Genomic DNA, 288358 nt, shown 5'->3' with positions numbered 1-288358 from the left:
TCCATCGCCACACACGCAGCCCGGTGGAGAAGATCGATGTTCCTGACAATCGTTTCGAGCACATTCACGTCGATCTGATTGAGCTTCCCACTATCCGTAATTTACGCTACTGTCTTACTGCAGCTATTCCACTATCCAACATCACCGCGGAGACTGTCGCAAGAGCTCTATATACACAGTGGATCTGCATGTTTGGCTGCACACTCACTATAACAACGGACCAGGGAACTCAATTCGAATCCTCATTGTTTGCTGAGCTGGCTAAACTAATTGAAGCCGAAAGGATACGTACAACCGCATATCACCCTCAGTCAAACGGCATCGTGGAGAGATGACACCGTACCCTCAAGGCCGCCCTGATGTGTAAGTCTCACTTAGCATGGCCGGATATCCTGCCTACAGTTCTGTTGGGGCTGCGCTCGGCGTTTAAGGCGGACCTCGAGTCATCGCCAGCCGAAATGCTTTTCTGCACCACTATTCATATCCCCAACGAATTTTTTGAGTCGCACACTCCAACCGCCTTCAGCAAGGATTACCGACTCACCGACCAACTACGTCAACATATCAGGGCAGCCCGACCTACTCCTGCAGCGCATCACTCTAAACCACCTGTTTTCATTTGTAAGGACCTGAGAACTTGTACACACGTCTTCAAGCGAGTGGCATCTGTTAAAAGACCACTCGAGCCGCCTTACACGGGACCTCATCGGGTAATACGCTGGGTTCATAACAAGTTCTACATTATCAGCATTCATGAACAAGAGAAGGCCATATCAGTCGACCCCTTCAAGCCTGCCTTCTTAGCTGAAGCTGACGCTTGCGAAAACCACCACGAGGATCCACCGCCTGACCAACAGATTTCGCAGCCACCTACGCCAACGGGCCCTGCACCTGCAGCTCCAGAATTTATACCGTTACCTTCACCGTTACCTGGCGAAGGCACTGGAGAGGGAGTAGATGTGTCTCAACTTCAGCCTTGCCGCGCAACAAGCTTACGGAATCAAATTAACTTTCCATTGTATCTCTTCATTAAATAAAGCGGTAACTACATAAGTTACTATAGATGTATGTGTCATTCTTACTTGCAGTGTCATCGCTTGATGAACAATAGCAACAGCAAGAAATGAAAGTCTGTGCTCTGCGTAGCCGTAGTGGTAGTAACATAATGAGAAGGGGACAAAATACACTTGGAAGTGCTCTCGTGTGTTTGGTTTTTTTGAATCTGTTTGTTTTTTTTTTGGCATACTTAAGTGAATTAAAATAAATAATTTTTACGATTTTTAAAGTATTATTAATATTATTGTTGTAAACGAAAAGGATAAAAGCTGGTTGCGTTAGAGTTTATACTAGACTGTATGACCAAAGACACTAGAATAATAAGATGCGTAACGGCCATACATTGGTTTTTCCCTCTGCAGCCACTTTTTTGGTGGCGGCAATAATTGCTCTCTTCCCGCTCGCGTAAAATTGAGAGCATAAAAATATAAAAATAGAATTCACTTGCTTGTGTGAGTGAAAACAGTAAACAAAAAAAAAAAAGTGTGCATGTGTTCGTAGTTGTGCTAGAAGACGATTTTCGGTCCGAAATCAATTTTGATCTAAGAAACGAATTTGATAAATGTTTTGGTCAATTTCGGTGTAATATGATCTAATAAAATATTATTTAAAAATTGAAGCCGTGATTAATTTTTTTTTAAGAAGTTATTTTAATATTTGTTAGTTAAAATCGCCGCTCGAATTAGCTACCGTTTACAACTGAACTTTACATATAAACTTTTATTGAATATAAATACGGATATACATATGAATTATTAAAATTTGGAAAAATAATAGCAAATAATAGCTCTGTCTATTTGTCAAAATGCAACCTGTTAATTGCAAAATTTAATTCTTCAGGCAGGACCAGCGTACCTAAGAATCCCTAATCTCAAATATATTTTCCACGTCGCGAGCTGAATATTCTAACGACATATATTCTAGTATAAAGTAATCTTTGAAATTAATTAGGTATTATTATGTACACTTGTTCACCTGTTATATTATGATTTATTTAAATAATTATTATATTAAAAGAATGCAAAATTTGAGTTTTTACTTGGTGGCAATCGAGTACAAATACTATAGATTGAAAGTCCATAAACTTCTCAAGTGAAGGGCATATGTCAAATTTACAATATATGAGCATAAGTGTGCACACATACAGTGCTCGGCTGTCGCTGTATGCGTACAAGAGCGCTGCTGGTTCTAGAGCGCTCTCTCTCTGGCTCATGAGAAAAATTCTAGCTCTAGAGCCAGCACGAAAAAATCGTGTGCAAAAAAATCTTATGGCGTTACGCATCTTATTATTCCAGTGCCTTTGGTATGACCACTTCTGTAATAATTATTTACGAAATAAGCAAAAGTGAGTACATCCAAATCACTTCTGATGTGGTGTGCTGGATTAAGACATATTGGGTCTTCGCTAGTTGACACATCAGTATTTTATATTAATTGAAGATTGATTCCACATTATGGTATTTATTATTAAGCGGTCGCATGATATTTATGTAGATTAAGTGGTTCATAGATTTTGAAATTTAGTATTTGTGGTTCTTTACATCGGTGAGTTATTTTACTTTCTTTTTAGTAATATTATTTAATTAAATTTTTGTTAGAGTGAAAAATCTTAGCAACTTAAAGCATTATTATGCCAGAAGGTACATATGTATATCTTTATTATGTATGTATATATCTTCGGTAAGCCAATGCGCTTCCCTTCAGTTCCCTTCATTGCCGATTCACTGGCTTATCATTACTGGTTATGAATCTCGTGTGCCTTATCACCGCTCAATTCGTATGAAAACTAGCGATGATTTTAAAATTGGCATGTCCTAGGAAATCATTGCTATGAAAAAAATTACAATAACCGCTATAACAGCGCAAAATCATTTCCTTTAATGTGCATTTTAACGGTCAAATCATACCTTGATTTATTGCTCTTTTACCGCAATTTAACTACTAAATCCCCCCACACATTTCCAGTACGTTTTCATCGCTCTTTTAGTCGTTTTTCATGTCCTCATTTCATCAACATTATGTTATCCATATATTATTACTTAAAATTAATTTTTTTTTTCAAATTGTCTTATATAAATTATGCATTTAAATAAAAAAAAATCCAGAGTCTTCAGCGTCTTGTTGTCTTAAGGGGTTTGGGCTAGCTTCGTTTCAATTGCGTTGGAAAATGGGACATGTTCAATTAACCTAAAAATAAAAAATATTAGTGTGGTGTATAAAAATATCTTAAAACAATTTACCTTAAATGTTAGTTGTATTAGTTGTTGTTTATAAAATGAATCCATTAACTGGAATATTTAATGAATTAAAATCGAAAATAATTAAAAATTAATTTTAAATAATTTACTTACCATTAACATTAAAAAAAATCGCGTCTGCTTCTCACAAAAATCTGAGCGCAAGTGAATCCGTTAATTTATTTCGTTCTCTTATTATTCCCTTTTGCTCGCCCCCGTCCCTTTTACCTACATAATTTATCTTTGGGTGTCACAAATTTAAGAGTGTCGGCTGCAGTTTGTTTTAAATGGAGAAGTGATGAATTTGCTTCAAATTTCATCATTATGGTTATCATTTACTTAATCATTGCATTTTCATCGCTTTAATCTATTAATTAATGCGCGCGAGATAGTCCGGAGAGCATCGACATTGCAGTCGAAGCATTTGGCTCTGCTGGAGTGGCCATGATTTTGTGATGTTTTTCGGTAGCGATTGTGGAACTGCAGGGTTATATTACTAAAGCAAATTAATACATATGTACATGCATAAGCATGTCTTGAGAAACATTAAATTGTGATATTTCGCAGTATTAAAAAACTACACCTGAATTAGCAGAAGTTATTAATGAAGAACTTACTCTTAGTGATAATTTTAATAAATAAAAACAATACAAATTAATTTATGTATTATTCATCAAACTACATTTACTGTTTCATTTTAAATTTAACTAAGTTTGTTCTAATAACTTTTAATTTATTTTATTATTTTTGTAAGCAATAGAAAACAAAAATTCAAAATAAAAAAATAATACAGAAGTACAAGAAGTACCCTATAAGTAATGGCCATAGAATTCTTTTAATTCATTGGTAATTGGTAAATACAAGTTGGTCGCTTCTTGAATGTCTCACTTGCTGAGCAAAAGCAACAGCGACCAAAATCAAAATTAGAAAACGTAGGAAGCAAAAAAACAAACTGCGTCTTTTGATTTTCTCAAAAGCGTAAGCAGAAGCAAAATCATATTAAATGTAACCGCAGTTTTTTAACCGCTGGTATTTAGTGTCAAGATGAAAAATAAAGTTCCAAGTAAATAACTAACGCTTCTTTTATTTTAAAAGTTGCAGCTGATTGTTTTGTTTTTATAGGATCTATGCAATGATTTTTCAAACTTCATCTAGATTGTATGTACATACATATATGTAGTGGTGGACCAAAGTCTTTTCATTTGGAAATTTACCAGTCCCAAGTTATGATATATTATATTGTTTGTTTTTAAGTCAACATATCAAGATTAACTTACAAAGCTATGAACAACTGATAAAGGGCACTGACAAAAGTGTAAATGTTTATTCAAAAGTATGTTTGTACAAATATGAATTTTTTCTAGCAATTTGATGTAACTTTGATAATTTTGAGTAGTTCGTACAGATTTTGAGTTGACTATTGAAATGTCAGGAAATAAATGGCATATTGACATACATACATATAAAACATTGATATAATCATTTGTACATGTGTACATACGTATAAATTTATTCTTTTGTTTTTAGTAAATCAGCACCGATGATGCTGACTCCGTTTTTAGAAGGTGTAATGTTATCGCGGTGGAAGCTGCTATGGTCTTCACATAACCAAATCTTGAGGAATCAATTTATAAATTATAAGTCGGTGTCTACATTTAAGGATATTCATAGACTCGATACCAAGAAACCCAAATTATCTCCCAAACAATTTGGTTGCATGCCACATGTAACTAATAAAAGGAAATACAAGTATGAAGAAGGAAAGATCTATCATGGCTTCCAATGTGAACGTGTGGAACACATTTCTGAATTTGAAGTTACGTCCTATACTTTCCGTTATGAGCGCACGGGTACAGAATTATGGCATATCGACCGAAATGATTCAAACAACGTGTTTTCAATTAATTTTCGAACCACGCCTTTTGATTCTACTGGTCTACCACATATTTTAGAGCATTTATCGTTATGCGGTTCACAAAAATATCCTGTCAGGGATCCCTTCTTCAAAATGCTTAACCGTTCGGTAGCGACGTTTATGAATGCAATGACTGGTCCAGATTATACTATTTATCCTTTTTCGACGATGAATGAGATTGATTTTAGGAATTTGCAACGTATTTATTTAGATGCCGTATTCAGGTAAGATATAAATAGATCACGATATTTCGTAATAATATCTCCTTTTCTAGGCCAAACCTGGCGTATTTAGATTTTCTACAAGAGGGCTGGAGGCTAGAAAACAAAGATATATTCGATCAACATTCAAAGCTTATAATCAAAGGAGTTGTTTATAACGAAATGAAAGGTGCGTTTTCTGAGAACGCGCAGATATTTAGTCAGAGCCTACTCAATAATATTTTTCCTGATCATACATATGGATATGTGTCTGGCGGAAATCCATTGGAAATACCCAAGTTATCACACAAGGATCTAGTTGAATTCCACAAAAAATATTATCACCCAAGTAATGCTCGCATATATTCCTATGGATTACATGATCCAAATAAAACGCTTGCACTTCTCGATAAGGAGTATTTATCAGATCAAATCTGGGTTGATAACTCTTACAGTTTAATACGTAATCAAGAACGTTGGACTCAGCCTCGTTTTGTACACATATCCAGTAGACTAGATAACATGGGTGCGACAATTGATCGACAGAACCAAATTGCTATTGCAATGTTGATGTGTGATGCCACAAACATCCAAGAAAGTTTTGAATTACACGTCCTATCTGAAATACTAATTCGTGGGCCTAATTCTCCTTTTTACAAAAACCTTATAGAGCCAAATTTTTCGGGTGGGTATAATCAAACCACTGGATATTCTTCGGATACTAAGGACACAACTTTTGTCATTGGATTACAAGACCTTCGAGTTGAGGACTTCAAAAAATGCATCGAAATTTTTGACAAAACTATAATTAATTCTATGAATGGTGGGTTTGATTCCCAGCATGTTGAAAGCGTTCTGCACAATCTTGAGTTGTCTTTGAAACACCAGAGTCCCCAATTCGGAAATACTTTGCTTTTCAATTCCACAGTTTTATGGAATCATGATGGCGATGTAGTCAGCAACCTCCGTGTATCGGATATGGTATCGCGTCTGCGAAGAAGCATAAGCGAAAATAAAAATTATTTCCAAGAAAAAATAAATAAATATTTCGCAAATAACAATCATAGACTAACATTGACTATGTCACCTGATGAGACATATGAGGATAAATTCAAACAGGCCGAGTTAGAGTTGGTAGAGCAAAAAGTAAAACTTCTTGATGAATCTGACAAAAAAAAAATATATGAGAGTGGATTGATCTTGGATTCATATCAAAAGGCTAAGTCAAATACTGATTTATTGCCTTGTCTGACAATGAATGATGTAAGAGATCCACCAAAATGGCCTAAATATTACATACAAAATGTTCAAAATGTTCGGACCCAGATTTGCAAGGTTCCGACCAATGAAATTACTTATTTTAAGTGCATGTTCAATATAACAGGACTTAGCCATGAAGAAATTCAACTTATGCCCCTATTATGCAATGTTATTACTACCATGGGCACCACTAACTATAATTATCGGGAGTTCGATAAGCGTATCCTCTTAAAAACCGGTGGTATTGATTTTAAGTTACATTTAATTGAAGATGTAAAGGATTCCAAAAGTTACAGTGTAAGCGTTATGATGAACACACATGCACTCAATAACAATGTTCCGGACATGTTTGGCTTGTGCCAAGAGTTGTTTAAAAATGTTAAATTTGATGACTCGGAGCGTCTTAAAATGCTAATAGAAAATTATATATCATATATATCTGTAGGAGTGGCAAGTTCTGGTCATTTGTATGCTATGTTGGGAGCAACTTCGCAAGTGTGTGATGCTGGTAAACTCAAGTCCCTACTCTATGGGGTAGATCACATAGACTTTATGAAAAATTTCATACAATCAACTAGCATAATTGAAATTTGTGATAAATTGTCAGCTATTGTAACAAAAGTTTTTAACAAAAATAATATGCGCGGGGCCATTAACACCACAGAATCTTATATGCCATTGGCTGTAAATAGTTACGAAAATTTTTTGGAGAGCCTGTCAGCATTTGAGAAAACAAAAACAAGTCGTAATATTCATTTTTTTGACCCTAGCTGTGAACATTACGTGATGAACATACCAGTAAATTACTGTGCTAAAGCTTTGTTCACAGTCCCATATCTCCACCAAGACCATCCAACACTGCGAGTTCTAGCAAAATTGGTATCAGCCAAATATCTGTTGCCTGTGATTCGCGAGCAGAATGGGGCTTACGGAGCTGGAGCAAAAATCAGCACAGACGGAATTTTCAGTTTTTATAGCTATCGAGACCCACATTCAACTAAAACCCTTAACGCTTTCGATGAAACTTATGAATGGTTAAGGAAGAAAAATGTAATTGATCAACAATCTCTTTTTGAGGCAAAGCTTGGTGTGTTGCAGCAATTAGATTCCCCAATAGCACCTGGAAATATTGGCATTGATTATTTCCTGTATGAAGTTTCACAAGAGGACTTTGAGAAGTATCGTTCCCGAATGCTTTCTGTTACTATTGATGACCTGCAAGGTGCGATAGAAAATTACTTTGGAAAAGAGTCAATGCATTATGGAAAATGTATTTTGGGTCCAGTCAATAAAAATTTGGAGTTTGAAACTAGCCAAAAATGGATAATAAATTATTAACTAATTGTAAATATTATAAGAAGTAATATATTCAAAAATTAAAATTATTTTATTGGTTTATTTCTTTTATATACGACCAAAGGTATACATCCGAAATTATATTGTCAAGATTTTTGAAAATTAAAACTTAGTTACTATAATAATTTGTCTTGCTATTAGGTTAGATAAACGCTACACTTAATGTAAATTTTTTTTTGGAAATTAATATTATTATTAATAACAAGTTTATTACATGATAAAATTACATTGATGACATTCAAAAAATAGTTTGATGCACGTATTACGAAGTCACAAAAAGAAAACCCCTGCAGGACTCGATGATGTAGCCCCTCAAATTTCGATAAAAACCCGTAAAAAGGTATACTGGATTCGTTGAAAATTTCATCTTTTTCATCTCAACCAATTAATTTTTGTGTGACCCATTTTTTTATAAATGAAATAAAAGTGAGTGCTTTGTTTAAAAGGAGTAATTTCGCAGGTGTTGTCAATCACGCTACTCCAAGGCCAGTTGCCTTAACATATGACGTTATTAGCTTTCCCTTTTTTGACACTCCCATCAAATGATAGGGTCAATTTCAAAATTGTAAACTAAATATTTCGATTTTATGTCTGCAATAATTATATCATTTTAATTTTTAGCTGGATTTGGAATTACTCTAAACAAGTGGGAAGGGCGCCTACCAAATAAGGGGATTTTAACATTCAAAATTGCCTTATTATCTACAAAAATTCCCTTAGCTGTTAATAACGTATAAACTTCCCTTAATTCCGTTCCTGTTCTTTTTCCTGGTAATACTAAAGTTTCTAGTAATGCATCCTTTATCCGAGATATTTCGGCCTATAATATATATATAGCTTATTCCTCCGGTCCGTCTCCAGACGCTGGGAATGTCTTCTTTCTGAGTCCTGTGTCCGGCTGCTAAGCCAGAGAGGGATGACTTGGGAATGTCTTCCTCCGGAGTCCACGGTGTCCGGCTGCTAAGCCAGAGAGTGATGACTTGGGAATGTCTTCCTCCGGAGTCCACAGTGCGTCCGGCTGCTAAGCCAGAGAGTGATGACTTCTTATGGAGATTAGGATGGAGGGCGTGACTTTGTCCCCTTGGTCGATCGCTGGCCTTTTGGCTCAGCGAGAATGTTCAATATAAATAAGTGCTGGAGTAGCTGTTCTTTATTGTTAAAGTGCTTGCTTAAAACTGAATACAAAGAATCGAAAAAAATATAAATTTACCCTAGCTCCAATGCATCACGCCATAAACCCATGGTCGGCAAGCCGACTCAGCATTTATGCAGCGCAATTCGGTACCCCGGATACTGGATGTCCGATTGCCGCTGCTGACCGTTCTTAGCGCGGAGCGCTGAATTCAGTTGGGGGTATCAGCATTGTTTGTATGCAGCTACTTAGTTGCTATGGCATTATGAACGTAAACTATGTGGCTGCTGACTCAAATATATTGAGCGCTCTATTAGTTGTTAACTACTCCCCCCCTCAGATTATGACCGTCCTCGGTTATATTAAGCTTATCGAGGGTTTTTGTATTTCGACGTAGGCTCGCTTTCTCCTTAATGCCAAAAAAAGGATGAGTGAACCGATCAGACCAACGTTCAGGATTACTCCAGCCATGTTTAGGGAAACCCGCGGCGTCAACCTCGTCCTTGAACCCTTGGTTGTCGTTGTTCATGCGGTGTAGCAAGGGCACGCTCAGTACCGGGTCGTGGCCGACGATGTTCAGTAGTGGTGATCTTGCTACGCCAGGCTGCTAGTCTATTGTTTTTCGGAAATTTACGAACTCCGTTCCGTTGATGGTACGATCAGCTACAGATCGTTCGAAGGCTACCAGATGCGTTCCTTTGATGAGCACCTCTGGGCCGCCATCCGTGCTGACGCGGGCTATTGCCTCGTTAATGATAACGATGCCGCCATCTATAGGCATTACTGCCCTCAGGTGGGTTGAGTATGTCACTGGGCTGTGTTTCCCGCATGGAGCGAGCGGGCGCAGGTTTCGCGTCGAGATCGCTCGCAGAAGGTGTTGTGCGTGGTCTCCATGCACTTGATACCCGAAAAGGTGTCTTCTTCACATTACTTGATTATGTGATACCGGATACACGAGGACTTTTTTACATCTGACCCTGACTCTAGGATGGGCTATGGATATGGATAATGTTATCGGACTGAAGAACCCTAATTTTAGAGACTTCTAATAAACTAACTATTGGGGTGTCTTGTTCAATTAGTGATTTCAGATCGGCATGATCAAGGATAGTGGGATTTACTATGTTAGCTTTAGCCAATGTTACAGTGAGAATTAAATTTTGTATCTCTGTTGTCAGCATTCTATTCCTCGCTAGTAGTGCCTCGTACAGATGCGGGGTGTCAACCAAATCGTTATTTCGGGCTTTAATCATTTTGTTATTGGTGTCGGTCAGCTTGTTTATCTGTTTTTGAGTTTCGGAGATTATGTTAATCTGCCTGGAGTTTGAGTAGCTGAGCTTCTGTCATTCTGATTTTTAGGAAATCTGAGGCGTCAGGAGTTCCCGCAACTACCTTAAGAGCTGTACCCAAGAAGTCTAAACTTCTCGCAATTCGGAATCGCAATTTTTCGAACGTACAACAAGTTTCTAAGATGATCTGTATCAACATGTAATAATTTGCGCATATGCGACTGTGGAAAATATTCGGACAATTTTTCTGTCTCATCTACTAATTCATCTATTAAATTCAGATAGGTTGCTCGAGTGCCTCAGGCCGTCACGATGTTCAAACACCAGTACATCTCCATCTACGACGGGAATGTATTTGGCGTGAGAAAAGTCGGTAATCCGTGCACTTGCCACTGCCAGGGTAATGAGCGTTATGAGGGTGAACCTGCAATCCAAACGTAGAATGAGACCACGGCGTATTTACTTAAATCTGGCTTACTATTAAAGAATATGGTATTATCAAACTAAAAGTGGGAATCTTATTTGATGTTGTCCTTATGGACCACCCTCCCCTTAATAAGAACAGACGTTCCCAGGTCTGCCTGCACTTTTTTTTCTGTGCACAATGGAGTTAGTTTGTTTCCTAACCTTTTATTGTTCTTGACAAAAAACTCGTCTCCTACCTCAAAAACACGGCTTTGCCTAGCTGGGTTGCATCTTTCGATGTTGTTTTGCTGGGCCTTTATCAACCTATCTTTAATGCCTAGGAAGCGATCATCGAAACCCGTGTGGAGGATCTCGACCGGTTTCTCCTGAGTGACAGAATGTAGGGTCTTATTATATTCTATCGCTGCCCTCAAGATTAGTTCTGTCGTATCGCTGATTTTTTTTTGTCTAACTTAAGAATCTGTGGAATCGTTCCACTTGACCGTTTGACAAGCTATGCAGCGGGGCCGCGTTCACAATGTCAATGTGGTACCTGTTTTTAAGTAACGAGGTGATGGTTTCCGGATTGAAGGCGGCTTCATTGTCGCAATATATTGTTCTGATTTTGGGGAACAAATTTACGAGTTGAAGCAGGGGCCCTATGACGTCCATTATTGTTCTGGACAGCATTGGTTGCACTATTGCAAACTTCGAGAACTTGTCAACGCATGTTAAGAATTGCTTCTTATCAGTTGAGAATATATCAATGTGCAACATTTCGCCGGTATAGCTTGGTATGGGTGTTTCCCCGAGCTCCTGTTTCTAAGGGTGCCTGTTATATTTGGCTTTGGTGCATATTTTGCAATTTGCAACCACTTCCCTTGCTAGGCTGCTCATTTTGGGGAAATAGTAATCGCGGAGGACTTGCTTGGTATTCTCCTGAGCCGCCCTGTGTGCACGATTGTGTTCTGTCGTGATAATTTCCAACTGCTCGTTTCTATTGGTAACGTCTATCACAATATTCTTACAGTATGCGTAGCCGGGAAATGAGCAATTAAATAATGTTAAAAACTTGACAGGGTGGGCACATCGCAGTGTATCGCATTTACGACTTCGGGGTTCACGACCTCCTTCAGCATTTCCAAAATGGTGCTTTGGTCGGCGAAATTGATTAAGTAGCGAGTTTTACTACGAAACAACACCCAGCTTCGCTTACGGGTTTCCTGCTGGGCTAAAGCCTGGCTAACAGCGCCAGATATAATTTCCTGTAACTGGGCAGCGTCCATGTCTTTAATGTTATCTGTCGTAGTAGGACGAAAGCCTTCTGATTCTAGATCTCACCCGTCGTTACTATCGTACTCAACCTTGATATCTCTATATGCACCTGCTCAACTCATTGAGCTCCGTTCATATCGAGGGAGCCCCCATACCACAGCCGAACGCAGCAAAGTACCTTGGAGTGCTGCTGGACCGCAGACTCACATTTGCCAAGCATGTGACTGCCATCAGAACACGCTTACGTGCTAAGGTGGCGAAGCACTACTGGCTACTCTGCTCGCGTTGTAAACTGTCACTCTCCAACAAGCTGACAATTTACAAACAGACCATAGCACCAAACTGGAAGTACGGGTGCCAAATCTGGGGCTTGGCATGTGACAGCCAAATCAAAAGGATCCAGGCTATCCAAAATAAGGTCGCAAGACTCATCACCGGCTGCGAGTGGTTTGTGCGAAACACCACCCTGCACAGAAACCTAAACACTCGCGACGGTATTTGACGAGATAAACCAGCACTCGAGTCGATACCATGACAGACTGGAGCGCCACAGAAATCGACTTGCCAGCGCTCTACACAGATCTCGCCCACCAAGGAGGCTCAACAGAAGGCAACCGAGGGATCTCATTTCCCGATCTCATTTGACTAGGGCCAGCAGAAGCTGACCCTTATCATAAATTATTTGTTATCTGTGACTGTTTTGTTATTGTTAAAATTTTGTTAAATTGATAAAGCTATAGTTAGCCGGTGCGCCCAAATGGGCTGAATCAATAGAGAAAAAGGAGGGGTTCCCAGATTTCCCCGTACGCCTCAATAAAGCTTTATGAAAAAAAGAAGAAAAGAAAACACTAGCTCCAATGCTTGACGCCATAAACCCATAGTTGGCAACCCGACTCAGCATTTATGCAGCGCAAATTGGTACCCCGGATACTGGGTGTCCCATTGCCGCTGCTGACCGTATCAGCATTATTTTTATGAAGCTACTTGTTGCTAGGGCATTATGAACGTAAACTATGTGGCTGCTGACTCAAATATATTGAGCGCTCTATTAGTTGTTAACTTATATGTTCAGGTATTACATGTACTTACGCACTTTCCATCGATGTCAGCAGGCGTAATGACTGTTGATGTGTAGCTGTGGGTATTAATATAAGTTGGGAAAATCATATATATATTTCTCAGATCTTCCACAAAGTACACTAAATTAGAATCGTAGTCTTTATAAGTATATATATACATTTTACATTTTGTACACATACATATACATATATATGTCGCAGTTTCGTTGTTATTTGCCATAATGTTAGCGCAGTGAGTTCCGATCGCACTGAAGTCCTACGCACAACTGCCTTGTGTCGCACTCTTCTTTTCCGTGCTTACCATCGAACCACACTCGGCGTCAGCGACAACACGCTGGCGCCGCGCTAAAAGGGTTCTTCCCAAAACTACAAACTACAAGCAACCAATAACTGCGAAAAAAGAGGCTGATACAATATTTCCATTATGATGAAATACACTACCAGAATACCAATACACTAACACATGCAAAATTATGCTCCGACATATACATACAGAGGTGGTCAAAAGTATTTACACAACGTGCTTTTTTTTCAATTGTCAACTTTGATCGCTTATTGCTGCTGCATTTGTATTCAGAAACGAACATAACAGTATTTGTCTTGCTTCTACATCTATACAGAAGCAAACGAAAGAAGAAGTGGAAAAAATAACTGTTCATGGGCTAAAAATAGAAGCATTGAACTGATACATGTCTGTTGTCAGAAGTATTTACACACAATTTTTACAAGTCAAAATTATTTACACACTGCAAATTGAAGGTTAGTCTTTGATTGGCATTGAGTAACTGAAGTTTTAGTTGATGTTGATCGCTTAATTGGAACTTAAACTAACTGTTAACAGTTAAATTAATAGATTAAACTAAGCATTGAGCATCGGGCATATTTATACATATACATATATACATATATTCATATATACATATATACATATATACATATATACATATATACATATATACATATATACATATATACATATATACATATATACATATATACATATATACATATATACATATATACATATATACATATATACATATATACATATATACATATATACATATATACATATATACATATATACATATATACATATATACATATAATACATATATACATATATACATATATACATATATACATATATACATATATACATATATACATATATACATATATACATATATACATATATACATATATACATATATACATATATACATATATACATATATACATATATACTTATATACATATATACATATATACATATATACATATATACATATATACATATATATATATATACATATATACATATATACATATATACAGAGAGACAGAGAGACAGAGAGACAGAGAGACAGAGAGACAGAGAGACAGAGAGACAGAGAGACAGAGAGACAGAGAGACAGAGAGACAGAGAGACAGAGAGACAGAGAGACAGAGAGACAGAGAGACAGAGAGACAGAGAGACAGAGAGACAGAGAGACAGAGAGACAGAGAGACAGAGAGACAGAGAGACAGAGAGACAGAGAGACAGAGAGACAGAGAGACAGAGAGACAGAGAGACAGAGAGACAGAGAGACAGAGAGACAGAGAGACAGAGAGACAGAGAGACAGAGAGACAGAGAGACAGAGAGACAGAGAGACAGAGATACAGAGATGAACAGAGAGACAGAAGACAGAGAGACAGAGAGACAGAGAGACAGAGAGACAGAGAGACAGAGAGACAGAGAGACAGAGATACAGAGATACATATATACATAGAGACATAGTACATATAGACAGATAGACATATAGACTATATACTTATATACATATATACATATATACATATATACATATATACATATATACATATATATATATATACATATATATGCAACCGCGAACTCGTTAACAACAATGGCACTACCACAACAACAAGTGCAACTACTCTCCGAGAATCATCTGAACCAGGCTCTTGGTCAGATTCGACAGGTACCAACATTTACCGGTACGACACTGGAACTGAGCTCGTTCATAAGAAGAATAGAGTTCATACTTCAACTATATCCATCAACTGACGTCCGTCAGTTACACGTCCTCTTCAGTGCAGTCGAAATGCAAATTGGAGGCAACGCCCAACGAGTATCCCAGCTCAGTGCAGCTAATACATGTCCGGAATTGAAGGAAGCCCTAATCGCCGAGTTCAAGACCCAGACACCATTTGAAGAGCTTTTGAGACGACTATATAACACAATTCAATGGATCAGTTCGTAAGTTCATGGAAGAGCTTGAAGCAAAATGCTTTGTAATAACAAATAAGCTAGCTTTAGAAAATAATGATCTACATAATCACATTTATACAAACGCAATGAACAATACAGTAAAAAAGTAATTATTAAAAAACTCCCAGATAGACTCTACATGCAATTAGCCAGATTTATATAGATTCAAAATAGAAATCAAAATTATAATCAAACATCAATTAGCCAAAATAAAAATCAATATATGAACAAAAACAATAACAGCCATGACCAGCCTTTCGAATACCTATTCTAAGAATTTAAACAAAAACTCAACCAAACACAAAATCCTTTAAATTATTCCTCCAACTATCAACAAAATCCAGTTTCTTCATCCGCTCCGAATCCGGCAACAAAAAGGCAAAGACCTAGTACCAGCGGCCATTCAAAAATGGATACGTCCGAAAATTTTCATCTACATGCCTCGGACGAAAAAGAAGACACAATTCCTTCATAAATATTGTTTTAAACAAACACGCTCCGATGTGTTATAGACACTGAGTCTACAATAAACATCATAAGAGCAAACATTTTTAATTTCCCAGTTAAAACTACTAATTTACAAACACACACCATTAACGGTATAATAACCCTAAAGAAAATCATAATTCTAAAACCAAGTAAGCTTTGCCCTACTAAACAAGTTTTTTATATTCATAATTTTTCCGAAAATTACGATATGATATTATATTAGGTACAGGGTTCCTAGAAGACGCCAACGCCCAAATAAACGTTGGCAAAAGAAGTGTAGTTTTAAACAACAACAGTTTCTTAATGGACTATCTACCAGAACGAGAAGGTAGCCTAGAAGACAACCCCGACTATTTGAATGTTTTACAGCCATCATTATCCACTGATGATGAAGCCACAAATTATGCAATAGGAAACGAGATAAGGGAATCAAATGAATTCAGGCTTGACCATCTAAATAAAGAAGAGTCAAGTGCCCTTACTAAAATTCTTCAAGAATACAGAGAAGGTGAAAATTTGACCTTCACAAGTACTGTAAAGCATGTCATCAAAACTAAACATGAAGACCCAATCTATAGGAAACCTTATAAATACCCCCAGGCCTACAACAAAGAAGTCGAGGTACAAATCAAAGAAATGATTCAACAAGGCATTGTTCGAAAATCGAACTCACCCTACTGTTCTACTATCTGGATAATACCGAAAAAACGCGATGCTTCTGGTAAAACAAAGTTCAGGTTAGTAATCGACTATCGCAAACTAAACGAAATTACTATTGATGATAAATACCCAACTCCTGTCATAGATGAAATACTAGATAAGCTAGGTAGGTCTCAATATTTCACTACCATAGATTTAGCAAAAGGTTTTCATCAGATCCAAATGGATGAAAGCTCGATTCAAAAAACAGCTTTTTCCACAAAAAATGGACATTACGAGTACACTCGAATGCCGTTTGGACTGAAGAACGCACCTGCAACATTTCAACGTTGTATTAACAATCTATTAGAAGACCTAATTTACAAAGATTGTTTAGTTTACATGGACGATATAATAGTTTTTTCCACTTCATTGGAAGAACACTTGTTATCTCTACGTAAAGTATTTGCTAAATAACAAGAAGCTAATCTAAAGTTACAACTTGACAAATGTGAATTTATGAAAAGAGAAACAGAGTTCTTAGGACACACTGTAACTACGGAAGGCATAAAGCCCAACCCAAATAAAATAGAAGCCATACAGAAATTCCCATTACCTAAAACTAATAAAGAAATAAAATCATTTTTAGGACTTTGCGGTTTCTACCGTAAATTTATCCCTAACTTTGCAAAAATTGCTAAACCCATAACACAAAAACTAAAAAAAGGGTCCGTTATAAATTCTAAAGATACCGAGATCAGAAGATCAGCCTTCGAAAAATTAAAATTTTTAATTATGTCCGAACCAATATTAATTTACCCAAATTTCGAAAAAACATTCTCATTAACCACAGATGCAAGCAATGCCGCTCTAGGTGCTGTATTATCACAGGATCGTAAACCCGTTTGTTACGCTAGCCGCACTCTCAATAAACATGAACTTAATTATTCAGCAATAGAAAAAGAACTTTTAGCTATTGTCTGGGCCACTAAATACTTCAGGTCCTATCATTTTGGTCGTAAGTTTCAGATCCTTAGTGATCATCAACCTTTACTTTGGTTCGATAATATCAAGGAACCAAACATGAAACTCCAAAGATGGAAAATCAAACTAAATGAGTTTGATTACCATATAAAATATGTACCAGGAAAAGAAAACCATGTCGCCGACGCACTTTCACTTGTAAAAATAGAAAACTTCTACGGCGAATCTCCCACTTCAGCTGCTACCATACATAGTAGCCATTAAGATAACCAAAATTACATTTCCTTTACGGAAAGACCAATAAACTACTATAATAGACAAATAGAATTTGTCAAAGACGACAATAACAATAAAGAAATAAGAAAATATTTTCATAAAACAAAACTAAAAATCCATTATAAAGAAATGACAAGCGCATATGCAAAAGAATTAATAAAAGAATATTTGTGTACAAATAATAGCGTAATTTATTTTCATAATGAAATAGATTTCCTTACATTTCAAAACGCCTTCTTAGAAATTGTCAGTCCGAACAACATAACTAAAGTTATGAGAGCAACCAGTAAATTAATAGATATTGAAACATATTCAGAATTTAAAGAAGTAATAATAAAAACCCACAGAGATCTCTTACATCCAGGTATAGAAAAACAAACCAAAATTTTTAAAGAAAAATATTACTACCCAGACTATCAAAAGTTAATACAGAACATTATCAACGAATGTGAAGTATGTAACGTGTGCAAAACAGAACATAGAGACACTAAATTAAATTACGAGTTAACGCCAGAAGTTTTCAATCCTAGAGAAAATTATGTTATCGATTTTTATTTAATCGATAATAAAACATTCCTGTCATGTATTGACGTTTATTCCAAATATGCCGCCTTAATTGAAGTCAGCTCTAGGGATTGGCTCGAAGCAAAAAGAGCTCTACTTAAAATTTTTAATGAAATGGGAAAACCGTCCGAAATAAAAGCCGATAAAGACTCAGCATTTATGTGTGCTGCATTACATTTATGGCTAAAGTCCGAAAATGTTCACATTAACGTCACAACAAGTAAAAATGGAATTTCTGACATTGAGAGATTTCATAAAACTGTCAACGAAAAGTTAAGAATTATAAGCACTGAGTCCGACCCAGAGAATAAAATAACAAAATTTGAAACCCTACTCTATGCTTATAACCATAAAATTAAACATAATACAACAGGTAAAACACCAGCAGATATTTTTATATATGCAGGAACACCTGCACATGACACCCAGCAAGAGAAAATTAATAAAATAAATAAATTAAACGAAAATAGACATAGTTATGGAGTAGATACCAGATATAGACAAGCACCATTAGTAAAATCAAAGACAACAAACCCATATAAAAAGACAGGAGAAATTACACAGATTGACGAAAAACATTTTGAAGAGAAAAACAGAGGCAGGAAAATAACCCACTATAAATCAAAATATAAAAAGAAAAAGAAAATTAATGAAACTAAATATAACAATAATTCCAGCACAACCCAAAACGACCAATAATTACACATTTTTGATGATCCTTTACTATTTTCTATTACGTTTTATCCAACATGTCCCAGGACAAAATCTTGAAGTTAACCCAATTCAAGCCGAAAATGGCTACCTTATATTTAATACTGGATCAATAAGTTTACCAATCAATTACGAGTATCACTACTTATCTGTAAATATTACAAAAATGGAACAAACATATGATAAATTAGTAAAACAATCAGAAGAATATGAAACTTTATCCCAAGTTCAATATTTAGTAGAGAAATTAAAAAGAGAAATGAATGGCATTAGAATAGCAAAGCCCAGCAAACGCGGCTTAGCTAATTTTATGGGCACAATTTATAAATACCTTTTTGGAACCTTAGATCAAGCAGATAAATAAGAGCTAGAATATAAAATTCAAAATTTGTCCGAAAACAGCGTCCAAGCTAATGAACTCAACGAAGTCATGAAAGCAGTAATTGAAGGCATAAAATTAATAAATTTATTAAGTCCATTACATGAAAGCGATCAAAGATTAAACATTTTATTATTTAATCTACAACAGTTTACTGAGTATGTAGAAGATATTGAACTTGGAATGCAGTTAACAAGACTTGGCATTTTTAATCCTAAATTACTAAACACTAAATTACTAAATTCTAAATTACTAACAAATATAAACTCAGAAAAAATTTTACATATTAAAACTTCCACTTGACTGAAAACGGATACAAATGAAATTCTAATATTTTCCCATATTCCAAAGGAAATAATTAAAACCGCAATCTTTACAATAATTCCATATCCAGATAGTAATCAAAAAATTTTAATAGAAAATTTACAAAATAAATTTTATGTTCAAAATAATCAAACTTATTTGGCATCTTCAAAAACTTTAATAATAAACAAATGCTTAACGGGCATATCAATTAACCAATTTAATACAGAATGCAGATATGTAAAAACTCATAAAGAATTTGAAATCAATTATGTCGAACCTAATATAATATTAACTTGGAACCTACCAAAAACCATACTTAACCAAAATTGCATAAATAGAGATATAATAATAGAGGGAGACAACATAATAAAAGCTTTTAACTGTTCCATACAAATCGAAGACATCTCAATATCAAACACTATGTTAGATTACACACAAACGAATTTAAATTAAAAGCCCTTTCTTATATACAATCTAAAGATATTTTTGAAATCCATAATAAAGCAAATAATAAATTTCAAATAATTACATTTACTATTTTAATAGTTTTAGTTGTCATAATAATATTCTATTATATCTACAAATATAAGAATATACCTAAGAAAATTATAATCAAATTCAAAAGACAAGTACCCACTCCTATTGAAGCAAATATTATAAACAATTATGTAACAGAAATAGAAAATAATGTAAATCCTGTCTTGTATCCTAAATTATCCGCCTGAGGACAGGCTAATTTCTTAAGGATGGGGAAGTAGCATATGTACCATAGTATAACACTTTGTTACACACACACACACCACACACACACAGTACATATGTACCACTTGATCACACCCACCCAATCCATTTACCGCAACACATAAGTCAGATCCCAAGCTCTTGGCGACAATAACAATTTCGGCCGCGTTAACATAAACAATTGATTCATAGACATAAACATCCGCCGATGCCGAAATTCGTTATTCCCACTAAGCAACTAAATAGCTTACGCAGCACAAATCCTGGTAATTTTCCATGCGCAACTCTCTTAAAGAGCGCAACCCATTTGAATAAAGAGGAGAGCCTTCAAGCTGATATAAACAAAGTCGACCAAGGGTTTGCTAAGCGTTCAACTCACACTCCAGATTTAGTTCTAATTCATCCGCTATACCATTAAGACGTGAATTGACTCCGATTCAAAGTTGTATTATTATCTTGAAATAAAAACTTATATTTTTTTCAAAACTTGCAACCGCGAACTCGTTATTATATACATATTATATCATATGTATATCCGTGTTCATGTATGAACACTACTGAATAAACTTCCGTAAATGAACATATGCGATTTCGGCTGTAGCTTCGGGTCGCGATTTTTTTTTATTTTGCTTTGTTCGTCATCGTCGGATGTTTTGATTATGCGAATCTTTTCATTCATTGTTTTATGTAGTCTCTCTATGTCCGCCACACCAGTTCTTGTTGTGTTAAGCTGCAAATCGACTTCCTCACTCTTCAGCCATCGCTGAGGGTCATACTGGAAAATGCGCCACCTCTGTCCGCCATTAATATCTTTGGCTTACCAACCTAGTTGAACATGCGCATAAGCGCATTCTTGCACTATATCCATTCTTTTGTTTTTATTTCTTTTAATATGGCGAAATGTCAAAAAATGTCCATGCAACTTGTTTGGGTGTGGTTTTTTTTGGCATGTCTGTGTTACGGTACTGTTTTTGTAGGATTGCAAATACTGCATTCATTTAATATAGTAAGTCTTTCCGAAAAGTTTAGTTCTGAATTTCTTCTTTCCACCTCTTGCTCATAAGTTGTGATTGGTATTGATTGTATGTCTGGTTTGATTAGAAAATGTCAACTTAACACCCTCGTGGTACTGTATGTCATCGTATTGCTGCAGGAATGCACACAATCTTCCTTTTTCTTCTTTATGTTCCAATATATGTAGGTCTTATTTTAATATGGGTAAATTATTTTTTGGTTGTCTGAAGATGGTGTCAGGTGCCATGCCTTCATTTCGAAAGTGACTCTGTTCTTTTGCTGCTTTGCCGTTGATTAACTCGTATTTGTTATAGTATAGAGTCACCAATTGATCGCGGTATCTTGTTGCTTTAGCCTTTGCCAAAAGGTTTATTCCTAATAGAAGGTCGATGTGTTCAGATAATGGGTGCAATAAAAATTTCGATGGTGTTGGGAACAAAATCTTTGAAGGTATGGTTATACTTTTATTGACAATGAGCAGTCCATTGCTGGTATGAATTGGAATATGGGTATTCTGGATTGGTAAGTCAAGTATGTTTTGTATCAATAAGACATAAGACAATAAGACATTTTAAATTATTTTTCTGTTATTTAATTGTTATAATATATATAAGGTATATAATATAAGGTATAAAATAAATAAAATATATTATTAAGGTTTTCCAAGGCTTGTGGCTGAACATTTTTAGCATGTTCACCTTGGGGTTTTTGGTGGTCATTGTATGTCTCGTCTATATTAATATGCTGTGTCAGTTGTGTTGTTTGTGAACATTGGTTGGTGATCAGCAATGCTGATCCATACTCATTCTAATCTGTCCACTGTTAAATAGTCTTGATCGCTTTATTGGTTGGTTGGGCACATGGAAAGGTGTTGTATAAGTTAACTACAAAATTGCACAACCTAACTTAGCTCGCTACATTGTAATAAAAAGCTGATCTAGCGTCTGGATAACTTCCTCACCAAGGCGCGTGCAACCTAAAATTTTCCTTCCCCTGCCTCTGCAGCGAACACGCCATCCACTGCTGACCATTTGCCAAAACTTCGCACTCAGCAGTTTCTTGTAGCTGCAGCTTTGTCGCCGCTACAACTCAGCTTAGCTTAGGGATAGCATTGATCTAAGTAAGCAGTCACAATCGTACATCTAAATAAAGAACACCGAAATTATTTTGAAGTGTTTAATTTATAAAATAACTGGCGCCCAAACAGGGACCCGCGCGTTAACAGATAACTATCTGACGGCTTCACAGCTTAAAAAAAAAAGTTCGCGTAGTGGCCAAATCGCGGTTAAATTCGAAAAAGTGACTCCGGTACATTAAATTGGCCGCCGTGAATTTGATCGCAGCAATTTTAAATTTAAATATTTAAATTGCCCATCGGCGGATCGCAAGCTTTGTTGACCAGTTCGCAGAGCACTTTCACGGAGTATGGACAACGGAGCCCCAGTAGGACCACCAAAAAGGAACACCTCCTACCAATCAGTACCTCATACCCATAGTATCGTGATTAGTGAATAAGAAAAGAAAAATAAATAGTTAAGTTACCCAAACAAAAATTAAAAATATTAAATAAAATAAAAAATTTAAATAAAAATTTCAAAATCAAATAAAAGCATAATAAATAAAACAAAAATAATAATATGACCATTGCAAATGAAAAGGGGCAGGTCATAGCAGAGGAGCATCGTAATAATCTGGCCGATTTAGACCGAGTGCCAGATATTGTTAAATGCATCTGGGAATTCTCGGGAAATCCCGCTGAATTCAGCTCCTGGAAGGAAGCCATCGATAGGATTTTGGAGAAAAATAGTAGCTATAAAAGAACTCCAAAATATTTTGCTATTCTGCACACAATACGTCTTAAAATAATAGGACACGCTGACAGTGCCCTAGAATCATACAACGTACCCCTTAACTGGGAAGCTATTTCTAGGTGTTTGACCCTACATTTCGCGGACAAACGAGACTTGGGAACATACACTCGAACATCAAATGATTACAATCGTACAAGGAAGCTATCAGTCTGTGGAAGAATTTTACCATGTTGTTTATAAACACCTATCTTTAATTCTGAACAAAACTGGAAAACCAATCATTCCGTACTAACTATGCGACTAGTAGAATTCAAAACAACAATAACCAATTTCGAATCATTGACCAACGACAAACAAACCTAAGACCTACGCCAGCTCCACGTACCATAATGACGTCGAACAATCTACATTATCAGCAACCGCCTCCACGGAACCTACCACAACAAAACCAAATCAATATGCCTAGATACAATAATCCTAATTACGGACAACAACAAGCACCCAATATGTTCGGACAAAATTATAAGCATTTCGGGTACCAATTATCCCCAAGGCACAATCCTAATCTGCAATTTCAGCAAGCTCAATATGTTAATCCGTCGCGCTCAACAGCGCCTAAGCCAATGCCACGACCAGAAACAATGGAAGTGGATCCCAGTATTCAAACTAGAATCGTAAATTATATCAACAGACCACAGTTTAAAATTAGCAAAAGACCACCACAGAGAAACGAAGTGGACAAACGTCAAAGAAATTTTAATATCCAAACAAATAACGACGATCAATCAGTGCAAATGACAGCCGAAGCAATGCTACCATAACTGATTACGAACAAGCAATAGCCGACCATGAAGCACAGGAATGCTATGACCAAACTTTAGAGGACTACATTGATCAATATGACGGGACCGAAGACGAAAATAACTATGACTACTCAGCCTTGAATTTTTTAGAATTAAAGACTCCACACTTCCATATTTTGAATGTAAGGTGAGGAGTGGTCAAATATTAAAAATACTTATTGACACCGGATCAAACAGAAATTACATTAAACCCGACCTAGTAACAAATCCCATACCCAATAAAACCAAGTTTAATGCTGTCACTGTTGGGGGCAGTATCATCATAAAATAGCCAACCTTTTCAATCATCCGGATATAAATATAAAATTTTTTCTACTACCCTCCCTGACATCCTTCGAAGCTATTTTAGGAAATGATAGCCTTAAGGATTTAGGGGCAGAAATAAAAATCAATAAAAACCTAATGACAACCAAATATGGGATTAATGTGTCGATCAAAGAAAAAAAATATAAAGCAGTCAATAGCATTATCCCAAAAACAGACCACTTAACCGATAAACAAAGAAAAGACTGGGGCCAACTAGTAAAAAAGTAACCGACACTATTTGCTAAAACAGACGAAAGACTTACATACACCGCAAATTTCAAGGCAGAAATCAGACACACCAGTGCTTTTCAAATTTTACCAATTCCCTATGCCTCTCAGAGATGAAGTGAACAAACAGGTCAAAGAATTATTGGATGACGGAATAATTCGTCCATCCCGATCACCATACAACTCACCAGTTTGGGTTGTTCCAAAAAAAGCAGACGCATCAGGTGAAAAGAAATATCGTATGGTCATCGATTATAGGAAACTTAACAAGGTAACTATTGTAGTGACCAACTTAACTTTACACTGCAACAACTCTTCAAGACACCCTCGCCCTAAATTATAGCAGCTTTTGTATAAAACAAAAAGCGAGAGAATTGTCTTAGACCAATCAGGACAGAATATGATCGTACGATTATACAGTTAGGGAAAGAAAAGCTATAACAGCGACCACCAGCATGCAGCTTCCCAGAGCTTGAAGCATTATCGGATAAAACTTCGTGGCGAACGCTCACAATTTTTGACGCTGCCCATTTAAACTTCACATACACGTGGAAATATAATTTAGTTATATATATCCAATCTCATAAAAACAAGAGTGGGATATTTCAATAAATTTCCGTGTTCGATTCGTGTGAAAGTAGCAACGAGATTCGACCCCAAGGCGTAAGGAAGGCCAGGCCTATATAGGAGCATTTGGTTGCTCTATAGCCGACTACCCCCCGTCTCGTCGACCCCCGCATCAGCTCATGGTTTAAACCCCGTTCGCTCCAAGAAGAGGCCACGAGGCGACATAACCTTCAGCCAACAAGTTACGCAACCGGCCACCTGCCGAATAATAACTGGGCAATTATATTGGAAGGCTAGAGCTCATCCAGATTATTCAGCTATGCAGAAGTTTAGACGACCGGAGTAGATTTAATTATATTTGAACATCATCATCGTCACGCAGTGAAGATAATCTCCTATGACCAACGGAGGTCTAACTTTGTGATTTCGTTTTATCGCAACGCAGCGTAGCAGCCAGCGGTTTCCTAAGGTCTTATCGCTGCAATACTGCAGTTATATTTCGTGTTTTGTTTTGATTCTTGATTTTCTTTTGTATTGCGATTTATAATGAATTAAATACTCGCAGATTGACGGAACTTTTGGCATTTGAATAGGAATTTAACTTAGAACCTTTAAAGTTTGACATACAGCTCGACAATGTCAACGTGAACTTGGGCCCAACTTTACGCACATCATGGAGTGGATATTTAAGGTCGTGAGTACTACAAACAACAATGATATAAATCTTATTATGAATTACCTATATTAAAATTCTAACAAAATGCCACTCGAACGTCTAAATAAAATAATATCTGCATTTGACTAAAGATTATGTAACTATAATTGCTAATTTTGTATTCAATTACTTATATATATTCGCTTTATACTTTACTTTTATATACTTTATGTTACCCACTGAATATAAACAAAAATGACTATGCGTAGATTAAAATTTGTTAGTTTGTAAAAGAGATTTAATGGAAACGTTTACTAAACTGAATTTATATAAATGGAATTATGATTGAAGATATATTGAAAAATAATGAATTGTGAATAAATAGATTTAATGGTTTGTCGAGTACTTATGTTGAACACTTTCTTAAATATGTGGTAGAGTTATTTTGAACTTGGCCAAGGGACAATGTAAATATTTTAAGTAGCATTGTCATGGTAGGGAGGGTAAAGACTTAGGGAATCATTAACATCCAAAATTCCCAATACTTATCAGAATCTGTAGCTTATCTTCACACGTGTCGGCGTGTATCATTAGTATCAATATAAAGCCATTTCTTTTATTAATCGGTAGTCCACTTTTGGAATATTGTTTATGAGTAAGACGCACTTATTAAAATGTAGTAGCGTTTCGTACTATCCTAAGCTAAAAGAACCCCGACCTACGGCGAGCTAGACCCGAGCATAGCAAGAGTGCGCATCCCTAGCGAAGGAAGTACAAGGTCCTCTTTATTAGTAATTACCACCCACTATTAAAAGACCAACTAGTTAAAAATCTATCGAACTACGTACACTACACTATAGCGGATAAATACCCCTTACCCGATATAAACGAGGTACTGGCCCAACTTGGAAATAACATTTTCTCAGTTTTGGACCTTAAAAGTGTGTTCCATCAAATTCCACTTAAGGAATCTGATATAGAAAAAACAGCCTTCTCCCTAAATAACGGAAAATATGAGCTTTTACGACTCCCATTCGGATTGAAAAATGCGCCTTCAATATTTCAAAGCGCGCTCGATGCTATACTTCATGAACATATTGGTAAAATATGTTACATTTATATTGACGATATTATTATTTTAGTGAAGATAGTGAATCCCACACCCAAAATCTCGAAAAAATATTCAGAACCTTGCAAGAAGCTAACATGAAATGCCAGTTAGACAAATGCGAGTTCTTCAAACCCAGAGTAGAATTCTTGGGGTTTGCCATATCAGACAAAGGCATCGAGACAAATCCGAATAAAGTGTTGGCCATAGCCAATTATCCTCAGCCTAAAACGCTGAAAGAACTACGAGCATTTCTTGGCTTAGCTAGTTATTACAGAAAATTCGTTGAAGATTTCGTTAAGATGGCAAAACCACTTAGCTCCCTTTTAAGAGGAGAAGATGGACGTGTGTCCAAGAGAGAATCTGCAAAGAAATTAATTGACCTTAATCAAGAAGCGTTAGAGGCGTTTAACAAACTAAAGAACGCACTTGTATCTAAAGAACTAATACTACAGTACCCTGACTATAATAAAGAATTTCAGCTAACCACGGACGCATCCAATTACGCATCAGGAGCGGTTTTATCACAGAATGACAAGCCAATCGCTTTCTTGTCCAGATCACTTTCAACTACAGAAGAGAATTACGCAACAAACGAGAAAGAAATGCTAGCGAAAATATAGGCATTAAAAAAATTCAAAAATTACCTAAATTAAGCAAAGGTGAAAATTTGCACTGACCACGAGCCCTTAACGAATACTCTTAGTAACTGGAATGGAAACGGTAGAGTAAAAAGGTGGAAAAACTATCTAGAAGAATACAATCATGAATTACTTTACAGACCCGGTAAAGAAAATGTTGTAGCCGACATGTAAACATCGATCGCCTGCTTCAAGCGGTCCAGTTGTTCGCAGTAGATGGTAGAATTAAGCGTCTGGCCATATGGGAGCAGCTCTTAGTGGATGATTCCCTTCCAATCCCACCAAACACACAGCAAAACCTTCCTGGCCGTCAATCCCGGCTTGGCCACTGTTTGGTACGATTCACCGGCCTTCGACCACGACCGTTTTCGCTTGATATCCATTTATGTGATCCATTTTTCGTCGCCAGTCACCATCCGCTTCAAGAATGGGTCGAGTTCGTTCCGTTTCAGCAGCATATCGCAGGCGTTGATTCGGTCCAGAAGGTTTTTTTGCGTCAAATCATGCGGCACCCAAACATCAAGCTTTTTTTGTATCCAGCCTTCTGCAGATGGTTTAAAATGGTTTGGTGACTAACTCCCATCTCCTGGGCGATGTCACGAGATGCCACATGCCGGTCTAACTCGATGTATTCCATGATTTGATCGGTATTTGTCGTCACAGGTCTTCCGCCGGCTGGCTTATCCATGGTGTCGTTCTCACCGGCTCTGAATCGTCGAAACCATTCCTCCGCGGTTCGAAGTGATAGAGTACCATCCCCCGAAACACCATTAATCTCACGGAACGTTTCTCTAGCGGATTTGCCTTTAACGAAGGAAAACTTTAAAATAGCGGGAATATCGGCGTTATTGAACTCCATGTTTACACGTCTATAACTGTTGAACGCAATATCCTAATCATGCATAGCGTCGTTTTGTAGGTTATGTCAAGACCTTTCAAATTATGTATAGCATTGCCAGATACGAGCTCTGTACATAGCCGCGAAGTTCAAAAGACAAAAAGGCGGAAGGGAGATATTTGCCAAACTAATATGTAGTTGTTTTCTTTTATTCTTTTTTTCATTTCAATTTTTATAATTTTATGTATTTTTTTCTTTATTTATTTTAATGCTAGATGTATTTGTATTTTTATTGATAAATTCTGTTTCGATAATTAAAGGCATTGTAAACTAATTTGAATTTTCTTTGGAACCAACGGAAAACTGCAGTGTTAGCATCTTGAGACCAGCAACAATGTTAAATTGGGTGTTCTTTTTTTCTTTGGTTTTCAATTTATTTTGATTATCATGAATAAAATATTTTTAGTCGATCTGTATGCACTGTTTTTATTTTTATACGTACCGTCTGTCCGTCCGTATGAACATCGAGATCTCAGGAACTATAAAAGCTAGAATGTTGAGATGTTGGCATGTTGGCATGCAAAATCCAGAGACATAGATACAGTGCAAGTTTCTTAAATTTTGTTTATTCGCCCGCAAACCGCACAAAACTCCCTTTGCACAAAAACTTTTGAAAAATGTTTTGATATATATTATGTATTTTAATTTTTTTATTAATGTTGTAAATGCTAAAAAATTTGCTAAAAAACTTTTTGACACCCCCACTTTAAGACCCACACTTATGAAAAATGTTTTGATATTTCTTCATGTTTTTATTAGGCTTGTAAATTTCTATCGATTTGCTATAAAACTTTTTGCCACGGCCACAAACCGCCCAAAACTGTCACGCCCACACTTTTAAAGAATTACTAAGTTTTTTTTTTTTAATTTTATTTTTTTCCCCCAATTTTTACCGATATTGTTGAAATTTCTCGTTCACACTTCTACTAACTGAGTAAAGGGTATCTGATAGTCGGGAAACTCGACTACAGCATTCTCTCTTGTTGTTGTTTGATATTATTATTATAAATCGATCTTCTATGCTTCTTGGGTCCGGTATATTTAAATTCTAACTTATGTCCTACTTCACTCACTCGAGGTTGGTTGCGATAAAAAATCGTCTCCATCTAAAAAAAAGTTTCGATTAAACTGGATTAACTGGATACTCAAGTCCTATAATGACCTGAAAACACTATTTTCATCATTTGAGGTATTGGCGTTCCCGGACATCTCAAAACATTTTCATTTAACTACTGACGCGTCGATTTACGCCATTGGAGCGTAAATGAGAATTAGAAGCCTCCAATTAGAAGCCAACAAAGACCGACCAGCTGCGTACATCTCCCGTTCGTTAAATGAAACATATGAAAGTTACGCAACAAACGAAAAAGAAATGCTCGCGATAGTATGGGCTTTAGACAACCTCCGATCATACTTGTATGGCGCAGCAACTATCAAAATCTACACCGATCATCAGCCCTTAACGTTCGCATTAGGAAACAAAAACTTTAACGCTAAACTAAAACGTTGGAAATCCCTTATACAATTAATAAAGGAGGAATAAACTGTATGCTATTTTATAAGCCTGGCAAATCGAATGTAGAGGCCGACACACTTTCACGAGTCGCAACGTACGTCAATCGCCTCCGAGTCTGATTCCATAGCCACCGTACATAGTGCCCTTAAGGATTCCTCACATTTAATACCCTACGTTGAAACCCCAATTAATGTTTACCGTAACCAAATCACTTTTTCGGCAAACTCAGTAGCTTATACTTGTGAAACTTGTGGTTATGTATGCTACACGATGTCCATTGAGCACGATATACAATCCAAATTTCTAAATTTTCTCACTAAATATCTAAAGCCGTCGGTAGTAAGCGGGATACAAATTCCTGAATCCTATCTTCAATCCCTTCAAACCTGTTGCCTGCCAAATTTTAAACAATATAAGATTCGCATTACACAACGGCTAGTAACAAACCTCACCGATGAGGAAGATATCGATAGAGAACATCGCAGAGCTCAAAGAAACCCCAAAGAAGTTCGCATCCAGAAGTATTATTTCCCAAGGATGGTCTACATCATTCGTACCCAACCATCTTCCTGCGCTACCTGTAAATTACACAAGTACGATAGACACTCAATAAAAACCTGCGTTGCAGTCGACCCCTATTCCAAATTATCCCTACGCAATATTACACATCGATGTCTTCAAACTGCAAGAGAACATTTACCTAAGCCAAACTTTTCCCCTTACAACTGAAATCCGCAGTTCACTGCTGGACATTACTGGACGCTGTAGTGCGTAGTGCACTAGACGCACTATAGATATTTTCTTTGACCATACCTCTAGAATAAACTATCAGGGCTTGGCCCATTTCAGAGAGCAGACCCTGGAAGACATCCGAGGTCTTACCGAACATAAATAAAATCTCACCTATGATAAGGGAAACGAAATAGGAGCGATCCTATTTCTTACCAGCAGGGTAAAGAAAAAAAAAACCAAGGATTGAGGATGAAGAGGTTCAAAAGGACAGAAGAGTTACGGTTAAAACGAGTTTGGGGAAAAGTCCCATCTAAAGCTGTTGAGTACTGTTGAGTTCTCGCCTTGCAAACCCACTTCCATCATCTAATTTGTCCTTGTATTAAAAGAAATAAAAAAAAATGCTTTAATGTCATAACTCCTTCAAAAACAATGAAACCCAAACGGAGGGAAATGTGTCACAAACTTGTGAGCTCGTGAAAAGTTACAAAAAAAAAGTTCAGCTCCAGTTATGTCCAAAAAATAAATTACAAAATCCAAAATTCATCGCCGTAATTTTCCTCGCGAGAGTTCGAAAAAAACAAAAACAGTCTTTTTCTAGCAAAGTTTCGAACACAGAAGTCAAGCCGAATTCTGTCGTGGCTCTGCCGCTGCCTATTTCCGCAGTTCAAGAAATATATACAGTGGTGGACACTAATTTAGCACACTATGCATGGTCGATTTTCTTTTCTTATTTTCTCAGTTGTTAAAATGATTAGATCAGTAATATTTTATTGTGCGGTTAGGTTACTAAGTAGAGAATAAGTACCGTAATTTTCACCTCTCTATCTTTTGTATTCTTTCCTTGCCATTCGATTTTATTCAGACACCCCCAAAATTGACTGGACACGAATTTAGCACACTTGAGCACTTTGATCGTTACAACTTACAGTTGTTGGAAGCATGCGTATTTTTTTGATCTTAAATTAATTAATTGTTCTTTATTACTTCGGTATATAGAAAAAACTTCGGTTTAAAATGGCTAAAGGTCGCTGGTGTACTGACGCACAGCGAGATGTCATCCAAATCATGAAATCGGCGGGAAAATCGATTTCATATGTTTCAAGGGATCTTGGCTGCTCTCGAAAAATGGTTTATAACGTTTTGAAACATATTGAAAACAATAGTAATGCAAAAAGGCAAAAACAAATACGCCAACCCCGTAAAACCACAGCCTGGCAGGACAGTCTCATTCAAAAGCGTCCAGAGCTGATCGATCCCTTTATAAGTTCAAGGGCGATTAGAAATGAAATTTCATTAACCCAAGGAGTAAATGTGTCTTCCAGGACGATAAGGAGACGTTTTAATGAAAAAAAATCTACGTGATGTATAGCACAACAAAAATATATATAGCACAAGAAAAATATAAAGGCAAGAATTAAATTCGCCAAGGAGCATATGATCAAGTCTCTGATTTTTTGAAAAAATGTGCTTTGGAGCGATGAATCCAAGATTTGTCAACTTGGATCTGACGGAAAAAAGTATGTTTGGCGTCCTCCAAACATGCAACACAATCCACGATACACCATAAAAGACGGTCAAGCATGGTGGAGGAAGTGTAATGTTGTGGGCAGCATTTTCTTGGCATGGTGTGGGTGAAGTACACAAGATGGATCAACGGATGGAACAACAAGTCTATACAAAAATAATCTCTGATGCTATGATCCTCTATGCGGATGATAATTTACCGTTACAGTGGCGTTTTATTCACGATAACGATCCCAAGCATACTTCACGACTAGTGAAGAGTTGCCTTCAGGATAGCATTATTGACGTTATGAAGGGGCCAGCTCAGTCCCCCGATCTCAATCCTATTCAGAATTTTCGGGTGGATGTTCAGAAGCAGATTGGACTTGTAACACCCAGCAATTTAAATGAACTAAAGAGCACAATAAAAAATGCTTGGTCTGCAATACCGCAGAAGGGATGCGCAGCTTTGGTGGAGAGTTTGCCACATAGACTTCTTTAAGTATATAAGCATAAAGGATATCCAACATAATATTAAAAGTTAAAAAAAAAAAAAAATGTTTACTGTATAAAAATACACTGTTTTGTCAAGTGTGCTAAATTCGTGTCCATCCAATTTTGGGTGTGTCTGGATAAAAACGAATGGCAAAGAAAGAATACAAAAGCTAGAGAGGTGAAAATAACGGTACTTATTCTCTACTTAGTAACCTACCCGCACAATAAAATATTACTGATCTAATCATTTTAACAACTGAGAAAATAAGAAAAGAAAATCGACCATGCATAGTGAGCTACCGTCTTCGCTGCATTTCAACATACCAATATAACATGTAAGTGAGATCTTTATTTTCAATTTACTTCTTTTAACTTGTTAACGTCAAAAAAAAAACACATAATAAATAACGAAATAAATCAAATAAAAAAAAGATTGATTGCAATTAAAAGTTCAAGTATAGTGATTTTCATTTACAAATTGTTTAAAAAAAATGAAGAAGGAAAATTAAAGTCTTTCCTAAAAAGTAGTTCTTTCTCATACAAATTATAAAGTAAAAAAATCCGATGTGTAGAAACAGTAATGAAAACAACAACAGTGACGAGGACTTAATACAGAGCTATAAAGACATAAGAAATAATAACCAACAAGGGGGTTACATTGACGGTACTGAGACCGACGAAGATATAGAATTAAAAAACTTAATAGACGGCTTTACAGACAAAGTAAAAATGGTTAACGATCAAGAATTTCCAAATCAACACCAGGACCTTCACCAAGAGGCAATACCAACACAGGAAACCTCAGGTACCATGAGTAATAAAGATGTAATTAGACTCATGGAAGCGGCCGTAAATGGCGCACTAGAGCACCAACAAAGAATATTTTCATAAAAGCCTAAAGAGGTTGAAAATAGGCAAAGAATAAATGAGGGTGGACCCGTAGTAGTATTCGAGCAAATACCATACAACGCAGCTATCCCATGTAATGAACCACTAGAAGTCCATACGGCAAACAAGATGAGTAGTCGCATGGCGAACCGCAGCAGCTAATGGTTACTATGCGTCAAGGAGAACTTCCCCTAATGACTTCTTATAATGAGATTGAGAAAGAGCTAACTCTTATTATTAGTAAGACTTTGTTGTCTTATGACACAGGTACTGCCGCTATCTTAAATAATAGATCACGGCAGGACGCTTTGAACGCTTTTGTGGCCGGGTTAAAAAAATCAGTCCGACACGTAGTTCTCTCAGCTGCGCCCAAAGATTTGCCATCAGCATTAGCCGTGGCTCAACGGGCAGAGTCATGCAATGAACGAGCCTGGTTCGTTGCAAGCTTTAATAAGAATTTAGAAGAAAAATCGTTCAATTCGGAGAACCGTCGCCAGGGTAACCGTTTTCATAACAACCCACAACTCCCAGGGTGCTCTCCAGAGAAACCAAAACTATAATGCACCGGGCACTAGTATTCAAGCTAAGGGTCCTCAATTTTCTAAAAACCAAGGACGTAAAAGCCAAACGCAACAGAACAAAGAATCAAATAATCCTCGGAAAGGCTATACGCAAAACCTAGGTCCTGAACCAATGGAAGTCGACCCCACAAGAGCAGTCAAATGACCAGGAGTATAGGGTAAAGTCATCCTACGAAGCAGCGGAAATCGAGGCAGATAACACGTCCGATTCCGAATCATGTAATTTTTTAGGGGCACGTCCCTGCTCCCATACATAATTCGTACGATTGCCGGGCGGGAAATTAGGTTACTGTTGGATACAGGAGCCTCCAAAAATTACATAAAACCTCTAACAGAATAAAACATTTCAAACCGGTGGAAACAACATTCGAAGTCACATCAATCCATGGTCATACAAAAATAGAACAAAAGTGTCTGATCCATCTAATCAATGTTAAGTCATACTTCTTCTTGTTAAACAACCTGAACGGATTTGACGGAATTGTTGAACTAGATGTGTTAAAAAGGGTCAACGCAAAAATTGATCTAACAAAAAACATCATCGAGCATGATCATGGTACGGAGCAAATTTTTTACTCAAAATGCAGAAATGTAAACTTTATTAACATCGATGACGCGGACGTGCCAAACGCCGTCAACGAAGATTTCAAAAAGATGATCAAAAACAGATCAAAAGCCTTTGCGGACCCAAACGAGTCCCTCCCCTTTAATATAAATACGGTCGCCACGATCCGCACTGACGGGGAAACCGTATATTCAAAACTTTACCCATATCCGATGGGTGTAGCCGATTTCGTCAATACGGAGGTTAAACAACTTCTAGCAGACGGAATAATAAGGCCATCCCGGTCGCCTTACAATAACCCAATTTGGGTTGTTGATAAGAAAGGTTTTGACGAAGAAGGTCATAGGAAGAAACGTCTCGTTATTGACTTCAGGAAACTGAATCAGAAAACAATTGACGACAAGTATCCTATACCATCCATAACGACCATACTGTCGAACATTGGAAAAGCTCAGTACTTCACGACTCTTGATCTGAAGTCGGGCTTTCATCAAATTGAGCTCGCGGAGCGCGATCGAGAAAAGACAGCTTTTTCGGTCAACAACGGGAAGTATGAATTCTGCAGACTTCCCTTTGGTTTAAAAAATGTGTTCTGAGAGAACACATCGGTAAAACTTGTCTACGTCGATGACGTAATCATTTTCTCCCAAACAATAGAGAGTCATGTCAACGATATAAACACGGTTCTTAAAACTTTGTGGGATGCAGGCATGAGAGTTTCTGTAGAAAAATCTAAGTTCTTTAAAGAGAACGTAGAATATTTGGGATTCATAGTGTCCCGCGGGGGGAATTAAAACTTTACCTGAAAAGGTTAAGGCTATAAAAGAACCCCCATCCACATTGTTCAGTCTCAGGTCATTTCTGGGATTGACCAGTTATTATAGATGTTTCATAAAAGGGTTTGCTAGCATCGCAAGACCTCTGACGAATATTCTAAAAGGTGACAACGGAAAAATTGGTGCAAACCACTCAAAGAAACTCAAACTGGAACTGACAACGAGCAGCGAAAATCATTCGAAAAACTAAGAAACATCCTAGAGACTGAGGATGTCATGTTGGCATACCCAGATTTCACTCAGCCACTGACGCCTCTGGAAGCGGTCTAGGGGCTGTTCTTTCACAGAAAGGTCGTCCGATCACCATGATTTCTCGCACGTTACGCGGAACCGAGATTTCAATGGCAACAAATGAACGAGAACTACTAGCAATAGTATGGGCACTTCAAAATCTCAGAAACTATTTATATGACGTAAAGAAGTTAAACATATTCACCGACCATCAAACACTGACCGGTTCAATGTCGGATAAAAATCCGAGTCCCAGGCTCAAAGGGTGGAAAGCGTTTGTTGATAAACATAACGCACAAATGTTCTACAAGCCGGAAAAAGAAAACCACGTAGCCGACGCCTTGTCGCGACAAAACGTAAATGCTTTAGATAATGAGACACACTACATCGCTACTATCCACAGCGATGACCTACACTGTAGAGTCAACAGAAAAACCTGTAAACTGTTTTAGGAACCAAATAGGGATTGAACAGGCGGATTTCCCGTCTATAAAGTCAATCATCCTTTTTAAATCAAAAACGCGTCACATTGTGCGATTTACAGACCGCACAACATTGCTTCGTAAAAATAGATGTCGTCAATGCAATCCACTTCGAGCTACCTATACTCGCCTTCATTCAGCACGATTTAATCGTCGCTCTCCCTCGACGACATTTAGACATTGTTAGAGCTTGGTCATCGATATAACAAACAGTACCGAACAAAGGGAAATTATGACCACAGAACACAATAGAGCCCATAGAGCAGGACAGGAAAACGTAAAACAGGTCCTTCGTAACTACTTTTTTCCCAAAATGAGCCAGCTAGCGGCAGAAATCACCGCAAATTGCAGAACGTGTTCCAAAGCAAAATACAATCGTCATCCAATACAACAAACCATAGCGGAAACTCCAATTCCCGGTTATACTGGGGAAATTATCCACATAAATATATTTTCAACTGATCAAAAGCATTTTCTAACTTGTATCGACCAGTTTTCAAAATTCGCTAGTCATACCAATCGATTCAAGACTAATCGTAGATATCAAAGCTAAATCTATAAATCTGTTCCCCAAAATAAAAACAGTTTACTGCGACAATGAAAGGTCTATCAACTCACAATCCATACGAACCATCCAAGAAAATAGGTATGGTATACAGGTCTCAAATGCGCCCCGTTGCACAGCACATCTAATGGCCAAGTTGAGAGATTTCATAGCACCCTAGCGGAAATCGCACGGTGCATCAAGATAGATCAAGGCATAACAGAGGCGACCGACCTTATTCTATTCGCATCAATAGAATATAACAAAACCGTCCACTCGGTTACAAATAAAAAGCCTCATGAAATAGTTCACGTTATTCCACCAGATCTTGCGGGCACAATAAGAGACAAAATCAAAGAGACTCAAGAGAAAACACTTATGTACTCAAATGCACACAAAAGCTATAAGCAGTACCAAGTAGGCGAAAAAGTCTGGTTAAAAACCAACAGACACCTGGGTACCAAATTAACGCCACTCTGTTCAAAAGAGGTCATTGAGGCTGATCTGGGCACGACAGTGCTTATTAAAGGGAGGGTGGTCCATAAGGACAACCTTTATATTTTTTATAAATTCTTTCATATTATCACCTTTTTTACTTTAGGAAACTTTTTAGGTTAGGAAACTTGCTGCTCCCGTTAGTCCTACTGACAACTCCCCCCTGGACCATAAAACTAAACGAATACTCACACGCTAACCACATACCAATAATGGACGGAGACGTTACTTTATGGGACGAGTACAGTTACATGGGACATACAACGAACGTTACATCGTACGAGACTTACGCGGACGAGACGAAACACGCGATGGACTTCTTCGTGAAGGAGCACATGAGACGGGTACTTGAAACGGACATATAGAAATAAACGTCAAAATACAATTGCAATTAAACACACTGACCTCATCCATGAATTCTATTCTAAAATCAGACAACTTAGACATAGAACATTTGTACGACACGATTTTGGCAAAAAACCGTGTTGTAATTCAAGAACTTGAAAATTTAATACTTGCAATCACCCTTTGCAAATTAAACGTAATAAGTCCAATAATCTTTAATGACGTTGACGTAAAGGAGATTGAAAGTAACCATCCCAAAAACGTTAGCGTGTCAGATATTTTAGAGGTAGCCAGCATAAAAACTTTTCAAAATCGAGACCTATTGTACTTTTTAATAAAATTTCCGAAGCCTTTGTTAACTTGTAGAAAAATAAGAATATTCCCCGTATAGCATGAATATTAGATTTCGAGGACCTTCGCCGTCAAGGACTGCAAGGACTGAGATCGAATGCGCCAACCTGCGCACAACAACTCATCTCTGGCCCATTGCAACACCTAGACTGGACACTTGGACCCAGTCACCATGATCGACGAGGGAATGCTCATCACCAACGATGTAACGATAAATATCACCGACGAAAAGGGAATAAGCCGGATAATATCAGGAACTACCTGGTATCATATACCGAAAAAATTAAAATAAACGGCACCCTTTACGTCAACAATATCGGAACATCAAAGAAGAAGGCCGCAGTTTCAGCCATGGCTCAAGTAAACGTTCTGAGACATCTAGAGCGCCTTAGTCTGTCATCAATTCACGGAATGAGCGTTAAAAATCTGCAGCACATCAACCACCTTCAATCCAGACTGCCATCAGGCAACACCTGGATCTTTTGCTCTGTCTCCTCCACAGCCTCAATAACCCTGGTCATTATCTTTCTCATCTACCGTCTGAAAGCCAAACGTCAACAACCGTCTAAGACCATTGAATCCGGGGACGACTTAGTCTTAAGACAAGGAGGAGCTAACACGAGCAAGTCAGAGGGGTGCAACGACCCGCCGAAATGCCATCCAAGACCGGATGTGCCAACAATAACATCGACGACGCTGAGCCAGCCCAGTAACGCATTTCGCTTTAGCGAAAACAAGGGTCAGCGTAATGCGAGGCGGGCATGTGCGCGCTGGGTGACCGTTGAAGGCAGGAAACTCCAGACGGCACGAGGCGCTGACCAAGCGCTCCGCTGAGTCCACTGCCTCCAACCGAAGACTTGGCGGCCTAAATAAATTTGATTTGTCTTTAGTTCGTAACAGACCAGAATTCAGTGCAGTTGGCTCTAATAAAGTACAAACGTATTTGGTTTAATTTATACATATACATATATATATAATTATATGTTGGTAATTTCCATAAGTCAATAAAATATAATTTTATTCACTGAATAATTACAACCCTTTATTTTTGGAGAACACCGACCTTCTTAATTTAAGTCTCAAACTGAAGAAGAGTTGATCTAGATTGATTAACGTTCAAGCCTCGGGTTCGAGCTTTTCAAATATGGACTTTGGATTTTAGGATTAGAGAGAGAGCTTTGGAGTTATCTGCATTTCTCTTGGATTCAAGTGCATTCGCTCTTGGATACAAATGCTCTTAGATTCTTAAGATTTTGTTTATTTGAAATTTAAAACTTTTGTTTTCGAGTTTGCGAGTCCGAACTTTGAACGTGGGAACTTGACAATTAGGCAAAGAATGTTTAGTCTACCAATGGGTGATTTGTTTAAATAACATCCTGTATTCGTATTACTTGGGGTTTTTCCGCTTGGGCTTGGTTCTGGGATTCTGCTGACAGTTTTATTCTTATCTAGGGGCTGAGTGCATAAAGGGTAATATGGGGTATGCTGACTTACAATTGTGAGGAGTAGGGTAGTATTGGGTATGCTTGTTGTATGTGTAATTAAGTAGGCATGTGCTTAAGTCTAAGGGACTTATGGACTATATATATAATATATATATATATATTATAACGAGTTCGCGGTTGCAAGTTTTGAAAAAAATATAAGTTTTTATTTCAAGATAATACAACTTTGAATCGGAGTCAATTCACGTGTTAATGGTATAGTGGATGAATTAGAACTAAATCTGGAGTGTGAGTTGAACGCTTAGCAATCCCTTGGCCGACTTTGTTTATATGAACTTGAAGGCTCTCCTCTTTATTCAAATGGGTTGCGCTGTTTAAGAGAGTTGCGCATGGAAAATTACCAGGATTTGTGCTGCGTAAGCTATTTGGTTGCTTAGTGGGAATAACGAATTTCGGCATCGGCGGATGTTTATGTCTATGAATCAATTGTTTATGTTAACGCGGCCGAAATTGTTATTGTCGCCACGAGCTTGGGATCTGACTTATGTGTTGGGGTTTGTAAGTTGAAGTGTGTTGCTGGGTACATATGTACTGTGTGTGTGTGGTGTGTGTGTGTGACAAAGTGTTATACTATGGTACATATGCTACTATATATAGTTCATATTTGTTGTTTTTTCCGAAGTAATTCAGAACTTTCGGTTTCATTTCCCGCCACCCCTTTCCTTTTGCATTTGCATTTAATTGTAGAACGTGCCAAGTGGTGTTTGCAAAATTTTCAACGTGAAATATATAAAACCGGTAAGTAAAGTGTTTCGCATTGATAAATTAGCATAGCTAATTGCATTTTAAACTAAATAATTTGGCAAAAGTTTTAATATGTTTAATATGTATATGTAATATGTAAAGCGAAAGAAATGTGAAGTGCTAAAAGGTTATGATTGGTATGTATATTTGTAATTTTGCATATATTAGTTTGGCAAATATCTCCCTTCCGCCTTTTTGTCTGTTGAATTTCGCGGCTATGTACAAAGCGCTACAGAGCTCATATCTGACAATACTATACATAATTTGAAAGGTCTTGACATAACCTACAAAACGACGCTATGCATGATTAGTTTGGATATTGCGTTCAACAGTTATAGACGTGTAAACATGGAGTACACTAACGCCGAAATTCGCGCTATTTTAAAGTTTTCCTTGGTTAAAGGCAAATCCGCTAGAGAAACGTTCCGTGAGATTAATGGTGTTTTGGGGGATGGTACTCTATCACTTCGAACCGCGGAGGAATGGTTTCGACGATTCAGAGCCGGTGAAAACGACACCATGGATAAGCCAGCCGGCGGAAGACCTGTGACGACAAATACCGATCAAATCATGGAATACATCGAGTTAGACCGGCATGTGGCATCTCGTGACATCGCCCAGGAGATAGGAGTTAGTCACCAAACCATTTTAAACCATCTGCAGAAGGCGGGATACAAAAAAAAGCTTGATGTTTGGGTGCCGCATGATTTGACGCAAAAAAACCTTCTGGACCGAATCAACGCCTGCGATATGCTGCTGAAACGGAACGAACTCGACCCATTCTTGAAGCGGATGGTGACTGGCGACGAAAAAAGGATCACATACGACAATATCAAGCGAAAACGGTCGTGGTCGAAGGCCGGTGAATCGTCCCAAACAGTGGCCAAGCCGGGATTGACGGCCAGGAAGGTTTTGCTGTGTGTTTGGTGGGACTGGAAGAATCATCCCCTATGAGCTGCTCCCATATGGCCAGACGCCTAATTCTACCATCTACTGCGAACAACTGGACCGCATGAAGCAGGCGATCGACCAGAAGCGTCCAGAATTGGCCAACAGGAAGGGTGTAGTGTTCCACGAAGACAACGCCAGACCACACACTTCGTTGATGACTCGTCAGAAGCTACGGGAGCTCGGATGGGAGGTTTTATCGCATCCACCATATAGCCCGGACATAGCGCCAAGTGATTACCACCTGTTCCTGTCCATGGCGAATGCCCTTGGTGGTGTAAAGTTGAACTCAAAAGAGGCTTGTGAAAAGTGGCTGTCCGAGTTCTTCTCAAATAAGGAGGGGGGCTTCTACGAGGGAGGTATTATGAAGTTGCCGTCTAGATGGAAACAGATTATCGAACAAAACGGCGCATATTTGAACTAAATCCGATCACTGTAACACTTTTTATAAAGCATTGAATAAAGAGCAAAAAAGCGGAAGGGAGATATTTGCCAACCTATTATATTATTTAAATATTTTTTTTACAGATAGCATAAGCACATTAGAAGGCAAGTAGCCAGCGGAAAAGAACTTGGCCCACACATTGGCATGTGTGAAAAACAATGCAAATAAAAAAGGGAAAAATTAATGTAAATAAAGAATAAATAAAAATTTAATTTAATTTAAATTTATAACTTTTTTACATTTTTTGGGAGAGTTTTCTGCTCTTACAGGTATTTTCCCGAGGAATTTCCGAGAATTTCCCAAGGACTTTCGGATGAATACTAAAGGAATTCCCAAGGAAAACCTCTAGTATTCCTCGGTAAAAGACCTTCCTTATTATTCGATATCGCCAGGAATTCCTCGGGAACTTCGAACTCCTCGAAAATTCCAAAATTCCAAAATGTCCAAAGGACAACAACTTAAGACGTATAATTTTATGAATAGCGCACCAGTACGAAGGCCACGGTCCATTGATTGGCTGGGATCGGCCTGGAAAGGTATCACCAGACAAATCTGATTGGGATATTATCTTATATTCGAATCATCAACAAGCTGTTTCACTCAGCTCTCTCCAAAGACTCAATGGTGTCATCAGCCAAGTTAACGCTATAAATGGGAACTTTCATGCAACAACTAATATAATAATATACCAAAATGTAGTTGGTATACTTAGGACCAAGGAGAAGATAGTAGAACTCATCGAAGACGGTACCACCTTCCTGACGAATTTTAACGAAGCGGTTTTCACTTTGGCAAAAACCCACTCCCTGAAATCGTCCAACAGCTATTCATCAACATAACTAATGGCGATGACAGTCGTCCTAACTCACAATACTACCACCAGCTATAAACTATCATTGCAATACGTGTACAATTTTAGCGTGGAGAACCTAAAGAAACTATCCATCAGACGAAATTTTGGTGTCCTTCTCTACGGAAATAAGCATTGCTCTGTTCATTATGTGCGCTTTGTACCTCATTTGGAACAATATAACGTCAACCAAAGGCATTCCGAAACCCGCCGAAAAACCCGGAACCACATGACATCGTCATGATCTGTGGGACACAGATCTTGTGGTGGGAGGAGTTAACACCGACCAAACACCAGCAATTAAAGTGGCCACAACAGTGTAGCCGCTAGCCCACAAATTTACCGACGACAGCATCGAACTAAAATAACAACTAACGCTAAATCGGCGACACGACAGAGCGACGGCAGCAAAACGTCACCATATGGAATAGCGCTGACCGCTCATTAACAGCGGCCCGCTCGAGGGCTACCCTAGCAACAGTGTTGACCCAATGAAAACCGCTGCCGTCGACTGCACATCCGAAAGTATATTGACACCGCGGAAATGCAGCGACGTAGATCGGTTAACCGGTCGCTAGATTTAGATCTTAAAATTAATTCTCTTGGTACTACGGACTAGCGCAGAATTTTTTATCTTGTTAATACAACTAAGTGTAACGTGATAAAAACGTTTAATGTTTTATATTAAAGTAAAATCGTTTTTACTAAAAAGAAACCCCAATTGAGAATAGAAGAAAGAACCGAATCTCTCGTACTATCAACTCATTAAGTTCTTTAGTCAGGTAATATGTGTCGCTATCGCGACGAAGCAATAAGCTTAGCTTATATGTATTGTGACATATGTACCATTGAACACACAGAAACGTAGTACATATGTACCACAGTACTACTTGACCACACACACAACATCAAACTGCATAGCAACACATAAGTCAGACCCCAAATTCTTGGTGATAATAACAACTTCGGCCGCGTTAACATAAACAATTGACTTATAGACATAAACATCCGCCGATACAAATTCGTTATTCCCGCTAAGCAACCAAATTGCTAACGCAGCACAAATCCCTGTCTGGTAAGTTTCCATGCGCCACTCTCTTAAAAGAGCGCAGTCCACTTAAACATAGAAGAGAGCCACTTGTGCTCCATATCAACAAATTCAAACAAGTGTTTGCTAAGCGTTCAACTCGCACTCCAGCTTTAGATTTAATTCATCCACTTTACCATTTAGACGTGAAATTATATTTTTTTCAAAACTTGCAACCGCGATCTCGTTATTGGCACAGTCGGTGGTCCTAGTGAAAGGGACCTTCAGGGAGCTTCAACTTCGTAGCAACAAAGTGATACGAGAAGTGATTAATCCGCCATATAGCCATTGCTTAAAAAGTTTTTCACTTCAACTCGGTAGCCCACCACAAAGCTGTGACCGCTACTAGAAGTGTTCAGGTTTTGTGTTGGACCTAAGTGTAGCCCGCAAATCAAAAAGCGTGACCGCTACGAGTAGTGACAAAACTTAAAAAAGTGCGCTGACTAAGTTAAACAACAACAACAGACAACACATCCCTACATGCATCAGCCAGGTGCAACAAGTGTCAAGGTCAAATTAGACTATATTCACTGGAGTGACACAAGAATTGAGCTCATTCATTAAAAGGATTGAGTTCCTATTGCCAGACCCATGTACTCTATAGTGATATAAAAATGCAGATCAGCGGCGATGCCCAAAGGGTGTCCCAACTAAGAGCGGCAAGGACTTGGATTGAGCTGAAGGAAGCATTAATACCCGAATTCAAGAGCCAAACACCGTTCGAGGAGTTACTAAGACGACTGTACCCCATTCATAGGATCAGTCCATAAGTTCGTCGAAGAAATTGAACAGAAATGCTTTGTAATTGTTAGCCTTAGAGAATAATCAATTAAACAATCAAATATACACGAATGTCATGAATAATACTGAAAAGATATTACAAAAATTCCCAGATAGATTATTTATGCAATTGGCAAGGTACAACATAACTACTGTCAAATTATAACAAATCGCAATAAAAAAAAATAAGATCAAGAAGAAAGACAACAAACCCGTTCATAAATATTTTTATGAACAACATTAAGCTCCGTTGTATAATAGATACCGTATCTTCAATAAACATAATAAAACAAAATATCTTAAATTTTCCAATAGCCATCACAAAGGTTTTGCATGATTTTAAAGACAACCAGTACAGGGAGCGTGAAAATTTGGCCTAGTACAATAAAACATTCAAAAAATACATAACATGAGGACCCAATATATAAAAGGCCTTATAAATACCCCCAAAGTTTCGATGAGGTAGTCGAAAAACAAATGGAAGGCATGATGCAGCAAGGCATCATAAGAAAGTCCGTCACTATATTGCTCTCCTATTTGGGTAGTACCAAAAAAAGAAAGCGTATCGGAAAAGGCAAAATTTCGCATAGTTATTGACTATCGCAAACTCAAGGAGATAACCGTTGACGACAAATACCCTATACCAGTAATGGATGAAATATAAGACAAGCTTGGTAATGGCCAATATTTCACTACCATTGACCTAGCAAAAGGTTTTCATCAAATACGAATGAATTAAAATTCGAATACAGCCTTTTCCACAAAAAATGGCCATTACGAATATACTCGAATGCCATTTGGTTTAAAAAATTCACCTGCAACTTTTCAGCGTTGCATGAATAGTCTCTTAGAAGATTTCATTTTCAAAAACACGAGCCAACGTACTAAAACAGTTGGCTCAGTGCATGAAATATAATATCGATGTGCTGACCCAGCATTGGACCGGAAACCCGTGCGCAACCGGCAAACACAGCATATTTGCGTGGCCGCTGCGAGTCCTTGAATTTGTATTCACCAGAATAAAGAGAGGAAGCTCGTCAACTTTTACTCCGACTGCACGTCGTAAAACATATCTTTATTATTTACTCTGCCAGACCACAAGGCTGGTAGTTAAAAGAGGAAGGACCCCCCAGAGCAGCCAGCGAAGGAAGCCCCTCACCTCTGGAGAAAAACCTGACGGATGGCAACATCGCAAGACGGTGCGAATCAGCTTTAATTAATTGGCGCTCAACTAGTGGTAAAAACCACCACCTACCACCCACACAGCTTATGAAACTGCTACCCAAACACGGGCGGCAAAGCAAAGAACAACGGCGCGGGAAAAGTGAATAAAATAAGTGACAAAGTGACGAAATAACACATACACTGAAAAAAACATGTAAGTGATACAAGGCTAAACGCATTTTAAGTCTATTAATATTTGTATGTGCCGCGAACCGCTACACAGAAGCGTTTTATTAAATAAAAAATAATATTAATAAAAAAATTTTTAATCAACGCCAATGTTACAGCGCAAAAATTAAATTCAACAAAAATTATTTTAAACAAAAAAAACATTTTTTTTTTAATTTTATTAAAAATAAATTATTAATTCAGAAAATATACTAAAACACGGTCTCATATCAATGTGAATAAAAGTAAAAATTTAATAATTATTTTTTATAACTGCGAACGTATTCATTTATTATTGTTGTTTTATGTTTTCATTCGATTCAAGCGCGACATTCGACGCTGGAGCCTTTGTCTTTATTTATTGTTTGTTTGTCTGTGGTCAACAGCTACCCACACAGGCAGCTTTTGCATATCTAGGCGAATTGGACCGCTCATGCAGCCCGGATTCTCACAATATAGGAATAATAAACCATACTCCACCGACTCAGAGTCCGATAGCGAAAGTCTAGCTTCTTCTCTAAGACGTGTAACCGCGAATCCCCCGCAATGGCGATAGATCCAGAACAGTTCAAAGCAATGTAATACAGGAAATTGTGACCAACACTTTAGCGGACGAGGCCGCCAAAAACCAACACGCACAAAATGAACTGCGTCGGACAATTCAGGAACTGGCCAGCCAGTTGGCTCTCTAAGTTGAATCTCTAATGTGGCGCGACTTTGGACGCCGTTAAATATTTGCCTGCATTCTCAGGGTCACAGAAATCATAAGTCTCGTAGCGGCAAGCGGCGATAGCTGCATATTGCATATTAAAAAATTTCAACGGCACCTCTCGCTATTACGAGGCAGTGACTATTATTAGAAACAAGGTTAGGGTCGCGACCGATAATGTTTTATCCTCGTTTGGCACCGTACTGAATTTCGATGCTATTATAAATCGGCTTGATTTCACTTACGGTGACAAGCGACCAATGCATGTACACCAATGAGACCGACAAGACATGAGCACTTTAAGACAGGGAAACAACATATTATGATGAGGTCGAGAAAAAAATCACAAACAAAAATCATATGTCTCACGAGCCGTCGACGACAAAAATATTGTGCGAGAAATTCCGAGATGACGCTTTGCGTATTTTCATTTCGGGACTTAGACGCAATCTCACTGACGTGCTTTTCGCGCCGAAAGACATGCCGTCAGCTCTGGCTTTAGCGCAAAAAGAATGTAACCACGAGAGGTATGTCTTTGCAGCCAGTTTTGAAAAAGTCAGGAAGACAAAGATCGCAAACCTACTGCAAAAACGCGGGGTCGTCAACTTGGCATGTACCACCGCCATGACCCACAACCAAATAATGCCAAAAATCCGTATTTCAATAGGCAGCATAGGGTACAGGCTCACGCAGACCCGCACAATACCAAAAATTATAAAAACAACGGCACACCAGAGCCTATTGTGGTCGATCCCTCATTTTCTAAGTTACTGCAGCCGACCCAGGCAACTGCCTACCAGAACAGAAGACCGGCCACCTCTGAGCGCACAGGCGCTGTGAGGAAACAACAAAAATTTAACTTCATTACGTAGAATGCGGAAGAAAAGACAGGAGCTAATGCCGCCTCCAAAGCGGAATCGAAAATAGACGACGATGCCATTGTATGATTCTGAGTATGATTCTGACTACGTCCATTTTTTAGGGGAAAATCCCTGTTACCCGTCATCAGACGAAGAGTAGCGGGGGTACCACTGAATTTCCTTTTAGACACTGGCGCGTCAAAAAATTGCATCCGTCCTCGCAAAGAGTTAAAGGGTATCCGCCCGGTGGACTCACCTTTCAATGTTTACTCAATTCATGGCGCTCCACTGTTACAAAAAAAATGCTTCGTCTCGATCTTTAACTTAAAGGCGACCTTTTTCATTCTACCAGATTTTACACTTTTCGATGGAATAATCGGATCCGATCTGTTAACACAGGCCGACGCATCACTTTTCCTTGCTTCCGCCCAACTCAAATGGGGTAAGGACGTTGAGAAGATTTCATTCCATAAATACACTGACGTCAACTTCACTAACGTTCCACCTTTGGTAAGGAAGGGGGATGATGAAAGGCCGAAAAAAAGACTTCGCCGATCCCAACGAGGCCCTGCCATAAAAAACATCGGTAGAACGACTATCAAAGAGCCCATTTACGCCAAAATATCCACAAAATATCCAGCAGCAGATTTCGTCAACAACGAGATCCAAGACCTGCTTAAAAATGGTATAATTCACAAGTCGGTGTCTCCTTATAAAAACCCAATATGGGGTGGTTGACAAAGAATTAACCGACGAGGCCGGCAATCAAAATAGACGATTAGTCATAGACTTTCGTAAGCTAAACGAACGGACTATCCCGGACAAATACCCGATGCTATATATCTCCATGATACTGAGCAACCTGGGTAAGGCAAAATTCTTTACGACACTGAACCTCAAGTCCGGGTATCACCAGATCGTCTTAGCGGAACATGACCGTGAAAAAACTTCCTTCTCCGTAAGCGGAGGAAAGTACGAATTCAAGACGATTCACTTTGGCTTGAGAAATGCTGCCAGCATCTCCCAGAGAGCCATTGATGACATTCTCAGAGAGAAAATCGGCAAGACTTGTTTACTTTGATGACGTAATAATCTTCTCAGAAAATGAAAATGCTTATGTCAAGCACGTGGATTGGGTTTTAAAAACCATAAAAGATGCAAGCATGAGAGACTCAGTAAAAAAGTCAAGTTTTTTTTTTTTAAAGCGTAAACTTTCTTGTCTTTATAGTCACCACCGACCCAGAAAAGAATTTCCCTAACCAAAAACAGTTCAGGTTAGATCATTCCTAGGCCTCGCGAGCTATTACAGATGCTTCATTAAGGACTTTGCAGCCATAGCGAAGCCTATTTCGAACATCTTAAAAAGCGAAAATGGAAGTGTAAGCGGACATAGATCGCGACACATCCAAGTACAATTCAATGAAGCGCAAAAGAATTCTTTCGAAAAACTGCGCAACATTTTAACATCCGAAGATGTTATGCTCAGATACCCGGATTACAAGAAGCCATTCCATCTAACGACGGATGCTTCAGCCTACGGTATTGGAGCAGTACTTTCACAAAAGAACCGTCATAGTACAATGATCTCGAGAACATTAAAGGATAAAGAAATGAACTACGCCACAAATGAAAAGGAATCATTAGACATCGTTTGGGCGTTGGCCAACCTGCGACACTATTTATATGTGGTGAAAGATATAACTATCTTCACCGACCATCAGCCATTGTCTTTCGCGGTATCAGATTCTAACCCTAACGCAAAAATTAAAAGGTGGAAGGGACGCATCGAGGAAACGGGTGCGAAGGTAGTCTATAAACCGGGAAAGTAAAATTTGGTTGCTGATGCCCTGTCTAGGTAGCAAATGAATGCCATAGGAGACCAGGACGCAGAATCATGCGTTGCGACAATCACTGTGAGATTTCCCTCACTCACACCAACTAATTCTAGAAGGGGCCCTCTTTCCGCTAAAACGCTCTTTCGTTCTCTTCAAAAATAAGAAACAACACACGATCAAGGAGTCATTACTCAATGACCTTGCGGATGCAATAGTCCCTAGGGGCGTAAACGCCCTTCATTGTGATTTGCACACGCTAGTAACGGTGCAGGACGAAATAGTCCGGAGATTCCCGACTACAAAAGTGTGGCACTGCAAAAACCGTGTTACAGATATTTTTGGGGTTAAGGAAAGGAGGGAAATTACATATTTACATACATACGGTCGGCAAACGAAAATTGTACATGCTAGACAACCATTTTGGCGTCGACATCAACGAATGTGCCACCCCTTCACAGTGTCTCAAACGGGCAAGTGGAACGATTTCACAGCACTCTACTAGAGCTTGCCAGGTGCCTAAAAATCCAGGTGATACCAGGTGATACTCTGGAGATAATCTTGTTAGACACTACCAGATATAACAAATCAGTCCATTCGGTCATCGATAAGAGGCCAGTCAAGAATGCACGGACGACACACAAGAACGGATTGCTGACAAAATTAAAAGTGCTCAAGACGCGCTAAGGTCTAGAGAAAACGCATCTCGGCAAACCAGAGTCTTCGAAGTGGGCGAAAAGGTTTTGGTCAAAACTAATAGAAGGCTTGGCAATAAACTCACTCCCTTATGTGAGGAAAAGGCCATACAAGCAGACCTGGGGACCACGGTCCTCATTGAAGGGAGGGTGGTCCACAAAAACAACTTAAAGTGACTCACTCGCTTAATTTTGAACTTATTATTACTACCTAATATCAGCCATTTGGCAAACTATCATTTAGTAAACATTAAGTCCATTGCCAACGGCACGATGTTTTAGTTTTAGGATAAAATTAATTGGTAATGGGATAAATATCAGCGAACAAGAAAAAGCGACAAAAAACCACAGGTGCAAAATTTTCATCCTCCTCTTACTGTCATTGGTGTCAGCGCAAATCACTAACTATTCGCAAACAAGGTATATCCCCATCATAGACGGAGACATCCTGGTATGGGAGGAGCTCGCTTATGCGACATACTCGGTAAACCTTTCGGAACTCATGCGCGTAACTCAAGCAGCATGAGTCTCACATGAGGAAGTTGCTAAATGCGGATACCTCGCACCTTCGGGACACGCTGGATTAGTTAAGAGTTCATCACAGAATCGCAAGGATAAAGGATTTTCTGGACCCAATGCTAAAAGTAGTAGTGGGGACGCCGGATGCCGGCGATCTAGAAAGAGTTAGGTTCACAGAGTGGCAGTTGACACAGTCAAACAATAGGCAAATCAAAATTAATACTAGAATACAAAGTCGAATCAAGCAATTAACAACAACTGTAAATCAAATTTTGCAAACACATAAAAATACCCAAATACACACCGGCCTTTTATATGAGACACTGCTGGCTAGGAATACAATGGTAATGATGGAGTTACAGAATTTAATGATGGCTGTAACACTGGCGAAAAATAATAATGTTAGTCCAAATATCCTAGATCACGCAGACTTAAAATCAGTTTGGCGGAAAGAACCCACAGATACCCCTATAGGGGATCTTATGTTCGCATCCTCTGTAAAAATATTACCTCTAACATCCTCTAATCCTCTAATGATAAACTTCATTATCAAATTCCCCAAAATAAAATTATCTTGTAGGAAGGTCACTATTTTGCACTATTCCGGAGTTATCCTGCGAATAACCGACAATATGGTAGCAAAGTGTGATGAAGAAGTCCGTACAATCAAAAACTGCACCCCAACGCCGGGGCAACTATCAAAGGAAAGCTCATGCGCTCATGCAGGCGTGCTAGCGCATTGCGAGTCGCAGCTAAGCGACCTACACCCGCTATCCCGCGTGGATGAGGGAATCATCATCATCAATGACCGGCCAGCCAGGATCACGGTGGACAACGGGACAGAAGTCTACCTACGTGGTACACAACTCATCACCTTCAACGATCGTGTCGTGATAAATGACACCACCTTTACAAATCACGACAAGGCCCAAATACAAGCTCCAGGGGTAGCGAGTTCCCCATCATTGGTTATCACCACCAACAGAGATATTCTTAGTCGCCCCTATCTTCACCAGCTGAGTAAACGTAACTTGGAGTTCATCAAAGAGTTCGGGAGAGCAATTGATACTAATCATTCACATCGCATAATATTTATCGCAGCAGCGATTTGTGGGCATTGATTTGTATTGGCATCACCTTTCTACGATTCATCGGAGCGCGAGGATCTGCAATCCAATTAAACGGGATGATCGCCGAATGATGAGCCGAGGACGGCCACAATCTTGACGGGGAAGTAGTTAAAACAAGTCAACGTACTAGAACAGTTGGTTTAGTGCATGAATTATAATATCGATGTGCTGACCCAGCATTGGGCCGGAAAGCAGTGCGCAGCCGGCAAACACAGCATATTTGCGTGGCCACTGCGAGTCTTTGATAGCTTTAAGAATCATTTTAAGTTTCAGTTTGAATTTGTATTCACCAGAGCTGCCGCTTTAGCTATTCAACTTTTATTCCGACTAGACGTCGTAAAACATATCCTTATCATTTACTCTTCCAGACCACAAGGCTGGTAGTTAAAAAAAGAAAGTTCCCCTCAACGTAAACAATAATATTTTCCTGCTTCCCAGATTCCCCGGAGCCACCAGCGAAGTAAGTCCTTCCCCTCTGGAGAAAAACCTGACGGATGAAAACATCGCAAGACGTGCGAATCATCTTTAAATAATTTATACATGGACGACATAATATTGTACTCCACTTCATTGGTAGAGCACATATTGTCCTTGCGAAAGGTATTTTTTAAGCTTACAGAAGCAAACTTAAAGCTAAAACTGGATAAATGCGTATTTTTAAAGAAAGAAACTGAATTCTTAGGGCATATAAGATCAACAGATGGTATCAGACCAAACCCGGTAAAAATTAAAGCCATTGTAAACTTCTCTATACCAAAGTCCACTAAAGAATTAAATCATTTCTAGGTCTTTGCGGTTTTTACCGAAAATTGATTCCCAACTTCGCAAAAATAGCGAAACCACTCACATTAAGATTAAAAGAGGTTCAATAATTAACATTCAAGATTCAGACTATAACTTAGCTTTTGAAAGACTAAAACTCTTAATGACATCCGATCCAATACTCACACATCCTGACTTTTAAAAGCCTTTTTCATTAATTACTGACGCCAGGAATTTTGCTGTAGGCGCGGTACTGTCGCAAGAGCATAAACCTATATGCTATGCAAGTAGAACTCTAAACGAGCATGAACTTAATTATTCCGCAATAGAGAAAGAAGTCGTTTGGGCCACTAAATATTTCAGGTAATATCTCTTTGGTAGAAAGTTCGAGATCTTAAGCGATCACAAGCCGTTAATATGGCTCGATTCAATAAAGGAACCAAATATGGAAAATCAGATTAAATGATTACCACATAAAATATCTCCCAGGTAAAGAAAATCATGTAGCCGATTCTCTATCAAGAGTCAAAATTACTATAATAGGCAAATAGAATTTATTAAAAATAATTATAATAATACAGAAACACTAAAATACTTCCACAAAACAAAACTTAAAATTCATTATGAAGAAATGACGAATGTCTATGCTAAAGAATTAATAAAAGAATATTTGTGCATATAGAATAGCATAATTTATTTTCACAATGAAACAGATTTCATTACATTACAAAACGCCTACATAGAATTTGTCCGAACAATATAACTAAAGTTATGAGAGCAATCATTAAATTAATATATATCCAAACATATTCTGAATTTAAAGAAATAACAATAAAAACCCACAGGAGAACTTTTACATTCAGGAATAGAGAAACAAATTAACATTTTTAAAGAAAAATATTACTACCCAGATTACCAATATGTAATGATTACCAATCATTACCAATATGTAATGACATGGGAAAACCGTTCGAAATAATTATGCATTACATTTATGGCTAGGGTCCGAAAAAGTGAACATAAATGTCACAACAAGCCAAAATGGAATTTCTTACATTGAAAGGTTCCATAAAACTATCAACGAAAAGTGAAGAATCATAAATAGTAAGTCCGACCAAGAAAAAGAAATTGTAACATTATCTGGAATATCGGTAAAAATTGGGAAAAGTTTCTAAGCAATTCGATAGAAGACTAATAAAAAAATTTAAATATATCAAAACATTTTTCAAAAGTGTGGGCGTGGCAACACAATTTAACAAACTTGCACTGTATCTATGTAACTGGAATCTGCATGCCTAATTTCAACATTCCAGCTTTTATAGTTCCTGGGATCTCGACGTTCATACGGACGGACAGACGGACAGACGGACAGGCGGACATGGCCAGATCGACTCGGCTATTGATCCTGATCAAGAATATATATACGTTATATAACCATATGGTTGGAAACGCTTCTTTCTGCCAGTTACACAATTTTCAGCGAATCTAGTATAACCTTTTACTCTACGAGTAACAGGTATCAAAATAAAAACAGTGCATAAAGATCGACTAAAAATATTTTATTCATGATTATCAAAATAAATTCAAAACCAAAGAAAAAAAAACACCCAATTTAATTATAACGAGTTCGCGGTTGTAAATATAAAAAAATGAATATAATTTTTATTTCAGGACAAAAATACAACTTTGAATCGGAGACAATTCACCTCTTAATGGTAAAGTGAATAGATTAAATCTAAAGCTGGAGTTGAACGCTTAGCAAACCCATGTCTGAATTTGTTTATATGGAGCACAAGTGGCTCCCTTCTATGTTTAAGTGGACTGCGCTCTTTTAAGAGAGTTGCGCATGGAAAATTACCAGGCAGGAATTTGTGCTACGTTAGCAATTTGGTTGCTTAGCGGGAATAACGAATTCGGTATCGGAGGATGTTTATGTCTATAATTTAATTGTTTATGTTAACGCGGCCGAAGCTGTTATTGTCACCAGGAATTTTGGGTCTGACTTATGTGTTGCTATGCAGTTTAATATTGTGTGTGTGTGAGGTCAGTTTCACCACAATTTCAATTTCACACCAATTTGTGTGTGGACATTTTCGTTTTCTGTTACATTTTTAACAATTATTTTTCTGGTAATACCTTTATACTTATAAATAAAATATGTTGTAAGTGTTGCAAGTATAATAATTATACACTTATAATATTACAATCTGTAATGTATTGTATGTTCTTGTATGATCTTGTATTATTTCTTTTGCTTATAAATATGATAATGGTTCTAATTTTGTTACATTATTGTTTATGTAAATGGTTTGAGTATAGTCTAATGTTGTGCTTGTTATTAAGATATTATCTATTTGAACAAAACAATCAAAAGCTTTTATTATGTTATCTCCTTCTATTATAATTTCTCTATTACTTATGCAATTTTGCAATTTTTTAAAACCATTTTTGATAATTTCCAAGTTAAAATAATATTTCGCTCTATATATTACTCCAAGATTATTATGGATTTTAGAATATCTTCACTCTGCTGGTGTTTGATTAAGTATCCCTGTAATACATTTATTTAATATTGGTTCTCTGGAGTATTGTCCATAAACTTGATTATTTTGAATATAAAATTTATCATAAACATCTTCTATTAGTATTTTGTTATCTTTGTCTGGGTATGGTATAATATTTAAAAGTGCTGTTTTAATGATATCTCTAGGAATATGGGAAACATTAGGTATTTCATTTGAATCCGATTTCAACCAGGTCAAAGTTTTAATGTTCAATACTTTTTCAAAATTTACATGTGATAAGGGGTCGTGTTGCAATAATTTGGGGTTAAAACTGCCTAGTCTTGTAATATGCATACCGAGTTCTGTCTTCAATGTATTCCGTGAAATGTTGCAAATTGAATATTAAATGTTCTAATCTTTGATTACCTTCATAAATTCCGCTTAAATGATTTATTACTTCAATACCTCCATTAACTGCTTTTATTACTTCGCTTAATTCATTAATTTGAGCTTAACGTGCCAAAAAGATATTTATATGCGGTACCCAAAAAACCACGCTAACTGCGTTTTAATATTCTTATTCCATTCATTTCCCATTCTAAATTTTATATAATTTTTCTGTTAAATATTGGATTTGGGCTATATTCTTTAGCTTGTTTAATTAAATCGTTAAATGTTTGTTCAGTATGTGTTAAATTTACGGATAAATAGTGATATTCATAGTTAATAGGTGTATTAATTGAGCCTGTGTTAAATATTAGGTATCCATTCCTAACTTGTATTGGGTTCACTTCTAGGATTTGACCGCGGACGATTCTGACAAAACATATTATGAAGGTTATTGTGATTAGCTGTTTAATTAGGTTCAATTTGGGTTTCGGGTGTTGAGCTGGAATTGTATTTACTTTTATTAATTTTTTTTATTTTGTTTCTTGAATTTAGATTTGTAAAGCTAAATTTTTCTTCTTCTATTAGTTTCTTCGTATTGTTTGTCATCTGTTTGTTTTATGTGCCCTGTGTTCTTAAAAGGGTTAGTAGTTTTACTCTTAACTAACGGTGTTTGTCTATATTTGGTAGATACCAAATACCAAATTCGTAACTATGTCTATTTTCATTAAGGTTATCTATTCTATTGAGTTTTTCTTGCTTGTCATATGCAGGTGTTCCTGCATAAATGAAGATGTCAGCTGGTGTTTTACAAGTGTTATTATGTTTAGTTTTATGATTATAGACATAGAGTATAGTTTCAAATTTTGTTAATTTAATTTCTGGGTTGGACTTACTATTTATGATTCTTAGCTTTTCGTTGATAGTTTCATGGAACCTTTCAATGTCAGAAACTCCATTTTTGAATGTTGTGACATTTAAGTTAATTCATAACTAAGTTCAGTTTCTCTATGTTCTGTTTTGCAAATGTTACATATTTCGCGTTCATTAATAATGTTCTGTATTAACTTTTGGTAATCTGGGTAGTAATATTTTTCTTTAAAAATGTTAATTTGTTTCTCTATTCCTGGATGTAAAAGTTCTCCTGTGGGTTTTTATTGTTGTTTCTTTAAATTCAGAATATGTTTGGATATATATATTATTAATTTAATGGTTGCTCTCATAACTTTAGTTATATTGTTCGGACTGACAATTTCTATGTAGGCGTGTTGAAATGTAATGAAAACTGTTTCGTTGTGAAAGTAAATTAAAGTGCTAAGAATAGCACTTTGTGGAAAAATATTCTTTTATTAATTCTTTGGCATAGGCATTCGTCATTTCTTTATAATAAATTTTAAGTTTTGTTTTGTGAAAGTATTTTAGTGTTTTCGTATTATTTTTATTATCTTTAATAAATTCTTTTTACCTATTATAATAATTTATTGGTTTTTCCGTTAGGGAAATAGAAGATTGGTTGTCTTCTTGAGCGCTGTGGTAACTTCTGTTGAATATTTCACTATGTAAGTTAATAAACAATCAAGTTCATACTCCCTTAGCAACTAAGTAGCTTCGCATAAACAATGCTGACGCGCCATAATTGAGTTCAGCGCTCTGCGCTGGTAACGTTCGGCGTTGGAAAGCCGATACTTCCCATTTGGAGTATTGCGCTGCGCCGCAAGTAATGCTGAGTCGGCTTGCCGCTCATGTCTTGATGGCGCGATGCATTGTCGCGTAGGGAAAGAATATTGTCTGTATTGTAATTGTATTGTCTGTCTGAAAGAATATTGTCTGTAAAAAGCTGATTAATAAATCACAGCCCAACTCCGGCGCATAGCCGTAAATACCTTTGCTCTTAATTACAAACACATTGCTACGCCACAAGGCTAGCAATATAACCAAGGGGGCGAAGTCAAGCCCTCCAACATAATCTACCTAAAAGGTGTCAAAGGCGTACCTCTGCAGAAGACGGAAGACCTCTGGACCACCAAATAGGAGATCAATTAACTGGCGCCCAACTTCACCACGACCCACAGTCGTGACAGGGTAGTTAAGCTACAAAACATGTAAGTTTGACTAGTTGTTTCCACGGCAACCCATAAAGTGTTCCCAGCAAAGAAATAACAGAATTCATTGTTTGGGCACGTAATGGTTGTGAAATTCAGTTTGACTGAATTTTTATTGCATACCTTTTTAAGGAAATTAATATTGCATACTTTTATTGCCCAGCCTATAAAATAAATATTGCATACTTTGACGAAATAAATTTTCGTTGCATACCCAATAAAAACTTTTTTGTTGCATACTTTTTCCTGCCATATTTAATAAACCGAAATAATACCGGCGAAAGTATACACTTATGTTGTGTCAACCAACCAATGAGTTGGGCGGGTACATGCAGGGACATAAAGTTTGAATACGAGAGTGAGGGCAATTGGGAGGAGGAACAAGCAAGCCGGATAGCAGATCAGCCGTTAGCTAGTCTCCCCTTAAACAGCATCATGGACCCCGCTCAGATCCAAGCACTTGTCGAAAATGCCGTCAGACAGGCATTGACACAACAGCAGTCCCAGTTTCAAACACAAGTAAACTAACTAGCTGCTCGGGTTCAAAGTTTGCAGGTGGAAACACCGCAAATCATCACGTACGAAAAGGCTACTGTGAATCCTAAGTTTAGGCCACTAGACATAATCAAGTCCGTGCCAGAGTTCTGTGGCACCCAAGATGAGTATGTGGCCTGGAGGCAATCGGCCATATACGCTAACGACCTATTCAAGCCCTATAACGGCAGCAGTGCTCACTACCAAGCTACGAAACTACGAAAACAAAATACGAGGCGCAGCTGGAGCCTTACTCGTATATTACAATACTGTGTTGAATTTCGATGCTACTTTGGCTAGGTTAGATTGCACGTACTTGGACAAGACATCCCTACGCCTACTGAGGCAGGGATTAGAGATTGATGCAATACTACGACGAAGTCGAGAAAAAATTGACGCTCGTCACCAACAAGATTGTGATAAACCACGAGCAAAAGGGCGCTGATTTACTCAACGCTGAAGTAAGAGCCGATGTCCTGCATGCTTTAATTTCGGGCCTCAAAAAGTCCCTTAGAGCTGTGATATTCCCGGCTCAACCTAAAGACTTGCCATCTGCTCTGGCTCTGGCTAATGCTAATGGCATATAATGCTAAACCAGGCGCAAGCACCTCAACCTAGGGAGATCGACTCGTCCTCCAAGTTCTGGCAGCGCACTGAGTACAATAAGAACAACCCTAATGAGTCCAATGCTTCTAAGAGGAGAAATTCCTCGGACCGTTCGACAGGCCCAAGACGCCAACGTATCAATAATGTTGTCCGAGAAACCCCTAAGGCAAAAGACCCCAAGGAGGAGTATGAGAAGGCAGCAAAGGCTGCAGTCGATGATATCGACATTGACAATGAGTACGCTCCAAACGATGACTCACTGAATTTTTTAGGGGACGCTCCCGGTTGCCGTTCATTCAACGACGGTTGGCTGGGAGAACTTTAAAGATGTTGATTGACACCGGCGCGGTGTCAATACATTAAGCCCGAAAAGGATCTAAAAAATGTAATGCCGGTCGCCAGTCCGTTCTCGGTAAGTTCAATACATAGCTCCACCGAAATCAAGCAGAAGTGCTTTATGAAGGTTTTCGAGCACACCTCTCAATTCTTCCTATTGAATTCGCTCAACTCGTTCGACGATAATATAGGCTTAGACCTGTTAGCACAGGCCGGAGTCAAGTTGAACCTAGCTGAGGACTCTCTGGAGTATCAGGGCGTTTGTGAAAAACTTCGCTATTTCAACTGCCCTAGTGTAAACTAACATGAAGCTCTCCCTTTCAACACCGCGTTCTCTGCCACAATTCGTATAGTAGACAACGAACCGGTGTACTCGAGAGCTTACCCAAACCTCATGGGTGCTTCTGACTTCGTAGACAACGAAGTCAAACAATTGCTAAAGGATGGCATTATCAGGTCATCAAGGTCACCCTATGACAGCCCGACGTGGGTTGTTGAAAAAAAAGGGTACTGACGCCTTCGGTAACCCGAACAAGAGGTTGGTCATAGATTTCAGAAAACTCATTGAGCGGACCATCCCAGACCGTTACCATGCCTAGCGTTCCCATGATTCTAGCGAATCTGGGCAGGGCGAAATTCTTCACTACCCTTGATATTAAGTCCGGGTATTACCAAATATACCTTGCGGAGCATGACCGCACAAAGACGGCGTTCTCGGTAAATGGCGGCAAATACGAATTTTTTTCGTCTTCCGTTCGGCTTGAGAAATGCATGAAGATATGTTATGTCTATATAGATGACGTAATAATTCTCAGAGAACGAATTCGACCACGTCCGCCACATCTATACTGTGCTGAAATGCCTAATCGATGTCAATATGAGTGTAAGCCAGGAAAATACTAGATTCTTTAAAGAAAGTGTAGAATAACTCGGCTTTATAGTAAGCAAGGACTGAACTAAATCCGATCCGGAAAAGGTGAAGGCCATTCAAGAATACCCTGACCCAGATAGCGTCTACAAAGTTAGATCTTTCCTTGACTTAGCGAGCTACTATAGAGTCTTTATCAAAGATAAAGACCGCCATAGCCCGTCCGATTACAGATATCCTGAAAGGGGAAAATGGTTCGGTGAGTAGACACATGTCTAAAAAGATTCGTGTTGAGTTTAATGAGACTCAACGGAACGCATTTCAAGGCTGCGTAACATTCTAGCATCCGAGGATGTTATACTCCAGTACCCCGACTTCAAAAAGCCCTTTGACCTCACCAAAAATGGGTCGGCAAGTGGCATCGGTGCAGTCCTGTCACAAGAGGGCAGGCCGATGACCATGATATCTCGTACCCTTAAACAGCCCGAGCAAAACTATGCCACAAACGAAAGGGAATTGCTGGCGATTGTATGGAAGTTGCAGAACTTCCTGTATGGCTCCAGGGAAATCAATATATTTACCGACCACCAACCTCACACATTCGCTATTGCCGATAGGAACACGAATGCCAAGATTAAGAGGTGGAAATCTTATATAGACCAGCATAATCCTAAGGTTTTTTACAAACCTGGCAAAGAACATTTTGTGGCAGATGCCCTCACACGCAGAATGTGAATGCCTTACAAAACGAACCCCAATCAGACGCCGCGACTATTAACAGCAAGCTGTTCCTGACCTACACGGTCGAAACTACTGATAAACCGTTGAATTGCTTCAGGAACCCGATCATTCTGGAGGCAGCACGGTTTCCGCTCAAGCGAAACCTAGTTCTGTCCGAAGCAAAAGTCGCCACTTGATCAGTTTCACTATCAGTCATTTATTGCAAGCCCTAAAAGAAGTCGTTAGCCGTTGACGTTGTAAACGCGATTCATTGCGATTTGCCCACTCTAGCAAGTTTCCAACACGACCTCATTACGCATTTTCCAGCTACCCAATTTCGTCACTGCTCAGAACATTAGTGAACATCACAGCACCCCTGCCGCAGATTATTAACTTTTTTCCCAATATCAAAACGGTCTATTGCGACAACGAACCCGCATTCAACTCAGAAACTGTCACCTCAATGCTCAAGAACAGCTTCGACATTGACATAGTGAATGCGCCCCCACTCCACAGATCGTCCAATGGCCAAGTTGAACGGTTCCACAGCACATTGGCAGAAATTGGCAGATGTCTGAAGCTAGACAAAAAGACTAATGTCACAGTAGAACACTCAGTAGTGCACTCCGTCACTCATGAGAGGCCAATTGAGGTCATTCACTCAGGGTCCCACGAGCGTTGCCTAAACATCAAGGCCAGATTGGTTAAAGCCCATCAGGATAGCATCGGAAGATGCAACCCTACCAGACAAAACCGTGTGTTTGAAGTATGAGAACAGGTCTTTGTAAAAAACAACAAGAGGTTAGGAAACAAGCTGACCCCATTATGCACGGAACAGAAGGTGCAAGCAGTAAGTTATGTTAAGGAAAACGCGAGCTCTGGAGTCTCACCTTGTCTTTAATTTCCAGGTTCACCCCTATGATGTTAATGTCCCTGGTGGTAGCGAATGCTCGGATCACCGACTTCTCGCATGCTAAATACATTCCCGTGTTAGATGAGCATGTGCTGGTCCTCTTGAAACATTCGAGTAACCTTTCCGAGTACGCCATTATGATAGACGAAACACAGAACCTGTCCGAGTCCTTTCCCCAATATCATATGCTTAAGTTGCTAGAGGTTGATACAGATCACCTGAGAATTTTGTTGTCCGTCCTTAATGTACACCACAGGATTGTCAGGAGCTTGGATTTCTTAGGTACAGCCTTGAAGGTAGTGACGGGTACTCCTGATGCCTCCGATTTCCTAAAGATGAAGATAACGGAGGCTCAGCTAGTGGAATCTAACTCTAGGCAGATAACCATCAACTCAGAGACTCAAAAACAAATTAATAAATTAAACGACACAATTAATAAGATAATTAATGCCCGAAAAAACGACTTGGTTGACACGCCACAATGATTCGAAGCACTATTGGCAAGAAATAGGATGCTTTTTATAGAAATTCAAAATTTGATTTTTACCATTACGCTGGCCAAGTCGAATATTGTAAACCCTACAATCCTTGATCATATATTATATATTTGAAATCGATGTCGAACAAGACACGCCCATAGTAAGCTTAATTGAAGCATCTAAAATCAGAGTCCTCCAGTCCGCAAACATTATCCACATACTAATAGCCTACCCAAGGGTTAAGTTCAGGTGCAAGAAGGTCGCTGTCTACCCGGTCTCCCATCAACACATCATATTACGCCTCGACGACGACACACTGGCGGAATGTGAAGATGACACCTTTGCGGTCACTGGATGCACTGAGACCACACACCGCACGTTTTGTGAACGGCTCGAATCATGCGCGCGTTCAACTCTGCACAATGCCACACACAACCCACCCACTTGCGAGCAATAACGCCTGTAGATGACGGTGTTGTGATAATCAACGACGCAACAGCCCGCGTTAGCACAGATGGTGGGCCAGAGATTCTGATCGAGGGAACGCACCTGGTGACCTTTGAGCAAACGGCAGCCATCAATGGTTCTGAGTTTGTAAACATTCGAAAGGCACTAAGCAAGCAACCAGGAATCGTCAGGTCACCATTACTTAACATCGTTGGCCACGACCCGGTGCTCAGTAGCCCTCTGCTACACAGAATGAACAACGAAAACTTGCGCTCCAAAGTTTTAAGGAAGAAGTTGAATCTGAATGATCTGAATCATCCTGAATGTCGGTCTGATTGGCTCCTTCTTACTTTATCTGGCATTAAGAAGAAGACGAGCCTCCGAGGAGATACAGCGGACCATCGACAAATTCAGCTTGACCGAGGACGGTCAAAAACCTGAGGGGGGGATAGTTAACAAACAATCAAGTTCATACTCCCTTAGCAACTAAGTAGCTTCGCATAAACAATGCTGACGCGCCATAATTGAGTTCAGCGCTCTGCGCTGGGAACGTTCGGCGTTGGAAAGCCGATACTTCCCATTTGGAGTGTTGTCTTCATGGAGTCATGTCTTGATATTGTCTGTACTTCAGTTCTTAAAAAGCTGCTTAATAAATCACAGCTCAGCTCCGGCGCATAACCGTAAATACCTTTGTTCTTAATTACAAACACATTGCTACGCCACAAGGCTAGCAATATAACCAAGGGGGCGAAGTCAAGCCCTCCAACCTAATCTACCTCTCCGCTAAGAAACCTCAGTTCTCCCGTCTGCTTCTTGCGCCGTTATTCCGCGGGGCCTATACCAGTAACGGGACGTCTCCTCCGTGTACCTGCCTCCCACGGAATTTGCAACTATGTGCGTTATGTGCTAACGGTACTTCCAGCTGTCCCGCTCTCGCGCTTCAACGGGCCTGTGTATGTGTGTGAGTGACTTTTGTGCTTTTCGATACCCCGTATCGTCTTCACCCCGTCATCACCCAAGGGGGTTCTGGTTCTGTTTTTAGCACTCGGTGTCCTCTGGCCCGCCGGCGCCGCGCTTCCCTGCTTCAGGATGCAGATAACTGGTGAAGCGAACTTCTTTATCCTGAACGGCCCGTCGAGCCTTGGCGCCAACTTCGCCTGCCTTCGAAAGGTCCCAGTCGTAATCTCGTCAAACAACGAGTTCGGCAGCCTTCGCTCCCTTCCCTGCGTAATAAACGCTGGCCAGTATCCGGTGGACTCCTCCACACTCAGTGGACACTCAGATGCAGCTCCGGCCAGTTCTCGTCCCACCTCCTCAGATCGGCCCCTGTGAACTGCGCGATCATGGTTTTGACGGTCCTGTTGGCCCTTTCCGTGGGATTTTCTTGCGGGTTATATGGAGCCGTGAGCTGGTTTCGCACTCCCAGCTCCTCTAAGAAACATCTTGAACGCCCTGCTGGTAAACTGCACCCCGTTTCCTGTAACGGTTGCCTTGACAGGGTGTCCGCGACGACGTTCAGCTGGCCCTTCCTATACGAAATTTCGTAATCGTATTGTTGTACGAAGTTCCAGTGCCCATCTTGCGATTCTTCCGGACGGGCTCTCGATACTATTTAGCCATTTCAAGGCCATGTGATCACTTTGAATAGGTAACCCTCCAGGTACGGTCTTAATTTCCTGACGGCCCACACTATCGCTAAACATTCCTTTTCCGTTGCAGAATAATTTTTTTCCGCTCCGTTCACCGATACTGTTGATGTCCCTTGCACTCTTGCTAAGCCGGCCAACTCCGACCTTAGGAAGTCATCGACATCCTCCTCCACGAATTCCGACAGCCTCTCCACGTTCGATACTAACAGTCTCTCGTGCGGCCTGCTTTGAACCGCCGGACCCGCTGGTATCGTAACGTTTAGTCCCGCGCACTCCATCCTTGTTCCCACTCTCGATAGGAAATCCCATTCCAGCACTAGAGCGCCGATTATGTTGTGGAGGATCAGCAGCTGCATCCGTAAGGTCCTCTCTCCGAGTCCTATATCTACCTCGATCAGCGATGTGACCTCCTCGGCCGTCCATCCGCCATCCGCACTTCTCTCCTCGTGGGAACGACATATCCCGCCGCCCGCAAGCTGTCCGCCATCTCTTCGCTGATGGCCTTAACTATCGTGGCCTTAACTTTCACTCAGTCTATGAGCACTGTGGCGGACAGTTGTCTTTCCTCCGCCTTCAGTGTGCCCATTAATTTTGAGGGACGGCACCTTGCGAACCCTGGTTGCCCCTCTGAGGCATGGCGTTTCCCGATCTCGGACGGCACTCCACGGTCCTCGGGCCGAACCTTCCGCATACCCAGCAAAAACTGATCGGACGGTTCCGGCACTCCCGCGTCCGCTCCTATGGCGGCTTGTTCCGGGTGTTTTTACTGACTGTAGCACCTGGGGTACAGCTCCTCGCGTATTCAAACTGACTGAGTGGCCTGAGGTAGGGCACATCGCGTAATCTCACGCATTCTCACTGACTGTATGGCCTGACGTAGGGCTCCTCGATTCCAGCCTTCTTTGTTGTTGCTATGCAGCTCTCCTGCGCCTCGATTTGTGGGGAGTTTTAAGACTCCTCACAGTTCCTTTATTAAATCGAGTCATACTAACGGCTTGTGATCGCTAAAGATCTCTTTCTACCAATTAGGTAGGACCTGAAATATTTAGTGGCCCAAACGACTACAAAGAGTTCATTCTCTATTGCGAAATAATTAAGTTCATGCTCGTTTAGAGTTCTACTTGCATAATATATGGGCTTATGCTCTTGCGACAGTATTTAATGAAAAAGGCTTTTAAAAGTCAGGATGTGTGAGTATTGGATCGGACGTTATTAAGAGTTTTAGTCTTTCAAAATCTAAGTTATAGTCTGAATCTTGAATGTTAATTATTGAACCTCTTTTAATCTTAATGTGAGTGGTTTCGCTATTTTTGCGAAGTTGGGAATCAATTTTCGGTAAAAACCGCAAAGACCTAGAAATGATTTAATTCTTTAGTGGACTTTGGTATAGAGAAGTTTACAATGGCTTTAATTTTTACCGGGTTTGGTCTGATACCATCTGTTGATCTTATATGCCCTAAGAATTCAGTTTCTTTCTTTAAAAATACGCATTTATCCAGTTTTAGCTTTAAGTTTGCTTCTCTAAGCTTAAAAAATACCTTTCGCAAGGACAATATGTGCTCTACCAATGAAGTGGAGTACAATATTATGTCGTCCATGTATAAATTATTTAAAGATGATTCGCACGTCTTGCGATGTTTTCATCCGTCAGGTTTTTCTCCAGAGGGGAAGGACTTACTTCGCTGGTGGCTCCGGGGAATCTGGGAAGCAGGAAAATATTATTGTTTACGTTGAGGGGAACTTTCTTTTTTTAACTACCAGCCTTGTGGTCTGGAAGAGTAAATGATAAGGATATGTTTTACGACGTCTAGTCGGAATAAAAGTTGAATAGCTAAAGCGGCAGCTCTGGTGAATACAAATTCAAACTGAAACTTAAAATGATTCTTAAAGCTATCAAAGACTCGCAGTGGCCACGCAAATATGCTGTGTTTGCCGGCTGCGCACTGCTTTCCGGCCCAATGCTGGGTCAGCACATCGATATTATAAGTCATGCACTAAACCAACTGTTCTAGTACGTTGACTTGTTTAACTACTTCCCCGTCAAGATTGTGGCCGTCCTCGGCTCATCATTCGGCGATCATCCCGTTTAATTGGATTGCAGATCCTCGCGCTCCGATGAATCGTAGAAAGGTGATGCCAATACAAATCAATGCCCACAAATCGCTGCTGCGATAAATATTATGCGATGTGAATGATTAGTATCAATTGCTCTCCCGAACTCTTTGATGAACTCCAAGTTACGTTTACTTAGCTGGTGAAGATAGGGGCGACTAAGAATATCTCTGTTGGTGGTGATAACCAATGATGGGGAACTCGCTACCCCTGGAGCTTGTATTTGGGCCTTGTCGTGATTTGTAAAGGTGGTGTCATTTATCACGACACGATCGTTGAAGGTGATGAGTTGTGTACCACGTAGGTAGACTTCTGTCCCGTTGTCCACCGTGATCCTGGCTGGCCGGTCATTGATGATGATGATTCCCTCATCCACGCGGGATAGCGGGTGTAGGTCGCTTGGCTGCGACTCGCAATGCGCTAGCACGCCTGCATGAGCGCATGAGCTTTCCTTTGATAGTTGCCCCGGCGTTGGGGTGCAGTTTTTGATTGTACGGACTTCTTCATCACACTTTGCAACCATATTGTCGGTTATTCGCAGGATAACTCCGGAATAGTGCAAAATAGTGACCTTCCTACAAGATAATTTTATTTTGGGGAATTTGATAATGAAGTTTATCATTAGAGGATTAGAGGATGTTAGAGGTAATATTTTTACAGAGGATGCGAACATAAGATCCCCTATAGGGGTATCAGTGGGTTCTTTCCGCCAAACTGATTTTAAGTCTGCGTGATCTAGGATATTTGGACTAACATTATTATTTTTCGCCAGTGTTACAGCCATCATTAAATTCTGTAACTCCATCATTACCATTGTATTCCTAGCCAGCAGTGTCTCATATAAAAGGCCGGTGTGTATTTGGGTATTTTTATGTGTTTGCAAAATTTGATTTACAGTTGTTGTTAATTGCTTGATTCGACTTTGTATTCTAGTATTAATTTTGATTTGCCTATTGTTTGACTGTGTCAACTGCCACTCTGTGAACCTAACTCTTTCTAGATCGTCGGCATCCAGCGTCCCCACTACTACTTTTAGCATTGGGTCCAGAAAATCCTTTATCCTTGCGATTCTGTGATGAACTCTTAACTAATCCAGCGTGTCCCGAAGGTGCGAGGTATCCGCTTTTAGCAACTTCCTCATGTGAGACTGTGGAAACATTTCGCTCATGCTGCTTGAGTTACGCGCATGAGTTCCGAAAGGTTTACCGAGTATGTCGCATAAGCGAGCTCCTCCCATACCAGGATGTCTCCGTCTATGATGGGGATATACCTTGTTTGCGAATAGTTAGTGATTTGCGCTGACACCAATGACAGTAAGAGGAGGATGAAAATTTTGCACCTGTGGTTTTTTGTCGCTTTTTCTTGTTCGCTGATATTTATCCCATTACCAATTAATTTTATCCTAAAACTAAAACATCGTGCCGTTGGCAATGGACTTAATGTTTACTAAATGATAGTTTGCCAAATGGCTGATATTAGGTAGTAATAATAAAAAGTTCAAAATTAAGCGAGTGAGTCACTTTAAGTTGTTTTTGTGGACCACCCTCCCTTCAATGAGGACCGTGGTCCCCAGGTCTGCTTGTATGGCCTTTTCCTCACATAAGGGAGTGAGTTTATTGCCAAGCCTTCTATTAGTTTTGACCAAAACCTTTTCGCCCACTTCGAAGACTCTGGTTTGCCGAGATGCGTTTTCTCTAGACCTTAGCGCGTCTTGAGCACTCTTAATTTTGTCAGCAATCCGTTCTTGTGTGTCGTCCGTGCATTCTTGACTGGCCTCTTATCGATGACCGAATGGACTGATTTGTTATATCTGGTAGTGTCTAACAAGATTATCTCCAGAGTATCACCTGGTATCACCTGGATTTTTAGGCACCTGGCAAGCTCTAGTAGAGTGCTGTGAAATCGTTCCACTTGCCCGTTTGAGACACTGTGAAGGGTGGCACATTCGTTGATGTCGACGCCAAAATGGTTGTCTAGCATGTACAATTTTCTTTTGCCGACCGTATGTATGTAAATATGTAATTTCCCTCCTTTCCTTAACCCCAAAAATATCTGTAACACGGTTTTTGCAGTGCCACACTTTTGTAGTCGGGAATCTCCGGACTAATTCGTCCTGCACCGTTACCAGCGTGTGCAAATCAAAATGGAGGGCGTTTACGCCCCTAGGGACTATTGCATCCGCAAGGTCATTGAGTAATGACTCCTTGATCGTGTGTTGTTTCTTATTTTTGAAGAGAACGAAAGAGCGTTTTAGCGGAAAGGGCCCTCTTCTTCTAGAATTAGTTGGTGTGAGTGAGGGAAATCTCACAGTGATTGTCGCAACGCATGATTCTGCGTCCTGGTCTCCTATGGCATTCATTTGCTACCTAGACAGGGCATCAGCAACCAAATTTTACTTTCCCGGTTTATAGACTACCTTCGCACCCGTTTCCTCGATGCGTCCCTTCCACCTTTTAATTTTTGCGTTAGGGTTAGAATCTGATACCGCGAAAGACAATGGCTGATGGTCGGTGAAGATAGTTATATCTTTCACCACATATAAATAGTGTCGCAGGTTGGCCAACGCCCAAACGATGTCTAATGATTCCTTTTCATTTTTGGCGTAGTTCATTTCTTTATCCTTTAATGTTCTCGAGATCATTGTACTATGACGGTTCTCTTGTGAAAGTACTGCTCCAATACCGTAGGCTGAAGCATCCGTCGTTAGATGGAATGGCTTCTTGTAATCCGGGTATCTGAGCATAACATCTTCGGATGTCAAAATGTTGCGCAGTTTTTCGAAAGAATTCTTTTGCGCTTCATTGAATTGTACTTGGATGTGTCGCGATCTATGTCCGCTTACACTTCCATTTTCGCTTTTTAAGATGTTCGAAATAGGCTTCGCTATGGCTGCAAAGTCCTTAATGAAGCATCTGTAATAGCTCGCGAGGCCTAGGAATGATCTAACCTGAACTGTTTTTGGTTAGGGAAATTCTTTTCTGGGTCGGTGGTGACTATAAAGACAAGAAAGTTTACGCTTTAAAAAAAAAAAACTTGACTTTTTTACTGAGACTCTCATGCTTGCATCTCTTATGGTTTTTAAAACCCAATCCACGTGCTTGACATAAGCATTTTCATTTTCTGAGAAGATTATTACGTCATCAAAGTAAACAAGTCTTGCCGATTTTCTCTCTGAGAATGTCATCAATGGCTATCTGGGAGATGCTGGCAGCATTTCTCAAGCCAAAGTGAATCGTCTTGAATTCGTACTTTCCTCCGCTTACGGAGAAGGAAGTTTTTTCACGGTCATGTTCCGCTAAGACGATCTAGTGATACCCGGACTTGAGGTTCAGTGTCGTAAAGAATTTTGCCTTACCCAGGTTGCTCAGTATCATGGAGATATCTAGCATCGGGTATTTGTCCGGAATAGTCCGTTCGTTTAGCTTACGAAAGTCTATGACTAATCGTCTATTTTGATTGCCGGCCTCGTCGGTTAATTCTTTGTCAACCACCCCATATTGGGTTTTTATAAGGAGACACCGACTTGTGAATTATACCATTTTTAAGCAGGTCTTGGATCTCGTTGTTGACGAAATCTGCTGCTGGATATTTTGTGGATATTTTGGCGTAAATGGGCTCTTTGATAGTCGTTCTACCGATGTTTTTTATGGCAGGGCCTCGTTGGGATCGGCGAAGTCTTTTTTTCGGCCTTTCATCATCCCCCTTCCTTACCAAAGGTGGAACGTTAGTGAAGTTGACGTCAGTGTATTTATGGAATGAAATCTTCTCAACGTCCTTACCCCATTTGAGTTGGGCGGAAGCAAGGAAAAGTGATGCGCCGGCCTGTGTTAACAGATCGGCTCCGATTATTCCATCGAAAAGTGTAAAATCTGGTAGAATGAAAAAGGTTGCCTTCAAGTTAAAGATCGAGACGAAGCATTTTTTTGTAACAATGGAGCGCCATGAATTGAGTGAACTTTGAAAGGTGAGTCCACCGGGCGGATGCAATTTTTTGACGCGCCAGTGTCTAAAAGGAAATTCAGTGGTACCCCCGCTACTCTTCGTCTGATGACGGGTAACAGGGATTTTCCCCTAAAAAATGGACGTAGTCAGAATCATACTCGCCAATGGCATCGTCGTCTATTTTCGATTCCGCTTTGGAGGCGGCATATGCTCCTGTCTTTTCTTCCGCATTCTACGTAATGAAGTTAAATTTTTGTTGTTTCCTCACAGCGCCTGTGCGCTCAGAGGTGGCTGGTCTTCTGTTCTGGTAGGCAGTTGCCTGGGTCGGCTGCAGTAACTTAGAAAATGAGGGATCGACCACAATAGGCTCTGGTGTGCCGTTGTTTTTATAATTTTTGGTATTGTGCGGGTCTGCGTGAGCCTGTACCCTATGCTGCCTATTGAAATACGAATTTTTGGCATTATTTGGTTGTGGGTCATGGCGGTGGTACATGCCAAGTTGACGACCACGCGTTTAGGGGTTTGCGATCGTTGTCTTCCTGACTTTTTCAAAACTGGCTGCAAAAACATACCTCTCGTGGTTACATTCTTTTTGCGCTAAAGCCAGAGCTCACGGCATGTCTTTCGGCGCGAAAAGCACGTCAGTGAGATTGCGTCTAAGTCCCGAAATGAAAATACGCAAAGCGTCATCTCGGAATTTCTCGCACAATATTTTTGTCGTCGACGGCTCGTGAGACATATGATTTTTGTTTGTGATTTTTTTCTCGACCTCATCATAATATGTTGTTTCCCTGTCTTAAAGTGCTCATGTCTTGTCGGTCTCATTGGTGTACATGCATTGGTCGCTTGTCACCGTAAGTGAAATCAAGCCGATTTATAATAGCATCGAAATTCAGTACGGTGCCAAGCGAGGATAAAACATTATCGGTCGCGACCCTAACCTTGTTTCTAATAATAGTCACTGCCTCGTAATAGCGAGAGGTGCCGTTGAAATTTTTTAATATGCAATATGCAGCTATCGCCGCTTGCCGCTACGAGACTTATGATTTCTGTGACCCTGAGAATGCAGGCAAATATTTAACGGCGTCCAAAGTCGCGCCACATTAGAGATTCAACTTAGAGAGCCAACTGGCTGGCCAGTTCCTGAATTGTCCGACGCAGTTCATTTTGTGCGTGTTGGTTTTTGGCGGCCTCGTCCGCTAAAGTGTTGGTCACAATTTCCTGTATTACATTGCTTTGAACTGTTCTGGATCTATCGCCATTGCGGGGGATTCGAGGTTACACGTCTTAGAGAAGAAGCTAGACTTTCGCTATCGGACTCTGAGTCGGTGGAGTATGGTTTATTATTCCTATATTGTGAGAATCCGGGCTGCATGAGCGGTCCAATTCGCCTAGATATGCAAAAGCTGCCTGTGTGGGTAGCTGTTGACCACAGACAAACAAACAATAAATAAAGACAAAGGCTCCAGCGTCGAATGTCGCGCTTGAATCGAATGAAAACATAAAACAACAATAATAAATGAATACGTTCGCAGTTATAAAAAATAATTATTAAATTTTTACTTTTATTCACATTGATATGAGACCGTGTTTTAGTATATTTTCTGAATTAATAATTTATTTTTAATAAAATTAAAAAAAAAATGTTTTTTTTGTTTAAAATAATTTTTGTTGAATTTAATTTTTTCGCTGTAACATTGGCGTTGATTAAAAATTTTTGTATTAATATTATTTTTTATTTAATAAAACGCTTCTGTGTAGCGGTTCGCGGCACATACAAATATTAATAGACTTAAAATGCGTTTAGCCTTGTATCACTTACATGTTTTTTTCAGTGTATGTGTTATTTCGTCACTTTGTCACTTATTTTATTCACTTTTCCCGCGCCGTTGTTCTTTGCTTTGCCGCCCGTGTTTGGGTAGCAGTTTCATAAGCACCGTTTGATTCGCACCGTCTTGCGATGTTGTCATCCGTCAGGTTTTTCTCCAGAGGTGAGGGGCTCCCTTCGCTGGCTGCTCTGGGGGGTCCTTCCTCTTTTAACTACCAGCCTTGTGGTCTGGCAGAGTAAATAATAAAGATATGTTTTACGACGTGCAGTCGGAGTAAAAGTTGACGAGCTTCCTCTCTTTATTCTGGTGAATACAAATTCAAGGACTCGCAGCGGCCACGCAAATATGCTGTGTTTGCCGGTTGCGTACGGGTTTCCGGTCCAATGCTGGGTCAGCACATCGATATTATATTTCATGCACTGAGCCAACTGTTTTAGTACGTTGGCTCGTGTTTTTGAAAATGAAATCTTCTAAGAGACTATTCAGGCAACGCTGAAGAGTTGCAGGTGAATTTTAAGCCATATGGCATTCGAGTATATTCGAAATGGCCATTTTTTGTGGAAAAGGCTGTATTCGAATTTTAATTCATTCGTATTTGATGAAAACCTTTTGCTAGGTCAATGGTATTGAAATATTGGCAATTACCAAGCTTGTCTAAGCTTGTTTCATCCATTACTGGTATAGGGTATTTGTCGTCAATGACTATGCGAAATTTTGCCTTTTCCGATGCGTCTTCTTTTTTTGATTCTACCCAAATAGGAGAGCAATACGGAGACTTGGACTTTCTTATGATGCCTTGTTGCATCATTTCTTTCATTTGTTTTTCGACTTCTTCATCGAAACTTTGGAAGTATTTATAAGGCCTTTAATATATTGGGTCCACATGTTTTGTATTTATTCAACTAGATTTATTGTTCTAGTGAAGGTCAAATTTTCACCCTCCTTGTACTGAATGTCTTTAAACTCATGCAAAACCTTAGTGAAGGCTATTTCCTCTTCGTTCCGCTTGTAAAATGTTTGCTTTGTTGGGCAAAGTTTACTTGGTTTTAAATTTATATTTTTATTTAGTTATATTAGTTTGGCAAATATCTCCCTTCCGCCTTTTTGTCTTTTGAATTTCGCGGCTATGTACAAAGCGCTACAGAGCTCGTATCTGGCAATACTATACATCATTTGAAAGGTCTTGACATAACCTACAAAACGACGCATGATTAGTTTGGATATTGCGTTCAACAGTTATAGACGTGTAAACATGGAGTTCACTAACGCCGAAATTCGCGCTATTTTAAAGTTTTCCTTCGTTCGCAAATCCGCTAGAGAAACGTTCCGTGAGATTAATGGTGTTTTGGGGGATGGTACTCTATCACTTCGAACCGCGGAGGAATGGTTTCGACGATTCAGATCCGGTGAAAACGACACCATGGATAAGCCAGCCGGCGGAAGACCTGTGACGACAAATACCGATCAAATCATGGAATACATCGAGTTAGACCGGCATGTGGCATCTCGTGACATCGCCCAGGAGATAGGAGTTAGTCACCAAACCATTTTAAACCATCTGCAGAAGGCTGGATACAAAAAAAAGCTTGATGTTTGGGTGCCGCATGATTTGACGCAAAAAAACCTTCTGGACCGAATCAACGCCTGCGATATGCTGCTTAAACGGAACGAACTCGACCCATTCTTGAAGCGGATGGTGACTGGCGACGAAAAATGGATCACATACGACAATATCAAGCGAAAACGGTCGTGGTCGAAGGCCGGTGAACCGTCCCAAACAGTGGCCAAGCCGGGATTGACGGCCAAGAAGGTTTTGCTGTGTGTTTGGTGGGATTGCAAGGGAATCATCCACTATGAGCTGCTCCCATATGGCCAGACGCTTAATTCTACCATCTACTGCGAACAACTGGACCGCTTGAAGCAGGCGATAGACCAGAAGCGTCCAGAATTGGCCAACAGGAACAGGTGTTCCACCAGGACAACGCCAGACCACACACTTCGTTGATGACTCGTAAGAAGCTACCGGAGCTCGGATGGGAGGTTTTATCGCATCCACCATATAGCCCGGACATAGCGCCAAGTGATTACCACCTGCTCCTGTCCATGGCGAATGCCCTTGGTGGTGTAAAGTTGAACTCAAAAGAGGCTTGTGAAAAGTGGCTGTCCGAGTTCTTCGCAAATAACGAGGGGGGCTTCTACGAGGGAGGTATTATGATGTTGCCGTCTAGATGGAAACAGATTATCGAACAAAACGGCGCTTGAACTAAATCCGATCACTGTAACACTTTTTATAAAGCATTGAATAAAGAGCAAAATAGCGGAGGGGAGATATTTTCCAACCTATTATTATACCATTAATGGTATGTGCTTGCAATTGGCAATTTTTTATGAGAAAATTTAAGATTTATGTTCTCTTTCTTCTTGATCTTGTTCCTGTTCGCTGTCCGAGGGATGTTGATGAACATTTTCTGATGTGTCCATTTTAGATTGGCCATGTATGATTGTTTAATCTGATTCTCAAATTACTTGAATCCCGCACTTATTTTGGAGGTTATTGTTGTTATTTTGTTTTTGCTGGCATTCGTAAACGAAATGGATACGCTCACTATTTTTGTTTGTATGATTCCTCTTTTGTTGCCGGCTGTTTTATGCTCGGACGTAATTATTCGAGATTAATTTGCTGATTTCGATCACTTCCACGGTGTTGAACCCTTTAACGGTATTGTCGGAGGCCTTGGACTCCTTGCCGCCCATCTTGAGACTTCTTGTGTGGTGCTTATCACTATCAGTTTTCCTTTGCAAGGCGCCCGCTTGACTTCCGTCGGTGGGCTCGAAAAAAGTGGATCTTCCTTTATGAGGTGTCCTTAGGCCCATCACTTGTGCTTCCCGTCCAGGACTCTGGAATCCTGTAACTTTGTGCAGGATTGGAGTTAAGTTGTCCCCCCGGGTTCTCTGGACTTCTTGACTACGAGATTGATACCTTTCACTTTGGACAGCAATCTTTGGCTTGTCTTCACACGGTCTTCTCCCGAGTATGACACATCCCGGGGATCCTCCCGGATCTTCACTCTCTTCTAGTCTCGGTTGGCCGAAGTCGTTTTATACCGGCTTAGAGCTTTTTCTTGGTCATCGGTCTGATAGGCCAAGTGTTCCCACCTAGGAGTCATATTTCATATTTTCCCTATTTTGGAATACCCTGTTGATGATCTATGCCCGTTACTGAAGTAGAATTTCCATGTGAATGATTGCGGCCGTTGGACTGGTCATCAGACACTCGTTTATTGACGAACTGCATTTTCTTGGTTGCATTCCGTATGACTGAACGAAATGGTTGTACTCCTTCCCCTGGTTTAAATTCTGGCTGGTTTTATGGGCAAATCTTCAAACTTGTATGATTTATGGGTGTATTTTTTCCTCCGTTACAATTTTTTGTAAATATTGTGGTCTATAATTTATTTTGCTTATTTTGTTATCCCTCATTCAAATGGAGAATATTACTATTAGAATATTTCATGTTTTAGTTCTATATACGTTTTTGTTTTTTTTTTTTTGTGTTGACTCCTAACTTTTATCTGTATCCCATTTTTTGTTTTTGTTTTAGATTTTGGTTTTACATAGTCCAACCATGTATGACTTTACGGACCATACTACTATATAGTTGTGATTATTTATTTTTGAGCCTATTTAGTGGACCATCTTTATAGATCAAGACCAACGCTGAAATTGCATTTTTGATAAATAAAAGACACCGGGTGGGATTTATATTCTTTATTCTTCAACGTTCAGCCTAAGACTAAAAATCAAAAGAAAGTAACATTGAAAAGTATCCTTACTGCTTTAAGAATATGTTAGGGTAGCTCGGGAGAGCATTGCTTTTGGATGCTAAAGTTGAGGAGCGCTTCAAAGAGAGCAGTCAAAACTGCTTAGGCCAGGCTTTAAGATTGGTTTACAAGAATGGCTAAGTGGCGTATACAAGAATGGCATGCAGTATGGATATGTTACTACCCTCCCCTTAAAGAGAAGCCTATACTTGGGCTGGGATAGATGGATACAGTAGGGATAATGGAACTTCTACTATTTCGATTTGTTGTGGTGTGTTTTTATTTGGATTCTTGCTTAATTTTAGTTTCGCATATAGCATCATGAATGATTTAAATGATACGTATCTTAAATAAAAGTACAATAAAATAAGTAAAATGATGACATCGGTCATAAGTAAGTATATGTAATGTTGTTTTCTAAAATCATTTCGATAATGTCGTTGTGCTTAACAATTTTTATGTTTGTTACTTAAAGTGGTGTGTCTGACACCACTATTGTCAGATCTATTTCTGGTTTTAAAAGATTTTCACTTAATATTATGCTATTGATTATATTCGTTACTTGTAATGTAAAAGGTTATACTAGATTTTGTAAAAAGTATGTAACATGCAGAAGAAAGTGTTTCCGATCATATAAAGTATTTATATTCTTGATCAGGTTCAATAGCCGAGTCGAACTGGTCATGTCCGTCCGTCCGTCTGTCCTTAGTTTTTTATTAGTCTTGTGAATTTCTATAGATTGGCCAAAAATCGTTTTTAACTGCCACGCCCACAACTTTGAAAGTTTTTATTTTTTTCTCTTTTTTTTAGTCTTGTAAGTTTCTATCGATTTGCCAAACATTTATTTGCCACGCTCACTTTTCCGGTCACAAACCGCCCAAGACTGTCATGCCCCTTTTGAAAAATGTTTTGATATTTTTTATTTTTTTTATTAGTCTGGTAAATTTTTATCTATTTGCTACAAAATCGTTTTTCCACGCCCATAAACTGTCACGCTCACACTTCTGAAACAAAATGTTAAATTCTTTAAATTTAGAATTTTTTTTGCAATTTCTACCGATATTCCAGAAAATTAGGAAATTTCTCGTTTGCACTTCCACTAACTTAGTAACGGGTATTTGATTGTCGGGGAACTCGACTATAGCATTTTATCTTTATGTTTATTAGTGAAAAGTTAATAGGTATATGAGAAATTATAAATAAATGCTTATAATTGTAATTAATCCAAGTGGATGTTTTAATATTTCAAATGTTTTGGCTGTTCCCGTTCTCAAACTTTTAGTTTAGTAGTTCTTACGTACGCCCTATTCGTGAACCTGATTCGCACATAAAACCAGCCAGAATCTAATCTAGTGGAAGGGGTACAACCATTTAGTTGAGCTATACCGAATGGAACCCAGAAAATGCAGTTTGGCAAAAAACAGGTGTCAGATTACCAGTCCAACGGCCGCCGTCGACCCCACGGAAATGCTACTCCAGTAACGGGCATAGTTCAGCAACAGGGTATTGACTCCCAAATGACCGATGACCAGAGCAGCCAAGAAGAAGCTCTAAGCCATTATAAGAACGGCCAACTAGAAGAGAGTGAAGTTCTTTCTTCTCCCGGGAGGTGTCATACTCGGGGAAGACCGTTTGAAGACAAGGCAAAGATTGCGGGCCAAAATGAGAGGTATCAATCTCGTAGTCAAGAAGTCCAGTGAGCCCGGGGAGGACATCTTCCTGCAATAACTAGGTATAACAATAACTTGCGCTGCTTCTAAGTCTCCGGAAGCTGCGTGCTTAATCTCAACATTCTAGCTTTTGTAGTTCCTGAGCGAGGCGTTCATACGGACAGACAGACTGACAGACGGAATATATACTTTATATGGTCGGAAACGTTTCCTTCTCTTTGTTACATACTTTTCAACGAATCTAGTATACCCTTTTACTCCACGAGTAACGGGTATATATTATTACATCACATCGCAGACAATTTATCTGATATGGATCTCGCTATAATTTTCGATTTGATAAAACCTGACCAAACACATATTATGCAACTTAAAAAAATGGCGAAGACCAAAGCGAAGGGGATGAAATGAAATAGGCTCAGTACGAGACAGATTTTATGAGTTTGCAAAACGTCAAAACTGACAAAGTTGATCAAACAAATGCAAGCAGTGCAGCAGAACAGTGTATACGGCAGTCTGCTTTAAACTTACGGGATATAGAGGACTCAATTCGAATTTGTGGGTGAAAGAATTTGAAGACAGAATTTTGTAAAGCGATCGTAGCAAGGCCCCGTATAAAACTGAAAATCGAAACTGAAAACTGAAAATTTCAGATAAGCTTATGTTGGGGAGAATGGCTAAAGGCAAAAGTGTGCAGGAATGCTGTTTGCATATAAAAGAGATAAATTTCAAAGGAAACATTGAAAATAGTTCTCTAATTGAATAAATCATCGACGAAAAATACATTATTCGAAGAAAATCCAAAAGTGAATATAGAAACTCAACGATACCCAACAAATACATATTCCCAAAAAGTGACGCCAAGAACCAAGCAGTGCAGAACATTAACGTTAACAGAGATAAGAAATGTGGTGCTAAAGAGTAGAAAATGTTTTCAGTGTAACAATTTTGGACACATCGATAAAGAATGTACAAAAAAACACACTGTGAAAGAATGGGAGCAGCCAACATGTGTAAGGTGTCATCAACTCATTCTTTTATGTGCATAACAGTTGAAGTATATAATGAAAAGTAGACTGCTCTTGTTGATACCCGAAGTATGTATAATTTCTCGTGGTAGAATCCTGAAGTAAAAGTTACAAAAGCTCTCAAAGAAACAGTCCGCAAAATTGTCAATCCTACAATCCGGTATACACAAACCCAACAATAATTAAAATGCGTTTAATTCTAAAAGACGATATGCCAATACACTCACGGCCCAGCGGAACATTGCCGTAAATATACATTGATGTAAGTATACATCAGTGCGAGTGTCTTTTGGTCTTTCTAATTCGGCAAGCGTATTCCAACGTCATGTAAACGCTATCTTCAGAGATTTAGCCCGCAAAAGCGTGACTATACCAACACCTGCAGAAACAGAAAAAAAAATTCTTAAGAGGTGGTCAGAGTATGGGCACCTTATTAACTTCAAAATATGTACTTTCTTGAAAAATAAAATCGTGTATTTGGGCCACATAATCGATTTTCAATGAATAAGTCAGTCTCAAAAAAATACCCGTGCTGTGACTTTATTTTTAGTTCCAACTAATCAGAAGCTGCTACAACGTTTCCTTGTCTTAGTTCTATTCCGAAAATCTATTCTGAACTTTTCACAAATAACTAAACCTTGGTCTGACATGACAAAACTAGATGCTAAGATTATATTTGGTAATTCGGAGATGGCTGTTTTCAACAATCTTAAGATGCTGATAACACAAAAGCCTGACCTACAAATTTTAATCAGCAGCACGAGACTGAGCTACAATTAACGCTTCAATAGATAGTTTTGGCGCCATCTTGTTAAATAAATTCTCAGACGATAATCAATTGCATCCCGTATATTACATGAACAAAACCGACATCCGATACCGAAAGAAAGTTTACAAATTACGAACTTGAAATACTTGCTGTAGTGGAAGCTTTAAGGAAATTCAGAGTCTACCTACTTGGTTTACGCCTCAAATTCATTACAGACTGTAGTGCTTTGGCTAAAACTATCCACAAGAAGGACTTGGCAGCCGGATAGCTCGTTGGATCCTTCAGCTGCAGGAATTCCAAAACGACGCCAAACTCAGAGCTGGCACCCGTATTCACTGCGCTGATGCTCTCAGTCGAGCTACCTAATGATGATCACGGAGAACAGTCTTCACAGTAGAATGAAGTAAACAAGCTGAAAACAATAATCGATATTCTATCGGATAAGACAAAACATCGATTTTTTCATGAAGCAAGGTCTTTTGCACAAACTAGTCAACGACTGCACAACTAATAGTTGTGCGTGCGGCTATGTTGATACTACGTACCAAAATTGGAAGAGAAGATTCAGAAAACAAGAAGGGGAACTTTATCCACTTAGCAAATGTACCATACACTATCTTACACTGTACGCTACAAACGTACCATATAGGTTTCTTAGATTTCTAGAGTCAACGCACAAGCAGTATAAACACATATTATCAATAATCGACAGTTGCACCAAATTTTTCTGGCTCTATCCGACCAAATTAACTGTTATGTACGCCCAATTTGTGAATTTATAAGACTTTGCACATGAACCAGCCAGAATCTAAAGCAGTGGAAGGGGTACAACCATTTCGTTGAGCTATACGGAATACCAGTCTAACGGCCGCAATCGATTGCTACTCCAGTAACGGGCATAGTTCAGCAACAGGGTATATGGGTGATATGACTCCTAGGTGGGAACACTTGGCCTATCAGACCGATGACCAGAGTAGCCAAGGAAAAGCTCTGAGCCATCATAAAAACGGCCAACCGAGACTAGAAGAGAGTGAAGTTCTTTCTTCTCCCGGGAGGAGTCATACTCGGGAGAAGACCGTTTGAAGACAAGGCAAAGATTGCGGTCCAAAGTGAAAGATGCGGTCCAAATCAATCTCGTAGTCAAGAAGTCCAGAGAACCCGGGGAGGACATCTTCCCTCCAATCCTGCACAAAGTTACAGGATTCCAGAGTCCTGGACGGGAAGGACAAGTGACCGACCGAGCCAACCGACAAAAAGTCAAGCGGGCGCCTTGCGAAGTGATAAGCAACACACAAGAAATCTCAAGATGTCCTTTCAAAACTTTCAATGGACAATCCACGACAATGGTATACATTTTTCAGTAGAGAACAACAAGTCATCAACTCAACGTTTGTTAGAAGCACCAAAACTACAGAATTTGAGCTATAAACGGGCACGAAGATGCACCTTAAATCCGATTTAAGGATTCATCACATGCTAGACGATGAAATGATTCAGAATTTCAAAGACGAGCGCTATCAACTTAGAATGCAAGCAAAGCAGCATATTCTCGAGATTCAGGACAACAGAGACCAGCTTCAATGTAAAAAGCTTGGTCTGGACTTAAAACTGAAACCGAAGTATCTTGGTCCATACCGCTTTTGTGAATGCTAAATCAAAAGATACCTATGATGTTTCTGCCCACGTGCAGACGAGCACTTGCTCTGAATTTCTAAAACCATGGATGCCTTATACCGACGACAAGGACGAGGCATTTGAGGCGAATGCACAGTAGAATGGCCTTAGCTGGCTATTCCAGCTAATCTAACGACGACGAGGAGAAGCTAACGTCGTGGCAATTCTTGAAAAGACGATAAGACGAGAACTCCCCATAACGACCCACAACTCCCCATAAGATAATTATAAGCAACATACATAAGCCCGCAACAGTATAAACTCATATACACACAACTAATGTATAAACACAAAATATTAAAGTCTAAGCACAAAATGTAATCAAAGAACGAGAGCCCTTCGATTAACCTTGGACACAGCGTCATGTTCCAAAGCCACCCTTTCTTACAGATCGCAAATCATAAACATAGACTCTTGTCGCCTTTATAAATATAGACTCTCGTCGCCTAACCATTTGCATTCGACCACTTGGCGAGCCAACTAAAATAATAAACTTTTCTGATCGACGCCTCAGGATACTCCAATTACCCCTATTTCTCAGAAGACTCTCTTCCAACAGGAAAATAAAGGTTTACAACCCAACTCTCTTAAACTTCGCTCTTCGGCTTCCCCAAATTGCCTATAAAACAGCAGCATGTCTCCATGCAGCAGTTCAGTACTGAGTACGTTATTAACCGCGATAACTCAGCTAAAGCCAATTTAAACTTCCAACTTAGTGATAATAAAAAGCCTCTAGTTCTTTCCTTAAATGGAATAATATAAAACTCAAACGCGTGTTTTTTTTTATTAAACTCTCGGTCTGAATTCGTAAATATATATATTTATTTATTTGTATTCAAATCTTTACATATTATATATATATTTATGTAAAATGCATTTAAATTATTCATGATACTCTTCGAAGCTTGTTAAATGATTAACAAAATTATATTACCCTAACAAGAAGTACCAGATAGCGTCGCAAGGCTTTTACATTGCCTTAACATGAGTTATGGCATTTCGACCGATATGGTTTGCTTATAAACGAGCAATATTTGGAAATTTCAAATATTAGCAGCGAGTGTAGGTGGGTTAGGGTTGAATGTTACTGTACGAATTTTGTATATATTATGTATAAATTTGAAAAGTAATGTCAACGATATCTGTTAGATAGTTCCACCCACACAAATAATGGTAGTAGAAATATACATATTCAATTGATTTCCCATTCATTAGGCCCCTAATACAGCTTATTTCAGTTTTGGCAAAACAAAAAATAAAATTAAAAAATATCACAACATTGTTTAATAGTATGTTTTTGGCATACCGATAGAAAACAGCAAGACAGATAATTGTTTTGATGGAATATTAAAGTGATTGGTCTTATATCCTGTTGACTATATCAGTTAGTTTCTTAACTAAAAATAGATAATAATAAAAGAATAGATAGATAAATGTCAAAGGCTTGAAACGTTCAAGGCTTTACTTAGAAAAAGTATTTACAAAATCGTCTCCCTTGGAAAATTAATTTTATGTCCAATTTTCTATAATGAGCCCTTATTTATTAATTTGAAAATTCCCAAACACCGCTTGGATACGACCTGCACAATTTATACAAGACAAAAATCGTTACATGTCGCAAGACTGCTGATGAACGTGTACATATATGCGGACATACATATGAATGTTTTGTGCATCAAAGGTTCCTGAGTGATATTTTGCTTTATGTGTTGTTTTATTTTAATCATAGAAAATCAACAAGAGAAAAGTAATGTAAGTTTTTAGGAACTGTTAAATGAATTTAAAACAAGTTTAAGCGTCGAGATTAAGTTTATTGTAAATATGTAATGTACATATTTATAAACGTTAATCAACTAAAATGTCGATAAATGAGATAAAATTATTATTTTACATCCAGTAAAAACATGTCTGTACATAAGTATTTTATTATATTCAATCTGCTTTATTTTTAATTTGTATAAGTGTAAGAATATTAAATTGGAGTGACTCCCATATCTCTAGGTGCTTGTTGTATTGATGTACGAATACACTCATAAAGAGATATATGTATGTATGTAGATACATATATACGTACATATGCATGTACTTTGTGCAGCCGGAACCACAGTCTTCCCTATTATATAATAGGTCGTCAAATATCTCCCTTTTTTCTTCGCTTTTTTGCTCTTTATTCAATGCTTTATAAAAAGTGTTACAGTGATCGGATTTAGTTCAAATATGCGCCGTTTTGTTCGATAATCTGTTTCCATCTAGACGGCAACTTCTAATACCTCCCTCGTAGAAGCCCCCCTCCTTATTTGATTTGATCGGTATTTGTCGTCACAGGTCTTCCGCCGGCTGGCTTATCCGTGGTGTCGTTTTCACCGGCTCTGAATCGTCGAAACCATTCCTCCGCGGTTCGAAGTGATAGAGTACCATCCCCAAAAACAGCATTAATCTCACGGAACGTTTCTCTAGCGGATTTGCCTTTAACGAAGGAAAACTTTAAAATATCGCGAATTTCGGCGTTAGTGAACTCCATGTTTACACGTCTATAACTGTTGAACGCAATATCCAAACTAATCATGCGTCGTTTTGTAGGTTATGTCAAGGCCTTTCAAATGATGTATAGTATTGCCAGATACGAGCTCTGTAGCGCCTTGTACATAGCCGCGAAATTCAAGACAAAAAGGCGGAGATATTTGACAACCTTACAGTTATCAACAAATCTTCTTTAAGATTGTGTGCAACTACATATGTATGTATGTATGTATATTATTGATCAGGATAACTAGACAGTCGATCTTGCAATGTGCGTCAGTTATAACTTTTCAGTTATTTGATAATAACTTTAAAAGTAAAGTTAAATTAATACATTTTGGTTTTAGTATAAAAATTATATTTAACGCAAGACTATATAATTAATTTTCCTTTAAAAGTTACCGGCATGGCTAAAAAGGCGGCGTAAGCCGCTTTCCTACTTGCATATACATACATATGTAGGTTTGTAGTTACTTCATATACACTCAAACTTACATATATAAATACATATATTCCTGAAACTCTCCCACAGCGTTCCTTAGAGTTATACCCTTTATTCAAAAGTGCAAGAAGATTCGTTGAAAAATATGTAACAGGTAGAAGGACCCGTTTCAGTCCCTGCATTCTTGATAACGGTCACAAGCTGAGTCGATCTGGACATGTCCGTCTCTCCGCGTTTATGAACGTCAAGATCTCTGGAATTAAAGAAACTAGAAGGTTAAGATAAAGAAAGCAGCATTTAGTAAGCAGCGCCGGTTTTTTTTCGGAACTTTGTCACGCCCACTATAACGCCAACAAACCACAAAACTGCAACGCAGGCACTTTTTAAAAATGTTTTAACTTTTTCCATTTTATCACTTATCACTTACCAATTTGTCGTTTTGTATTTTCCATAATTTTTAAAGCTTTTTATGCTTTGTGTTGACACAAGAAAATTGTAAAGGTATTTTTTCCATTTTGATAAATTCAATCAGTCACTTGAGTTCGTAAGCTCATAAAAAATACCGTGTTGATTTAGGAACATGCAACTCGCAAAAATGTCTTTTTTTCAATTTAAAAATTTGAAGACTAGCCTATTTCTGCCGCGCATTTGGAAAAGTCATATTACAACCATTGAATTCGCGTCAGACCCATTGAAAGCACTATTGGCTAGATGTAGATCCATAATCGAAATAGTTTCTTCGCAAAATGTGAAAAATGTGAATTCTGTCGCATCTGCATAAAAAGCAGGACAACGCATAAAACTGAAAGAAATCTAAAATAAGTTCTTTAAAAAAGATAAGGGGTACTTCTATAAAAAATAAAAGTTCACATTTTTTAATTGCAAAGAAGTCAAAAAATAGAATTTTCATATATCTGTAATTTATTGGTCTAAAAGGATAAAGTTGGAATCAGAATCTTTAGGGCGATTAAAAATAAAAGCAGAAAAAAAATACACATTTTCTGTTTAGAAATTATAGAAATCTTGAAGTTACGTTTTAGAAAACCGGTGGGCGATATTATTAGCCGACAAGCCGACCATTAAATTACCAAGCTTCTATCAGCGCTTTTTGAATTTATAGTCACCTAATCATATTTACGGTGGTTCACAAATAAAATACTTTATTTAATGTCCTATTAACCGGTGCTTCTAAATATGTCCAGGTGGCCCTCCATTGTCGTAGTCACGAATGAGTCACCGGGATGTGTGATCGATATACACAATATTAATATAGAAACGGTGCGTCCATTGGGCGGACCCGGTCCTTTGGTTGTTGTTTCTTTTCATTCGCGCAAATCTGAAAAAATATTTAAACATGAACTTTCTCTGTATCTCCGAGCTCCTTTGGGGATTGCGAATCCGCCGAACAAACTTGTAAATGTTTTAAGACTTCGAGACTCTCGGACTTTTAAGGTGGAATAGTGTGCTTTTGTAATTGCTTTGAATGCCCGTAGACTTTCTAGTTTGTGTTTCTCCGCATTCTTATCTCGAACATAGTGTGCAAAGCATGGAGCACAGGATATTCCAAAGGTCATTGCTTTCATCACAAATATTCTTGAAGCTTGTGTTTCCTTGTTGAACCAAATAAAACGATGAGCGTGCGACTCTGCTTTCAATATTCTAATTTGATGGAATCATTTCAGCAATGTATCCGCAAGCACCAATTTCGACAACCCGAAAAGCCATTAAACCGTCTGTGAGCGGTTTCAATAGATCAGGACCAGTGACGAAATTGTTGACAGACTTTCCATGAGAATTAGCTGATGCTTCCCATACAAGCCATACCTTGTCCGGCTTATTTGGGTTGTGGGTATTGGTAATTGGTATATTGGTAAGTACCAAATATCGCTCATTTTGTTCACTGGACAACTCGAATGCATAGCAAGTTGTTAATATGTAGCTCAATCTTATCGTAAAAATCCGGTTATCGTTTTTTTTGTTTTTAGACAGTTAAGTCTTAAGTCTGAGGGCTAGTATCGCGCCAAAGAAACCCAACATGATAGTGCCACTCGACCATTGTGCAGGTGGCATCTAGTATGCTAAGACTTTTTTACCATTGATGAACCGAAACGTTTTTGGAGAATTGGAGTCGACGTTAGAGGTCTTCTATATGGCTTTATCAATTTCATTCCAGATGCATTGCAACTGGTGCATGCGGTTTTGGCGCAGTCGGAGCCTTGTAGTCCCCAGCCAAGTGTGAACTTCGAATCGATTGGATCGTTCCGCTTTCCTTCTCGTAGTTTTCGAGGTACGACTAGCTTCCAGTTATTCGTTCCAATCAAGAGCATTGTTTTAGCATTCCAATAAGATTTTAAAGGAATTCTATTTAAATGTAGGTGAAATCCTGGTGATCCTGGTTGACAATTCGTTTGAACAAACCCAAGTTAATTGCGGCATCTGCCCCAGAGACTGGAATATTGAAACGAACGGAATTTCTCTCCGTTAGTGGACTAGCATGCATAATGGATCCATAGTGCCTCGTATGCTTTAAAGAACACACCGTTTATGGCTGTAACTTAATCTTCTACCATGTGTTTTTAGGTGCTTAAAGCACAAGCGATTATTGCGAACAATTAGTTGCTTTCCTTCATAGGGAAAATTTCGGAACTTTGCACCCTTGATTTTGAGAGTTTTGGTAGACAAAGCAAGACGTGTTTTTATGGCTGTTTCGAAACTCTTCGAATTCGAATTCAAAATTGTGGCTGGTGTGACTGTGCACGGTAGAAGCTGCTTGTATGTATACAACCCATAGCTTAACTCCTTTACGCTTGCTACGGTTCCGTCTTTTGGGTGATTTGCGCAGTTCAGCTTGATTTAGTTTGAAAGTTTGTCGGCTATATCCCTTACATGCATAGGATCGTTATACTGGACATCGAGATTACAGGTCTGCGTAGTACCTGTCTGTTCTCGTATGTTGCGAAGAGCAAGCGCATAGCCAAACTCTCCTTGTTTACTGATGTTCTCCAAACTTTTTTGATCAGTCGATCTATAATGTAATCCGGACGTAATGTAATCACTATTAGCAGTAAGAGCTTGTCTCGAACTAGGTCGTATGCTTACCTTTAAGCATTGTTTTTTTTTTTGTTATACACAGTTGCGTTCGAAATAATAGTAGTGCCGTTATTTCTCATTATTTCCTCTATTCCTTCACATATTTTAATAATTTTTTTACACAAGTAACTGTAATTCTCTAAGAATGTAAGGATTTGTTCGGTTCTCTTCTTGTTTTACATTCTTTTTCGCAATTGCAAGGATTCACTAGTTTGACCCATTTAAAATAATAGTAGTGCCAGATAAACGTCCCTACAAATTTCTTAGCTGGGTTGGTAGGTCCTTTCTGCGGAGACGGGATCAACTGTTGAGCTACGCTAGACCTCTCGTGGTAATTTTCTTAGAGTTCCGAGATTATATTTATGTCTGGTGTAATAATTTCATTCCGAAAATACCACGGTACCCCAGTGATATTTCTCAAGGTGTTCGCTGTATGATGTCAATGTTGCTGTTACTGCAATTCCCCCATAGCTGTGAGACGTATGTCCAAATTTCTTTCAGTACAGAATTGTAAAGTAGGGCCTTGTGGTCCTGGCTAAACGTAGAGAAGGCGTTAATGAGCCAGTGTAGACTGCTGGCTTTTAGTTTCCGTACCACGAACGTTCCGAACGTACCACGGTGCCCCAGTGATGGGCAATTTTTAGCGTGGTTTCATTTTTTATGGTTTACTTTTATACGCCAGTCAGAGAGCCACTTTATCGAAGTCTTTGAGCTGTAAAGCTAGTTGATCTGTAACTCGGATCGGATACCTTGAGCGTTGACATAAGTGGATATTATTAGGCGTATATTTGTTGGGATTTCGGCTGTGTAAAGGAAATATATAGTTGAGCCAATAGCCTTGGGGGATTACAGGCCCGGACTGCAAAATTTCTGTCGTAGACTTTAGAAGCTTGTGTGTACAGCTTGTGTGTACAGCTTGTGTGTATTCTGTTGGGAGTCGACTTGCATCCAATTCGATAGCTTGAGAGGCATTAGAATCGACGCCTTTCACATATGGGAAACTGTAAAGTTTCTGGCGGCAAGATCGATAACTTGAAGCGGCTTGGACAAGGCTTCCACGTGCACTCAGCAAAGTATCACGCCGGTATCTGGCGAATAAGAACAACGCTAAATTAAATGAGGCGTATATCTTACGTATTGTAGATAAATATCAGATACTTGTAACTCAGCTAAAAAAATAAAAAAATTTCAAATGGGCGCTACAGTTTGGGCGGTTTGTGGGCGTTAGAGTGGGCATGGCTAAAAGTTTTTCGGCAAATCAATTGAAGTTTACAAGCTTAAAAAAAAAGAATAAATATCAAAACATTTTTTCAAAAGTGAGGGCGTGGCAGTTATGGTCGGGTTGAAACGCCTGTTTTCTTTACTTTTACTGTTTACTTTTCATCGAAGAACCTGTACTTTTGAAAAACTTATTGAAGCAATTTTTATTTAACAAAGGTAGACGGACGAAAATAAATAAAACATTAAAAAATATATATTTATACATACGAACGATATGTCAAGAAACCGTCCATTCTGAAAACTTCGGGGCTTAGGATCTCTGTCTGTGTAAACAAAACAGTAAGGCAACACAAACAGTCTATCTGTTTTGCAATTTCGTATATCCCTATAAAAACTGGGATTTCTATCGATACGCAAACAAAATTTTTAAATATCTTCCTAACACGCACACTGGACGCATATCTGGTAGCGCTCGCTTTTGATTATAAATTCGTTTATTTTTTCTCCGAGTCAGAACTTATTAAACGCATTGCAAAAAAAAAAAGGGAAAACAAAAAGAAACTGAAAAAATCGTGGTATTTTTGTTTTTTACTGCGATTTTTTGACTTGCATTTGCAATTTTAAATCGTTCCTTGTGTCTTATATGTTTGGTGGCTGCTTTCAATCCAGGGCTTGTATTTTCAAAGTAACTATTTATTAAAAATATTTGAACCTGTTTCGAGACAACTAAATTACGCGTTCTTCTTTTTTTTTTCATACGTTCGATTATTATTCATTTATTATTATTTATTATTTTCCGGTTTCCCCTTTTTAGTTCAACTAAATGAATAAAAAGAAACACGTATTTACATAATCATATTTCAAAGTTTGAATTTTAAATTTAGTTATAAATTGGGCCTAATAAAATTATATTTTATCTATCTCTTGCAGTTTTTGTCTTGCCAATTCAAAAAAAAAAAAAAAAACCATGGCAACTGGAACTAAAATGTATACATACTTATAAATATTTTAGTTAAACACAATATAAAATGAATTAATTACAAATCTATCATGGTTATATTTTTATTTTTTGGAATTACTTCCTGGTTTTTCATTCTTCCTATTAGTGTTTAATTGGAAGTACAGTTTCTGTTGGAATGCATCCAGAAACATTCCTGAATAACATTCACAGCAGCATTTTAATAGATACATTTTTAAATACTTTTTTCGGAATGCCCCCCGTCAGGGAATGCTTCCAGATGCATTTTACTGTAATTTTTCTAGAATGATGGCAATAATAAATATTCTACATATGTTCATGACCACCAAAAAGAAATACCAAAATTCCCACTAGTGGAATTAGTTCCATTCGAAAAAGAATTATGAAAGAATAATTTTACTTTTCACTGGAATGGCTTGTATGTTCATATATGAGAGTTCATAACATTCAATGTTCTTGACGGTAACCTAGTTAAAAAATTCTCATAACCCTGTAAGTAATGTAGCACACACAGTTGCTTGATCTTGACAAATGTGATGATTTGGTGTGCACAAGGACAAGGACAATAACACGTTGTTAAATCGAAAATTAATTACCTCCGGATGTTCGAATCAACCAAAAAGCTTAAATATGTTTGGTAATCCCCAAAATCGATTCCGGGTACCATGTGGCGTGAGGTTTCTAAAGACAGGCAAATGCTTTTATATCTTAAAAAAAATAATTCTAGTAAAATATGTATATAGGTGTATTGATAAAGAAAGATAATTATAATATTAAATGTATATATATGTTTACGTTTACGTTACGTTTTACAAATTTAGTTTCCTACTTCATGTATAAAAAAAATGGGAAAATTCCATTTTTCAAACAATCTCACTCATTGTCTTAATTTTCGCCATTTCATTTTTCTCCAGTATTTTTGTTTATTTTTGTTTAAAAACAAAATTAGGTGAATTCGTTTTCTTTTACGTGAATAAAATGCTTAAGTTTAAAATTGAAAAAATTGCCAGATGAGCAGATTAGCGTAGATAAATGAATAAATCCAACCTCTCTGTCATTCCGATATTAGATATAACACATTCCCCAGAAATATTTGATAAATGTGAGACTGCGATAAGCAAAGAGTACATACACTATTGAGCACAATTGATTTCATTTCTGTCTGATAGAATGCTGTAAAGCACTTTTAAGTTTTATAGAAAGTCCTACAACAATTTTAACTGGATTAATATTACTTGGATCAGTTTACACTGTTCATTTTTTCACGATTGCTTGCTATTGGTGCGTGTAAAATTTAAATGAACTTCGGAAGTCCTGTTTCTATCGGCTACAAATTGCGGTGCCGCAATTGTGAAGAAACAATAAATTTAGTTCTTTGGTAATTTATATCGAAAGGTTTATGAATTATGGGATGAAATATTTCACATTCAGTTTATATCTCTTTTTAATTTGGTTTTCACTTTAATGCCCAGTAAATGCAAACTTTATTGTATATTATTATAATTAATTTATATTAAAAAATATAATTTATTATCTTTATGTTAAATCCCGAGATATAGGCCTCTTTGCAACATCAATCTGCTTATCATACATGCAATTGTAATGTTGACGTAAGACTTTTTTTGGTATAGTATCTAGCGGTCTGTGAAATTGTAGTATTAATTAAACAACTTGAGATAATCACTTACTTCGATAATGATTTTCCTTATTTACGAAAACAAAAATTGCCTATTAACAATTTTAGTATTAAAAAAAGATTGTACCGTGTATTTCGCCCAAAAGAAATATTTTATGATTCATGCCCTAAACACCCTGTTTTGTTGGCTCGTTTTTGTAGTACTGCTTGTAAGCCTATAATCGTGATCGGACAACTCGTGTGTTATCCCGAATAGCAGATTTATTTTATTTAAGTTGAAAATAGTTTGTTTGGATTATATTTTAAACATACATTTCTACATACTTTTGTGCATAATGAACATTACAATTTCCCAACTAAGTGAGAAAAGAAATTAACTTCATTCGGTGACGCCATTTTGTACAACATTTTATATACTGCTTTATAAATGGAATTTGGTAAAAAAAGGTAAATTTTGTTATGGCCAATTTAAGTAATAAATATTGAATATATTTCTTATGTGTTTTGCTAAAAGTTTACAATATGTAAATATGTTCAAAATGTTTTAAAATATTAACCAAGTTTGTATTATTGTTTAAAGGTAATGTAAAGTACATGGAATGTAGAAGTGTCTTCAACTGCGAATGCACATATGCATATACATGTCTATGTATGTATGTATATGTAAATTTATATGTTTATATATGTACGTATGTATGCTCTTTTATGTGTATACATAACGTGTTTCTTTTCAAGGTAACACAAAATCGTTAATTTTATTTCTTTTAAGGTATAAGGGTGGTCGGACACCTTCTATTAGGTCCAGTGAAAGGCGTCGTCCTCAAAGTGTTTCATCTATATCCACACTATCCCCGAGAGTTGTTTTGTCAAGATTGGAGCCGAGGGAGTTTGAACGTCTTCGACTATCCTATAAAATTGCAATCGACCAAAGAAGATCCAGAAGCTGCCGTGGCATGAACATGGGTCAAAAAATTAGTGGCGGAGTCAAAACAGTTAGTCGTAATGATTCACAGTCTACATTCAAACCAATAATACCAAGAGAGTTACAAGCTGATTTCGTTAAACCAGCGCGAATCGATATTTTACTTGATATGCCGCCAGCATCTCGGGATCTTCAATTGAAGCATTCATGGAACTCCGAAGATCGGTCTTTAAACATTTTTGTAAAAGAGGACGATAAGTTGACATTTCATAGGCACCCAGTGGCTCAAAGTACTGATTGTATCCGCGGAAAAATCGGACTTACAAAAGGATTGCATATTTGGGAAATTTATTGGCCAACAAGACAAAGAGGAACACACGCTGTTGTTGGCGTATGCACTGCGGATGCACCATTGCATTCAGTTGGATACCAAAGTTTAGTCGGATCAACTGAACAAAGTTGGGGCTGGGACTTAGGAAGAAATAAATTATACCATGACTCAAAAAACTGCGCTGGAGTCACATACCCAGCCATTCTTAAAAACGACGAAGCTTTCTTAGTTCCAGATAAGTTCTTAGTAGCGCTAGATATGGACGAAGGAACACTGAGCTTCATTGTTGATCAGCAGTATCTCGGTATTGCGTTTAGAGGACTGCGAGGAAAAAAACTATATCCAGTTGTTTCAGCGGTTTGGGGACACTGTGAAATAACAATGCGTTATATTGGTGGATTAGATCGTGAGTACCTTTAATTAATTATAAATATACTATATTTAATGAAAAGTATGTGGAAGGTATACTATAAAGTATATACTAGTGTAATAGTAGTGCCCACAGAGGTTTTTAAAGAAGCCAAAAAAAAAAAAACACCTATCACAACGTATTAACAAATTTTTTTTTTTAATTTTCTATGAAATTTAACTTATAGTAGGTGATAATAATAAAAATTGACTTTGGATAAGACTTTTCAAAAAGAAATGAAAATGTGAAGATGGACCTAAATTTGATCGGTCAAAATAATAGTAGTGTATTTTAGCAAAAAGCATCACAGCCAAATAAAATATTTTAAGTTTAAAGGATTAAATTTATGTAATAGCCTTATATTTAAAGTTTATTTTAGTATTTTGTTGAATACCCTTCGTTTGCAGTTCTGGAGCTCTTCACAGGAATATAGTTCCAAGACCTTTGTACAGCTTCCTAGAGTTCAAAGCTATTGCTCGGTTTAATTTCTGAGACTACTCTCTTTACGTCACTCCAAAAATTCTCAATTCTCATGATATCGACTTGTTTGGCTGCGAACCACTCATTGGCGAGTTTACTATCTTGGACACATCCGACCACCAAAAATTCCTTCACTTCTCCAAAGGCCAATTCCAAAGTAGTCTCTTGCAAACTTCCAACGTTTGGATGCATGTTTTTTTAATAGTAAAGGCATATATTTTTTTTTTTGACTTGAAATTAGGTTTTCATCTCTGAGCCGTCTTCTTATTGTTTCCAAACTAACATTAGGATTACAGTTTTAAGTTTTTTAAGTTTTGGTCAAAAACGTGGGCCGACAACGCATTTCATTTGCTGGTTCATTTGGATAGCATTTCTGATCATAGTAGAAGAGCACCCGATAATATTTTGCACTTCAACATAAGTCTTTCCAGTAGAAATCAGTTTTTGAATGAGTTCCCGCCTCTCGGCAGAACAGTGTTTTCCACGCCCCTTGGACCTGGTTCTTAATATCAATGAAGAGTTTAAAAATTGTTGGAACTCTTAAAGAATATAACTGCATTCTTAGAGAACAGAGAATTCAGTTACTTGTGTGAACAAATTATTAAATATGTGAAGGGTGGAGGAAATAATCACGGTCTTAATCAGGGTCACTAGCCGAATCGATCTGACCATGACATCTGTCAGTCAGTTCGTGAACTATACGAAAAAAGTTGATATGAGTTGATTATATATATATATATATATACATTTGAAAGAGATCGTCAGCGCGATGAAACTATAGCCGAAATTACGGATATTTGGTCAAAATTACCTCTTGAGTTTGCGCACAACTTGGTCCGGTCAATACCAGCAAGGCTCCAAGCAGTCATTGATGCCAAAGGCGGAGTAACTAGATATTAGTGGGCTTAACATAATCACATATTAAAATAATATAAAATATTTCGTTTAAATTCAACAAAAAACGAAAAAAATCAATTAAAAAAGTTGTGTGTAAATAATTTTGACGTGTAAAAATTGTGTGTAAATACTTCTGACAACAGACAAGCATCAGTTCAATGCTTCCATTTTTAGCCCATGAACAGTTATTTTTTCCACTTCATCTTTCGTTTGCTTCTGTATAGATGTAGAAGCACGACAAATACCGCTATGTTCGTTTCTGAGTACAAATGCAGCAGCAATAAGCGGTCAAAGTTGACAATTGAAAAAAAAGCACGTTGTGTAAATACTTTTGACCACCTATGTATATACTTATATATATACTTATACATAAATACTTATATATATATATACTTATACATAAATACTTATATATATATATACAGCTGCGGCTAAAAAAATAGCACCACTGCAGGTGGAAAGTTTATTTCCTAAAAAAAATGATTGAATGTTTATTTTTTTTAAAGTCAGATTGCATGAATAATAAGTACCTTATGTTGTCTCTCTGAGCAAGAAATTTTTAATCTCTCAATGTTACGGTTCTTTTTGTTTTTGGGCACTTTCTGCAAAAGCGCCCGAAATGAGGCGGTAACAAAACTAGCACTGACCACGTATTTGCTGAATAAAATTAATAGGAGTGATTGCTTTGGGTTTTTTTTCGACAAATTTTGAAAAAAGGAGTTGCATTAAAGGTTTTAATTGAATTTTTTCCAAACGAAGACCAAAAATTCTCTAGTCATGGATCGCGGAAAGCATTGTACCGTCGAATAAAGAAATTTGATTAAAAACATGGTCTCTGAAGGTAAAACCTACGCTAAAATTGGTCGAATTTTCGGTTGTTCAAACAAAATGATCCGCAACGCACTGCTGTTTGTCGAAAAGAACGAAACACGTGGAAGAAAGCCCTCAATGTCCAACGTGGAGATAAAGCGCTTGGTTCGGCAAAGCAAGAAGGAGCCTTTTAAGCCGGCGACGGAACTGAAGAAGGAGCTTCAGATAGATGAAAGCGTGAAAACAGTATGCAATCGCTTAAGACAAAACAACTTTAATGCGTGGAGTCCCAGAAAAGTCCCGCTTTTGACTGTGAAGCATGTGGCAAAGCGAATGGAATATGCCAAGATACACAAGGATTGGTCTGTGGAGAAGTGGCGCAAAATTTGGTGGTCAGATAAGAGCAAAATTGTGTTGTTTGGTGGAAAAGGCTCTCGGTCTTATGTTCGGCGTCCACCACGACCTGAATATAATCCTCGCTTCACCTCTAAGACGGTAAAGAACGGGGGATCAAACATAATGGTATGGGCGTGCTTTTCATACTATGGAGTAGGTCCGATCCATTGGATTCAAAGCATCATGGATCAGCATATTTACACAGATATCCTGGAAAATGTGATGCTGCCGTATGCCGAGGATGAAATGCCGTTGGTTTGGACATTTCAATAAGGTAACGACCCAAAACACACGAGCAAGAAAGCTCGAAAGTGGTTTGAGCAGAAATCGATCAGAGTAATGAAATGGCCTGCTCAGTCACCCGACTTGAATCCTATCGAAAACCTTTGGGCGGACGTGAAAAAAAAGGTTTCTAAAGCCAAACCCAATAATAACGAGGAACTTTGGGGTGTGGTCAAGGATGCATGGAGCAAAATTCCTCAAAAACGGTGCCAGGACTTGGTGGACTCCATGCCAGGACGATGCGCAGCTGTCATCGCCAACAAAGGTCACGCAACCAAATATTAAGATTCTTTAAATATAGTTCTTAAGATTAATCCATTTGTTGAATTCTTTTTTATTTTTTTTGCTTAGTTTTAGCAAACTACGAAAAAAAGTGCTATTTTTGTTATCGCCTAAATTTGAAGGTTTTTTTTTGTTTTGCCAATTATTTTAAAAATATCCATTAGATCTGTTACTAATTTTGTTATTTCGATTGAAAATCATTGTAGTATTTAAGTTTAGTGAGTAAATTGTTGAAAAAGTGTCAGAAAATTCAGAAACGCTGGGACAAACACGAAATGTGCTTATGGTGCTATTAATGTGTCCGCAACTGTATATATATACTTATATATATATACTTATATATATATATATATATATACTTATATATATATATATATATACTTATATATATATATATATATACTTATATATATATATATATATATACTTATATATATATATATATATATACTTATATATATATATATATATATACTTATATATATATATATATATATATACTTAGAGAGAGAGAGAGAGAGAGAGAGAGAGAGAGACGGAGAGAGAGAGAGAGGACAGAGAGAGAGAGAGAGAGAGAGACGAGAGAGAGAGAGAGAGAGAGAGAGAGAGAGAGAGAGAGAGAGAGAGAGAGAGAGAGAGAGAGAGAGAGAGACGGATAGAGAGAGAGAGAGAGAGATATATATATAGAGATAGATAGATAGATATAGATATAGATATATAGATATATATATATATATATATATATATATATATATATATACTATATATATAAGTATTTATATATATTTATATTTATATATATACATATATTTATATACATGTATGTATATGTATATATATTTAAAATTTTCAAATTTTATGAGGGTAAACCTATCATATTTTTTTCTGTTATAAAATCGTACTATGCTTATTTCGGGTCCCAAATATCGTATGGAGAAAACGCAATCTCTAAAGGATTCTATGGATTATGGTCTAATAGGGTTTTTAACGTAGAATCCGGTTATAGAGACTTTCAAGGGACCGACGATTTTACGTCGTTATACCCGGAAGGTGGTAATATGTTTTAAAAAAAAAAAACAAATTAATTTTTTAATCAAACAAAAAATGTAATAAATTGAATTTAATAACATGGGTTTTTCATAGGCTCACCGGCTTCCAAGCGCCGAATAATTTGCATTTTTTCTTCGACGAAGAAGCACTTTCGGTTTAAAGACATTTTGTGGGCCTAATGCACAAGTGTCGAGCTTAAACTGAATGAGCTTATCAGATGCATATAGTGCATTAACTAAGATTTGGCGAATTTACGTATTAAGATTTCTTGGAAAAGAGCAGAAAAAACTAGAAATATAACGGGACATCTCATGGAATATAGGCATGAGGTCTGTACACGCACGCTGTAAACATTTTTGCGATTTCTTGTATTTTTCCTTTTTTTTTATTTATTTTAAATAATTACTATAAATTATTGTAGTCGTTATAACCGGATTCTACTGTATATGTAGTCTTTAAATACCGAACATTGTATATGGTGTGGAAAGGTTGCCGTTTAGGGGTGTTCAGTCTGTAATTTAATCGATTATAAGATTAAAAACATATCCTAATGTAACTGCGCTGGTCTGGGCAAGTCTTTGCTGTGCAGTAGCAGAATAGTAGGAACAGATCCGAATGCTATGTTCCTATACGTAATCGCGTTTAAAGACAACATTTCTGTGAGTGTTTTGAAGATAATGAATATAGAGTATGTTCATAAGTTCGGTGAAGTAGTTCTGAGAGTATACTGAAGGAACCTATACAGAGGTCTCTTATCTTCCAGCTCTGGTTTTAGAAAAATTAATCTTTATTTGCTAGCGCTTCCCTCTGTGTAATGCTTTGAGACTCAACCCGCCGGCATTTATATAATATAATATATATATATATATATCAAAAGTGCTTTCGGAGGTTGTTAAAGTATCCCGTATGGATTGTGTAAGGTTTTGCGTTCAGTGGAAGTCGAAATAAATTTTCGATATAGATTTAAAAAGTTCTGCGGCTTGGTTTCGTTCATATCCACTTACCTGTGCCGCATAACCAACTTTAACGTGCTTTTGATCCTGATTTGTTTATTCCTATCAAATTTCAAATTTTTGGTAAGTGTTACTTCAAAGCGGTTTCCTCCAGGTTCCCTCCATCCAGCTGTCAGTCTTCGCTTTCCGTCGGGCGACTTCTAAAGAGGAATTTTTGCATAATTCCATAAGTATGTTGCTTTACGAAAATTCAATCATGCTGAGCTTGAGGAATAGGCTATGTCGATTTAATACTGACTTCAAGTCCATGAGAAACATGAATATCTTCAAGATTCGACTTATATGTATATTCTGTATGGCTGGCTATGGCACCGAATAAAAATGATGTGAACTGTAAGGTACCCCCACCTATAAGCAGCCTAAAATTCTCGCAGAATTATATAATAGGCATGTAACAGTCGTCAGGATAGTCACCATGTATTTCTCTCGGTCTCCCCACCATTTAAAATCATTGTTTGCCTGCGCAGTTGATAATATTTTTATCAATTTTTTGTTGAGCGGGTATAGTAATATTCCTTTTGTTATGGATGGTTACATTTGCTATATGCAGGGTGGGTTTCTTAAGCACTTAGGACTGATAGCGTTGTCGTATTTATAGCCGGTGTTATATATATTTTTTGTATACCCGTTACTTGTTGATTAAAAGGGTATACTAGATTCGTTGTATGTAACAAGTAACATAACATCTATGTAAGTATGTAACAGGCAGAAGAAAGCGTTTCCGACCATATAAAGTATATATTATAATATATATACTCGTAGATTAAAAAGGTATACTAGATTCGTTGAAAAGTATGTAACAGGCAGAAGGAAACGTTTCCGACCATATAAAGTATATATATTCTTGATCAGGATCAATAGCCGAGTCAATCTGGCCATGTCCGTATGAACGCCTCGATCTCAGAAACTACAAAAGCTAGAATGGCCAGATAAGCATGCAGCTTCCAGAGACATAGACGCAGCGCAAGTTTGTTTCCAAATGTTGCCACGCCCACTCTAACGCTAACAAACCGTACAAAACTGTCATGCCACATTTTTGAAAAATGTGAAACCTGACTTTTTTTCCTTTAATAATTTTTTCTCCTAATTTCGATATTCCAAAAAATTTAGAAATTTCTCGTTTGCACTACTTCCACTATCTCTGAATAACGGATATCTGATAGTCGAGGAACTCGACTATAGCATTCTATCTTGTTTTTAAATAATTTCTGTATATAAGATCATTGTAAAAGGTACATTTAAGCATTTAGAGTTTGTACAGCATTTATTAAAAATTATATTATATTACAAAAAACAAAACAATTTTTACTTGTATCTTTTAAGCTGAACCTTTGCCTCTAATGGATCTTTGCCGAAGAACAATTCGTCAAAAAATTGGTCGCACAAACTTGGAGGAACGCATTCAACAGCTTCAACTTCCTTTATCAATGAAAACATATTTATTGTATAAAAACCGTAGATAATAGTTTTGTTAAGTAGATGGAAGAGCTATTTCAATTTTTGCTGCATGTGATGAAAGCAGCAAATACTAATTGTGTTAGCTTATAATAGTATTAGATCAATGTTTGTCTGTCCTCCAACAGGAAAATCATAGGTATACAATTCGTAATAATACTTTCCTTTAGCTATAAAGATTGATTGTGTATTAAGAAGCATTCAAATAATAGTATGTACACGGAATGACATCTCATTTTGCAATAAATTGGAGAATCGTGTTTCTTCATGTAACATTATTTAAAAAACTATACTCACTTCGTGTTATATAAAAAAGTATATTTGTAAAAATATTAAAACATAAAACCGCAGTTTTACTTAAAATATATTTATGTATAATTAATTCTAACAATTTTTAACGTAAAAAACTGAAAGTAATTGGTTTACTTTTTTATAAATATATTACGGAAAAAAGCTTGAACTGTCGGAAATATGAATTAACAATTTTAAGCTGCTTTCCATTTCTAAGCAAAAAGGCGTGAGGACAGAAAAAAAATCTGGGATTGCGCAAATCACAATTACAATGTTGCTCGCTACCTGCTGAGTAGTATTCAATAAAATAATATAAAATTGTTACATAAAAGTATGTAACGGCCTTAATATGCAAGTTCCAATATATGTTTTATTTTACAAATTCATAAACACATGTGCTTATGCGTTGTAGATTCTATGTAGAAAAGTAAAGTAAAAAAAACTAAAGTAAAATATAGAATTTGAAGGTTGGTTTCTCATGTGCGAGTTTAATTTTTTTTTAATACAATATTTCACGTTAGTATTCTAGATTTTTTTTAACATTTACATTCAATCTGCTCACTACTCTTGTCCGATCAGAAAAATTAAAGGTTACATTTCTTTCACGTGCCTAAACTTCAAGTAAGCAGTCTTTCGACCTGCATGCCAATGGGACTTAGTCCAGTGTCTGAAATTTAACGGTTACAAGCTGTACATCATCCATTGCATGGCATAGATCTCACGCATTTGCGTAGCGGGATTTGTGAATACCAATCGTTGGTTTCTAGAACTTTCAACGGTTATTCTGCAGTATGCATTTTACGACCCATATAGTCATCCAGCTGTCGTCTCATTTCAATGGCAAGATGGCAGTAGGGCATGAGGGCATAAGGAAATGTGCCTTGCTATCCATATTCTTTCAAAGCAGCATTACTCGTAGATCCTCGTCAGCCTGGGTCTAAACTTCTTTTTTTTTGCAGAATCTACTTATTAGTGCCCTCCTAACAAAAACATATATTAAACACATGGTATTTTTGAGTTCTTGCTCGTAGATGATCTTTTTTGTTTTCGGCTATTGGGTCCTAAAGTGTAGTGTACCTTATTTTCAGATAAGATAATATTTTTTAGTCCAAGAGTGCAATTCTTAAGACCAATCAGCAGATTGAAATAGCCCCCACTTTTGTATGTAAGCTTAAAGTGCTCAACATTTATTGGTGCTTCGAAAGATCCAGAGCTCTCAAAATCGTCTTCATGCATGCCTGTCATACATAGTTTTTGTCCACTGCATAGTTATGGAGTGCGGTTGACCGTAAATACCAAAAGCAACTAATGTTAAACCGAAGCATACACTGAGTGAACGCCACACATGTCATAAACCTTCGTTCTTTGTATTTGAGATTCGCCGATGTACAGTGGCTCACAGCTTATTTCAACCACCGTCGATCTGAAACTTCATCGGTCTGTAAAAGCTGAACTAAAAATTGTATCAAAAAAATTTAAACGCAACATATTTCTTGTATGTTTCAAGATATTATTTACTAACTTATTTTATTTTTAATAATTTTTGTAGTATTATTTTAAGAATTAATAATGAAAATGTACCTCAAATCAAAGCAACAGCTTATTTCAACCAGTTTGTAAAATTGGTATTTTTTCCTAAGCATTTTTTCTTAAGCATAACTATAAAAAATTTTTAAAAATTTTGTGTGACCTCCCTTGTTGGACCATTTATGTCTTTTCGGCTCGAATCCACTAATTTTTGGGCTACTTTAGGTCAGATTTATTGGAAATTTGGGGTTTCCGGATTTTTATACTGTTCTGTGGGTTTCATTACATGGGGACAATTCCACACTAGCCTGTTTTGCACAATGCCCGACCTATGTTTTGGGTCATTGTCTTGATAAATGCGAAAATTGTCCCGTATGCTCAGTTCTTCCGCACTATACAATAAATTTAACTTCAAAATATCGAGGTAACGCATTTTATTCATCGTTGAATCTATAAATTCGAGCATCCCAACTCCAGCTGCCGACATACAGGGCCAAGCGATGACGCTGCCCCCGCCGTGCTTGACTGTGGCTTTTAAATGTTTGGCTTGCAGCTCTGTATTTGGATTTCGCCACATATATGATGCTCCATCTGAGCCAAAAATATTGAACTTGGACTCATCAGCAAATATAACAGTGTTACAAATAGCGGATTCCTTGTTTAAATGCTCTTTAGCTAAGTTAAAACGGGCCTTAATTTTTTTAGCACTTATAAATGTTTTCTTCCGTGCAATTCTACCATTTAAATCATGCTCCGTTTGATTAAAAATTTTGTTGGGAGCATTCCTTCCCTTGTCCTGCACTCTATTTTCTCGGACAAAACGATAAATGATGCTTTGGACTGTAGAATCACTCAGCGAAACCATTTCTGCAATTTTCCCCCGCGAATGTACATTTTTAAAACGTTTTAATACAAGATCTCGCTTTGGTAGAGGAGTGGGCTAAAATAACCCCAGAGCTCACCCAAAAATTAGTGGATTCGAGCCGAAAAGGCCTTAAAATGGTTGTTAACAACAAGGGAGGTCACACAAAATTTTTTTAGGAAAAAATACTAATTTTACAAATTGGTTGAAATAAGCTTTTGCATTGATTTGAGGTACATTTTCATTATTAATTCTTAAAAAAATACTACAGAAATTATTAAAAATAAAATAAGTTAGTAAATAATATCTTGAAACATACAAGAAAAATGTTGCGTTTAAATTTTTTTGATACAATTTTTAGTTCAGCTTTTACAGACCGTTGAAGTTTCAGATCGACGGTGGTTGAAATAAGCTGTGAGCCACTGTATGCTTCATGCTTTACCGGAAAACTTTCTACGCCATACAGGTATTCCATGAACTCCTGCACGAAGTTACAGCTCTTTCTCCAAAGAGCATGCGTATTTAAGACATCGCTCAGTCGATCATTGCGAACGTCGAATCATCACATTGCGTCTTGTAAGAAAAACCAACGACTATTGCCTGCCAAGGTGAACTTTTTCTCGAAAAGTGTCGTGAATGCAACTTATGCGTTATTTGTGCAGTTGTAGAATAGATTTATTGCGTGGAGATTAATCCCAGTTCCAAAAAGTTGTATAGTAATGGTATGCTGAGGGATGATCCAATTAACCCCTTGTGGAGTAGTGAAGAAGAAGCAATCTTCAACGACAATCCTCGGCGTTTACCAAGCTTACTATAATAGATATCAAAATGAACTAACTTTTCGAAATACACTCCGCTAGCCGATTGCGCATAATCGGTACTTGCTGACCAAGCCAGAAGTGCAAGAATCACGCCGTAAGCCACTATGCTGCGTGTAGAATGTGCACATATCGAGTACAAACTGTATCCAGTCTTATGCATAAATAATATTTGAAACACATTGTAGCACTTTGGCTATACATACATACATACACTAAATTGGTTGTGAAGTTATTTATATGTCTGGCGCTTGCCAGACATGGCAACAAAACGCCATGTATAACAAAACATTTTTCAGAAGTGTGGGCGGCGGAACAATACACTTGCGCTGTATCTATGATCCTGATCAAAAATATGTACATATACTTTATATAGTCGAAAACGCATCCTTCTACCTGTTACATACTTTTCAACGAATCTATACCCGTTACTCGTAGAGTAAAAGGGTATACTATAAAAACAAATCAAAATATACAAAATCTACTATTCAAAACTCCTTAGAGTGTAAATGTTTTTGACATATCAATAATCATACGCGGTAGAAGTGAAGATGTAGTGTATTTATATTAATAAATCTGCACGCTGTATCATGCTAGTCATGTCCACTTTATTCTTATTGAAAACTCTTCCTCCTTCAAGTGGTCTCAAATCCTTTCTAATTGGAGATGCTAGTTGCTTGATCTCGTCTTGATTTCATTTTCAGTAACATTTTCTTCAACATCAATATTTTCATTTGCATATTTGGACTAAATGAATTCATCATTGTTTTCCATATTTGATCTAAATGACGTTTAATTTCACGATTATTGTGAGCAAAAACACAAGAATATGCAATATGCAAGAAATTGCTTAGTTATAGGTGCTTGAGTACAACTTGGCTTATTAGGATTTTTGTAATCTCTAACCATTACTTTCTGACCCTTTGAAAAAGTTCTGTTTCTTATTATCCCATTATTATTTAATTTGTAAGATATATATAAGTATATCAGATTATAATACTTCTATCTTGCTAATTTAATATTTGTGCAGACATTGGTGGATTTAAAATTGTAAACCTAGTTTTTAATGATCTACCCAAAAAAAAAAATCCCTTTTGATTCTCCTGTCGTGCAATGTATAGTCCTATAATCAATTAAAAATCTGTTTAAAATAATGTTAAATTCACATTTTTTGTCTTGTTCTAAACTTGCATTAATAGATTCTATTATTTTTTTAACAAAGTTTCTGAGTTCTGAGTTTGGTAGGAATAACTACACGATTACCCCATAGAATAAGTCATATTATATACATATATGTTAATTCCTTTGACTTGCTTCTATAAGCTGAAAATTTGTTTGACATTAATTTTTAAATCGTACAATTTTTTTTATTCATTCAATTAATTGCCCAGTAAATACTGTCTGCTTTGTAACACACAATAATATAGCTAACGTTTCTATCTCTAACGTACTATAATTATTTTTAAACATACGCAATAGGTTTTAGTTTTTTGTTGATCCCATGTGATAATATGCCTGAAACCTTACTGCTGCTGGCATCTGTTGTTAATACTATTGGTAACTTTGGGTGATAAAGAAGTAACAACTGATCTGATGTGAATTCTCTTTAAATACGCTCATAAGAATTCTGACAATTTGAATTCCACACAAATTTTGTGTCTTTCCGTAACAATTCATATAACGGATTCATTATTGTAGAAAGTTTTGTATCTAAAATCGGAATAGTAATTTACCATACCTTTAAATGCTCTTAATTCTGAAACATTATTTGGATTTTTTCTGATAACGCACTTGATATTCTATCATTATTTTTGCTCAATCCATGTTTATCTATAGTGAATCCTATCTTTAGTGGTTATGTCATCGTAATACATATAATAAAATTCTTAATTCCCTGAAATAAGCTTTCCATGATTTTCTAAAAAATAGCTGTCGATGATTTAATTCCAAATGGTAATCTTTTAACTTTCAATAATCCTAATTGTGCACAGCAATTGAGATTTCTCATCTAACAATAACTGATTATATCCATTAGTCAAATGAAGTTTTGTAAACGGATGTTCTCCTGTCAGTGCTGTTTGAAATACTTCTGCATTTTCTAGTTTTATCTGATCGGTGAATGCTGCTCTTTTAAATGATTAACTTGCATTAACTCAAAATTAAATGCTCTTAAAAAGCATATGCGGACTGTTGGTTTTATCAACAACAACAATTATTTGTTTTCAACTTGTCAGGTCTCGCAGCCGCCAGCAGCACATAAATTTATGTCCAGTAGTTGGCCAGTAGTAGCGGATCAGCTGCAGATTGCTCTCTCTTGTACTCTCGTCTGCATCTTTGTCGTTGCGTTATGATTTTCGGTCTGTAATACTCGCACTCTCGTTTTCGTACCCCTTGCATGCGCAGCGCTGCCTAATTGCTCGAAGAAACAATAAATAAAATCGCTTGAATTCGCTACCATAAAAATATTCTTTCAATCGCAAAAAAGGCTAATAAAAAATGCCTATTAGCTCAACATTTTGGTGACCCCGAAATATATATAATTATATGTTGATAATTTCCATAAGTCAAAAAAATATAATTTTTATAATAATACAACACTTTATTTTTACAACACTTTAATTACAACACTTTATTTTTGGAGAACACCGACCTTCTTAATTTAAGTCTCAAACTGAACTCTTCTTATTATTATCTTATCTTCATTAACGTTCATTGATTAACGTGAATTGATTAACGTTCAAGCCTCGGGTTCGAGCTTTTCAAATATGGACTTTGGATTTTAGGATTAGGGAGAGAGCTTTGGAGTTATCTGCCTTTCTCTTGGATTTAAGTGCGTTCGCTCTTGGATACAAGTGCTCTTAGATTCTTAAGATTTTGTTTATTTGAAATTTAAAACTTTTGTTTTCGAGTTTGCGAGTCCGAATTTTGAACGTGGGAACTTGACAATTAGACAAAGAATGTTTAGTCTACCAATGGGTGATTTGTTTAAATAACATCCTGTATTCGTATTACTTGGGGTTTTTCCGCTTGGGCTTGGTTCTGGGATTCTGCTGACAGTTTTATTCTTATCTAGGGGCTGAGTGCATAAAGGGTAATATGGGGTATGCTGGTTTACAATTGTGAGGTATAGGGTAGTATTGGGTATGCTTGTTGTGTGTGTAAATAAGTAGGCATGTGCTTAAGTCTAAGGGACTTATGGATATGTCACTCCCCCAACCTTTGTTTTTGGCCTGTCCTCAGGTCACTAAATTTGGACAATTTGGGTATAACATAACATTATGTGATTGAATTAAATTGTTTTCTGATTGAATATTATCAATAGTTACTGGGTGGGGATGTTCTTCTTTTGGTTTACAATATTTTATCATTATTTTCTTAGGTATATTTTTAAACTTATATGTTGAGTACAGAATTAGGCTTATAGTTGTAATTACAAATGTTGTCACACATATTATTATGGGAAGTATATGGCATCGCTTAACTCTCTTCGGGTTGTCTGGAATTATCGTATTTACTATTATTAATTTTCTTCTGCTTTTTGAATTTTGACTTATAGTGTATGATTTTCCTACCGCGATTTGTCTCTTCGAAATGTTTTTCGTCTAATTGTTCGATTTGTCCTGTTTTCTTGAATGAGTTGGTTACCTTGCTTTTTACAAGTGGGGTTTGTCTATATCTCGTGTTGATTGCAAACTCATGTCTTTTCTTATTACGTTTATTGATTTTGTCGATTGCCATTGATTCTTAGTTTCTCGTTTACTGTTTTATGGAACCTTTCTATATCAGACACTCCGTTTTTACTTGTAGTGACGGATATTTTTACGCCTTCAGATCTTAACCAATTCTGCAGAGCTATGCACATGAATACTGAGTCTTTGTCCGCTTTTATCTCCTGTGGTTTTCCCATGTCATTAAATATTTTCGTTTCTTTGCTTCTAACCAATCTCTACTTTTCACCTCAATGAGTGATGCAAATTTCGAATAGATGTCTATGCATGATAGAAATATTTGGTTTCCGGTGAGATAGAAATCTATTACGTATTTTTCTCTTACGTTGAATATTTATGGAGTTGTTTCAAATGTCAATTTCGTATTTCTGTGTTCTGTTTTCGCTATATTACAGATTTCGCATTCGTTAATGATATTAATGATATTAAATATATAATGAAATATTTCGTTGCCCAGACGATGGCTAACAATTCTTTCTCGATTGTAGCGTAATTAATCTCATGCTCATTGAGTGTTCTACTGGCATAAGAAATGGGTTTATGATTTTGAGATAGCACAGCACCAATAGCTAAATTACTTGCATCGGTTGTCAGCGAGAATGTTTTTGAGAAATCTGGATATATCAGGATGTGGTTCTGAAGTTATTAGAACTTTTAGCCTTTCGAATGATTCAATGTAATCTTTATTTTTAGTATCGATTACTACTGCACCTTTCTTTAGTTTAAGGGTCATAGGTTTAACTACCTTGGCAAAGTTAGGAATGAACTTGCGGTAGAACCCACATAATCCCAAAAATGATTTTATTTGTTTTGGTGTCTTAGGTAATGGAAAATTTGTGTTTGCATTAGTTTTGTTTGGATTAGGTTTGATGCCGTTTGTGGTTATAATATGTCCCAGGAATTCGGTTTCCTTCTTCATGAACTCACATTTGTCTAGCTGTAATTTTAAGTTAGCATCCCTGAGTTTCCCAAAGACTTTCCTTAGAGATAGAATGTGTTCCTCCAATGAAGTGGAGTAAATTATAATATCGTCCAGGTATACTAGGCAGTCCTTGTAGATCAAATCTTCCAGAAGATTGTTCATACATCTCTGAAAAGTTGCAGGGGCATTTTTCAAACCAAAGGGCATATATATTCATGGGTTGAAAAGGCTGTTTTCGCGATGGAATTCTTATCCATTTGAATTTGGTGAAAACCTTTGCCTAAATCAATCGTTGTAAAATATTGGCATCGTCCGAGATTATCCAATATCTCATCCATTCTAGGGATGGGGAATTTGTCGTTGACAGTTATTTCGTTGAGATTCCTATAGTCCACTACTAACCAAAATTTCTGTTTCCCAGAGGCGACTGCCTTCTTAGGGACCACCCAAATGGGAGAACAATAAGGCGACTTCGATTTGCGAATTATACCTTGTTCTATCATTTCATTAATTTGTTTGTTGACTTCTTGGTCAACACTTTGAGGGTATTTATAATATAAGGTTTTCGGTAGACTGGATCTAGTTTGGATAACATGTTTAATGGTATGTACTTGTAAAGGTAAAATTTTCTCCTTCTTTGTACTGAATGTCTATATGGACCTCATATTATATATGGACCTTCATATAGGACTGTCTAAATATGTGATTAGACATGATAAGTAGACAATCTATAAATATGTTATATTTAAGGGCTGCAATAAACATGTCACGGGACAGCATAAGTGGCAACTACAGATAAGTACGATTGCAGTGGTCTATTGCCGAAGTGTCAAGAGATATGATCACGCGGGAGGTGATTAGCGCGGTCATAGGCCACAAACATAGATTTAAGATAAATCTCAGCTGCATTGACCAACGCAGACTGCAGCGTCTTACAAGCTCTGCATTATATAATTAGATGATAAGAACCTATGTAAGAATGAATAAAAGGCGATGCCCTCGCAGTAGCGAGTCAGTTAGATTCAAACACCCGAATTGAACTCATTAAGTGTACGCATTAGTTTATAGTGTGAACAAGGACCTTCTTTAAACGTTCGACTTCTTCTACATTTAAATGTTCTAGTCTGCATTCGCGTAATTCGTTATTTATGGCGAAGTTGACTATATCTTTGTCAACTGACTTTGGATCAAAGTGTCTTTCATCATTGTCCATTGTGTCAATGTTTACTTTTGGAGCGAGGCAATTTGCTGATGCGGTCTCCTCCTTTTGCTTAAGCTTGGGTTTAAGGCATTTTGCGGGTGTGGTTTCGACTTTTTCTTCTTCGTACCTAAATTTGTAGGTTCTTGAACCTAGAGTTTCGGTTTCTTTTTCGTAGTCAATTTTGCTTTTGTTTCTTCGAGATATTTTTGACCTAACAGGAAATCAGGAAAAAATATGGACATAGAATTTTTGTACGGACGGACATACTAGAGTGGGTTTCATTAAAATGCTTCTTTTTAATTTTATTGGCCCTTTTATGGTATATACTATCAAATCTTCATCTTCTTCCTTTAGGTTTGCAAAATTTTCATTTATGATGTTGATCGAGGAGCCTGTGTCGATCATTCCTTTATAGTGATTGTTATGATAACTTATTAGAACATGGGGACTGATTCGTTTACCCGCGTTTCTTGTGTTTCCGAGGTAGTCTGATGAAAATTTACGTCCATCTTGCTTTGCCCACTCTGACTTTCTCGTTGTCTTTTTATCGGCCTATTCACGTTTGAAGTTGAAGGTTGAATATTGAGAGGATTGTTTTGTCTGCCTTAATTTAAATCCCTTCTAAAAGTATAATAATTTCCCCTCTGATCGGGAGGCATGGGACGAGTCATGTATTGATTTCTTTGGTCGTAAATTGATATGGGGCTTGCATGTTTATATTTTCATTTGTTACGGCGTAGTGAGTGCCATATCTATTATGTCTGCAGTTAAAGTATCTTTGATTCATATTTCCTCTGTTCTTCTGCTTATGCCTGTCTAATTTATTAAAGTATTGATTTTCGGGGTTACCGTCGTCGGGGTTACCAACTCCATCGTGGCTTGTTTTAATTTAGCAATGGTATCAATGTCCTTACGCGCTAATATTCTATCTGGCAATTTTCGATCTATAGTGGTTTTAATTGTTCTCTTAAACATTTCAGTGTAGTTTAGCTTATCTATGGGGTCGTTTTCTAATTATAGTTTGTCAAAAATGTTCCAGTATTGTAATTCTAATTTTTCTATAAACCTACTTATGCTACCAGGGTATTTTGTTTCTTCCAGTTGTCTCACTAAGGTTACATATGGTCTATGGTCCTTGAATGATGTTGCTAATGTTGTTTTAATTTCCATCCATGTCGTTGCTCTTGCTTGAATTACGACTTCCAGTGCTGAATCCGTGATCAGGCGTTTTACTGCTCTATATATTACGTGTGCTTGCCTGGCATCTTGGGTGGGGTATAGGTTTAGTAATTGTTCGACCTGTCTTTCCTGTGAATAATTCGTATGGCGTTAGTTTTGTCGTGAAATGTATGGCATTGTTGTACGTTATGTTGTTGGAATGATGTGAAATGTAAGTCAATGCTAAATTGCTTACAGAAGCTGAAAATCCTGGGAGAGTTTTTCCAAGTAAAAAACTATAAAAATGCGTCTCCGATTTAGCAGACTGTCTGTGCAATTTGTCTTCATATTCTATTCTTCACGGTTCTATGCTTACGAATAAACTGTTCATACGAGCCATACCAAATTTTGGTATGACCATAAATGGGCGAGCTTTCTTGACCCGTTCGGCGGGCAAATTAACCATTATCTGATCAAGCCGATTAGGTTTATACCGAAAACATTGGAAACAGCCACGGACAATCTTGGTGCATGCTTCTCGAGCATTGATTAGCCAGATCTGCTAATTCAAAAGCGACACCATCACTTTGTCACCTGCGTTCGATGTAAGTTCCGAAGAAACAACGTAACAAATTCCGACTTTTGGGACTGCAATAGGGGACATTTAACATCATACGGAATTGGCGCATTAAACAATATGCCTCCAACGATCGAAATGTCACACCCTCTTGCTCGCTGGTGTGCACGAAAGGGCTTAAACGTGAAAGATTTGGATTTTGTACGTATGCCACGATCCGATGTAGTTTATTGAACGACGAACATCTTTCAATAAGCTCGGTACCTACGTTATGTTGGCTTTTCATTACGGAACATACTGCCACACTTTTCTTGTTCTCGGACAACTTTATATCAATCTGATAAAGACTAGGCCACTTGCGGCTTCGGAGCAAAATTCAGGACCATTTTCCCACGGAGTGGAGCTTAAATCTTCTATGTCTATTCCACGTGAAACCAAACATTCTCCGAGTGCTCCTGGATTTCAGACACCCTATTTGCAATCAACGTTGCTAGTGTGGATGAATCGCTTTTAAATCAATATAATGTGACTTGCGAATCCGACCACAAATTAATGCTTTGCAACTTAACTTTGTTCAGCAATATACCTATTTGAGCCCATAACTTCGCAAGAACATGAGCTGCACACACTCGGGTGGACACTCGTGATTTGGCCGTGAGCAATCTCGTCCCAATAGTAGTGCGGACATAAATGCAAACATCCATAGGCATCACTTGATACATCAGCGAATCCGTGAATCTGGGCAGTTTCATAAGCAGACATACAGACATGTCGATCGAAATCTTGTCTAACTCTAGCAAATTCTGTTTCAACTGGTTCCAGCTAGTATGCAACTTCATGGGCACCGATACATTCTAGTCCACATTTTGTCGCCACAGCTCCTAAGGAATATTTTTGCTCTTGTGATCAACGGGCACAGCAACCCCAAAGGATCAAACAAACGGACGACGGACAAAATGTTGCGTTTAGTTGGTGGCAATGAATTAAATGAATCCTCCAATATATAATGAAATACATCATTCTGAGGATTCCATATCATACCCAACGTTTTTATAGAAGCGGAAGATAAATATAAATACGACTTCTCTGGTCCTCTAGTCGCTAGAAGCCTCGTATGGCCAGGTCAAAACCTCCTTCAAACCTCCTTGTTGAGACGATAGGTTGGGACGATAGGTTTGGAGAGCTTGGGATGATTTTTCCCTCAACACGATAAGTTGGAAGTTCCGATCCTCTGCGGCAACAATAACTTGCCCATATATCTTCGAGATATTAGCCGTCAATGCATATTGGTGCAATCGAAATCTTGCCAAATAGAGTAAAGCTCCCTCTGAATAGTTGCACCCACCATTAAAGTCACATTTAATGAGATCGAGGTTGAGGTCTTACTTGACGCGGCGAACACTACTCGCAACATTGTGGTGCTACTATCAGGGCTCAGGACACACTGATGAGGAGCATAGTAGTGGTGTCGGAAGGATGGGTAAAAAGCCACAACATATGACCGAGGTTAAGGTACTCTTTCAGACACTCGTGATACATGTCGTGTAACGCGAGATTATTTGCAAAGCGAGAAATCGGCGCTTTGCTGTTTCGAAGGATAGGCCTAGAACATTTGGATTTATCTTAAATGGCAGCTTCACCTCAAAACGACCAGACGAAGTGCTTGAAGTGTTGCTCACAAGCAACTTGTTCAGCTGTATAAACAGCCTTCGTTCTCTCTGAAACTTGTTCCAATTCCCAAATACGTTCCACACGAGAGTCGAGAGAACCGATATTTTCATTGATAGTAATGTTACACACCTGGGCGTTATTCAATGCGTATCGAGTGTACTTCCCGGAAACAATCCATCCCATTAACGTTTTCTGAATTGATGGATGTTCGGAGCCCAACTTTATTTGGCGTACGTTTAGAAGTTCGAAGAAGAATTCTGCCCCAATCAGCAAATCCACCTTGGCGGGCTTGTAGAAACGAGCTATATATATTATAGAAACCAGCTCAATTTTTACTGGAATACTCCTTTGGGCAATTACTTAATGATCGGGTTGATATATTGAAATCGATTTTAAGACCCAAAAATCAGTGGCAAAGTTATGAGAATTAACGCGAGAGTGAATCGTATGGACTTTGTGCCGTACTACAGAGTCATTTTTCCCAACAGTGGTAATATTTAAGTACGATTCCTTTCTGTGTAGCCGTAAACGCTGTGCTAAATACTGGTCCATGAAATTTACTGGCGACCCAGAATCTACTACTAAAAGCTATTGCTTGCTCTTGTGATTGTAGTTAAGATACTGAGCCTGAAACAGTTTGTTGCTGTTCTACCCCGTATCTGTGAAGGAATGTGTTATGGGGTACGAATGGAGTTCGAACGAATTCGACATTTTGCTACCTTGCACTTTTTTACTCTATGTCCTTGATTGAGACAATTGATGCACAAACGATTGTGTTTGGTGAAATCGAAACGTTGAATCACAGGTATAGTCGCGAAAGCTTGACAACTACTTAACTTATGATTCAACGCTGAGCAGTATCTACATTTTGACTCGGTCCGGAGATCCGTTTTTGTTGTGCAAGAAAACGACGATTTTGATTTAGCCTTCATTTGAAACTTGGGTAGGCTTCTTATTATTCTTAGTTGATTCCTCAGCAGTTAGGTGCTAATATCATCGACTGACACGCACAATCGGACCACGTCGGTAACTTATTGTAATCTAGCTGCTCTTCAAATCGAGATTTGGTAGTATGATCTACTTTTGACATTGCGATGTGAATAAAAATGGCATTATTTATCTCCTCTTCAGTTCCCAGTGACTGTAATGATGCATAAAGAGCCGATATTTCATCAATAAGAGACCTCAAAGCTGATGCAGAAGGCTTTTGTATATAGGGAAAATAATTGTGAAATTGGGTCAAAAAAAATCAAGCATTTATTATCAAAAAAATTCTTCAAACTGGCCAGAGCCTTTTCATAATTTATGTCTGAAATTTGAAACGCTTTCACAGTTCCTAACACATCATCACTTAGACATGAAATCAAATGGTTGCATTTTTTAATGTTGGTTAAAGATGAATCGTTGTGGGCTAAACTCTCGCATAGACTCAAAGTTTTTAAATTCAGCTTGCTTACCACTAAGCCTGGAAAGGCTCATCTTTAGTAATTGGGACGAATGGCGATGACCACCGCTGGTTTGACTAACCGATATAAAGCCTTAGTGATAACACACATATCCTCAACAGACGGACTTAAATTATTATTTGGGCTTAGTACATCGGTGTCTGCCTAAATATCCATTAATTTTTTAGAATAATTCGGTATTCCATTTGAAATTTATGAAATAGTTTTTTCTTCGAATGCCCTTTTCATAAAACCCTGTCGTTCTGCATTGCCGATATTAATTTTGTGTTTGTCTTCCGTTCCTTAACATTTTCTTCCTTTGGATCACTTATTTTAAAAATTATTGAAATTTAATTTATTGAAACAAATTACAAAATAAAATGTCTGGAACAATGATTGGCTACAGTATGAAAAAATCCGAAAAATAATTATTTTGCATATAAGTATTAAAATTCGAATTTTATTTTAAATGAATATAATAATTAACAGCAATTCCACCAATTGTTGAGTTTTATTCAAAAGTAACATTTTCCCAAAAAGTAAAATTTCCAAAATTTTCTATGTGATTCACATACAGATCATAGGATCCATAAGGGTTAAAGATGCCCACTCAGAACCTGCAAACTCATACACTTTGAGAGGTGGTGCACTGCACCTTAATTTAATTTTGTGCACTAAATACTTGATTATTTCCAAACATTCCTTATTCAGACGACTCCGCGCTGAAATCCGCCAGCTAAGTTATATTCGCTTACCTGACAAAATTAAGAAGTGCCGATACTACAAAAATGCAATAAATATGTTAAATTTCCGACGCGAATTTCCACGAAAAATGCTAAAGCCCTTGTTCGGGCGCCATATAATATAAATATATATGTCGCAGTTTCGTTGTTATTCGCCATAATGCTAGCGCAGTGAGTTCCGATCGCACTGAAGTACTACGCACAACTGCCTTGTGTCGCACTCTTCTTCTCCGTGCTTACCATCGAACCACACTCGGCGTCAGCGACAACACGCTGGCGCCGCGCTAAAACGATTCTTCCCAAAACTACAAAACTACAAGCAACCAATAACTGCGAAAAAAGAGGCTGATGCAATATTTCCATTATGATGAAATACACTACCAGAATACCAATACACTAACACATGCAAAATTATGCTCCGACACGGCCATCCTGACCATTACACGACCTCGTGAAATATTATAATAATGCTTCCTCTTTAATACAACAAAACCATTTTCAAATTACACTTACATTAACAAATTAAATTTCACACCTCAATATCATTCCTAGAGCAATACAAAACTTTTTAACATAATTCATTCATCATTTCATTACAATATCTAATGCGCTACACGCCATGATCAAAACAATTGTTTTGCACTTGTGCTTACATTATTATTATAAATTTCATTAGAAGCCCTTCAGGCCTCCGCAGTGTCACTTGCTAAAGCTTATAATCATTTCATTACTGTCTCTTTCAACAGCTTCATTTCATTACTGTCTCTTTCAACAGCTTCATTTTCCATCTCTTCATCACTGTCTCTTTCAACAGTTTCATTTTCCATTTCTTCATTACTGTCTCTTTCAACAGCTTCATTTTCCATTTCTTCATTACTGTCTCTTTCAACAGCTTCATTTTCCATTTCTTCATTACTGTCTCTTTCAACAGCTCATTTTCCATCTCTTCATCACTGTCTCTTTCAACAGTTTCATTTTCCATTTCTTCATTACTGTCTCTTTCAACAGCTTCATTTTCCATTTCTTCATTACTGTCTCTTTCAACAGCTTCATTACAATCTTACACTAATAGCTCCTTAATTTTTTCACGCACCAACTCTCTTTCATTTGGACTAAGCCTATATGGTCTTCTTTGAACAATTTTATTTGGGTCTACCAATTTAATTTTCATTTCCCCTGAGAAAAGACAAAGGAATTCCGTTAATAAAAGATTTTGAGTATTTTCCCATTAGACTCTTTAACCTCCTCATATCTTCACCAACAAGATCAGCATTCAACTCGCAAAGTTGTTTATCATTTGAACAATAATTTACAGTTTTTGATCTGATAATTTCAAATTGACCAGGTGATACTATTACATTAAATCCTGAGAACAACACTTCTCGACCAATAATGGTATCATTTCTTAAATGCACATCGTCCAAAACATGAAACAATTTCTCAATACAATAGTTGTTAATTTTCACGTTACTAAGTATTTGCAATGTGCTACAAATACTACCATTGCCAATACCTTTCAACAGCACTACATTGTTAATTCTTTTACCAACAAATTTGTTACTTAGCTTTTGTTTAATTAAAGAACATTCCGATCCAGAGTCAAAAGTTATTGGATATGTCTCGCACTGATGAACCATCTCGCCCTTGGGTTCAACAACTTCACAAAGTTCCGCCCTTTTTTTCCTGAAGCGTGCCTTTTTCTTTCTTCGGTTTACTGCAATATGTTGAAATATGGCCACGTTCTCCACAGTTAAAACAGGTTACATCCGATTTTTGATGGTGACCAACTGCGCTTCTATCGTTGCTGTCCTTAGCACGAGATGAAAGATTTTGCTGCTGTTTAATTCTGCATTCGATCATCTTGTGGCCTAGTTTTCCACAGAAATGACATCTTATTTCAGACGGAGCCGCTTCTTCTTGCAGAGTTTTCTTCCTTTTGTTGAAGGTAAATGCTTTAAGCTCCGTTTGCAATTCACTTCTGGTCCGTACATTTGAAGCAAATGTCAATCGCTGCAATCTGCTATCCACATGTGCCATCTTAGCAAGCGTTACTGAAGCTGCAATTTCCTCCACATTCATATCACGCCATTTCGTAATAAGTGACGTCATCATGCGACTAGCATAATTGGAAAGGCATTCACCGTCAGTTGGACAATCTGCCAGCATTGCCAAAAACATAGCCGCTGGAGTTTCCGCACTGGCAAAACGTTGAACGAAAAGTTCTTTAAATTCGGCCCAAGTTATGCCAGGATAACAAATTTGAGCAAGCCACTGCGAAGCACTACCTTCCATCGCTGCACTCAAAGCCATCACCAACGCGCTGCCTTTTATGGTGTTTTCTGCGAAAATTATGTCCACTGTAGAGCACCACGTTGCATCGACGCCAGCACCGTCTGCGTTGAATTTGGGTAGCACTACCGAATTTTTATTTGTTGTTTCGGATGTCGTTGCTTGCAGTGTTTTAACAAGCTCAATAAAGTTTTTATTTTGCATTTCCATTGAAATCCGCCATGGTTCACTAGACATATCAGTTAGCGAGCCCGATCCTACTTCTGATGTCGCAGTTTCGTTGTTATTCGCCATAATGCTAGCGCAGTGAGTTCCGATCGCACTGAAGTACTACGCACAACTGCCTTGTGTCGCGCTCTTCTTCTCCGTGCTTACCATCGAACCACACTCGGCGTCAGCGACAACACGCTGGCGCCGCGCTAAAACGGTTCTTCCCAAAACTACAAAACTACAAGCAACCAATAACTGCGAAAAAAGAGGCTGATGCAATATTTCCATTATGAATACACTACCAGAATACCAATACACATGCAAAATTATGCTCCGACATATACATAAATATTAAAATGCGACTCCGATCTAGCATCCTAGCTGGGGATTTTTCAATATAAAGTCCGCGGGCGCAAGTGCAAATTAAGCTCGTATGTAAGCTGTTATGTTATGCTTACATTTCTTATCTAAGTTTACAAATTTCAACATGTATTTATTTCTAGCTTAAACTATTGCTCCAACAGAAGTCTTTGAAGAGAATTGAGTTAAACTCCGCACTTTGGTCGCAGATGATTTTCCTGGGTGTTCCGAAATTACTAATAAAAGTTTTGATCTGTTTTGTGATATTAATCGAATCCCTACTTGAAATCGAACCTATATACGGCAGCAAAATTGGAAAATTTGTCTATTATCGTTAGCATGGTTTTATTGTTGATAAAATACAGATCGACATCGAATAACAATATCTAACGGAAGTGCTGGAATTTCTGGTAACTAAAATTTCAATTTTTGTGGGTTGCGATCATATTTTATTGTGTGTAATTATTCTAGATATAGTCCGTTTCATGCATGGGAAGTAATGATGTCTGTTCAAATATAGCGTCGTTTCGTCTATTTCCCTGTGATTCTAATTTCTATGGTCTTGGATTATTAACTTTTCTTGGTCTTTCTGTTCGTAAATTTCTTTTTTCTTGTTTTGTATCTTTGTTTCGAAAAATAATTTTTGTACGTGTCTTGTATTATCTTTAAAATGTCGTTATTCGCCATAACCGCTGTAGTTCGTCAGGTTTCAAGATTTCTTTTAAAATCTTAATAATTTGTCCTCAGAGAATTCTTTGTCTGTAAACGTTGTCCGAGTTTTTGACTTAAATGGAGTCAAATTATTAGTAAAAATGGAGTCATTTATTAGTTCTTTCTCCTACCTTCAAGTGGTATTGAGTCTTAAAATCATTCATAGGTATTTCCGTTGTATGTTGTCTGTGTTCTCTTCACTGTTTCTCTATTTGTTGCTCTTGTAGATTCTGTATCAGCCATGAATATTTCCGGGCGCATTCTACTTAATGCGTCAGCATTCGTGTTAAGTTTTCCTTTTTTATATACGATGTTGTACTCGTACTCCTCGGCTAACTGTAATCGCCATTTCCTTAATTTTGTGTTATTTTTGATGTTCTTAATGTAGATGAGTCTGATGATCTGTGTATATCGTACACTTTGTCCCATATAAATATTGCATAAAGTGTTTGACGGCCCACAATATATAATTTCCTTTTCAGACGCTGGATAGTTGGTTTCCGTATCATTTAATGTTCTGCTAGCGTAAGCTACTGATCTGTCCTTTCCCACCTCCCCTTGTGATAATACTGCACTTAGTGCATAATTGCTTGCATCTGTAGTTAGGAGGAATGGTTGTTCGTAATTCGGATATGTTAAGATTGGGTCGTTGGAAAGTAGTGTTTTGGCATGTTCAAATGCGTATTTATAGTCTTCCAAAATATTTTTTTGTTAATATAGCTAAATCCTTAATAAATGTTCAATAGAAACTTAGGATTCCGATAAAAGATTTTATGTGTCGTATGTAATGAGAACTTCTTTAAAAAAAAAGTCTATCTCTTTTCGTAAAAACTCTGACTTGTCTTGCTGTATTTTAAAATTAAAAATTTTGAGTTTTTTGAATACAACCTTCAAATCTTGAATGTGTTGTTGAAGCGATGCCGAGTATATTAGTATTATTATGCCGAGTATTATTATATCCATATACACTAAACAACATTTTCCTACTATATCTCCTAACATGTTGTTAATGAACCTTTGAAATGTAGCGGTGGTATTTGTTAAGAATTCGAAATGACCTCCTACTGCCATGAAAGCTGTTTTCTCTATGTCTTTTGGGTTCATTTCGATTTGAAGATGCCCGCTTTTTAAGTTCAGCGTAGAAAAATAGTTTGCTTTTCCTAGCGAATCCAGTACTTCGTCAATTTATAAAATTGGGTATTTTTTTTATCTTTTTTTCTATCTAATTTTATTCTTTTATTTTAACTAATTTTATCTTTTTCTGCCTTGTTAAGGTGTTCTGTTCTTATGTTGTCTATTGTCGTTGTCTTCAATATTTGTATGTTTAGCCGTGTCTAATTCTGTAAAACTCTCTGCATTACATACTTCTACCTGTATCTGATAATTATCATTTATCATTCTGTCTTCATCGGTTTCGCTTATTATTTCTACCTTGGCAGTGTAATTATTTGTTCTGTAAATGCTCTCGTAATATATAATATAATGCAACGCTTGTAAGACGCTGCAGTCTGCGTTGGTCAATGCAGCTGAGGTTTATCTTAAATCTATGTTTGTGGCCTATGACCGCGCTAGTCACCTCGTGATCATATCTCTTGACACTTCGGCAATAGACCACTGCAACCGTACTTATCTGTAGTTGCCACTTATGCTGTCCCGTGACATGTTTATTGCAGCCCTTAAATAGAACATATTTATAGATTGTCTACTTATCATGTCTAAACACATGTTTAGACATTCTCCAAGGGGGAAAAATGTACGGCCAGTAGTCGTCTATCATTTATGCGTTCCAGCTCCAGCTGGTTTTGCTTCGCGAACAGGAAGTTGACAGATCTTGTTTAGCGATCTTTTTACTTCCCCATCGCTTGTTTTAACCGTGACTACCCAGACTTTATCATCTTGTCCTTTGGTCGTACTAATGATTCTTCCCATTGGCCATCTTGCAGGGTGAGTGTTCTCATGTTTTATAAGAACCAGCTGTCCCTCCTTCAGATTTGGCTTTTCTTGGCGCCATTTGGTTCGCTTTTGTAATGACACCAGATACTCCTCTTTCCATTTCTTCCAAAAATCACCTCTGATGCGTTGAATCAGCTTCCATCTATCCAATTCCCAAAAGCGTTTCAGGTCCTTTAGATTTATTGATGTAGTGGCACTTATAATTCTTTGCTTTGCTGCTCGAGTTATATTTCCGGACACAATCCATCCAAATTTGGTTTTTTGTCCCAAGATTCCATTTACGGTTTTTATTTTCTCCATCATAATCAGGGGAAATAGATCCACACCTATCACTATGTCAATTCTGCTTGGCTCGTTGAATCGTGGATCTGCTAGCCTGTAGCCCTTCCACTCTTTGTTGATATCAATATCAAACTTTTTGCTGGGAAGGGCTCTATGGAGTGTTGGTAAAACCAATGCTTCCGTTGATGCTTTGAAGCTGCTTGGAATTTTTGGTTTGATCGTCAGGTGGACACTATTTTTTGATAGTTGAGTAGTCTGGGAGATACCTTCGACCTCTATAGTACTCCTTACTCTGGGAATCCTTAATATTTGTGCTGCTTCCTCTGAAATCAGCGTCTTCTGGGATCCACCGTCAATAAGCGCCCTCAACTCGTTGTAACCTCCAGCTTTGTTTTTCACTAAAACAACAGCTGTAGCCAATAGTGTGTCTTGGCCTTGCTTAAGGCTATTGCTGTTGATACTGCGTTTTGTGTCTTCATGCAGAAGGCTGTTGTGTCTTTTGGAGCATCGATTGCATGTAATTTCCTTTCTGCAGTCGATAGCATTATGCTTTCCAAAGCATCTAAAGCACATGTTGTTCTTTTGAACGAATTCTTTTCTTTTTTCGATTGATTGTGCTCTCAATTTGAGACACTTTATCATATCGTGGCCATCCTTAGAGCAAAAGGCACACGATCTAACTTGCACTTTTCTTGTAGCAATCTGAGCGGTATTTTTGGTAATGGCATTTACTGAGTTGTATTGTTGCTCAATAAACTCCAGTATATCTTGTAAGGACTGTATAGCTCTTGCCTTTTTTACATGCTGTTCATACAGCTGCAAGGCTTCTGGCGAAAATTTCCGCAGCAGAATTTCTGCTAAAATTACGTCAGCAGAGCTTCCTATTTTTCCTTTTTGCTTTATGATGAATATGCTCTCGGTCGCAGTATCCAAAAACTTCCCTAAATTTTTCTCATCATGGGGCAGCAAGCACTCCAGTTCCATTAATTTGTTGAAGTGTTGGGAGAATATTTTTCTGCTATTCTCATAGCGTTTGCAGATAAGCTCCCACGCTGCTGCATAGCTAGCTGCTGATCCCGTTATCAAATGGCTAACCACCATTTGAGCTTCTCCTTTTAAGCAGGCTCTTAAATATCCCAGCTTTCTTGTGTTGCTGAGATCCTTCCTGCTGTCTATTAGTTCAGAGAACAGTTCGTAAAATGTTGGCCATTCCTTCGCATTTCCATTGAACGTTGGAAGGTCCACTTTTGGGAGTTCTGGCACGTCGCAGTTGGAACTTTTGAACTGTTCCAACTTCATTTGAAGTACCATCTCTAGTGCGGCAACTTCAGATTGCAGAATGTCTGCCTCATCTTGATCAAAGACAGTTCTGTCATACTTGTTTTCAAGCAGTTTCAGTGTGTCCGTCACGTTGGACCAATGACTTTTCAGCGTTGCCAGCTGCTTGACTAGTTCAATCTCACTTGAACTATCCAGGGTTTCGTAGATTAGGCTCATCTGTTGCCTCACCCTGTCCGCTCTTCTATCCACCAGTTGAACCAGATTATCAACTGGACTGGAGCTCCGAGCTGATGCGCTATCAGATAATTTTGATCCACTTGGTATATTTATTTCTTCAAGTGTTTCTACCTTTAATTGCGACTCCTTGTAGGCCTTGACAGCATACATAGTTTTAAGAAAAATTTTACCATTAAAATATTGATGATCGCCAACTCCCAATTTTACCAGCGCATTGTTGTTAGTAGTAAATCGAACTACCAATGCTTCTATTGCTGTTATAGATGCTTTTTCCTTGATTGCTTGCAGTATTTTGTTCTGCAGCTCTCCTTGGTCTTGCATCAATTTCACAGATCTTTCCGACAACATGTTGGGAAGACAATCACTGTGACTTTTTTGTGCTTTCTGCTTGTATTCTTTGGCGTGATCCGTTGGAGGATTTTTTGATTGGTCGCCCAGTTGACCTAGCTGTGCCTCGACTCACAGCTGATTGATCAGCCAAGGAAAAGCAAGAACACAATGTTTCACCTTATAGTCCTAGTACTTTAAGGCGGGGTCTTTTATTCTGTGTTTCTTACCACTGGTGGGGGAAACAACAGAATCACTCGAATAACCTTGCTCTTTTTACTTTGAAGCGCTGGTTTTTTTCTTCTGTGTTTCTTACCACTGGTGGGGGAAAACAACAGAATTACTCGAAGGACCAAAATGTAAAATTCACAATTGCTGATGTATGGCCTCAACACGCCTTACCACAATTTATAATGGTACACAAAGCAACCTTTAGCTATAGACTATAAGGTGCTTGTTTTATTTAAAAACATAAAAGATTCTTTTGTATCTTTTTGCTTTTTATATTTATACTCTGTTCCTTACCTTTGGTAGGGGGAAACAAGAGTCAATTATTTTTGCTACCTTTAGCTGCAAGATTAACTTAGCAATGCTTAAAAGAGCTGGCCTTTCTCTGAATCCCTTATCATATAGGGGGAAACTGCACAGTCGAATCCGGTTCGAAGGACCAAAATGTTCACACTATAAACTAATGCGTACACTTAATGAGTTCAATTCGGGTGTTTGAATCTAACTGACTCGCTATTGCGAGGGCATCGCCTTTTATTCATTCTTAAATAGGTTCTTATCATCTAATTATATAATGCAGCGCTTGTAAGACGCTGCAGTCTGCGTTGGTCAATGCAGCTGAGGTTTATCTTAAATCTATGTTTGTGGCCTATGACCGCGCTAGTCACCTCCCGCGTGATCATATCTCTTGACACTTCGGCAATAGACCACTGCAACCGTACTTATCTGTAGTTGCCACTTATGCTGCCCGTGACATGTTTATTGCAGCCCTTAAATATAACATATTTATAGATTGTCTACTTATCATGTCTAAACACATGTTTAGACAGTCAATATTGTCAATCTTTGCAAAATCTGGAATGAACGTACGGTAATACACGCATAAGCCTATGAAAGATTTAAAGATGAAATTTTTCGATTGCCTTAACTTTCTCTTTATTAGGTCGTATGCCTTCTGGACTTATAATATGACTTACGAAATTTGTTTTTTTCTTTAAAAATTCGCATTTGTCCAATTGGAGTTTATGATTGGCCTCTTTAAGTTTCTGAAAAACATTTCTCAGTGAGTCTAGGTGTTCGTAAGAGATGTTGAATAGATGATCACATCATCTAAATAAACAACGCAATGCTTGTTAATAAAGTCTTTTAGGACGTAATTCATGCACCGTTGCAGGAACATTTTTTAAGCCAAATGGCATGCGAGTGTACTCATAGCAACCATGTTTGGTCGAAAACGCCGTTTTTGGTATACACTTAGGGTCCATTTCGATTTGGTGAAAGCCTTTTGCTAAGTCAATCGTCGTAAAATACTGGCATTTTCCTAATTTGCCTGGGGTTTCGTCCGTATCAGGAATCGAAAATGTATCATTTATTGTTATTTAATTTAGATTTCGATAGTCCACGACCAACCTGAATTTCGGTTTGCCAGAGGCATCTATTTTTTTGTAAACTGGGTTTTCGTGAACGGTTTTTATATCATGACGTATTATACTTGTGAATGTAAGGTTTTCATTTTTGAAATATTGAATGTTTCTGAACTCTTTTTTTTATAAATTTGTAAGTCTCTATTTTTCCTCACCATTTAAATGTTCTAGTCTGTATGTGTGTTCTGAGTCTATGTTGTTGTCCATGGCATAGTTTATTTCTGATGTAAAGTTGTTTTCCTGTAAGAGTGCATTAAAAATTGTTGAAGAGTTATTATCACATGGATCTAATTCTTTGTGAATGAATCTTTTCTCGTTAATTATTGTTTCGTTCCGAAAGAAGTCTATTAAACCGTTATTTTCCATTAGTATTTTTCTTCATAATAGAATGTCATAATAAGGTAAAAATAAATGAATATAGAATTTTTGCGTTTGTTGAAAAAGAACCATTGGCTGGAAAGTCTACATATTTATTTAATTTAGAATAGCCTGTCATACCTCGGACATTTATTTGCTTATCTTTAACTTGAAGGTTGATAAAGTTTGAGCTCATCATGTTTATTGAAGAGCCAGTATCAACTATGCATCTATATCTGTGATTATTAAACATGATCTCTATGTATTGGTGGGATCCCAGGCTGGTATTGCTGATCTGTAAACATTTCTGTCTGAGTATTCTGTAATTGATCTTCGTGGAACCGTTCGTCGTTATTATTATTATATAGTTTCGTTATCGTAATCTAATTCGTACTGGTGATGAATTTCATCTGGGTCCATACGTAATTGTCCGCTGCCTTAAAAACGCTTATTTGGCACTCTTGGTTGTTGGGGGGGGCTGATAGTAGTTTCGGGTGTCGTTTTGACGGTCCTGAAGTAAGTCTGTTCTGAGTTCGTTGTATAAATTTCTGTTCTGATCAAATTGTTTGATTGTTTACGTTAGTGTTTTGGGTCTGTGTGGGATTTAATGGAATAAAGGGGCGAATGAATCGTTGGTTGGGATGAGTGTTTTTGATTTGGTTAATGTTTGTATGTTTATAGGTGTTAGGTGAATTTGAGTTAAATTTTGGCTGTCTATCGAATGTTTTTGAAATTGGGTCTCGTATAGACCTTCTTGTTGGGCGGTTTGCTTTAATTTTTGAACGGTTGAAATGTCATACTTCGCTAAGGTCATGAACAACCTATCGGGGAGTGAGCGTTGAATTGTATTTCTCTAATGCTAACTTATTTATAATTACACTGGACTTATCTTCTAATTGTTCACAGAATAGACGTAAGTTACCTCTAAAAGGTGTGCGATACAACCTTCCTAGTAGTTCCTCCAGTGGCTTCTGAGTCTTGAATTCCGTGATTAGGGCGTCTTTTAAAGTTGTCCATTCGTTGTGCATTCCAAGTTGGGAAACCTTTTCCGCATCTCCGACAATTTGAAGCTCGATGGCTCCAAATATGATTGCCTTCTGTCGAATATCGTTCGAAGGGTATAAGTTCAACAGGTATTCGATACGTCTGATGAAAAAGCCGAGGTTTGATGGGAGATTTGAGAAAGAGTTAACGCCATTTTAGTTTTACTTCAGTTTTTTTTTATTCACAGACCGCTACAGTATGTCGAGACTTATGATTTAAGTGAACTGAACTGGCGGTCTTTCTTCACGAAGCGGGCCACAAAATTAGGTCTTTAAATTAACTCCGATCGCACAGGTTCTTGTGCGGATACCGATTTTAGTCACTTTAAACGACCGGAAAACACATGTGTCAAGCTTACCGGATCATTAAGTTGTTACCGTTAAGCGGTTGGTGTCTTGGGAGAATTTTATTTATGAGGCTTGAAGAGTGAAGCTTTCCAAACGATCGGCTTAGGCTGTTTATATGAAGAGTGAATATGTCACTATATATTCCCTCCTGTATTACTATTTCGTTTATATATATTTCTCCTTCCCCTTCTGTTACTGGTATTTCTACTAAAGTACTTGTCCTTGCATTTAGTTTTATTTGAGATTCTAATCTCTTTTCTCTTTGAAGTATATCGATTTTTGTATTTGGATTAGATTAGATTAGATTAGATTGATTAGATTTTCGAAATCTATTTTTGCGTTTTAAAACGGTAAAATGTTTATTCCGATGATTCCGTAAAAAATGCGTGGAATTTAAATAAGAAAAAGGTAAACTCGCCACTTTTTTTGTATATAAGAAGTCTGGGTTAATAAATGAAGCATTTGATCCGCTGTATATTAAGAATTATAATGGTCTGCCAATTCAATTAAAATATAGATGAGTGATCCTCTACATTTTTTGAAAAATTTGGGACGTCTTTTACATTGTTGACTTCAACATATCGCCTACTTGTGCTTTGCTGTGTTCTATCTGAGTTAACGGATACTCCTGCTCTCACGGACCCTCCGCTCAGTAGGTCCTGAATAACTACCATTTTTATACTGTTTTATAATTTCTATAGTTATTTTGTTGTTCTCGGTTTCCCATGGTATTGTTGATGTAGTTTCCGTTGTAGGTTCGTTGTCTCCGGTTACTGTTCCCTTGTTTTTGTGGGTTCGTGTTATGTTTGTTATGGTAATTTGTATTAGTTGGTGAGTTTGTTTATAACTGTTGTTGTTTTGCTGTCTTGCATCTTAAGTTGGTCCATTATTTTATATTGTTATTGTTATAGCTGTAACGTACCCGTTTTTGGTTTTGTCTCCCGTAATCTTCCCTAGCTCTATCTATCATATCTGAACGCCTTTGCTATTTCATGCAGTCCTAATGTTTTTGGATTCTGATATTTTACCGCCCATTTTAACGGGTTTTTCAGTCCGGCTATAAACTTCTGTAAGCATGTCTTGTTAGCTCGTGTTAGAATGTTTTCTTCTACTTCTATTTCTAGAGGCTGCCCCTGCTCTTTCCGCAGCTCTAGCTAAGCTTATGTGTGTGTTTCTTTCTTGATTAGCTGACATGTATTACTTCCTATTTAAACTATGTGTATTAATCAATAACTATATATAACGCCTTTTTGTCTTTTGAATTTCGCGGCTGTACAAAGCGCTACAGAGCTCGCAATACTATACATAATTTGAAAGGTCTTGACATAACCTACAAAACGACGCTATGCATGATTAGTTTGGATATTGCGTTCAACAGTTATAGACGTGTAAACATGGAGTTCACTAACGCCGAAATTCGCGCTTTTTTAAAGTTTTCCTTCGTTAAAGGCAAATCCGCTAGAGAAACGTTCCGTGAGAATAATGGTGTTTTGGGGGATGGTACTCTATCACTTCGTACCGCGGAGGAATGGTTTCGACGATTCAGAGCCGGTGAAACCGACACCATGGATAAGCCAGCCGGCGGAAGACCTGTGACGACAAATACCGATCAAATCATGGAATACATCGAGTTAGACCGGCATGTGGCATCTCGTGACATCGCCCAGGAGATGGGAGTTAGTCACCAAACCATTTTAAACCATCTGCAGAAGGCTGGATACAAAAAAAAGCTTGATGTTTGGGTGCCGCATGATTTGACGCAAAAAAACCTTCTGGACCGAATCAACGCCTGCGATATGCTGCTGAAACGGAACGAACTCGACCCATTCTTGAAGCGGATGGTGACTGGCGACGAAAAATGGATCACATACGACAATATCAAGCGAAAACGGTCGTGGTCGAAGGCCGGTGAATCGTCCCCAGCAGTGGCCAAGCCGGGATTGACGGCCAGGAAGGTTTTGCTGTGTGTTTGGTGGGATTGGAAGGGAATCATCCACTATGAGCTGCTCCCATATGGCCAGACGCTTAATTCTACCATCTACTGCGAACAACTGGACCGCTTGAAGCAGGCGATCGACCAGAAGCGTCCAGAATTGGCCAACAGAAGTGTTCCACCAGGACAACGCCAGACCACACACTTCGTTGATGACTCGTCAGAAGCTACGGGAGCTCGGATGGGAGGTTTTATCACATCCACCATATAGCCCGGACAAAGCGCCAAGTGATTACCACCTGTTCCTATCCATGGCGAATGCCCTTGGTGGTGTAAAGTTGAACTCAAAAGAGGCTTGTGAAAAGTGGCTGCCCGAGTTCTTCGCAGAAAAGGAGGGGGGCTTCTACGAGGGAGGTATTATGAAGTTGCCGTCTAGATGGAAACAGATTATCGAACAAAACGGCGCATACTTTAACTAAATCAGATCACTGTAACACTTTTTATAAAGCTTTGAATAAAGAGCAAAAAAAGCGGAAGGGAGATATTTGACAACATATTATAATAGGTTGGCATACATAGCCGCGAAATTCAAAAGACAAAAAGGCGGAAGGGAGATATTTGCCAAATTAATATGTATGCGTATTAATATTTGTATAAGATTTGTATAAGAAAAAAAAAATTATATATATATTTTGTATGAATATTTGTAAGCTGCTTATATAAACTTTTAAATTATATATTTATTTGCTTGTATATTTTGTGTGTAATATTTATTGTTTTTTTTTTGTATGGTGTATGTGTTTAGTGTACTTAACAGTTAATGCTTAAAAATATTTGTTATGTTTGGTAGTCGGCTAGGAATTTCGTTTTGGCTTTTGTAATTTGATATCTCTGCTACCTGAATAAAATTCGGGTTCTTCACGCAAAAACACTCAGGGAGATCACAGGGCGCTCCTTGGTACATGAGAACCAGAGATATTGAACGTGATCTAAAGGTGCCAAAAATTGGAGATTGGATTCGGGACATACCGAAAAAGTACAATGACAGACTAGAATCACATCCTAATAGTCTAGCTAGACGACTAAGTATCGCAGCCCAAAGCCATCGGACAAGAACGAGAAGAAGACTGAATCGCCACCACCCTCAAGACCTGGCCGACCGGGACTTGACATAAATCCTACCTAATTATAAATTTCTAAATATTATAACGTTAACACTATTTCCATTTCTTTAATAATCCAAATAATGTAATCTTTGTAAATAACTTAGAAATTAAGAATCGTATAACTTGATACTGATTAGATTAAGAAGGATAATAGTACGCTAGTCAACTTAAATAATTTCGTTTAATAATAAAAAAAAAAATCGGACGACGGCTGTGACCGATTGTTCAACGATCAGCTCCCGTCAAATTGCTGACCAAGCCGGCAAAGCTCTGCACATTGGCAGGGGCCGCTATAAATCCTTTTCTATGTTAGCTTTTAGTCAGTTCGTTTTGGTCAATTCAATAATAAAGAACACAAGCTCATAAAACTTACTCCGGCATCTGTCGTTATCATTATAAACTACCATAGCTATCTGAGTCACTAGGCCAGAAGCCAAAAGGAAGACAGTCATCTTCCCCGCTTCCGTACGAGGGACACCTGGAGATCATCGGCCAACCGTCAATATACTAGTGACTGCGGCTAGGGATCCCCCAACTAAAATCCCAACTAAAGAAGGAACCCACTACACTGAATTATGTAAATGAGCTACTCAACCCAAACTCCAAGCTGCATTATTAAAACATTAAAATATTTTTTGCCGTTCAATAAAAATAAAATACAATTTACACTGCATTTCCATAACAATTAAAATATCTATGTTTGTTGTGAATTAGATTTACGTGCTATTATTGCAAAATTGAAACATTCAACATGCTGCTGCGCTAAAGAAATATTTAATTTTAAATATTGATTGACCTGGTGATTTGTATTTCATTGTGCGTATTTTATTCCACTCTTGTGTATTACTTGAACACTGCGGGTTATATTCTATTGTGTGCATTTAATTCCACTTTCGCATATGTCTGGACACTGTCGATTCATTTGAACTTGAATTCTCTGCATTGGCTCCACAGATCGTTGCCCCGCTCCACTTTGTTACCCGATACAGCAGCGCATGCATTGCTGTGACAATTTTTCTTTTATATATCTCTTTGTTTTGCTATTACGATTTTTTTGTCATTTATATATTTGTTTGGCTTAGCGGATGCACGTTCCCCGCGAGCCCCTCACCTTATCGTTGCTGGACGAACCAACGGCTCCGCTCAACGAGCCCTCGGCCAATGTTATGTAATGAACGCCGACTCAGCCCCCGCGAACCCTCGCCGTACTAGTGTACCCTATGGGCAAGACGGCTTGAGTGTTTATATACTCATGAGCAATTCATTCCGACAGTATAGGAATTCGAAACAATACGCCAGCGACTCAGAGTCCGAAGGCGAAGGGGCGACCACAAATTCTGCACTATTTTAACACACCCATAAACAAAAAAAGTCTTTTGAAGCGGAACAAATAAAAACCGTTATTCTGACACTGCAAGAACAAGCTGAAGAAAGCCATCACAGAGAGATAGAACTGCGCCAAACTATTGAAGAGCTGTCCAACCGAATCGCGGCGGTACAAGTTAACCCCGCCCAGGTGGCAGCGCCCCCGGTCAAGGTTTACTATCCGGTAAAAATTGAGGGAGAAGTCCAGTGCAATGAAACATTGGACGCTATAAAATGTCTTCCAGAATTTATGGGGACACAGGAGACATATGTCTCCTGGCGACAGGCAGCTAATTAGGAATTATCAAAATAGTTCTCGCCAATATCAAGAAAAATCAAAGGCCCTGCTGATGCCGTTTTATCATCTTTTGGAACTGTGCTGAATTTCGATGCGATTATAAATCGGCTCGATTTCACGTACAGTGACAAACGGCCGATACACGTTATCGAGTAAGAGCTAGGTACCCTCAGACAGGGAAGCCTCACACTGCTTCAATACTATGATGAGGTTGAGAAAAAACTCACCTTGCTTACCAACAAGGCAACTATGTCTTACGAAGCGTCGGAAGCAACGGTTCTGTGTGAGAAGTTCCGGGATGACGCCTTGCGCGTTTTCGTCTCAGGACTCAGGCGCAACCTCACGGATGTGCTATTTGCGGCAAAGCCGAAAGACATGCCAACAGCGCTCTCCCTGGCGCAGGAAGTGGAATCCAACCACGAAAGGTACACCCTCGCAACTTCGTTTGCAAGAAGCCAGGAAGATAGGGACCGTAGACAATATCCCAAAGTGCAGGAGCGCCACCAGGCCCCTCCAGAAGCCAACTCGCAGGGGAGTGACGGGAAGAACCCGCACTTTGCTAGGCAGCACAGAGCACAAATGCACTCTGCTCCACGAAGCGACAGGATGGCTCGAGGACGCACACCGGAACCCTTGGACATTGACCCATTATTATCCAAAATGCAACCATTCCACGTCCCGGCTTTCCCGAAATCGAAGCCAGACGCGGCCGCTCGGCCCCTCCTAAAAGGCAAAGGGTCAACCATGTTGCTCAAACCTTAGATAATCCCAACACGGCTTATGCCATCGCAGTCTCCGGTGCAGCGAGTAAGGTCGACGACGATACCATCCTGGAGTACGACTCGGATGCTATCAATTTTTTAGGGGAAAGTCCCTGCTAACCCTCATCAGACAAAGAGTAGCAGGGATCGACATGAAATTTCTGATTGACACGGGTGCGTCAAAAAATTTCATCCGAGGGTTGAAAGTCGTCCGCCCGGTGGAGTCCCCATTTGCAATCCATTCGATTCATGGCATGACTACAATAACTAAGAAATGTTTTGTGTCCATTTTTAATCTTAAAGCTACCTTTTTTTTATTACCAGACTTGACCTCCTTTGACGCGATCGTTGGCCTAGACCTGTTAAAACAGGCCGGCGCGTCGCTTTGCCTAGCTTCCGGCCAGCTCAAATGGGGCTCCGGAGCAGAGCAAATTGACTTTCATACTTGCCCCGATGTCAATTTCACCAAAGTAGATTGCTCGGACGCACCGCCCTTAATTAAGGGTGCTTTTTTAAAAATGCTCGGGAATAGGAAAAAAGCTTTTGCTGATCCTAATGAGGCTCTTCCTTATAATACGTCGGTGGTAGCCACCATCCGGACGGTTGATGAGGAGCCCATTTATGCCAAGTTATACCCATATCCCATGGGAGCAGCTGACTTCGTCAACGGCGAAATTCAGGAACTGCTTAAAAATGGCATAATCCAAAAGTCAAAGTCCCCCTACAATAACCCAATATGGGTCGTAGACAAAAAGGGCACTGACGATGCGGGCAATAAAAAAATGCGCTTGGTACTGGACTTTCGAAAACTTAACGAATGGACGGTACCAGACAGATACCCCATGCCAAATATCTCTATGATATTGGGGAATCTCGGCAAGGCCAAATACTTCACGACCCTCGATCTGAAGTCTGGCTACCACCAAATCACGCTCGCAGAACGCGACCGTGAAAAGACATCGTTCTCAGTAAACGGAGGGAAGTATGAGTTCCGAAGGCTGCCATTCGGACTCAGGAATGCCGCAAGCATCTTCCAAAGAACAATTGACGATATTCTGCGAGAGCAGATCGGAAAGTTCTGCTACGTTTACGTCGATGACGTCATCATCTTTTCGGAAGATGAAAACGCCCATGTCAAGCATGTAGATTGGGTTCTGAAGAGCCTGTACGATGCTAACATGAGAATATCGGCAGAAAAGTCACGTTTTTTTAAGAAAAGCGTGAGCTTCCTGGGGTTCATCGTCACCAACAATGGGGCGGCGACTGACCCAGAAAAGGTTAAGGCCATAAAGGAATTTCCGGAACCCAAAAACGTATTTGAGGTAAGGTCATTCTTGGGCTTAGCCAGCTATTATCGTTGCTTTATCAAAGACTTCGCATCAATAGCTAGGCCCATTTCAGACATACTGAAGGGCGAGAACGGTAGTGTTAGCCGACACAGGTCCAGGAGTATCCAGGTAGAATTTTCCGAAGCGCAACAACGTGCCTTCGAAAAGCTACGCAATATCCTGGCGTCTGAGGACGTCATCCTGAGATACCCTGATTACAAAAAAGCGTTTGATCTAACGACAGACGCTTCGGCCTACGGCATTGGCGCAGTGCTGTCCCAAGAGGGACGTCCCATTACAATGACCTCTAGGACATTGAGCGACAGAGAGGTTAACTATGATACCAAGGAGAGGGAGCTGTTAGCCATAGTCTGGGCACTAGCCAAATTGCGACACTACCTATATGCGGTAAACGAGATAAACATCTTTACCGACCACCAACCGTTGACATTTGCGGTATCGGAATCCAGTCCGAACGCCAAAATAAAAAGGTGGAAAGTACGCATCGATGAGTCCGGCGCACGAATTTTTTACAAACCCGGAAAAAGTAACCTCGTTGCAGATGCCCTCTCGAGACAACAACTCAACGTTGTTGGAGACCAGGAATACAGGACACATTGAACTATCGCTCACAAAAACGATTGAGTCTACAGACAAGACCGTGAACTACTTCCAAAACCAGATAATTTTAGAAGAGGCGCGATCCCCTTGGAAAAGCACTTTTATATTGTTTGGAAATAAGAGGCGGCACTCAATCAACTTCTCGTGCAAGCAGACCCTAATTGAGGAACTTTCCAACACCATTACTCCTAATGGTGTAAATGCCTTCCACTATGATCTTCACACGCTGGCACAAATACAGGATGAAGTTGTTCGACGATTCCCGGCCAAAAAATGTACTGTAAAAAAAGGGTCACTGACATTTTCGCGGTCGAAGAGAGAAAAGAAATCCTCACCGCCGAGCATAACGGAACTCACAGGTCGGCCCAAGAAAACGTGAAGCAAGTACTCTCTGAGTATTACTTCCCCAAAATGACCAAATTGGTAAGCGAGATAGCAACCAACTGCAAAACTTGCGCCAAGGCAAAGTATGACAGACATCCGAGGAAACAGGAGCTCGGTGAGACAGCAATCCCGGCCCATGTAGTGGAAATATTCTACATCGATATTTTATCAACGGACAAAAAATTCTTCCTCACCTGCATTGACAAGTTTTCTAAATTCGCTATGGTACAGCCGATTCCGTCTAGAACCATAGAGGAACTAAAGGCAACTCTGCTACAACTCATGAATGTTTTCCCCAGGGCCAAAGCCATATACTGCGACAATGAACCATCATTGAAATCGCCCACAATAGTGGCCATGCTTTAGAACCATTGCGTCTCCAACGGGCAGGTGGAACGCTTCCACAGCACGTTGATCGAACTTGCTAGATGCCTAAAAATCGATAAAGGCATAAGTGACACAGTGGAGTGGATCTTGCTGGCCACTGCCAGATATAACAAATCAATCCATTCTGTTATTAAAAAAAAGCCAGCTGAGATCATGCGGGAAATCCGGACGGTCCACACGATGATATCCAGGAAAAAATTAAAAACGCCCAAAATACGACCAGAGTTCGAGAAAAAGCTTCTCGGCAGAATAGAGTGTTCCAAGTTGGCGATAAAGTCCTAGTAAAGTCAGTAAAGTCCCCTATGTGAGGAGAGGACCATCGAGGCGGATTGGGGGTTCACAGTTCTAATTAAAGGGAGGGTGGTCCACAAAGACAACCTCAAGTAATCAAGTATTATGGAATTACAGAATCTCATGGTAACTATCACACTTGCAAAAATTAACATAGGAAGTCCAAGCATTTTGGACCATGCAGATTTGGAGAATGCAGATTGGAGGCAGATTTCCCGCGAATTCGGCCCCTTGGTCAAGGATTACCTTTTTGGGTATCCCTAATTGACTGAAGAATTTTTTGAATGCTTTAGTGACATTTACGGAGTTGTTATTAGGCAGTGGAAATGCCTGGGCGAATCTGGAGAACTTGTCTATAATCGTCAGGTTATAGTTTTTGTTGACCGTGTAGATATCCGTATGCAAGATATCTAATGGTCCGTTCGGGATTTCGGGCATTTTGTAAGTTGGTTTCTGTGGGTGCCTGTCATACTTGAGAGTAAGGCAGGTCTCGCAGGACCGAATCGCCTGTGTAATGAGGCAATTTAACACGGGATTTGCTGTGGGGTGCAATGTGAAGTTCCTGCGTTTCCTTATTAATCTGTGTTATTATATCAATTGAGGCAGATTTTGTCTCGAGTTTCAGGTTCTCGATATCGATATTTTCCTTATGCTTGGTGAGAAAGTCTATGCCAAGAAGCCCGTTGAAATATGGGTGGAATTTGAAGAGTAAGAGGGTTACATCGCCCTGCTCTCCAAATTCCTTTGGCATAGGCAAAATTGTTGCCGTTCTCAATGTATAACTGTCCATGACAGTGGTTATTCTGATGTCCTGGTCAAGTCTCCGAGTTAATTGTTGTGAAATTATGTCTGGGTCGATGAAGGAGTATGAGGAACCGGTCTCGATAAGAAATTTAAGGCGTTTAGGTGGGTCGAATAAGGTCAAAGTTATGTAGGGGAGGGCAGAGCCATGCGTTTTGTTACTCAGGTAGCCGACTTGTCGGTCGAGGCTCCTGGTTGAAAATTTACGCTGTCGTCGATGTTATTAAAATTGGCTGGAGCCCTTTGGGGGGGTCCGTTGCGCCGGTCCGGGTTGTTTTATCTCGGGACAGGTGGTTCTCCCCTGAAATTATTATTTTGGTTGTTGTTGTCGTCGCTACGGAGTTCTTCCTGTCGGAAGGAGTTATTTCTCCGGTTGTCCTGTCTGTAATTATTTTGGGAATAGTTGCGGTTTCGCTCGAAGCGTCCGCCTGATCTGTTTTGAAACGACCTATTGCGGTCGAAGTTGTTGTTGTAATTGTTACTAGACCTGTTCTGCCTCTGATATATGATACTTTTTTCAATTTGGCACCATTCGTGGGCCTGTTCTATGGTCGACGGGTTTCTAGTCCGGATGACCGTCTTGAGTGGGTTGCGGAGGCCAACTAAAAAGGCATTTAGATATATTCCGACATCGGCGGTCAGTGCCAACAACTCACTCCTGAGTCGAGTGACTTCACCGAATAGTCTCCCGAAGGGGAGTCCGTCGGGTTGGTTTTGAAATTCCGCAATCAGTATCGGTTCCGTTTTCTTGCATGCGTACATGCGCTTCAGGTTGTCCCTGATACTGTCCCATTTGAGCTTGGTATCTAGCATGTTCAAGGTTTCGTCTGCCTTCCCTACTATTTTATTTCTTAGAGTACGTAGTAATAATCGACCGTATGGCGTTTGGTCGGTTCCTCTAATTAACATAATCCCTTCTTCTACGCTCACTATGAATTTTTGAAGGGTCCCCGGGGCCCCGTCGAAAGTCGGCAATTGCTTTACGAATGCCAGAATATCCTGTGGGTTCAGTGTCATAATATATTTATCGAGGTATTCATGGAGGTATTCATCAGAGTACTAGCATGTTAATTGCATGGGGTGACGGGCTCGTAGTCCTGGAACCCCCGGACGCGTTTCCCGAATCCATGATTATGACCTCTTCTTCCCTTATCTCGGGTAGACTACTACTGCTTCTAAGGCCTAGCCTAGACTTTGTCTTATCCACAATTGTCTTTTTGGACATTTGCAAGTTAGATTGTTTGAACATTTTTTTCTTTTACTCTCTAAGTTTTCCAGAAATTCTTAGGATATAGGGGTGAGTATGTGTATAAATTTTTAAGAATTGGTAAAATGTATATATGTGAAATATTGAGAATATGGGTATGTTATATAATGTTGTATATGTTATATATGTTATAATAAATGTTGCGAATTGGCAAAAATATATAAGTAAAATTTTGAAAAATAAGGGTATATCAGTGTAATAAAATACTTAAAATTGGTAAAAAAATATATATATGAAATATTGAGAATCCGTGGGACTTTTATATATAATTTTAGGTCTTCAAATTATAAATATAGGTAAAATATTTAAAATATATATTTGTGATATACAAATGTAGGGTATATTTCTAGGGAAGGGTATTTTTCTATATATATATATATATATTTTTTTTTTAATTTCCTTTTCTTTAATTTTTATTTGTCGATTTGCTTGTACTTATCGTTAGTAGAATGTGGGATGTGGAGTGGAATATGTATCGGTTTGATCCTAACAGATTCGTTGATATTATTAATTTGTGTCTATATCATCAAGAAAATGTAACTTTTAAAGCCGCCGGGCCAAGTGGTTTCAATACAATGCTTATTTTAAGTGTTTTCCAGTGTACATTGTGCAGCCATAAGATTTGATTATTTGTATATTTTTTCTTTTATGATCCGATGCGCAAAAGTATCCGACTCCGCGGCGGTCGTCTTGTCGATTTTACTGAGTACAGTTTATGTTGTTATGCGACACCGTCTACAATGTAGCGGCCGGAAGCTGCGGCGTGCATGCAAGTATGTACGCCCACATAAACAAACTCAAGTGGCCTCCCTACGAACTGCTGTCGGTGCCGGTTTCCCCTTATATACACCGCACTTATATACACATATGCATTAATTATGTTAAGTTGTGGCACATTGGTTTCGTTATGTTTTCCCTTTTTTTTCAGTGTGGCTATATTCAGATATTTATGCACGATGCAAGAGCGGCTATCAGCGATTGATGCCGCCTAAATATGTTTGCATAATTTTTTTTTTGTGTAATATGCAAAATTATTTATTTTTTTTATTGCGGCACATATTAGGCGTTTACATATTTTAATTGCGCGATGCATTATGTAGCGGCAATCAGCGATTGATTGCTGCTAAAAATATGTTTAGTTCGGTAGTACGAAATTTTAATTGTAATTTTTGGAGTTTAATAGTATATTCGTTTCATTGCATATTTAGTGTTTACATATTTTAATGCGCGATGAATTAGCGGCGATCAGCGATTGATGGCTGCCTAAATATGTATATATATATATTTTATTTTTTTTTATGGTATTCAGTTTTTTCCCTAATTGCTTAATTTCTTTTTGTTTTCTTTGTTCCACCGTATATTAGCGTCTATATATTTTAATGCGCGATGCATTAACGGTCTTCAGCGATTGATTAATATATATTTACTAATATGCTTTTAGATTTGCGTGTGTAATGCACAATTGTTAGTGCCGTTTATTTTGCTTCCGCACACCGTTATTTGTTGATTTTGCATAGTTGCTCTTGTGTATAAAGGTATTTATGTATGTTTTGGAGTCGGTTTCTTTTTCTTTTAACCGCACGGAATTTACAATTCGTTTGGGTGCACTGCATTATTTTTAATTTCGTTTCTTTTCTTGTTTTATATTTGCACTCACTTATTGAAGTCACTTGGCCGGCTGCTTACCTGCATTACAGTATAATAATTATTAATATTCCGGTGATTTTCATATCTGTCTTCTTTTGGATGCTCTGGATATCCTTTAGGTTTCTTTTCCGGCTGCGCTAGTTAAGTCGTGCGAGTGTTGAATGTATAATTGAATGTAATAATTTGAAATCCGTCCGGGTTGATTGTTCCGTATATAGGTTGCTGTTCTGGGAGGTTTCAGGGGAGGTGAAGGCATAACTGTGCCGTCACCGATAACTCAGGCACCGTTTTCCCTGTCGTCGGTTCGTTTGGCGCCATTTTGGAAGCAAAATGCGCGGTTATGGTTTGTGCAGATCGAAGCGCAATTTCAATGCAGCCGCATTTCTTCAGATAGCACGGGCTACTACCATTTAATCAGTGCTTTGGATGCTGATATAATGACTTAAGTATCTGATTTTCTGGAGCAACCCTCGGAAGTCAACAAATACGAGCACCTGAAGGAGATTATCATCAAGCGATTTACGGAATCACCGGACAGACAGTTGCAGCGCGCTTTACTGGAGCTTGACCTTAGGGACAAGAAGCCCTCGCAGCTCCTTCGGCAAACGACAACTCTTGCTGATGGTCGCGCGTCTGCAGACGCCTTGCGAGTCCGCTGAGAGAGCCTGCTACCGCAGCACGTTCAACGGGGCTTGAAGCTCCTACGCTCCTGGATGCGCAAACTGCACTCGCTGACAATCTCATGGAAGAGGAATCGGGTTCTTTTGTCATGGCTGTTGGGTCCTCCTCGGCACAATTCAGAGGCCACACCCGCGAATACGCGCCGGCAGCTGGCACAAGTGTCATGGACGACTTGAATCGCGACATCGCTGCCATCAAGGCCTCTTTAACTCTTCTGCAGAACATGCAGCCTCCCAGCCATTCTCGCCCAGCCGATCGCAACAAGCAGCAACTCCGAGCACCACGTGTCTGCTTTTATCATGCCAAATTCGGATCTAATGCACAAAAATGCTCCTCGCCCTGTGCCTGGGTGTCACAGCAGGGAAACTAAAAAAGCTGTCATCTGTTCAGGCGACTGGTGACAGCTGATCTCCAAGCACTCGCCCCTCAAAGGAGTACCGACTTCACATAATCGATCGTAATACCAACGTAAAATTCCTTATCGATTCCGGATCAGTCATCTCACTCATACCTGGTTCGATAATCAAGGGAATGCATCGTCGCAAAGACGACTTCAAACTCTACGCGGCCAACACGTCAATAATTGATACCTACGGCACGCTAAATCTAACTTTTGGTCTCAACCTACGGCGTAAGTTCACCTGATCGTTCGTCTTTGCGAACTTCCAATCAGCAATCATCGGAGCAGATTTCCTCACGCACAACGCCTCATCCTCGACCTCAAGGGTAAACGCCTTATAGATCCCTCAAAAGCTGTTTCGACCAAAGGAGAAGTTGAAGAAGCAAAACTCTACAACGTTTCTACAATCAGCGTGCAAAGTTCCAGTGGAATAGATCGCACGTATTCCAATCTTCTTCGTCGCTTTGTTCATAATGAGGTTGCGCATTACATTCAAACAACTCGCCCACCTGTTTTTGACAAGCCAAGACGGCTTACAGGCAAAAAATTAAAAGCGGCACGCCGGGATTTCGATCTATTACTCCAGCAAGGAGTGATTCGTCCCTCCAGCAGCCAATAGGCCAGTCCTATTCATTTGGTCCCCAAGAAGAGCATCGAATGGCGCACTACTGGTGATTATCGCAAACTTAATGCTTCCACTATTCCAGATCGCTACCCGATTCCCCATGGGGAAGACATTCTTCAACGTCTGCATGGATGCTCGGTTTTCTCCACAATCGATTTGGTGCGTGCCTCCCACCAGATCCCAGTCGCGCCAGATGATATTCCGAAAATAGCAGTCACTACACCGTTCGGCTTTTTCGAGTTCGTCGGCATGCCACCCGGACTGCGCAATGCAGCGCAAACCTTCCAGCGCCACATGGACAACCTGCTTCGTGGCATTCTTAGGGTGCTATATGGACGACATCATCGTGTTCTCCACAACGCATGAGAAGCGTTTGAGGCGCCTCCAGACAATCTTTGAGATTTTGCAGAGGAACCAACTCCAAATTAACCCTCAAAAGTGCCAATTTGGTAAAAGTGAGGTAATTTTCTTAGGGTTCCAAGTCAACGCGAGCGGATTCAAGCCCCCTGTTGAGAGCACGCATGCAATCAACAATTTTCCCAAGCCTCAAACTATCATGGAATTGCGCAGCTCAGGCTCAAATCCCGCTCACAGACTACCTAAAAGGCGCAACCAAAAATGACTAGCGCGAAATAGCCTGCGGAGAATGCATTCCGGGCCTGCAAGCAAGGAATTTTACGTGCCGTGCGCTCTTCGTTCCTTTCCCATCCATCGGCTCACCTCGCCCTTAATACGGACGCCTCCTATAAAGCGATCGGTGCTGCTCTCGAACAACTAGTCGGCAAACGTTTGGCGTCTTATCGGGGTTTTCTCGCGGAAACTATCTCCGGCAGAGCAAGGCTACAGCACGTATGATCGCGAGCTCCTGGCTATTTTCGCTGGTATCATCCATTTTAAGCACATTCTAGAGGGTCGTCCATTCATCATCCAAACCGACCATAAACCACTACAATACGCTTTCAGGCAGAAAGCAAGCACAGCATCACCTCGACAACTCCGCCAATTGGATTTTATCTCCCAATTCTTAACGGAGATAGTGTACAATCCCGGGGAAAACAACGCAGTGACAGACGCCCTCTCACGCATCAACACCATAAGCATGCCGTCTAGCTTCAGTGCTCAAGCGATATTCGAGGCCCAAGAAACAGGCTTCCTCGAACCACATCCCTTGTTCTACAAGTTGTTCTACAAGTTTTCTTCACAGGCGGAGGAGAGTACATGCTCAAATTGCTGCCCGGAGTGGGATTATCGTCCAACTCAAATTTTCTTTTCACGGGTCCCAGCTGAGATGGCCTCATGGCAATGGGAGACATCGACCTCCTGGTGGCAAACGTGCGTCTCGTGGGCAACGGGGAGTATGGTAGTCTCATGCCCGCGCGATTGTTTGTGGGACTGGGACTGGAACAGCTGGTAGTGCCGGTGGGTGGCAGGCTGACCTGCAGGGGATTGGAGAACTCGTCCGATTTGCACAACCAGTTCTCGGCCACCAGCGTCAGGTCCTCCCAGCTCTGCGAGATTTGTATTTCCCGATGAACTTCCCGCTCATGGTTCACCTCCCGGCTGTTCAGGTCTGCGCATTCCTCCTGCCTCAGCTGGGAAACCCGCGGAGTGAGGCAGAGGGTAGCTCCATTGGCTGCCGTGGTCAGTGGGCTATAGCTGGCCGAGTACCTTCTGGATCGAGGTGTGAATATATTGAAGACGGGAGCCGGGGAAACCTCCCTGGAATTGGGTTGGGATCGTATATGTACCACCGAAGCAATCGATGGATGGAGCATTCGGCATCTGGATATCCACCACCTGTTGGCTCTTCTTGGGCGTCTGTTCGTGCTCCCTGGCCGCCAGAGCAGCCGCTGCGGCTGTTCGTGTGGTCATCGGGGTCTTTCCCGATTTGCCCGCCGTCGGAGTCCGGATTATTGGCACACTAAGGCAGCGTTTGAGGGTCCTGGAGCTACCTAGACATCCCCCCAACCGCCTTCAGCAAGGATCACCGACTCAACTACGTCAACATATCAGTCGGGCTGCTCCTGCAGCGCATCACGCTAAACCACCTGTTTTCATTTGTAGGGACCTGAGATCTTGTACACACGTCTTCAAGCGAGTGGCATCTGTTAAAAAACCACTCGAGCCGCCTTACACGGGGCCTCATCGGGTAATACGCCGGGTTGATGACAAGTTCTACATCATCAGCATTCATGGACAAGAGAAGGCCATATCAGTCGACCTCCTCAAGCCTGCCTTCTTAGCTGAAGCTGACGCTTGCGAAGACCACCACGAGGATCCACCGCCTGTCCAACAGATTTCACAGTCACCTACGCCACCGAGCCCTGCACCTGCAGCTCCACAATTTATACCGTTACCTTCATCACCTGGCGAAGTCACTGGAGGGGGAGTAGATGTGGCGCCCAGACTAATGCCCAGTCTGGCAACACGACGTAAACAAGTACTAACGCCAAGACCTTTCCTGGAGGACGATATCTTCTGATATCGTCAGACTGGTCACTCTCGACTTCAGCCTTGCCGCGCAACAAGCTTACGGCATCAAATTAACTTTCCATTGTATCTCTTAATTAAATAAAGCGGTAATTACATAAGTTACCATAGGCTATGCAGAACAAACCGTTAACTTAAATAGGCATAACTTCATAAAGCATTTTTTAAGTAAAGATCCGCCATCGACAAAATAATACAGAATTTAACTTCTCGTTACAAAATGAGTTAAGGGAATTTAATGAATTCAGATTTGACCATTTAAACAACAAAGAGGAAATAGCCCTCACAAAGGATTTGCATGAGTTTAAAGATATTCAGTACAAGGAGGGTGAAAATTTGACCTTCACTAGAACAATAAAACATTCAATAACTACAAAATGTGAGGACCCAATATATAAAAGGCCTTATAAATACCCCCAAAGTTTCGATGAAGAAGTCGAAAAACAAATGAAAGACATTATGCGACAAGGCATCATAAGACAGTCCAAGTCTCCGTATTGCTCTCCTATTTGGGTAGTACCAAAAAAGAAGACGCATCGGGAAAGGCAATATTTCGCATAGTCATTGACTATCGCAACCTCAACGATATAACCGTTGACGACAAATACCCTATACCAGTAATGGATGAAATATTAGACAAGCTTGGTAATTGCCAATATTTCACTACCATTGACCTAGCAAAAGGTTTTCATCAAATACAAATGGATGAAAATTCCATAGCGAAGACATCCTCTTCCACTAAAAATGGCCATTTCGAATATACTTGGATGCCATTTGGATTAAAAAATTCACCTGCATCAGACCAAACCCAATAAAAACTAAACTTCCCTATACCAAAGAAATAAAATCATTTCTTGGTCATTGCGGATTTTACAGAAAATGTATTCCCAACTTCGGGAGCTTTATAACTTAGCTTTTGATAAACTAAAACTTTTAATAACGTCCGATCCAATACTCACACATCCTGACTTTAAAAAGCCTTTTTCATTAACTACTGACGCCACCAATTTTGCTGTAGGCGTGGTACTGTCGCAAAAGCATAAACCCATATGCTTTGCAAGTAGAACTCTAAACGAGCATGAACTTAATTATTCCGCAATAGAGAAAGAACTCCTTGCAGTCGTTTGGGCCACTAAATATTTCAGGTCCTATCTCTTTGGTAGAAAGTTTGAGATCTTAAGCGATCACAAGCCGTTAGTATGGCTCGATTCAATAAAGAATCCAAATATGAAACTTCAAAGGTGGAAAATCAGATTAAATGAGTTTGATCACCACATAATATATCTCTCAGGTAATGGAAAATCATGTAGTCGATGCTCTAGAGTAAAAATTGAAGAAAATCTCTTAGGAGAAACTTCCAGTGAAATCTCGTTACCAACACAAGCAGATGACAACCAATCTTATATTCTCGTAACGGAAAAACCAATAAATTACTATATAGGCAAATAGAATTTATTAAAGATAATAATAATAATACAGAAACACTAAAATACTTCCACAAAACAAAACTTAAAATTCATTATGAAGAAATGACGAATGCCGATGCCAAAGAATTAATAAAATAATATTTGTGCACAAAGAATAGCATAATTTACATTCACATCGAAACCAATTTCATTACATTTCAAAACGCCTACATAGAAATTGTCAATCCGAACAATATAACTAAAGGTATGAGAGCAACCACTTTCAAAGAAAAATATTACTACCCAGATTACCAAAAGTTAATACAGAAAATTATTAATGAATGCGAAGTATGTAACATGTGCAAAACAGAATATAGAGACACAAAACTCCACAAGTTTTCAATCCCAGAGAAAAATATGTTATCGATTTTTATTTAAACGACAATAAAACATTTTTGTCATGCATTGACATTTACTCCAAATACGCCGCCTTAATTGAAGTCAGCTCTAGAGACTGGATTAAGGCAAAAAGAGCTTTACTCAAAATCTTTAATGTCATAGGAAAACCGTCCGAAATAAAAGCCGATAAAGATTCTGCATTCATGTGTGCTGCATTACACTTATGGCTAAAGTCTGAAAATGTGATATAAATGTCACAACAAGAAAAAATGGAATTTCTGACATTGAAACGTTCCATAAAACTATCAACGAAAAGTTAAGAATCATAAATAGTATAATTAAATTCACAAAATTTGAAACTACTCTATGTCTATAATTATAAAACTAACATTTAAGCAGGAACACCCTTATCAATAGAATAGATAAGCTGAAGATTTTAGTTAAGAGTAAAACTACTAACCCTTTTAGGAAAACAGAGCAAATAAAACAAACAGATGACAAACATTACGAAGAAACTAATAGAGAAAGAAAAATTGATCATTACAAATCTAAATTCAAGAAACAAAAGAAAATTAATAAAAGTAAATATAATTCTAGCTGAACACCCGAAACCCAAATGGAACCTAATTAAACAGTTAATCCACAATACCCTTCATAATATTTTTTGTCCGAATCATCCGTGGTCAAAACCTAAAGTAAACTTTTAACGATTTAATTAAACAAGCTAAAGAATATAGCAGTATAGCCCCTATACAATATTTAACAGAAAAATTAGAAATTGAAATATTGAAGTACTAAATCATTTAAGCGCAATTTATGAAGGTTATCAAAGACTAGAAGTTTTAATATTAAATTTGCAACATTCTCGGAATACACTGAATACATAGAACTCGGTGTGCAACCTACAAGACTAGGCATTTTTTACTCCAAATTATTGAAACACGAATTTCATGTAAATTCTAAAATTGTTGAACAATAAAACTTCGACCTTGTTGAAATCAGATTGTAACGAAATACTTATTATTTCCCATATTCCTAGAGATATCATTAAAACAGCATGTTACGAGGACTGACTGGTTTGACAGCCCTTTTTAATAATTAATATCAAATTAGTACAAACGATATTGTATAATTCTTATTTAATTTATTAACGATTTTGTTTATTATACATACAGCATTAGTTAAGTGCGCTTAGAATGTAAGTGTCGCGAGAGACAGATTAGAACAAACGAAGAACGACTTACGACTGACTTGAAGAGTCCAAAGCAAAAGCGTAAGAAGCTGAGCATGCGCAAAAGCTCGTTAAAGAAGAAAGCGATAATAAAATAGTGAGATAATTGAAAGCTAATATGTGCAAGAAGTGACCGATTACAGTGGGCAAGAAAGATTATTTGAAAATGTGATTTACGTTAAAGTTTAAATTGGCAAAAGTATAAATGTTTTAGAGAAATTAAATAGATCGCTAGTTCTGCTCCCGACATGCTCCCCCCGTTGGAAGAGGCATCCTTTCAACCGAAGTGGTATCGACGGACAGAACAGCAATCTTGTTGACGGCTCTCTTGATTAGTCCAGTAGAAGTGCGTATTATGGCAACACGCACGCTTCCATCTTCGCCAGGAATGGTTTCTTCAATTCTTCCCAATCGCCATTGAAGTGGAGGAAGGTTGTCTTCTTTGATGACGACAATGTTGTTTGGCTCCAGATTTCGAACGACCTTGCACCACTTGCCACTCTCTTGAAGAAGAGAGAGGTAATTGGAGCTCCACTTTCGCCAAAAGTTTTGCTGAATTTGGCAGACGCGTTGCCATCGACCAAGACGATTAAGGTCCAAATGCGTGACGTCAGGCTCATCGAAGGTAGCAAAGGTTGACCCAATCAAAAAGTGACCAGGAGTCAAAACATCTAAGTCGCTAGGATTTTCTGTAATTGGACAGAGAGGTCGTGAGTTTAGCATAGCAGAGATTTCACAAACAAGAGTGCGCAGTTCATGAAAGGTCAGGATCGTTTTTCCAACGAATCGATAAAAATGAAATTTGGCCGATTTTACAGCCGCCTCCCATAATCCACCAAAGTGAGGAGAGCGAGGTGGGATAAAATGCCATTTTACACCGATTGAGGAAAGGGCGTTGTTGAAATCCTTGGTTTGCGGATCACTGAGGAAGAGTTGACGAAGTTCCTTGAGCTCATTCTTTGCACCAACAAAGTTTGTTGCGTTGTCTGACCAAATTGTATTTGGTTTTCCTCTGATACTAACGAATCGTTTAAGAGCAGCGATGAATGATGACGTAGAGAGGTCTTCAACCACTTCCAAATGTGTTGCCTTAGTGGTGAAGCAAACAAAAATTGAGATGTAGCATTTGGATGCAGGCCTGTTTCTCACTTCAGATTTGCAATAAAATGGGCCACAAAAATCGACTCCTGTGATGAGAAATGGGCGATTTGGCTGCACACGATCGGCTGGCAATGGAGCCATGATATGCTCGCACAACTTTGGCTTCAGACGAAAACATCGTACGCACTTGCTGACAATGGCTGCAACTGTTTTTCGTCCACCGATCGGCCAAAATCTTTGCCGAATCGTGGCAAGAAGACTTTGTGGTCCAGCGTGTAGGAACTTGTGATGGTAGAACAAAATCATTGATGAAGTCACGGCATGTCGTTTTGGAAGCAGTATGGGATGTCGCGCGTTGAAGTCCAAAAGTGAATTTTGCAGTCGACCGCCAACTCGATCTTTGAATCGAAGTTCCAAAAAGCGATGAATGTAAGCGAAGACTCGCTGCAGTTTGCCAAATGAGTTTTGATATTTGCAGCTAAACGATATATCAAGTTGATGAGCTGCAACTAAAACTTGACGACGACGTTCGGGAAGCTCTACTATAGGTGGCACGATTGCAGGCCAATTGTTTGACTCTGAGCGTAGAAAGGCAGGCCCTTCACACCATTGGCTCGATGTGACTAGCTCAAGAGGCGAACATCCACGAGATAATATGTCGGCTGGGTTCATCTGCGTTGGCACATGTCTCCATGTCATGTTTTTGGTATTATCTTGTATTTGAGCCACCCTGTTAGAAAAAAATATGTTGAAATTGGATGGGGCTTCACGAATCCAGGAGAGCGCTATAGTTGAATCCGACCAACAATAAAAGCTGCAAGAAAATGGAACGATTTTAGAGATGTTGTATATGAGGTCAGAAAGTAGGTGTGCTGCAGCCAATTCCAATTTAAAGGAGCAACTCTTGATTTAGCACAAAGTAAATGCGAAGTAATAGATCCTTGACTTTCTGAGCGAACATATATACAGGCACCATAAGCGGGTATGCTGGCATCGCAGAATCCATGTATTTCCAAAGACGCAGAAGGAAGCAAGACGAAACGAGGAAATTTGAGATATCTGGCAGTTGAGAATTGCGATTTATGCTCCAACCATGATGTATGAAGATTTAAAGGCAAGCTTTCATTCCAATTGAGCTTGTCTTTATGCAACAACTGCATGAATATTTTGAGTTTTGTAACTATGGGAGATATTAATCCAAGAGGATCATAAAATTTAGCGATGGTTGACAGGATGGATCTTTTTGTTGCTTTTTCGACAGCGAGATCTGTTGAGAAATTAAAGATCAAACGATCGCGACTTGGATCCCAAACAAGACCAAGAGTTTTTGTAATGTCAGTTCCGTCGTGAAACTGAAACAGCTTTTCTAAATCCTCTTCAGATTCGCCTTCGAGAGCGGCAGCTTCATTGGAATATCATTTTCTTATTGGGAAGTGACCACGTCGTAACAGCTCTTTGACCTGCATCCGAATTTGCGTTACTTCTTCAACAGAATCGCCTCCCGAAATTAAGTCATCTACATAAAAGTCTCGGCGAATGATATTTGCTGCAAGTGGTAGATCAGCCTCCTCGTCCTGAGCTAATTGCTGCATAGCTCGAATTGCTAAGAAAGCAGCCGGCTTAGTTCCGTAGGTCACCGTATCCAAAGTGTATACCTTGACCTCGTCATCAGGATTGTCGCGCCACAAAATGCACTGCAGATATTGAGCAGGATGTGTCATGCGGACACAACGGTACATCTTGCAAATATCGCCACACAAGGCAATCCTGAAAAATCGGAATCGAAGTAACGTGGTGAATAGCTTGGGTTGAATTGATGGTCCAGCCAAAAGAAGATCATTCAATGATTGGTTTGTGGTTGATTTTGCTGTCCCATCAAATACAACACGCAATTTTGTTGTTGTACTATCCGTTTTGCGAACGCAGTGATGTGGCAAATAGAATTGAGGCAAAGTATACTGCTTGTTAGAAAGCGACATGTGTTTCAAATCGAGGTATTCCTTAAGAAAGGCTGAGTATTGCAACTTTAAATCCAAGTCTTTAGCAAATTTGTTTTCGAGAGACTTAAGACGGCGTAATGCACGCTCATAAGAGTCTCCAAGAGAGTTCAAAGGAAATTTAGCTGGCAAACGAACTGAATATTGTCCAGAGCTGAGTCGAGAATATCCCTTTTGAAATAGCTGCTCACACAGCAAATCATCGTCCGATATGGAAGATGCAGATCCAACGCAATGATCTCTCTCCCAAAATCTTTTCAAAATGTTAGGTAAATCTTCAACTTCTGGAGAATGGGATGCTTCTAAGTTTGATACAGCCAATGCTGAAAGGCTTCTTGATGAGGGAGCAACAATTCCACCTACGATCCAACCGAGTCGTGTCTTTTGAAGATAGGGCAAATTTTCTGCAATTTTAATTTGGCCCGCGCAAAGTAATCCATAATATAGACCACCTCCAATTAAAAGGTCTATTCGTTGGCTTTTATTAAAAAATGGATCCGCAAGATGAATGTTCAGAGGAATATTCCAATCAGAAGATTTAATGTCAAAATGCGGATGATAGCCGGTGATTGTGTTTTGTACGGCAGCAGTAAGCGATGTGTGATACGATGAATCACGAGATTTAAGCTCAACGTCGATTGAACTATTTGATGAGAGAGAAGTTTCTCCAACTCCCGAAATCCGTATGCCAGTTCGATGGGATTTCAGCCGAAGTTGGTTGGCGAGGCGAGTGGTGATTAAATTTAGTTGAGCTGCATTATCTAATAGAGCTCGACAGGGAACAAAAACTCCAGAGCGATTTTTGAGATAAACTACAGCTGTGGCTAGCATCACGTATTCGGTCTGATTTTCATTTTTGGGCTTAGGTGATGCAATCGATGTAGATTTAGATACAAGAATAGAAGATGAATTGGGCTGAGAATCAAGAGGAGATTGCCTAACGACAGTGCTGGTGCTCAAATCCATGTGAAGCAATGAGTGGTGTTTGGATTGGCAATGCTTGCAATGCCCAGACTTGCACTGTTGTAAGCTGTGCCCTTTATGAAGGCAGTTTAGGCAAAGATGAAGACGCTTTGCCTCCTTGTAACGCATCGTTGGAATCAAATTCAAGAATTTAGGGCACTTAAATAAATTATGATCTTTGGCGTTGCACAATGGGCAAGAGGGGCCAGACGAAGAGATGAGGGCATTTCGATACGGTTTTAATTTTCCCACCTGAGCGCTGGATGTTTGGGTTACCACAGCGTTTTCCAAATTTTCCATCATTCGGCATCTCTTCTCTAAAAACGTTGACATCTCGGTCCATTTCGGAAGCTTGTACGTTGGCAAAGACTCTTCCCATTTTTCGCGTGTAGCTGGATCCAATTTTGAAGCGATGAGATGAATCAGCATTCCATCAGCAATTTCCTGCGATGATGCTATTGTGCTCAAAGCCCGTAAATGTGAATTAATTTTGTCGCTCAATTCACGAAGACTGCTTGCAGAACCTCTCTCAACACCTTTGAACCCAAAAATTGACCGTACGTGTGCCTGAAAGTGTAATAATTTGTTATCAAAACGTTTCAATAATAAATTCAATGCGATATCATAATTTTCACTTGTCAGCTCCAGGGATCGTATAGTGTCCAACGCAGCGCCATCTAAGCAAGATCTTAGATGCTGAAATTTCTCCACTTTGCTCAGATCCTCGAGTTTTCCAACTGCGTTCTTGAACATGGAGTAAAAATCTGGCCAATCCATGTAAGAACCGGAGAAACGCGGTAATTTGAATTCAGGGAGTCGAGAGCTGCTAGCTGAACACCGAAAAGTACTTTGATCCTCGATCACATTTCGAATTACCGTGGAATTAGCAATTAAGGATTTTTGTAAGCGATTGAGTTCACGATTTAATTTTGATCTGACACTGCAATAGACTTGGTTAAATTCGGTTCGCGCGTCAGAAGTCAACTCCAATAAGTCGAGCTTCTCTAGAGTGGTCTGAGATGCGTCAAAGTCTGATTGCATTCGAGCAGAAATTTCAATGCGCACCTCAAGATCCGAATCATCAAAATTATTTAGCTCTAGCCTTATAAAAATCAATGTCCCTTGATGCCACAGTAGGGTTAGGAGATCCCGTAATCTCCGAATTCATTTTTTTAATTTTTCGAAAAGTCTAAAAACTGTACAAAATGTATATAAGGTCCGAATGTATATACTCTTAAAGGTTAGTGAACCTTTGAAACAGTTATTTGGTCACTTCGAAATATCACGCGATAGAAAAGAACGAAAATGTATGTGTTTGTATGTATATATATGTATGTATATATATGTATGTATGTATGTTATATATATACCGAAAGCCCGGCACTTGAAACTAGCTGTATGGTATGTAAACCAAGCATATGTGATCCACTATGCACTTCTCAAAATTTTGTATTTAACTTTTGAAACACGTGTACAAAAGAATTTTTTAAAAAGGTTTGAGTTTTTTGTTCGTTTAGAGCCTTTACACCGAATATGTACAAAGCGTTTTTTAATAATTATTAAAAACGATATTTAAATAATTAACCAAACCGAAAATTAGTGGTTTATCATGTCGGGGTCACCACTGTTACGAGGACTGACTGGTTTGACAGCCCTTTTTAATAATTAATATCAAATTAGTACAAACGATATTGTATAATTCTTATTTAATTTATTAACGATTTTGTTTATTATACAGACAGCATTAGTTAAGTGCGCTTAGAATGTAAGTGTCGCGAGAGACAGATTAGAACAAACGAAGAACGACTTTCGACTGACTTGAAGAGTCCAAAGCAAAAGCGTAAGAAGCTGAGCATGCGCAAAAGCTCGTTAAAGAAGAAAGCGATAATAAAATAGTGAGATAATTGAAAGCTAATATGTGCAAGAAGTGACCGATTACAGTGGGCAAGAAAGATTATTTGAAAATGTGATTTACGTTAAAGTTTAAATTGGCAAAAGTATAAATGTTTTAGAGAAATTAAATAGATCGCTAGTTCTGCTCCCGACACAGCACTTTTGAATATATTAGAATCAGAAAAATATATATATATTATATCAGAAAAAGTCAAAAAAATACTAATAGAAGATGTTCATGATAAATTTTACATTCAAAATAATCAACTTTATTAACAATACTCCAGAGAATCAATATTAAATAAGTGTATTACAGGCATACTAAATCAATCACCAGCAGAGTGTAGATATTCTAAAATCCATAATAATCTTGGCGTAATTTATATAGAGCCAAATATTATTTTAACTTGGAAATTATAAAAAATGGTTTTAAATCAAAATATCATTAGTAATAGAGAAATTATAATGGAATGAGATAACATAATAAAATCTTTTAATTGTTCTGTTATGTAACAATAATGTAACAAAATTAGAACCATTATCATATTTATAAACAAAATAAATAATACAAGATCATACAAGTACATACATACATACATTACAGATTGTAAAATTAACTTTTATAAAGTTAAATTTTATTTTAATATAAGTATATAATAGGTTAGCAAATATCTCCCTTCCGCTTTTTTTGCTCTTTATTCAATGCTTTATAAAAAATGTTACAGTGATCGGTGATCAGTGATTTAGTTCAAATATGCGCCGTTTTGTTCGATAATCTGTGTCCAACTTCATAATACCTCCCGCCTTATTTGCGAAGAACTCGGACAGCCACTTTTCACAAGCCTCTTTTGAGTTCAACTTTACACCACCAAGGGCATTCGCCATGGACAGGAACAGGTAGTAATCACTTGGCGCTATGTCCGGGCTATATGGTGGATGCGATAAAACCTCCCATCTGAGCTCCCGTAGCTTCTGACGAGTCATCAACGAAGTGTGTGGTCTGGCGTTGTCCTGGTGGAACACTACACCCTTCCTGTTGGCCAATTCTGGACGCTTCTGGTTGATCGCCTGCTTCAAGCGGTCCAGTTGTTCGCAGTAGATGGTAGAATTAAGCGTCTGGCCATATGGGAGCAGCTCATAGTGGATGATTCCCTTGTAATCCACCTACATGTTCTCCATCTTCGCAACCTGATTAACTGATGATCGCCCTCCACCAAAAACCTTAAATATTATGCCGATCGATTCATTGTTGCTTCCAACTGCCATTATCTACGTAAGAAATAGAATTGGAGCACTCATGCCTTGTCATGCTCAGCTAAGCTTCATAACTTCTGCTTAGCTAGTCAACTGAATTTGAATCATAGAAGATCGATTTCTGGGATCGGAGAATCTACCTTTTGATAAGGCAGTCGATAGTTTTGCGCAAGCACAGGATGCAAGCCTGTCCTTCATTCGTCCTTCATGCGCATCTGTTGTGACTCACAGTATCACGGATTATCAGCCCCATTTCAATATAAATGCAACATCACGGAGGATACCACAAAACATTACTCGCACTGATCCTTATTTCAATACATGTATATGTATTTCACAACGAACTGACCTTTTAATTGGCGCTGGCTCGTCGTTTCAGGAGTTTAGAAGCTAAGCTGGATATACGGGAGTATATCGATTTAAGCCACATGTCTTTCCTAACAAGGAACATATTAGTACCACAATTATTTTTGCCTCACCACTGCGTACATAAGGAGGAGAGCACGAGCACAAAGCTTCGTGTCGTATTTGATGGATCTTCTAAAACGACTTCTGGTAGCTCTCTGAGCGACTTACTTCTTGCAGGGCCAACAATTCAGCAAAAAATCGATTTTGTAATCTGACCCTTTGTGGAGATATCTCCCGGATGACTTTTTGCAGTTGGCGAGAGAACTCCAAGGATGAATTGACGGTTTTTAAATTGAACACTGTGACTTATGGAACCAAGCCAGCTGACTTCTTGGCTATGAGAGCGATGCATCACTTCTCTAATGATGAGGAGGAATCATTTCCAGTTGAAATAAAAGTTATTCGTAGAGATTTCAATCTAGATGATTTAATCTCTGGAGGGGACTAAGTTCAGGAGGTGATTTCTATCGTCGTCAGGTGAAGGAACTACTGTCGCGAGGTCACTTTCCAATCCGTAAATGGTATCAGCAGCCCTGGAAGGAGAGTCTAACTGCGACAAGGAGCAGTTAATCAAATTTCATGATGGATCGGATATCGCCAAAGCATTATAATTGGCCTGGGTTGATCTTCAGATCAACTTATATTTATTCTATGATCCACTTGGTCTAATAACCCCAATTGTCACAAAATCTAAGATTTTTCTTCAATCTTTATGGAGTGCTAAAGTGGATTGGGATGACGCATTGCCAGAGTCAATTCTTTTGTTATGGGGGAAGTTGACCTCACAATTATCTGTCGTGCAGAACTTAAAATTTCCACGATTCGTAATGCAGCCTAGAGCTTTCGTGAAGTTGCATGGATTCGGCGATACTTGCGATCAAAGACTAATGTAGAATCGAAACCTCATCTGCACTGTGCCAAGTCAAAAGTAAGTCCAACATTGGAGCTTTCCGCAGCGCTTTTATTAGCTGAGCTAATCGTAAGCTTCAAGGAATCCATAGATTTCGATTGCGCCTTTCATTTCCGATACTTTTACCAAAGGATCATCCAGTTACCAAGGCAGTCATTGTTTATTATCATGAGAAATATTTGCATGCAGGACCGTAGGCGTTACTTTCCACATTACGTCAAAGGTTCTGGCAGATTGGAGACCGCAATTTCGTTGCGTCCGATGTTTTAGAATGAAGACTGTGGCTTGGGATGGAAATGGAAAGCCTTCCAGCAAATCAAGTGCAGCCTAATCCAGAATTTCATATTACAAGAATAGATTATTGTGGGTCATTCTATTATAAGGCAGAGACCAGAGGCCGTCTTCGTTTGCTTTTCCACGAAGGCAGCTCATTTGGAAGTTGTCCAGGATCTCACGACGGATTCTTTTATCGCAGCGCTGAGAAGATTCATCAGCCTTCGAAACAGTCCGCGTACTGTTTGGAGTGACAATGCTACAAACATTGTCGGTGCAAAGAGCGAGCTTGCCGAACTGCGAGATCTATTTGTGAGCGAACTGCACACGGCATCGATATTTTCCGCCTGCTTAGCTGATGGGATCGATTGAAAGTTAATCCGTATTCGTACCCCGCACTTCAGTGGTTTATGGGAAGCTGCTGTTAAGTCAGCTAAATTTCACTTCTACAGAGTCGTCGGTGATTCCATCGAAAAATGAAGGACACTCGCGTATGTGATTTCTGCCATCCTTAACTACCGTTCACTCTCTCAAATTTCAGTAAGTGGTGGAAGTCTTGAGGTTCTAACGGCGGCGCATTTCTTAAAAGGTACCAGTTACACAAAAATTTCCTGAGCCTCACATCACTCATCTTTGCGAAGGCCGCCTCAGCGAATGGGTGACCCAGATGGAACAACTCTTCTGAAAAACATGGAGCTGCGAGTATTTGTCCCTACTGCAAGAAAAGAGCAATTGGCGCTTCGATTAGTCTAGCATCAAGGTTGGAAAAATAGTTTTGCTGAAGGAGGACAACATTCCACCGTTGAAATGACAGCTTGGGTGCATCCAGGAAGTCATATACGGCGGGGACGGCGTCATCAGAGTAGCATTTCAGCCCATCGATTCCGATGTTGTTGGAACCATACCTCTTCCAACGGGCGGAGTATGTTTGGAGCAGATCGCCAGCGCCTAGTCATGCACGCATGTGTTTACTGTGTACTGTACCTTTGTAGACAAATTAGCAGGGCTCTTCGAGTCTCTCTTTTCGCCCTTCTTTCTTTTCTCCCTAAAGCTGCCGCGTTATCTATTCAGCTAAACTAATTTGTAAGCTTATGCTTAGGGGTTTATATTTTAAAGCAAAGCTTTCGCTTAGTTAGTCTGCATTTCCGAATAATACATTTACATTAATGTAACCTATTTGTGCGTTCTTATTAATTATAGCCCTAAGGGTGGCATATTGTTTGTCTTCCCCATAAACACGTGTTAAGTTGGAAAGATTAGAGTCTTACCAAAATCCCATGACTTAAATACGGTGAGCTTACACAGAGAAATTTGTGCTTGAATATCTAATCCCTTTCCCTCATCCCAAATCCATTCTCAGGACGAGGGCATTAACATGCCGACGCAACAACGATTAAACTGTACTATTTGTGTGGAACCGACGGTATCTTTTTGTATTTGTAATTTCTTCACTCACTGTAATTTGAAAGGGTTTAACAAAAATGCGTAATTAAACAATATTTTACATTTTCATACGATCAATTTACTTTTTAAAATTAAACAAAATAATGTAATTTAATGCTTTCTTATGTTTTACAATTTTGATTGCATAGTTCAAGTTGAAATACTTATTTCGATGTACTCTTTTAATAAGCTTTTAGTCATCGCCACCAGTCATTACTTCCATAAATTCTATGAAATAAAAAATTTCATCAAATAACAAAAAGTTTATAATTCGGATTTAAGATTTATATACCATCAAAATCAACAGTACCCGATCCATCGGAATCAATTTCCTCAATCATCATGTCCAGATCGTCGTTTGTCAATTTATCATCTAGTTCGCGTAGAATTTCACGAAGAACGCCAGTAGTTATATATCCATTTCCTTCTTTGTCGTAAAGGCGAAAAGCTTCCTTCAATTCAGCCATCATGGCTTCGGCGTCCTCTTCGACAAGAAAGCGGGCGGCCAGTGTGGTAAATTCTTCAAATTCAATTTGTCCTGAACCATCTTCATCGACTTCAGCGATAATGTCAGCAAGAGTGGCATCATCAAGTTGATGTCCCAACATGCTAAGTATCGTACCCACCATGGCTGTGTTTATATATCCATTCTTTTCTGGGTCAAAAGCATTAAATGCATTACGTAGTACTATTAGGAAATGATTTTTAGTTAAAGAACGGAGTAAATGTATTATAAGCTTACATGCAGTTTGCTCCTTTGTCAATTCATCCTATGGAAAAAAAGTGTTTATTTAGAATTTACAGCTTAGGCATAATACAAAAATACAATTTTATTTAGTTTATAAATCCCCTGGTTACATTTTTTGTTGCTTAATAACTTAATAACTTTGTTAACTGCCTCCTGTGTGGTTTGATTTAATCTGCCAGTGGTCAGATGTTACGCCAATATCACGGATTTTATAAGGCTTAAAGGAAAATTCACAAAAATACCTTCCCACTACAATTTCCCTGAAGGCGGTATCAAAAAATATTTTTTTTGATTTCCCAAACCGTCCATTGACTGTATTCTGTGTATTCTCCTTCAGAGCTACCCATTAGCATGCAAAGCGGCCTTCATCTGCAATATTTGTCCTTTTTTAAACCGTCTCGTAGTATGTAGCTCAAATCCTCCATTGCCGAAATCTTACCTCCTGACGGGGGGTTCCGGAGCCACTTTATAAAATCCTTAGACTTCAAGATTCAAACAAAAAACAGCCGAGAATCTGGAGTCAAAGGAATGAATCACACTGATAGCAATGCAATTCCTCAATTAATGAGGGTCGAAAGGCCAGTACAACGACCATCTTTCCCATAGTAATTTTACTCCGGTAATTAGCAACGTTCGTCAGACGCTCACTAACTCCATAAGCACGGAACATAGCGAAATATTTTTTCTTGATGGACACCAACACAACTAATAACGGGAGTACACAAAAAGCTTTAGTCTGCTATTTTTCGGATAATCAACTTATAAAATGGGGACTCAGAAGGGTCAAAGGCCTAGTAGGGGACAAAAGTCGGCCAAAAACAATGACATAACTTTTCGGCAGTGAGGACTGATTAACGGTAGAAAAACTAATTTCAGGAGAGCTAAGGTGAGGAGAAGGCTTACCAAGATTTATATATCATTAATATCAACAGTACCCAATTTCCCCAATTAAGTCTAGATCGTCCTCTGTTAGTATTGTAAAGATTACAATTTTAAAAATCTGAATCTGAATAGCTTTAAGCTATTTTATAGCACAAAAACGGCTAATGCTTGTAGACTGTGTGTTCCAATCTAACTATCGTTGTTGGTATTTACAAATAAAATATTCATGTTGAAAAGAAAGTTTATACAGCGATGTAGAGCGAATTTTCGTTATATTTCTCCTTATTAAATTTATCATAGACTAATTAAGTCTACAAGAAGCAAAAAATAGACGGAACAAAAATATAGTTTCAGGCATAGTGAATAGCTTTTAGTATTAATTGACAGTATGAAAAAATGACTTTATCCGAACATAAGTTACATATGTAAAAAACATTCCGGAAAGACTAATGAGGGTTTGCCATAAGTTCGGGTTGAGTAAGGCTGACACTCATTTGAAATTGCAAAACCCCCGAAGAAAATTATTTTAAGTTTATGGAAGTGTGCTTCGCCTTAGGTAACCCATAAATTACAAAGTTTCTTCCTAATTAATGATATTCCCCATCAATGTTTTCTTAGACCACAGAGTACGTCTTCCAATGTTGTGCTCGGGGCCGCTTGCAAATTATAATCCCAAGATTATAATCTTTCGAAGATGAATTGTGTTATACAATATTCCGCATCCGGCTGCATAGGCTTCCCTTGACAGCCGATTAAGTTATATTGAAGCGGATAGAAAATTTTAAATTTATAATGTAAAGAAGAGACCCATCAAAGGCCTCGAAATTATACCAGTTCATCGCCTTAGCATATGGTAGTGTCTCAGCTCCATTTATAGTTATTCGGTGGTTAGTGAGTCGTTTAGAGATACGACAAAACTTGCATTCCCTACGGCTGCTGTCGTTATTGGATCTTACTTCTAAGGTAAGGAATTATATGTTAATTGAAGCAATAGATGTTATTCAGTTATTGCCAACATATCAGCTTTCGTTATCTATGCATATCAGCTGCGTGGGCATCTAAGCTCTCCCCTCTCGCGCCCTCTTTTTTTCTAGTACTCTTGCACCTACAATTTTGGCTTAGCGTTCTGCTGTACGCAATGCAATTAATTCAACTCTCTCTTTCGTACCCTGTGAATGTGCGCATCGCTACCAAACTTCGCTGAAACCCATAAACATATTCGTTCGAAATCGCTGCATAAAAATACTCTTTTGTAAAAGTAATCTTTTTGAAAATAGTTAATAAAAAGCTTATTAGCTCAAAAGTATGTCTAGCGTCTGCATCATCAGATGATAGATGTAGCTTTCTTTCGCTCAAACGGCAAGGCTTTGCCAAGACAATTGGCAGTAAAGACAATACAAACTTTTCACTTATGTTCCTACTTCACTTATTTTGTTATAGTGTTTGGTAATTCTTAAGAATATTTCTCCACCTGTGATGTTAAGATACAAAATTATGATGTACAGATTCACTTAATAAATAAAAAAAATCTTTCTTTCGGACAACATGGATTCCCGGATCTGCATATATTCACCACTGAATGTCTGTCTACAACGGCCAACTTAGGTCGCTAGGTCTCCGCATTAACTCCCAAAATAAGGAACCTGGCGAAATATTACTCCCAGGTGGGAACTCTGAACCAATCCACCCAATCACGGAACATGGTTCTAGGTTAGGATCACTAACCGAGTCGATCTGGACATAAGTCCGTATGAACTTACGAACTATAAAAGCTAGAAAGTTGAGATAAAGATATATATATTATATATATATATATATAGTGACATATTCATATCTTCATACGACATACTTCATATAAAGAAGATAAAGCCGATCTTTTGGAAAGCTTCACTCTCCAAAAGCCTCATAAATAACATTCCCCCAAGATACGAACCGCTTAACGGTAACGAGCTTAATGATCTGTTAATCTTGACATATAAAGCTAAGTAGAACTTAAAAGGCTTATGTTAATCCTCTGTAAAAGGTTTGCTGGGCCGAAAGAATACATTTGTAAATTAGTTCTTAACTGACCTCTGGTGAAACTTATTCAAATAAAGATCATAAAAGGGAAAATATATTTTTTTTCATTAAATCTATCACCAAAAAAGTTTATTGGCGCAGTCGGTAGGATACTGAAAAAAGTCCTAGTAAACTCGTTATCCTTTGACAATCTAGTGAAAAGAGGAAAACTTGTACGACCAAGTAACCTTTTCTGATTGTACCCGCGAATTGGCCGCAACAAAGTGATTTCGGTTCGTTTAAAGTGACTAAAATCGGTATCCGCACAAGAACCTGTGCGATCGGAGTTAATTTAAAGACCTAATTTTTTGGACCGCTTCGTGAAGTGAGACCTCCACTAAGGTGTAATACAATTAAAAGGCGCACAGTGCAGTTCACTAAGACATAAGTCTCGACATACTGTAGCAGTCTGTGAACAAAAACAGTAGCCCACTAAAATCAAAAGTGCGACCGCTACTATTGTATAAAACAATAAAAAGTTAAAACAGTGCAGTTCACTTAAGGCATAAGTCTCGACATACTGCAGCAGTCTGTGAACAAGAACAGAAACTAACTTATAAATAAAACTAAAATGGAATTAAATGGAATGACAAGTACCGAAATTCTCTGGAGACCCATCAAATCTCAGCTCGTTCATCAGACGTATCGAATACCTGTTGAACTTATACCCTTCAAACGACGCTCGACAGAAGGCGGTTATATTTGGAGCCATCGAACTTCAAATTGTCGGAGATGCGGAAAAGGTTACCCAATTTGGAATGCACAACGAATGGACAACTTTAAGAGACGCCCTTCAAGACTCAGACGCCCTTGGAGGAACTACTAGGAAGATTGTATCGCACACCTTTTAAAGGTAACTTACGTCTATTCTGTGAACAATTAGAAGATAAGTCCAGTGTAATTATAAATAAATTAGCACTAGAGAATGACCGAAATAATATGGTGGTTTATACACAAGCAATGGCAACCACAATAAAAAATACAATTCAACGCTCACTCCCCGATAGGTTGTTCATGACCTTAGCGAGGTATGACATTTCAACCGTTCAAAAATTAAAGCAAACCGCCCAACAAGAAGGTCTATACGAAGACCCAATTTCAAAAACATTCGATAGTCAGCCAAAATTTAACTCAAAATCACCTAACACCTATAAACATACAAACATTAACCAAATCAAAAACACTCATCCCAACCAACGATTCATTCGCCCCTTTATTCCATTAAATCCCACACAGACCCAAAACACTAACGTAAACAATCAAACCCCTTTTAGACAAATTCCTCCGACCAGACAACAGCAACTTAATCAGTACAGAAATTTATACAACGGATTCAGAACAGACTTACTTCAGGACCGTCAAAACGACACCCGAAACTACTATCAGCCCCCCCAACAACCAAGAGTGCCAAATAAGCGTCTTAGAGAAAGCAGCGAACAATCGCATATGCAGACAAATGAAAATTTTCACCAGCACGAATTAGATTACGATAACGAAACTGAACACTACATTAATAACGACGAACAGTTCCACGAAGATCAATTACAGAATACTCAGACAGAATTGTTTACAGATCAGCAATATCAACAAGCTGCAAAATTTCCAATAACAGCCTGGGATCCCACCAATACATAGAGATCATGTTTAATAACCACAGATATAGATGCATAGTTGATACTGGCTCTTCGATAAACTTGATGAGCTCAAACTTTTTCAATCTTCAAGTTAAAGATAAGCAAATAACTGTCCGAAGTATGACAGGCTATTCTAAATTAAATAAATATGTAGACCTTCCAGCCAACGGTCTTTTTCAACAAACGCAAAAATTCTACATTCATTCATTTTCACCTTATTATGATATTCTGTTAGGAAGAAAAATACTATGAAATATACTATATATAATAACGGTTTAATAGACTACTCTCGGAAAGAAACAATAATTAACGAAAGAACATTCATTCACAAAGAACTATATAAAAACCTCTCATGAAAACCCAGTTTACCAAAGACCATACTCGTACCCGTTTTCCTACGAAGCAGAAGTAAATAAGCAAATTGAGGAAATGTTAAAAGAAGGCATTATACGCGAAAGCGACTCCCCTTATTGCAGTCCATTATGGATTGTCCCCAAAAAGATGAATGTCTCTGGCAAACCGAAATTCAGGTTGGTCGTGGACTATCGAAATCTAAATGAAATAACAATAAATGATAAATTTCCGATTCCTAACATGGACGAAATACTAGGCAAATTAGAAAAATGTCAGTATTTTACTACAATTGACTTAGCAAAAGGCTTTCATCAAATCGAAATGGACCCTAAGTCTATACCAAAAACGGCGTTTTCGACCAAACATGGTCACTATGAGTACACTCGCATGCCATTTGGCTTAAAAAATGCTCCTGCAACCTTCCAACGGTGCATGAATTACGTCCTAAAAGACCTCATAAATAAGCATTGCCTTGTTTATTTAGATGATGTGATCATCTATTCAACATCTCTGAACGAACACCTAGACTCACTGAGGAAGGTTTTTGAGAAACTTAAAGAAGCCAATCTTAAACTCCAATTGGACAAATGCGAATTTTTAAAAAATCAAACAAATTTCTTAGGTCATATTATAAGTCCAGAAGGCATACGACCTAATAAAGAGAAAGTTAAGGCAATCGAAAAATTTCCTCTCCCAAAGACATCAAAAGAAATCAAATCTTTCTTAGGCTTATGCGGATACTACCGTAAGTTCATTCCAGACTTTGCAAAGATTGCAAAACCTCTGACAATATTTCTAAAAAAATGAGCTAAAATAGACACAAGAAACGAAGAATACAATAAATCATTTGAAAAATTGAAAACACTCATAATGAACGACCCAATTTTGATTTGCCCCGATTTCACAAAAACATTTCAAGTCACTACTGACGCTAGCAATTTCGCCATAGGAGCCGTGTTATCACAAGACAATAAGCCAGTAAGCTTTGCAAGTAGAACATTAAATGATCATGAACCAAATTATAGCACTATTGAAAAAGAACTACCAGCAATCGTTTGGGCAACCAAATATTTCCGCCCATATCTATATGGAATCCCCTTTGAGATTTTGAGCGATCACAAACCCCTTGTTTGGCTAAATAATATTAAAGAGCCTAACATAAAACTACAACGTTGGCGAATTAGACTTAGTGAATATAATTTCAAAATCAAATATTTAGAAGGTAAACTTAATCATGTAGCAGACGCTTTATCTCGCGTCAAAATTGAAGAAAACATGGTAGGCGAAGAAGAAAATATTTCAACAGCAGCAACAATACACAGTTCATCAGAAAGCAACGAAACCTACATTGAAATTACAGAAAAACCCATAAACTATTTTGCAAGACAAATTGAATTTATAAAAGATAGCGTAGACCAAGTAGAAACAACGAAATACTTTTCCAAAATAAAACTGACCATCAAATACACTGACATGACCCTGACAAAAGCAAAAGATATCCTTATTAAATACTTCTTAAATAATAGCAGTGTTATTTACCTGGAAAACGATAAAGACTTTTTAGTTTTTCAAAAAGCATATCGAGAAACCATTAACCCACATAGTAACGTGAAAATTTTGAAAAGTATCATAATGTTAAAAGACATAAAATCTTATCCTGAATTTAAAGAATTCATTATTACTCAACATTCTAAATTGTTACATCCTGGTATTGAAAAAATGATACGATTATTTAAAGAAACTCACTATTTTCCCGATTATAATAAACTAATTCAAAACATTATTAATGATTGTGAAGTCTGTAACCTTGCAAAGACAGAACATAGACCAACAAAACTAGTTTTCGAAATAACTCCAGAGACAAATAACCCACGCGAAATTTATGTTATTGACTTTTATGCTATTGACAACAAACAGTATTTATCTTGCATAGACGATTATTCAAAATTTGCTTCACTTATTAAAACAAACAGTAGAGATTGGTTACAGGCAAAACGAGCCCTTACTAGAATTTTGAACGGCATGGGAAAACCACAGAAAATTAAAGCAGACAAGGACTCCGCGTTTATAAGCACTTCTTTAAAAACTTGGCTAAACAACGAAGACATAGAACGCCTTCATAAAACCATAAATGAAAAAATCAGAATTATCAATACTGAAAACAATAGAGAAAATAAAGAAACACGAATGGAAACAATTTTATACATATACAACCACAAGACTAAACATAACACAACCAGACAGATACCGGCTAACATCCTTCTTTACGCAGACACACCTACTTATGATACCCAGATGATTAAAGAAATGAAAATCAAAAATCTTAACAAAAAACGACAGGATTTCGAAATCGACACAAAATTTAGACAAGCACCCTTAACACGCGCAAAATCAAAGAATCCCTTTAGAAAAACAGGCAGAATAGAACAATTAGACGAAAAACATTATAACGAAAATAATAGAGGTCAAAACGTTATTCATTATAAAAGCAAATTTAAAAAGAAAAAGAAAGTTAATGACAGCAAATACTTGCAGCAAACCGACACCTCCCAATCATCGGACTCATAATCACCATAATAACTTGTATTGCGACACAAACTACAGCAGGAACAATCGAAATCAACCCAATAGAAAAAAATCAAGGATTTATCTTGTTTGAATCTGGAACAATGCAAATCCCCATCACCTTTATGCATCACTGTCTCACCATAATATTACAGAAGTTGAAGAAACATTTAATAGTATAATTAAACAATGTCAAGAATTTAAAAATGTCACACAAATTAAATATTTAACCGAGAAAATGGAAAGAGAAATAAATGGCATACGCATCTCAAAACGAAACAAACGAGGACTGGCTAACTTTGTAGGTTCCACATTAAGATATCTTTTTGGCACACTAGACGAAGACGACAGACAACATATTGAACAACAAATTCCGACTCTATCACAAGACACAGTACAGGTCAGCACTCTAAACCACGTTATTGACAGTCTCAATAATGGCATAGAAATAATTAACAACCAGTCCAATTCTTTGAAAAAGGAACAAAAATTGAATTTATTAATATTTAATATTGAACATTTTACCGAATATATCGAAGACATTGAAATGGGTTCACAACTAACACGACTAGGAATATTTAATCCTAAACTACTAAAACATGACCATTTTGGCAACATTAATTACAAAAATCTGATTCTTTGAATATTTGATCTTTATGCTTTGGATAGGCATTGGATAGCTTACAAAATAGGATCAGAATAAGAATACTCATAATAAACTCCATCTTTGACATTCTAGATCTTCCATTAGATATGTATTTTTTGCCTAATATATCTTATATCTGGAATTTACCACATGAACTCTCTAATCTTTAAGATCAAAACTATCTTTAATATTTGCTTACCTTTTGTCCATTTTCTATATTCGGTTTCTTCTTTCATCATTTCTACCTCTGTTGTATTTCATGCAAGTAGTTTTCATATCTTTTAAAAACATATTGTTATTTTTAAGTCCTTGCAGAGGGTATAAGTGATTTCAGTCTAAACAGTAAGGTAAACTATCAACAGGCGATATAGCCAAGCCAGTCCGTCCATCTTCTACGGAAACTAGTCTCACAGTTGTAAAGCTTGAAAGCGTGAAACTTTCCCAAAGCCCTCTATCTATCGGGGGTAGTATATATGTAGGGGACAATATCATATAATTTCCTTCGATTATTAAATCGAAAAAAAAAATGGGACAGATAGCTCTTAAAATTTAAATTAATTATATTTAGACAAGTTTTGTCCTTTTAATCAACAAAGCATTTTGTTTGGTGTCAACCTATCGTTGTTTCAATTAAAACATTGTTGGACGATTAAGTACAAGAATGTATTACCGGTTATCCTGTTATATTCTCAAATAAAAGCATCTACAAAACTTAAATCGAGGAGCTATTTATGTATTTTGTTGTTAGGTATTTGAAAGACTATTTTTTACAAACCTGAAAAGTAATTAGAAATATATTTTAGGTTACTCGTAAAGGCATAATAGATTCGTTAATACGGATGCAACAGGTAGAAATTAGCTTTTTCGACCCTAAAAAGTATATAGTTATATGCTTGATCAGGATCACTAGCCGAGTCAATTTGGACATGCATCTATGTATGTACATACATCGCGAATTGATCCTAGACTCCTGCCTTTAGTATTTACAACAAATATAAGGACAACAGCGGAGCAACTGAAAGCTTACGCGTCAGAAATGACGAATGACGAAAAGAAGAGGTACAAAATGCAAACAGCCGAATAGATGGCTTTGTTGCGGAAAACTCGGACACAAGGCAATAGAAGAGAAAGATAGAAGAGAAAGAGAAGAGCAGAAAAGAGAAACGGAAGTGCAATAAAATTCGGTGAGCAGTTTCCAGTGTTCCTTGATTCTAGTAAAAGCAACAATAACAATAACAAAAACAATAAAGCAAAGCGAGAAGCTTTCCGGCAAAAGATGCGTTAACCTTGTAGTTTTGAGAGGCATTTGCTAATTCTGCTCACCGTAAAAAATTCTGAATTTATTTCACGTACTGGATAAGAGTTGCCTCAAAAATGATAAGATAGTTTTTAGCCTGGTATTGAAGTAAAGTTAAAAAGTAAGAGGTTCGAAATTTTTGGAACGCAAACGGTATTATCAGTAATTGATGATAACATATTAAATAAGATTGACTCAAGTGAAAGTTACAAATCAAAACTAAACGACATATTGGTAAAATATTCCATGTTCTTCAGTGATGGTATCCCTGGTACTGGTGTAACCATGTGTGGACTGGAATTCCGTTTGCTAAAAAAGAAAATAATAATAATAATAAGACCTAGAAGCTCTTCCTTCGCTAGACCAATGTTACTAGGCAAAAAGAAAGGCGGCAGTGACAAGCTTTGCATTGAATGTTGTTAACTAAACGCAAATATAGTGTCAGATAGTCCAGACAATCAGATATCCCTTTCCGTTAATTTCAGAGCAGATTGATCGACTACGATGCGGAAAATATTGTTTCAGCTTAGTCTGCGGCTTTTATTAGGAGCCAATTCACCCCGAGGGTCAATATGAATTTTTAGCAATGCCACTTGGATTAAGGAACGCGTCATCTGTTTTTTATAGTGCCATAGTCCAAGTCTTGGGAAATATTGTTAACGCCTATGTAGTGGTCTAGATAGATTGTCTAAAATTCCTCAAAGAGGAAGCGTACGAGAGATTGGAGAAGGTGCTGAGCGTGCTTTGAATGTCAGAGTTATCTTTTAATGTATTATACAAAAATGGTAATTTCTGCAGAAAGAGATAAAGACTTGGGTTTTGTTATAGAGGAGGGTGAACTGAAGCTCAACCCCCGAAAAATCGAACCAATTTCTTATCTTCCGAAACCAGCTTCAAGAACACAGATTAGGCTGTTTATAGGACTAGCATCCTACTTTACATATGTTTGTTCCTTGATTTTCGAAAGTAATGGAAAGTAACTTGGAAATCAAATGAATGCAAGTGGTGATACAGTATTAATTATTTTCGAACCCAAATTTTCAGTTTAGTTACAATCGGATGCAAGTGCAAATGGTTATAGTGCTATGTTATTGCACAAGGTAGAAGGCAAACGCAGGTTAGTCGAGTATTACAGCAAATGCACCACGTTAGCGGAATTTAAATATCACTCATATAAGATCGAAACATTGGGGTGCTTAAAGCCATGTATACAGACTGTGATTCCCTTAAGAAAAGTCGGGACAAGGCGTAATTCATAACGGCGATTGTATCGATAGTGGTCAATCATGCAGTCCTTTGAGTTTCAGGTAGAAGGGGAGTTTTCGAAGGGGAGCCTAATATCTCATGATGCTTACTTATTAAGGAATCCCGTCGCTGTAGTAGAGCAGACAAATGCAAACAATGATATGGAAGTACGATTGACGTGGTAAATATTACCCAAAACGGTCTATTATCCGAACAGCAGCGCGACGAGAATATATATTGAAAATCATGACCGAAGAAGTTGCAGAAGACATTAGGTAAAGTCTACGAGCAGTATGGGTTGGAGTAATAGGAAACTAACGAACGCGTTACAACGCGTTAACTTTACGCGTTAACGATACAAATCGATGTATTGAAAAATCGATACAAATTTAAAAAACTAATAAAAAAATTAAAAAATATCAAAACATTCTTCAAAAGTATGGCACATAGACACAGGAGTCTGGAATCTGCATACCTAATCTCAACTTTCTAGCTTTTATAGTTCCTGAAGTCTCGACGTTCATACGAGCGGAAAGACGGACGGACAGACGGACGGAGAGTCGGACATGACCAGATCGACTCGGCTATTGATCAAGTATATATATATATAACTTACTCGAAAATGCTTCCTTCTGCCTGTTACATACTTTTCAACTTTACTCTACGAATAACGAATAATGGATGTTGATCGACCGCGATCACCAATATATGTATGTATGTATGTCTGTTCTGTTTGTACGAACTGGATCTTGGGTCCATAATAGCTACAAAGTTGAGATTAGATATTTAGCTTCTATTGAATTTTAAAACATGTTTTTATACACGTTAATCAGATAACAGGTAGAAGAAAAAGTGTTACGTCGATCCTGGAAAAGGAAAAATCCAAATTTGACATTATATATTTTACCTACTCCACTTCTTGCGTCGTAGTTTTTCTTTTTGATTTTCATTGATTAATATTGATTAATATTGATGGCTTGTGTCTTGGGTATTTGTGCATACAAAAACAAAACTGATACTCGCCGCTGAAAAGTTAATTTTATTTCTAAAAATATTAATTGTTAAACATTAATTTTAATCAGTAAACTTTAATTGTCTGGAGGATGTTTCGAATAATATCCCTTTTATGCCTAATGCACTCTCGTTAATGCTGTTACAAGGTATGTTGTACGTTAGATGAAATAAAGTTGGCACGAGAATATATTTGTGAAAAAAGTTAATAAAAAAAACGGGGAACTGTGTTCCGTCAAACTTACCCCAATCTAATCCTATGCGATCAGATCTCGACGATCTGGATTAAATTGAAAATATACATACATAATATATATACGTAGTCCAACATGTCATAGAGAAGAACGTTGTGGACATAAACAAAAATAAAGTGAATATTGTGTATATGCATATATTTTCACTGCGGGAACACTATCTGTTTCTCCAATTACTACTGAACTTGATTTGGGTATTTTTTTCTTTTTAATTTATTTTAGCCCGCATTTAAAACTGCATAGGTACACTATTTTCTATTTATATTTATTAAATAGGTGCAATATTTAATTTGCTAGTTTATATTTATGTCACTACACTCCTCATGTTTGTTAGGCGGACTTCTTGTGGTATATCACCTCCACGGTGTTGATCCCATTGGCAGTTTTGTCGGACGCCTTGGATTGCTTGCTGCCCATATTTTTATCTTACTTTATTTAGTCGTTTTATTTAGTCGTTCGAAATGCGGGTGTTCCTTCGCGGTGTGTGCTTTTGCGTTCACCTTGCAATCCAGTCCCGGATTTTCTTGTCCCCCGTGGGGATTTCTCCTGGTCCTGCCGACTCGAATCATCTTGAATCCCAGAATATTTTTCTGGATCTGAGAGACTGTGTCCTCTCTGGACTTAAAATCTTCTGTCTCTGCGAGAGACTGAGTCCGTTCGGCACTTGTATCTTTAGTCCCCCTGCTTTTTAGTGGACTGAGGCTTTTTATACTGTATGGTCTAAGTTTTCCCACCTAATAAGTAATATTTCACTATTTCCTCTTTTTAGCGAGTCGTTGCGTCCAAAAACCGCATAAAACTGTCTCATCAACTTTTCATTTTTTTATTTGTGTTCCAAATTTTTATCGATATGTTTTCATTTCTATTATGTTAAATTATTTTCCGACTATGACAGCTATATTATATAGTCTTCCCATTTGGATAAAATAACTGTCGTTTACCAAATAAGAGCCTTATAAGATAAAAAAAAACATAGTATTTTTAGGAATAATTTTCCTAAGAATACGGGTCCGACCCGCCCCGACTTTTATAAATAAAAGTAAGCCTTTTGGGAGAGTTCAATGCGGAAATGTGAGACTAGTTTGCATAGAAACGGGCATACGGCTAGAAAGAGATACGACTGTTACTATGGCATCTTTTTAAATGTGGTAAGGTATTTATAAATTATTTAGTTTTAGTTTATATATGTTTTCTAGATCGTTTTAAAATTATATCGCAGTAAAGGGTTCGAACCGAAAAAAAAATAATTGGAACTGTTGCACTTGACATTTTGAACCGATCTGATCCATATTATGTTATCAGAATGCAGCTAAACTGATCATCGGTAATTTGAGTGGTGTTATTTTAAAAGTTAATAATGTGCACATAAATGTTTCACATACATACGAAATGAATTCAGGTATGTTTTACTTCTAAAACAAATCCGACTATAAAATAAAAGCGTTGACCCCAGTCGATTGATTGTTAGAGGGAAACGGATGTGTACCCCCACCCATGTATGTTTATGTCTAGTATAGAAGTTTACGCTGATCCTTAAACTTCTCCCTACTAAGCAAAAAAACGGCAAAACCACCGATTGCGTAAATGTTATAGGGATCCCTCCCTAAAAGCAGTATAGTAAACTTTTAAACTTCAACATTTTTCTTATTCAAGTTTAGAAACGATGGATCCAGCGACGAGAATTGGGTAGAGTTTTAAACAAGAGGTTAAGTCTAATAAAAATAAAAAAAAATCAAACATTTCTGTAAGGCGTGGCAGTTTCTGCGTGCTTGTGGGCTATAGAGTGAGAGTGACCGAAAAGTTATTTGCAAAAATAATAATAATAAATTATAAACATCCAAACATTTTTAAAATCGTAGCCGTGGCTGTCACGGCTTGTGTACGTATCGATTGAAACTGGAATGTCAAATGATACTATTAAAAGAATCAAAAAACTTGATATGGTATACTGATTCAAATTTAAAAAGATGCATCGGAACCGAAGGAATCTGCAAGGCTAATTTCAAACTAAACTAAAATATCTCAACTTTCTAGCTTCTATAGTTCAAGAGAATTCGACGGACGAACAGACAGACGGACGAATGGGCGGACAGATGGACTCGGCTATTGATCCTAATCAAGAATATATATACTTTATATAGACGGAAACGCTTCCTTCTGCCTGTTACATACTTTTCAACGAATTTAGTATACCGTTTTACTCTACGGGTAACAGGTATAACTAGGATTTCAAAATTTTTACGGTATACAAAAAATTAAACATCTTCCGAAGTCAGTTTTTTTAGAGAAGGTATTTATAAATGTAAATTAATTTGTGGTCAGAAAATTTTTTACCAGGTCTTTGTTATCTTGAAGGTATGATCTGCACTAGTTTTTCCAGTGCTTTTTCATTTATTAAGATTCTCCAGCTGAATGCATTTGTTGTTAAACATAAAAAATAACAAAGATACCAGTACCTAAAAAACAAAACGGAAACCAAACAAAACGGATATATTGATAATAGCTCGAAATTTCATAATTTCCGTTGCAAATTTACAGTGTTCTTTCTTAGGCTAGGCTTTGCAAATAGTGGACCATTAGTTTGTATGTATAAACTAAGATGAGTACTTTTGAAGATTTAAGGATTTAAGACTTTACAGATCATAAATAAGGAGAGGAAGCCTTTTAATTATTTTTTATTAAAAGTCTTTAAATTAAGGAGACTTTTTGCGTGAATTCAAGAACGCAAAATATAAAACTTTAGTTCGATTAGTTTTTCGCTCACTTTTGTTATTATTTTTTCTTTGAGTATACGAATCTGGATGACACGTTGCCTACAGTTTGCACGCTCAAAAACATTAGGTCAGATATCCTCTGAAAAGGTTAAAGATATTTACTCAAAATATTACTCCGGAAAACAGTCTTTAAAAACAGTTAATAAAAGTCTGAAAATCCGAGAGATTTTAACTTAAGGAAACTTGGAAACATTTACTTGCAATAAATTTCTTGGCGTTTAACTTACGCTCATTTTATCAGCTTTTTTGGCTTAATCTCAAAGAATGAAAAAATTAACACTTTGTTAATAAAAATCTAAAAAAAAAACAATTGAAGACGAGGAATAAACTTGGTATTGACGCGATTAAAACACATGTGGGCTATGTGACTTTTGTGGATGCATCTCAACATTGAAGAACATTTAGATTTAACACGATGATAGCCCTGCAACTATTTTTGTTGAAACAAAAACAATAATTGAAACCAAATAAAAAAGCGTACATAAATATTTCGTATGTCATGTAACTCAAAGATAATTTTATCCACAAGCCAGAAAAATACTCACGATTTATTTTTAGATATACAATATTCATCAAAATTCTTTATTTTTATAAACCGTACATTGCATTAGATCTTGGAACGTATTATAAAATGGTATTTGTAAACCAAAATTGCAATTAAAAAACAAGAAAGAACGCTATAATCGTATTCCTCGTCATTCTGATATTCAGCTAGTGGCAGTGCGAGGGAAATGGTGACTTACAAAAAATAAATTAGAAAATACTCTTTATGAGATTACTCACTATCGCAACATGTAGCGGTTACATTTATTGTTGAGCGGACGTGGTCAATCTTTTCTTTGGACTATTGATAAAAATGGGCATGAAAAATAATGAAATAAATAAGTAAAAAATATATTCAAATTTCGTGCATGCAAACAGAATAAAATAAAATAAGAAAAAAATTTAGCTTCGGTAGGCAGTAATTATATAATTAAGAAAAAAAACCTTAATTAAAAATGAAACACCAAAACAACGGAACCAGTTTTGTATTCCTGTTATTTGTAGAATAAAAGGGTATACCAGATTTGTCGCAAAGTATGTAACAGGTAGAAGGAAACGTTTCCGACCATATAAAGTATATATATTCTTGACCAGGATCAATAGCCGGGCCGATCTGGCAATGTCCGGGTATTCACGTCCGTCTGTCTGTCCGTCCGTATGAACGTCGAGATCTCAGGAACTATAAGAGCTTGGTAGCTTGAGATTAGGCATGCAGGTTGCAGAGACATAGACGCAGTTGCCACGCCCGCACTTTTTTAATATGTTTTGATATTTTTTCAATATTGTATATGTACATTTGTTACGAGGACTGACTGGTTTGACAGCCCTTTTTAATAATTAATATCAAATTAGTACAAACGATATTGTATATTTATATTATTTATTTATTATTATTATTATATATTTGCCAAACAACTTTTTTTACGCCCACCCAACGCCCACAAGCCGCCCAAAACTGTCACGCCCAAAATTTGTATTATATTTTCACCAATTTCTACCGATATTCCAAAAAATGTTGAAATTTCTTATTCACACTTCCACTAACTGAGTTATTGGTATCTAGTCGTAAGAATCGACTATAGCATTCTCTCTTATTTTTAATAGTATTTTTATTTGTAGACCATTTCTATCGATATCCCAAAAAGATTGATTAACTTAGATGATTAACGGGTATCTGATACTCGAGGAACCTCTGTTGTAGTAGTATCTGATACTCGAGGAATCTCTGTTGTTTTTTGTAAAGTTCACAAATTTATTATTATTTAAAGATATTATGGAACATTTCATAACGCCCGTTTTTTTTTTTTTAATTTATATGGGCGAAATTTCATCCCAGTTCCATACTATACACATTTTGCTCAGCATCGGTATGATAATTTTGTGGATAAGTTTAACCTGACCATTGCCTTTTGGAATTCCGATGGTTATATGCAGAAACTGAATTCTCTCACGGGAACAGGATTACTTGAAAATTCCTGATTCGAAATCGGTACGCCTATCAGTATCGACGCGAGGGTTTCCAAATACTGCTACTTTTTTTCCAAATCTTTTCACGACTTCTACCCATACACAACCCATACACAACAGCCAAAATGTGGTTATATTATTAATTCGTATCCTTGAGTGGTTCACGGCGTCCGATGTGATAGGTTCCGACAACCTTGCAAGTAAACTACACTTTCTTTGACTACTGTATCCCTGGTATATAATAAGAAAATTCGAGTATATCCAAAGTTTTATAGATACCGAAGTGGCCCTCCTTGTGTTTTATAATATATCATCCATATACTCTGGCACAACTAATAGCTTGTGTCCTTGTACAGAATATTATTTGTAAAAAAATAATCATTGTTTTCGCCTTTGATGATTAATACAGATGTATCCAATCTTATCCGATTGTCAACCAATAGTGACCAATATGCGATTAAAAAGCATGACCGTTAGCTTGATGCGTCAACGTGCGCCATCTTAGTTCCTGAATTCGAACTTTTGCAGGGCCATCCGATCAACTCTTAGTGGTAAGTCATCCTTCTTTATGGTCAACGCAATCGGTATCCATAGTGAATTGATTACCGAGAAGGCAAGCTCACCATTTCGTCAAAGCATATAAAATCGCTAAAACCTGGAGCTCATAGGAACGGTATTTTTCTTCACTGACGTTGGTCTTTATGCTCATGAACTCTACGGAATGAAACTGCTTATCCTCCGTTTCTTCCTTCATTAGAATGCATCCAAAGCCGTATTTGCATTCAGTGTAAATCTAGGTTGTTGCTAGCTGATCGGTTTGAGAACTGGTGCAGATATTAGCAATTGTTTTAAGTAGTTCGAAGTAAAGTTCAGATTTATTTCATTACTCATCTACGCTAGAGCGTAATTTTTAAATAAAGTAGGTCTGCATTGTGGAATTTGGAAAATTGACGACCGCTTTAATCATCTTGTCGTATAGCTAAGGAAGTTTAGTTTGCTCCACCTTCCAAGCTAACTGAAAGACTTCATTCACGAAAGCGAATTCTCGTGTCGAGAATTGTGAATATTTTTAAACCTTGTCACCTATCTAAAACATGCTTAATTAAGCTCATCGGAAAATTTTCTTTCTTGATTTTTTGAATAGTCTCAACAAAATCGTCCGTATTCGTCCTACCTAGCTACCGGCAAAACTCGTTAAGTTTACTCTGAGGAATTTGGCACAATAATTCTCTCTCCAGCTATTCTTACACTTGTTTCTCGATGAAACACGGGCTCTCGTACGAGGTGCGTCTTAGAAGTTGATATACAGAAAAATCGTCCTATAGAACAATCCTCATGCTTACTGGGGATTCGACGGATTTCATTGGCTTATATCCTGTAATCTAATCTCAATAATCATCTGCTTCTTCACTGCTTTACTTTAAAATCAGTTTCGCAGATTAAACCTTCAGAACCTTAGCAGCACCTTCTCAGCGGACGGTTTGTTTGTTTTCATCGCAGATGAAACTATAGATGTGTCAGTTTTTGTTACACTTGTAGCAGACTACTTTGTCTTTACAGTCCTAAGAAATACAGCCATCGTTTGTAGCATTTCTTTTAAAAATTATTATGCGGCTGCTTGCCTGTCGATTCCTTGTTAACTTCCTTTAAAACTCCTTTATCCTTAATCTACTTGTAAATATATTATATTATATATTTAAGTCCCGCCTTGTTTCGTCACCTTTCCAATGGTTTCTACTGATTTTTCCTTATTTTTTGATGAAGTTTCGTATTTTGCTTTAAATGGGACGCACAAATATTTTCATTGTTCTTGAACTTTATCATATTTGTTTTCGGGTAAAGTTCACAAAGTTTAAAAAGAATATAGACAATGTTTTAGCTCGACAAACTCGACTCCGTTTGAACTGAAAATTATTTTTACCTATTGTTGTAATTAAAGCTTAGTTGTAAAGAGGCTGCAACATAAGCAAACGACTAAATTTGTTGAGTTCATATTTCAAACTCAATTTTTTTTCTGTAAATCCTGCTTAGGTAGCTAATATGAAATTTACATGTTCTAATCTTATCTCTAACTAGACCAACGCAGTGGCCATTTGTTCCCCAAACATGGGAACGGATTGTAAGTGCGGGAATTTTCCATTGCACGCATTCCTTATCTACACGAAAATGCGATACGACCGCTTGGTTGTTTAAGCGATGAACCCATGCAGGAGTTCGTGGTATTTTTATTATATCTCTAACGCTCAAGAGTTGTTTATTTTTAAATATAGGCAGACCCATGTTTGACAATACATGTGCTGCAGCGGTCCAATCGGTTTAGGTACAATATATATAAGTTACCTAAGTTAACCGGACTTATTGTCCGTACTCCAGCACCGGTCAAATTGCTGATCAAGCGTTTGGCCGGAAGCTCTTACGTAGCCGGCAGAAGCTCTACACATTGGCAGAGACCGCTATGAAGCTTTTCCTTTGTTAGCTCTTAAGCAGTTCGTTTTGAATATCAATAAAGAGCACAAGCTCGAAAACCTACTCCGGCCTCCGTCGTTATTTTTTAGGAAGACAGTCATCTTCCCAACCTAATCGACATAACTCTTCAAGAGAAGACACCACTCCCCGTTACCATACGAGGGGCTGCGGATTATCTACGGCCAACCGCCTAAACATCAGTGACTGCGGCGAGGGATCCCCCCGGCAGCCACCAAGTATAATAATTGGCGCCCAACGTGGTGGAATTGATCTTGCTGGCCACAGCCAGATATAACAAGTCCATCCACTCTGTCATCAACAAGAAACCGGCCGAGGGCATGCGGGCTGATCCGGACGATCCACAAAGTGATGTCCACGAAAAAATCAAAAACGCCCAAAATTTGACAAGAAACCGAGAAAACGCTTCTCGGCGGAATAGAGTGTTTCAGGTCGGTGACAAAGTCCTAGTAAAGTCAAACAGACAACTAGACAACAAACTCACTCCTCTATGTGAGGAGAATACCATCGAGGCAGACTTGGGGATCAAAGTCCTAATTAAAGGGAGGGTGGTCCACAAGGACAACCTCAGGTAACCCGAGAAGAGCCTAGTTGCGGTTCCCTCGGAGGTTTGTTTTCATTCTTTCCATTTGTAGCCACTTGGCATAAGTTTTCAGTTACATTTTTATTATTTATAGCCAATTTGCATAGGTTTTTTACATTTTTTCATTACCCTTAGCCAGTAGTTTTCACTACTTATAGCCGCTCGGCATTAATTTTTTATATCCATTGGTGGTGGGCAACTCTAATTCGAACATGTATTAATCAACCACAAATTTTACCAATGCTTTTACTCTGTCTTCTGGCAGTAACATCGGCCTATATTACTGATTATTCCCAAGCAAATTATATTCCCGTCATCGACGGTCAAGTCTTGGTCTGGGAGGAATATGCCTACGTTAGCCACTCAGCTAATCTCTCTGAGTATAGGCGAGTAGTTGATGAAACTGAAAGCATGCTCGATATGTTCCCCCAGTCCCACATGAGAAAGCTTCTGAGCATTGATATCGCTCATCTCCGTGATATGCTTAACTCGTTGAGCGTCCATCACAGAGTTGCCAGGAGCTTAGACTTCTTGGGAACTGCGTTAAAGGTTGTCGCTGGGACACCTGACGCCGAAGATTTGGAAAAGATAAAGTTCACAGAAGCACGACTAGTTAATGCGCACAATAGTCAGATCGAAATTAATACTAGAACACAAGTTCGCATTAACGAACTCAACCACCGTCAATCAAATCTTAAAATTTTCTAAAAATGCGCAAGTTGATTCAGGCCACCTATTCGAGATGTTATTAACTCGTAATAGGATTATTGTTATGGAACTACAGATTTGATGCTATCTATCGCACGTTTGGGTCGAGGAGCCCACCGACACCCCCATAAGGGAAATTTTGTCCGTTGCGTCGGTTAAAGTTTTACAATCTCCTAACATATTGCATTTCTTAATAAAGTTCCTCAAGATTAAAATGGCCTGCAACAAAATCACGGTGGCACACCACGATACGGTGTTAAGGTTAGAGGATAATGTAGTGGCGGAATGTAACAGAAAAATCTGCACCGTCAAGAACTGCTTCATGTCACCCGGGGCAACGTTCTGTCAGTTATCTTCGGTGAGCTCGTGAGCCCAAGAACTCCACACTGGAGCAGTGGCCCATTGCGATACACAGCAGAGCAATCTTCATCCGATCACCTATGTCGACGAAGGAATTATCGTGATCAACGATAGACCAGCACTTGTACGCGTGGATAATGGAACGACCATCCACATAAGAGGCACGCACCTGATAACATTTACTGAGAGTGCTATGGTCAATGAGACCGTATTTGTAAATCATGACATGGCCCAGGAAAGGGCACCAGGAGTAGCTAACTCCCCTGTCCTTAACATCTCTATGAAACACGAGATCCTGAGTCTCCCATATCTTCACCGCTTGAGTGAACGAAATTTGGAGTAAATCCGGAACTTCGAGGAAGACGTCGACGGATACCGACTGAGCCAGATATCGCTAATTGCAGGAGCAATTTTCTGCGCTCTTATCTGTGTCGGCCTAACCTACCAGCGAGCCACAAGGGCCAAAAGATCCGCGGCCCAACTGAAGGAAGTCCTCACCCAAATAGGGTCGGCCGAGGGCGGCCTTAATCTTGAGGGGGGAGTAGTTAATTGAGTTAACCGGACTTATTGTCCGTACTCCAGCACCGGTCAAATTGCTGATCAAGCGTTTGGCCGGAAGCTCTTGCACATTGACAGAGCCCGCTATGAAGCTTTTCCTTTGTTAGCTCTTAAGCAGTTCGTTTTGAATATCAATAAAGAGCACAAGCTCGAAAACCTACTCCGGCCTCCGTCGTTATTTTTTATAACTCAACCCAACTATCTGAGTCTCTAGGCCAGTAGTAAAAGGAAGACAGTCATCTTCCCAACCTAATCGACATAACTCTTCAAGAGAAGACACCACTCCCCGTTACCATACGAGGGGCTGCGGATTATCTACGGCCAACCGCCTAAACATCAGTGACTGCGGCGAGGGATCCCCCCGGCAGCCACCAAGTATAATAATTGGCGCCCAACGTGGTGGAATTGATCTTGCTGGCCACAGCCAGATATAAGAAGTCCATCCACTCTGTCATCAACAAGAAACCGGCCGAGGGCATGCGGGCTGATCCGGACGATCCACAAAGTGATGTCCACGAAAAAATCAAAAACGGCCAAAATTTGACAAGAAACCGAGAAAACGCTTCTCGGCGGAATAGAGTGTTTCAGGTCGGTGACAAAGTCCTAGTAAAGTCAAACAGACAACTAGACAACAAACTCACTCCTCTATGTGAGGAGAATACCATCGAGGCAGACTTGGGGATCAAAGTCCTAATTAAAGGGAGGGTGGTCCACAAGGACAACCTCAGGTAACCCGAGAAGAGCCTAGTTGCGGTTCCCTCGGAGGTTTGTTTTCATTCTTTCCATTTGTAGCCACTTGGCATAAGTTTTCAGTTACATTTTTATTATTTATAGCCAATTTGCATAGGTTTTTTACATTTTTTCATTACCCTTAGCCAGTAGTTTTCACTACTTATAGCCGCTCGGCATTAATTTTTTATATCCATTGGTGGTGGGCAACTCTAATTCGAACATGTATTAATCAACCACAAATTTTACCAATGCTTTTACTCTGTCTTCTGGCAGTAACATCGGCCTATATTACTGATTATTCCCAAGCAAATTATATTCCCGTCATCGACGGTCAAGTCTTGGTCTGGGAGGAATATGCCTACGTTAGCCACTCAGCTAATCTCTCTGAGTATAGGCGAGTAGTTGATGAAACTGAAAGCATGCTCGATATGTTCCCCCAGTCCCACATGAGAAAGCTTCTGAGCATTGATATCGCTCATCTCCGTGATATGCTTAACTCGTTGAGCGTCCATCACAGAGTTGCCAGGAGCTTAGACTTCTTGGGAACTGCGTTAAAGGTTGTCGCTGGGACACCTGACGCCGAAGATTTGGAAAAGATAAAGTTCACAGAAGCACGACTAGTTAATGCGCACAATAGTCAGATCGAAATTAATACTAGAACACAAGTTCGCATTAACGAACTCAACCACCGTCAATAAAATCTTAAAATTTTCTAAAAATGCGCAAGTTGATTCAGGCCACCTATTCGAGATGTTATTAACTCGTAATAGGATTATTGTTATGGAACTACAGAATTTGATGCTATCTATCGCACGTTTGGGTCGAGGAGCCCACCGACACCCCCATAAGGGAAATTTTGTCCGTTGCGTCGGTTAAAGTTTTACAATCTCCTAACATATTGCATTTCTTAATAAAGTTCCTCAAGATTAAAATGGCCTGCAACAAAATCACGGTGGCACACCACGATACGGTGTTAAGGTTAGAGGATAATGTAGTGGCGGAGTGTAACGGAAAAATCTGCACCGTCAAGAACTGCTTCATGTCACCCGGGGCAACGTTCTGTCAGTTATCTTCGGTGAGCTCGTGAGCCCAAGAACTCCACACTGGAGCAGTGGCCCATTGCGATACACAGCAGAGCAATCTTCATCCGATCACCTATGTCGACGAAGGAATTATCGTGATCAACGATAGACCAGCACTTGTACGCGTGGATAATGGAACGACCATCCACATAAGAGGCACGCACCTGATAACATTTACTGAGAGTGCTATGGTCAATGAGACCGTATTTGTAAATCATGACATGGCCCAGGAAAGGGCACCAGGAGTAGCTAACTCCCCTGTCCTTAACATCTCTATGAAACACGAGATCCTGAGTCTCCCATATCTTCACCGCTTGAGTGAACGAAATTTGGAGTAAATCCGGAACTTCGAGGAAGACGTCGACGGATACCGACTGAGCCAGATATCGCTAATTGCAGGAGCAATTTTCTGCGCTCTTATCTGTGTCGGCCTAACCTACCAGCGAGCCACAAGGGCCAAAAGATCCGCGGCCCAACTGAAGGAAGTCCTCACCCAAATAGGGTCGGCCGAGGGCGGCCTTAATCTTGAGGGGGGAGTAGTTAATTGAGTTAACCGGACTTATTGTCCGTACTCCAGCACCGGTCAAATTGCTGATCAAGCGTTTGGCCGGAAGCTCTTGCACATTGACAGAGCCCGCTATGAAGCTTTTCCTTTGTTAGCTCTTAAGCAGTTCGTTTTGAATATCAATAAAGAGCACAAGCTCGAAAACCTACTCCGGCCTCCGTCGTTATTTTTTATAACTCACCCCAACTATCTGAGTCTCTAGGCCAGTAGTAAAAGGAAGACAGTCATCTTCCCAACCTAAACGACATAACTCTTCAAGAGAAGACACCACCCCCGTTACCATACGAGGGGTCGCGGATTATCTACGGCCAACCTGCTAAACATCAGTGACTGCGGCGAGGGATCTCCCTTGCAGCCACCACGTATAATAATTTATACATATAATATACATATACATATATATAATATACATACATATAATATATATGTATATCCGTGTTCATGTGTGAACATTAGTAATTATATTATATACAGTGGTGGAAAAAATAATAGAAACACGTTAATTGAATCAATGATTTATAATTTAATATTTAGTGGTATTTCCTTTATTTTTAATAACTGCTGAGCATAGACGGGGCATTGAATTCACTAAATCGGCGCAAATTTCGGGGTTAATGGCATACCACTCTGACTTAACTTTTTCCAACAGCTCTTCCTTATTTTTTATTTAAAACCTCCAATTCTTCTTTTTAATATTCCCCATAAATGTTCTATGGGGTTTAAGTCCGGGGATTGGGCAGGCCACTCCAGAACATTAATTTTTTGGTCCTGAAACCATTTTTTAGCAAGGGTTGGAATGTTTCGGATCATTATCTTGCATGAACTCCCATTTTAAGGGCATTTCCTCCTCATAACATTCTCCAATATGTTTAAGTAGTCGGGAGCACACATCCTATCTTTTATCCGGAATATCGGACCAACTCCAGACGTGGAAAAGCATCCCCATATCATGATGTTAGCTCCACCATGTTTTACTGTTTTTTTTTTTTTTGTGTGCTTTGGATCAAATGTGGTATTTTTTGGACGTTTCTATTATTTTTTCCAGCTCAAATACGTGACCACTTCAAATATCGCTGTGTATCGCAAATATCAAGAGCGAAATCAACTCAAAAAGAAGTGCACAATAAAGTACGGTTATGAGTGGCTTATGTGCTAACGGTTTATCCACACACACTTCGTACATAATTAGTAATTTTGTTTTACATGCAGGAGCGATTCTTGTTTCTATTATTTTTTCCACCACTGTATATGGGAAAAATGTGTTTATACCAAGAGGAACCCTTTGTGATCAAGAATGAGGAAAATATGACTAATTTTAATACTTTAAACTTAAAATTTGACTGTTCCTATTGCAACGTTATGATTGTCGTTTAAAGCAACAATTTTTTTCTAGTCAACCGATTTTACGCTTAATTTTTTTAAAATTACGCCTACGTTTCTTAGCTTTTGTTTTCGGATTTATTTTAAATAGCGTCTTATATTTATAATAGGTCTTGGTTTTAATATTTCAGATTTGAAAGCTATTATCACATCTATGGCAGCATCTTCTACCGCGTCTATTGTCTACCGCGATGACTGCTAAGTCATAATTATAGTAAAAAGAAGGGGATGCGCTAAAATTAATACATTCGCCAGTGACTAGCGTCTGACGACTGGCAATAATTTTCGATCAGAAATCGATATATCATGTCATTCTCCTCGCTGCGCTAGCAATCGTTGGGATCAATGCATCGACCTGAATTCCCTAATTCATTCCATCGGAGATTCAATTGCTGCCTTTTGCTCCGCGACAGAGCTTCGGAGCTTCGAGGGGTTTTGCATTGGTATACTTTGGAACACAGGTTTATAATAAAAAGGCAAACACAATGCGCGCGTATTACAAGTCAGTATCGAGAGAAGGACGCTTAATAATAAGAGTTGCCGTATCGCTTAAAGCTAGTTTTATTTTAATATACCGATATATCTGTGCCGCCACAGTACTCCCCTTCCAGTGAATCCGTCACGAACCTTGGCTCGCAAATGTTACCTTACTCCGTCTTTCGTAAGTCCTTTGAGGAGTCGGATTGTATTCCTTCGAGTCGAACTGCTTGTCCTCCTTGACTAGGAAAACTGCTGAATCCTTCCCGTCGATTTGTATGGTGAAAACTAGGTCGTTTGTCGCGTTTCATGATTTCGTACGGTCCGGTGTAGGGAGGCTCCAGAGGTTGCTCTATAGCGTCTATACGGAGAAATACATGGATGATAATTCCTTTCAGTAGGAACATTTTTTCTTTAATATGGTACGCTGTGGCAGTTGGTTGAATTTGCTGCATGTGCTCTCGAAAACTGCTCAGGAATGTCGTAGAATCTACAGTTTCATCCATGATGGTGAAGAATAAGTCGAATAAGTACTCCATATAAGATCTCAGTTGCAGAATGATTGTTTGTCTTCTTTGAAGTCCAAGTAGCACAGTTCGAAATAATTGAGTCCACGGCGTGCCACTGCTGCACATCAAGAACGATTTGAAGGATTTGTGTCACCTCTCTATAAGTCAGTTTGATTGCGGATGGTAGGCCGTAGTGTGAATGTGCTTGCTTCAGATCAGGTTGGCTAGTTGTTTGAAAACTGCAGTTTCAAACTGCGTGCCTTGATCAGTAGTGATTGTTTGATCCAAAACCTGATATCCAGTGTGTCCAGAATGGCTATCGTATCGGCCGTGATATTAGAGAGTGGTACTGCTTTTGGCCACCGCGAGAAATGGTCAATCGTGGTAAGACAATAGCGGTAGTTTTGTTGTAAAGGCATGACAACTACAATATCCAGGTGGACGCGGTCGAATCTTCCATTTGGCACAGCGATCTTCTCCGGCTGGAGGTAATTGTGCTTGTGAATTTTGGAGCGCTGGCATGGGAGATCTTTGTTCATCGAAGGCAAGACAAACTTCTTTTTGATTTGACGGGCAGTTGTGCAGCCACTGAAATGATATAGATTGTGGATATATGAGAATATATGTGAGAAAATATATATAGTAGCATATGTACCATAGTATAACACTTTGCCACACACACACACCACACACACACAGTACATATGTACCACTTGATCACACCCACCCAATCCATTTGCCCAGCAACACACTTCAACTTACAAACCCCAACACATAAGTCAAATCCCAAGCTCTTGGCGACAATAACAATTTCGGCCGCGTTAACATAAACAATTGATTCATAGACATAAACATCCGCCGATGCCGAAATTCGTTATTCCCACTAAGCAACCAAATAGCTTACGCAGCACAAATTCTGGTAATTTTCCATGCGCAACTCTCTTAAAGAGCGCAACCCATTTGAATAAAGAGGAGAGCCTTCAAGTTCATATAAACAAAGTCGACCAAGGGTTTGCTAAGCGTTTAATTCACACTCCAGATTTAGTTCTAATTCATCCACTATACCATTAAGACGAGAATTGACTCCGATTCAAAGTTGTATTATTATCTTGAAATAAAACTTTTATTTTTTTCAAAACTTGCAACCGCGAACTCGTTATTATATATAATATGTGGATACGTCACAGTATATCCTACTTTCTCCACGGAAACAAACTTTCTTGAGCTTTAAGGAAGTAGTTCCTTGCAGGATGCGTGCCAATTCAGAATCCGAGGCTGGCTCCTCCTCGAGCTGCGCCGCAAAGCCTCAAAAAAGCGTCTGCAACTATATTTTTTGTTCCTTTTTACGTTGCGAAATATAATTTAGATGCTGCAGTTGTCGAGGTGATGCTTTTTGCGGACGCTGCTGGAATGCGTATACCATTGGCTTGTGATCAGTCTTGATCACAAAACTTCGTGCATCGACGAGGTGTCTGAAATATTTGATTGACTCGTATATGGCAAGTAGCTCTCGGTCGTACGTGGAGTAATTTCTCTCAGTGTTGCTGAGCTTCTTGGAGAAAAATCCTAGAGGTTGCCAGTAGGTCAGATTTCGGTGCAGGAAAGGATAAAAGCGCTGCGTCTGCTATGCTCTGCTTACAATTCTCGAAGGCTGATATGAGTTTTGTAGTCCAGAGGATTTGTCGTTGGTCGCTCTTCTTTACATTCCTTAGCAGCTCGGACAACGGTGCATGAGTGTGCGAAGATCGGGGTAGGCATCTGCGATAGTAGTTTATAACGCCCAAGAAACGGCCTAGTTGGCTGATAGTTTCAGGACAAGCTTAATTAAGGATGGCATCGATGCGGAAGGACGGTGGTTTGGTGCCGTGTTCCTTAAGCGTGTAGCTGAGAAAATGAACTTGCGTTTGCGCTAATTGACACGTGTGTGCGTGAGCGGCGACTCATGGCGACCCGGCATGGCGATGGACAGATTCTCTTGATCGTTTTCGTCGTTGAAATTTAGGCGTCTTCTTTGTAAATTTCGCAAATTGTAACGTTTGTTGCGCATTGACTCGAGTCAACGTATATGTGTGAGTACTTGAATTTCACAATAGTACGAACAATTGTTTTCAGTGATTGTTTTTGATTTTCGCGCAAGTTGCACTAATCGGGGTCACCACTATGACAATGTGAGTTTCGCCATTAACTTCATTTGAGTATATATTATATTTGATTATAATGCTTTATTATAAAAAGGCACACACAATGCGCGCGTATTACTGGTCAGTATCGAGAGAATGATGCTTAATGATTAAGAGTTGACGTATCGCTTAAAGCTAGTATTACTTTAATATATGTTATGTTATTATTTTAATATATTATTTTAATATTATGATGGAGGTCGCGATGGATACAAATAGAACTTTAGGTGAATCATCCAACACCGAACACTTATTGGCAAACCTCCAAAAGGCAGAATAGGCAGATAGGCTGGGTATCACTGGATCGCTTAGCTCCTTTCATTCCTTAGGTAGACGGCGTCAAAAAGCACCTTGTCACGAATCAACACTTTACCATGGAAATAACTCTCGAATTCTTACCAGGCTAATGGTGAATAATATAATATATTATATAACGAACGAGATGGTGTGAGAGTGTCAGATTAGGATCATCCTCAACGTTGCCAAAGCCTGTCAGGGATGTCTCCAAACCTAAACAGCACTCAATTGCCGTAATGAATGGCAAGGCAAGGGAAATGTCGCAAGATAAATAACATAGCACCAAATGTTGTAGCACTTTCAAAGCGATCTGACCTGACTTCAGTGCAAGAATGGCAGCGAACTCCTTCACTTCAACAAAAACAGGCTTCAGATCATCACAGAGGTTATAACAGGCACTGTACCATATGGTTTTTTGTCCAACGCCACGACAGAAGCTTGCGACATTTGACGAAGGATTGCAGAAGTCAGCGTTGTAATACCTGCAATAAGTCCAATCATGTTTTGCTTCATAGAGAGTCCACGGAAGCTTCTTGAAACGGCGATGGTGTCCGTTAAGAATTCAGAAGAAAGATTTCATCAGTGTAGATGTGTGCTAGATTCTGACAGTAGGTGAATTTTGCTAGCATCGAACTTAAATTTGCCGATTGACGTTTTGAAAAAAGCAAAGACTACCTTTAAATCCGCTGTAACGAATTTTAGGGCAACTGATTGATTTTTCATTTTGTCAAAAATAACGCATTAGCATCCGGCTTCAGCAGCAGCCGAAGCGTATTAAGTTAGCGGATTCCTGTTTTGATTCTGCTGATTGGAGTTTCATATTTTTCAAACTTAATGTTTCAGGACAAATTAGACTGGGCTTGAATAATCCTCTACTGGAGAAATCGATGCTGGAATGGATAGTGGTAGATGAATATGAACATAGGTTTGCAATCATTCTTCGAAAATAAAAAAAACAGAAGAAGCCGAAGACTTTCACAAGCTCGTCCAAATTTTTGGGAATGCTAAGAGATTTCGCAATCCGCTGATAAGTTCACTCCGGAGGAGAAACTATGCGAAAAAGAAGTTGTGTAAATGGTCAAGCTCACGAGCGACAAAAAATGATTGGTTTGCTTCCTTTTAAGAAGCCAAGGCCGGAGTATAAGATTGTATAAGATTCGTATAAGATTGCTCTCAATAGATTTTTGAATCTGGAAACTTAACCGAAACCCAGAGCTCAAACAGTGTTATACTCTGGGTCATTTGGAGTTGTTGCCTGCTGAACAAATATAAATAAATACTCCACCCTATTATTCGGGCGGAGAGTGTGACAATAAAATTAAGAGAGCTCTTCGATGCATCGTGTAAGACGACGAATGAGCTATCGCTCAATGAGACTATGTTAGCTTGACCAACGTTGCAGCCAGACCTTTTTGTAACGCTTACGAGATTTAGTTTTTATAGATATACGCTTACGGCAGACATCACCAACATGTATAGGTAAATTGTAGTCGACTCAGATTACCGTAACTATCAGTGCATCTTATGGCGACAAGGTAGTACAGAGCAGCTAGAGACCATGCGCCTTAAAACAGTAACATATAGCACGAATTCGGCCCTTTCTTGCTGGTTCTACTTTGGTGAGCTTCATGGGCTAATGGGAATTGAGACCCATAAGCGCTACTCAAGCAAGATTGGGATGAGGAATTGCCTCCCAGTTATACCCAACAGTGGGAACGAAACCGCGAAAACTTGAATATAGTGCACTGTGCACTGAATGTATTCTGCCACGAGCAGTAGTGCCGATAGACAGCGAAGTTCAGAGTTAGAGTGGTAGACATTTCAGGAGTTATAACGGTGAAACTATTAACTGCAAAGTTAATGCAGGTTATTAATTCACTTATAATAATAATAATATATAGCTGAAAGTTGTTGACATTACAGGAGAATGCAAATATGCAAAGGATTTTTGCAAACTGACTCGTGTATTAGGTTACTATCTATTGAAGCGTTAATTGTAGCTCAGTCTCGTGCTGCTGATGAAAAATTTGTAGGACAGGCTTTTGTGTGATCAGCATCTTAAGATTGTTGAAAACAGCCATCTCCGAATTACCAAATATAATCTTAGCATCTAGTTTTGTCATGTCAGACCAAGGTTTAGTTATTTGTGAAAAGTTCAGAATAGATTTTCGGAATAGAACTAAGACAAGGAAACGTTGTAGCAGCTTCTGATTAGTTGGAACTAAAAATAAAGTCACAGCACGGGTATTTTTTTGAGACTGACTTATTCATTGAAAATCGATTATGTGGCCCAAATACACGATTTTATTTTTCAAGAAAGTACATATTTTGAAGTTAATAAGGTGCCCATACTCTGACCACCTCTTAAGAATTTTTTTTTCTGTTTCTGCAGGTGTTGGTATAGTCACGCCTTTGCGGGCTAAATCCCTGAAGATAGCGTTTACATGACGTTGGAATACGCTTGCCGAATTAGAAAGACCAAAAGACACTCGCACTGATGTATACTTACATCAATGTATATTTACGGCAATGTTCCGCTGGGCCGTGAGTGTATTGGCATATCGTCTTTTAGAATTAAACGCATTTTAATTATTGTTGGGTTTGTGTATACCGGATTGTAGGATTGACAATTTTGCGGACTGTTTCTTTGAGAGCTTTTGTAACTTTTACTTCAGGATTCTACCACGAGAAATTATACATACTTCGGGTATCAACAAGAGCAGTCTACTTTTCATTATATACTTCAACTGTTATGCACATAAAAGAATGAGTTGATGACACCTTACACATGTTGGCTGCTCCCATTCTTTCACAGTGTGTTTTTTTGTACATTCTTTGTCGATGTGTCCAAAATTGTTACACTGAAAACATTTACTACTCTTTAGCACCACATTTCTTATCTCTGTTAACGTTAATGTTCTGCACTGCTTGGTTCTTGGCGTCACTTTTTGGGAATATGTATTTGTTGGGTATCGTTGAGTTTCTATATTCACTTTTGGATTTTCTTCGAATAATGTATTTTTCGTCGATGATTTATTCAATTAGAGAACTATTTTCAATGTTTCCTTTGAAATTTATCTCTTTTATATGCAAACAGCATTCCTGCACACTTTTGCCTTTAGCCATTCTCCCCAACATAAGCTTATCTGAAAGGGCGAAACTTGTCAATTGACGTTCACTGTTGGCAAACATATATACGGGGCCTTGCTACGATCTCTTTACAAAATTCTGTCTTCAAATTCTTTCACCCACACTTGTATTGACAGATTTACTTCACCACTGAACTGTCGAATTGAGTCCTCTATATCCCGTAAGTTTAAAGCAGACTGCCGTATACACAGTTCTGCTGCACTGCTTGCATTTGTTTGATCAACTTTGTCACTTTTGCCGTTTTGCAAACTCATATAATCTGTCTCGTACTGAGCCTATTTTATTTCATCCCCTTCGCTTTGGTCTTCGCCATTTTTTTAAGTTGCATAATATGTGTTTGGTCAGGTTTTAGCAAATCGTAAATTATAGCGAGATCCATATCAGATAAATTGTCTGCGATGTAATGTAATAATATATATATCGTTGTCGACGACTGATTCAAACTGATTCAGCTGGGTTCGGGGCTCTGACAGCCGAAGAGATAAATGGCGGTTTGAATTACGTAGTTTTCAATATACAAAATGTAGAGTTCGAAGTAGAGTTCAAGAATTGCGTGATAATCCGATTTACTAAAATTCAAGAATTGAATCCGTTTTTTGACTGTTTCCAATGCGTCTGTGCTTTGACGATTACTTTCGGGATACCGTCAATGCCAGGAGCTATGTTCGGCTTGATCCTCTTTGTTGCTTCCACGACTTCGCTTGCTGCGATACACGGAAAGCCGGAGGCAGGGGGTTCTAGCGCGGGTTGCCATTGCGTATTTTGTCTTGGGAATAGCTCCGACACGATGATAGCCAGGGCGGCTGGATCCTGAGGATTTCCTGCCGCTATTACAGGAAATTTTTTCCTTACTGCTTTGTAAGCGAGACCCCAGGGGTCGTCGTCTACATTTGGAAGAAGGTCCTTGAAAGCATTCGCTTTGGCTGCAGATATGCCGTTCTAAAACTCGGCTCTCATGGCTTTGTATGACTCAATGCATTGGGCGTGGTGCGGTTGACCTCTGGATCGCTGGGCTTGCCTCATTGTCCTGAGATATGCTAACCATTAACCAACAGGCCGCTACGCAGCCCGTTGTCTTATGACCGTGCTCGCCGAACCTTACGCAGCTGTCCTAGCAGTCGACTGACTTGCAGTTGAAAGCCCAGCGGCCATATTCCAGGCACCTGATGCATCTTGTTGAACGTATTTCCTGGACGATGCGGCACGGTGACGGCCGAACATCGTTTTAGTACCGTGATTGTATCGTTCACGCTTAACTTCACTGTCACGGATGGAGTTCCGTCCCGCATTTTGCGTTAGCCGCAAATATTCTCTGGTTTCACCAGTACGCCTTGGTATTGGGAGGCTAGAGAACTGCGGAGTTCGTCACCTGTTGCTGCCTCATCCATTCCACTGCATGTTAGCGCCAATCTCTGCGCACACCGCAGCCATTTCTTTGAGGGCCACCTCTAGCACTCCCCAGTATGCGGGAATGCTGTCAGAGTCTTTCCCTTTACCCTAGCAGTAGCTCCCCCTGTTGGGTTCTTTAATCCCTTTTGACATATTTGCCAAAGACGCTTAATTTAAGATCAGCTTTCAGCGTACGGAGCATGTCAGCATACGAAGCATAGCCAGACTTTTTGAGGATGATAGCCTCCGGCTTCTTGCGACAGCGCTTAAGCATCACCTTCGTCCACACATCCATTGTATTCGCGTCCTTGGCAACAGCCGCGTAGCTGGCAGGCTTTGTTTCCTTTGTCTAGGGAATTGCCTTTTCGGTAAGCTAGGATGACATCACTGGATGTGGTTTCACTGAGACGTTTTTGCCGTTTTTCCTCCGTCTGGGTGGAGGTATTGCGAGAAGAGACCTCTTTACCAGTACTCTCCTGTAGCTGGATCGCTCTACTGTTGAGTGCAGCCAGCTGCGTGATAGCGCCTTTGGTCTCTTTTGTTACGTGGTGCTGAGTTTCGAAAGCGAACAAAAGCATATTTATCTTGGCATTCATCATGCCCAGTATGCTCTGCAGGTCTTCGATTTTTAAGCGCTGAAAGGTCTTATTATTAGGTCTGCGATCTTTTTCTGACCTGGCGTCGCAAAGACTGTCAAACTATCCATCTCAACAGCTCCGTCAGCTTGCACGCTAGTCAGCATCGTCCACAGCGTTTCCACTCCTTGCACCGTGATTTCTATTTTGGTAGGAGACATTGACATTCTGGAGTTCCTCTTGAATGGATCGCCCTCGTTGGGCTATCCATTTTTGGGCTATCAGCACCGGCTTCTGTTGTGCAGAACGTGGAGCACAAACTTTATAGAAAGTTGGTTCTCTCGTAGTCTACCGATTTCTCCAAGTCGTTGACTGCTGGAGGTTATTCCGCCTCTTCTGCGTCACCAGAGCCTTTACTTGGTCTGTCCGCGACCTTTGTGCCATCCCCCTTTCTATAAGTTACTCCACGACAAACTCGGATTGAGGCCATTTGTAAAACAGATTCGAGTTTGAATTTCTTCCCGCATTATCTGATCACCATCGCCAAACTGGCAACTCGCTGTTTGTCTGGCAACGCGGTTCTATGCAGATCCCCCACTGCGATGGGCTGGCAGCCCCAACAGCTGAGTCGCCCCAAACAAAAGTGTAAATTTAATTTAATTGCAAATATTTTTGCTGTCGCGCTCTTTCTCACTTCTCGATCGTTAGTGCGGACACCTGCGCACTATCTCTAAGTGGCTCTACACGAAAACCAATTGTTCAAGCCAGGCTGACACTAAACACAGCCTGACACAGCCTAAACACGTCCGCTTAAACGATTCATCGCTCGACGAGGAGTATGCACGAAATTGTTTCGCGAAAACGCTACCAATTTCGTTGGCGCATCACGTGAGCTCAAGGCCCGGCGTCCAGCTGCGATATGACGACAACAAGCAACAAATTTTGAACCAATTTGTGACATCCAATGAAATCCCAGCATGGGGTACGATTCCATTCCAACCGGTTCTGATTTCGCAGTCCGCGTCAATACAATCAAAACCAAAACTGGAGTTTACAAGCGGAATACATCGGATCTGCCGTCTACCGATGGACGACTAAGCTAAGTATGTTTGCGCCGCATCTTTGGATTTTATATTATTTAAACTTATAAATTATTATTTGAAATTGAATTTGAACTGATCATCGATATTGAATTGTTACTTAAAATTTGATAACTGCTATGAAACAAAATGTAATGAATATCTATAAAAATGTAATGTAACAGAGCTCATCTCTACTGAGCGTATTGTCATCTCTAAACCTTTGAAAATGAACTTAATAAAAATTTAATTGAGCAGTTAAGTTTTTTGTTTTTTTTTTTTTTTTGTGAGAAACCGTTGTACACGCATCTACGCATTAGCGAATACACAGAGCGGATGGGGAAAGTTTTGAAAAGGTTTCACCATACGTGATTAAAGCCGAAACCCTACGGGAACTTCCTCCTCGAAAAGTTATCAAAGTGGAGAAGATACTTAAGTTTACTGACAACCCATCGGAAAAAGGACTGATAAAGTTTACGTTTAATACCACAGACCTTTCTAAGACCCTGAACATTGGATACGAGATTGTGCTATATCCAAGTCAGCGGCATTTAAGAGGTAGCCAAAGGAAAATATTTAAAAATAAGGAAAATCAATAAATAAATGCCTCCTAAGGGCAGAGAGAAAAACCAAAAGACATCGATGAAAAACCCCCCAAATCGGAATAGCCACGGAAAAAATACCGAACTCTATCAATCGAATTTCTTTAAAAATATGTCAATGGAATATAAAGGGATACAACTCAAACAAACTATTATTACTTAAAAAAAGAACACTCCACAAAGAGATATACAAACACATATACAAAACCTCTGTTCGATTGGATGTTTGTTAGGATATTGAAGTTAATTGGTACTGGTAAGCTATGATACAGATTTGGTGGAGTAGCCCTGGTAATCCACAAATCAATCCAACACCGTCAAAATACCGTAAATGAAGACTTTGAAGCAATAGCAGCCGAAATAAAATTCAAACAACATTTTCGGTAAACATTTTACTCACTATACATCTTACCTATCCTGTCTTTTACATTGTCTTAAAAGAACTTTAAACACTAATAATCAGTAATGATAACAGGTGACTTAAATAGCTGGCATCAAACCTGGGAATCCCCGCAGCCAAACTCAAGGGGTAAAACTATAGCCAAATTCATTGAGCAATCCTAACTTATCGTTTTAAATGTTTAATCTTTAACATATTTTACTACACATAATACTTTCACCAACATAGTTCTTAACTTCTGCTTCTGCACCAGTCACAACCTGGAACAAAATCAAAACCCGTTTTCCCCTTGAATCCACCACAACAAAAAGAAAACCATTTTTAAAATAAACGATTTATACCCTTCCTTAATTAACATAAGCAAAGAGGCAGTCATAATCAACCAAACAAAGCGCACACCATACAATACCACAAACGTTACAATACAAAACACTCACACACAGTTCCCTGGTGGAACAAAAACTTAGCACGACTCCAAATAATCTAGATACAAACATGAAAAGCACTAAAAAGACACATAAGCCAAGAAACTGTCATAGCTTACAGATAAGCTAACACACTATTGAAAAGAGAAATAAAAACAAGGAAAAGAAAGAGAATCCAAAACCACATTCACATCAAGTATCCAAGCAAACATGTTAACAAGTGAAATCAGGCGCGACATACGCCGCTTTGCGGCTTACACCAAACAAAGCAAATTCACTGCATAATAATCAACAACAAGGATAGTACCAATGAAAAGGAGAAATTAGCAGACCAGCTCGCAAAGACACAAACTTCAGCCAAGAATTTACAACACACAAATCCAATAATTCTCAACCACAGACAATCCATATTAGCAGAACCCTCACCAACAGTACAAAACGTAATACTCACTCACTTCAAAAACATCTTCAGTAGCCACAAACCCCAATCATACAAGACCAGCCTAATTATTCCTATACTTAAGCACAAAAAGACAAGACTGATATTTCCTCATATACTTAATTGCTGCCTGGGGAAAACACTTGATAAAATAATAGCAAATAGGTTATGGGTTCCTAACGAACAAAAACTCCTGCATCTACATCAACTATGATTTAAAAAAGGAAAATCGACTTCAGATAATCTGCTCTATGCAAATCACTTTATTACGAAGTCACTTAAAACTCGGAAACATACCTCCCTCATCTTTCTTGACTTCGCAAGAGCATTTGATCGAGACGGTATACACTCAATAAAAGACCAACTAATAGAAAACAAAAAAATTACAAAAAAAAAAAACGAAAAAAAAACGGTTCAAAGAGAAACAATAAGGTTTAACATTTATCCCTTGGAATACGGCATCCCACAAGAATCTCGAATATAGTAGTTGTCTTTTCTAAATTGCCTTTAACAAGCTTGCTAATATCTTAACGCAATACAAGCAAATCCAGTATGTGCATATGCAGACGATTTCCCCTTGATGATTAAAGAGCCCAACCGTCAATTTTAATCAACTATTTAGTAAAATAGATAATATGTCAATTCCGCAACATACCCTTCCACCCAATAAAACTACACAAAACTAAACCACCAGTGAAACATCTATAGAACAGACAATCCACCAAAAATATTTTGACAACTATTTAATAAGAGAAAAGAAAAGAATCTACACAGACGCATCCAAAAAAATTTCAACCATATCAACAAACAACACCCACACAACAAACCTTTCTAACATAATACAAGATGAACTTAGCAAAATCGTCCAAATCAAATACATTAGACTTCGACTAGGTCACTCAAACGTACCACATAAACACCTTCTTGATCTCAACACCACACGCACTTGTCCCCTATTCCAATCCTTAACCCCTGTAAACATGGTACACATCCTGAACACATGCCCAACAATTGCTATATAATCGCAAAACCACCGACCTCCTCAAAGATCCAACAACATAAAACATTACAACCGTAATAAAATTTCTTAGAGAAACTAATCTATACAACTTAATTTAAGTCCAAGACATAGACGCAGTGAAAGTATATTTCCAAATGCTGCCACGCCCACTCTAACGCCTACAAACTGGAAAAAAATGTCACGCACACAATTTTAAAAAAAGTTTTGATATTTTTTCACTTTTGAATATATCTTGTTTCTACAGATTTACCAAAATACTTTTTGCCACGTTCACTCCAACGCCCACAAACCGCCCAAATCACGCTCACAATTTTGAAAAATTTTGTGATATTTTTCATACATATATGTATATCTTGTAAATTTCAATAGATTTGCCAAAAAAAAACGTTGTGCCAGCCCACAAACAGCTCAAAACTGTCACGCCCACACTTTTGAAAAATTTTTAATTTGTTTTACAATTTTTTTAATTTTTTTTCGAAATTTTACTGATATTTCAGAAAATTTTGAAAATTATCATTCGCACTTCCACTATCTTAGTAACGGGTATCTGATAGTCGGGGAACTCGACTATAGCATTCTATCTTGTTTTTTTTTAATACATTTTGTAAATTTCTACAGATTTGCCAAAAAACCACAATTTCGAAAAATGTGATATTTTTTAATTGTTCTTAAATTCTATAGATTTGCTAAATAACTTTTTTCACGCCCACTCCAACGCCCACAAACCGCCCAAAATTGTAACGCCCACACTTTTTAAAAATGTAAATTTCTATAGATTTACCAAAATACTTTTTGCCCCGCGCACTCTAAGGCCACAAACAACACAAAACTTTCACGCCAACACTTTTAAACAAATTTTAATTTGCTCTTCATTTTATTCTTTATTTCCCAATTTCTACCGATATTCCATTTTACATATTATTCGCAATATTTACCGATATTCCGGAAAATGTTGGTATATCTCATTCGCTCTTCCATTAGCTGAGTAACGGGCATCTGATAATCGGGGAACTAGACTATAGCATTCTATCTTGTTTTTGGAAAATTTTGGAAATTTCTACTTCGGAATTCACCAGGTCGGTAACGGGTTTCTGATAGTCGAGGACTTTCTTTCTTTAACATTATTTGATTATGTCCATGTAACGAATATATTTATCTAAATTTTTTATTAATAGAATTTATTTATTATAATTAATTTTATTTTATTAGATGCGCTTTCCAAAATATGCATAATTCGTAAATTACTTATGTTCATTGATGCTCTATAGCACATTATATATTATACCATTTTAGTGCTCAAAATTTTTTACACTAACACATCAACTATATTGATATTGGATTTGAACTAGGCGGGCGTTGTTCACTGCAAACTCGAAGTGGCTTAACCAACCATTCCATAGTCAGATCGCCATTTAAAATGCCAAGCAAAGTAAGTAGAATTTGGAGTAGGAGCAGTTGTGTAGAGTTCACAGAGAAAGTAAAAAGTAAAGAGAAAAAGTGATTAGAAAGAATTTTGAAAACCGGAAAAAAACACTTCATTTAATTTGGGGCCGCAGATCTTGGTTGAAACCAAGAATGGGCAAGAAGTATTCAAGTTGAAAGAGTCTGGACGAAAATCTATTTGGAAAACTGGGCGAAGCAGTGCATCTGAAAAAGTGCAAAAGCTAAAATAGTTCATACAATTTTGTAAAAGTGGCTGGCAAGCAATAAAAGAAGACTGTATTTATTGTATAAAATAAAAATTTAAAATTTTGTGTAAACATATAATAACATTTGTGGAAAAATCATTTAGAATTTACCCCAACTACAGCGTTAATTTTGTCTTAATTTTGAGAAACAACCACAAACTCCATTCTCCATTCTCGAACCTACGGGGAGTTAACTGGCGCAGTCGGTAGACCTCAGGCCGAATCAGGATAATCAAGGGATTCCTGGAATCCAAGGATATGCAGATTATAATAATAATAGCGATGTAAAGAAAAAACAGTGAGTAAAGTGAAGTGCGTAAAATGCAGGTTAAGATAATACCGCAAGTTATTAATTAGAAAATGATTAAAGCAATGGGAAATAAGAAATACAAGCGCAAAATAAAAAAACAAAAAAATAAGGAAAAGAAAGGTGGATTGAGACAAGCTGAAATAATATGAATTGGAATGCTAAATAATTAAATGAATAAACTATGGAAAGCCAAGGAGCTAACCTTGTTATATAATAGCAGAAGAAGTAGGCGAAATGTTGTTAAATAAAAAATTAAATTAATTCGAGCTATGTCTAAAAGAAGTGCAGAGAAATAGTCAATGTCAGAATAGTCAGTGGAGTCGAGGGACAAGACCACGAAGGAGACTCAGAAAAAAGATCAGGAGAAGGAAGAGTCCCAGGTGTTGAAAACCCACAGGGAAACACGCGTCTGGTCGCAGTACCAGTGGGGAGGAAGCAGTCCGTTTCCAATGCCGAATATGAATGGATGGCCGGGTTTCGGAGTTCCATACCCGATGATGGGTAACCATTTCAGGGCAGGTAATTTCAACCAGGGGGATTCTGCAGGGTACCAAAGACTATATCGCAATTACCAAAATAGGAACTCCAGATGGAACCAGAACCAAACGAGCCAGGATAGGCAGTGGAACGGTTATAATAATAATAATTATAGCAACAACAATTACACCAACAACAATGGCAGGGGACAGATAGCGATTGAGCCACCAACAAACGCAGGAGGCAGTGGCCAATCCAGAATGTCCAAGAATTCAAACAATTCGGTACCCTCTAGGCAGTCGTACAATTCGAACAATTCTAAGAGATCGTTTAATTCGAGTGGCATCGCGAATAGGTATGGCAATAGAGCTTCGATCAGTAGACAACTTCACAAAATTCAAGAGGATGACGCAAATTTTTCACAGTCAGCCTCGAACAATCCACAGGGTATTTAGGAACTAGGAAAGGTCAGTCGACACACCCCTAGTTGTTGATAAAGATTATAAAGCAGTTGAAGGCGGTTATTGACATGCAGAACGGATGGTTTAACCTAGCAAGTGTGAAACAAAAGATTCACACTATACTGGTCACTGTATACAATAGAAGTCGAGTCGAAAAGGGTTATATCTGTTCCGGTGCGACTAAAGGATGGGAAATAATGGGGATGATAAACAGAACCATACTAAAAGAGGGCATCGAGATTTCGGAAGGAATTTACAGGGCAGTGTCAGGACAAAGCTTGAGCTCTCGGCGTTGGACTTAGCAAGTGTATATCATCAGATTGAGGTTCAGGAAACGGACATTCCGAAAACGGCCTTCTCCGCAGAGGGAGATCATTTCGAGTATGTGCCAATGCCGTTCGGCTTGAACAATGCTCCTGCAACTTTTCAGAGGTTGATGAATAACATCTTTGGAGAGTTGTTGGGCAAATGCTGTCTCATTTATATCGACGACATCATGGTGTTCTCAGCATCCTTGCAGGAGCGCATTACGGACTTGGAGGTTTTAAAGAAGCTTACGGAAGCTAATTTTAAACTACAGTTGGACAATACGGAATTTCTGAGGACAGAGGTGGAATATTTAGGGAATGAGTGACCCCACAACCGAATTCGTGAAAAATCGATTCAATTAAAAAATTCACTGTCCCGAAGACTAGGAAGCAGATAAAATCCTTCCTAGGGTTACTAGGTTATTACAGGAAGTTTATTAAGGATTTCGCAGCAATAACAAAGCCGCTAACGAAACAACTTATAGGGAAGAAGGGAGTACAAATAGACGAAGAATACATAGAAGCATTTGAGCTGTGCAAAACCCTCTTATGCCCAATGTTACAATTTCCCAATTTCGAAAAGCCATTCATCCTGACCGCGGATGTCAGCAATTATGCCATTGGAGCGGTTCTATCGCATTAAAACTTGGGAACGGACAGGGAAGTTCAAAATAGTGACAGATCATAGGCCATTAACCTGGCTAATGAGCATTTAGGAACCCGACTCTAAAGATGGAGACTCCAGATGTTAAAGTATGACTATAAAAGAGAATACAAAAAGGGTCCCTTGAATGTAGTGGCGGACGCGTTGAGCAGAGTTCAACCGGAGCTTAACGTATTAGAAAACGTCTCGGAAGTAGCAACGAACGGAGAGACGATTCACTCCGTGGGAGAGGACTTGCAGTTGGGATTTCCAATTTCTGAAAAACCACTGAATGAGTATAACATCCAGGTGAAGCAAGTTCCATTAAGAAACAAAATGCGGATAAGAATGCGGGAAGAACATTGACGATGAGACAATTGGCCGTAAACTCAAGGAAATTCTAAAACCTAAGAAAACGGTAGCATTGCTGATACCGAAGTTGGTCTTAACCATCATTGCAAATACTTTGCTTACCGTAGATTTTATAGGGCGTACAATCAATATAAGGTGTACAATCTTGTTGTCGAATAAAATGGAGAAAAATCAGCAAGAGGAAGTCGTCAAGGATTATCACCTAAGGAGTAACCACAGGGGGATAGATGAGACACTAGCACATTTAAACAGGAAGTTGTTTTTCCCTCACTTTTGTAAGCAGTACGAACTTGAACTGCATACAACATCCTTCCAGCCGTCGTCAAGTAACTCCACGGTCGAAAGATTACACTCCACGATAACGGAGATATACCGTTTAATTACGGAGAGAATGAAGGCAGAGAAGATAGAGCTGAGGCATGAGGAGATATTGAGTGAAGTGTTTATAGCATACAATAATGCCATTCATTCAGCAACAAAGCTGACACCCCAAGAACTCTTTACAGGCAGGACACAGGATTTCCTGCATATCGCGACATTCAATAATGGGCACGATTATTTGCAGAAAATCAATGCATTTCAGACCGAAGTGTACTCAAAAATAAAGTAAAAGGGTAGAAAGTCAAAAGATTATGAGAATCGAGGCAGCTAACATGGATAGACAAGAACCAGACCCGGTCCAGGTAGGGAACACCATATTTAGAAAGGATAATCGGAGGGATAAGCTCACTCCTAGGTTCTCTAAACACAAGGTGTTGGAAGATAACAACCTAACGCTAACAACAACCAAACCTTAGAAAATTCTCAAGGAGAAGATCAGAAGAATTAATAATCCAAATGAATGATACCAGTTCCAGGTGGTCAGTTGCCGTGGCTGAGGAGAGCGGATTCGAAGTAATTTCCTTGAGGGGGAATAAACCATTGGCCCAGATACAGCTGGGAGCGACAAAGGTGGTCCAGACACATAAGACCTTTGTCCATGTCGAAAGACTACAAGAGAATAAGGATATAGTAGAGGGTATGGAAAATACACTGGGAGGAATTGCAGGAGAGTCTAAAACCAGAGACTGTTAAATCACTGCGGAACAAACTACATATGGTAAAACAAGATTGGAAAATATATGTCCCAAACATAGAAGAACAAGCGGATTGATCAATGGTCTAGGTTTGATGGTTAAAACCATAACAGGGAATCTAGATGTGAATGACGCAGAGAAGCTAGAAGAAGAAATAAGGAAGATGCGAGAAGAAGAGAATTTGAAGGAAAGCATAAGGATAAGGCAGGCAGAAAGGTTAATATAATGTTCAGAAACTTGACAAAATATATAAACGAAGAGCAGAGTAGAGTGAGCACATTTATAAACAATTATAAGAATGGCATAAGCAAAACATTTTTAGAAGAAGATATGAGGATTTATAGATTAGAATACATCGATCGAATTTCACTTACAATAGACATGTTGGGATTGAATTTAAATTATGTTGCCGTGAGCTTGTTGTTGGCTAAAATAGGAGTAAGTACAGTTAGTATCGGACGAACATAATATGTATGAGTTTTTAGAATTAAGAGCTATCATGAACAACACAGACATAATATTCTCTAACACAGAATTTGTGATAGCACCAAATTATGCGACGATTCATGAAGATGAAATACATCTACATGATGCATTGGGGAACCACGATCCATACGACAACGACTTAAACGATGCTCGGTGTACTATTGATAGTAGTATTCGTCGTGGCCCATTTCCCGAAGAAGACAACAATTTTGCTACGGCAGCAGCAACGATATCCCCCCTATGGTCGGTGATTCAGTCTGAGGGGGGAGGAGTTACCGCCTCAGCATTCACCCTCGGCGGTCCCCCGCCAAAGCCGACAACCAGAGGTCTAAGAGGGCACCAAGAAATACTACGTTAAGGACACTTGAATCGCTGAAACATAGATCAACTAACATCCGAAACGCTGCATCGGCGACCACTTGAAACGCTAAGTCTTTGTATCTATTAGCAATGCTGAATCGATACAAACATCGGAGCCACCCAGAACCTCTCGACGACACAGAATTGCATCCGCTCCACTTCCACTTTTCGGTCGATCAGCATATTAGAATAAGCACTATGTACCAAACCATGTATGAGAAGAAAAATATAAAAATCATTCAGAATTTGAACCTCAACTACAGCGGTCGTCTTAATTTTGAGTAACCACCACCAACTTATTCTTCAATACTCCATTCTCGAATCTACGGGGAGTTAACTTGCGCAAAGCTAGGAAAAAAAACGGTTCAAAGAGAAACAATAAGGTTTAACATTTATCCCTTGGAATACGGCATCCCACAAGAATCTCGAATATAGTAGTAGTTGTCTTTTCTAAATAGCCTTTAACAAGCTTGCTAATATCTTAACGCAATACAAGCAAATCCAGTATGTGCATATGCAGACGATTTCCCCTTGATAATTAAAGAGCCCAACCGTCAATTTTAATCAACTATTTAGTAAAATAGATAATAGTTCAATTCCGCAACATACCCTTCCACCCAATAAAACTACACAAAACTAAACCACCAGTGAAACTGCCCGAAAGTCTAATTAAAACATCTATAGAACAGACAATCCACCAGAAATATTTTGACAACTATTTAATAAGAGAAAAGAAAAGAATCTACACAGACGCATCCAAAAAAAATTCAACCATATCAACAAACAACACCCACACAACAAACCTTTCTAACATAATACAAGAAGAACTTAGCAGAATCGTCCAAATCAAATACATTAGACTTCGACTAGGTCACTCAAACGTACCACATAAACACCTTCTTGATCTCAACACCACACGCACTTGTCCCCTATTCCAATCCTTAACCCCTGTAAACATGGTACACATCCTGAACACATGCCCAACAATTGCTATATAATCGCAAAACCACCGACCTCCTCAAAGATCCAACAACATAAAACATTACAACCGTAATAAAATTTCTTAGAGAAACTAATCTATACAACTTAATTTAAGTCCAAGACATAGACGCAGTGAAAGTATATTTCCAAATGCTGCCACGCCCACTCTAACGCCTACAAACTGGAAAAAAATGTCACGCACACAATTTTAAAAAATGTTTTGATATTTTTTCACTTTTGAATATATCTTGTTTCTACAGATTTACCAAAATACTTTTTGCCACGTTCACTCCAACGCCCACAAACCGCCCAAATCACGCTCACAATTTTGAAAAATTTTGTGATATTTTTCATACATATATGTATATCTTGTAAATTTCAATAGATTTGCCAAAAAAAACGTTGTGCCAGCCCACAAACAGCTCAAAACTGTCACGCCCACACTTTTGAAAAATTTTTAATTTGTTTTACAATTTTTTTAATTTTTTTTCGAAATTTTACTGATATTTCAGAAAATTTTGAAAATTATCATTCGCACTTCCACTATCTTAGTAACGGGTATCTGATAGTCGGGGAACTCGACTATAGCATTCTATCTTGTTTTTTTTTAATACATTTTGTAAATTTCTACAGATTTGCCAAAAAACCACAATTTCGAAAAATGTGATATTTTTTAATTGTTCTTAAATTCTATAGATTTGCTAAATAACTTTTTTCACGCCCACTCCAACGCCCACAAACCGCCCAAAATTGTAACGCCCACACTTTTTAAAAATGTAAATTTCTATAGATTTACCAAAATACTTTTTGCCCCGCGCACTCTAAGGCCACAAACAACACAAAACTTTCACGCCAACACTTTTAAACAAATTTTAATTTGCTCTTCATTTTATTCTTTATTTCCCAATTTCTACCGATATTCCATTTTACATATTATTCGCAATATTTACCGATATTCCGGAAAATGTTGGTATATCTCATTCGCTCTTCCATTAGCTGAGTAACGGGCATCTGATAATCGGGGAACTAGACTATAGCATTCTATCTTGTTTTTGGAAAATTTTGGAAATTTCTACTTCGGAATTCACCAGGTCGGTAACGGGTTTCTGATAGTCGAGGACTTTCTTTCTTTAACATTATTTGATTATGTCCATGTAACGAATATATTTGTCTAAATTTTTTATTAATAGAATTTATTTATTATAATTAATTTTATTTTATTAGATGCGCTTTCCAAAATATGCATAATTCGTAAATTACTTATGTTCATTGATGCTCTATAGCACATTATATATTATACCATTTTAGTGCTCAAAATTTTTTACACTAACACATCAACTATATTGATATTGGATTTGAACTAGGCGGGCGTTGTTCACTGCAAACTCGAAGTGGCTTAACCAACCATTCCATAGTCAGATCGCCATTTAAAATGCCAAGCAAAGTAAGTAGAATTTGGAGTAGGAGCAGTTGTGTAGAGTTCACAGAGAAAGTAAAAAGTAAAGAGAAAAAGTGATTAGAAAGAATTTTGAAAACCGGAAAAAAACACTTCATTTAATTTGGGGCCGCAGATCTTGGTTGAAACCAAGAATGGGCAAGAAGTATTCAAGTTGAAAGAGTCTGGACGAAAATCTATTTGGAAAACTGGGCGAAGCAGTGCATCTGAAAAAGTGCAAAAGCTAAAATAGTTCATACAATTTTGTAAAAGTGGCTGGCAAGCAATAAAAGAAGACTGTATTTATTGTATAAAATAAAAATTTAAAATTTTGTGTAAACATATAATAACATTTGTGGAAAAATCATTTAGAATTTACCCCAACTACAGCGTTAATTTTGTCTTAATTTTGAGAAACAACCACAAACTCCATTCTCCATTCTCGAACCTACGGGGAGTTAACTGGCGCAGTCGGTAGACCTCAGGCCGAATCAGGATAATCAAGGGATTCCTGGAATCCAAGGATATGCAGATTATAATAATAATAGCGATGTAAAGAAAAAACAGTGAGTAAAGTGAAGTGCGTAAAATGCAGGTTAAGATAATACCGCAAGTTATTAATTAGAAAATGATTAAAGCAATGGGAAATAAGAAATACAAGCGCAAAATAAAAAAACAAAAAAATAAGGAAAAGAAAGGTGGATTGAGACAAGCTGAAATAATATGAATTGGAATGCTAAATAATTAAATGAATAAACTATGGAAAGCCAAGGAGCTAACCTTGTTATATAATAGCAGAAGAAGTAGGCGCAAGGACGAAATGTTGTTAAATAAAAAATTAAATTAATTCGAGCTATGTCTAAAAGAAGTGCAGAGAAATAGTCAATGTCAGAATAGTCAGTGGAGTCGAGGGACAAGACCACGAAGGAGACTCAGAAAAAAGATCAGGAGAAGGAAGAGTCCCAGGTGTTGAAAACCCACAGGGAAACACGCGTCTGGTCGCAGTACCAGTGGGGAGGAAGCAGTCCGTTTCCAATGCCGAATATGAATGGATGGCCGGGTTTCGGAGTTCCATACCCGATGATGGGTAACCATTTCAGGGCAGGTAATTTCAACCAGGGGGATTCTGCAGGGTACCAAAGACTATATCGCAATTACCAAAATAGGAACTCCAGATGGAACCAGAACCAAACGAGCCAGGATAGGCAGTGGAACGGTTATAATAATAATAATTATAGCAACAACAATTACACCAACAACAATGGCAGGGGACAGATAGCGATTGAGCCACCAACAAACGCAGGAGGCAGTGGCCAATCCAGAATGTCCAAGAATTCAAACAATTCGGTACCCTCTAGGCAGTCGTACAATTCGAACAATTCTAAGAGATCGTTTAATTCGAGTGGCATCGCGAATAGGTATGGCAATAGAGCTTCGATCAGTAGACAACTTCACAAAATTCAAGAGGATGACGCAAATTTTTCACAGTCAGCCTCGAACAATCCACAGGGTATTTAGGAACTAGGAAAGGTCAGTCGACACACCCCTAGTTGTTGATAAAGATTATAAAGCAGTTGAAGGCGGTTATTGACATGCAGAACGGATGGTTTAACCTAGCAAGTGTGAAACAAAAGATTCACACTATACTGGTCACTGTATACAATAGAAGTCGAGTCGAAAAGGGTTATATCTGTTCCGGTGCGACTAAAGGATGGGAAATAATGGGGATGATAAACAGAACCATACTAAAAGAGGGCATCGAGATTTCGGAAGGAATTTACAGGGCAGTGTCAGGACAAAGCTTGAGGTGACGAATTATGCGGAGTTGGACCAGGTGTTGTTTTTGGAGGAGCCGATAAATGTAGTTGAATTTAGGACCACACAACATTTTGAATTAAACAATATAGAAGAAGGAAGGAACGGAAAAATACCGTCCCATTGGACAAGAACAGATCATTTGAACAAGGAGCTCGGGGACCTTCGCAGAAATATCCAAGGATATTCCACAAGGAGGGGGGCAACTTGTCTTTTACAAACGCGGTCAAGCATCAAATAAGAACAAAAGACGATATTCCCATTTATGCCAGGCCTTATAGGTATGCGTTTAAAGAAAGACAAGAGGTGAGAAGACAGTTGGAGACCAGAACTTCTTACTAGACCAGAAGATGATTAGACATAGCCATTTACCGTGGAGTGCTCCAGTCTGGATGGTGCCTAAAAGAAGGATGCCTCAGGTGAAAGAAAATGTCGAATGGTAGTGGAGTATAGGAAGTTGAATGAGAGGGTGATTACGGATAGATACCCACTGCCTCTAATAAATGATGTATTGGATAACTTAGGTAGGAATAAGTACTTCTCGGCGTTGGACTTAGCAAGTGTATATCATCAGATTGAGGTTCAGGAAACGGACATTCCGAAAACGTCCTTCTCCGCAGAGGGAGATCATTTCGAGTATGTGCCAATGCCGTTCGGCTTGAACAATGCTCCTGCAACTTTTCAGAGGTTGATGAATAACATATTTGGAGAGTTGTTGGGCAAATGCTGTCTCATTTATATCGACGACATCATGGTGTTCTCAGCATCCTTGCAGGAGCGCATTACGGACTTGGAGGTTTTAAAGAAGCTTACGGAAGCTAATTTTAAACTACAGTTGGACAATATGGAATTTCTGAGGACAGAGGTGGAATATTTAGGGAATGAGTGACCCCACAACCGAATTCGTGAAAAATCGATTCAATTAAAAAATTCACTGTCCCGAAGACTAGGAAGCAGATAAAATCCTTCCTAGGGTTACTAGGTTATTACAGGAAGTTTATGAAGGATTTTGCAGCAATAACAAAGCCGCTAACGAAACAACTTAAAGGGAAGAAGGGAGTACAAATAGACGAAGAATACATAGAAGCATTTGAGCTGTGCAAAACCCTCTTATGCCCAATGTTACAATTTCCCAATTTCGAAAAGCCATTCATCCTGACCGCGGATGCCAGCAATTATGCCATTGGAGCGGTTCTATCGCATTAAAACTTGGGAACGGACAGGGAAGTTCAAAATAGGCCAGATCATAGGCCATTAACCTGGCTAATGAGCATTTAGGAACCCGACTCTAAAGATGGAGACTCCAGATGTTAAAGTATGACTATAAAAGAGAATACAAAAAGGGTCCCTTGAATGTAGTGGCGGACGCGTTGAGCAGAGTTCAACCGGAGCTTAACGTATTAGAAAACGTCTCGGAAGTAGCAACGAACGGAGAGACGATTCACTCCGTGGGAGAGGACTTGCAGTTGGGATTTCCAATTTCTGAAAAACCACTGAATGAGTATAACATCCAGGTGAAGCAAGTTCCATTAAGAAACAAAATGCGGATAACTTGGACAGGGAAGAACATTGACGATGAGACAATTGGCCGTAAACTCAAGGAAATTCTAAAACCTAAGAAAACGGTAGCAGTGCTGATACCGAAGTTGGTCTTAATCATCATTGCAAATACTTTGCTTACCGTAGATTTTATAGGGCGTACAATCAATATAAGGTGTACAATCTTGTTGTCGAATAAAATGGAGAAAAATCAGCAAGAGGAAGTCGTCAAGGATTATCACCTAAGGAGTAACCACAGGGGGATAGATGAGACACTAGCACATTTAAACAGGAAGTTGTTTTTCCCTCACTTTTGTAAGCAGTACGAACTTGAACTGCATACAACATCCTTCCAGCCGTCGTCAAGTAACTCCACGGTCGAAAGATTACACTCCACGATAACGGAGATATACCGTTTAATTACGGAGAGAATGAAGGCAGAGAAGATAGAGCTGAGGCATGAGGAGATATTGAGTGAAGTGTTTATAGCATACAATAATGCCATTCATTCAGCAACAAAGCTGACACCCCAAGAACTCTTTACAGGCAGGACACAGGATTTCCTGCATATCGCGACATTCAATAATGGGCACGATTATTTGCAGAAAATCAATGCATTTCAGACCGAAGTGTACTCAAAAATAAAGTAAAAGGGTAGAAAGTCAAAAGATTATGAGAATCGAGGCAGCTAACATGGATAGACAAGAACCAGACCCGGTCCAGGTAGGGAACACCATATTTAGAAAGGATAATCGGAGGGATAAGCTCACTCCTAGGTTCTCTAAACACAAGGTGTTGGAAGATAACAACCTAACGCTAACAACAACCAAACCTTAGAAAATTCTCAAGGAGAAGATCAGAAGAATTAATAATCCAAATGAATGATACCAGTTCCAGGTGGTCAGTTGCCGTGGCTGAGGAGAGCGGATTCGAAGTAATTTCCTTGAGGGGGAATAAACCATTGGCCCAGATACAGCTGGGAGCGACAAAGGTGGTCCAGACACATAAGACCTTTGTCCATGTCGAAAGACTACAAGAGAATAAGGATATAGTAGAGGGTATGGAAAATACACTGGGAGGAATTGCAGGAGAGTCTAAAACCAGAGACTGTTAAATCACTGCGGAACAAACTACATATGGTAAAACAAGATTGGAAAATATATGTCCCAAACATAGAAGAACAAGCGGATTGATCAATGGTCTAGGTTTGATGGTTAAAACCATAACAGGGAATCTAGATGTGAATGACGCAGAGAAGCTAGAAGAAGAAATAAGGAAGATGCGAGAAGAAGAGAATTTGAAGGAAAGCATAAGGATAAGGCAGGCAGAAAGGTTAATATAATGTTCAGAAACTTGACAAAATATATAAACGAAGAGCAGAGTAGAGTGAGCACATTTATAAACAATTATAAGAATGGCATAAGCAAAACATTTTTAGAAGAAGATATGAGGATTTATAGATTAGAATACATCGATCGAATTTCACTTACAATAGACATGTTGGGATTGAATTTAAATTATGTTGCCGTGAGCTTGTTGTTGGCTAAAATAGGAGTAAGTACAGTTAGTATCGGACGAACATAATATGTATGAGTTTTTAGAATTAAGAGCTATCATGAACAACACAGACATAATATTCTCTAACACAGAATTTGTGATAGCACCAAATTATGCGACGATTCATGAAGATGAAATACATCTACATGATGCATTGGGGAACCACGATCCATACGACAACGACTTAAACGATGCTCGGTGTACTATTGATAGTAGTATTCGTCGTGGCCCATTTCCCGAAGAAGACAACAATTTTGCTACGGCAGCAGCAACGATATCCCCCCTATGGTCGGTGATTCAGTCTGAGGGGGGAGGAGTTACCGCCTCAGCATTCACCCTCGGCGGTCCCCCGCCAAAGCCGACAACCAGAGGTCTAAGAGGGCACCAAGAAATACTACGTTAAGGACACTTGAATCGCTGAAACATAGATCAACTAACATCCGAAACGCTGCATCGGCGACCACTTGAAACGCTAAGTCTTTGTATCTATTAGCAATGCTGAATCGATACAAACATCGGAGCCACCCAGAACCTCTCGACGACACAGAATTGCATCCGCTCCACTTCCACTTTTCGGTCGATCAGCATATTAGAATAAGCACTATGTACCAAACCATGTATGAGAAGAAAAATATAAAAATCATTCAGAATTTGAACCTCAACTACAGCGGTCGTCTTAATTTTGAGTAACCACCACCAACTTATTCTTCAATACTCCATTCTCGAATCTACGGGGAGTTAACTTGCGCAAAGCTAGGAAAAAAAACGGTTCAAAGAGAAACAATAAGGTTTAACATTTATCCCTTGGAATACGGCATCCCACAAGAATCTCGAATATAGTAGTAGTTGTCTTTTCTAAATAGCCTTTAACAAGCTTGCTAATATCTTAACGCAATACAAGCAAATCCAGTATGTGCATATGCAGACGATTTCCCCTTGATAATTAAAGAGCCCAACCGTCAATTTTAATCAACTATTTAGTAAAATAGATAATAGTTCAATTCCGCAACATACCCTTCCACCCAATAAAACTACACAAAACTAAACCACCAGTGAAACTGCCCGAAAGTCTAATTAAAACATCTATAGAACAGACAATCCACCAGAAATATTTTGACAACTATTTAATAAGAGAAAAGAAAAGAATCTACACAGACGCATCCAAAAAAAATTCAACCATATCAACAAACAACACCCACACAACAAACCTTTCTAACATAATACAAGAAGAACTTAGCAGAATCGTCCAAATCAAATACATTAGACTTCGACTAGGTCACTCAAACGTACCACATAAACACCTTCTTGATCTCAACACCACACGCACTTGTCCCCTATTCCAATCCTTAACCCCTGTAAACATGGTACACATCCTGAACACATGCCCAACAATTGCTATATAATCGCAAAACCACCGACCTCCTCAAAGATCCAACAACATAAAACATTACAACCTTGAATGTAGTGGCGGACGCGTTGAGCAGAGTTCAACCGGAGCTTAACGTATTAGAAAACGTCTCGGAAGTAGCAACGAACGGAGAGACGATGCACTCCGTGGGAGAGGACTTGTAGTTGGGATTTCCAATTTCTGAAAAACCACTGAATGAGTATAACATCCAGGTGAAGCAAGTTCCATTAAGAAACAAAATGCGGATAACTTGGACAGGGAAGAACATTGACGATGAGACAATTGGCCGTAAACTCAAGGAAATTCTAAAACCTAAGAAAACGGTAGCATTGCTGATACCGAAGTTGGTCTTAACCATCATTGCAAATACTTTGCTTACCGTAGATTTTATAGGGCGTACAATCAATATAAGGTGTACAATCTTGTTGTCGAATAAAATGGAGAAAAATCAGCAAGAGGAAGTCGTCAAGGATTATCACCTAAGGAGTAACCACAGGGGGATAGATGAGACACTAGCACATTTAAACAGGAAGTTGTTTTTCCCTCATTTTTGTAAGCAGTACGAACTTGAACTGCATACAACATCCTTCCAGCAGTCGTCAAGTAACTCCACGGTCGAAAGATTACACTCCACGATAACGGAGATATACCGTTTAATTACGGAGAGAAAGAAGGCAGAGAAGATAGAGCTGAGGCATAAGGAGATACGGAGTGAAGTGTTTATAGCATACAATAATGCCATTCATTCAGCAACAAAGCTGACACCCCAAGAACTCTTTACAGGCAGGACGCAGGATTTCCTGAATATCGCGACATTCAACAATGAGCACGATTATTTGCAGAAAATCAATGCATTTCAGACCGAAGTGTACTCAAAAATAAAGTAAAGGGGTAGAAAGTCAAAAGATTATGAGAATCGAGGCAGCTAACATGGATAGACAAGAACCAGACCCGGTCCAGGTAGGGAACACCATATTTAGAAAGGAGAATCGGAGGGATAAGCTCACTCCTAGGTTCTCTAAACACAAGGTGTTGGAAGATAACAACCTAACGCTAACAATACATCATACAAACCTCAGAAAATTCTCAAGGAGAAGATCAGAAGAATTAATAAACCAAATGAATGATACCAGTTCCAGGTGGTCAGTTGCCGTGGCTGAGGAGAGCGGATTCGAAGTAATTTCCTTGAGGGGGAATAAACCATTGGCCCAGATACAGCTGGGAGCGACAAAGGTGGTCCAGACACATAAGACCTTTGTCCATGTCGAAAGACTACAAGAGAATAAGGATATAGTAGAGGGTATGGAAAATACACTGGGAGGAATTGCAGGAGAGTCTAAAACCAGAGACTGTTAAATCACTGCGGAACAAACTACATATGGTAAAACAAGATTGGAAAATATATGTCCCAAACATAGAAGAACAAGCGGATTGATCAATGGTCTAGGTTTGATGGTTAAAACCATAACAGGGAATCTAGATGTGAATGACGCAGAGAAGCTAGAAGAAGAAATAAGGAAGATGCGAGAAGAAGAGAATTTGAAGGAAAGCATAAGGATAAGGCAGGCAGAAAGGTTAATATAATGTTCAGAAACTTGACAAAATATATAAACGAAGAGCAGAGTAGAGTGAGCACATTTATAAACAATTATAAGAATGGCATAAGCAAAACATTTTTAGAAGAAGATATGAGGATTTATAGATTAGAATACATCGATCGAATTTCACTTACAATAGACATGTTGGGATTGAATTTAAATTATGTTGCCGTGAGCTTGTTGTTGGCTAAAATAGGAGTAAGTACAGTTAGTATCGGACGAACATAATATGTATGAGTTTTTAGAATTAAGAGCTATCATGAACAACACAGACATAATATTCTCTAACACAGAATTTGTGATAGCACCAAATTATGCGACGATTCATGAAGATGAAATACATCTACATGATGCATTGGGGAACCACGATCCATACGACAACGACTTAAACGATGCTCGGTGTACTATTGATAGTAGTATTCGTCGTGGCCCATTTCCCGAAGAAGACAACAATTTTGCTACGGCAGCAGCAACGATATCCCCCCTATGGTCGGTGATTCAGTCTGAGGGGGGAGGAGTTACCGCCTCAGCATTCACCCTCGGCGGTCCCCCGCCAAAGCCGACAACCAGAGGTCTAAGAGGGCACCAAGAAATACTACGTTAAGGACACTTGAATCGCTGAAACATAGATCAACTAACATCCGAAACGCTGCATCGGCGACCACTTGAAACGCTAAGTCTTTGTATCTATTAGCAATGCTGAATCGATACAAACATCGGAGCCACCCAGAACCTCTCGACGACACAGAATTGCATCCGCTCCACTTCCACTTTTCGGTCGATCAGCATATTAGAATAAACACTATGTACCAAACCATGTATGAGAAGAAAAATATAAAAATCATTCAGAATTTGAACCTCAACTACAGCGGTCGTCTTAATTTTGAGTAACCACCACCAACTTATTCTTCAATACTCCATTCTCGAATCTACGGGGAGTTAACTTGCGCAAAGCTAGGAGAGCTAAATTTAGCCTGTGTTGCAGTTGGAGTCACGATCTCATTCCACCATCTTCCCCGAGGCGATCCCGATACCGCCGGTGAGTTAGTTTCAAGCATACGAATAGCATTTATTAAATTGAGGTTAAACAAAATCGGCCTTGCTGAAGGCGGGCACGGTACGCGATATAGGTTAAATTCGAAGAGGCATAAATTAAGAACAACGTATTTAATTCAGTTATAGCAGCTTTGAAAATGATCTAGATAATGCTAGATCTATACTGCATGTTAATGTTAATATTGTTGCACATAAGTTTTCTTGCTCTGCTCTACAAGATGGGGTGCTCCTCTACATTTTCCTTGACGTTAAACTCCTCTAAATTTGGTTTCAATCTAACGATCGAGCGTTAAGCTATATAGGTAACTTCAAAAGATCACTAAGTCAAAACAAATAAATTAAGACATACCCAGCGATCGTGCCCAAGAATATTTAGATGAGTGCGGAGCGCCTTTCGGCAGCTTGTGGCGGCCAAATCTGGCGGCAAATGCAAAAATTTGAAATTCTACTCAAATTTTTTTTTGAGTTAATTGCCCAAAAAATTTAATTTTTCCGAGCACAATTACTCAATGGAGTACACCAATTAAAAATTTTGCCGGATTTTCCGGACACGATGTTAGGTTTAAATATTTTATACTTTTTTTTCCAACTGGAGCATCAGACGACTGTCTCCAAATCCGGTCAAAAAAAAATGAGGGAAATTGCGAAATTCGTAGAATTGATTGACATGAACTTAGCAAAGCAACTCTGCAAATAGCTATTAAAAATATCGATAAGCCTTTCAGGTAGCATCGCCGCATTAAGCTTAGTATAGTAGGATCAAAGACAGTAAAATAATGTTCTTCTTTATTTTAATGTCTTTGGTAGGATCTTACGCTACACTCTGTTAGCTCTGTTACAAACCATTAAAGCGGTCAACCTTATGGACAAATGCAGAACAATCAGTGGCGAACAAATCTACAATATGCTGAACCGGATGCATACCACAGTTAGGGACTATCAAATAAAAAACCAAACAATAGAAGTTCACGGATTACAGGTCCGAAACAACAAATTATCAACCACATAGCCTCATGTAATGCCCCTCCCGACAATTAAGATAACCAAGGAAGAAGTAGAAAACCCCCATTATGACCTCACGGAATACGACCAAATCAATTTTTAAGGGAAAGTTCCCTGCTACCGTTTATAGAAAGGGAACAAAATTAAAGCACCGGGGCTTCCAAGAATTATATTAAACCATTAAAAGGATTCAAAAATATGATTCCAGTAAATAAACCCGTGGATATAACAGCGTGTTGCCTTTTTTAACAACCCCAAGGGGTATCCAAAGGATACTAATTTACCGACGACCGACGACAAATACCCCACTACTAACGTTGTTTTCATGTTGGCAAACTTTGGCAAGGTACAACCACCTTAACCACCTTAGATTTAAAGTCTGGTTTTCACCAAAAATTACTCGCTGAAAATAAAAACGAGAAAACTGCTTTATCAGTAGAAAAGGGTAAGTACGAATTTGCAGACTTCCTTTTGGGCTTACAAATGCACCCGGATATTTTTCAAAGAGTCATTCACTATGTGCATAATAAATAATAAATAATATGAATAAATAACGATAACGTAATTATCTTTTCAGAAAACATGAGCGACACATGGGTGTTAGATAAATTGTATGAAGCCAATACGCGGGTTGCGCGCGAAAAGTCAATTGTCTTAAAAAATGTTATAGATTTTATAGTTTCCCGTGGAGGCATAAGAACATGCCACAAGAAGGTAGATTCATTCGTGACTATGAACAGCCATTTACACAATTTACTGTAAGGTCATTCATTGGCTTAGAAAGCTACTATACGTGTTTTATTGAATACTTTTCATCTAATGGACGAAAATGGCAAGGTGATATTTTGATGAACGTCAGCACCAGGCATTCGAAAAAGTTAAACAGGTTTTTGCATCTGAAAAAGTGATGTTGTTATACCCAGATTATAAAAAGGCTTTTGATTTCACAACAGGTTCTTCTTCCGTCACAGGACGGAAAAGCAAGATATCAAGACCATAGTGTTGGCCCTCAAGAATCTTAGAAACTAGCCTTACGGGGCTAAAAATGTAAATATTTCCACAGTCTACCGTCTCAGATCGTAGTCAAAACGCTAAAATTAGCCATCGGAAGGCATTCATCGACGAGCACAAGCCACGATTTTGTACAAGCCAGGAAAGGAGAGATATGCCGCAGACGAACTGTCCCGGCATCACATCCACATTAGAAGGGAACGCATATAGCGTCCCAAGAAAACGCAAATAATTTCTGCAGGACTATTTTTTCACCAAAATTAGCCAATGTTCCCGCCACATTCCCTCCCCACGTCCATGTTCCAAATGGTTCGTCGGGGGCCGCGCGTCAGACGTTATGTCATCATTTCTGACCTACCTCACTTCTCGCCACAGCACCCCTTGCGAAAATTTTTACCTACTCATTTTGTTGTAAAGTTAAACTAAAAGCATTTCTTTGTTGGTTAATATAATATATATTGCTGACTTGTGCCACGACTAATATAAAAATTAACGGCTAGTATACAAATGCTCTACGAAGCTTACAACAAATTTCTTAGCGGAGATGATCGAATTCATCAATGGACCACGGTGCACACGTCAACAAAAATTGTTGGTTATTCACGACTACAAACGTCGCTCTTGTCTTTGCATATAAAAAACAAGGCGGATGTTCACACATGAACACGGATATACAGAAATGTATATAAAACGATTGAACCGCTGCAGCCATGTGTTGTCAAACATTTGCCTACATCTAAAAATAAATAACTTTTGGGTGTTAGACATAGATATCTGGAAATATTGCACGAACTCCTGCGTGGGTTCAACCCATAAATAAAAATGCAAGTTGTCGTATAGCATTTCCTTGAAGATACGGAATGTCGTGCAGTGGAAAATTCCCGTAATTAAGATATTGCCTGGGGAACAAATAGCCACTGCGTTGGTCTAGTTAGAGATTGTAATTTATTACGTTTAAACATATTCAAACATTTCTCCGAATCATCAACTCGTCGTTGTTTTTGGTCAAAAGTGAGATCTCGCGGCACTCAGTTTCTCAGAGCTTTCTCATACCTAAAAATTCGTTTAGTTGATATCCTATTTCTTTAATTCGATTTCAGTTTAAGTCGTTCAATATAATTTTGAGGATTTTTTTGCTTCATAGACTCTTTCTATAGCTCCTTAACAGAAACTTATTGTTATCGAAAATTTCATACAGACGCTCAGAAGGTTGAGATAAGTATTCATCCAATGCACGTAGCACGTTAGCTTACACTTTATCTAAGCTTATCTAATCTCGCTATCTACTATCTTTATATCCATCCATACCTCTTCTGATGGTATTTATTTCGACGGTGCTTTTAATGTATAATTTAATTATTGCAAAATTTCAGTACAAGTGCTAGCACTCATTTTTATATTCTTTCTTATTTGGTTTTTATTCTGTATTGTGTTAGCCAACTTGGTGCCAATGTGGCATATTGCTGATGATGCGATAATTCTCCGCATACTTCTTGGTGTTCAAATCTCTGACCGCCTAATGCAAAGCATTGGTTTTAACTGGACTGGTCCGTTATGCCCGGGAATCTGAAATCAAGGCCTGTTCCGATGGATTTTTATTCCACTGTGTGAACTTCCGTCCCTATCAAACCTGCTTTCTCAGGTTTTCAGCAATGCCGACTGACATTGAGTTCCTATCCGTAAAAATATGCCTATCCGTAAAAATATGCCTTCCTAATGGCTACGTATTTGTTACATGCTCCTATATTTAATCTTGCTCTGACGCCTCCATCTACATGTATGCCAGGCATCTCTACTGCATTTGATGGTATTGGGTGACTATAATCTTTTATATCTATCATGGACTCCTTGCAACGAGCTGATTGTATTGTTAGTCAAGGAACTCGACTATGGCGTTTAATCTTTTTCATATATTTAATCATTATTTACCTCTCCTTACGCGTACATAAAGTTTTTTATGAACTTATTATTTTTGATACAATGCATTCCAATATGTAGGGAGGTCCCCGCTATGGGAATTATAAGAAGCAATTTTTTTAAAATATAGACCACATTAGCTAATACCTGTTAAATCTGACCTCCTTAATCTAACCAAAGACATTACGAGATGCGTAACAGCCATACATTGGTTTTGCACTATGCAGCCATTTTATTCGAATGTCTTTGGTCTAACTATCGTCAAATCCAAGCCAAGCGATAGTGGTGTATTCGGGGTTTTTCTACTTTCGTTTTTATTGGGCTCTATATTATGTGTGTATATCTACTGTGTATTGAATGTTAATGTTTATGTATATATTTAGATGTCTTATATTTTATATAATTATATGTTGGTAATTTCCATAAGTCAAAAAAATATAATTTTTATTAACTGAATAATTACAACACTTTATTTTTGGAGAACACCGACCTTCTTAATTTAGGTCTCAAACTGAACTCTTCTTATTGATCTAGATTGATTAACGTTCAAGCCTCGGGTTCGAGCTTTTCAAATATGGACTTTGGATTTTAGGATTAGGGAGAGAGCTATGAAGTTATCTGCATTTCTCTTGGATTCAAGTGCGTTCGCTCATTAGAATCTTAGATTTTTAAGATTTTGTTTATTTGAAATTTAAAACTTTTGTTTCGAGTTTGCGAGTCCGAACTTTGAACGTGGGAACTTGACAATTAGGCAAAGAATGTTTAGTATACCAATGGGTGATTTGTTTAAATAACATCCTGTATTCGTATTACTTGGGGTTTTTCCGCTTGGGCTTGGTTCTGGGATTCTGCTGACAGTTTTATTCTTATCTAGGGGCTGAGTGCATAAAGGGTAATATGGGGTATGCTGGTTTACAATTGTTAGGTATAGGGTAGTATTGGGTATGCTTGTTGTGTGTGTAAATAAGTAGGCATGTGCTTAAGTCTAAGGGACTTATGGATATGTCACTATATATATTTTCTTTTGTTTTGTTTTTTTATGTATATTTTGTTTGTTTTGTTTTTTATATCTATCTATCTATGTATCTTGTATATTGTATTAACAAAAGTTTCCTGCCTACGTTTTAGTATGGCCTTACGGGCCACACTGCTCAATGAGCAGAAGTGTTGCTGCTCAATGTTAAACATAGTAATTATAATATTATTTATTTATTTAAGAAAAAAATGTGTCTTCTGCACTCTTCTTAGTGCTGTCGGTTCTCTTGTCCAAAGCCCAAGGGCGGTACTGCCTACCGCACACCTCATCCCGCAAAGACGTAGTGAACGGTTTGCTCCACGTGTTTTTATACATTTTTTTTTAAGTTCTTCTTCAGCGTTATTTTTAAAAATGTATTCTGGTATTTATCATTTTGTATTATGTTTACTTTTTTTCACATCTGATATTCGCTCGTGGGGTTATAAATTTGTGTTCCTTCATACTTCAGCCAAATTCAAAATTCATTATCAATAGCATAGAATTCAATTACGTAAAGTTCTCTTGGGTTGTGTGTTTCTAAGGTTATTTCAAAAATAAGTTTTGTTGGTCTATGTTCTGTTTTTGAAAGATTACAGACTTCGCAAGCATTAATGATATTTTGAATTAATTTGTTATAGTCGGAAAAATAGCGAGTTTCATGAAAAGTCATTTTTTCGATACCATTACCTACTCAACTTAATGTGTTAAGTAATAATACATTGTTTGAATTCGCCGTAAGAGTTAAGGTTTTTTAGTTTAATTATACTTTTTAAAATTTTTACGTTACTGTGAATGGAAATGTCACTTACATTGTCTATATATAAATTACGCTATTACAAACTATTTTATTGAAAAGTCTTTTGCATTTGGTAGATTAATTTCAGGGCATCTTATAGTAATTTTAGTTTTAGTGAAATTTTTTTATATATCTTCTTGGAACTTATGGAATTTTTTATAAATTCTATTTGTCTATTCAAATGTTTTATTTTTTATTTTAAAGTTGTATTTACCAAGTTTAATTCGCCTAAGTTGTAACCTTATATTAGGTTCTTTTATATTATTTAGAAAGACAAGGCGTTTATGATAACTTAATATTTTAAATGGGACTCCGTATAAATATGGACGGAAGTATATGATTGTACTGTAATGCTGTTCGTAGTCGTTTAAAGTTCTAAAGGTTTTTTCTATTTTTGCAAATTTTTGAATGAGCTTGGGGTAATATCCATAATGATTTAATTTCTTTAAATATTATTTGAATAGGAAATATTTCCATCACGTTTAGTTTTTTTTTATTAGGTCGTATACCATCTTAGGGTCAATTTCGATTTGGTTAAAAACCTAGCTCTAAATCGATTCTTGTAAAATATTGGCATTTTCCTAAAATTTCCTTACCAAAAATTTCATCCCTATCCCAAATTGAGAATTCATTGTTTATGGTTATTTCCTGAATATTGGTTTGCCAGAGGCGGGAACTATCCGTAATGGACTGCAATAGAGGGAGTCGCATCCGCGTATTATGCTTTGTTGAAGCATTTCAATTTGCTTTATACCTTCTGCTTCATAAGCGAAACGATATGAATAAGGGTAGTATATATACTGAGTTCTCGTGAACGGGTTTTATTTCATGAAGTATGATGCTTTTAAAAGGTTAGGTCTTCTTTATCAGAATACTGGATATCTTTAAATTCTATCAATAATTTTGTCAGTTTATACTTTTCTTCATTGTTTAAGTGTCTCGTCGGTATGTGTGGTCTGAGTTAATGTCATTGTTCAATCTGCAGTTTATTTCAGCTGTAAAATGGTTTTCTTGTAAAGTTTTCTTTAAAGTTTTTGATGAATTTCTATCACATAGCCCAAGTTTTTTATGAAGGAATCCCACTGATAACTGTTTCTTTTGTAAAATAATCTATACAACCGTTCAAATTTCTGTGATTGCTGAAGACGCATTTATGATTGATGATGGATGATTTACAAATTAATATAATTTAATACTTTCATACTTTAGACAACTATTTGCTTATCGTAAACTTAATTCTTGAAAAAGTTTGCCTTCATAATGTTTCTTGCCGGCTGTACATAATCTCTGTTGAACATAATCTCTATTTACCCGTGGGTTCCCAGGATGGTTTGGAAAATGTTTAGCTAGCTGAATGTGCTGATTTGTATACGTCTCGTTTCTGTTACGGAAGAATCTGTATTATTAGAATAGGAGAACAAAATTTAAATTGAACTACGGCAACCTCCATCGGGCCATGAAGCCGCTTGCCAAAATTGTTGCATGAAAATGTTCGTCCTCTGCATCTGGTTTCGAATATTTGTTAAGGGGCCTTGAAACGGCATCAAGTCTTGCCTGAAAGTAGATGTTGATCTCTATCTGCTTGCTCTCGTAATCTATTAGCTGACTTTGTTTTAATTTTATTCGTTTCCAGTCTCTCGAATTTTTGTCCAAGAGCCATACAGAGAGCGCTCTAGAGCCAGCAGCTCTCTTGTACGCATACAGCGACAGCCGATCACTGTATGTGTGCACACATATGCTCATAAATTTGACAAAATATGCCCTTCACTTCAGAAGTTTATGGACTTTCAATCTATATTATTTGTACTCGATGGCCACCAAGTAAAAAACTATAATTTTGCATTGCATTAACATGATAATTATTTAAATAAATCATAATAAATGTACATAATAATTCCTAATTAATTTTAAAGATTACTTTATACTACAAAATATGTCGTTAGAGTACGTGGAAAATATATTTGAAGTTAGGGATTCTTAGGTGCGTTGGTCCTGCCTCAAGAATTCAATTTTGCAATAAACAGGTTGCATATGAAGTTTTTAAACTATTTAGTACAAATAACTGGTATACAAGTAAAAAATGTGAATGTAAAAATATGTAAATGACCAATTTTCAGTATTTTAAATGCAAATATTATTTTGTTTAATGTTTTTGTTATATTCTAATTTGATATTTTTAAAAACCTCGCAATTTTGGTTGAATAAAAAGCGGCGCCAAATTGATTGTTTCTGATTTTAGTTCCTCTTAATCCGTTTGCTTAAAGCAAATCGTATTTGATGGATCTTCTAAAACGACTTCTGAGCGACTTACTTCTTGCAGGGCCAACAATTCAGCAAAAAATCGATTTTGTAATCTGACCCTTTGTGGAGATATCTCCCGGATGACTTTTTGCAGTTGGCGAGAGAACTCCAAGGATGAATTGACGGTTTTTAAATTGAACACTGTGACTTATGGAACCAAGCCAGCTGACTTCTTGGCTATGAGAGCGATGCATCACTTCTCTAATGATGAGGAGGAATCATTTCCAGTTGAACCAAAAGTTATTCGTAGAGATTTCAATCTAGATGATTTAATCTCTGGAGGGGACTAAGTTCAGGAGGTGATTTCTATCGTCGTCAGGTGAAAAAACTACTGTCGCGAGGTCACTTTCCAATCCGTAAATGGTATCAGCAGCCCTGGAAGGAGAGTCTAACTGCGACAAGGAGCAGTTAATCAAATTTCATGATAGATCGGATATCGCCAAGCATTATAATTGGCCTGGGATCCATCTTCAGATCAACTTATATTTAATATTTCTCAAATACCAATCATCGTCCCACCAAGCGAATTGCATTGTCAACAATAGCCAAATTCTATGATCTACTTGGTCTAATAACCCCAATTTTCACAAAATCTAAGAATTTTCTGCAATCTTTATGGAGTGCTAAAGTGGATTGGGATGACGCATTGCCAGAGTCAATTCTTTTGTTATGGGGGAAGTTTACCTCACAGTTATCTGTCGTGCAGAATTTAGAGCTTTCGTGAAGTTGCATGGATTCGGCGATACTTGCGATCGAAGACTAATGTAGAATCGAAACCTCATCTGCACTGTGTCAAGTCAACATTAGAGCATTCCGCTGATTCGTAACCGTCAAGGAATCCATAGATTTCGATTGCGTCTTTCATAGCTGGTCATACTCGTCTATTCTGTTGGTGTGGATTCGGTAACCTCCGAGGGAGTTTAACAGTTATAAACAGTTTAGAAAACAATTGTCATGATTTTTAAAATTTCCAAAGCCTTCCTCAGATTGTTTTTATGGACCCTTTAACATAAACCGTTGTATCTAGGTTTGCTTCCACTATAGCTTCTGTGAATACGGGTTTATTTCTTAATCTAATCCCTATCGCCTAATTCGATTATAGACCCTTTTTTATTCATTTGGTCAAGTTTTTTTTGTTGTGCTGCTGCGATTTTTTCCCCAATCGCTTTTGGAGGCTGCGCACATTACTTCTACGGGTCTCTCGTTTGTCCGGAGAATGTTGCAAGGAGTATGTTTTCGACATTATCCTCCACCTGTGTTTCCAACATAAAAGACCGTGCTGTATCCCTAAGAGTGTCATTGAACCGCTCGACCTGTTTATTAGAGGAGCTACGAAATGGTGGAGCGTTTGAAATCTCAATGCCAAAGATTTTGCTCAGCAATAATTTAATGGTTTCTGAATTCAAGGATTTCTCGTTGGCGCAGTAAATCCCTTTTGTTTTGGGAAACATGTTCAGAACTTGTAAAAGTGGAAAAATGGAAATCTACGATTTCGCGATACTGCGTAGTATAGTACTGCTGTATTACTGCAAACGTGCTAAACTTGTCAATGCAAGTTAATAAGACTTTACTGGCAGTGGAGTAAACATACTTGTATACATTGTGCTTGTACATAAATTTCTCCAGCATACGATGGTATCCTAGGTTTTCCATATTTCTTGTTTTTTGGGTGCAAATAATGTTTACTCATAACAAAAATTCTACGGCTTTCAGCTGTTCTTGACGTTCAGCGACATATTTTTGAAAAAAATAGTCCCTAAGTATATGTTTCTCATTGTCTTGTGCTGCTCTGCGCGATTATGTTCAGCTGCCACAGTTACCCTCCGTTCTGTTGGGTTTACAATATCTGTAACCAAAAGGTGGTAGAAGGTCATGTCTCAACTAGTCCGTGTTCGATTGTGAGTGACGAGTTTTTATCTTAAACAAAATATACATATTTTGTTGGGGGATAGTCCCTTCTTCCAGAATAATCTGGTTTCGAAAGCAATTCACCGGTTTTTCTGTGGCTTCAATGACATATGTGAGGGGGTTGGCTGAATCTATATGTTATGTAGTTATTAATTGGTTTTTGTATATTTATGAAGGAAAAAGTTTGAAGTTTCTCGCTCTTTGCGAATTCGTCCCGCCATCGACAACCTTCGTTAGACTAAGTACGAGCGTGTGAAATAGAAGGTATGTTGAAAATTGAAATCGTCAATCGCACACTCTTTCTTTTTCGTCTGTCGTCGGTCGCCGCCTAATAAATGAATTATTTCTTACCACGAAGTGCTCGGATATTTTTTAAATAAACTAATTATAAAATTCATGTCAAATTGGGCAACAACATAAAAGGTGACAGTGATATAAAAACATGTATAAAGAATTCTCTAACGAATTCATTTAAAAAAATATATTTTTTAGTTTTTGAATTTTTTTTTTGGATAGCTTATGCTAGTTGGAATTCGATGCAGTTTGCACAACCGTTGATCTTTACGGTGTCGAATTAACTGAATCTTCTGGATTCAGATTTCTTCCAACGAAACTCGACCAGATAGTGTTTACTTTATTTTGTCTTTTGCAAATCGAATTGAGCTAGGCTTATTTCGACTTGTGATGAAATTCGATTGTTTTGCGTATGTAATTGGTGCTGCATTAATGCGCAGTAGAAGCGGAAGCTTCTGTTTATGTTTATGTTTATGTTTATGTTCGCTGGTGGCATGGGCAGCTGAAGGCATGAGCAAAGACAAAAGTCAAAGCTGTGTGAATTGATTTGAAGGCTAAGGCAAAAGCCAATTGCCAGATACAAAGGCAACAATTGAACGGACTTGTTTTGGACGAAAGTGTTTATGCTTTAAATGCGGGGCACTGTATTAGGGGTTATATAACATATATAGTAATATTTTATGATTTTGAGCCTATTGAATGGACTGTTTAAATTACTCAGACCAACGCTGAAAATTGTTTTTCCAAATAAAAAAAAAAAAAAAGACGATTAAAATATCGGGATCGAATGTGTTTTTATTGTTCAATTGACAGCTTAAGACTGAAAATCAAATGTGAGTAAAATTGAGGAGAAGCCTCTGTGCTTAAAGAGTATGTTAGTATTTTTTGTGAGAGCATTGCTCTTGGATTCTTAGGATGAGGAGAAGCCTCAGAGAGGGCAGGCAAAACTGCTTAGGTCAGGCTTTGGGATTTGTTTACATGATCGGTTAAGTGCTAGTGCCAAAGAATTGTTTATTAGATTGCATACTGCGCAGATGGCATACAGTATGGGATTCAATTATTGTTTATTATTGCTTTATTGTTTATGGTTTCATGGTTTGGGTGACGCAAATACGTCACTACCCTCCCCTTAAAGAGAAGCCTATACTTGGGCTGGAATTGATGGATATAGTAAAGGTAATGGATTCTGTTCTATTTGTACTTGTTGTGGTATACTCTGATTTTGATCCGGTCTTAATTTTAATTGTGCATACAGCATCATGAATGGATTGAATTTTACATATCTTAAATATAAGTACAACAAAACAAGTGTAATGATGACAATAATGATTAGTATGTAAAGTGTAATGTTGTTTTGAGAAATCATTTCGACAATGTCGTTGCGTTTTACAATTTTTATTTTTGTTATATTAAGTGGTGTATACACACCACCACACTATACAGTGGTGTTAAATTCATTTCAGGTTTTAAAAGGTTTTCGCTTAAAATTATGCTGTTGATTTCTATTTTACATTGAGTTACGCTTATCATTTTATTTCCTTTTATTTTTAAATTATTAATTGGATCCTGACAGTTTTGTCTAAGACTGGTTTGGGTTAAGTTCCAGGTTACAATTATGTTTGGTTCTATGTATTTTATTATTTCGTCTGTATGTACTGGTTCAAAATTACAAATTGGATTTGAATGTTTAATAATTTTGGTGACACATTCATTGTTTATTTCTTTATTTTCTTTATTGTAAACTTTATTTCTTTTCTTGAAATATGATTGGGTGTCTGTATAATCTAACTGATAGCCGTTGGAGTCTGGGTAAGGGATTATTTTAATTGTATTTATTAATGAAAAGTTAATGGGTATGTGAGATATGATTAGTAATTGGTTATCATTGTAATTGATCCAAGTGGATGTTTTAATGTTCAAAATATTTTGGCTGTTTACATTCTCGAGCTTGTCGTAATTTAATAATTTGGGGTTAAATAGTCCGAGTCTGGAAAGCTGCATTCCCATTTCCAGATCCTCTATGTATTCTGTAAACTGCATAAGTTCGTATAAAAGGGTGTTAACGATGTTGTGGTCATTTTCATATTTCTGTATCTTCTGCATTCCGTCGTTTATCAATCGTATAGCGTCATTAAGTTCATTATTGTGTCTCATTAAGTGTGTCTCAAGTTTTTTCTGTATTTTTGGTCGATCATTTTCATCAAGTGTGCCAAATAGGTATTTAAAAGCTGAGCCTACAATGTTAATAAGTCCACGTTTATTTCTGTGTTGCAGGGTTATTCCAGTTAGTTCTCTTTTCATCTTGTTGTACAAAAATTTGATTTGAGGTGCATGATAGTCGGTACGCAGCTTTTGTTCAAAATATTCAGCTACGGTGTCTATTTGGGTTAAATTGATCCTTAAACAGTGATGCTCAAAGGAGGATGGTATCTGGACTGGTTTATCGGAAAAAAGGAGATATCCGTGGTTGGTGTCAATATTATTATTTTTATATTATTATTATATTATTAATTTGAATTTATTGTCCATGAACCGTGGCGGTCAGTATAAGTAGTAATGTTATTAGGTGCCAAGTACCTGTGGAATTGGTATTTTATTATTTTTCTTTCGTTTTTTGAATTGTGTTTTGTAGTAGTGAGTAACTCTATTTCTGTTAGTGATTTTGTAGTGGTCAGAATCTGTTTGCTCCACATTTTTAGTTGGCTTAAAAGGATTTTCTAATTTGCCTTTCTGTAGTGGGCCTTTTCTGTATCTTGTGTCGACTTCGTATTCTATTCTGTCATTGTTTATTTTGTTTACTTTGTTTTCTTTGTTTAGTTGGGTGTCTTATATGGGTTGTCCAGCGTTTTTTTTTTTTTTTTTTTAAATCAGGTTTTATTTGGGTTGATTGAGGATATACAAATATATACACGTTTGCGGGTGGTTGGGGAGGGAGGAGGAGGAGGGGTTCGGGTTGTTTGGAATAAAGGGAACAAGGTAGATCCTGGAGTCCCTGCGGTACTACCGCTAGGCTATGCTTCGCAGGGCCAGGGTGCGCTCTGAGTTAATCCGGTGGGCGTATTCTGGCTCTTTCCCTCTCAGCTGCACGCAACCGCTTCATCGAGTCCGCAGCGAACTTGCTGAACTGGTCCCAGAAACACTGGTCCGAGATCATGCGCTCCCCTAGGGTCGACGGCTCCATTATATTCCCCATTAAGCCTTCCCGGTCGCGGTCGAATCTCCGGCAATTAAAAATGATGTGCTCGGCAGTTTCCTCGACGCCGCATTCTGGGCAGTTGCGGTCATCATCGTGGCCGAACCTGGTTAGATAGCTTCTAAAACACCCATGACCGCTTAGGATCTGGGTCAGCCAGAAGTTAACCTCGCCATGGCGTCTTAGGGTCCATCTGGTCACGTCCGGGATAATCCTGTGGGTCCAACGCCCCTTCGTCGACTGCTGCCACCGACTCTGCCACCTTTCCAAGCTATGAGCTCTGGCGTTGGCTTTTATGGCTCGCCTCTGGGCAGTGCTGCACTCTTCTCCGATCTGCTTAATCGCGTCGAAGATCTCCTTTGCCTCTACCGCCAACAAGTCTATTGGGATGGTCCCAGCTATGACCTGGGCTGCGTCATCCGATATTGTCCGGAAACCGGAGCACACTCTCAGGGCACACAGTCTGTGCGTCGCTTCCAGGCCCCTGATGTAAGACTGCCTGTTGGTAGCTTCGGCCCATATGGGGGCTGCGTATAGTGCTGTCGCCCTACAGACAGACTGTAGCAGAAGCCTGCGTCCCTGCCTAGGGCCCCTGCAGTTGAGCATTATTCGTGCTAGGGCCCTAGCGACGCTCGCCGCCTTCCGATTTGTCTCCGCCAGGTGTTCTTTAAACGACAACCTGGTGTCTAGCATAATTCCAAGGTACCTGATTGCCCTTACCGACGTGATGGTGGCGCCACCGACTTGGATGGTGGCTGTCTCGACCTGCTTGCGGCTGGATATCAGCACGGCCTCCGTTTTGTGATCTGCGATATCTAGCCCGACCGATGTGAGCCACTCCACTATGGTGCAGATAGATGCATTACCAAGGCCCTCGGCTTCCCGAACTGTTTTTGCCACAATTACTATGGCAATATCGTCGGCGAAGCCGATCACCTTGGTTCTTCCTGGTAGTGGTAATCTCAGCACCCCGTCGTACATTGCATTCCACAGCAGTGGCCCAAGTACTGAGCCTTGTGGGACTCCGCAGGTTACCCTGTGCTCCAGTGTGCCCCCTGTCGTAGACTAGTACTTAGTATGACTTAAGAATGCCCACTAATGCATCCGGTACGCCTAGGTTCCGTAGGGCTCCTATGGTGACGTCCCATCTTGCCGAATTGAACGCATTACGGATGTCTAGTATCACCACTAGACAGTACTCCTTGGTGCCTCCTTGCCACCTGGTCCCTTGCACTGCCTTCGAGGCGATCTCCTTCACTGTAGCGATCGCGTCCACGGTAGATCTCGCCTTCCTGAAGCCAAACTGCATTGGCGAAAGGTCCCCTGCAGCGGAGATGGCTACCTGCAGTCTACTGCTCAGGCATCGCTCGAAAGCTTTGCCCAAGTGGTCAATCAGGCATATCGGCCTGTATGACGATGGACTCTCGGGAGGCTTGTTTGGTTTTGGAAGAAGTACCAGCTTCTGTCTCTTCCAGCGCTTTGGGAAAAGGCCTTCCGTGAGGCACTGGTTGAAAACCTTTGCGAAGGCTTCCGGGTGCTCGTTCATTCCTAGCTTGATGGCGATGTCCGGGATTCCATCTGGCCCTGGTGCTTTTCCCGATGGCAAATCCCTGGCTACCTTGCGTATTTCGTCCGCTGTGAATATCAGTGCCGATGCGTCCGCAGGAGCCGCGTCTGCAGCTTGCGGAGCCAAGGGCACTGCTGGGAACAGGTGTTCCACGATCGCCGTCATGTGGGCGGCGTCTCCGGCTTTCAGAGGTTTCGCTTGACTTAGCTTTTTTATTACTATTTTATACGCTGATCCCCATGGGTCCTGCTCGGCTGAATCGCATAGATCCAGGAAGCATCTCCTTTTTGACTGCTTGATGAGTCTCTTCAGGATCCGACGGTTTACCGCGTATTCTTGCCTCCGGAACTCGTTGTTGGGGAGGCCCTGCTCCCTTTGCTGGCGCCGTCTTGCCCGTAGGCAATTTCTGCGTGCCTCTGCGATCTCCTCTGTCCACCAATAGACTGGCTCCCGATGACGGTGATGGCTCCTCGACACCTTCATACTGGCTCTGCATGCCGTCTCAACTGCTCGAGTGAGACACTCCACGCTGTCCACTGCGTTCCCGCCGATGTCAGGATTCCCAAGTTCCCTTAGGAACGTGTCCCGCTGGAGCGTCCTTGGGTTGAATTGCCTCTGCGTTGGTGGGGCTGCGGTGCATCTTCTGCTGGTAAGGTCACAGATTATCGCTTTGTGGTCGCTGGCCGTGTATACGTCGCTGAGGGACCACTGTGCGCGCTGGAATAGCGAGCTACTGCAAAAGGTAAGGTCCACTACCGACCCGGCTCCAGCTCTGCTGAAGGTGTGCTCCGATCCCGTATTTAAGAGAGCAACTTCCAGCGACGCGAACGCTTCCTGGAGGGTTCGTCCTCTTGCGTTCGTGTGGACTGAGCCCCATTCTTCCGCCCAGGCGTTAAAGTCCCCCGCGATGACCACGTTCCGCTCTCCTCTTGCGTCGTTAGCCAGGTCCTCTATAATTGCTGAAAACTCCTGAAGGGTTAGGCGTGGTGGTAGGTAACAGCTGTACAGGCACAGGTCACCAACCACCCCCCGGACATAGAATGAGCCGATGCGCAGGTTCCTTGGTCGGCTTACCCCGTTTGTCAGGATCGCGGCGCTCCTTGTCTCGTCGAGTATGTAGTCCATCCCCGGGGTTCTTATATATGGCTCGCTAATAAGAGCAACGTCGGCTTGAGTTTCGCGCATGGTTTGGCTCAGCAGGTGGTGCGCAGCTTCGCAATGGTTGAGATTAATTTGGATAATCTTCACTTTCTCAGTGGCTTGGTACTCATAGGGCATCTTCTGCTACCCGCGATGTGCTTTGCGTCGGCTTTCCTGGCACTGGTGCATAGGAAGCATTTGGCCTCTTGTGTGCAGCTGGCTATCTTGTGCCCGGTTTGTCCGCACTTGAGACAGCAGTCGCTGCGATTTGCAGGGCTCTTACATCGTACCGCAATGTGGCCGAACTCCAGGCACTTGAAGCACCTAGGTCTAGCCTCGCTCTCCTTGACTCTGCAGACTGTCCATCCCACCTTCAGCTTACCCTTGGCCAGGACCGCTTGCGCCTCCCTACACGGCAGGCCTATTGTTGCCGTTTGGGTATCTCTGAAGGAGGGTCGAAGGCTTCTCAGCTTTATTGAGCTTGGGTCAATATTAAACTGGTCCGCCAACGCCTTTGAAAGGTCCTCTGCAGCGACTAGTGGGTCCAAGTCGTTAACCGATAGGAACTGCATCCTCGAGTCCTTTGACAGCGCTCGCACAGTCGCAACTCCGTCCAATACTGCTTCTAGATCGCTCTTCATCAGCGTTGCTTTTCTGTCGCCATCCCTGTTCAGCTCGAGCAATAAGCTCCCGCTCGCTGTGCAGCGGACCTTGTGGACACTCTTTTCAAGCTCCTGCAGTTGGCCGTCACTTCGCTTCGTAACCAAAGCCAAGACTTCGCTGTAGGTCTTGCCTTTTGCTTCCACAATCACCGCGTCGGGTCTCCGCGTCAAGCGTGCTTTCTTCCTCGCCTCCACCTTCGTCCACGCGTCTTGCTTGCCACGACTCTGAGTTTCAGCTTGCTGTGCCGTTGCTTTCTCCGCTATCTTCGCCTGCCGCTTTGGAGGGCTGGCTCGCTTCTCCCTCGGCTTCACCCTCTGTGGGGCTTGGGCTGCCCCTGGGCTTCTTGAGTGCTGCTTCGACGGGTAGGGAGCGTCCGTTTGTGCGAAGCTGTCTCTTTTTGGTCTGGGGTTTGTTTGTTGTAGCTTATCCACGGTTTTCGCTTTACTACCCCCGCACTTGGGGCATCCCGGCGAGGCATTCGTAGGTGCGTTTCCTGGTTCATACTCCGTTTCCAGCTCCCTGCTGGCGTCCTCCTGAAGGGCCTTCATTTTGGCGAACATCGCTTTCATCTGGACGTTGATGTGTCGCACCTGCTTGACATTGGTCAGGATCATAAGCTGATCCAAGACCAGTCCGATTTCTGTCAGCTTACCGGCACACAGGAGCTGTCTATCGGCCTTCGTCCTCTTTGGGGGTGTTTTTCGACTCGATCCGGAGGGGCTGTTTGGGGTCCGAGCCCGCTTTGGCGTGTCCTGCATATCTACTCCCTCGGCAAGGTTGGACCCGCCAGCCTGTAGCGGCGCAGGTGCCCTTGGCAGGATCGGCGAGCGCAGGATTTTCCTACTACTTAGGAAAGCCCCCGCGTTGTCCATACCCTTCTCTTGTTGGCTTGTTGCTTTCGCTGTCGAGGCGGCCAAGCTTGCCACCACCTCGCCAGGTTGGTTCAGAATGAGATTTGGGGCCTCCAGAATCCGTGCCCCTGCCGTGGAGTTTTCCACGGGTGGATTGCCAACTGATTGGTTACCACCTGGAGTAGTGCTGTTAATAATCGACATTCTTTACTCGTGTACGCATTTTATACCTACTGCCAGGTTTGTTTTGCAGTTTATACCTACTGCCAGGTTTACATTACTGCCGGCCATTGTGGCACAGACGCAGACCACGGAGCCGCCCATTATGGGTCAGACGCTCCGTGGATTTCGGTGAGATGGTGAGAAGTGGGAAAAGGGTTCTTCCCCGGTGGGAGTTATACCGCTCCAGCTCGGTCGCCAGTGCCCCTGCTTTGGGTGTCCCGCGTGCGCGGTGGGGTTGGCTATTGGTCTGCTCCTTGACTTTTAACACCTATAACTACGAGCCCGAGTCTTTTGGGTCAATTATCACTGTGATTCCATGAGTTGTCGTCAAGGATTCTCATCAGCAGCCCAGGAAAGTATGCTACAACCAGCGCCAAGATCGTTTGTCGAGTTGCATAGCAAGTAGCTGTTGACAGTTAGCGATAAGAAGTCCCCGCAAACCACGGCGCCACCTGTGGTTGGAGACGCTTGCGGCTGTCGTTTTCCAACACTGGGTAAACAGCTGACTTAGATCAGCTGGCGTGACATTGCATCACGCGTTGCACACACAAATAAAAAGAAAGGGGGACGAAAGAGAAAACTGAAGAGAAAGCTCCGAATAATTCTCTCACCCTGACCTATCCCATGGCCCTGGAGGTCTCAGCCGGCGGACGGTCCATGGAACTCCGGAGATCGTGACCTCACCGGGTAAGTGCACTGGACAGCATCGCTGATATAGGCCGCAGCCCCTGGCGCGTCCCCGCCGACTCAGCGCGGAAAATTTTGGAGTTTTTCCGGGAGCGCCAACATGATGCAGCCGTCTTCGAACACTTCGCGCCACTCTCGCCCCTGGGTTGTCCAGCGTAGAGAAATATGTGTGCAGGAGTCGGTCCAGTGGTATCGTGTTTGGTTTTGTGATTGTATATGTAAAGTATTGTTTCTATTTTGCTTAGTTTAGCTTCGTCGTCGTCGGATGTTTTGATTATGCGAATTTTTTCATTAATTGTTTTATGTAGTCTTTCTATGTCAGCAACGCCGGTCTTTGTGGTGTTAAGTTGCAATTCAATCTCCTCACTCTCCAGCCATCGTTTGAGGGCCAAACTGGAAAATGCGCCATCTCTGTCCGCCTTCAGTATTCTTGGCCTGCCCAGCTGGTTGAATATGCGCATAAGTGCATTTTTGCATTCTAAAAAGTCCTTTGATTTTATTTCTTCTAATGTGGAAAACTTCGAATAAATGTCCATGCAACTAACGTAATGTTTACCCTCAGATGAGTAAATGTCAATCATAAATTTTTCGCGGCAATGCTTTGGTTTGGGTGTGGTTTTCATTGGCATATCTGTGTTTCGGTGCTCTGTCTTTGCTAAATTGCAAATATTGCATTCATTTATTATGTTTTGGATAAGTAGTTGGCTATTAGGAAAATAGTACGTTTCACCGAAAAGATTAGTAGTTTTCTGTATTCCAGGGTGTAGAAGCTTTTCGTGAGTGGTTAAGATCAATTCTTTAAACTCTGCATAAGTGGTTATGTTTTTTAGTAGAATCATGCTACGCAAGATTCTAGTGTATTTGGTGTTTATAATCTGTTTATGTGCGGCCTGAATGGTGTCGAAATCTGCGTCACTGTCAATATACAACGCACTCTTTTTACCGCAAAAATGGTCAATCAAATATTGTTCGGCTTTTTCCCTGGTCATATTGTCGTAATAAATCTGAGTTATGTGTTTTTTGAAATACTTTGTTATTTTAATGTCTGGTGGTCCCTTCAAAAATACCACCTGTCTGTTAAATGTGTTTAAAGGTCTCTCTGTAATAAAGATCAAGTCAGTATTGTCTTCTTCTGCGCTATGTTGGGTTTGTTCGCTCAAGTATGTCTCCTCGAGTTTTATTCTGGATAGGGCGTCGGCTACATAATTTTCTTTTCCTTTTATATATTTTATGTCAAAATCGAATTCGGATAATTTTATTCTCCATCGGGTAAGTTTTGAATTTGGATCTTTCATACAGTACAACCAGCTTAGTGGTTGGTGGTCACTGAATATTTCAAAGTGTCTTCCAAGTAGGTAATGTCGGAAAGCCTTTGTCGCCCATACAATTGCCAAGAGTTCTTTCTCAATTGCGGTGTAATTGACCTCGTGTTCATTAAGCGTTCGGCCAATGTAACTAAGTGGGTGACCCTCTTGTGAGAGTACTGCTCCCAAAGCGACATCGCTTGCATCTGTGGTTAAAGTAAATTTCTTTGTAAAGTCGGGTACTTTAATAATTGGGTCCTCTGATATTAGATATTTTAATTTTTTAAATGCTGAGTCATATTCTGGGTTTTTAGTATCCATTTTCATGTTCTTTTTTAAACACTTAGTCATGGGTTTGGCTATATCTGCGAAGTTCGGGATGAACTTACGGTAGTATCCCGTCAGTCCAAGAAAAGCTTTTATTTCTTTTGGTTTAGTGGGAATTGGATATTTTTGAATGGCTTTAATTTTTTCAGGGTTTGGTTTTATTCCGTCTGGTGTTAGAACATGTCCTAAAAATGTGGTTTCCTGTTTGAGAAACACACACTTGTCAAGCTGTAACTTAAGGTTGGCACTTGCTAGTCTTTCGAAAACTAGTCTGAGCGATTGTAGGTGCTCATCAAGGGATGTCGAGAATACAATTATGTCGTCCAAATACACAAGACAGTGCTTGTTTAAGAGTGGTCGTAAAATATCATTCATGCACCGTTGAAAGGTGGCTGGTGCGTTTTTTAATCCGAATGGCATGCGCAAATATTCATAATGACCGTGCTTGGTGGAAAAAGCTGTCTTTGGAACTGACTCTGGATCCATCTCGATCTGGTGGAAAACCTTTGCCAGGTCAATAGTTGTGAAGTAATTACATCTGCCTAGCTTTCCCAAGATTTCGTCCATGTTTGGGATTGGATGTCTGTCTCCTACTGTTATTTCATTTAATTTTCGGTAGTCTATTACAATTCTAAATTTCTGTTTGCCTGAAGCATCTTGCTTCTTTGGAACCACCCAGATGGGGCTATTGTAAGGTGAGTTACTGGTACGTATGATACCCTGATTTAGCATATCCTGTATCTGGCTTTCGACCTCATGTTCATAAGCCTGCGGGTAACTGTATAATTTAGAATAAATGGGTAGGTTGTGCTTGGTATTGATAGTATGTTTGGTTTGATTAGTAAATGTCAGCTTATCGCCTTCATGGTACTGTATGTCATGGTATTGCTGTAAGAGCGCACACAACTTTTGTTTTTCTTCGTTATTTAGGTGTTCCAATCTGTACAGCTCTGATTTTAATGCGGGTAAATTTTTACCTGGTTGTCTGAGAATGGTGTCAGGTATTGTGTTTACATTTTGAAAGTGATTTTGTTCTTGTGTTGCTTTGCCTTCTTTGAGTTCATATTTGTTGTTGTAAAGAATTACCTCCTGATCGCGGTAACTTATGGATGCTTTTGCATCTGCCAGAAGTTTTCTTCCTAATAAGAGGTCGTAATTCTTGGAGAAAGAGTGCAATAAAAATTCGTGTGGTGTTGGGAACAAAATTTTTGAAGGTATGGTTATACTCTTGTTAACCACAAGTGGTCCATTGCTGGTATGAATAAGAATATTCGTGTTCTGGACTGGTAAGTCAAATATGTTTTGGGATATCATTTTAACTGTGGATCCGGTATCAATGAGACATTTTAAATTATTTTCTTTGTATTTAATTGTTATATATTGGGGGCTTCCAAGGCTGGTAGCTGAAAATTTTCTGCTTGTTCAACATCCGGTTCCTGGTTGTCATGATTTGTCTCTTCTGTATTAAGCTGTTGTGGCTGTTGTGTTATTTCTGAATTCTGGTTGTTTTCGTCAGTTTGATGTTGATATTCTGGATAATACTCTGAATGGTCGTAAGTTGGATAGTAAAAATAGTCATATGGGACATATTGCTGGTAAGCAGCGTTCTCTTGATATAGGGATTCCCCAATACTCATCCTAGTCTGTCCACTATCAGATGGTCTTGATCGCTTTATTGATTGATTTGGCACATAAGAACCTGAATTATGTGCCGATTGTTGATTTTGATAATGGTGTTGTTGTCCAAACCGATTCTGATCAAATACGTTCTGTCGATGGGTGTTAATATTTGTTCGAGGTGTGTTAATATTTGGTCGAGGTGTGAAGTTTACTTGTTGGTTTGGTTGAAAATTATTATTTGTATTAGGATGGCAGGGTATTGGATAACGATATGGTGGATTATTAATTGGTGGTGATTGGTAAATTGGGAATGTTCGATAATTTGGTTGGGTTGGATATGGTATTGGTGAATTATAAAATGGTTGGAAAGGTGTAGGATACCTTCTGGTATTATTGTTGGTCTGATTCATATTGTGATTATAGGATTTCTGTGGCTTATCAGAAGAATTTTGTTTTTGCATAGATGTGCTTGTATGGCTTGCTTGTTCATACATTCCTTTCTCTTGTAAAATATTTATAAGTGATCGCAAATCTGGTATATTGTGGTTATTTATTTTTAAATAAATGTGTGTAGGTAATTTTTCAATAAGGGACTCAATGCTGGATGTTATCAATCTTAAATATAAAGTTTTTTCTTCAGAATTTTGTTCTAATTCAAGCTTACTGGTAAGTGTTTGTCTGCGGTGTTCTGCTTCTTCCAGGAATGCTCGTACACTGCCTCTGAATGGGGTCTTCCGAAACTCCTCCAAAAGAACGTGGTTAGGGGTCTGGGGTTTATAGTTGAGTACCAATTGTCGTCTTAGCTGGGGCCAGGTGTTGATGTCATTGGCTCCAATGCTGCGCATAACGTCTCCGCTGATGCTGCGCTCGACATGCCCAAACAGGATCTGCTGTTGGCGTTCGTCTCCGGTAACATAAAGGGCCAGTATGTAATCAATTCGGCTTACAAAGGTGTATAGTGTGCCCGGATCACCGTAGAACTTCTCCACATTGCCAATCTGGTAGGCAACCTGGGTCATGTTGCTGTCTGACAGGGGTCTGCCATTTGTTGTTTTTTTTGTTGTTTCTTTCAAGTTAGTGATATTGTTATTATTTTTTATTTTATTTTTATTATTATTTTATTTTATTATTATTTTATTTTATTATTATTTTATTCACTTATTTATTTTTTATTTTTGAATCTTAGTTTGTATGTATCTTATTTAATATTTTTATATTTATCTCTTTTTTTTCACTTATTTATTTATTATTCTTATTTTTAAGTTTTTGCTCTTAATATAGGTTTTTATTTGACATGGGTTGCACTATTGCTTTTTCGTGGGGTTTTGAGGCAATCAATTGGATTTACAACCTCTCACAAATTCAATAGCGTCTTCCCTGTATTAAATTCAGGTTTATTTATTAACACTGCGTTTTTCGGTTTCGCGCTATTGTCAAGGTTTCTTTTTTTTTTTTCTTTTTTTTGTTTTTAATAAAACTTAACGCGATATTGACCGTTGCATTTGTGTGTTAAGCGTGGTGTTTTTTCGATAGCGATTAAATATAATTAATACTATCACGACCGACTGCGCCAGTAATATTTTATGATTTTGAGCCTCTTGAATGGACTGTTTAAATTACTCAGACCAACGCTGAAAATTGTTTTTTCCAAATAAAAAAAAAAAAAAGACGATTAAAATATCGGGATTGAATGTGTTTTTATTGTTCAATTGACAGCTTAAGACTGAAAATCAAATGTGAGTAAAATTGAGGAGAAGCCTCTGTGCTTAAAGAGTATGTTAGTATTTTTTGTGAGAGCATTGCTCTTGGAGTCTTAGGATGAGGAGAAGCCTCGGAGAGGGCAGGCAAAACTGCTTAGGTCAGGCTTTGGGATTTGTTTACGTGATCGGTTAAGTGCTAGTGCCAAAGAATTGTTTATTAGATTGCATACTGCGCAGATGGCATACAGTATGGGATTCAATTATTGTTTATTATTGCTTTATTGTTTATGGTTTCATGGTTTGGGTGGCGCAAATACGTCACTATATGCATATGTACATATGTATGTATGTATATATACATATGTATATACATACATAAATATAAAAAAGTTATATGGCCTTTTTTTTTGTTCGCTACCTCAAATAAAATAATTGTACAAAAAATATCCAACCATTTTTCAAAAATGTGGGCGTGGTAATTTTGGGCGGTTTGTGGGCGGTGGTGTAGGCGTGGAAATATAGAAATAGATGGAAATTTACATGTGATAGAAATGTGGCATTTGGAAACAAACTCGCACTACGTCTATGTCTGGAAGCTGTATGCTTAATCTCAACATTCTAGCTTTTGTAGTTCCTGAGATCGAGGCGTTCATACGGACAGACGGACATGGCCAGTTCGACTCGGATATTGATCCTGATCAAGAATATATATACTTTATATGGTTACATACATACATTCTTGTTACATACTTTTCAATGAATCTAGTACCCTTTTACTCTACGAGTAACGGGTATAACCGTTCTTGGACGCAACATTCATTTATTGTTTATTGTATTTTATTACTGCAACTCTCTCTCTCGCTGAAAGTTTGGAAGTTAATCCAAACTTGCGTACTAATACGAGTATCTACAGCCTTATATACCAGTATACTTTTCGTTTTCGCTTTCTCTTGAGCACCGGTGCCTACGTTGTTGTTGTTTGGCCCTTTTGTTGTTGGCCCTATTCGTCGGGTATATTCTTTTCGGCGTCATTTTCCACCCACTATTAATATAGATAATTATGATAATACAATATATATAATATATTTACGAATTCAGACCGAGGGTTTGATAAAAAAAACACACGATTAAGTTTTATATTTTAGTAAACCTTTTTATTAATTCCATTTATGGAAAGAACTAGAGCCATTTGATTATCACGAGATTGGAAAGTTAAATTGGCTTATGCGGTGTTATCGCGGTTGATAACGTACTCAGTACTGAACTGCTGCACGGAGGCATGCTTGCTGTTTTATTGGCAATTTGGGGAAGCCAAAGAGCGAAGTTTAAGAGAGTTATGTTGTAAACCTCTATTTTCCTGTTGAAAGAGAGTCTTCTGAAGAATAGGGGTAACTGGAGAGTCCTGGGACAAGTGCGTAGGCGTAGGCGCCGATCGCGAAAGTTTATTATTTCAGTTGGCTCGCCAAGTGGTCGAGTGCAAATGATTAGGGGACGAGAGTCTGTGTTTATAAAGGCGGCAAGTGTCTATGTTTATGATTTGCGATCTGTGAGAAAGGGTGGCTTTGTAACATGACGCTGTGTCCAAGGTTAATCGAAGGGCTCTCGTTCTTTGATTACATTTTGTGCTCAGACTTAGATATTTTGTGTTTATACATTAATGTGTGTATATGAGCTTATACTAGTGTATGTTGCTTATACAGGGTGCGTTATGAAAGTAATGCGCATGGTTTCATTGTCACGTAACTACCTGTCGTAGCACGCTCGGACCTGTCTGAAAATTTGGGGCGGAGTCTCTCCTTTCCAACGCGCTCGATCTCAGTTCGCTCTGAGCAATAGAAGTGGTAGGACGCGTCTTAGAGCGAAGTCATTTTTTCTGTTGTGTCACGGTGCGATGGAGCGTTCGCTGGAACAGCGGTACGCCATAAAGTTTTGTGTGCGACTTGGCAAAAATGCATCGGAAACTTATCAAATGCTTCGAGAGGCCTTTAAGGAGGAGTGCATTTCGAGATCTCAGTGTGGAAGGTGGCACAAGGCCTTCAAGGAGGGTCGAGAGGAGGTCACCGACGATCCACGTTCCGGACGTCCAACAACAGCACGAATTGATGAAAACGTTCGCCGTGTGCGAGAAACTTTGAGTTCAGACCATCGACCCCAAATTTTCAGACAGGTCCGAGCGTGCTACGACAGGTAGTTACGTGACAATGAAACCATGCGCATTACTTTCATAACGCACCCTGTAATTATCTTATGGAGAGTTGTGGGTGTAATAATGGATATGTTACTTCCCCATCCTTAAGAAAAAAGCCTGTCCTCAGACGCTTATTTTAGGGTACAATACAGGGGTATTTACTTGGTTTAAATCTATTTTGGTTTAAAATAGTCTTGGGAAGGTTCCAAGTTGTAATTATATTAGGTTCTACATATTTTATTTCAAAATCAGAATGTGTTTTACTGTATCTACATTGTGTTGAGAGTTGGTTTAGTATTCCTGTTATATATTACATTTATTTATGACCAAGCTTTGGGAATTAGCTGTGTAAGTTTGATTATTGTGTAAAAAATATTTGTCATGTATTGTTTCAGTCAGTATGTTACTGTTTTCGTCTGGGTATGGTATTATTTCAAAAACTGGAGAACATTTGTTCTCCTTCAAAGTTACTATTTAGATGATTGGTCAATTCAATTCCTTTATTAATGGCTTATATTACGTGGTTGAGTACAAGTAAGCGATTGTACATTATTTTTAGAGATGTCAACTATTTTTTGTTGTAATTCTTCTTTATCTTCATGATTTAAAGTGCCGAATAAGTATTTGTACATTGTTCCTATAAAATTAGCGAGACCGCGTTTACTACGTTTTCCTATTCTTTACCGTTCATTTCTCTGTTAAGTTTTACTGTTAGATACTGAATTTGTGGTAGAGTTTCAAAGGTTTGAGTTTGCTTGATAAGTTCTTCATAAGTGTTTTCGGTTTTAGTTAAATTAACAGATAAGTAGTGATATTCATAGCTTATTGGGAAATCTAATGATCCGATTTGAAACATTAGGTAACCGTATTTGGCCTGGATAGGTGTTACTTCTAAGTATTCTGTGTTAATTGTCGATAGGAGGCATAACATGAGTATCATGCTCGGGAGTAGGCCTGGAATTATCGTTATTATATTTACTTTTATTAATTTTCTTTTTAAACTTAGATTTATAGTGTATTATTTATCTACCTCTATTTGTTTCTTCAAAATGTTTTTCCTCTATTTGTCTTAAATTTCCTGTCTTTTTGAATGGGTTAGTCGTTTTTGATCTAACTAGAGGGGATTCTCTGAAATTGGTGTCTTGTCTAGTTTCATTGAGTTTGTTAATTTTGTTCACTTTATTTACTTGTGTGTTATAGGAAGGGGTTCCTGCAAAAATAAAAATGTCTGCTGGTGTTCGACCAGTTGTGTTGTGTTTTGTTTTGTGATTGTATACGTAAAGTATTTTCTCGAATTTTGTGAATTGGTTTTCGGGTTCATTTTAGCTTGATATTATTCTTAATTTTTCATTAACGGTTTTATGAAATCTCTCGATGTCAGAATTTTTTCTTGTCGTTATATTTAATTTTACTCCTTCTGAATCTAGCCAGAGTTTAAGTGCAATGCACATGAAAGCGGAGTCTTTGTCGGCTTTTATTTCTATGGTTTTGCCCATGTCGTTGAATATACGTAAAATAGCTCTTTTAGCTTCAAGCCAGTCTCTACTATTTACTTCTATCAGGGAGGCGTATTTAGAATAAATGTCAATACATGATAGAAATTGTTTATTGTTTATTAAGTAGAAGTCCATAATATATTTGTCTCTGGGGTTAAAGGTTTCTGGAGTTGTTTCGATAGTTAATTTTGTGTTTCTGTGTTCGGTTTTAGCGATGTTACAGATTTTTCATTCGTTTATGATGTTTTGGATAAGCTTTTGGTAATCGGGGTAATAATAAAGTTCTTTGAACTGCAGTGTTAGTTTTTCTATGCCAGGGTGTAAATATTCTTTATGTGTTTTAAGAATGATTTCTTTGAATTGGGCATATGTTTGAATGTCTATTAGTTTGTTACTGGTTTTCATGGTTTAAGTGAAATTGTCGGGACTTATGATTTGAATATAAGCATTTTGAAATATCTGAAAGTCGATTTCATTCGGGAAGTAAATAATACTTTTCTTATTACAGAAGTGTTCTTTAATTAAGTCTTTAGCAATTTATAACTAATTTATATTCTAGTTTTGTGGAAATATTTTATTATCTGGACGTCGTCAAAATTGTCTTTTATGAATTCGAATTGTCTGTTATAATAATTAAGGGGCCTTTCTGTTATTGGAATGTGATTTTGGTTATCTTCTGATGCACTATCTATAGTAGCTGCTGTGGGAAGGGAGATTGGATCATCTTTTCCTAGGAAGTTTTTTTGAATTTGAATTCTGGATAGAGCATCCGCGACATGATTTTCTTTACCAGGTAGGTATTGGATATTATAATCGTATTCGTTAAGTTTTATCTTCCATCTCTGTAACTTCATGTTAGGGTCTTTTATATTGTTTAGCCATGCAAGTGGCCTATGATCGCTTAATATGTCGAATTTTCTACCGAATAGGTAAGATCTAAAATATTTTGTTGCCCATACTATAGCTAATAGTTCTTTTTCTATTGCTGAATAGTTAAGTACGTGTTCGTTTAGAGTTCTGCTTGCATAACAAATAGGTTTGTGTTCTTGAGATAATACAGCGCCTATAGCTATATTACTTGCGTCTGTCGTTAATGAGAATTTCTTTTCGAAGTTAGGGTATATTGGATCGGACGTAATGAGTACTTTAAGTTTCTCGAAGACGGACATGTAGTCATTATCTTTTGTGTTAATTATTGCTCCTTTTTTCAATTTAAGTGTCATGGGTTTTGCTATTTTTGCAAAATTGGGAAAGAACTTACGGTAGAATCCGCAGAGTCCAAGGAAAGATTTTATTCCTTTTGTAGTTTTTGGGATAGGAAAATTAACAATAGCATTTATTTTGTTAGGGTTTGGTTTTAAACTGTCTGTCGTGATAATGTGACCGAGAAATTCTGTTTCTTTCTTCAGAAATTCACATTTATCAAGTTGCAATTTTAGATTTGCTGATCGTAGTTTATCAAATACCCTTTTCAATGACATTATGTGTTCTTCTAGTGAAGTGGAGTAAACGATAATATCATCTAAGTAGACTAAACAATCCTTATAGATTAAATCTTTTAGAAGGATGTTCATGCAACGTTGAAAGGTTGCTGGTGCATTTTTCAAACCGAAAGGCATACGAGTATATTCGTAATGTCCATGTTTTGTTGAGAATGCGGTTTTGGGTATTGACTGTTGGTCCATTTGAATTTGATGGAAACCTTTAGCTAGATCAATAGTTGTGAAGTAATGACAGCGTCCAAGCTTGTCTAATATTTCGTCCATTACGGGAATAGGGAATTTGTCGTCAATGATTATTTCATTGAGGTTACGATAGTCTATGACTAATCGAAATTTTGGTTTGCCAGAAGCATCGCTTTTCTTTGGGACAATCCAAATTGGAGAACAATAGGGGGATTTCGATTTCCTAATTATTTTTTGTACTATCATTTCGTTGATTTGTTTATTAACTTCTTGGTCAAATGCTTGGGGGTATTTATATGGTTTTTATAGGTAGGGTCTTTGTGCTTTGTATGAATAGAGTGTTTAATCGTACTTGTGAAGGTCAAATTTTCACCTTCTTTGTACTGAATATCACTGTATTCGAGCAAAACGTGTGAAAGTTGTTCCCTTTCTTCCGTATTTAGATGTTCTAATCTGAATACGTTGGATTCTCTTAATTCGTCGTTTAAGGCGTAGTTAGAGGATGTTACTAGGAGGGCTTTTTCTATGTAAGGGGCAATAAGAGGGTTTTCCTCAGATTCAGAAGATTTGGGACACTCATTGGTAGTCTTGGGTTCTTCCGGATTAGATGGCTTTGGCTCATCTGGTTTTAAGTGGGGCTTCCGCTTAATTTTACGGACGATTTTCTCCTTTTTTGAGAAAAGGTCTCCAGTTTGAGACCTAAATTAAAAAGCTCGGTGTTCTTCAAAAATAAAGAGTTGTAATTATTCAGTTAATAAAATTATATTTTTTTGACTTATGGATATTACCAACATATAATTATATATATAATATATATATATATATAGTGACATATGTAATGCTCAACCACATAACATATATCTACAACATATACCAGCCACTTTATATATTCTCTTACTTAGCAACAATAGAACATAGAACCAAGAATGCCTTAGCACATAAGACCCCAACTTCTTGGTGACAATAACAAATTCGGCCGATGTAAACAATTTAACATAAACATCCGCAGTCTTATTCGTTATTCCCACTAGAAGGGTGAAAACTGCTTACACAGCTTAAAGGGTCAAAACTTTCCACGTAGCTCAATCTCGGCTGATCTGTATCCATGCGCAATCCACTCAAGAGAGCGCCTAATTAACGTAAACATAAATGAGAGCCTATGTACGCTCAATATGAAGAAGTAAAAAAGCTCAGGCAAGGGTTTGCTAAGCGTTCGCTTTGCAAATTAGATTTAGATTTTATTCATACTTCAATTGTGTAAGACGTGAATTTGTCTCCGACGTTCGCTTAAGTTTTTGCTTAATAAAAATATTTTTTTTTTATAAACCAACAAACCGCGAAGTTGTAATTGGCGCAGTCGGTAGGATCCGCGTGTGAACATAATCTCTTAGAGCTAATAGATTAATAGAATAATAGAATAGCCAGAAATGGGGCTGGCCCAGTACCAATAATGTGTAATCTCAAGGATTCAGAGGGGTCTCTCCTCCACACTATGAATTGAAACTTCCGCTTCATGAGCCATCACTTGACGACATTAAACGGCAGCCTAACTTCAAAGTTAAAGCCTGATGGCAATACACGAGAGGTCTTCCTGTAATGGTCTTCACATAACTTGTAGGCGATAGAATTTTCTTTGGATCTCGCATTTTTGATCGATTGAACCGGAAAACGATTTCAAGATCCAAAAATCGAACGAGAACTCACTACCATTTATTCTAGACTTTACCACTGAGTGTACCTTTTACTTGACTTGAGAATTGGATTCGCCAATACCAAGTAAGTTGATACACAACTCCTTTCTACGAATTTGTAGAGTTCTTCTGTTCAGTTCTTCTGTTATAAAATTAGTTTGAGACCCACAGTCCATCAGAGCTCGGGGTAAAACGTATTCACCGTTTTTCGTGCGGACGCTTACGATTGACGTAGCCAACATAACACGACAATAATTTGTCTTGCTTCAGCTTTGTTGATTCTTCAGTTTTCACTGGGTCGACTCTTTTTAATTCCAAATAAATCAACATTGCATTTAAAATTTTTGTATCGTCTCCTATCGATAACAGAGAACAATAAATCGATGAAACAGGTACGATAAGGTTTCTCAAGGAGGATGCGGACTGATGCGATATTTTCGGAAGACTAAACAATGCTGAAATATTATTATTAGATATTCGTTATCGTAAACCGTTTTTAAACTGGTCAGTGCATTTTCGTAATTGCTCCCGATGACTTGGTAAGATTTAATTGTTCATAAAGCTTCACCAGAGAAATTAAATGGTTAAATTTTTCGATAGCTGGAATGCTGGCGTTTTTATAACCCAGTTTCGAGAAGACTGATGAAATTTTCGAAAATTTCATTTTATATTTTTTATTTTGGCAAATGCCAATTTCGGAAGTCGGGGCTACAGCAGCTGATCCCGAAGTTTTGCTGTAGCTTGCTGTGGCAGATGAGAGAGACATTATTTTTCCCTTGGCCACTATACAAAAGTCTTCCAACTCGTCGCCAAATTCATCGCCGCAATCTATCAGTTCTTGCTTATTAATGGAAGCATTTAAGTTTTCTAGTCGACATTTCTTCCTCTAAAATCGCAATAGCTCACTGGTCTAGTCGCTTGTTTAATCGGCGAATGGTTCTGACCCGACCTTAGAGTTTGGTTTTCAGCTCCTCCAGAACAGATTGGTTTTCTTTTCTTGGCTCATTTTTAACTAATTATTTTAATTTATATTAAAAGAGTAATTTATAATGGCCGAAACTAAATGATCTCAAATCAGACCGACAACAAAAAAATTAATAGCCCTCGAATTAATAATTATAAATTTATTGTACAAAAAAAAATGTTATTTTTAATTTAATAAATTATTAATTATTGTGCAAAAAATTGTATTAAATTTTTTCTCATGAGAAAAACAAAGAAAAATTATTTATATTAAAAATTAAGTCATTAAAATCTGTGATATATATAGTGACATATGTATGTAATGCTCAACCACATAACATATATCTACAACATATACCAGCCACTTTATATATTCTCTTACTTAGCATCAATAGAACATAGAACCAGGAATGCCTTAGCACATAAGAACCCCAACTTCTTGGTGACAATAACAAATTCGGCCGATGTAAACAATTTAACATAAACATCCGCAGTCTTATTCGTTATTCCCACTAGAAGGGTGAAAACTGCTTACACGTAGCTCAAACTCGGCTGATCTGTATCCATGCGCAATCCACTCAAGAGAGCGCTTAATTAACGTAAACATAAATGAGAGCCTGTGTACGCTTAATATGAAGAAGTAAATAAGCTCAGCCAAGGGTTTGCTAAGCGTTCGCTTTGCAAATTAGATTTAGATTTTATTCATATTCAATTCTGTAAGACGTGCATTTGTCTCCGACGTTCGCTTAAGTTTTTGATTAAGAAAAATATTTTTTTATAAACCAACAAACCGCGAAGTTGTAATTGGCGCAGTCGGTAGGATCCGCGTGTGAACATAATCTCTTAGAGCTAATAGATTAGTTCGAGATTAATAAAGCGCAGCTCGTGGCGAACAAAGTTTCGTTTGTGCTTCAGTTTATACAAAGCAGATCCGAAAATAATCTATGTGACAAAATATTTGTGAATAGTTATCTAACTCTCGGTGTTGGATACTATTAATACAAAATAAATAAAAGGTGTGACTGTTACCAGGTCAGTGTTGTGTAGCCCATATAACATTGATTGGACCGCTACAAAGGTGTGTGAATTTTAAAATTAAAAAAAAATAAAAAAATAATAATAATAACCCGGTATCAATGTACAATCTGGCCAGATTCGGCACATCCAAACATTTGACGGTTCCACAAGAGAACTGGCATCGTTTGTGAGACCTGTGGACTTCGTGATGTCCCTAAACCCGACAACAGACAAGAGGCAACATAGTGTACTCTACAGTGCGATCGAGATGCAGCTGTCCCGACACGCACAAGAAGTGTCCCAGCTACAACAGTGCAACACTTGGACTGAACTGCGATCAGTCCTCATTGATGAATTCAAAACCCAAATCCCATACGAAGAGCTGCTAAGAAGACTTTACAACACGTACTGGAGTGGTAGTATTCGTAAGTTTGTAGAAGAACTAGAAAATAAGATGTTCGAAATTTCAAGTAAAGTATCACTAGAAAATAATTATACAACTCTTTATACCGCCGCAATGGCTAATACTATAAAGGATGTAATTTATAAAAGTATTCCAGACAGAATGTTCATGACTTTAGCAAGATACGACATTACAACAACAACATTATTAAGACAAGTAGCGCAAAGGGAAGGCCTTTACGAAACAATTGTATTAAATACAGAAAAAGCTAAAGCCAAATCAAAAAGTCCATCTACATCACAAAGCAGTAGTAAAAATAGTGATTCTTAAAAGAATAAAGGAAATAATAATGACCAAGGTACAAAACCTTATTATATTCAAACACAGCAAAATCAAAATCAAAATAATTATGCAAGTAATAATTCAAAAAAAGTTGAAAATAACCAAGCGACATACAGTGAGTTCAAACAAAAGTTAGACCAAGGTAGAGCGCAAAACGCTCTAAATTATCAAAAACCCACATCTACTACTAACCAGCTCCAAAAAAGGCAGCGTGAAACTTCCAGTGGTCAGTCTAAAATGGACACCAGTGAAAATTTTCATCAACTTGCCTCGGGATCGGAATCAGAAGTAGAAGAAGAAGAACCTACCCATTCATACAAATAACTATGAACTCAAATGTTTGATTGAACCAGGTTCATCAATAAATTTGATGAGTAAACATTTTTTCAATTGTCCGATTAACTCAAAAGCTCCGGCGTAATCGCGCGCGGCTATTCGAGTCTGGGTGTCGGGCGGGGCCGCGACAATAAAAGACAAGGAGTTTATATTAATTCTTTATTTCACATGCCAAGCGGAGCTGTGGCGTTGGAGCACGAAATCAAACTAAAACTACGAACACAGAAATTCAAATTAGGAGCTAGGATGAAAACGAAACAGATTGTTGCGGTTTCATATTCGTAGCGGCCATGCAAATAAACAAAGTTTGCCAGCTACGTAACGACGTCCGTCATAATGCTTACATTGCAGAATGCCGTCGTCGTCGTATTTCATGCACTCGACATAGCGACGTTAACTTTAGTTAACTACTCCCCCCTCAAGATGGAGGCCGCCCTCGGCCGACCTTAACTCAGTGATCGCCACGTTCAATCGTCTGGCGGATCTCCTGGCCTTCTGGGGACGCCAGCCCACAATGGCAACGCACAACAGAAGGCAACATGATGCTGCCACGATTAGTGCCACTCGCTGGGGGCGTTCGGCGATGAAGGTACGGGAGACTGAGCACGCTTTGGTGGGAGGTGACATTCAGCAGAGGGAATTTTGCTACCCCGGGTACTCTGTTCTGGACTCCGTTCTGGTTAACGTACAGGGTTCCGTTAATGACGGCACGTCGGGCGAAGGTAACAAGGTGCGTACCATGCACCAGATTTCAGTGCCGTTGTCCAGTTGCACCCTGGCGGCCATGTCGTTGATGATGATCCCCTCATCTACATAGGTGATGGGATCCAGGCTGCTGAGTTGTATTGCGCAGTGCACCGCGCCTCCGGCATGAAGTTCTCTTGCGCATGAGGTGCCTGATGATAGCTGACAGAAGGTGGCGCTGGTTGATGTAGTGCAAGCTTTAACGGTGCAAATCTCGTTGTTGCATTCTGCGATAACGCCATCGTCTAATCGTAGCTCCTTCTAATGGCTCCTTCGTGACTGAGAGGGAAAATAGTAATTTTCTTACAGGCGAACTTAATTACCGGAAATTTAATGATAAAGTGGAATGCGTTACTGGATTGCAGAACCTTTACGGACGATACGGACATGAGATCCCCTATGGGGGTGTTGGTGGGCTGCTCCAGCCAAACTGATTTTAAATCTGCGTGATCGAGAATATTTGGGCTAACAATATTCATTTTTGCAAGTGTCACGGCCAACATTAAATTTTGAAGCTCCATCATGAGCATTCTATTTCTCGCGAGCAATGTTTCATACAAATGACCGGTGTCAATTTGCGACTCTTTTGCTGTTTTGAGAACTAAGTTGATGGTGGCAGTTAGTCTATTGATTTGACTCTGGATTTTTGTATTGATTTCTATCTGCCTATTGTTCGCGTCGACCAACCGCGCCTCTAAAACCCTACTCTTCTCCAAATCACCAGCATCAGGTGTGCCGGCTACGACCTTTAGTATGGAGCCCAGGAAGTTCAAGCTTCTGGCCATTCGATGGTGCGCACCCAGCGCATCCAGCAGGTCCCGGAGGTGTGCTGAGTCTACGCTCAGCAGATTTCTCATGTGTGATTGCGGAAATTGGCCGAGCAAGCCGACCGTCTCCTCTACCACACGTGCGTACTCCGAAAGATTCGCGGAATGCCTCACATAGGCAGAATTTTCCCACACCAAGATATGCCCGTCGACTATGGGAATGTACCTGGCGCGCGAATAATCGGTGATGTGTGCCGATGCCAATGACAGATATACGAGAAGGATAAGATTGGTCCTGTGGGTGAAAGTTTAAATGGTTGATTTCTCTGTTTTTTAGGCAAGGGGGCACCCAACACCAATAACGTAAAATGCTTAAAAATATAATGCTAGGCTTAGAACTACTAAAACTGCGCCGAGTGGCTACAAAATTTAAAATTAAGCGGTACGCGGACCTCGCTACCGAGCGCATCATTTTAGATTGTCCTTATGGACCACCCTCCTCTCAATAATGACCGTGGTCCCCATGTCCGCTTCTACAGCTTTCTCCTCGCACAATGGCGTGAGCTTTTTGCCGAGTCTTCGGTTGGATTTTACCAACACCTTTTCGCCAACGTCGAATACCCTATTCTGCCGCGAGGCGTTTTCTCTGGCCATTAGCGCGGTTTGAGCTTTCTGGATCCTATTGTGGATCTCTACCTGTGGCTCATCAGGGTGTGTTAGGGCGATGTCAGCCGGTCTCCTGTTGACGACGGAGTGAATCGACTTATTATATTGGGTAGTGGCCAACATTACTATTTCGACCGTATCACTCATGCCCTTGTCTATCTTTATGCATCTGGCTAGCTCCAGCAACGTGCTGTGGAAACGCTCCACCTGCCCGTTCGAGGTACTGTGCAGTGGTGGTGCGTTTGTAATGCTAACACCAAAGTTGTTACAAAGGATGGACACGATCGTTTGCGATTTCAACGATGGCTCGTTGTCGCAATAAATGGCCTTTGCCCTTGGGAAAAAGTTCATGAGCTGAATCAGCGCTGTCTTCAGGTCTTCAATCGTTCTCGAGGCGATGGGTTGTACGTCGGCAAATTTAGAAAACTTGTCGACGCAAGTGAGGAACAACTTTTTGTCAGTAGAGAAAATGTTTATATGCAACATCTCCCCTGTGTGTGACGGTATCGGCGTTTCACCGAGTTCCTGTTTCTTCGGGTGCCTGTCATACTTGGCCCTCGCACAAGTTCTGCAATTCTGCACGATCTCGTTGGCCAGCTTAGCCATTTTGGGAAAATAGTATTCCGACAATACCTGCTTTACATTTTCCTGCGCTGCTCTGTGCGCCCTATTGTGTTTAGCAGTTAAGATTTCCCTTCGTTCTTCAACTCTGAGTACGTCCACGACGCGGTTCCTGCAATGCTAGAACTTCGTGGCTGGGAACCTCCGCACTATCTCATCCTGTATCATTGCGAGCGTGTGTAATCGCAATAGAAAGCGTTTACGCCCCTTGGGACGATTATGTCTACCAGTTCGTCTAATAAAGACTCCCTGCAGACGAAGTTGACCATGTGGCGCCTTTTATTCCCGAACATAATAAAGGTATTCGTAGACGGGAAACGTGCTTCCTCCAGTATTATCTGGTTCTGGAAGCAGTTCAACGGCTTGTCTGTCGACTCGATTGTAAGGGTGAGAGACATCTCGCTGTGAATCGTTGCTGCACAAGATTCGGGCTCTTCTTGTTCCAGCACATTAAGCTGCTGTCTGGACAAGGCGTCCGCTACCAGGTTCTCTTTACCGGGCTTGTAGAACAGTCCAGCATTGAACTCGTCTATGCGGCCCTTCCACCTCTTAATTTTGGCGTTCGGGTTTGATTCTGACACAGAAAATGTTAAAGGCTGATGGTCAGGGAACTTGTTTATATCTTTCACTCCATACAAGTAATGCCGCAGTTTAGCCAGGGCCCAAATGATGTCCAATAACTCCCGCTCGTTAGTCGCGTAGTTGGCGATTGTTATAGGGCGGCCCTCTTGGGACAACACCGCACCTATACCGTAGGCTGAAGCATCTGTCGTTAGATCAAATGGCTTCTTATAGTCAGGGTAGCTGAGCATGACATCTTCTGATAGAGAGCCTATGTCTCAAACTAATTTTATAACAGAAGAACTGAACAGAAGAACTCTACAAATTCGTAGAAAGGAGTTGTGTATCAACTTACTTGATATTGGCGAATTCTCAAGTCAAGTAAAAGGTACACACAGTTGTAAAGTCTAGAATAAATGGTAGTGAGCTCTCGTTCGATTTTTGGATCTTGAAATCGTTTTCCGGTTCAATCAATCAAAAATGCGAAATCCAAAGAAAATTCTATCGCCTAAAAGTTATGTGAAGACCATTATAGGAAGACCACTCGTGTATTGCCATCAGGCTTTAACTTTGAAGTTAGGCTGCCGTTTAATGTCGTCAAGTGATGGCTCATGAAGTGGAAGTTTCAATTCATAGTGTGGAGGAGAGACCCCTCTGAATCCTTGAGATTATACATTATTAGTACTGGACCAGCCCCATTTCTGGCTATTCGGTGTTTAAAAAGGTTGAGTGAATCTTGAAAATATTCATTATCTAGAGCTGCCGACGTACTTGGTTCCGATTTTTACGTCGATGACATGTTAACTGGTGGCTGCATGCGTAGAGGAGGTAAAGACAATTAATTCTGAAGTCTCAGGTTCTTCATACAGCAGATTTTTAATTGACAAAATGGTTTTAAAACTCACCTGAGGTCACTGCATCTGGGAGCACAGTTAAGTCGATACCTATCTCGGATTCAGAGTCGGCGGCAGGTATATCGTTGTTGCCTAGCAAAGATGCCTTCAAGTTCAAAATTGAGACTTCTGTCATGGATCTCCGATAAAACGGAACAGTGGCTTCGAAGCTCGTCTTATTAAGTCCCATTGTGATTAAAGGAAAGATCCTATTGCAGGAACTTTGGCCTAAGAAGTTACATTGGGATGAGTCAATTCCGATGAATTTGGAAACAGCTTGGAATACGCTAAAAAGTACTCTGTCTCAACTGGATGAGATATATATTCCTCGGCTCGTGCATACCGATGTGACGCCAGTTACATGCCTTTGGCGACGCATCTTTGAGAGCTTATGGACCCTGAGTCTATATTCGTAGCAAAACTGCCGAAGGTTATAAATTATCGTTGTTGACTTTAAACTCGAAAGTAGCGCCGCTTAAGACCAAAACGCTCCCACGGCTTGAGTAAAGTTCCACGTACCTTCTTGTAGATCTCTGCCATAGAACCAAACCCTTAGTAAAAGTTCCAATCGAACGAATTGTATACTAGTCGGATTATAAAGTTACTCTTTACTGGATTCGATCTCATCCATCTTTGTTGTCGACATTCGTTTCGAACAGGGTAGCGGAGATTCAGGAATGGTCAGGAGAAACTACATGTCGGCATGCTCCCACAAAGCAGAACAAAGTAGATATCGTTTCTAGAGGTTGTGACGACGACGAGATTGGGCAGTCAATTTGGTTCACTAAACCATTATTTCTGAGGTACGAAGAAGAAAACTGCCACAAAAATGCGCATTTCGAGCTGGATGATGAAGTCTTGCGTCAGGAACCAAGGAAAACTGTCGGACTGACCGCTGCTATGCAAACCTCCGATTTACTGGATGTCATCGAGGGATTCTCGTTACACCTCAAACTGCTTAGAGTGTTCGCTTATATGTTCCGCTTTATAAGAAATTGCAAAGGCAAGAGTATAGTTTTCGAAGAAACTGTGTCACCGACTGGATATAGTGATTGTTTTCACAAGATTATCGAAATAGTCTAAAAAGACGGGTATGAAATATAAATTGAAAAAGTTCCAAAAGGCTCCAAAGTGGGCCCAAATCTTCATTTATGAGGACACGGGCACTAGGTACAATTTTTCGTTTTTCGGAGTTGGGGGGCGACTAGCTAACGCTCCTATATCATTCGATGCTTTCGAGTTTCCCTTGCTGATGACGACACGCTCTCAATTTGTGCAGAGCTACTTCCCGCATCTGCACCATTTAAACTTTCATGTCGGCCCTCAAGCACCTGTGTGCATCCTACGACAGCGTATTTGGACCGTAAACGCTCTTTTCAGTCAGACAGTTCGATCATGTGTGCGCTGCTTTAATGCAAGCCTCTATGGATGACACAAATAATGGGAAATCTACCCCCAGATAGACTCCGTTCTCTCCGCCCCTTTGCGATACGTGGTGTTGATTTTTGTGGAAAGACAATGAAAATTTTACTAAGGCATCCGAACAAGTCCAACGTTGCCTTATTTGTTTGTTTTTCATCCGGCGGATCACTTTGAGATTGTGTCAGTTCATTGCGACAACGCGATGAACTTCGTCGGAGCGAGTAGCCACTTCCAGGCTCTTCGCGAGCGGATCAAGGAGCAGGCGGACGCATTTCACATGAACTGTTCCGTTCCTTCAAGTTTGAAGAAAGTGGCACCACCAGCAGGACAACGTCGAGGATGGCCAACTCGTCATAAAGTATGTAACAGGCAGAAGAAAGCATTTCCGACCATATAAAGTATATATATTGTTGATCAGGATCAATAGCCGAGTCTAACGCGTTTGAAAAATGTATTAATATTTTCTCATTTTTTATTAGTCTTCTAAATCTATATCGATTTGTCAAAAAACTTTTTGCAACGCCCACTCTACAACCCAAAAACTGCCACGCCCACACTTTTGAAAAATATTTTAATATTTTTTAATTTCTTTATTAGCTTTATAAAATCGTTTTTTATCGATTTGCGAAAAATTGTTAACGGGTATCTGATAGTCGGGAGACTCGACTATAGCATTCTCACTTGTTTTTATATAGAGAATGAATATGTCACTTTTTAATATTTATTATGTATTATTTTGTATGTGTATTAGTATTAAAAAAATATACATATTATAAAATTTGTTACACTTCGTTAAAGTAAAAAAATACATTTCACTTTATTGGTTATAACTGTGTACATATTTTAAGAATAAAATATAAGTTGATAATGGTACTGTACGATCCGTGCTGGTTTCGATTATAAATTCAACTCCAGGCTTAAAGCTAAAGTAGGCTTATTTATACCGCTTTTGTGTTTGTTTAACAATTGTCGCTTCTGAGAGTGAGAGTCCGCTCTTGCTCGTATGATTCTATGTGAAAAGGATTTATGCTGGGTCAGCGTTCCCACGCGACCAGTGGTCAATTCTTGGACTTTGATTTAATTGTTTATACAGCTGCATAGCTTTCGTTAATGCAGTTGGTGCTAATGTTTATAACTTCCTACTGTATCTTTATCTTATACATATCCATCCATAGGCTGAGGCTTGGATATGTTACTATATATATAATTTTATATAGTTTTTCTTACTCTCTGATACAGAAGGTTGTATTTATTTTAAAAATACAAGGGACATAACCACAACTAAGACAGGGCCACGACTTAACCGTGGTAGTTAAAGGAGTGGCAAAATATTTTTGCAAATCGATAAAAATTTACAAAACTAATAAAAAATTAAAAAGTATCACAACTTTTTTCAAACATGTGGGCGTGACAGTTTTGGGCGGTTTGTGGGCGTTGTAGTGGGTGTGGCAAAAAGTTTTGGCAAACTTATAGAAATTTACAGGATATATGTATAAAAAAGTTAAGAAATATCACAACATTTTTCAAAATGTTGGCTTGTGTCGGTATGTGAGACATAAATATTTCGTTGCTAGCGGTGTTATTAAATTTTTAATTTCATTAAATGCTTATAGTTAACGTTACAAAAATTGTCGTGCTCAGAAGTTTTGGATTAAATATTCCTAGTCCATTCCTAATGCAATTTCAGTAGAATGTTTAATGTTCTAGTGGGAATGACGAATAAGACTACGGATGTTTATGTTAAATTGTTTACATCGGCCGAATTTGTTATTGTCACCAAGAAGTTGGGGTTCTTATGTGCTAAGGCATTCTTGGTTCTATGTTCTATTGATGCTAAGTAAGAGAATATATAAAGTGGCTGGTATATGTTGTAGATATATGTTATGTGGTTGAGCATTACATACATATGTCACTATATATATCACAGATTTTAATGACTTAATTTTTAATATAAATAATTTTTCTTTGTTTTTCTCATGAGAAAAAATTTAATACAATTTTTTGCACAATAATTAATAATTTATTAAATTAAAAATAACATATTTTTTTGTACAATAAATTTATAATTATTAATTCGAGGGCTATTAATTTTTTTGTTGTCGGTCTGATTTGAGATCATTTAGTTTCGGCCATTATAAATTACTCTTTTAATATAAATTAAAATAATTAGTTAAAAATGAGCCAAGAAAAGAAAACCAATCTGTTCTGGAGGAGCTGAAAACCAAACTCTAAGGTCGGGTCAGAACCATTCGCCGATTAAACAAGCGACTAGACCAGTGAGCTATTCCGATTTTAGAGGAAGAAATGTCGACTAGAAAACTTAAATGCTTCCATTAATAAGCAAGAACTGATAGATTGCGGCGATGAATTTGGCGACGAGTTGGAAGACTTTTGTATAGTGGCCAAGGGAAAAATAATGTCTCTCTCATCTGCCACAGCAAGCTACAGCAAAACTTCGGGATCAGCTGCTGTAGCCCCGACTTCCGAAATTGGCATTTGCCAAAATAAAAAATATAAAATGAAATTTTCGAAAATTTCATCAGTCTTCTCGAAACTGGGTTATAAAAACGCCAGCATTCCAGCTATCGAAAAATTTAACCATTTAATTTCTCTGGTGAAGCTTTATGAACAATTAAATCTTACCAAGTCATCGGGAGCAATTACGAAAATGCACTGACCAGTTTAAAAACGGTTTACGATAACGAATATCTAATAATAATATTTCAGCATTGTTTAGTCTTCCGAAAATATCGCATCAGTCCGCATCCTCCTTGAGAAACCTTATCGTACCTGTTTCATCGATTTATTGTTCTCTGTTATCGATAGGAGACGATACAAAAATTTTAAATGCAATGTTGATTTATTTGGAATTAAAAAGAGTCGACCCAGTGAAAACTGAAGAATCAACAAAGCTGAAGCAAGACAAATTATTGTCGTGTTATGTATGCTACGTCAATCGTAAGCGTCCGCACGAAAAACGGTGAATACGTTTTACCCCGAGCTCTGATGGACTGTGGGTCTCAAACTAATTTTATAACAGAAGAACTGAACAGAAGAACTCTACAAATTCGTAGAAAGGAGTTGTGTATCAACTTACTTGATATTGGCGAATTCTCAAGTCAAGTAAAAGGTACACACAGTGGTAAAGTCTAGAATAAATGGTAGTGAGCTCTCGTTCGATTTTTGGATCTTGAAATCGTTTTCCGGTTCAATCGATCAAAAATGCGAAATCCAAAGAAAATTCTATCGCCTAAAAGTTATGTGAAGACCATTATAGGAAGACCACTCGTGTATTGCCATCAGGCTTTAACTTTGAAGTTAGGCTGCCGTTTAATGTCGTCAAGTGATGGCTCATGAAGTGGAAGTTTCAATTCATAGTGTGGAGGAGAGACCCCTCTGAATCCTTGAGATTATACATTATTAGTACTGGACCAGCCCCATTTCTGGCTATTCGGTGTTTAAAAAGGTTGAGTGAATCTGCAAAATATTCATTATCTAGAGCTGCCGACGTACTTGGTTCCGATTTTTACGTCGATGACATGTTAACTGGTGGCTGCATGCGTAGAGGAGGTAAAGACAATTAATTCTGAAGTCTCAGGTTCTTCATACAGCAGATTTTTAATTGACAAAATGGTTTTAAAACTCACCTGAGGTCACTGCATCTGGGAGCACAGTTAAGTCGATACCTATCTCGGATTCAGAGTCGGCGGCAGGTATATCGTTGTTGCCTAGCAAAGATGCCTTCAAGTTCAAAATTGAGACTTCTGTCATGGATCTCCGATAAAACGGAACAGTGGCTTCGAAGCTCGTCTTATTAAGTCCCATTGTGATTAAAGGAAAGATCCTATTGCAGGAACTTTGGCCTAAGAAGTTACATTGGGATGAGTCAATTCCGATGAATTTGGAAACAGCTTGGAATACGCTAAAAAGTACTCTGTCTCAACTGGATGAGATATATATTCCTCGGCTCGTGCATACCGATGTGACGCCAGTTACATGCCTTTGGCGACGCATCTTTGAGAGCTTATGGACCCTGAGTCTATATTCGTAGCAAAACTGCCGAAGGTTATAAATTATCGTTGTTGACTTTAAACTCGAAAGTAGCGCCGCTTAAGACCAAAACGCTCCCACGGCTTGAGTAAAGTTCCACGTACCTTCTTGTAGATCTCTGCCATAGAACCAAACCCTTAGTAAAAGTTCCAATCGAACGAATTGTATACTAGTCGGATTATAAAGTTACTCTTTACTGGATTCGATCTCATCCATCTTTGTTGTCGACATTCGTTTCGAACAGGGTAGCGGAGATTCAGGAATGGTCAGGAGAAACTACATGTCGGCATGCTCCCACAAAGCAGAACACAGTAGATATCGTTTCTAGAGGTTGTGACGACGACGAGATTGGGCAGTCAATTTGGTTCACTAAACCATTATTTCTGAGGTACGAAGAAGAAAACTGCCACAAAAATGCGCATTTCGAGCTGGATGATGAAGTCTTGCGTCAGGAACCAAGGAAAACTGTCGGACTGACCGCTGCTATGCAAACCTCCGATTTACTGGATGTCATCGAGGGATTCTCGTTACACCTCAAACTGCTTAGAGTGTTCGCTTATATGTTCCGCTTTATAAGAAATTGCAAAGGCAAGAGTATAGTTTTCGAAGAAACTGTGTCACCGACTGAATATACTGATTGTTTTCACAAGATTATCGAAATAGTCTAAAAAGACGGGTATGAAATATAAATTGAAAAAGTTCCAAAAGGCTCCAAAGTGGGCCCAAATCTTCATTTATGAGGACAAGGGCACTAGGTGCAATTTTTCGTTTTTCGGAGTTGGGGGGCGACTAGCTAACGCTCCTATATCATTCGATGCTTTCGAGTTTCCCTTGCTGATGACGACACGCTCCCAATTTGTGCAGAGCTACTTCCCGCATCTGCACCATTTAAACTTTCATGTCGGCCCTCAAGCACCTGTGTGCATCCTACGACAGCGTATTTGGACCGTAAACGCTCTTTTCAGTCAGACAGTTCGATCATGTGTGCGCTGCTTTAATGCAAGCCTCTATGGATGACACAAATAATGGGAAATCTACCCCCAGATAGACTCCGTTCTCTCCGCCCCTTTGCGATACGTGGTGTTGATTTTTGTGGAAAGACAATGAAAATTTTACTAAGGCATCCGAACAAGTCCAACGTTGCCTTATTTGTTTGTTTTTCATCCGGCGGATCACTTTGAGATTGTGTCAGTTCATTGCGACAACGCGATGAACTTCGTCGGAGCGAGTAGCCACTTCCAGGCTCTTCGCGAGCGGATCAAGGAGCAGGCGGACGCATTTCACATGAACTGTTCCGTTCCTTCAAGTTTGAAGAAAGTGGCACCACCAGCAGGACAACGTCGAGGATGGCCAACTCGTCATAAAGTATGTAACAGGCAGAAGAAAGCATTTCCGACCATATAAAGTATATATATTGTTGATCAGGATCAATAGCCGAGTCTAACGCGTTTGAAAAATGTATTAATATTTTCTCATTTTTTATTAGTCTTCTAAATCTATATCGATTTGTCAAAAAACTTTTTGCAACGCCCACTCTACAACCCAAAAACTGCCACGCCCACACTTTTGAAAAATATTTTAATATTTTTTAATTTCTTTATTAGCTTTATAAAATCGTTTTTTATCGATTTGCGAAAAATTGTTAACGGGTATCTGATAGTCGGGAAACTCGACTATAGCATTCTCACGTGTTTTTATATAGAGAATGAATATGCCACTTTTTAATATTTATTATGTATTATTATGTAGGTGTATTAGTATTTAAAAAATATACATATATATAATTTTATATAGTTTTTCTTACTCTCTGATACAGAAGATTGTATTTATTTTAAGAATACAAGGGACATAACCACAACTAAGACAGGGACACGACTTAACCGTGGTAGTTAAAGGAGTGGCAAAATATTTTTGCAAATCGATAACAATTTACAAAACTAATAAAAAATTAAAAAGTATCACAACTTTTTTCAAACATGTGGGCGTGACAGTTTTGGGCGGTTTGTGGGCGTTGTAGTGGGCGTGGCAAAAAGTTTTTTGGCAAACTTATAGAAATGTACAGGATAAATGTATAAAAAAGTTAAGAAATATCACAACATTTTTCAAAATGTTGGCTTGTGTCGGTATGTGAGACATAAATATTTCGTTGCTAGCGGTGTTATTAAATTTGTAATTTCATTAAATGTTTATAGTTAACGTTACAAAAATTGTCGTGCTTCAGAAGTTTTGGATTAAATATTCCTAGTCCATTCCTAGTGCAATTTCAGTATTCAGTAGAATGTTTAATGTTAAATATTAAAAGTAATATTTTTCGACAATTTTCTATAAATTTCGAGAGATTATTAATCATTCCAATGCCGACATTAAGGTTATCAATAATTTGTACGGTGCTTTGTGATAGGGATAAAATTTGGATTTCAATATTTTCTCTGTCGCCTTTGTCTGTTAAACAGTCATCGTTTTTACGTTTTTTTATACGTATGCCTTTCATTTCCCTTTTCATTTTTACAATTAGGTAATTTATTTGTGTTATGTTATTAAAATATTATGATTCCGATGATTTAGTTGTGTCGTTTGGCTGTAAGTGTTTACTGTTATTATACTTTTTTTTTTAAATGTACTTTTATAAAGTGTTACATTTTGGCCCCTATTGTTTTCGTTATAATGTTGTTCATCTAATTGATCAGTTCAGAACGTGCTTATCTATATTTTGTATTCATTTCATAGTTTTGTCGGGTTTCATTAGGTTTCTTAATTTTATTTTCTTTAATCATCTGGAAATCATAGGTGGGTGTGCCTGCGTAAAGTAGAATGTAAGCTGGTATGAGTCCAGATGTATTATATTTAGTTTGATGCTTGCATGTGTATAAGATTGTTTCTTTTCTTGTTTCCCTATTTTCTCTATTATTTTCAGTATTGATAATTCGTATCTTTTAATTGTATAATTTTAATTTAATTCGTATAATTTAATTTTAATCTTGTTTTGTGAAGGCGTTCTACATTTGCTATTCTTGTTTTACTAATGGTGATAGCAATTTTATTCCTTCATTATTCAGACAAACTTTTATAGAGCTGCTCATAACGCTGAGTTTTTGTCTGCTTTGATATCTGTGGTTTTCCCATGTCGTTAAACATTCTAGTTGGCGCTCTTTTGGCTTTCAGCTATCTCTACTATTTGTTTTTATAAGGGATGAACATTTTGAATAGGCGTCAATACAGGATAAATATTCTTCATTATCAATAGCCTATGTTAGACTATGTTATAGTCGGGAAAATAGTGAGTTTCTTTAAAAAAAACGTATAATTTTTTGTATACCAGGGTGTAATAACTTTATGTGTTGAGCAATAATGAATTCCTTGAATTCGTAAGATTTAATGTCCTTTAGTTATACTTTTTAAAATGTTTACGTTACTGTGTGGGTTAAAAGTTTCATAGTATGCATTTTGAAAAATGGAAAAGTCTCCAGTGTGTATGTAAATTACGCTAGTGTGTTTTTAGTTATAGTGACATATTTTGATATGTCTACTTGGTTTATGGAATCTTTTTAATTTATAAAAGATATTTGTCTATTAAAATGGTTTATAGGTTTTTCAGAGTTTTGAATATAGCTTTCATTACTTTCTGATGCACTATGTATTGTTTCTGTTGTTGAAATACTTTCTTTTTCCATATTTTCTTTAATTTTAACAAGAGATTAAGCGCCTGCTAGTGATTTAGTTTTGTATATCCAAATTTTATCCAAATATTTTATTGTAAAATTGTGTTCACTAAGTATAATTCGTCAACGTTGACGTAGTAACTTAAAATGTTTTTGTAAGGACAGGACACATGTGAATGGGGTCATTCATGACAATGGTTTTCAATATTTCAAAAGATTTATTATATTAATAGTGTTTTATATTAATTTTAGCTCCTTTCTTAAAGATGGAGCTTAAGATTTGCCTCTTTAAGTTTCTGAAAAAATTTTTAATGGGTCCAAATGATCAAGACGAAGTTTATGCAACGTTGGAGAAGCAATAAAGTTGCTAAATCATTTTACAAACCAAATGGCTTTCGTGTTAAATCGAAAATGCATTTTTTGGTATGGACTTAGGGTCCATTTCGTTTTGGTGAAAACCTTTCGCTAAATCGAGTGTTGTAAAGTATTTCCCTAAAATACTTAAAATTCCCTAACCTACGTAAATTTTCATTCATGTTCGGAATTGGGAATTAATCGTTTATGGTTACTTAATTTAAGTTTCGAAAGTCGACGACCAATCTGAATTTTTGGTTTCCCTTCCGCGTATAATGGTTTGTTGAAGCATATCAAATTGCTTGTTACCTTCTGCTTCATAAGGGAAGGGATATGAATAGAGTCTTATATATAAATATATATATAGTAGCATATGTACCATAGTATAACACTTTGTCACACACACACCACACACACACAGTACATATGTACCACTTGATTACACCCACCCAATCCATTTGCCCAGCAACACACTTAACCTTACAAACCCCAACACATAAGTCAGATCCCAAGCTCGTGGCACCAATAACAATTTCGGCCGCGTTAACATAAACAATTGATTCATAGACATGAACATCCGCCGATGCCGAAATTCGTTCCACATTCGTTCGTTACGCAGCACAAATCCTGGTAATTTTCCATGGGCATCTCTCTTAAAGAGCGCAACCCATTTGAATAAAGAGGAGAGCCTTCAAGTTCATATAAACAAAGTCGACCAAGGGATTGCTAAGCGTTCAATTCACACTCCAGATTTAGTTCTAATTCGTCCACTATACCATTAAGACGTGAATTGACTCCGATTCAAAGTTGTATTATTATCTTGAAATAAAAACTTATATTTTTTTCAAAACTTGCAACCGCGAACTCGTTATTGGCGCAGTCGGTGGTCCTAAACTTATAGTGACCAACAAAGAACCTTCGTGTGTGATTTAAATTCAACTTTGTGGCTAATCAGTGCTACAAGAAGTAACTATCCGCAGTCATACAGTGCTTAATAATTAAAACCGCTTCAACTTGGTAGCCCACCATAATAGTGTGACCGCTTCTATAAGTGAAAAAATTACATAAGTGCTGCAAAGACAAGAACACTAAAGGGTAACTGAAGCCCCAGGCTTTGCATATCAACCAAAGACAGTGTGTAGCCCGCAAAACAAAAAGCGTGACGACGTGACTACGAGGAGTGAAAAATAAAATAAAATTAACAACAACAAAAACAAGAAAAACAACAATGGCACTATCACAACAACAAGTGCAACTACTCTCCGAGAATCATCTGAACCAGGCTCTTGGTCAGATTCGACAGGTACCAACATTTACCGGTACGACACTGGAACTGAGCTCGTTCATAAGAAGAATAGAGTTCATACTTCCACTATATCCATCAACTGACGTCCGTCAGTTACACGTCCTCTTCAGTGCAATTGAAATGCAAATTGGAGACGACGCCCAACGAGTATCCCAGCTCAGTCCAGCTAATACATGGCCGGAATTGAAGGAAGCCCTAATCGCCGAGTTCAAGACCCAGACACCATTTGAAGAGCTTTTGAGACGACTATATAACACACAATTCAATGGATCAGTTCGTAAGTTCATAGAAGAGCTTGAAGCAAAATGCTTTGTAATAACCAAATAAGCTAGCTTTAGAAAATAATGATCTACATAATCATATTTATACAAACGCAATGAACAATACAGTAAAAAATGTAATTATTAAAAAACTCCCAGATAGACTCTACTTGCAATTAGCCAGATTTTATATAACAACAGTCAGTAAATTAAAGCAAATTGTACAGCAGGAGGGTCGTTATGACAGTACATGGTCCGATCACCCAAAATCCCAAAATAAATAAAATCCTCAAAATACCCAAAATAAAAATTAGTACAGCCCAAACTATAACAACACTTCAAATAATCAAAATAGAAATCAAAATTATAATCAAACATCAATTAGCCAAAATAAAAATCAATATATGAACAAAAACAATAACAGCCATGACCAGCCTTTCAAATACCTATTCCAAGAATTTAAGCAAAAACTCAACCAATCACAGACACAAAATCCTTTAAATTATTCAATATATGAACAAAAACAATAACAGCCATGACCAGCCTTTCAAATACCTATTCCAAGAATTTAAGCAAAAACTCAACCAATCACAGACACAAAATCCTTTAAATTATTCCTCCAACTATCAACAAAATCCAGTTTCTTCATCCGCTCCGAATCCGGCAACAAAAAGGCAAAGACCTAGTACCAGCGGACATTCAAAAATGGATACGTCCGAAAATTTTCACCTACATGCCTCGGACGATGAAGAAGACACAATTCCTTCATAAATATTGTTTTAAACAATATACCGCTCCGATGTGTTATAGACAATGGGGGTACAATAAACATTTTTAAATTCCCAGTTAAAACTACTAATTTACAAACACACACCATTAAGAAGGTGAAAATTTGGCCTTCACAAGTACTGTAAAGCATGTCATCAAATCTAAACATGAAGACCCAATCTATAGGAAACCTTTTAAATACCCCCAGGCCTACGACAAGGAAGTCGAGGTACAAATCAAAGAAATGATTCAACAAGGCATTGTTCGAAAATCGAACTCACCCTACTGTTCTCCTATATGGATAATTCCGAAAAAAAGCGATGCTTCTGGTAAAACAAAGTTCAGGTTAGTTATCGACTATCGCAAACTAAACGAAATTACTATTGATGATAAATACCCAATTCCTGTCATGGATGAAATACTAGATAAGCTAGGTAGGTCACAATATTTCACCCGATTTCATCATGTTTTCATCAGATCCAAATGGATGAAAGCTCGATTCAAAAAACAGCTTTTTCCACAAAAAATGGACATTACGAGTACACTCGAATGCCGTTTGAACTGAAGAACGCACCTGCAACATTTCAACGTTGTATTAAAAATCTATTAGAAGACCTAATTTACAAAGATTGTTTAGTTTACATGGACGATATAATAGTTTTTTCCACTTCATTGGAAGAACACTTGTTATCTCTACGTAAAGTATTTGCTAAATTACAAGAAGCTAATCTAAAGTTACAACTTGAGAAATGTGAATTTATGAAAAGAGAAACAGAGATCTTAGGACACATTGTAACTACGGAAGGCATAAAGCCCAACCCAAATAAAATAGAAGCCATACAGAAATTCCCATTACCTAAAACTAATAAGGAAATAAAATCATTTTTAGGACTTTGCGGTTTCTACCGTAAATTTATCCCTAACTTTGCAAAAATTGCTAAACCCATTACACAAAAACTAAAAAAAGGTTCCGTTATAAATTCTAAAGATACCGAGTATATATCAGCCTTCGAAAAATTAAAATTTTTAATTATGTCCGAACCAATATTAATTTACTCAAATTTCAAAAAAACATTCTCATAAACCACAGATGCAAGCAATGCCGCTCTAGGTGCTGTATTATTACAGGATCGTAAACCCGTTTGTTACGCTAGCCGTACTCTCGAACATGAACTTAATTATTCAGCAATAGAAAAAGAACTTTTAGCTATTGTCTGGGCCACTAAATACTTCAGGTCCTATCTTTTTGGTCGTAAATTTCAGATCCTTAGTGATCATCAACCTTTAGCTCGATAATATCAAGGAACCAAACAAGGAACCAAAATAGAAAACTTCTACGGCGAATCTCCCACTTCAGCTGCTACCGTACATAGTAGCCATGAAGATAACCAAAATTACATTTCCTTTACGGAAATACCAATAAACTACTATAATAGACAAATAGAATTTGTCAAAGACGACAATAACAATACAGAAATAAGAAAATATTTTCATAAAACAAAACTAAAAATCCATTATAAAGAAATGACTAGCGCATATGCAAAAGAATTAATAAAAAAATATTTGTGTACAAAAAATAGCGTAATTTATTTTCATAATGAAATAGATTTCCTTACATTTCAAAACGCCTTCATAGAAATTGTCAGTCCGAACAACATAACTAAAGTTATGAGAGCAACCAGTAAATTAATAGATATTGAAACATATTCAGAATTTAAAGAAGTAATAATAAAAACCCACAGAGAACTCTTACATCCAGGTATAGAAAAATAAAGTTAATACAGAACATTATCAACGAATGTGAAGTATGTAACATGTGCAAAACAGAACATAGAGACACTAAATTAAATTACGAGTTAACGCCAGAAATTTTCAATCCTAGAGAAAAATATGTTATCGATTTTTATTTAATCGATAATAAAACATTCCTGTCATGTATTGACGTTTATTCCAAATATGCCGCCTTAATTGAAGTCAGCTCTAGGGATTGGCTCGAAGCAAAAAGAGCTCTACTTAAATTTTTTAATGAAATGGGAAAACCGTCCGAAATAAAAGCCGATAAAGACTCAGCATTTATGTGTGCTGCATTACATTCATGGCTAAAGTCCGAAAATGTTCACATTAACGTCACAACAAGTAAAAATGGAATTTCTGACATTGAGAGATTTCATAAAACTGTCAACGAAAAGTTAAGAATTATAAGCACTGAGTCCGACCCAGAGAATAAAATAACAAAATTTGAAACCCTACTCTATGTTTATAACCATAAAATTAAACATAATACAACAGGTAAAACACCAGCAGATATTTTTATATATGCAGGAACACCTGCACATGACACCCAGCAAGAGAAAATTAATAAAATTAATAAATTAAACGAAAATAGACACAGTTATGAAGTAGATACCAGATAGACAAGCACCATTAGTAAAATCAAAGACAACAAACCCATATAAAAAGACACTATAAATCAAAATATAAAAAGAAAATTAATGAAACTAAATATAACAATAATGCCAGCTCAACCCAAAACGACCAAGGCAATCCAACATAATTACACATTTTTGATGATTTTTTTGATATCTGTAAATATTACAAAAATAGAACAAACATATGATAACTTAGTAAAACAATCAGAAGAATATGAAACTTTATCCCAAGTTCAATATTTAGTAATGAAATTAAAAAGAGAAATCAATGAATTCCTTTTTAGGAACCTTAGATCAAGCAGATAAAGAAGAGCTAGAATATAAAATTCAAAATTTGTCCGAAAACAGCGTCCAAGCTAATGAACTCAACGAAGTCATAAAAACAGTAAATGAAGGCATAAAATTAATAAATTTATTAAGTGCATTACATGAAAGCGATCAAATATTAAACATTTTATTATTTAATTTACAACAGTTTACTGAGTATGTAGAAGATATTGAACTTGGAATGCAGTTAACAAGACTTGGCATTTTTAATCCTAAATTACTAAAACATGATTATCTAACAAATATAAACTCAGAAAAACTTCTACATATTAAAACTTCCACTTGGCTGAAAACGGATACAAATGAAATTCTAATATTTTCCCATATTCCAAAAGAAATAATTAAAACCCCCATCTTTACAATAATTCCATATCCAGATAGTAATCAAAACATTTTAATAGAAAATGTACAAAATAAATTTTATGTTCAAAATAATCAAACTTATTTGGGATCTTCAAAAACTTTAATAATAAACAAATGCTTAACGGGCATACTTAACCAATTTAATACAGAATGCAGATATGTAAAAACTCATAAAGAATTTGAAATCAATTATGTCGAACCTAATATAATATTAACTTGGAACTTACCAAAAACCATACTTAACCAAAATTGCATAAATAGGGATATAATAATAGAGGGAGACAACATAATAAAAGCTTTTAACTGTTCCATACAAATCGGAAGACATCTCAATATCAAACACTATGTTAGATTACACACAAACGATTTATGTCAACAACAATATCACTAAATTAAAAGCGCTTTCTTATATACAAGCTAAAGATATTTTAGAAATCCAAAACAAAGCAAATAATAAATTTCAAATAATTACATTTACTATTTTAATAGTTTTAGTTGTCATAATAATATTCTATTATATCTACAAATATAAGAATATACCTAAGAAAATTATAATCAAATTCAAACCCACTCCTATTGAATCAAATATTGTAAGCAATGATGTAACAGAAATAGAAAATAATGTAAATCCTGTTTTGTATCCTAAATTATCCGCCTGAGGACAGGCTAATTTCTTAAGGATGGGGAAGTAGCATATGTACCATAGTATAACACTTTGTCACACACACACCACACACACACAGTACATATGTACCACTTGTTCACACCCACCCAATCCATTTGCCCAGCAACACACTTCAACTTACAAACCCCAACACATAAGTCAGATCCCAAGCTCTTGGCGACAATAACAATTTCGGCCGCGTTAACATAAACAATTGATTCATAGACATAAACATCCGCCGATGCCGAAATTCGTTATTCCCACTAAGCAACCAAATAGCTTACGCAGCACAAATCCTGGTAATCTTCCATGCGCAACTCTCTTAAAGAGCGCAACCCATTTGAATAAAGAGCAGAGCCTTCAAGTTCATATAAACAAAGTCGACCAAGGGTTTGCTAAGCGTTCAATTCACACTCCAGATTTAGTTCTAATTCATCCACTATACCATTAAGACGTGAATTGACTCCGATTCAAAGTTGTATTATTATCTTGAAATAAAAACTTATATTTTTTTCAAAACTTGCAACCGCGAACTCGTTATTATATAATATTTCGGGACGTATGATGCTTTTAAAAAGTTAGGACTATCAGAATAAATTCATTCAATAATTTTGTCAGTTTATAATTTTCTTCATTGTTTGTGAATGTCGGTATGTGTGGTCTGTGTTAATGTCATTGTTTAATGCGTAACTTATTTCAGCTGTGAAATGGTTTTCTTGTATAATTTCTTCAATGTTTCTTGATGGATTTCTATCAATAGCTCAAGTTCTTTATGGAGGAATGTTTTATCACTGATAAGTGTTTCTTTTCTAAAATAGTCTATACAACCGTTATTAATACTTTTCTTTCTAATAGAATGTCATAAAATGGTGAAAACGAATGAATATAGAATTTCTGTGATTGTTGGAATAGTCCATTGGCTGGAGTTTAATTTAGTAGCCAGACATACTTTGGACAACTATTTGTTTATCGTGAACTTAAAGATTGAAAAAGTTTAAGTTCATTACTTTTATTGTTGAGCCAGTGTCGACTATACATGATCCCTATGTACTGGTGCGTTCCCAGGCCTTTATTGGAAACTTTTCGGCTTGTTCAATTTGCTGATTTATATACGTATCGTTTTGTGTATAAATTAAGTAAAGGTGCAGGGTGTCGTAACAGGTTGCGCTGTTATCTTACTGCCCTTTTTCCGCGATGAACTACTTCCCTCTTATCGTCCGATTGCGGTGTGGTTCAGGGGCGTTAGCGGCTGTCCGTGATTTCTTGCAGTGCAACTGCAACTTGGTTGAAAAAGTCTACTTAGGATGGTTATGTTGGGGAGATACTTTCCTCCAGTGATAGTCAAAATAATTGCGACTAAAGCCGGAGCAATGTTTTATTATCGAAGCGTAAGCTTCGGATCCTGGACAGAACTGTAGTACAGAAATATATCAAAGCATAAGTCTACCCTACCTCCAATGCATCACGCCATAAAGTCATGGTCCGCAAGCCGACTCAGCATTCCCATGCACCGCAATGCGGCACTCCGGATAGGCAGGGTCCGATTACCGCTGCTGGACGTTCTTAGCGCGGAGCGCTGAACTCATTTTGGGCGCGTCAGCATTGTTCGTGTGAAACTACTTAGTTGCTAGGGTATTATTTATGTAAAACTACTTATTTGCTGAATCTATTTGATTTGATATATTAAGTGCTCCCTTCAACTTTAACTTAAACTGTAATTGATCTTTGTGGAACTGTTCATCGTTGTTTCTATATTGGTGAACTATGTTATGTAACTCGTATTGATTGTGACTTTTATCTGTCTGCATACGTGTTTGTGCGGTGCCTTCTCTAAAACACTTATTTGGTACTCTTTGTACCAAATTTGGAGTATCATTCTGTCAGTCAATATTTAAGACTTTTCTAAACTCTTTATACAAATTGGATCTGTTCTGATCGAATTGTTGTTATCTAGGGGCAAAAGCTTGTTTATGAGGTGTCTGATTGTGTATATTTGGTCGTTGGTCGGGGATAACGAATTATTGATTAGGGTGGGAGTTTTTGTTTTTCATTTATATTAGTATTGGTATTAGTGTATTGTATTAGTGCGTTTGTACTTAATTTTGTTAAATGTTCTGATTTTTTAGAAATTGGGTCTTTATAAGAACTTTCTTGTTGGGCACTTTGTAGTCATTTTTGAACAGTTGTAAAGCCATGCCTTGTTAGTGTCATGAACATCAGGGAACGTAGAACGGTAATTTCTGTGGAGCTGCCACTGCTTTTGAATAAACTAATAAAATAATAAACTAAAGCTAATTTATAAATAAAAATAGTTGACTTATCTTCTAATTGATCAAAAAATTGACGTAAATTACCTTTGTAGTGAGGCAGAGAATGAGGGAGAGGCGAGATAAGATACTCTGTCAGCTTCTCTGTATAGATAACGAACGATTATAGCACAGCTGAGGTGCCGTAAAGATTAATTGCATCTCCATAGTTGTGCAATAAATAAATTTATAAAAAAATAATTTTTCGTCGTCTACAATGTTGATGTAACAAGCGTCGGTACGATGATTTTGTTACGGTCATTAAATTCTCTAGCCGACCATCTACTCGAAGAGGTCATGGTCAATGAAGGGTGAAACCGAGGCAAATGAGCTAGATGGCTGTACTAATCCTTTAGTGTACGAAGATTTTCCAAACAAGACTCTTCAACGAACTTCCAGCACTGACTTCTCTGTCAATGTCCTAGATGGCGACTCAGTTATGGGGCTACAAGAGACGACGGTTCATGAGCTTCATAATTGGGTGGAAGAGACGATTTAAAAATCCGTGACATCTGAGCGACTGCAACCTCGAGAAACAATCCAGTCTTTTGAATTAGGGGCAATCCCGACAGAAGAGCTGTAGACGTCCCAGGCATTGCAGACGGAAAGATGCGAGTCGGAGGCAAGCGTTTCTATAAGCTGTGAATTACAAAATACATCGAAAGGCTGAGTTATGTGGCAAGCAATGCGGACCTACGCAAAGCAGATGTACGATTACTTCACACATAGCTTGCCATGGCGAAATCTATAGTGTCCAGACTCGTGCATCGTTGATCCAGATATGATGACATGGCTTCCCACGTTGGAATTAATTTTCTGAAGGCTGGGTCCTTCAAATGCTCCTTCGATTTGGCCTGACTCGCAGTATTCAGCAAAGCACGAAATTTTTTGCAAGCGAATGGTTTCCGCCGCAGAGTCTCTCAGACATGATCGTAGATGCAGTAGCCTCTCTATGTTTGTGAGCTCTGAATGGCTATCGATGTGCTTTAAAAAAATGTCACCCAGTTTGCGGCAGCGGTAACGTTTCCAGAATCTTCAGCAGCCATGGCCACAGCAACAACAACAAAAACCGGACAAACAGTGACAAGAGAATAGGCGGCAGTTTCCGTTATTTGGCAATATAAGCACAAATATAACTCCTTATCTATATGCAATCTTGCGTAACCAACGGAATTCATATTATTACTCACTGCCCTTGAAATTTTTTTTAAATTTTGTAGCCAAATAACGCCCCCAACAGCAACAGCGATATAATTAAGTTTAACCTTTAAACAGCTTTGTATGATTTGCACTATTTTTTTTTTATGTTGAGCTTATAAGCTATTTTATGAACTATTTTTTACGAAATGAAAAGACGATTTTTATTTAGCGATTTCGAACGAATAGATTTTATTTTGGTTGTCAGAGCGAAATTTGGCATCGATGCGCGCATGTGTGTGTAAGAAGTAAAGGTACAAAATTAAGAGTGTATCAGCAACTTAAATGCAAACGAACAGAAGAACGCTAAGCCAAAGAAGCAGGAGTGAGAGAACTTTGAACACGCACTTCGTCTTTAACGAATCTGTATAAGAAATATGTGTTCTACATAGACACACTTTTGTGATGATCCAGCATCCTCGATATCCGAGTGGTCTAGTCCCATTATAATCGGACGAATAATTTGTTTTATCTTTTGTTAACCAATTATGTGAACCGATGCAGCAGTTTCCCGGCTTCGCTCAGGGCGCTATTCTACGCTATTATCTATAACCTCACTAAACCAAAACCAAAACTAAAAAAATAAAAAAAAATAATATTTATTAAATCCCGCAAAGAACTTACTCGCTTACGTAGTTATACGTAAAATTTAACATTTTGCTCTATGCTTAACCAAGAGTTCATCGAACAAGTGCTGTATTATTTTTTGAAAGATATAGAAAGATAAAGAAAGAAGAAAAGGAATATTGAATACTTCAACACCTAGCGGATCTTTGTTACTTTGGCAAGTGCGACCCATAATGTAGTCTGTAATGACTGTATCATGATTGTAAATCCAAGCAGTTTTGCCTTCATTGACACATGAACATGACATTGTATACAAGATAATAATGTTTGCCTCACACCATAAATTTCAAAATAACAATTGTAATTTGCAACACCAAAATATCTGTACACTTCAAAAGACGTCTTTTATTTAAATCGTTTTAACATTTTGGTCCTTCGAGCAAACTCTGCCGTCTCTCCCACCAGTGGTAACAGACTCAGAGCCAGAACACCAGCACATTAGAGTCTGATTTGTTGCGAGCGCACAATCATCTACAGGATGCAAAAAAAAAAAAAAAAAAAAAAACACAAATAACATGTGTCATTTTTAAAAAAAAAAAAAAAAAAAAAAATAAAATAAAACAAAATACAATTACAATTCTTATTGCATACAAATTTTTGTTTATACACGGTTGTTGCGCGACGTTGGATTGGTAACAAGAACATTGGTAAATCGTTTCAAAATATTATTTAATAATAGTGTTCGGTGCGGCGGTAGCGGGTGTTCAATAAATTAAAAGTCCAAAAGTGAAACACAAAAACTCCAAAACCCAAACAAAACGATTTTACAATTAATAATAGGTTGGAAAATATCTCCCTTCCGCTTTTTTGCTCTTTATTCAATGCCTTATAAAAAGTGTTACAGTGATCGGATTTAGTTCAAATATGCGCCGTTTTGTTCGATAATCTGTTTCCATCTAGACGGCAACTTCATAATACCTCCCTCGTAGAAGCCCCCCTCCTTTTTTGCGAAGAACTCGGGCAGCCACTTTTCACAAGCCTCTTTTGAGTTCAACTTTACACCACCAAGGGCATTCGCCATGGATAGGAACAGGTGGTAATCACTTGGCGCTTTGTCCGGGCTATATGGTGGATGTGATAAAACCTCCCATCCGAGCTCCCGTAGCTTCTGACGAGTCATCAACGAAGTGTGTGGTCTGGCGTTGTCCTGGTGGAACACTACACCCTTCCTGTTGGCCAATTCTGGACGCTTCTGGTCGATCGCCTGCTTCAAGCGGTCCAGTTGTTCGCAGTAGATGGTAGAATTAAGCGTCTGGCCATATGGGAGCAGCTCATAGTGGATGATTCCCTTCCAATCCCACCAAACACACAGCAAAACCTTCCTGGCCGTCAATCCCGGCTTGGCCACTGTTTGGGACGATTCACCGGCCTTCGACCACGACCGTTTTCGATTGATATTGTCGTATGTGATCCATTTTTCGTCGCCAGTCACCATCCGCTTCAAGAATGGGTCGAGTTCGTTCCGTTTCAGCAGCATATCGCAGGCGTTGATTCGGTCCAGAAGGTTTTTTTGCGTCAAATCATGCGTCACCCAAACATCAAGCTTTTTTTTGTATCCAGCCTTCTGCAGATGGTTTAAAATGGTTTGGTGACTAACTCCCATCTCCTGGGTGATGTCACGAGATGCCACATTCCGGTCTAATTCGATGTATTCCATGATTTGATCGGTATTTGTCGTCACAGGTCTTCCGCCGGCTGGCTTATCCATGGTGTCGTTTTCACCGGCTCTGAATCGTCGAAACCATTCCTCCGCGGTTCGAAGTGATAGAGTACCATCCCCCAAAACACCATTAATCTCACGGAACGTTTCTCTGGCGGATTTGCCTTTAACGAAGGAAAACTTTAAAATAGCGCGAATTTCGGCGTTTGTGAACTCCATGTTTACACGTCTATAACTGTTGAACGCAATATACAAACTAATCATGCATAGCGTCATTTTGTAGGTTATGTCAAGACCTTTCAAATTATGTATAGTATTGCCAGATACGAGCTCTGTAGCGCTTTGTACATAGCCGCGAAATTCAAAAGACAAAAAGAAGGGAAGGGACGGAAGGGAGATATTTGCCAAACTAATATAAGGATAACCAAGAGGCCGAAATTTCGAGAGATGAACAGCTCGCACACGAAATCGAAGCAGCAACAACAAAACAACTCGCAAATTACATTTTTACTTCAACACCAACATCAAATCGAAGACAATAAAAACGACGTCAAAGCAGCAACGAAGATCATATGTAAGCACCTCCAACAAAAGCAGCAGATAAGTTAGCTTAATATATTTAATAAACATATTTAATTATACCAATATGCTGTCTGAAACAATAATTAGGCTCCTAGAAGCGCAGGTAAGCCTAACAAGAGAAATAAGAGTGATTGAAGCTGGTCAATTAACTAGTGATGTAATCCTCAGATTAGATAATCTAGAAAATTCTATAAAAATCATGCGCCTTTATTAAAATGTGGATCATGACTATTTCAACAGCAAAATGTTTAAAGAAAGTTGTAAGATTATTAATACCCTAAAAAGGAAAAAAGCAAGCCTTAAAGTTTTTCCTGGAACTAAAATAGAAACTGTCGAACAATTAAGAAACTATTTAAATGAAACTCTTGAGGAGCTCAGTATTGCTAGCCACTTCTCTGCTAGTGTTAAACGGGCACACTGTGTGTCAGTACGCAAAAAATCAACGCGAAAAATTAAATAATTATTTTTCGTGGTGAAAAGTCCAAAATAGTGGCACAAATTGCGAATAGTGACCCCCACCCCCCAAGTGATATTATCAGTGATATAGTGGAACTCATAGTGGAACTCCATTTAAAGAGTTTTAAGCTACTTATACAAAGTGGGGCTCCGCCGCCCAGCGGTCACGCGGTCGCTCGAATGAATACAATAAAGTACAAAGAGATCCTTGACGAGGCGCTTAGAAAAGCCGTCAATCTACCCGAGACGATGAACGGAACAGCCGAGGCTGACACGACTCTGACCTCGACTATTGGTTCTGCCTCAAGCGCCAATGGATCACCAGCTGGGATGCACACCCGCTTCCAAACCATCAAGCGCAAGCTAACACCAGGCGCTTCTCCAAATCCAGAGAGGAAAAAACCTAACCCTGGCTATGATAACTCCGAAACTAGATACGCCAGCTAATTTAAAAGCTGACCTTGTAAGTAACGAGCAGCCCAGCACTAGCCGCCAAGCTGCTATTGCTGCGCAGCAGACGGCTGCTATTAGCAAAGCGCAACCAAAACCACTACTAATTGAGCTTGAAGGCGTTAACGACGTCAATTTCCTGATATTGGGCATTAAAAGAGTGGTAGATATTAGCAAGGTCGAAGCTAGAGCATCTCTGGGTGGCGTCATGTGACTTTACGCTGCGGATGCAAGCACGTTTCGAAGTATCGTCGGCTTGAGGACGAGCAATACGAATTACTCTGCTATCAGCTTAAGGAGGACAGACCGTATAGAGTCTGCATAAAAGGTCTGCACCATAGCACACTGTCCAGCCAGATCAAAGAAGAGATTGAAAAAGTTGGTCACAAGGTGCTTGATGTACATACGCCCCTAAAGTGCAGCGAGCCTGGCACTCCTGCAAATAAGCCAGTCAATAAAGCCTTCATCAATATTGCCGCTGCGGCCAATAACAAGGCGATCCTAGCAGTGAAGACTCTATGCCATATGAGAGTGGTAATAGAACCACTTCGCAAGCGCACTGCAATGCCATCGATGCCAGCAGTTTGGTCACACGGCCAAATACTGCCGCAAAGCTCACATCTGTGTGAAGTGCGGTGGAGAGCAGGCCGACTGCTACCCTTCAAGGCGGCGTCTCCTATGCAGCCGTTGCAAAGCAGCACCAGCAGCAGACCCCACAGCACTTTAACGACCGGAGCCGCAGCCGACAAAGAGAGACGAGAGAACCACTACAGCATCCGATGGACACCAACAACAACATCGAAGCCATCCTCAAGTTGCTGAGTGATAGCATCAACTCCCTCCGATCGTCCCAAGAAAAACAGATGGAGATCATGATGATGTTGCTAAAGCAGCAGCAACAACAGACACAGCAGCAGGGGCAGATTCTTAATCTGCTCACTGCCGTCCATGTGCAACAAGCCCCATAATGAAGCCGCTGCGCATCCTAGTGTGGAACGCCGACGGCGTATCCACGAAGTTGCCTGAAGTTGACTGCTTCGTTCGACGTCACGAAATCGATGTTTTACTGCTCAGTGAGACACACTGCAAGGGGGCAGAGACATCCAAGTTATTTGGCTATGTAGCCTACACTGCCAATGATCCGAGTGCCGGCAACGCCAAAGGCGGGGCAGCCATCATGATCAAATCTAGCCTTGCCCACTTCCCGCTAACACCTATAGCAACTAACAAGGTACAACTTGCGCCGGCAGCTATCGAAACAGCACTTGGCCCTATAAGCTTTGGAGCGGTTTACTGCCCCCCGAGATTTGCATGGACTACGGACGAGTTCAAGGACATTCTGGAAGAGTTCCGGACTAGATACATCGTTGCGGGCGATTGGAATGCGTCCCACTGGCTCTGGGGTGCGGGAAGGAGCAACCAAAGAGGCCTTGAACTAGCGAATCTCGTCCTAAACTCGGAGGTGAAATCGCTAGCAACAGGAGGACCAAAAAGATACCCATACGGCAGTAGAGGCTCTCCAGGCTACATTGATTTTGCGCTGTTCTGGGCATCCACGCCAGCATAAGTGCGGTTGTTGAGCTAAGCTTCGACCACATGCCTCCGGTAATTACGCTGGATGCAGGGGCTATATGCTACCCTAAAATGGAGCGGATAATCACTAGACGCACTAACCTCGAGGTATTCCAATCGCAGCTGGAGTCCACTCTGCCCCTCAACACTGCCTTAAGCTCCGAACAGGACGTTGATGATGCAATCGATCTGTTCACCAACAACATAAAAACAGCAGCTAGATTGGAAACTCGCAGCATATCTTGGTAGCCCGCGGCAGATCGAATCCCAATAACCAGGGAGATCCTGCTACAGCTATAGCTGTGAAGAGGCGCTTACGCACTAGGTGGATGAGGTCTCGTCACCCGCTAGACAAGGCGGAATGGAATCGAGCGCTGAGTAGGCTCCGTTGCGCGTTGGTGTTGCACAAATTCGAATGGTTCGACGAAAGGCTTTCCAACACTGGAGTCGAAAGTGAAGCGACGCATTCACTCTGGAAGGCCACGCGTGCTATCAAAAGGCGTTGCACGAGGAAGGCACCATTAGCCTACAGTAACAGGACATGGTGTCGGACCGACTTGGAACAAGCGGAGGTATTCGCTGCGCACCTCGCCGAGCGGTTTCAACCATTCAATCTTGCCAGCCTGCAACAGGTTGAAGAAACTCAGGGCCAGTTGACCCAAGCGCTTAAAATGGATCCACCAATCACGCCGTTTGATCCTTGCGAGATAGCCGATGTCATTGCAAACCAGAGTAACAACAACACCAGGACAGGACGTTATCTGCAACGCCACATTGAAGGCCCTGCCCAGTCATGCTATCCTCTACATAGCGTTGGCTTTTAATGCTATCGTGAGGTTGCAATACTTCCCTCATCAGTGGAAGATCGGGATAATCTCCATGATCTACAAACCTGGCAAGCCAGAAAGAGAACCCGCCACCTACCGGCCGATCAGTCTTCTCCCTTCAATTTCGAAGGTGTTTGAGAGACTGATTGCTGCCCGGATTATAACGATCATGAAAGCCCAGGGAATTACCCCTGAGCACCAGTTCGGTTTTCGTGCTGGCCACTGTACTGTCGAGCAGCTCCATCGGGTCGTAGAGCAAATTCTGACTGCCTACGACAATAAGGAATATTGCAAAAGCCTCTTCTTGGACATTCGAGAAGCGTTTGATCGAGTGTGGCACAACGGACTCCAACTAAAAATCAAACAGACGCTACCTGCTCCATATTTTGGGTTGCTGAAATCGTACCTGGAAGGAAGGCGATTCGCTGTGCGTTTCCATTCAGCATTTACCACCGAACATAATGAGGCAGCTGGACTTCCACAAGGTAGTGTCCTCGGCCCCTGCTTTACTGCCTGTATAGCCACGATATGCCGCAGCCAGATGTAAGCCTATACAGGAAATCTATGTTGGCCACATTTGCCGTTGACGTGTGCGTCACCTACAGGTCCCGATGCGGGCGCAGCCGATGGTATCCAAGACTTTGCAGATCGGTTTTCGGAATGGGCAAAGCGTTGGAACATCGGCATCAACAGCAGTAAATCCACCAATGTCTGCTTTACTTTAAAGCGGAGAACGCCACCGACCGTCCATATCGAGGGAGCGCCCGTACCGCAGCCGAACGCAGCAAAGTACCTTGGCGTGCTGCTGGACCACATTTGCCAAGCATGTGACTGCCATCAGAACACGCTTACGTGTTAAGGTGGCGAAGCACTACTGGCTACTCTGCTCGCGCAGTAAACTGTCACTGTCCAACAAGCTGACAATTTACAAACAGATCATAGCACCAAACTGGAAGTACGGGTGCCAAATCTGGGGCTTGGCAAGTGACAGCCAAATCAAAAGGATCCAGGCTATTCAAAATAAGGTCGCAAGACTCATCACCGGCTGCGAGTGGTTTGTGCGAAACACTACCCTGCACACAGACCTCAAACTCGCGACGGTATTTGACGAGATAAGCCAGCACTCGAGTCGATACCATGACAGGCTGGAGCGCCACAGAAATCGACTTGACAGCGCTCTATACAGATCTCGCCCACCAAGGAGGCTCAACAGAAGGCAACCGAGGGATCTCATTTCCCGATCTCATCTGACTAGGCTTAGCAGAAGCTGACCCTTATCATAAATTATTGTTATCTGTGATTGTTTTTATTATTGTTAACATTTTGTTAAACTGATAAAGCTAACCAGACTATAGTTAGCGGGCGCGCCCAAATGGGCCGAATGAATAGAGAATAAGGACATAAAGGGGTTCCCAGACTTCCCAGTACGCCTCAATAAAGCTTTAAGAAAAAAAAAAAGTATTGCTAGCCGGGAAGTTTGCATACTTTGAGATAATAAAATATAATTTTTATGGAGTAGAACAAACAGTAAAATAGAAGAGTTCTACAAAAGATACAAAAATAATATATCTTCGACGAATCGATCGAACATTTACAATTTGTCGTTTATTTTAAATATGCTAAACGAAACGATGAATTCTTCCGAACTAATAATGGGCTATTGGTAAAGGATGGAGTAGATGACTATATCTATCTATAGTGGATTCCTATGAAAGATATGAAAGATTTAAGAGAGTTCCTTTTGAGTTTATGGGCTCCATCTGACGATAGGAAAAACTTAGATGGTAATATGAAAAACCTGTTAGATAATCAGCAAAATATTGCAGAATTATCAAATTAATTGTTGTAGAATCAACACTAAATATCCTTAAAAGAACAGCAAGTGAAGTAAATTCAAATTTTAGAAGTATCCTAATTCTGAAAGAAGAATACTATGTTTATAAAAAGACAATTAATTTCTTTATGATAACGAAACAATTAGGTTATTTGAATGATGAATGCGAAAAAAATCAAGCAGGAGTAATTAGTGTCAAGAAGAAGAGCAGTAGCAGGGAGTTGCATTCGGGATGCCAGCGAGTGCGGATGTGGGCTTGCTGCGCGAACGAGGGTTATATTTTGTATTGTACTTGGGCATATAGCGTGAAGAAGTGATTAATAAATAAAAGAAAGCCATATGTTAATATGGAACCTGACAATTCAGAATTGGGATGAAAATTCATTTCTAAGTGGAAAGTATGATTAAAGAAAACAAAAAACTAACAAAACGGCAAGTAATAGCAAAACGGTCAAACAAGTAGAATAGAGACGTACAATAAACACGCACGAAATAGCAAAACGGTTGTACAGGAGCGAAATAGAGGTTCAACAAAACGTCACGAAATAGCAAAAAGTCGGAGAGGAAAAAAATAACGAAGAGAATGACAAACGGCAAAGAATTGCAAATGGCAAGGAGTGCAGACGTGCACAAGCAAAAGTTCTCAGAAAAATGCAAAAAGTTCTCAGAAATAACAATTAAATGTTATAACTGTAATAATTTTGGGCACTTTGCGGGAAAATGCCAAGAGCCACAGCGAAAAGAACGGTGTTCCAAATGTACTAGGAGTGGGCATAATGAAAAGAATTGCAAAGTGAAACCACCTTCAACGGTTGCTCAAGTGCATGAGTCAAAACATAAGGAGTATTCACCAATAATGAAAACAGTTCTAACGGGCAGCGATAACACACTCATTAAAGAAGCAGCAGTACCAGATGAAGCAATACGGCAGCCAAGGCAGTCAAACGTCTGCAAGGTTTTGGAGGATCTGTGGTCAATTGGAAGGAGTGCATATTATCAGCGTTTGTCTGTGGCAAACTGAGACTGTTCACACAAATTCAGTTGGTACCAAACAAAGTCCTACCATATGATATCGTGGTGGATAAGAAGATCATGAAAAGGAAGGTGACCTTTTTGGGTCATGTTATCACGAGCAACGGGATTCAGCCAGGCAACGAGAACACTGAGTGCATCAACGAAAATCAAAGGCCATGTAATGAAACAGAAGTACGTAGATTCCTGGGAATTACAGGATTTTTCAGAAAATTTGTCAAGGAGTACAGTATGGTTGCTTATCCATTAAGAAAATTATTGAAAAAGAATGTGGAGTTCGTATGGGTAAAAGATCAGGAGCAGGAGTTTCAATGACTAGAGGAAGCCATAGCAAGAGGATAACAAAAACAAACCACGACGACGTACATTACGGCACGGATACGACAATCCAACGTATTCAACGGAACTTCCCACGCATGAGGAGGTATGTAAAGTCGTACATATCTTGGTGCCCAGAGTGCTGTATATACAAAGTAAAAGGAGGCAAGCCTGAAGGGTTACTGCATGTATACGACACGATACCTATACCGATACCTATACCGTTCCCAAAGAGCAAATCTTCTTGGAAATCTTCACATCTTGGTTATTGTATGCGCATTCACCAAATACACGTTTTGGGCAGCAACACGAAGACAACGACAGTAATTAAAGTACTTCAGCAGCTGCTTGCAGTATTTGGTCAGCCGAGTCGCATAATTTCAGATCGCGGAACAGCATTTACGTCAAAGGAATTCGAGAGGAGGAACAGCATTTACGTCAAAGGAAATTTATAAAGGAGCATGGTACTCAGCATATTAAAACATATTAAAACAGGACACCCAGAGCTAACGGACAAGCTGAAAGAACGAATAAAACGTTATTAATGCTTTAAAGACCAGCACAGAAAAGATAAAAGAATGGGATCAACAGTTATTCAAGATACAGTGGGGCATAAATTCACATAAATACCACCACTAAATTTTCTCCAAACCCAAGAGACGTGACGAACAACCGTCTAATACAGGCACTATCAGATGATTCCATTTTCGAATCGGATATTAAAATAAGAAGACAGCAAGCAGCAAATATTACAAACGAGCAGAAGAAATGTAAAATTAGGTTCGACGCAAGTGCACGCACAACCAACAAAGTAAACGAAGCAAAAGAGAGGATGAGTAATGATGGCGGAAATTTACACAGAAAACCGCAATACATACCTCCATTGAGCTGCATCACCGGAACCACATGTGAAGAAAATCGGGATGGGGCGCTGCGAAAGCGGCGGTCGATCAATAGTGAGATCGATAGGGAACAAAAATACTAGATACACATGGATTTTCAACACGTGGTTACATCATTGGCAGCAATCGGCACAACATCGCAGGAATATCGATATGAACAGGAAGTTGCAACGCCGGTCTCCAATATCGATAACTCGATCGTGGTGAGGTTCGATGTAGTTATCAATATATGTGGGTTATAATATTTAGGGTATGATCTTATCCTGTTACAACTCTCTTACTTTTAGTCCGCTCACTACTCGTTCCAAATCAGAAAGAAAGCTAGATTCACCGCGCGCCCACCTTTCCAGAAACTAGGGTGGGTTAGAATCTATCGTAACACTCCCCACTGATATATTCCGGCTCGATTCTACCCTCCTTGCCTCGATAGATAGAACTGCAAGCTTTGTGGCGGGTCTCACGTGTACTCCAGAGATAGTCTTCACGGTAGCGCTCCTTACTCTACCATCGCCGCTAATCTTCACATCTTCACAGCAAATGTAAGCGATGTCGCCCTCCTCTAGCGGTTTGTTGTTGTGGTACCATTTACCACGTTTCCAGGCGTGGAATAGATATCTGCTTCAGTGGTTATACCTTTTCTCATTAGACATTTTCTCAACGTCAGGGATGTGTTGAGGCCAACGTTTCCATTTAATCCATTCTTCCTCACAAATGGGATTGTCCCACTGGCATCCCGATCGCAAAATTTCCTGAAACACTATTTTAGCGTACATCACGTAGAATGAAAGGAGGCCTAGCGGATCATAGATTGACATCATGCTAAGGAACTCTCGGTATCGGTGGTATCGTTGTAGATTTCTCCCCTCCCAGTGCCTTCGGGACCGTACGGGAGTTAAAAACCCAGTTGCGTATCTGGAATCCTGCTTTCAAGTGTATGTGGTGGACGGTCTTGGCCGGGTTAATTGCTTCTTCTTCTGTGTCAACGCTATCCAACATGTCATCTACATAGTGGCTTCCAGTATGTATTTTTCAACACTTGGGTATTGTTACTCGAATTCTTTGGCATTTTTGTTTTTTGTGCAGCTTGGAGAGCAGCTAGCTCCAAATGTCATTACTTGCATGACGTAGATCTCCCGAGTTTGCGTGTCAGGATCTATGAATACAAATCGTTGATAATTTTGGTCCTCAACGATTATTCTCACCTGGTGAAACATTTCTGCAATATCTCCTCCAATTGCTATCCGCCTTTCCCTGAACCTGCGTAGTATGGGTTCCAAGTGTGCCAGCTGACCTGGTCCTTTCAGCAGCATCGTGTTAAGGGAGACACCGTAAGATTTCGCAGCTGCGTCCCACACAATGCGAAGCTTTCCCGGGTTGTTGACGTTGTCCACCGGAAATATTGGTGGGTACCAACATGGCATCTCGACTGCTTCTTGTGGTGTGCTTACTCTGGCGTATCGCTTCCGAACGTACTCGTCCAGTTGTCGTCGCATTTCATTGGCCAGATCCGGCTGACGCAAAAGCTTCTGATTAAGGGCTGTGGGCAAGCTGTCGGGTAGGTCACTATCCTTATAGCAAGCTTGTCTCGAATCGCCCTTCTATTCGCTTCGTATTCGCCTCCAATTGGCGTATAGCCAGCAGGTCGTCGTCGGATTGGGTCACACTCCATAACCAGTGCCCTGTTCAGACCATATACACTGTCTGAGAAGTCGCAGAATCTTCTTATTATTTTCACCCTCACACGTGCATATCTGGAACACATGGTATCTTGGGGCATCTGTGTCCGCACCGCCACCTTTGACGGTCCAGCCTAGTCGAGTCTTTTCGGCAATCGGGTCCTCTAAATTGCCTTCCCTTGTGCGGAGGGCGCGTCCCAGGGTACAGTTGTTAGGGGCCCTGTCATATCCTTACATCACTAAATGCATTAGGTCCTTGAACTTGCTCTTTAAGTGTTCCGCATTTAGGGTTTGTTCCGGAAGGCTAAGAGCTTTAACCGAGTGAACGTCGTGTAGGTCATACGACTTAGTCATACCGTTACCCGAAATTCGAAGAGTAACATTATTCTTCGTAACGGTGCATGCCAGCTGTCCACTGCACGCAGAGCGGTAGTGGTTTCACAACTCCTTTCACTCCTTGAGCCTCGTCAATTAGCGTTAGAGAAGATCCGTCGCCTATAAACTTACAACTTGCTTGCATAAGTTCACGGACTCCGATGTAGCAATGGGTTATGCCTCTCCGGCCACCCGTCCACGCCGCACGTGCCTGCCACCTCGCACGTCTGCACCATATGATTTGATAGGCACCTCCAGCATAGTCTAAGTCTCCTGACTGTCTTCCAACGATCACAGAGTGCGATCTCAGTAAACTCCTTATACTCCTGTACAGACCTGCAGCCCTTCGAGCACACATTGCATACTTTACGAACAGCAAAGTAAAAAGTCCCCAAAAGGTCTGTAATATGCAGGGTAGCTATGATACCATCTTTTAAGTAAGAGTCGGGTTGTTTAGATATTGTTCTAGTTTAGACGCCTTCATAGTGGCGCACACATTTTGCACCTTCATTGCAAAGTCGACTAAGCTCTCCAACTTATTTTCTCTAATCTGGGGGAATAGTTTCATTTGTTACAAACCTTTTTTGAGAAAAACAGCGGAATTTTTCCTTTTGGACTCTTTAACGCCTTTTGATGACATTATTAGTTTTGAATTTTTAGCTCAAGTTGGAGCAAAGCTGCACACAGAGAAAGCTGCAGCATCATAGCTGCGACAATGTAAATTTCACTAAGGTGAATAACATTACCGTACCGGAAAAAATCGAATTTCGAAACATGATCACAAACAGATCTAAGGCATTTTCAGCCTCTAATGAGGTCCTGCCGTTTAACACATCAGGAAGGATAAACTAACAATTTTTATTACAATGGGTTTTATATATATTTTGTTTTTGACTACTGGAGGAGCACCCGCGTTCGTTGCCTCCTTGTTGACCAAAGGTCTCCCTGATGTCGGGTTAGCCAATGAAGCCGCTAGGTGGTTCGTGTGGGCCTGAAGCCGATCGTTGTAGCGACTTTAATGGCGATTGATCTGTTGTCTAACAGTGAGGATGTTGAGGTCGTTTGCAATGTCCACATTTTTGCATACCAGGGCGCATTTGTGATCGTGCGCAACGCTCGGTTTTGAACCCTTTGCACTCGCATGCTGTTCGAATCGGAGGCCGTACCCCATATCTGGACGCAATAGGTCATCGAAGGGACCACTATGGCTCCGTAGAGCAGCACTTTGTTCCTTAGGCTTAGCTGGGTCGCTGGCTTTAACAACCAGTTTAGTTTCCTAAGCTTCCCGCGGAAAGTTGGTGCAATTTTATTGGTATGCTGCCTCCACGTGAGCCGCTTGTCCAGGATCAATCCTAGGTACATCGCTTGGGGTGATTGGGGGATAAGACTGTCCTGCAATTTGACCCTCGGGAGGACTTTATGCCTCAGGGAAAAGTTGCAATGCTGGGACATGTTTCCATTGATGGATATATTCCACCTGTTTGTCCACTCGCTCTACAGGTCCAAGAATTGTTGGGTTTCCTGGATGCCTCCAATCGACACGTCAAGTTTGCGATGAAGGCTGTGTCATCAGCATACGTTGCCAGAAGGGTACTCGGATCTCTGGGATATGGTAGGTCGGAAGTGTAGAGTGTGTATAGAACAGGACTCAGTACACTACCCTGCGGATTTATTATACACTAAAAAATATTTATCAAATTTTGTGGCAGCCACCGAAACCATCGTTACATTGTGCTACCTATCGAAAAAGCCCTTTCATTATCTACACAACTTTAAGTAAAATATTAAACAATAAATACCCGTTACTCAGCTGGTAAGGGTGTTGGGAAGATATTTAAAAATGTAGCTATAGAAATTTGCAAAGAATATAAGAATATGCAGTCATTTCAAATTTGTAAGACAAATAATAAAATAAATCCTAATAAAATAATGTGGGCGTGGGCGTTAGAGTGGGCGCGGCTAAAATGTTTTTGGCATAACTATAGAAACTGGCAAGTAAAATAAAAAATAAAAAAAATAAAATCGAAAAAAAAAAATTTACTTCTTTCAAAAGTAGTGGCGTGACAATTTTGTGGGCGTGGCTTTCTAAAATAACTTTGCACATCGTAGCCCCACTAGCTTTTGTTGTTCCGGAAATGTCGTTCAAACGGACGGTCATAATCAGTTCTGCACGGATTTTGATCCTGATCACGAATATGTATACTTTAACTGTATCCATTTAACTTTTACATACTTCTATGTCCCATTAGTTATGGACATCAATGAATATAAATTATACAGTAAGTTTCCTTCTTGTCAGTAATAACTAAAGCAAGTTTTAATAGTCTTCCCGATCGAAACATACAGCTCTTATTTTTATTATCAACTTCGTCATACATTTGTATGAATACAATATTGGACAAAGTGTGTTGTGCAGCAGCCACGCAATGCTAGCGTTTCACCAAAGACATTAGAACAACAAGATGCGTAATGCCATACAAATTGTTTGTGCTGGCTCTAGGCTCTCGAATTTTTTTTCAAAAGCCAGAGAGAGCGCACTAGAGCCAGAAGCAATTATACAATTTATCAATTTTGGAAAGCAGTTTGTTTATAATAAACGTTTGCATCTAAATTTAGGTGCACTTCGATTGGTCTGAATGGTCCCTATCTTTCTTAGGCAAACAGCTGGACTTGCGTGCTATGACACTATGCCGGTTCCCTTAAGGCCGGTTCAATAATAAAAGTCGGATTTAAAAAAAAAAAACATACTAAAACCCCAGTGCAATCGATAACAACGAAATCGTAGAATCTGTGCTTACATACTTATTATTGCGATATTTTACCTATGATTTGCTAAAAACTAAAAGCAATAGAACCCGATCTTTATACTGGTAGAGTAAATGGGTGTATTATATTCCTTGAAAGCTTTGTGACATGTAGAAGAAGCAGTTTGCTTCTAATATATTTGTTTCATGCTTCTAGAGCAACTTGAACATAACATAAAAAACACTGCAAACAATTGTATCTTGCTGATAGTAAATACAAACGCGCTATTCTTCAATCCTAAATTTATCTAAGTTATTGGTATTTGTTCTCCAAATGGTGGAGGACTTTGTTTCGATAATTCCGTTCCAGCAAAGACATTAGAATAACTAGATATGTACGTCTTTCTTCCACACCATTTTTTGTGCTCGCTGCATATTTTAGTTCAAAATGCAAAGAGAGAGAGTTCTAGAGCCAGCAGCACCCACGACACGTATAATTATGCATTATAAATTTCACGAAAAATAACCTGTACTTTAAAATATATGTTATTTTTGGTCAATTGTCAAATATCAGTGAACTGCAGGCGGATAGATTATTAACTGTCATTGCAGAAAGGAAAGATGTTGATTTGTGTAAGATGTATGTAATGTGTGTCTGTTATGTGGATGTGACCCATTCTTAGTCTTGTTATTATACCTGTTACTAGTAGAGTAAGAGGATATACTAGATTCGATGAAAAGTATGAAACGGGCAAAAGGAAGCGTTTCCGACCATACAAAGACCATATTCTTGTATGGTCTCGGATTCTCGGATCAATAGCCGAGTCGGTCTGGCCATGTCCGTCCGTCTGTCCGTATAAGCGACTCAATCTCATGAACTACAAAAGCTAGAATGTTGAGATTAAGCATGCAGCTTCCAGAGACATAGACTCAGCGCAAGTTTATTTCCAAATGTTGCCACGCCCACTCGTACGCCCACAAACCGCAAAAAACTATCACGCCCAGAGTTTTAAAAAATGTTTTCATATTTTTTCACTTTTGAACATATCTTGTAAATTTCTACAGACTTACAAAAATACAACGTCGAGATCTCAGTTACATTAAAAGCTAGAAAGTTGAGATTAGGCATGCAGATTCCAGAGACATAGACGGAACACAAGTTTGTTTAAATGATGTTGCAACGCCCATTCACGATTCCGAGAACTGCAACCACACACTTTTGAAAAATGTTTTGATATTTTTAAATTTTTTTATTAGTCTTGTAAATTTCTATCGATTTCTCAAAACTCGTTTTGGCACGCCCCCTCTACGGTCCATAAACCAACCAAAACTGTCACGCCCACACTTGAACAAATTTTTAATTTTTTTTCGCAATTTCTACCGATGTTCCAGAAAGTTAAGAAATGTCTCGTTTGCACTCCCACTAGCTGAGTAATCTTATTTAGATAATATTTGGGTTTGAATATTGGTAACCAATCCCTCTAAAATGGCTAGTAGCTCTGCGAGTAGTGTAGTTTCACCAAAGACACTAGAATAAAAAGATGCGTAACCGCCATACATTGGTTTTGCACTGTGCAGCCACTTTTTTAGTGGCGGCAATAATTGCTCTCTCCCAACTTACATAAAATTGAGATAATAATAATCTAAAAAAAAGAATTCACTTGCTCGTGATATACATATATATTATTAAAATTTGGAAAAATAATAACAAACGATTGAGTTGTCGTCGCATTTCATTGGCCAGATCCGGCTGACGCAAAAGCTTCTGATTAAGGGCTGTGGGCAAGCTGTCGGGTAGGTCACTATCCTTATAGCAAGCTTGTCTCGAATCGCCCTTCTATTCGCTTCGTATTCGCCTCCAATTGGCGTATAGCCAGCAGGTCGTCGTCGGATTGGGTCACACTCCATAACCAGTGCCCTGTTCAGACCATATACACTGTCTGAGAAGTCGCAGAATCTTCTTATTAATTTCACCCTCACACGTGCATATCTGGAACACATGATATCTTGGGGCATCTGTGTCCGCACCGCCACCTTTGACGGTCCAGCCTAGTCGAGTCTTTTCGGCGATCGGGTCCTCTAAATTGCCTTCCCTTGTGCGGAGGGCGCGTCCCAGGGTACAGTTGTTAAGGGCCCTGTCATATCCTTACATCACTAAATGCATTAGGTCCTTGAACTTGCTCTTTAAGTGTTCCGCATTTAGGGTTTGTTCCGGAAGGCTAAGAGCTTTAACCGAGTGGACGTCGTGTAGGTCATACGACTTAGTCATACCGTTACCCGAAATTCGAAGAGTAACATTATTCTTCGTAACGGTGCATGCCAGCTGTCCACTGCACGCAGAGCGGTAGTGGTTTCACAACTCCTTTCACTCCTTGAGCCTCGTCAATTAGCGTTAGAGAAGATCCGTCGCCTATAAACTTACAACTTGCTTGCATAAGTTCACGGACTCCGATGTAGCAATGGGTTATGCCTCTCCGGCCACCCGTCCACGCCGCACGTGCCTGCCACCTCGCACGTCTGCACCATATGATTTGATAGGCACCTCCAGCATAGTCTAAGTCTCCTGACTGTCTTCCAATGATCACAGAGTGCGATCTCAGTAAACTCCTTATACTCCTGTACAGACCTGCAGCCCTTCGAGCACACATTGCATACTTTACGAACAGCAAAGTAAAAAGTCCCCAAAAGGTCTGTAATATGCAGGGTAGCTATGATACCATCTTTTAAGTAAGAGTCGGGTTGTTTAGATATTGTTCTAGTTTAGACGCCTTCATAGTGGCGCACACATTTTGCACCTTCATTGCAAAGTCGACTAAGCTCTCCAACTTATTTTCTCTAATCTGGGGGAATAGTTTCATTTGTTACAAACCTTTTTTGAGAAAACAGCGGAATTTTTCCTTTTGGACTCTTTAACGCCTTTTGATGACATTATTAAGCTTCCTAAGCTTCCCGCGGAAAGTTGGTGCAATTTTATTGGTATGCTGCCTCCACGTGAGCCGCTTGTCCAGGATCAATCCTAGGTACATCGCTTGGGGTGATTGGGGGATAAGACTGTCCTGCAATTTGACCCTCGGGAGGACTTTATGCCTCAGGGAAAAATTGCAGTGCTGGGACATGTTTCCATTGATGGATATATTCCACCTGTTTGTCCACTCGCTATACAGGTCCAAGAATTGTTGGGTTTCCTGGATGCCTCCAATCGACACGGCAAGTTTGCGATGAAGGCTGTGTCATCAGCATACGTTGCCAGAAGGGTACTCGGATCTCTGGGATATGGTAGGTCGGAAGTGTAGAGTGTGTATAGAACAGGACTCAGTACACTACCCTGCGGATTTATTATACACTAACAAATATTTATCAAATTTTGTGGCAGCCACCGAAACCATCGTTACTTTCCCTTTCATTATCTACACAACTTTAAGTAAAATATTAAACAATAAATACCCGTTACTCAGCTGGTAAGGGTGTTGGGAAGATATTTAAAAATGTAGCTATAGAAATTTGCAAAGAATATAAGAATATGCAGTCATTTCAAATTTGTAAGACAAATAATAAAATAAATCCTAATAAAATAATGTTGGCGTGGGCGTTAGAGTGGGCGCGGCTAAAATGTTTTTGGCATAACTATAGAATAAAAAATAAAAAAAATAAAATCGAAAAAAAAAATTTACTTCTTTCAAAATTAGTGGCGTGACAATTTTGTGGGCGTGGCTTTCTAAAATAACTTTGCACATCGTAGCCCACCTAGCTTTTGTTGTTCCGGAAATGTCGTTCAAACGGACGGTCATAATCAGTTCTGCACGGATTTTGATCCTGATCACGAATATGTATACTTTAACTGTATCCATTTAACTTTTACATACTTCTATGTCCCATTAGTTATGGACATCAATGAATATAAATTATACAGTAAGTTTCCTTCTTGTCAGTAATAACTAAAGCAAGTTTTAATAGTCTTCCCGATCGAAACATACAGCTCTTATTTTTATTATCAACTTCGTCATACATTTGTATGAATACAATATTGGACAAAGTGTGTTGTGCAGCAGCCACGCAATGCTAGCGTTTCACCAAAGACATTAGAATAACAAGATGCGTAATGCCATACAAATTGTTTGTGCTGGCTCTAGGCTCTCGAATTTTTTTTCAAAAGCCAGAGAGAGCGCACTAGAGCCAGAAGCAATTATACAATTTATCAATTTTGGAAAGCAGTTTGTTTATAATAAACGTTTGCATCTAAATTTAGGTGCACTTCGATTGGTCTGAATGGTCCCTATCTTTCTTAGGCAAACAGCTGGACTTGCGTGCTATGACACTATGCCGGTTCCCTTAAGGCCGGTTCAATAATAAAAGTCGGATTTAAAAAAAAAAAAACATACTAAAACCCCAGTGCAATCGATAACAAAGAAATCGTAGAATCTGTGCTTACATACTTATTATTGCGATATTCTACCTATGATTTGTTAAAAACTAAAAGCAATAGAACCCGATCTTTATACTGGTAGAGTAAATGGGTGTATTATATTCCTTGAAAGCTTTGTGACATGTAGAAGAAGCAGTTTGCTTCTAATATATTTGTTTCATGCTTCTAGAGCAACTTGAACATAACATAAAAAACACTGCAAACAATTGTATCTTGCTGATAGTAAATACAAACGCGCTATTCTTCAATCCTAAATTTATCTAAGTTATTGGTATTTGTTCTCCAAATGGTGGAGGACTTTGTTTCGAAAATTCCGTTCCAGCAAAGACATTAGAATAACTAGATATGTACGTCTTTCTTCCACACCATTTTTTGTGCTCGCTGCATATTTTAGTTCAAAATGCAAAGAGAGAAAGTTCTAGAGCCAGCAGCACCCACGACACGTATAATTATGCATTATAAATTTCACGAAAAATAACCTGTACTTTAAAATATATTTTATTTTTGGTCAATTGTCAAATATCAGTGAACTGCAGGCGTATAGATTATTAACTGTCATTGCAGAAAGGAAAGATGTTGATTTGTGTAAGATGTATGTAATGTGTGTCTGTTATGTGGATGTGACCCATTCTTAGTCTTGTTATTATACCTGTTACTAGTGGAGTAAGAGGGTATACTAGATTCGATGAAAAGTATGAAACGGGCAAAAGGAAGCGTTTCCGACCATACAAAGACCATATTCTTGTATGGTCTCGGATTCTCGGATCAATAGCCGAGTCGGTCTGGCCATGTCCGTCCGTCTGTCCGTATAAGCGACTCAATCTCATGAACTACAAGACTCAGCGCAAGTTTATTTCCAAATGTTGCCACGCCCACTCGTACGCCCACAAACCGCAAAAAACTATCACGCCCAGAGTTTTAAAAAATGTTTTCATATTTTTTCACTTTTGAACATATCTTGTAAATTTCTACAGACTTACAAAAATACAACGTCGAGATCTCAGTTACATTAAAAGCTAGAAAGTTGAGATTAGGCAT

The 288358-nt window shown here is 38.7% G+C and overlaps 4 protein-coding genes and 1 long non-coding RNA gene across 13 annotated transcripts; 2 read left to right on the top strand and 3 right to left on the bottom strand.

The window, feature by feature from the left end:
- The first annotated feature begins 2425 nt into the window (after positions 1 to 2425).
- On the top strand, positions 2426 to 8476 carry LOC6541021 (presequence protease, mitochondrial). Of its 2 annotated transcripts, none has more exons than XM_026983528.1 (3): positions 2426 to 2513; positions 4821 to 5432; positions 5483 to 8476. In XM_026983528.1, exons 2-3 carry the CDS (start codon positions 4834 to 4836, stop codon positions 8004 to 8006), a joined length of 3123 nt encoding a protein of 1040 aa, XP_026839329.1. In that variant the 5' UTR covers positions 2426 to 2513; positions 4821 to 4833; the 3' UTR covers positions 8007 to 8476. The 2 variants fall into 2 exon arrangements, with proteins under 2 accessions (XP_026839329.1, XP_001970869.3); XM_001970833.3 differs by having other exon boundaries at positions 2428 to 2601.
- LOC113564683 lies at positions 3001 to 3785 on the bottom strand. The gene is made up of 3 exons (XR_003408239.1): positions 3408 to 3785; positions 3297 to 3344; positions 3001 to 3243 (listed from the first exon to the last, which is right to left on the bottom strand). It is a non-coding gene; the product is annotated as an uncharacterized LOC113564683 (long non-coding RNA).
- A 69886-nt stretch (positions 8477 to 78362) lies between the features above and the next one.
- Positions 78363 to 99726, top strand: LOC6541830 (protein gustavus). Of its 7 annotated transcripts, XM_026983544.1 has the most exons (4): positions 82481 to 82624; positions 85517 to 85704; positions 91530 to 92419; positions 98956 to 99726. In XM_026983544.1, the coding sequence occupies exons 3-4, from the start codon at positions 91714 to 91716 to the stop codon at positions 99093 to 99095; spliced, it is 846 nt and encodes a 281-aa protein (XP_026839345.1). In that variant the 5' UTR covers positions 82481 to 82624; positions 85517 to 85704; positions 91530 to 91713; the 3' UTR covers positions 99096 to 99726. The 7 variants fall into 7 exon arrangements, with proteins under 7 accessions (XP_026839343.1, XP_026839345.1, XP_015014686.1 ...); XM_026983542.1 differs by lacking the exons at positions 82481 to 82624; positions 85517 to 85704 and adding an exon at positions 78363 to 78691 and having other exon boundaries at positions 98956 to 99432; XM_015159200.2 differs by lacking the exon at positions 85517 to 85704 and having other exon boundaries at positions 82485 to 82624.
- A 269-nt stretch (positions 99727 to 99995) lies between these two features.
- Positions 99996 to 151694, bottom strand: LOC6542807 (protein FAM122A). Its single transcript, XM_026983539.1, is given in 4 exon segments — positions 99996 to 100045; positions 140225 to 140784; positions 140786 to 141007; positions 151684 to 151694. Coding segments are annotated over 4 exon segments (843 nt in total).
- Positions 151695 to 154766: 3072 nt separating this feature from the next.
- On the bottom strand, positions 154767 to 171030 carry LOC6542670 (troponin C). Of its 2 annotated transcripts, none has more exons than XM_001970829.3 (4): positions 170499 to 170731; positions 155546 to 155573; positions 155096 to 155491; positions 154767 to 155031 (listed from the first exon to the last, which is right to left on the bottom strand). In XM_001970829.3, the coding sequence occupies exons 1-4, from the start codon at positions 170502 to 170504 to the stop codon at positions 154997 to 154999; spliced, it is 465 nt and encodes a 154-aa protein (XP_001970865.2). In that variant the 5' UTR covers positions 170505 to 170731; the 3' UTR covers positions 154767 to 154996. The 2 variants fall into 2 exon arrangements, with proteins under 2 accessions (XP_001970865.2, XP_026839339.1); XM_026983538.1 differs by lacking the exon at positions 170499 to 170731 and adding an exon at positions 170817 to 171030 and having other exon boundaries at positions 154923 to 155031.
- Between the last annotated feature and the right edge of the window lie 117328 nt (positions 171031 to 288358).

The sequence above is a fragment of the Drosophila erecta genome, unplaced genomic scaffold, assembly GCF_003286155.1.
Source record: "Drosophila erecta strain 14021-0224.00,06,07 unplaced genomic scaffold, DereRS2 tig00000307-arrow-arrow-pilon, whole genome shotgun sequence".
NCBI classification, from domain to species: Eukaryota; Metazoa; Arthropoda; class Insecta; order Diptera; family Drosophilidae; genus Drosophila; species Drosophila erecta.
Note: the sequence above shows the minus strand (reverse complement) of the source record. Positions and strands in the feature narration are given on the sequence as shown.

What these genes read in the sequence shown, in the direction of transcription:
- LOC6541830 (XM_026983543.1), top strand. Translation starts at nt 91,384, where the DNA reads ATGCACATATGCATATACATGTCTATGTATGTATGTATATGTAAATTT. An exon ending in AAATTTATATGTTTATATAT is followed by an intron (nt 91,446 to 91,529) that starts GTACGTATGTAT and finishes ATTTCTTTTAAG; the next exon opens with GTATAAGGGTGGTCGGACAC. An exon ending in TTATATTGGTGGATTAGATC is followed by an intron (nt 92,420 to 98,955) that starts GTGAGTACCTTT and finishes GTATCTTTTAAG; the next exon opens with CTGAACCTTTGCCTCTAATG.
- LOC6541021 (XM_026983528.1), top strand. Translation starts at nt 4,834, where the DNA reads ATGATGCTGACTCCGTTTTTAGAAGGTGTAATGTTATCGCGGTGGAAG. An exon ending in TATTTAGATGCCGTATTCAG is followed by an intron (nt 5,433 to 5,482) that starts GTAAGATATAAA and finishes CTCCTTTTCTAG; the next exon opens with GCCAAACCTGGCGTATTTAG.
- LOC6542670 (XM_001970829.3), bottom strand. An exon ending in GACAAAGGAGCAAACTGCAT is followed by an intron (nt 155,492 to 155,545) that starts GTAAGCTTATAA and finishes ATTTCCTAATAG; the next exon opens with TACTACGTAATGCATTTAAT. An exon ending in GGGTACTGTTGATTTTGATG is followed by an intron (nt 155,032 to 155,095) that starts GTATATAAATCT and finishes TTTATTTCATAG; the next exon opens with AATTTATGGAAGTAATGACT.